Source organism: Eptesicus fuscus, chromosome 6, assembly GCF_027574615.1.
Source record: "Eptesicus fuscus isolate TK198812 chromosome 6, DD_ASM_mEF_20220401, whole genome shotgun sequence".
NCBI lineage: Eukaryota > Metazoa > Chordata > Mammalia > Chiroptera > Vespertilionidae > Eptesicus > Eptesicus fuscus.
In genome coordinates, this window is record NC_072478.1 from 31,077,003 (window position 1) to 31,322,923 (window position 245,921).

At 49.3% G+C, this 245,921-nt stretch overlaps 4 protein-coding genes and 1 long non-coding RNA gene across 10 annotated transcripts; 2 read left to right on the top strand and 3 right to left on the bottom strand.

Annotated features, from left to right (window-relative positions):
* The first annotated feature begins 2,184 nt into the window (after nucleotides 1-2,184).
* On the top strand, nucleotides 2,185-119,431 carry PTK2B (protein tyrosine kinase 2 beta). 4 transcript variants are annotated; one of them, XM_008150733.3, is made up of 31 exons: nucleotides 2,185-2,403; nucleotides 67,696-67,933; nucleotides 87,838-88,016; nucleotides 88,515-88,602; nucleotides 89,771-89,850; nucleotides 92,285-92,347; nucleotides 92,549-92,603; nucleotides 93,030-93,170; nucleotides 93,504-93,578; nucleotides 94,191-94,292; nucleotides 95,025-95,142; nucleotides 95,739-95,778; nucleotides 96,217-96,263; nucleotides 97,155-97,205; nucleotides 97,755-97,852; nucleotides 98,665-98,749; nucleotides 98,992-99,092; nucleotides 99,365-99,480; nucleotides 101,299-101,399; nucleotides 101,578-101,667; nucleotides 102,533-102,737; nucleotides 106,072-106,180; nucleotides 107,404-107,469; nucleotides 108,619-108,744; nucleotides 113,370-113,516; nucleotides 113,733-113,768; nucleotides 114,158-114,182; nucleotides 115,580-115,626; nucleotides 116,301-116,438; nucleotides 116,699-116,779; nucleotides 118,375-119,431. In XM_008150733.3, the coding sequence occupies exons 2-31, from the start codon at nucleotides 67,733-67,735 to the stop codon at nucleotides 118,588-118,590; spliced, it is 3,027 nt and encodes a 1,008-aa protein (XP_008148955.2). In that variant the 5' UTR covers nucleotides 2,185-2,403; nucleotides 67,696-67,732; the 3' UTR covers nucleotides 118,591-119,431. The 4 variants fall into 4 exon arrangements, with proteins under 4 accessions (XP_008148955.2, XP_028015132.2, XP_008148956.2 ...); XM_028159331.2 differs by having other exon boundaries at nucleotides 2,185-2,345; XM_008150734.3 differs by lacking the exon at nucleotides 108,619-108,744.
* A 1,852-nt stretch (nucleotides 119,432-121,283) lies between these two features.
* On the bottom strand, nucleotides 121,284-129,948 carry CHRNA2 (cholinergic receptor nicotinic alpha 2 subunit). 2 transcript variants are annotated; one of them, XM_054716931.1, is made up of 6 exons: nucleotides 129,876-129,948; nucleotides 128,944-129,080; nucleotides 128,460-128,504; nucleotides 126,737-126,846; nucleotides 122,581-123,592; nucleotides 121,284-121,493 (listed from the first exon to the last, which is right to left on the bottom strand). In XM_054716931.1, the coding sequence occupies exons 1-6, from the start codon at nucleotides 129,946-129,948 to the stop codon at nucleotides 121,368-121,370; spliced, it is 1,503 nt and encodes a 500-aa protein (XP_054572906.1). In that variant the 3' UTR covers nucleotides 121,284-121,367. The 2 variants fall into 2 exon arrangements, with proteins under 2 accessions (XP_054572906.1, XP_054572907.1); XM_054716932.1 differs by lacking the exons at nucleotides 128,460-128,504; nucleotides 128,944-129,080; nucleotides 129,876-129,948 and having other exon boundaries at nucleotides 122,581-123,456; nucleotides 126,737-126,761.
* Nucleotides 129,949-139,211: 9,263 nt separating this feature from the next.
* Nucleotides 139,212-142,371, bottom strand: LOC129149312 (uncharacterized). The gene is made up of 3 exons (XR_008556229.1): nucleotides 142,235-142,371; nucleotides 140,412-140,581; nucleotides 139,212-139,591 (listed from the first exon to the last, which is right to left on the bottom strand). It is a non-coding gene; the product is annotated as an uncharacterized LOC129149312 (long non-coding RNA).
* Nucleotides 142,372-143,224: 853 nt separating this feature from the next.
* EPHX2 (epoxide hydrolase 2) lies at nucleotides 143,225-204,001 on the top strand. The gene is made up of 19 exons (XM_008150736.3): nucleotides 143,225-143,430; nucleotides 164,448-164,532; nucleotides 166,211-166,370; nucleotides 167,231-167,421; nucleotides 171,539-171,661; nucleotides 175,148-175,228; nucleotides 177,671-177,766; nucleotides 178,302-178,380; nucleotides 180,874-180,908; nucleotides 182,823-182,849; nucleotides 183,794-183,879; nucleotides 185,480-185,591; nucleotides 192,907-192,978; nucleotides 194,815-194,848; nucleotides 196,715-196,817; nucleotides 198,515-198,584; nucleotides 201,796-201,876; nucleotides 203,372-203,430; nucleotides 203,569-204,001. Exons 1-19 carry the CDS (start codon nucleotides 143,330-143,332, stop codon nucleotides 203,645-203,647), a joined length of 1,674 nt encoding a protein of 557 aa, XP_008148958.2. The 5' UTR covers nucleotides 143,225-143,329; the 3' UTR covers nucleotides 203,648-204,001.
* A 19,710-nt stretch (nucleotides 204,002-223,711) lies between these two features.
* On the bottom strand, nucleotides 223,712-239,860 carry CLU (clusterin). Of its 2 annotated transcripts, XM_054717598.1 has the most exons (10): nucleotides 239,801-239,837; nucleotides 238,707-238,830; nucleotides 235,912-236,037; nucleotides 234,484-234,632; nucleotides 231,918-232,088; nucleotides 230,041-230,452; nucleotides 228,885-228,989; nucleotides 225,307-225,536; nucleotides 224,194-224,369; nucleotides 223,712-223,963 (listed from the first exon to the last, which is right to left on the bottom strand). In XM_054717598.1, exons 3-10 carry the CDS (start codon nucleotides 236,003-236,005, stop codon nucleotides 223,954-223,956), a joined length of 1,347 nt encoding a protein of 448 aa, XP_054573573.1. In that variant the 5' UTR covers nucleotides 236,006-236,037; nucleotides 238,707-238,830; nucleotides 239,801-239,837; the 3' UTR covers nucleotides 223,712-223,953. The 2 variants fall into 2 exon arrangements, with proteins under 2 accessions (XP_054573573.1, XP_008149064.3); XM_008150842.3 differs by lacking the exon at nucleotides 238,707-238,830 and having other exon boundaries at nucleotides 239,801-239,860.
* Between the last annotated feature and the right edge of the window lie 6,061 nt (nucleotides 239,861-245,921).

Sequence of the window (245,921 nt, forward strand, 5' to 3'; positions counted from 1 at the left end):
AACTATGGCCTTCACAGTAGCACTGTCTCTGCCTGAGACAATACAGAAGTAGGCAGAAGGGAAATAGTTTTGTTTCTCCACTGGGGCAGGTCACTATCCCAATCCACAATGAACCATCAATAGAAAATTTTTAGAGCATTAAATCCTGAAAGCATTTCTGACAGTTTTTATTTTTAAAACCCTCACCCCAGAATGAGAGAGAGAGAGAGAGAGAGAGAGAGAGAGAGAGAGAGAGAGAGAGAGAGAGAGAGAGAGAAAAAAGAAACATCTATCAACCTGCAACTCAGATATGTGTCCTGACCAGGAATTGAACCAGCAACTTTCAGTGTAGAGGACGACACTCAACTGACTGAGCCACTCCAGCCAGGTTCTGACAGGTTGTTTTTAAAGGCAGGTTACAAGCAAACATATGTGATACCAATACTTTAGCTTCTATATGGGACAAAACATAAGGAGACCTGAAGGCGGAATTGGCTATCCCCGGGAGTTTCTCAAGGTGATTTTCACAGATAAAACCTATGATTGTGTCATTCTAGGAGCCAGGTTTTGGAGCTTAAAAAAAGTCGTTGAAGATTTCCACAACCTCTGACAATTTTGAATACCTGAAAACGTTTCTTTCTGGAATCCGAGGTTGTAGTTCATAGATTTGGCCACACAGGGGCAGCACACACACACACACACCTTTTCTCAAACCCACCAGGTTCCTTGAGCATTCCGTTCCCACTGTCACCACGCTAGCACAGACCCTGAGCAATTCACGCAGGTGTCTAACCTTCACACCTCTATACCTTCATCACCTCACTTTCTGAAGCCATCTGACAATTTCCTTCCTGTGTGGTCAGTTAGCCACCTGCCTCTCACACACTTTTCCTGCTCACCCCAGTTTACTGTCTGACTTGCCTTGTCTCCCCAAGCCCTAGCCAAGATCTCCCTGGACACCCCACTTGGCTGTATCTGTATTTTATTTTTATTTTTTTGTTTCTGTATTTTAAAAGCTACAGGTATTCCACTGATCATATTTTGAGAAACACTGACTTTCTGGCCTTGTGGCCATGGATGTGTTAACTAAGTCTCCATTTTCGCAGAAAATGGGGAGAAGGAAACAAATCATGTAAACTGAGAGTTTCTTTACCCCAGTGGTTGGCAGTGACATGCTCACAAATGCTGCATTTCCTGTTGTTGTCCTGGGGTGGCTGCTCCGCTGAGTTTGGAGATGGAGGTCAGGAAGTGTCGTGGGGGTGGCTGTGTACGCTGGGCTGTCACTCGTGTCTGCCATCTTTAGAGCCGACCTTGTGAAGAGCATCCTCCAGAAAGTGCGAGATCCCAGTCCCTCACAGGACGCAGAACGAACAAGTTTGGGGTGGGGACCCCGGAGGGAGAGGAACTTTAAGGAAGTGTGGTGGTGGTGGTGGTGGGGGGGGGGGGGAGAGGGGGCGCTAAGCACCCACCAACTTTTGACCTTATGCTAAGTCCAGCTCACCTCTTTCTACTCAGGAGAAAGCCTGGCATCTTGGTAGTGATGGGGGACAGGGTTATAAGTGCCCTGAATCTCACTGCCCCGATGGCCTGAGTAAGAGGGGAGGCACCCCTTTATTTGGGCAATGAAATGGGACAATGTGGAGATGGGGGGCAGGGCGGGACAAGGCTGCTTAGCTTCCAGGACTATTCTTGTGCCACCCCTTGGTCCCGCCCTGTCACAGCACAGGCACCTGCCAAAGCCCCTGGCGATAGCCACCGGATTTCTGGAGCCCTGGAAAGGGGCCGGGCACTTCAGGACGCGGAGAAACGGGGGGAAGGACACAGGTACTGAGAGTACGGGAGGCAGGTTCGGTTTCCAGCTTTGAACTATCGCTGGATGGAAACAGCAACTTCTCAATGTGGCTCCAAAAGTCTGCAGGTGGAGTGGAAGGAGGAGGGGGGGAGTGGTAGGAATTGGGGGGCAAATGCTCCCAGCGGGGACCTCACAGCAGGAGACCCCATCTCAGGTTCCAGGGGCGGCAGGAACGGCCCCCCCCCCAGGTGAGCACGTGCGGCCAGGGGCTCGCAGGCGGCTTCTACTTCAGAGTTTATGGTAAGAGGCTGGAGCAGGCACCGAGCGCCACAGACTGCACACCCCACCCTTTAAGGAAGTGGGGAGGAGAGCAGCAGGGGTGTGGTTAGCTGGGAGGAGGAGAGGGGAAAACACAAACCTGTCAGCCCTCTTACCCAGCGGAGGCCTCCGCAGTGGCGGCGAGTCCCCTACCTGCCACAGCCCCGGCTCACCTGTACCTGCTCGGCCCCCGCCGCACCTGGCCCAGCGGAGCGCCGCCCGCCGCCCGCCGCCCGGAATCGGCGCTTCCGTCAGCGTGAGTCCCCTCCCGCGATCCGGGCCGAGCACCAGCCAGAAGTTGGCGGCTGGACGAGGTAGAGGGGATGGAGGGGGTGCCTCGGAGCTTGTGGGAACCCGAACGGGACCGAGTTCCCGGGGAAGCAGCCTGGGACCCAGCAGGCGGAGCCGGGGGGCCGTGTCCTCCCGGCTCGCCAGCCTTCCGCCGCGGGGGAGGGAGTCTGCGTGTGCAGTTAATCTGAGATTACAGGGTGTCTCCCCCTCTTTGTCCTCTTCACTACTCCGTCAGGGCAGGCTGGGGGCCACGCCGAGGGGGCACGGGGGGCCACCTGCCTCTACAGGTCAGACCAGAGAGCAACAAGCAGGACTTTTCAGAATCCCGCCTCTAAGCTGCTCCCTGTGCCCTGCGCTCACCCCTCGCCCCCTGCCCTTCACACCCCCACCCCGTCAGGCTCCCAGGCACCCCATGGTGCCTGCATCCACTTCTTGCCCCCCGAGAGACCATCTTCTTCTGAACAAGCCCTGACTGGAAGCAAGCAGGGGTCTGCGAGGGGGAAGAGGCAGAGCTGTGGTGAGTGTGTGTGTGTGTGTGTGTGTGTGTGTGTGTGTGTGTGTGTGTGTGCTGGAGTCTAAAGTTAACATCAGCCGCCACACTGGTTCTTTGTGAACCTACCTTCCGCTGAAGGGTTAAATTCTGTGCTGCCTTCCCCTGTCAGGCTGTGCGTGGGCAAAGCCTTGGGTGGGTGAACAGGGAACATATGGGTGATGTTCTGAGCCCACCGAGCCCCACCACCTGCCCTAACCCTCAGCCATCTGACACGGGCATCTCCCCACACCCCAAACTTGGAGCCCAATCCACTTAGACTCCTTTCAGGGGTCAGGGGAGAAGGAGAGCAGGAGTGTGGACACTGAGGGGGCATGCGCAGGAGGGCTGTAATTCAGAGGAGGAAGAGCTTGCCCCTGAGCTGCTGCGGGACGTGAGCCGGCTGGGGTGGTTGGTGCGGCATGATCAGCTAGGGTCAGGAGGAGGCCTCTCCGTGGCATGGCCGTGGCTACTCTCTCCTCACCTTAGTCCAGGCCAAGGAATTCGGCCGTGGACTTCGGCCCAGCCTTTCACAACTCCTCCAGGGGCAGGGAGAAGAGGAGGCAGAGATGAAAAAGTCAGTCAAAATGGAAGGGAGGAAGGAAATAGTCAAATACAAGAGACTCGGCTCCGGCAGGATATTCTGCATTCATTCATTCATTCATTCATTCATTCATTTGATAAGCATTTACTGACTTCCTACCTGAGACTAGGTTGGGTATGGGGCGACAAAAGTACATATGACCCAGCCCCTGCTCCCCAGAGCAGTGTGGGGAATGGTGAGGGCCTGGATGGGATGGGGCAGGGTGCTAACTAACCCAGTGCTGGAGGGTTATGGAAGGAGGTGGTAAGGGGTGCACCCCAGGAAGGCTTCCTGGCAGAAGTGACACTCAGTGTAGACCTCAAGGATCAATAGGAATTAGCCAGGGAGAGGAAGAGAGGGAAGAACAGGCACAGAGCACAGCAAGTGCTGAGGGCGCAGGCCAAAAGCAGCATGACGCATCCAAGGAAACTGAAAGTAGCTCAGAGTGTTCAGCGTGTGGAGAGTGCAGGGGCGAGGTGAAGCGGGAGAGGTAAGTGGAGACAGTTCCAGAAAGGCTGCTCAGGCTGCCATGGCAACTCCTAGTGTTGGAGCAACACTAGGGACCTGAAGCCAGGCATGAGACTTCGCAGCATGCCTTCCGGGTGGGGTTGCCAGATTTAGCAAATAAAAATACAGGACACTCAGATTTGCATTTCAGATAAGCAACGGATATTATTCAGCTATAAGTATGTCCCATGAAATATTTGGGATGTACTTATACTTAGAGATCATTGATTGTTTATCTGAAACTCAAGTTGAACTGGGTGACTGATATTTTATTGGGCAACTCTTCTCTAGGAGAAAGCTGAGGGTGCTACTCTGTTGGGAAGCGAAGGATGAGAATTGCCCAGGGGCCAGGGAACAGTCTCAGGACAGACTTACCTTGTAACCAATCCTCCTGGATTCCAGTCTGGGGCTTCTCCACTGACTGACAATGTTATTTCTTAAAAATAAACAAAAAAATAGTATTAATTCCTTGGTCAGTTTGTTTATCTCCGCAGCTGAAGGATGATGGTACCTCAGAAAGACACTGGGCTTTGGATTGGACCTGGGCTCAAAACCCAGCCTGGCCACTTGCCTGCTGTGAGGCCTCATAGAACCACTTAGCTTCTCTGAGCCCAGAATCTCTTTTCTGAAATGAGCACAAGAATATCTATCTGTTTGTCTGGGTTGTTGGGAGGATCCGTATATAGATTGCCTAGTAAGTGCAAAAGAAAAAGTGGTAGATATTAATTTCTGTAACACCTTCTCAAGGTCACCAAAGGGACATCCTCAAAGTGTGTGGGGCTCATTTATTTCCATTTATATTTATCGAGCACTCAAAGGTCCCCAGGGGAATACGTGGTGGGGGTCCTGATTCTAGTGAGAGAGTGGGTTAGCTCCTGTGCAGACAGCGAGAACCTGAATCACTTTTTCAGCCCTGCTATTCCCTTCCCACAAGACCTGCTCCATGGGGAGGAGATATCCAGCCCTCCGGTTGAAGGGCAGTGAATTGGGGAGGGATTTTGGGGAGAGGGAGCAGCTCCAAGTAGAATTAACTGACGGGAAATGTGAATGAATGAATTGAAAGAGAGAACCAATATAAAACACCCAGCACAGTGCCCGACACGGACAAATGAGTCATAAAATTTGGCTGTCATAATTTTCACTTTTATAATGAGTACCTTATTAGAAAAATAGAGCTCAGGGGTAGATGAAGTTAGAGTCCTTTTGTGAACCACTTTTTGACATTTGTAAAAGCAAATTAGGGACTTCCTAAAAGAGAACCCAGAAGGAGTTAAGAATTTGGTAAGAGCCCTAGCCAGTTTGGCTCAGTGGATAGAGCATCAGCCTGTGGACTGAAGTGTCCCAGGTTCGATTCCAGTCAAGGACATATATGCTCAGGAGGCAGCTGATCAATGATTCTCTCTCATCGTTGATGTTTCTATCTCTCTCTCCCTCTCCCTTCCTCTCTGAAATCAATTAAAAAATACATATGAAGAACTTGGTAAGAGAAAAAGGAAATGGAAAGTGTGTTTCCCTTGTGGGAACCACTGAGTTAAAAATGGTCCCTCTTTCTACTAGTAAATCTCTCCACCTTCAGCCCAGTGATAAGCATTTTGTCTTTAGAGCAGCATTTGCCAAACAGTATTCAGAGAAGCTCTATGCCCTGAGATTGTTATAGGGGTAGAATTGTTCCAGGGGTGAAACATTCCCAGTGAGCCCTCTTGGTGATTTATCATCCATATTTGCACCATCAAGATTATGATAAGTCCTGCAGGAAGGATGCCTATATCACAGGGCTTGCTAGCATTCCTTAAATTAGACTATACAACCCTTGCAGGGGCATGGCGGGAGGGGACACCTGTTATGGCCTTAAGGCCAGTATCATTCCACATCTAGTGACTGTTGATGTGGGTCTAGTTCTGGGACCAAGCAGGCCTTTCAGGGGACATGATTCATCCCAAAACTCTACCCAGGATGGACCTAGACTCAGCAGTGTCCAATTTACAGAAGGTGCTCAGAGATGGAGCACTTGAGTGCCACTGTCCGAGCCTCATACAGACTCCATGAACATCAACACCGACCCCTGTCAGCCTTAATCTCCCTCCTGCAGCCTATGTCCTCTCCCATTGTTCAGAAGGAAAGGCACGTCTCTTAGCCTGTAGTCCTCCACGGTGATGGCAGCAGCTCCATGTGCCCTGAATACTGCTAAACAAGCAGTGGATGGGGAGGCAGGGAGGAGAAAGGGCATTCCTGGGGTGGACCCCAAGTCACAGGTCTCCCAGCCCCTAGTCCCTCCTGCCCAGGAGTTATGGGCTCCAGAAGAATGGAGCTCTGAGGTGGTCACACAGGTGTGGCTGGAGCACAGATAACCAACTGCTGGCATGCTTGGGGCTGTGGTGTGGTAATTAAGAGAAGTTGTTGGCTTGGTGATTAAGAGTTTCTCTTAGACCAGTGATGGGCAACCTTTTGAGCTTGGTGTGTCAAACTTCGCCAAAAAACTGAACATAACTCGGGTAATGTGTCACTTTGAGGAAAAAACATTATTTCGCAAATGTTTCATCCTCGGCATGCGGCCGCCTCAGCGGCCGCGTGTCATCAAAAATGGCTACGCGTGTCAGTGCTGACATGCGTGTCATAGGTTCGCCATCACTGTCTTAGACTCTGCTTCAGGGCTACAGTAAAGGGGGCGGAGCAAGGAGAGTGGCCCCCGTCTCTGTAACAGGAACTTGGCTGGTGGTCTGGTGGTCAAGTGCCCACACTGGGTCAGTCCTCTGGGTTCCAGCTCCAGCTCCAGTCTCATTGCGTCACTGAGCCCGACTTCCTCATCTGTGAGACAGAGATGCTAGCAGGGCTTTGCATGAGGATGGAGGGGGATAGTCAAGTTCAAAATGTGAACAGCCATGAAAGCATGGGCAGGATCTAACGGAACTGACAGTAGCCACTGTCCTGAGTGGGATCAGTGAAAACCCCTGGGGACATCTGGGGCTGGAGGAGCCAGGAAGTCAGAGGCTGGTGTGGCAGACATTGGCCAACTCCTACAGACCATGTCAGTATTGTAACATCCTAGCTGGTCATGTGCAACAGCTTAAAAATAGCCTTGGCTGTACATAAAACATTCAGTCCTTTAACAGGCAACACACAGTAGGCATTCATTATCTATCTATCATCTATCTATCTATCTATCTATCTATATATTTTTTAATTTTTAAAAAATATGTATTTGTGTATGGATTTTTTTTTTTTTGAGAGAGAGAGAGAGAGAGAGAGAGAGAGAGAGAGTGAAAGGGAGAGGGATAGAGAGACAGAAACATCAATGAGAGAGAAACATTAATTGGCTGCCTCCTGTGCGCTCCCTACTGGGGATCCAGCCACAACCTGGGCATGTGCTGTGGCCGGGAATTGAACGGGTGACCTCTTGGTCCATGGGTTGAGGCTCAATTGCTGAGCCACACCAGCCGGGCTACATTTTTATATTTATGGTCCATCTGAGCTGATGGGGAAACACCTTTTTTTTTTTTTTCTTTCCTGAGGAAGAAGGCTGTCTTCTGCGGGGCAGGCTTCTCAGGAGTGTGTCTCATGGACACGCATCGCATAGATAACAGTATTTGCTTCTTGCCCCCCCCACTCCCCACCTCCAACTCCCTGAGTTTGGTGAACAGCCAGGCCTAATTAGCTCTTTAACCAGCAAAGAGACTTCTCAACCGCCCATCAGACACGGGAGTCCGCATGGTCATTGAAGGTGTTGAGAGAGCTGAGGGGCAGGAGAAAATGCTGACAGGTAGGAGAAGGTGGTGGCTCCACTTTCCGGGCTTCCCAGCAGCGCTCTGAGCTGAGCTGTGCTGTGCGAGGGGGTGGCGGCGGGGGAGGGGCAGCCTTTTGAGTCACTGCTGTTTCCCAAGGTATGATTATTACTCACGATGACAGTTTGGTTAAGACAGCAGCCTGGAGACTGCACATTCACATGCACTTTTCACCTAGACACACGTTGGAGAGAGGATTGCAGGCGTTGTCTCCAAGGCCCCCACAGGCCTGCTGTGGGCCGGCTGCAGGAACCCCTGCTCCTGGTTTTCGGGGTCTCCCCCAGCTCTTACTTTCCCCAGCACTCAGGCTCCTGCTGCTCTTAGAAGGCAGCCAGTCAGCGAGGCTAGAACTAAGGCCAACGACTGCCAATACCCACGGAAGGGTGAGCCTTCCCCTTTTCCATCTTGGAAATGCAGCTCACTAACATTTTCCTCCTCTCCAGTGCCCTGCTTCCCTTTTACGTTCCGAAATCCACCTACACAGAATCTGACAACTTCACTCACTAGAGAGGGGGGCACATGGAGGAGGGCACCTCCCCCAGCGTTTAGGACTCGGGGTTGGCTTTAACTCTTGTCTCGTGGACTAGCTTCCCTTTCAATCCAGGCAATTCTCCCAACAACTCGGAGGGCACCAGGACCACAGCCCCTCCCCCCTTTCTTGTGCCCCTTCTCTCTCTCGGAGGGACTCCCACCTGACTCTTAGACTCTGAGGCTTAGTTCTAACCAGCTGATGCGATCCCACCCGGGCCCTGGAGGCTCCTCCAAGACCTGCTGGGAATTCTGCCCTGAGTTTGGGCTTTCCTCTTCGGGGGGTTCCCTTGCCCGACTGATCCGAGCTGGTCTTTAAATTAGTGCAGTTTGTCCCTCCCCAGCCCCAAGCATGTCCCTTTGTTGCCCAGGAGCATCTGGAGTGAGAGCCTGGCTCCTCTCCCTTCGGCTCAGGTTTACACTCTCCCCACCCTCAGTTCCTGCTCCAGGCAGGTTATAGGCGATCTGATCCTCACCAGCTTTGAAAGCGCTCTTACCAGCATCCAATTACGTTCCCCGCCCCAGCTTGAGGCAGGCAGGGTCCCTCACTCAGCAGTTTGTCCTCCTGGGTAAGCTATCTAGAGTCAGAAGCCATGGCTCTGGTTCAGATTCCTCACGTGGCGGCTGTGTACCTTCGGGTGAGTCTCTTCAGTCTTCCAAGCCTCACTTTTCTCATGTGAAAATGAAGAAATGGTACTGCGTCCCTCAAAGGGGCATTGGAAATATTTGACGTGCGTGAAAATGCCCTGTAAAATAGCACCAGGAAAGAGAAAGAGTTTGTGGTCAGAAAAAGGTGGGTTTGAGTCAAGACTCTTGTCACTTTCTACCTGTGTGGCATTGCAAGGCATGTAACCACTCGGAGCCTTAATTTTCTCATTTGTAAGTTGTTCCAGGCATTTGTCTAATATTTCTTCACCTCTTCGCCCCTTCTCCCCCTCAGGGCATATTTTTATTTCCCTGTTTGAAGGACTGTGTCTGTCCTCAAGTTTACAGTCTGGTAGGGGAGGTACTACATAAAGGTAAATAACTCTTAGACAGGACGGGGCCTTATGGTGCCATAGGAGAGGTATGGATAAAGTGCTATGAGGTCAGAAGATGGAGAGATTACTTCTGTCTGGGGAGTCTAGGAATGCTTCCTGGAGGAAGTGGCATTTGGAAAAGCTCTGAAAGGATGGGTAGGATATGGCTGTAGGAACTTGGGATGGTGGTTGTGATCAAAGAAGAATGTAAATAAAAGCAGGTGAGTGGGAAGGCATGGTTCCAATGACTCATTTTGGGTGGAGCCAAGGGTATCAAAGGGCAATAAAGATAAGGTACAAGGGCAGAAAGTAAGATAAAGGCTGAACATGGCAGCTGAAGGTTTAGGATATTATTCTGAAGGCTGGGGGAGCTGCTGGGCTGCACTCTGAAGGCTGTTGAGCTTTGTCTTGGGTGAAGGGACCATGACCAGACTTGGGCAGCAGCATGTAAAGTAGGTGGGAGAGAAGAGAGCTTGCCGGAGGAGCAGCTAGGAGAGTATTGTGAATAGTTTAGGTCTTCAGAGTCTGCATACATTGTGTAATCCAGGATGATTTGGGGGTCCTGGAGAGGATCTGCTAGTCACTTGGAGCTTCTACATTCTCTGAGTTGAAATCGGTCTTTAGATAAATGTAAAAGATGTAGGGTTTATGGAAGTATCACACGCTTAGGTTATATATGTAATTTGCCTTTCTCCTTAATCCTTTCCTTCTTTTGTGTTCTTTTAAATCCTTTTTTGTTAATCATCACCTAAGGATATTATTTTCCATTGCTTTTTTATTTATTTTTATTTAAAAAAATATATTTTATTGATTTTTTACAGAGAGGAAGGGAGAGGGATAGAGAGTTAGGAACATTTATCAGCTGCCTCCTGCACACCCCCTACTGGGGATGTGCCCGCAATGAAGGTACATGCCCTTGACCAGAATCAAACCCGAGGGACCCTTCAGTCTGCAGGCCGACGCTCTATCCACTAAGCCAAACCGGTTTCGGCTCCATCGCTTTTTTAGAGAGAATGGAAGAAGGGAGGGAGGGAAGAGAAGAGAAACATTAATGTGAGAGACACATCGATTGGTTGCCTCCCGCCCCCACCCCCACCAGGGCGTGGATTGAACCTGCAACCCTTCAGTGTGCAGACTGACGCTTTAACGACTGAACCACACCAGCCAGGGCTGCTTTTGTGTTCTTGATTAGCAGATAAGTCCTTTCCCTCAGACCTCACCTTGGCTAGCTAGGCAGGCACTAAATGTCAGCCTGTCTAGAAGGCTAACGGCAGCATCTGTGTGGCAGCCTCCTCTAGAATCAAAGAGGAACATGCATTCAGATCTGCCCCCACCCACCCTCATCAGTTCAGAGGACTCCTGGGTGCCACCTCCAGGCTGACCCTCCTCCCTTGCCTCAACCCTCCACTTGCAAGTCTATAAGACATTGGTACTCAAGTTATGCATCTGAAATGCAACATGCTGGAAACTAAACTCATAATTTGCTCACATCAAACCATCTCTTCCTTCTGGCATCCTTCTGTCTGTTCATGCTCAGTGTTTACTCAGGTAAAACACTTTGGAGTTATCTTCCCTTTCTGCTCTACTTTCCTCCACTCAAATCCTTCCCCCTCACTAATGAGTCCTACATACTTTCTTTCTTTCTTTTTAATATATATTTTTTATTATTGATTTCAGGGACGAAGAGAGAGGGAGAGATAGAAACATCAATGATGAGAGAGAATCAGTGATTGGCTGCCTTCTGCATGCCCCCTACTGGGGATCCAGCCCACAACCCAAGTATTTGCCCTTGACTGGAATTGAACCTAGGACCCTTCAGTCCACAGGCCAACGCTCTATCCACTGAGCCAAACCAGCGAGGGCCTACATTCTTTCTATGTGCCTCTGGGTGCTTTCTAGGTGCTTTCCCCTCTCTATTCCCTGCCGGCCCTGCTCCAGCCGAGCCTACTACCTACTATCACCCAACATTACATGAGCCTCTCCCCTACCTAGCTCTAGCTCCCACAGGGCCTCTAGGCAAATCCAGCTCCCTTAAATTCACTACTCAGTGCCCTCCATAATCTGACCTTGGTCTGCCCTGCTCACCCAATTTCCCCATACTTTCCTCATCAACTCACGGTCCCCATCAAACCTTTGCTCAAGTCCTGCATCCTTCCTGGAACGCCCACCTCGTCCACCTTCCCTGGTCTGACTCCCTCTGGCTCAGTTCCCGCCCTGGGAAACCTGTGCGCTCTCCTGCAGCCTCTGGGATTGGCCTTTGGGATGTGACATTCCTACGGGGCAAGGAGGTGCTTTCCCCTTGCTTTTCTTTCCAAACTCCCTCCAAGAATAGGAGTTCCATTTCCCTCCTACATTCCTGGCTCACCCGAGCCAGCTGTGGTCTTCCTCATTCCCTGTGCCTGGTGGCACAACAGCCAGTTGCAACAGCACCGGGACCACATTCTCCCTAGAGGTCAGGATGCACTCCGTGCCTCTCCGGAATGTGGAGGTTTCCTGGAGCCCGGAGAGAGGGAGTCAGTGTTTAGAGCTGGAGCTCGATAATCCTTCTACTAAATGCCGTCTGTGTCTTCTAATCCATCAGATCCTTGCCTTTCCCTTTCCCTCATCCTCCAGTTTATTGAGCCCGTCTAGGTCAGGCTAAATGACAGAACAAAGACAGGGAGTAGGAAAAGAGGCAGGATGCCTTTGTAGAGGGTGGAGTCGCTTGAGGAATACCAGAGAGAGATTTTCAAGACAGAAGTTGGTAGTTTTAGTAACATGGACCCCCACCTATCTGTGCACAGGCACAGGGCTGACCATGGTAATTGCACTTGGAGCTTTCTGGGTCTCGCATTCCCCAAGATCTGGAAATACTTAGTCCATGCCGGCTCCTTTATCTCCAGAGGGTAGCCCTCTGTTGCCCCCAGAGTGCCTCTGAGCCTGCTCCCTCTTTGTTCACCTCTATGTCGAAAATTCCTTCCTGCACCTGTGAACACGTAGCTGCCCACCTGTGTTCACTCCCAGAGAGAGGTGTGAAGGACAGAGAGGGCGCTGCCCTGGGACAGGGAGTCCTGGGTCTGGTCCCTGGTGGCTCTGCCACTGCCCCTCCACATGACCTTGAGTGAGTCACCTGCGTAAGCCTGTTCCAGCCTCAGGGTTTGCATCTGTACATACAGCAAGGGGAATGGGCAGGGACTTGTTAACAAGTGGAGAGGTTTTTTTCAAAATGGATCTTAGGAAAGAGCCCAGTAAATAAACGAGGTTACAGAAGGCCCTTCAGGGTTGGTGCGGGGAGGTCTGCCGGACCCTTGACCCCTTCTGCAGTGGTCCCTGAGCCAGATCATCTTGGGTCTTTCCCAGGTCTCCAGTTCCTGAGGTTCTCATTGCTCATATGTGATAGGGGCTGGGGAATGGGTCCAGATTCAAGTGAGTTCAGCAAAGAATCATCTCAGGGGGAGGAATCCAACCTGGCCCACGGCGGGTGTCTGTTGGGGGAGGGGTGGTGTGTACAAGCTGGTCCTGGGAGAAGGTGCGCTGTCTTCACCTCTGAGCAAATAAAATGCATGTGTTCATGGGAGGAATGCCCAGAGCTTTCATCTGGGCGTCAAGCCGCTTATGGCCTCCCAAATATTAACAACAACCCACAAGGCTTTGTAAGCACTTTTACAAACATTTCATACTAGTCACCTCAAGCTTGAGTTCCATTTTAATTCAGATGAACTAGGCTGCACGCTCCGTTGAGGTCAGAACCCGCTCTGTACTGAGCGTCAATGTCATAATGGAGGACACAGCTGGTGCCTAACACACAATTGGCATTTGATGAATACAATGTGTGCCTTCCAATAAGCAGGGATGTTAAAAATAATGAATATGTAAATGTTTGAGGGTATATTTAATATATCATCATGGTGACATGTTTGAAATCACATACGATATAAAATAATACATTAAACTAAAAATACGCCCCCCCCAACGCTCCCTGTTTATAAAACATTGAGACACTTCACTTACATCGTTGACATCAGTGTTCTTCTCATCACAGAACCACTCTTTGAATCAACTGTCTGTGTTCTGACCTATATCATTGTCCCTACAGTCAAAGGAGAGTTGGCTATTTCCTATTAGTCCAGAAGGTGTTTGTTTGTTTGTTTATTTATTTATTTATTTAAGTGTAGTTAGTATACAATCTTATATCAGTTATGTTAATTTCAGCTGTACATTCGGCATTTTTATACCTTACAATGTGATCACCCCACTCATTTTATTTTATTAATAAGTCTTTTTGAGATATAACTCACATACCATAAAAAAATTATCCTTTAAAAATGTACATTTTGGTCTGACCAGTGTGGCTCAGTGGTTGAGCTTCAATCTATGAACCAAGAGGTCATGGTTCAAATCCTGGGTAGGGCACATGCCTGGGTTGTGGGCTCAATCTCTAGTAGGGAGCGTGCAGGAGGCAGCCAATCAATGATTCTCTCTAATCCTTAATGTTTCTATCCCTCTCTCGTCCTCTCTCTGAAATCAATGAAAACATAAAAAAAAATGTACAGTTTGGTGAATTCACAGAGTTGTGCAATAGTCATTGCAGAACATTTTCATCATACCCTTAGCAGTCACTCCTTATTCTCCCCTCCCTCCCCCCAGTCCCTGGCAATCACTAATCTACTTTAAATAGGATTTGCCTATTCTGGACATTTCATATTAATGGAATTGTGCAACATTGGGACCTTTTATGACTAGCTTCTTTCCCTTAGCATAATGTTTTCAAGGTTCATTCATGTAGCATGAATCAGTTTTTCATTCCTTTTTGTCAAATAATATTCCACTATATGGATACTAGTGGCTCGGTGCATGAAATTTGTGCACTCAGGGTGGGGGTGGGGGTCCCCCAGCCTGGCCTGTGCCCTGTCAGTGTGGGAGCCTCATGATCCATTGCACCAAAGTGGTAAGGTTCACCCACCCATCCAGGGCTCCTCAATAGATTGCCCCAAAGAGGTAGGCTGGAGCCGGGAGAGGCCTGCGGACCCCTGGCGCAGGCATGCGGAGAGGCCTCTCTGCCACATCCCTGCCCCCGTCCCTGGTGCTGCAAGTCCCCGCCCACCCACGCCTGCTGTGCACGCAGCCTGCTGATCTGTCGTTACTGTGACAGTGTCCCAACCAATTTGCATATTACCCTATTATTAGTATAGATGCCACATTTTGTTTATCCATTTATTTGTTGATGAAGATTTGTGTTGTTTCCACTTTTTGATCATTATAAACAATATTGCTGTGAACATTCGTGAACAAGTTTTGGTATGACATATGTTTTCATTTCTTTTAGTTATATACCCAGGAGTGGAATTGCTGGGCCATGTGACAACTCTATGTTTAACATTTTGAGTAATGGCTGAACTGCTTTCTACAGCAGCGGCACCATCTTACATTCCCATTAGCAATGCATGATGGTTCCAATTCCTCCCTATCTTCACCAATACTTTGTTATTGTCTGCAATTTTGATTATAGCTATTCTAGTGGACTTGGAGTGATATCTTGTTGTGGTTTTAACTCGCGTTTCCCTTATGACTAATGATGGAGCATCTTTTCATGTACTTATTGGCCATTTGTATGTCTTTTTTGGAGAAATGTCTAATCAAATTGTATAGAAGGTATTTCTTGTAGATATCCACAATATATCACTTAGTATATTGCTTTTAAAAATGATCTTTTAAATATCTTCTCACAACAAAATCCAGGGCTTGTAATTGTGAAGCTATACCCCCAAGAAAAGTTACTAAATCTACATTATGGTATCACGCTTGAAAAAAAAACCCAATAACTCTATCCAGTGACCTCTATAAGTATCCAAGACTTGCATTGACTGAAGTGGTGTCAGGCTAATATTTTCCCCAAACAGTATATTTTTGCTCAAAACAGGGTAATTGAAAAAAGAATGACATAATATGCAAGATTCCTTCAGGGCTAGAATAGAAACTTCCCCTTTTTTGACAGATAATTTGGGGAGGGGGGAGAGCTTTACTTATACTTAAAGATGTATAATATTTAAAAACGAGCGGGTGGATGAACAGATAGACAAATGACTTTAGGAATGAATGACTGGACAAAAGAAGGAATGCAAACTACTAAGCCAGTCAACCAAACAACTACACCAATCTAATTCTCTTTATTCTCTCTGAATTCCTACCCAGAAAACCAGCATTGGTCTATATTTTATATTATACAGGATCATATATAAAATTGTTTAAAAAGCAGATCTGCAGTTATACGTTGGAAACAGGACAACGTGTTTTCTGTTGTCTGGAGTATCGTTATCATCTTCCTTTAAAACGGGACAACCTGAGTCTGCCCCGTTTCCTGGAGGTGATTGAGAAACCCAAAGACCAAGTAACGTGACTATAGGGTTTGATCCAGGGTGATGGTTGCTGGAGCAGGGCCTTTCGGTGTGTGAGGTGATGCAGGATTCTCTCAGGGTTTGCCTTGTCCGGGCCCTGAGTCCACTGCTGCCTTTCCACCAGCGTGAGGACAGGGTGGCTGGTGCCTCACGCATGGCCTGGTGCGAGGGGCCTTCCCCTTCTCCCTTCTGCGGTGGGACAGCCACGTCCATCTCACAAACCACACTCACTAGTGATTCACCAGCAAATTCCACACAGAGACGGCCCCTCCCGGTCTTCCCCTCTGGTCTGCTCTTAAGAAGTCACACGTGGACTGGAGAATAGGGTTCTGGATATTGGGGTAGAGCGAGGAAAGAAAAGAGAAAGAATGGCAGGTAGAGGAACAAAAATGGAAGCTGTGGGCAGACACATGAAGTGACAGGGACCTGGTGGAAGTTGTAGAAGGTGGCTTTTAAGGCACAGACCCTGGAGGGGGAATAGTGACAGGCGATACCGCTCTTTAGGAAGACCTTCATGGCAGCCATCGGACAGGCTCCTGTGACATTTACTCTGGAGTGTGTGTGGCTGGGGTTGAGGTGAGGGAGGAAGGGACAGAGGAAGGACATGTGGACAAGGCCTGACTCCTGTTACCAATGGTGGTCGGTAAAGAAAGTCAGGGCTTCAGGTCTGAGTGTATCAGGCAAGTGTCTGGGTCCCTTCCATAGCATTTTAGTCCATTCCTAGATGGGATCCCGGTGACTGCTGGTCTTTCCTTCTGTGCCATGGCCGCACTGAGTCTAAACTGTCCCCCAGGTGGGTGTTTCCCTTGGTTTTGAAACCTCTGCGAGGAAGGACAGTTTACAGTCTTCCTCCTCGAAGTCCTGTTCCTTATTCTGAGGCTATGGGATCCGTGGCTCTGATGTGGTGAACCCGAGGCCCAGCTCTGCATCATGTAGCACCTGCTACGGGCCAGGTGCTGTGCTAGGCTCTGGGGTACAAATGTGAACAAGAGACCACCATGGAGGTGACAGAGCAGGGCGAGCAGTCACAAGAAAACCAGATGTGTTGCAAGAGGATGGTCAAACGCCAGAGGCACGAAGGCCAGCGCTACCAACCTGACCACGGGGTGGCCAAAGAGGCTTCACACACGAGGTGATTCTGGGAAGGGTTTTGAAGAACGGATGGGAGTGCGCCAGGCTGAGAAAGGGTGGGGAGATGCCCTTCCAGGGGGAGAGCCGAGCATACTGAAAGGTAAGACGGCACCGAAGAGGAGAGCCTGTCTGGGAGGCTGTGAACAGCTCAGGACGGCTGAACCCAGCAGGACCGAGGTATCGCCCTTTGTCACGGTCTCTTGGCATTGGACGTTATTCTCTAACAACAGGAAGCTACAGGATACGTAAGATAAGCATACGTATAGGAGATATTGCTATAGGACTTTTTAAGCAGGGAAGAGAGTCAGATTTTTGTTATGGAAAAGAGGACTCTGGACCTGGGTCAGAGCAGCTCTTGTGCCAAACACAGAGCAGACTTTAGATCAGAGACCCCCAGACAGATATTTCCGGGGCTTGGGCAAAGGCCGCCAGCAGGCCATGCCTATGGGCTGGAACGTGGGTGTCTCAGCGATCCACACTGCTGGCTGGCAAGAGGGTGGTGGCAAGGGCTGGCCTGGAGGAGGAGCCCACTTCCTGCTGTCTGCCCCTGCACATCTGTGTGCAGAGGGTAAGGCACAGAGAGAACAGAGGGGGCTTGTCCCGATGAACCAGAACTGACCTGCCTCCAGCGGGGAAGTGCAGAGGGTGAGATGGTGCTTCGGGTACAGGAATCAGGAATCCATGAAGAAGACACCCACCTGGAAAGCAAGGGGGCAGACAGGCATCTATTTTCGCCCCACACAGTAGGAATAGGGTATCCACTGGAATCACGGAGCGGATAGGGTATCTGGGCCTGGAAGACTCTGGTGGAGGCAAAGGGACCGGACATGGGACGGAAGCTCACATTCCACCTTCCCGGCACCCCTCCTCCCAGAGCTCTTGGCCGCACCAGCCGTTTCTTCCAGGCACATGTTATCTTGAGATAAAATTATTTTTCACAAGTACGTGCCTTGCTGAACAGGATGGTGGAAGGCGGGGACCTTGTCTTGTGCCCCTTTGCTTCCCAATCATTTTCTCGCAAAAGTCAGGATGTGAACCTTGCACTCAGCCAACATTCGATCAGACCTGAGGTTTTAGGGGAAGGATCTGAGGGAAAAGTACTAATTTAGACATGGTCTCCGACACCTGTGGAAATGAGGCGCACCAGAAGGGTTTACATGAAAACAAGATACACAACATTTGATCCGCTGCTAAAAGAGACCCGTGGGCAGAGGACTTCCTGATCCCAGCGGGGACACGCTTTGGAGAACATTCTGAGTGGAAGCAGCCTGAACCCTCCATGTAGCTCCTCGAAGTCCAGGGCCAGCAGCACACAGCTTACCGGCTCCGGCTCCAAAGTCACTGCTGCGTCCCTCTAGGGAGCAGCCCGAGAATCTGCATTTTGGACAGTTCTGTAGGTGATGTGAATTCTGCTGGCCCAGGAGCCACATTTGAGAACCACTGCTGCAGAGCCGGTTCTGTTATTAGGAGTGAGTCTGCAGTCAAACCCAGGCAGCCATGTCGTCCTTTTTTGGTTTTGCTTTGCTTTGTTCCTAACCATCCACACATGGCTTTGATGCCCACCCTGGTTGAAACATCTACCATGTCTCCATGGGCTCTGCCATGAGCCCCACCTGTCATCTGCCCAAGGCGCCCCGAGGCCCTGGCGGGCTTTCCCTGGTCTTTGTCCATGGTCTTCCCTCCATCAGGACTGCCTCTCCCAGGCTTCCTCCATCCCTACCTCTCAGACCCCTCTAGGCCTGAACCCTAATGCCAACTCTGCCTGCCCTTCCCCCAGCACCCTAGGTCTGCTTTCATCTCCCATCCTGTCTGCTCCTTCAACAGGACTTCCCTTCTGCCTTATTTTACTGTTGGTTATGGTGCCCTCTGTCTTAGCACTGCCACCATAACAAAACACCATGGAGCGTGCGGAACAAACAGCAGACTTATTTTCTCGCAGTTCTGGAGGCTGGAAGTCTGAGATCAGGGTCAGCGTGTCAGTTTCTGGTGAGGGCTGTCTGCATGGCTTGTGGACCTTGGCCTTGTCTGCATGCCGTGTCCTCTCATGGCCTTTCCTTGGTGTGTGTGCACAAGATAGAGGGGGGGGGAGGGGGATGCTCTTGTCATTCTTCCTTTTCTTATAAGGACATTAAATCTATCAGATCAGGGCCCACCCTGATGACCTCATTGAACCTTAATTGCTTCCATAAAGGCCCCATCTCTAGATACAGTCACAGTGGTTAGGGCTTCAACATTCGGATTTTGGAGGGAAACCAACATTCAGTCCATAACATTGTCTTTTCCAGTTAGACTATCCACTTGCAGATCTCAGTCATGGTGCCTGTGTCTGCCCTCAATGGCTATGGCAGCCATGGGAGGTGTTCCATCGCTATCTACCTAATCACCGTGAAGGTTTGAAAAACAAACCAAAACAAGCCAAGACCTATCTGTTTACTTTGGCCCTAACTGGCCCCTCGTCCTTGAAATGTACCCACAAAGGCCAAGGAGGTGGAGGAGAGAAGGTGTTGGCTGAACCCCGTCCATGAGATGGCGTGGCTGGGTGCCAGAGTTGTCAATGGGCTCATCAGCCTTGAAAATAATGTGGTTTCTAATCTGTAATCACTCAGGGAACTACCACCCCCAGAGCCAAATTAAGAATGTTTTCTTCAGGCAAAAAAACCTCGTGCTGCCTTTGGCATCCATGGCCGCCTCAGGAATCTCATTACGTGATGGATCCTTCTCTTTTTTTTGCTCATTCCCGCACTTCCTCCAGATCTGCACCTTCCGGTTCTCAGATGACAAATAGTCAAGCCCTCGTTCTGCCTTCTTCAACACTTGAATAACTTCCAGCCGTGGTTCCTCTCCCCAAGACTTGTCTTTTATTTCTTGCTGTTTTACCTCATTCCTTTCAAATGAAGCCGCTGGTGTCCCCTGGCCTGAGGACCCACACGAATCACAGAAGCCCAGAGTGACCCAGATACATTTCTGGGAACTACTGCCCTTTGCTGTCTATTTACAACTGCTTAATGCCAAGGTCACAGGGCGGGGGTGGGGGGGGGGTAAGGGGGCCCGGGAGTACCCACAGAATGTGCTTATCTTCTCCATCAACCTCTACCTTATTCATGAAGCTTGTCCCCTGACTTTGGGGCATTTTCCTATTTTTTTCTTTTCTTCCCTGTTCCTCTGAGTCTCCTGATTAAAGGAAGAAAAAGAGAAACATGTCCTAAGTTTGGAAAAAGGATTCCTAGACTCAGTTCTTGAGCCCATCTTTCACTTTTTAGGAAAATGGCAAGCCTGTAAGCTCATTTCTTTGTGTACCATCGCCCCACTCCATCCCTTCCCTTCCCCCAGCCCTTCCCCTCTCAGCACAAGCTTGGACCTGATATTATTGCTCCTTTAAATATGGAGCAATCCAGTCTCCCAGTGGAGGCAAGGGAACATCCGCCTTCACACAAACAACTCACGATCCATCAGCAGGCAGGGCTCATAATGGTTAGGAGCAAGCCCTCAGACTCAAGGTGTGGCTCCTTATTTCCTGGAGATGTGGCCTCAAGCACATTCTTAACCCCTCCAGTCCTCGGCTTCCCTGCGTGCCTAACGGTGATAACGGTGGCGCTTTCCTTAAAGAGATAGTGCAAAGATTAAAAATTGATAACATATTTATGTGTACAAAGCACTTAGCATTGGTGTGTTGCACATCAGTACTCAATACATTTAACAATTATTTTTATCAATGGCGCACACTATTAGGACACAGAAATATGTGTGTAACTGAAATGCCCCCCGGGCCCCTGCCCCTTTGTCTATCACACTTGGCAGACACTCCAGCTCCATAGCCTATGGCAACCCACGGTCCTGCCCCAGGATCTCTGTCAGTTCTAGACACTTCCTTGTGCTTCCGGCCACCTCTGTGCTATCAGATCTTGTTCAGTCTTATCACCCCAGGGCATTAGAGCTCAGCCCATTCACCAGTTGCCCCAAGAAGCCCAAACACAGAACGTTTGATTTTGTGGTTTTACTGAAGAATTGGAGGGAGGAGGAAGAGGGTTATGGAGAGGGTCAGGTCCTACAGCATTTGCCTTTTTTTCTGCTCTCCTTCTCCTCCTCCTTCCTTTCCTTTTCCAGAGCAAATGACACCAGCCCAGGCTCCCTGAGCCTCATTTAACTGCATCAATTTGGTGGAGAATTACCTTAGTCTGTGTGGGCTGCTATAACAAAATACCATGGACTGGGTGGCTTATAAACAACATTTATTCCTCACAGTTCTGTAGGCTGGAAGTTCAAGATCAAGGCCCTGGTAGATTCATTGTCTGGTGGGGACCTGCTTCCTGGTTAATAGACAGCTTTTCCCTGTGTCCTCACAGGCGGAAGGGGTCAGGGGTCTCTCTGGATAGGATTTATACGGACACAAGTCCTATCATGAGGGCTCTTCCCTCATGTTACCTCCCAAAGCCTCACCTCCTACTACCATCACTTTGGGGTTTAAAGTGTCAACACGAATTTGGGAGGAATACAACTATTCAATAAATAGCAGGGATATTTCTAAACAAATATAGTTTTCTTCCTGGAGGAATTCTGTTATCCTCTCCTAAGGGAATAGAAACCTCATCACCTTTACTCATGTTTAAACAAAAATGCTACATCCTCAGGGCAGGACTGCCCCTGGTGACATCCACGTGAGGCCGGGTGGTGAGTGGCATGGTGGAGGTGGGAGCTGCTGCTCTGCCTGAGGGCTTTAGGGGCTTGGAGAAGGGTCTGTGGGAACAGACGCCCATTCCCGAGCAAAGGCAGACTGAGCCAGGGCTGGGTTTTACTGCTTGTGAAGGGAAGCGGTTGCTTTCCCCAGACTACAGAGGTGACTTTCTGGTAATGGGACTTTGTGACCCATCAACAATTTTGAGAAGTAGACAAATTACACATGGTTGATTCAGGCATGCAAAATAAACAAAACCTGTGACAGGGTTGACACACGGGAAGATGAGTCAGGTAAAGATGTACATACCTCAGCCAGGAAGGAGACCAGGAGCTCATGGCCCTGGAGGTCACCGGGCGGGCTCTGGGCTGTCCTGGGAACTGTGAGAAGCAGGAGAGGCTCAGACCTCTGGCTACATAGTGCCTTGCCTTTGGACACGAGGTCCCACAGGTGTGAACACTCCTCATTCCCCAAAGTGGTGTTCATGTCTCATACCTTCGCCAGAAGAGCTGTTCCTTCTACCCAAATGCTCCTCATTGCCTAACACTTCCTCTTTCTTTTTATTCACTCCTTGAAATCCTCCTCAGCTTTTGCTGCACCACCCCCGTGCCGCCGTCCTGATCTCCTCTTGCTTGTAGTCAGAATGGCTGACCCTGTTCTCATTGTGCTCCCAGCACATGGCCTTGGTGACAATGGGCACTTCCTCCTTCGGACTCTTAGAGAGAGAGAGAGAGAGAGAGAGAGAGAGAGAGAGAGAGAGACATTGATTGGTTGCCTCTGGCATGCACCCTTACTAGGGCCGGAGATGAAACCTGCAGCTCAGGTACAAACCCTTGACGGAGAATCAAACCCAGGACCCTCGGTGCACAGGCCGATCTTCTAACCACTGAGCACCATCGGCTAGGGCCATCTTACCCATTTTTAAATCCACTCTCAGCCCTATCTGGTGGCTTAGGCAGTGTCTGGCCTACAGTAAATTCTCCACGTATCGTTAAAAAACCCGTTCACTGTGATTGTGAAGTTATGGAGAACCTCATTCAGCTACCAGTCCGGTCACTCAAGACCACGGTATTTATTGTAGGCATTTTGCCCTCTTGGAGTTTCCATTTCCCATTTATGGATGCGGAGGAAAGAGCTGAAGAAAGGGATTCTGTTAATTCTAATTTTTACTCTGTTCTCATAGAACTACTTGCTTTCTGCTCGCATGTTGCTGTGAGTAACGGGGAAAGTGGTGGAGAGTGTTCTCTGATCACAGAAAAGTGGGGAATCTTAATGGACCAGAAACGCCCCCATTGAACAAGAATCATTTGGGGGAAGGAGTGGTAGACTGCGAAGTCACCTAGTCTAATCATCTCTTGGAGAAAGGTCCCTCCCATGAACACCTGTGGAGAATGTCTTTCCAGAGAAGACATTCTTATTACTAGAAGGTTCTTACTTTCACAGAACTGAACTCTCTAAAACACACCTGCTGGGGCTGCCCCCAGCAACAGCCCAGACTAATGACTATTTCTCAATATGACAGCGCTCAAAGATAGGGACCACCTACCCATTATTCTCTGACCCAGACCTAACATGCAGAGTTGTCCCCCACCCCTTCCTTGCATGACACAGTTTTCAGAGGCCTGCCTTTCTGGCTCTCCAATTCTGCATAAAAGATTTTGTCACCATCTTAAAATGTCACGGCCAGCAGTCCACATTACTCCACAAGAAACAAGACCTCTTAGCTGATGGTTCCCAGACGTTGTCACCGTGGGCTCCTATCTTTCCCCTCTCCAAATGTGCGTTTTGTTTGGAAATTTTCTGTTGATTAAACTTACTGAGTAAAAGTCCATCTGTGATCCTTTTATGTTTGAATTCCTCAGCCTGGCTTTCATGGTCCCAGGACTCCTCTGCAGTTCGTGTCTGGTCTGCTCTCCCAGCCTTACTTCTGACTACTAATCATTCTTGCCTTAGCCAGCCCGGGCTGCATGACAAATACCATCGGCTGGGTGGCTGAAACAAAAGACATCTCTTCCCTCACAATTCTGGAGGCTGGAAGGCCAAGATTAAAGTGTCAACAAAGTTGGTTTCTTCTGAGGCCTCTCTCCTTGGTTTGTAGATGCCTGTCTTCTTCCTGTGCTCTCACAGGGCCTTCCCGCTGTTTATGTCCTTGTCCTAATTTTCTCATCTTATAGGGACGTCAGTCATATTGGATTAGGGCCCAGCCCAATGGCCTTATTTTTACCTTCATTAACTCACTCATGTCCCTGTCTCCAAACAGTCACATTCTGCGGTACTGGGGGTCAGGACTTCCACACAGGAGTCTGGGGAGACACAATTCTGCTCGTAACATCCTACCTTACCTTTGTCCAGTTAATCTGGTTTTGCCTTGTCTTCTTAGAACATATCCTTTATTTTTACTTCTGATGCCTTTGGTCCTCTGCCTCTTGCCCTGCCTCTCCTGCCTTCTCCTTCCAGGCCAGTCTTCCAAGAAGCTCACATGACGACTGGTTGTCCAGTCTGTTTAGACCCACAAAGATGGAGAATTCCCTTCCTCCTGAACCAGCCCATTCTGCTGCTTCCACAGCATCCCACTCCAGCAACCTGGTCCTAGAAAGACCTCAAGTTTCACACGCCAAAGGTGCTCTTCCTTCTACTCTGAGACACTATTCTTGGGGGGGGCAGTTTACATAGAATGTGGTCCTCTTTCTATGCTGTGAACGCTCAAACATTTCTTAATTGGTTCCCATAAATTCAGGAGTATTGCCATCCATGTTCCCTCTGCAAGACAGGGTTCTCCTAAACTTCACCTGCCAACATCCCTCAGTCAAAGCAAAATCAACAGAGCCCACTTTTCTTTCCATTCCGCTCTGCAGTTCCTCCCCAGCATGCACACACTCCAACACACACACACCTCCCAGCGCCTCAGCCTTGTATATCTTCTTAATGCAGTTGCTTAGCAACCAGTAAGGGAAGTGTGATAGCACCTCCTAGCACTGTCCCTGGAACACAGCAGACAATACAAACAGTTCCCTGGCTCCTCTCTGCAACTAGAGGAAGGTAACTGTCAGAGGTGGCCAGCATTATGCTCCAGAGATATTGGCTCATCCTCATGGGCCCAAATTGGTTGTTGCTTTGCTTTTACTTGGCATTGGGTAATGTCTTTGTGGGGGCGGCTGGGTAGGTGGTTCTTGAAGGGCCGGATCTCTCTGCTTGCACTTGTTCTCAGGATGCCTGTGATGAAAAAGGGCCGCTTGCAGAATCCTCTCTGCTCCCACGCAGCCCTGCCCTGCACCAAGCCAACATCCCCCCAGCCCCACCCCCAGCCACCGCGTTTCCTGCAGTCTTTTCCATTTGGAGGTTGTTCCACAATGATCTGGCACTGCCCTGCCCTACTCCTCCGTATTGCAGCCCTCTGTGCTTCTAGTCCCTGGTTCCTCTGCCTTTCGGATGCTTCTCCATGCTGTTGGACAGCCACTAGCTGCTCAGATCATCCATGTCTCTCCTCTGTCTCTGTCCCTTACATTCTTTACATCCCAGTCTCAGACCCCTGGGCCGAATGCCACACACGTGGCATCTGAAGTCCATCGCCTGTTCTCTGTTGGTGTCCTGATTAGAAACTGGATCATTGTGACTTGGAATTCCCGGGTGTGTCTAGCATGCAACAGTAGAGAGAGTCTGGAGTCTGAAAACATATATTTCAATTCCAGATCCTCTTTTTTGTTGTCTTGATGATGTGACTAAGGTCAAGTTTCTCTAACTTCTCCAAGTCTTTGTTTTACAAGGGGATTGGACTATTTGCCTCACTAGGCTATTATGACAAACATATACACTAAGTGGCCAGATTATTATGATCTCTGAATGCATAATAATCTGGCCACTCAGTGTATATTCCTATATAATAAAAGGCTAATATGCAAATTGTCCCCTCGACCAGGAGTTTGACCAGCAGGCAGGCCGGCCAACCACCCATGTCCCCTCCCCCTGGCCAGGCTGGCTGGATCCCACCCATGCACGAATTCATGCACCGGGCCTCTAAAATATATATATATATATATATATATATATATATATATATATACACACTGAGTGGCCAGATTATTATTCGTTCAGAGATCATAATAATCTGACCACTCAGTGTAAACTAACAAATAGAAGGGACCCAACAAAATACACAGCATACAGTGGGAAAACCCCAGTCCCGTCCTCTTCTTCCATCTCTACCTCTTTATTCTTCCTTCGGCACCTGCTCTTCCTCAAGCAAAAACTAGACTTCTGGTTGGATCCTCAGAGGCAGTGCATGTCATAACTGGACAGGGAGGCAGATGGGGAGCTCGAGGTCTACCACTCAGTGCCTCTGACCTTGGGTCCTGCACTTACCAGCCCTGAGGTTCCTTTTGTGCACCTGTGAAATGAAGCTAAGAACACCTGACTTGTCTAATGCACAGAGCTGCTGTCAAGCTCAAAGGAGATAATAACCCGTGTTAATATCCTTTACACACATCAAGGTGTTTTACAAATTTAGAGATACAAGTTTTCTTGGACAAACTGGGGCCCATTCCCTCCACCTTGTAAAATGAAGGTATTAGATTCCAGCGTGTCTCAAGCCCCCTCAAGTTCTAATGTAGCACACTGAGAGGTGACAGTTGCCCTCTGAAGGCCTCAATGGACAGACGGAGGCCTTCTTCACACACGGTGTTTGTCTGTGAGAATAATTTGCATCAATATTTCCACTCTCTAATCCCTGGAGTCCCATGACCAAGATGGCTGGTTACCACCTCATCAAGACCTTACCCAGAACTATTTTAGAGGCTTCTTCTAGTTCTGGGTTAGGAATGCATAGAGCTCAGTCCTTTCAATAAGGAAAACAAATGAGTTAGAACATGTCCTCAGGGTGATAGAGGAACCAGGGAAGCAGTCACTGGTGTAGGTGTGTGAAGTTCATGTCACGAGTACTGCCTTGGTGGTTATGTGTGTAGTAGTGGCCTGAAAAAGAACTGAATTTTCAAATGGAGGATACTTGAGACAAGAGATATCCAAGTTATGTGATATCAGTAATTTACATAAAAGCACGACCAACCAATAGAATTTGGATGTTATTGAAATCTTGAAGATTGGGAGTCTGGCCAAGGACGAACAAACATTCCGAGACATTTGCATTCTGTTTGGTGAGATTTCCCCCCTAGGCAATTATAGAGCCTCTTTTTATAAAGAGGATCCCAACAGGAAAGATGGGTGCTGCCAGCAGCTCGCAAAGCTCTCGGGCTTGGCTTAGAAGGAGGGTGCAACTTCACTCAGGGACTTCACTGCCAACTTCCCTCTAATCCCATGGCTCCGGGGGAAAGATGACTAGAGCCTTCTGTTAAAAAGCTGGGAGCTCCTGCTTTATGATAAAGTTGCGAAAGGTCAGGTACAAGTGTCAACGGTTAACCACAGAACCACTGAACATACAGTTATTTGGTGGGGGAGCAGTGGGAGGCAGATGTGATTTACGTTGGACCCATGGAATATTTATAAAATCAGAGAATGTTAAATGTTGGCAATCACCCAGTACAACCTTTTTACTAACAAATAAGAAAATAGCCTCCAACGTGTTAGCAGCGGTCAGTTGGGGATTGCAGAAATGTGGGTGATGGTTAGTTTCTAGCTTGTTTCTTTTACTTTTCAAATACAAATACAAATACGAAACCAAAACCAAAAAGAACAAAACAAAAAGAAAAACAGGAAAATGACTTGCCTAAGGGTCCTGTAGCAACCTGGAGGCAGAGCTTGCCGCGCCTCCCAAATCTGTTGACTTTCGTTCCTCTGCTTGTCTCTCAAGGGTGTGGGCGGAGGGGTGGAGGGTCTATCTGAGACTAGAACTGGGCTTACAGTTTCCAGGATAATTTGATAAACATTTTCCCTCTGAATAAAACATGGGCTTTTTCTACGGGGAAATGGTAAAAACTAAATGTCAGTTGAAAGCAAACCTCTCAACTCACACCTGGTTCGACAGGGTTAAAGCCGCCCGCGGAAAGATGATGGGAAAATGGAACCTGTGTCTGGTTTTCTTAACCCGCATCCCACGTAGCCCGTCACTTTAGGGAAGAGGAACGCAGCTAATGGGGTGGTGAGAGCACCGTGAATGCCATCCCCCGCACAGGCTCCTGTCTACAGCTTTTGTTCCATGGTCTCTTCAGTAAATATGACTCAGTCTGCTGTTTGGGCTCCACTTCCCTTACGCTCTGCTGTGCCCGTCATGCCTGACTCAGGGGGCGCGCTCAGGGGCCTCGCAGGTCCCGCTGCCTCTCATCTCCCCAGCTGACCAAGCTCCCTTCTGCTCCTCTGAGCACCGAGATCCTCCCCCCTTCCCAGCTTTCAAAACATCAATTAATACGGATGGTGTCTCCCCACCTCCCCAATAAAAAAAAAAAACACGTGCTGTACACTTATCTTGACAAACTGCCAAGTGCTTTTTTCACCCACCTACTCATCTATTAAATTCATAGTCTCCAGCATATGCGTGATACCCAAAAGGCCAAGTAAAGGTCAAAATGTGTTCCTGTGAGCAATGAAAACAAAAGACAGGAAAACCTCCCAATCACCTCTCCTCTGGTAAATGCTTGTTAGAGCAAGAACATTATATTCTTCATGTGCATGGAGGCTGGTCATCTGGGCCAGCCCACACTTGTGAACTTGTTTTGGCTGGAAGAGTCAAGATAGGAGCTTCAGTGTATTTGGAGGCACTTTATTTTGAACTCAAGGCAACAGTAAAATGTCCCAGCACTTTCTATAACAAAATAACAAACAGCATTAAATAGGAAGCATGGGGTCTCCTTCCCCTAAGCCACCGAAGCCACAGTCACCTCAAGGGGATAGAGAGATGAAGACATGGGGCTGCTGACCCAGGCTCAGGAGTAAAGGGGATTTCATGCCAAAACCATTTCTGTAGCACCACCATGCAAGAGGCCCAGAGATCTATAGCACAAATTTGCCATGAGCTATGCATCAGTGGGGCTGTTAATGTTGGAGGCTGTATCCTGTCAGATGCCCAAGATAAAGGCAATGGGGCTACCACACTGAGCCAGTGAGTCACCTTTAGTTTGGGGGATGCCATGCCCTGTCTAAGAAGGTAGTGTTGTTTGTCAGGACGTTTGGGACAGAGTGCCTGCTGCTTGCCCATCTGCAGTAGGATTTTTCTCCCTCCTTTTCCTTTCTTCTCATGGGCTAGGAAGGGCCCATCTTGGCCTAATTGTACATGTTGACTTCTGAATATGAGGAAGCAAAGTCCCTAATGCATTTGTTCACATTTGAACTCTCTCTCTCTCTCTCTCTCTCTCTCTCTCTCTCTCTCTCTCTCGTCACCACAATACATCCCCATTCTACCTGTAATGGTAGATCAGACTAAAACCAGTCCTGAAACCAATGAGACACTCCAGTGGTTGGGTTGTTCTAAGGGGATGCTGCTTCCAGGTGTGATTTCCCACGATCCAGCTAATTGAGGAGGAATAGCCTGGGAATGCCAACCCATTTAGCCCTATCAGTCACTGAGACCTGACCAAGGGTGGCTTTGGAAGTCGTTTCCCAAGAGCAGGAGAAACGCAGCGCCAGCAGACACAAGCCAACCACTGAGGATGAAGCGAGAAAAGGAAGGCGCCACACACCTGTCTGTGTCCTGTGTCCTGGTCAGTACTCTTATAGTGGCAGATGACAGGCATCCCAGAAAGGGGATTTGATGGCTACAAACGAAAACTAAGGGAAGATTTGGGAAGCAGCTGGACTCAGGGATGACTGCCTTTAGGACCTCAGGTGTCTCTGTGTCTACCCCTCTGCCTCTCTCTGCATGTCGGCTTCTTTCAGGACAACTTCTGTAAAAGGCAGGGGGCATAGCTGCTAATGGCATCCAAACTCTCATTCTTAGCCTTCTCAAACACAAGGCAAAGCTTCTTTTCCTAAGCTGAAGTTTTAAAAATGCCAAAGAAGAACTCTGATTGGTTTAGCTAAGATCATGTGTCCAGTGCTGGGCTAGTCACCCAGCCAGGACAGTGGGGAGCCATGTTTGCCCCAGTTGGAGTAATGCATCACCTCCTGTGGTCCAGACCACGAGGAGGAGGTAGCAGAGATGGCCTCACAATGGCAGCTTCCAGTAGAACTAGCCAGTTGCCATGGGAGGAGGAATACTTCTCGGCAAAGACTGTGAGTGAAATTTCTCTGAAGGGGGAGGAGGTATTGCAAGCACACAAGACAACTTGTGGTCCCCTGCAATAAATGTGTAAGCTTTGATCATGTAGCAGTTTGTGATCCGTGGCTAGCAGGTATGTATATCTGTTGAGAGCGCTGTTAAATTTGAGAAATGAAGAGAAATGGTGACATCTAAAGTGCTTGGGAATTGGCAATGTATAATTATGTTACCGCTAAGAACTATGTAAAACTTTGCAGAAAGAACAGGTAGCAAGGTTATAAATCATACATCAATAAATCATTTGTATATTGCTAGGTTGTTTGACAATCTTATATAATAAAAGGCTAATATGCAAATCGACCGCAGGGCGGAATGATCAGTCGCTATGATGTGCACTGACCACCAGGGGCCAGATGCTCAATGCAGTGGCAGTGGTGGGAGCCTCTCCCGCCTCCACAGCAGTGCTAAGCCTTCAGTCAGACATCGTCTGGGGCCCCCAGACTGCAAAAGGGCGCAGGTTGGGCTGAGAGCTCCCCGGCTCCCCAGTGCATGATTTTCATGCCCCGGGCCCCTAGTAGTTATTATAGAAAAGAGATAATTGAGCTTGAGTTCCTGGTCGTGTTGACCTGCTTATAAGATTGAAAAGACAAAACTCATGTTTACAGGTTGTTCTATCTTCCCTGAGCTTGAACGCAATGTCAATATTAGTGACAGTCTTTCCTCAGAATTATCCCTGATTTGTAATTGTACTGCATCTGTCTGGAATTGGAAAACAACCTTGCTCTTCCATCTTGAGTGAATGGTGTTTTGTTGTGTTTTTTTAAATCTTCACCCAAGGATATTTTTTCCATTGATTTCTAGAGAGAGTGGTACGTTGGGAGGAGAGATAGAAGGGAGGGAGGAATGGGCAGGGGAGAGACAGAAACACTTATGTGAGAGAGACACATCCATTGGTTGGCTCCCACATGCACTTCTACCAGGTCTGGGAAACCTGCAACCAAGGCACGTGCCCTTGCCTGGGAATCGAACCCGAGACCCTACAGTCCCTGCGCCCATGCTCTAATCATGTAGTTTTGATTCTGCCTTTTAACTCTTCAGACTATACTTTGCCCTTTTTCAAAGGGAGTCTTAATGTTTTAATACTAGTGAATACCTAGTAATGGCCTTCCGAAGATGTCCACATCCTAATCCAACAACCCACGAATATGTTAATTTACATTGCAAAAGAGACTTTGCAGGTGTGATTAGGTTAAGAATCTTGAGATTGCCGAAACCCGGTTTGGCTCAGTGGATAGAGCGTTGGTCTGCGGACTGAAAGGTCCCAATTTCGATTCCGGTCAAGGGCATGTACATTGGTTGTGGGCACATCCCTGGTAGGGGGTGTGCAGAAGGCAGCTGGTCGATGTTTCTCTCTCATCGATGTTTCTAGCTCTCTATCCTTCTCCCTTCCTCTCTGTAAAAAATCAGTAAAATATATATATAAAAAAAAGAATCTTGAGATGGAGAGATTATCCTGGATTATGGGGATGGACCTAATGTTGTCACAAGAGTCCTCATAAACCTGAGATAGGAGGATCAGTGAAGGTGAGGACAGAAGGAAATGTAACAAAAGAAGCAGAAGTTAGAGAGAGAGAGTTGAAGATGCTACCCTGCTGTCTTTGAAGATGGAAGAAGGGACCATGAGCCAAGGAGTGTACAGTTTCTAGAAGCTGAAAAACAAAACAAAAACAAAACCCACAAAGAAAAGGATTCTCCCTTAGAAACTCCAGAAAAAAGATGACCCTGTAGGCACCTTAATTTTGGGACTTCTGACCTCTCAAACAGTGTCATTTTAAGCCATGAAGGTTGTGGTAATTTGGTACAGCAACAGCAGAAAACTAACATAACTACTTTTCTGAAAAGCAACTTGGCAACATGTACTAAGAGATACAAGAGTTTATGCTTCTGACTCAGTCATTCTACTTCTAGGACTCTCCCAATGAAACAATCAGATAGACAGAGATGTACTTATCTGTTCAGATGTTCATTACACTATTATCTATAATAGCAAAGCCTTGGAACCGCCCGAGGCCTCTACTGGCGGTCTTATCTTTACTTCAGTCACAACATTGTTCAAGTAAGAAGACAGGGCCCACTGGAAGAGGACCATCTCCCTTTAAAATGTTGCTTTTAGAATGTGTTTAATCACAGGTGGAGATCGCCTGTGTTAGAAAATGTTGTCAGTCTACTGCTTCAACAAAAAATGTTGAGCAAGCTGGGACCTGAGCCGAGGATATAGAGACCAAGAACACATGGGATTATGGGAGCTGCAGGAGCCTGGCCAGAGAGATAGTTATCATCACAAAGACTTCAGAAAAGGTGTTGTTCCACTTAAAACTTGAAGGATCATCAGGAATGAGCCGCAACTGAAAAGCCAGTGCACGGAGTGCAGTCATTTCCCCGTGCTGTGCACACATAGTCCTGAAAGTGGATATAGATGCTGGCTGCTCACCAGGAATTCAGAAGGCTCTGCAGCCTGAAGCAGGAGTAGAAGCCCTCTTGTTAAAGAGCTACAGAAAAACAAACAAAAAACTGGAAACAACCTAGGCATCCTTCAGTGGGTGACTGGAGTAGCCATGCCATAAAATACTCCTCAGCAATAGAAAGGAATGGACTATGGGTACATGCAATAACCAGGATAGATCTCGAGGGCATTAGGTGTTATGAAAACGAGTCAGTCTGAAGAGGTTTCATACTGGATGATTCCATTCTTAAAGGGACAAAACTACAGAGCAGAGAACAAATTAGTATAGCCATGATGGGAATACGTTCTGAGAAATACGTTGCTAGGTGATTTCGTCATTGTGTGAACACCTTAGAGTGCACTTACCCAAATCTAGATGGTAAAACCTACTGCACTCCCAGGCTGTACGGGATAGCCTATTGCTCCTGGCCTACAAGCCTGTGCAGCATGATACTGTACAAAACATGAAATTAAATCAAGCACGAGATAAAATGATGCAACCGAGAGACACGGTAAACATGAGATGTCTGAGGCTGCTGCAGGCGATATGCAGCATAGTTTTTATAAGTAGAAAGTACACTCTGAAATAATGGAAATAGCATAGTAAACACATAAACCTGTAATATAGTCATTAATTATCATTATTATGTACTGTACATAATTGTATGTGCTATACTTTTATATGACTGGCAGAGTAGTAGGTTTGTTTGCACCAGTGCCACCACAAACATGAGGAATGCATTGCACTACATGTCATTAAACCTATGACATCTCTAGGCAATACAAGTTTTTTAGCTCATCATAATCTTATGGGATCACCGCCATACATGTGGTCTGTCATTGACTAAAATATTGTTATATGGCGCATGACTATAGTTGTGGAAATGAGAAGGCAGGTATGACTATAAGGAGATAGAACAGCTCTTGTCTGCAGAGTACTTACACAATCATATACATGGGACAAGATTGCATAGAACCCCTGCCCCCCCACCCCCACCTCCCACAAATCCATGTAAAAAAAATGCTGAAAATGGAATTAGGTTTCTTGTCTCACCACAGCATTATACCAATGTCAGTTTCCTGGTTTTGCTCTTACACTACAAGATGTCACCATTAGGGGAAGATGGGTCAGGGTACACGAGACTCTGTGTGCTATTTTTGCAACTTCCTGTGAGTCTATAATTATTTCAAAATAAAATTTTAAAAAAATAACCACAGACTAAAATTCCTCTGCCCGATGACATTTCTGTTCCCAAGCATTTTTCATCACTCCAATAGTTCTAGGTCCATTTCAGTTGGGGTTTAAATACTCCACGGTTCCCCCATCACTTCTTAGATGTCTGCTCATGGTCACCTAGGACAGGGAGGTGATACCAGCAATTGATTTCCACCGAAATCTCCTGTGCCTGCCCTCTTCCTTAACAACTGCCAGGAGCATTGTTTCCCAACCACCCGCCTGGAAGGCGATCGGCTGTGTTTGTGAGTCACCCTGTTCATGCTGTAAGAGCCTGGCTTTCTTCTCTCTCCTTCACCAACTCTAGATGAGGAAGCAGAAACGGCCCGTGCACAGAGGAGAGGGAGGAGACAGATAGCTAAGAGTGAGAGCCATAGCGAGTAGGTGCTCTGGCATAATGGAAAAGGCATTGACGTACTCTCTGAATTCATTCATTTATTCAAGCAGGTGTCTTTGTTCAGGCCTCTACAGCAGAAATACCACAGACTGGGTGTCTTAAACAATAGTTCTGGACCCTGGGAAGTCCAAGATCAAGGCACTGGCAGGTTGGGTGTCTGATGAGGACCCGCTTTCTGGTTCCCAGACAGTTTTTTTCTGTGTCCTCACTTGGTGGTGAAAGGGCATTAACCCCAGTCACGAGGGCTCCACCCTCCTGACTTAATCGCCTGCCAAAGACTTCGCCTCCTAAAAACCATCACCTTTGGGTTATGACTTCACATATGAATTTGGGGGGTTACACACATTCAGTCGAGAGCAGCAGGTGTTATCAAGTCCTCCTCGGTGCGCGGCATGGTGTTACACACTGGGTGCCAATGGTTCCTGGCCTCCTGGAGGTTATGGCAGATGGTCTGAATTTAAGCTCTCTTGCTCACCAGTCTTGTGACCTCTGAAAAGTCACTTCATGTCTTTGACTTTTGGTTTCTTTTCTATAAATTGGGGTTATTAACCCAACCTTTTCGGATTTCTGTGGGGTTGCATGCATGTTGAGCACAGTGTCTTAAACTGCGCAGGTGTTCAGTCTTTCACATTAGTTCTCACTGTCCTTCCTCTCCGCTCACCTTCTACGCAGATCGCTTATAACGGGTGGAATCTGGACTCCACTGGGGCAGCCCCGGGCTGTAGACAAAGCTCAGTGTTGTAGGATCAGTTAAGTTAAATGCAGGGGCGTCCGCACAGTTCTGTAGAGCACAGGCCAAATGAAGCTGGGTCAGAAAAAAATTCTTTTTGTATTTCTGTTCATTTTTCCTTTCTATTTTTAATTCTCCGTGTTTGGTGTGTTTATTATCGTATCTTCTTGGTGAAATTTGCCTTGTTAAATCTCTGTTCCTCAATCACATTTTAAACTCCTTTTCTGCAAATCTAGCTCCTTTGTTAGTTTATGTATCTATATCAACTGTCTTTCATTTAGTAATTGTCTGGTTTATATTTATATGTTTCGATCCCCTATTTTCAACTTCCTACGTCTTAATGTTTTAGATTTGTTTCTTGTAAACTACATATGGTTGAATTTTTTAAAAAAAATTGAATCTAAAGGTCTTTGTCCTTTAACAGGCAATTTAAGCTTTAAAACATTTATTAAGATGTCATATAGTTAGTACATTTCTACTATATCATTTTATATTTTCCACGCTTTACCCTCATCTTTCTCCCACCTCATTGCCTTTCATTGGGTTGGTTGTGTTTCTTTTATTTCTTCCTTATTCACCCTCTTGATTTAGAACTTACATATTACAATTCTATTATTTTTTTAAAAAAATGTATTTTTGTTGATTTCAGAGAGAGGGAGAGGGGGAGAGAGACAGAAACATCAATGATGAGAGAGAATCATTGATTGGCTGCCTCCTGCACACCCCATACTGGGGATCGAGCCCACAACCTGGGCATGTGCCCTGACCTGGAATCCAACCGTGACCTCCTGGTTCATAGGTTGATGCTCAACCACTGAGACACGTCAGCCAGGCACAGTTCTATTATTTTAATGGTTCTGCTCATTTTTAACACATTGCTTGAAAATCTCAATTTAGTCAATATTCTCCTCCTCCTTCCCAAAGTGGAAGGACTTTATGACACTTTGACTCAAATCTTTCTCCCTCCATCTCCTAAGGGATTGTCAACTCCTGTGTCAGAGTTATCAACTTTTCAATACTTCCTTCCCCAGTTTGGCTCTTAAAATTATCTTCGACTTCTCATACCTCTCCCCACCCTAGTTGAAATATATTTATATTTGATTAAATTAAATGTAATTTGAATATATTTACATTTGATTAACTAAATGTTTCAAAGATATTTTTATTTTATTAAACTAAATATATTTCAGATATACAATACATAGCCCTGAATCATTCTATAAACTCCAGTTCTTGATTTTCTAATCTATGAGTGGCATCAACATTGGAGCTTTCTCCAATGTTGATTGTTTGTCTCTGTGGTTTGTAATTTTGAATTATGTGTGTGTATTTGTGACGGGTGGGGGTTTCCATGGATTTGATTGTGAAAACATCCTCAAGTTTTGCTTTTCCTCTGCCCAAATCACTTGTCATTATTTCTGGATTTGTTTTTATTTAACTACTCGACTAAAATTTCTACCGCACATATGTAGAATGGCCCAGGCTTTGTTTTTAAATTTATTTCTTTCTTTTTTTTTTTTAATTGGGCCACAGGCAGAGGTCAAGCTTCCTCACCTCGGTGGCCTGGTGAGCAGTGTGCTATCTATTCTCTGTGCTCAGCCCCTGACTCACAAGGGTCTGAAGCCGATGATAAATACACCTGCATAAATACAGTATAACCAGCTCCCACACATCATAGCTTTGGCTCCACTCACCGCTCTGAATGTGAGTCCCCTCTATTTCTGATACCTGAAAAATTTCCCTTTTCTCTTGGGTGAGGCTGAGATTTGTGGAATTCGGTTTATCTGGCATTGCTACGCAGGCATGGAATGGGCCTGGTCTACGTTAGGTCAATCTCTCACAATGACTGTCCCATCCTTACACAGGTGGAAGCTCACTTTCATTCTTTCAGTCAGCAAAGGTCCCAGAACTTAACACCCAGGAGGGAGACAGACTTGAATGAAGGACTGTAAGGAGTAAATGTGAACGTGTAACTCTGGCAAAGCCAGCTAACGAAAGGCACCCACTCTAGGGCATGAAATCAACAAAAATACATTAAAAAAAAAATAATAGAATTGTAATATGTAAGTTCTAAATCGGCCAGTGGTCAGGAAAGGAGAAGCCCAGATGTCACAGAGGCCAGAGGATAGCCGCGGGGGGGGGGGGTGGGGGGGCTGTAACTGCAAGGGCGGGGCTGTCGCCAGGGCCCTCCTCCTCCTCTCCCTCCCCTTCACTGTGCAAGGTCTGTCTGACTTGGCTGCTAACTTTCTCCCCAGTGAGGTAGCAGGAGCCCAGGGCGATTAAACACAACGGGGGTGGGGGTGGCTGGCAGGGGCAGGACTTCCCCTGGCACGATGCCCTAAAGTGTTGTGAACTACCCCCAAATAATGCCATTTATGCTGTAAACCAAAAAGAAAAAAGGGATGTGAAAAACTTGTCTACAGAACATTGCACCTGGTGTATTTTGACTAGTGGGATGGAGAAGAAAAGTCGGAACTGTATTTCCTTTGCCCTCTGGGCCTAGAGTTGGGGATTTATTCTCCTTCCAGATGACAACCAGGAAAAAGGACCCCCGATTATTCTCAAACTAAAACATTTTGGTCATTCAAATAGCCAATGGGGTGATGAAGGGGAGGGTGTGGAAGAGTCGGTTTCTTAAAGGAAAGAGCCCTGGATTGGGAGAGCCATGGCCCAGCTCTCCCTCCAGCTTCCTGCTGGGACATGGGTCAGGGGCACATGGGAGCCAGGCCCCTTCTATGTAAAATGTGGAAGTTACGCTAAGGGAGCTGGAGGGACCCTTCTATCTCTGGTATCCAACATAGTCTCCAGGGGAGATGGGGTGCTGCTGAGGCCCCAGCTGCCCTGCCTTCCCGGGGTTCCCAATGAGCAACAGTCCCCTGGGCCTATCGATCCTCCGGGCTTTGGAGCAGCCTCCCTCCCCACTTGCCCGCCCCCACTTCCTGTCACTGATAACCCGGATGATCCAACATGTTCCCTCAGGAATGTTTCTCATCCTCAAATCCATCTGTGCAGTCAGCTCTGCCCAGTTGTGCCAAGAGAAGGCGATCTCTGCGTCATGAAGTGCGTTGCTGAGTGTGCGCCCACTTGGTGTTTATTAACCTGCCTGGGTCGGGTGGTGGGAAGGGAAGGCCTGGTCTCCCTCTGGAACTTCCTTTTATGGACACAGATTGCTGACCGGTCCCTGGCAGGCCTGTTCTAAACCAGGTCTGGCCGGAGCCTCCTGCCATTTGCTGACCCAGTTTGTAACCCCAGAGGCAGGGCCTGCAGAGTTGAAAAGTTTGTGCCGGTGGCACTGCCAGGAGCCTGCACTGCCCAGGCCTGGTCCTTCCCTCCGCCCCTTTCCCCGCGTCCTCTGGGACAACCTGTTCTCTTCTCGGCACTTCCTGGGCGTGTCTCACCCAGAGGCTCCCTCTCAGCTTGGCAGGTATGTGTCATTTCCTTCTGCTGGGGAGACCCAGACTCTCAGTGCCCCTGCCCAGGCCGGGTCTAGGCTGATGGAAAGGGATGGAAGGGCTGGCTCCTCGAGGCCACAGCATACTAATCCTGATAAGGGTTTATTGTTTGGGTGAACTGATCACCTGCAGGAGGCTTTCTGTGTTTTCACTGAGAGATGTTTGGGAAAAGCAGGGGCCTGGGACAGCCTGTTTCATCTTGTTTTCTGCCACCTGCACCCCTGTTCCCAAACCCACTGCCGTCCCCAGAACTGCTCCCCATTTCCCTCACCTGTCCCCTCCCTACTTCTTTGGGACCCGTTGGCTTTGCGGGAAGCCCCTGGGGAACATCCTGACCCTCCCTGGGGAGGCTAGCAGGGTGATGCAGAGCCTGTGACTGGGCAGGAGGGACCCAGCCTCACAGGTCCATCTCTGGCGGAACTGGTGAGTGCCTCTCTCTCAGACCAGGAGGCGGGAGAGTCAGCGTGCAGGCACGGAGCCATTCCCCTGTGAAATGTAAAACCTCTGCGTGGAAACGAGCTTCACTGAGTGAGTGCTGGCATTGTCAGAACTGCTCTGGCAGCCTTGTCTCACTTCTTTGTGTCAAGAGAGACCCGCTGTACCCACGTGGCCAGAGTCGGCTGGGAATTCTTGTGACATTGGCTCCTGAGTCAGGTCTTCCAAGGCAGCAGCCACTCCTGCTCCCCTCAGGGTAGAAAATGGGGAAAAGTGCAGCTATCCCACTGGGCCTGGGACAATCCCCTGCTGGGGTAGGGTCCAGGAGAAAGGCCAGCGCAGTCTATCGGCCGTGGGACTTGTGTGGTCTTGGACCCAGCTCTGAGGGCCTCGTCTTGAGCTAGTGGGAAGGAGTTTTCTGGGAGTATCTTTCTGGGGAGGCGAAGGATCTGAAGATCGCGAGACTGTTTGAAGGACTTGAAGCAGTTTAGATGGGAGAAGCCTGGAGGAGCAGGTGAGCTGTTTTCTAATACTGAAAGGAGGTTAGGGGAAGTGAAATGAGTTCTGCTCTGTGTATGTCCAGAAGGCAGAGCTGGGAGTTTACAGAAAAGTGTAATTGGGCTAAATATAGAAGAAGGCCTTCTTATCATTAGAGAGCTGAGCAATGGAACAGCTGCTAGAATTTTGAGGTAGTGAGTTCCTTATCACTAGAAGAAATCCAGCAGCAGGTAGCCAGGAGGGAACTCCCGCACCAGCCTGAAGTTTGGACTGCATGATCTCTGATGGCTCTTTCCACTAGAAGCCCCTGTGTCTCTGATTCAGGTCTAGCCCTGCCCTTCCCTCCAACTCTACAAGGTTCTTGGAACCCGTCTCTACCTTTCTCATCACAGGCCTCCTTCCTTGAGCAAGATGGAGATGCTGGTCTGGCCTGTGCCTGTGCCCGGGGTGGGCTGTGTGCTGACTCTTAGCAGAAACCCCAGAAATGTCTGCCACGTGCAGAGCTGGTACAGCCACTAAGCATTTCTGTTGCCTGTTTCTGTGAATTCTTGCTGGTCATCTCACCCACCCCGAGTCCTGTGGGCCAAGATTATTCTGCCTTGTGCTGTCGATGCGGAAGTAAGGAAGTACTCGGGCCACTGCAGGGCTAAGATTAGACCTGGACTCTGCCCTCCTGTTCCCGATGCCGTTTGTGGAGTGCCTGTCCAGGCATCCTGCGTACAGCTTCGAGTTGAATCCTTGTGGCAGCTCTGAAATAGCTGCATTATTGTCCCATTGCACAGAGGAGGAAACCAAGGCTCAGAATAGTTGGAACTGTGTCTGGGGCACAACTAGTAAGGGACAGAGCTATGCTGTTAGCTCCTTCACCAGGAGCTCTGAGGGACAACCACGCGTGTGCAAGGAGGGGGGTCCATGCAGCTGCAGAACATGTACCCCAGGGGACTGGCTGGGGCCATTCAGTTCCTTACTCCTAGGTGAATGATGGCCTGCTTCATATATTCCCGTTCCTGTGCTAAATGCAACTGGGGGAAAATGTATAAGTTACTATTCCCAGCTTACGAGAATCCTGTGGTCCAAAGCAGTGAGCCTAACATTTACAATAAGCCTGATGTGCGTGATACAGAGCAAGAGTTCATCTTATTGAAGGAGGGGAAGGAAAGCTTTGTCAGAGATGAAACTGGAAGTGGGCTTTGCAAAAAGTAGCCATAGATAGGCAGACACAGAGGGGTCCGGGGATGGGGGACATTGTGTTCAGTGTCACAGGGACCAAACAGAATCGGGCCCCTGAATTCTTGAGCTATCATTACAAAAGCATGATTGGCCCGCCCATTTTTTCCTACCCACCTATGGATGGCTCCAGTCCCAGACAGAACTTTCCAGTCCAATCTTCTCAACCTCTGGCTTGGTGAATAACCTCACCCTGGTCCCACGTTCTGTAGAAGGTTGTAGATGACTTGGGCTCCTCCTCCAACTGGCTACCAATTCCTGTGGGCTCTAGAAATCTTCCTTTATCCATGCCTTATTGTTGCCCCCATTCTGGGTGAGACTGTAATTCTTGCCTAAATCAATGCGTCAGCCACCAGATTGCTGCCCCAGGGTTTTCCCTTGCACATCTGTCTTACCCGTGCGCTTTGATTGAACGCTTGTCGAGCCTTCGCTTTTCTGCTGTCTTGCCCACATTCATTCTAAGTTTTGCTGACAACCTTCCACGCCCACCTCCTTGGTTTACAAACTTACCATAAAGGCCCAGCTTGGAGGCTGCCCTTCCCAATCAGGTGAAGTTAACCCCTTTCTCTTTGGTTCTCCCCCACCCCCCGGTATAATTTGATTTGTGCCTCTCCGGTAGCACTTACCACACTTTGCCGTGGAATTTATCTGTGGACACGTCTGTCTGCCCAGCTTGCTTATAAGTTACTGCATCACAGTTTGCTTCCTTTGTATTCTCTCTCCTGTCCGCCCACTTGGTGGGGACACAGCCATGTTGTGGAGTTGATGGTCATCCCAGCCCCAGGCTGAGGGAGGGCAGAGCAGACCCCAGGAAAGCGGCTGCACAAGCACAAAACTTAACCTTGGCACATGCAGCACGTGCTTTCTATGGGAAAAGGAACGATTTAGTAGGAACAGGGACCGGCCAAAGTCCCGGCTGCTTTCCTCCACGAGAGGACAAAGTCCTGTGTGTGTCCTGGAGACATGGTGTGGTGCCCTGGTTAAGGAAGGAGAAGACAGACCTGCCATTTCCTAGCTCCATGACATGGGGAAAGTTACTTTAATGGCCCATTGCCTCCGTTCCCCAATGTCGCATGGCAGGAGAATAATAGCACCAACCTCTTTGCTTTGTTGTGAGAACTACGTTAATGCAGGTTTTCCCTGCTTATCCGAAAGTAAAGCATTCCTATTGAAACCCTTTGCAAACGGAAATGGTGCAAACGCAGAAGCAATTGCCATTAATTTATATGAAAAAAATTTTGAGCATTCCCAGACCCCCCAAAATAACCTACCAATTCATACCGAATAACACATAAAAGGGAAAATAACACTCACCTATATTAAAGGCAGGAATGATGGGATAAATACGCAGCCTGTATAAAGCGGGGCCGGGCCTCTCTGGGCGTTTGGGGTGCTTGCTGCCTCCATAATGGCTCACTGCAAAACCAATATTGAATGCTATTTTTGCAAAAGTGAGCATCCTCTTGGGATTTATCCCGGTTGGTGAAAACAGGTACTAATGTAGGTCTTTTGTAAAAGCGATGTGGCGTAAGACAGACTTTTGAAAAGTGGGGCATATCTGTATTTCTAACCGGCACATACAAATACCCAGTATATGCTTATTATTTTGACGTTATTGTTACTCACAATCTGTGCTCCACCCAGAAGGCAAGAGCACACATTTGATAACTAGGGAGGCGGGAGATGCCCCTAGTGACGGGACGATGGGCGAGTGGCTGGACATTTACCTTCCTGTCAAAGGCCACAGAAGGGACCCTCGGAGGGTCCAGATGTGAGGTAAGGCAATGAGGGACTGCGGACTGAGTCCTGAGAAGAGGATTTCAAACAACACCAGTTACACCTTATTGTTTTCTAGTGTTTCCCATTGACACTGCACAGATCTATGAGACCTCTGGCTGTCAACCCTGGCAACACCCCCCCCCCGCTTCCCCCCCCCCCCATCTCTTCTTGACTCTCAAGTTCCAAGGAAGCTTCTCAGCTTCTATTTCAAATAGGACAATGACCCACCTGATATTCCACTTCCTGCGATTGACAGGAAATGTGAAACCCAGGGAAGCAAATCCTGGCTAGGAACTTGCATCTTAGGGTGACATTCTACAAAATCCTCCCATCCCTCCATCCCGCCACCGCCTGCTATGGTCTGAATGTGTCTCCCCACAAAGGCGGAGGTGATTAGGTTGTGAGGGTGGAACCCTCAGGAATGGGATCCGTGTCCTTAAAGAAGAGACCCCAGGGAGCCCCCTCTCCCCTTCCACCCTGTGAGGACACACTGAGGAATTTCGCACCTAGAACGGGGCCCTCCCCTGACCGTGTTGGTGATCTCGGTGATCACCCTGCTCTCTGACTTTCTGACTCCAGAGCTGTGAGAAATACATTTCTGTTATTGATAAGCCCCTCAGTGTGTGGTATTTCGTTATAGCCGCCCAAACGGACTGAGACACCATTCCAGGTGTTCTGCTGGTGCGGGTCACCTTCCCCCAGGGGAGGCTGTCTACTTCTTTCAAGGCTTTGGACTAATTTCCACCTGTCCTCCTTCCCAGCTCCATGGGTTTTATGCTGACCTAGTCAGTTTCATATGTAAACCGCACGGTCTCTCCAGGTAACAGCCAGCTTCTAGATTTGTGCGCCCAGGGTCTAGTGGTGGCCTGCCAGCCTTAGCCTAGTTAAGTTGAGGAAGTCTTTCAGCTGGCCAGGTCAGGGTCTGCCAAAAAAAATCCTGCAGAGTCCATTCAAGGCCAGGATCAGAGCAGGCATCTGGGCGGGGAGACTTCTAACCTGCGTTTCCCCCTCACTATCTAACCTCCCACTCTTGGGGAGGAAGTTCCTGAGCAGGGTTCCTGTGCAAGGTCCCCTTTGCAATATGCAAATTGCTTGTGACCAAGCCTGTATCCCCGAGGGAGGCAAGAAGTCCCCTTTGAAACTTCTGAGCACATAGCACCGAGGCTGGGAGAGGATCCTGCCAGGTCAGGGGCTTCGGCTCAAGTTTGTCTGGGGTGTTTGTGTGTGTGTGTGTGTGTGTGTGTGTGTGTGTGTGTGTGTTTGTGTGTGTGTGTGTGTGTGTCTGTGTGCGGAGAGGAGTGGGTGCTGCAGGCTTGCAAGAGTCTCGGATAAAGTCTTCCTTGCTCATTTAACTCCATCTCGTGCAATTTTTCTTTGTGCCTGCGTGTATACGCACAAACGCGTAATACAGCATGCTTCGTCCCTCTTGGGTGGTCTCATTCTCTCTCCTGCACTCAGAAGAGCTTGTGGGAAAGGATATTCAGGTATAGGAAGAAGAAAGCCATTTGTCACGCCTGGCCATGGGACCCCCTGTCAGGGAAGAGCTGGTCACTCACTAGGGCCGGCGAGTGACCGCTTGGACCATGCTCTGCTCTGTAGACGGTCAGCTCTGGGCCCTGGGGACTCTGGGAAGAAGTACTGCGGCCTTGGGCCGGAGGAAGAAGGGGCCAGCAGGGTGGGAGGGGCTCCTTTCCAGGCTCTTCTCTGCTCCTGTCCCTTGAAAAGGTCTGTTCTAACCTTGGTTTCCACAGATTTCTCTGTCATTAGAGGCGTTTCTCAGCATATCTATTTTGGAGCTGCAGCTGGTTGCTTCTCAGAATAAACAGAGCTGTGATGTTGGGATAAAAGCAGAAAGGCATAGCATCTCCTCTTAATGCCTTCCCTCTCCCCAGTGTTTTCCAATCTCTACTTCCCTCTTCTTAAAGGCCTCTTTGCCCTCAGACCCCTTCCACCTCACTCCCTGCCCCGGAGCTCTCCTTCTACCCCTCTTACCAGCGCAGGCTCCCCTCCCAGGCTTGTATGGGCCCTGCGATGGCCAGGCTCTTGCTAGGCATGGGGACACCGGGACCTGCAAAGAACTCACTGTCAAGTTACACAGGAGTTCATAGATTCACGACGTAAGCTCAAGAATGTAAGAGCTGGCCCAGCCCTTCATGCTTAGATGAAGCAACTGAGGTCCCCACTGGGGATCTGCGGAGCTCCTGGGGGTTAAGGTAGGAGCTGTGACACCTTAACGGTGAAGTTTTCCTCATGCCTTTCCATGTCATTATCAGAATGTCTGTGCTGTTCTGAAATCATTGAAGTGGGAGCTTGCCCCCGCAGGGACAGGAAGAAAAATCAGACTGTCGTTTGGGGCACCGCCAATTTATGGACTGAAAAGGCTTCCATGAGGGACGAAGGCAATCGGGGACACTTTCTGGTTCCCTGGAGGTTGGAGGGTCTAGTCAGTCAGGAGAGAACGAAGAGACTTGTGTACTAGGATGTGGCCACATTTAAGACCTAGTTACTCATCATCCTTTGTTGTGCCTTCTACCTGAAGTGGGTCTGATAGCGCATCAGTGGTTGTGCAGCCTCTTTCCGGTCTATTGGGACCCTTTCCCTTACTGCCTTTGTCCTTCCCCATCGCCTGGCTCTTTCCGGTGCTGCCTGCAGTCGCCTCTTGTGAGCTCTACCTAACTCTCGCCACCAGGCCTGCATCTGCAGGCTGCTGTGCGGCTTGACCCACATGGGGTTACAGAGGCAGAGGGAAGGAAGTGGTCGTTTCTAGAAATTGTGTGCATTTCCTCAAAACCTTCTGCCTACCCTGGGCCAAAATGATCAACCTCCCCTCAACGGCTCTATGGTCTGGTCTCAGCCTGGGCATCGGACCAGCCAATCTCCTCTGCTACCGGAAGCAGCTCTGAGAAAAGGGGACAAGCCAAGGCCACTGCCGTGGGTTTCCTTTCTTGCTTTAGTTTTATTGCTAAGGATGAAACTGTGGTTAGACTCTGAAGTTAGTCTTTAGAAACCTCAGTGGGCCGCCCGGTAGCAGAGCTGCTGCTGTGGGGGGTGGGCGGGGGGCACTGAGCTGTGCAGGACCTACACTCCGAGCACCTGCATGGCTGAGAGTTGAAGGTGTGAATGCCAAGGTCAGGCCATGGAGACCGCCTGGCTCTTCCATGCCCCCTGGGAGAGGACAGAGGACCAGAAGTGTGGCTTTTGAATTCAAGGGAGCTTGGGGTTGTGTCTCAGTTCCACCATTTCTTAGCCCTGTGACCTTGGGCAGGTTATGGAAATGTCTCTGAGAGTCAATTTCCTCATTTGTAATATGGGGATATTAAGAGTACCTATTTTGAATTAACAGTATCTATTCCTTAATTCAACACATACTGTATTGAGCGTTTCCTCCTAGCCAAGCCCTCGTCCAGGCACGAGCACACAGTGGTGGGAAGGACTACATGGCACCTGTCTTGGTGATACTTGTATGTTCTAATAAAGGAGAGAACCAGAGCAGAGAACCAGAAAAGGTGTTTCTACTCTATAAAATGTTTAGCCTCTTCTTCAAGCCTATTAACCAAGGTTTTCTAAAGAAACAGAACCAATAGGATATGTATGCATATGTCATATATATGGCACATATATCCTAAATATATGATACACATATATGATACATATATGTGTGTATATGTAGAAGAGTATTTATTATAAGGAACTGGCTCACATGTTTATGGAGGCTCACAGCTCCCAAGATCTGCAGTAGGCAAGCTGGAGACCCAGAAGAGGCAAGGGCATAGCTCTAGTATGAAGGCTGGCAGGTTTGAGACTTGAGTTTGAGTTTGAAAAGCAGGATAAAGTCAATGTCCTACTTCAAAGGCCATCAGTCAGGAAGGATTCTTCCTTATTCCAGAGAAGGTCCGCCTTTTTGTTCTATTAGGTCTTCACCTGACTGGATGAGGCCCATCCACACTGGGTAGGGCAATCTGCTTTACTCAGTCTACTGATTCAAATGTTAAGCTCACCCCAAGACACCCTTACAGAGACACCCAGAATAATCTCTGACCTAATATCTGGGCACCCCTGGCCTAGTCAGGTTGACATATAAAATTAACTAGCACAGGTATCATGGTTGGAGGATGCTGTAACTGAGAAAGCCCTTGGGGTGACCACCCTGTCCTGATGAGGAGGATTACCCTGGCTGAGGCCAGGACAGGATGCAAAGTAGTTGTCCTGGGGCTCAGTCCAACCCAAAGATTTGTTTTTTGTTAGTTTACACTATGCTTTGTAAGTTGGTGCCAACACTTAAAATTTAAAGAGTTCAGCCCAGCTGGTGTGGCTCAGTGGTTGAGCATCAATCTACGAACCAGGAGGTGCTGGTTCAATTCCCGGTCAGGGCACATGCCTGGGTTGTAGGCTCAGTCCCCAGTGTGGGGCAAGCAGAAGGCAGCCAATAGATGATTCTCTCTCATCATTGATGTTTCTCTCTCTCTCTTTCTCTCTCTCTCTCCTTTCCTCTCTGAAATCATTAAAATTATATTGTTTTAAAAAATTAAAGAGTTCGCATTAAAATCTGAATTCCAGCTTCTCATGGAAAACTAGAGGTGGTCATGTGGAGGATCGGCATCTGAGCCGGAGCTTCTCCCCAGCCCCGGCACTGGTGCTCCTGTTGGCTTCGCCATCAGCACCCATCCCTGACCCTCTGCTTCATGAGAAAAGACATCCTGACCTGAACATCAGACCCCTCACTGTCCCTGTGGGGAGCACTGCGACAGCATGCTGTGTTATCTCCTTGTCAGAGCAGAGGAAGGGCAGTATGAGGCTGTGTTCAAAGCACACACCTATGATCTTGCCCTTGGGACCCTCTTAAGCTTCTTTGACAAGTGGCTACTAAAGTGCCCTCAGGACTTAGACCTTCCAGCGCTCTTTGGGAGGGGCCTTCGGTAGGATGAAAAGCTCTGTCCCCTCCAACTAAGGAACAGCCAAGCCATCCAGGGACTTGGTCTTGGGTGAGTGGCTGGGGGAGGACCAGCAGCCTCTCCCTGCTTATCGTTTTCTGTAAGTTTTTTGCCAACATTTAAAAATTAAAGATTTCAGCTCTAGCTGGTTTGGCTCAGTGGATAGAGCGTTGGCCTGCGGATTGAAGGGTCCTGGGTTTGATTCCGCTCAAGGGCACATGCCTGGGTTGTGGGCTCGATCCCCAGTAGGGGGTGTGCAGGAGGCAGCCGTTCAATGATTCTCTCTCATCATTAATGTTTCTATCTCTCTCTGTCTCCCTTCCTCTCTGAAATCAATAAAAATTTATTTTAAGACATTAGAGATTTCACATTCAAAATCTCACAAAATCCTAGAAATGATTGCACGGAGACCAGGCATCTTTCCAGGTCAGAGTGTCTTTTCTTCTCCTTCAAGCTTGACTCTCAGACATGGGTCTTCGGATGAAAACTTCTAGAGCCACAGACTCATGAAAAACATGACTCTTGACTTATGAGGCACAATGAAGGAACTGGGGGTGCTTTAGACAGGAGAAGAAATGACTCTTGGGGTACCAAGAGCTGCTTTTAAATAGCTGAAGGGATGTCATAATGAAGTGGGATTGAACCAATTCTGAATGTCCCCAGCGGGCAGGAGTCCGACCAGGGACTGACAGCTGTGAGAAGGCAGGTCTGTGGTGAGCACAATGCAGACTTGCCCAGCAATGACAGTGCCTTCGAAGCAGAGGCCTGGTGCATGAGGCAGTAAGGCCCCATGGCTGAGGGGGCAGCAGGGGCGAGAGAGGGAATTTGATTATTAGACTAAAGGTAGACTGGATCAGGAGTTCCAAACCTGTTAAGTGTGTGGTACACAGTGAAAATACAGGTAGACTGGAGGGGTTGCACACAGGCCCAGCGGTTCGGGCCATGGCAGGTCTGTTCGAGGGGACCTAGAATTTATTTTAAGCAGGTATGGTAAGCCACGCAGACTCGGAGATGACTGTCACAAAGGAAGTAGTTCACACTCACAGGTCCCTAGAAACAGGAGGCACGGGACACTATGCAGGGCCCCATGGGGAAGCACCTAATTGAACATGGCTGTGGGCCAGGTGAGTGGAATAAAGAGTCCAGAACATAGGCTTCCCTGCTTTCTGCTGAAGTCAGGAAGCAGAGGGGGTGAGGGAGAAATGTGGGTAAGAGTCCTTAATGTGGTTTTCTTGGGAAGGATCAGGTGAGACAGGGTAAACAGGCTTCAGTTAAGATAGGCTAGTTTGGATCATTTCAATGGAGGGGTGGGGTGGGGGGAGGGCGGCACAGAGCCTGTTCCTAGTTGTCTGGTATCTGGTGGCCCTTGGGGTGATCAGGGCAGGAGAATGGTGGTCTGGAATGTGAAGTAGATAAAGGAGGAGATGGTGGTGTGAGCTCTGGGTTGGCTGGGGTGCATATGAAAGGCACCCTCTCAACAACTGGGTGCTAACTGGGAGGAATAGTCCAGAGTCAGCAAGGCCCAGAGGTCAAAGCAGCAAACACAGAAACTAGGAAACATGGTTATTACAAGACCTGACCACATACCTGATGGTTTCTCCACATTCGCCGGGGGGGGGGGGGGGCGGGGGTGGGGGCGGGGGCGCGGGAGGGGAGAGAGCACGGAACAGGGTGCTGTCTGTTATCTTTCTGTGCCTGAGCTGCTGTGATCAGATAGCGCATTCAAGCCTGAGGTGACGGAGGGTCCAGACTTCCTCCCTCTTTCTACAGAGCGGATGGTGGGACCAGAGAGGTAAACCGACTTGGTCAAAAGCTCAGGGTAAGTTGCAGAGCAGGGCCTGGAACCCAGTGCTCTCTTGGTCATGCATGTAGTTGGAAGGGACTGGAGGTAGCAGGCATGGGGTTCTCATCCATTAGAGTTTATAATAGGATTACACGACCTAGGAGGCCTCTACCTGCAGCCTCCAGGGTTCCCGGGGCAGTAGGCAGGGGGTCAAAAGTGCAGACCCTGCCTGGACATCTCTCCTGATTCCCTCTAGCCAGCCCTGGACACACCAGGAAAACTTAGAACCCAGGCCTTAGAGCTGGATGCAGCCGGGACAAGAAGATCTTATGCAGGTCCCAGCTTTGCCCTGCACCAAGGGTCTGGCTTATTTCCCTTCCCAGGATCAGCCTTACCCACTGTGATCCAGTCATTCCCAACCTGCTGTGTATCACCTTTCCTGTCAAAATAAAGACTTCTGTCCCCTTTGCCCCACCTGCTCGTTCTGATCAAGAATCTCAGGGTAGATCACCTATATTGGTAACAATCTTACCCTGAAGGGTACTCACCAGACTGAAAACCACCAGACTGTAGGATCTCAGGAACCCACTCGAATGCTAAATCCTTTGGGCCGGTCCATGTGGGTAATTCATTAACACCTCACTGCAGAAGCAGTGGGGGAGGGGCTAGGGAGCCAAAATGACTTCTTTAATGTCACAGCCACTAGGTAGGGAAAGGGTGGAAACCAGAGAACCCAGAGCTCCTGCCTGTGACAGTCTGCTCGAGCTACGGAAACAAAATGCCACAGCCCGGGAGCCTTAAACAGCAGACATTTATTTCTCACAGTTCGGGAGGCTGGAAGTCGAAGATCAAGGCGTCAGGAGGGTTGGTTTCTTCTGAGGCCTCTTTTTGCTCACAGATGGCTGCCTTCTTGCAGTGTCCTCACATGATCTTTTCTCTTCATGCAGCTGGTATCTCTCTGTGTGTCCAAATTTCCTCTTCTTCTAAGGACACCAGTCAGATTGGCTTAGGGTCTACCCGAACGGCCTCATTGTACCTTAATCACCACTTTAAAGGCCCCGTCTCCAAATGCAGTCTCACCCTGAGGTCCCCGGGAAAGGGCTTCTACATAGGAAGCCTCTAACCCTACCTCCTGGGCTGTGTCCTTCCCCCTGCTCTGCATGCGTCCCCCATGGTGGCCTCTCTACTCCCAGGTATGCACTGAGCCCTGCTCCCCGCCGTTGTGAGCCCAGCTGTGTATATACTAAGTGTACTGTGCCCATCCACGTCTGGCTCAGTATTCTGCTCATATGACCTGTTTGTTCCCAAAAGGGCCGTGGGCCTCAGCAGAAAGCAGGGAAGCCTATGTTCTGGACTCTTTATTCCACTCACCTGGCCCACAGCCATGTTCAATTAGGCGCTTGACAAATGATGGCGATGTGATGGCGATGTTGACAGCCCAGAATAGAACCCGCGAGTGGGAGGTTAATCTGCGCAGCCAGTGCTGTGGGGACCAAGGCGGGTGTGGTTGCCACCTCAGCTCAAGGCTGAGCAGGGACCAGAGTTCGGACTGAGCACTGTGCAGGAGCCACAGCTGTGCCTGCAAGGCAGTGGGCGAAGGTCCAGGGGTGGGTGACTTCAATGCCCATGAAGCTCTAAAATCCTAAGACCCTTAGTCTAGACCCAGGGAGCTGGGAGTTTCAGGGAAGGCTCCGGGCAGTCAAGTCTTGACTGCCCTCCCAGTGCCGCTGCTGGGAGGCTGTGTGGCCTCTGGTGTCATCACTGGTGTCAGCATAGCTTTTCTAAAATAATTTCTATGGGTCCTGACCGGTTTGGCTCAGTGGATAGAGCGTCGGCCTGTGGACTGAAGGGTCCCAGGTTCGATTCCGGTCAAGGGCATGTACATTGGTTGCGGGCACATCCCCAGTAGGGAGCGTGCAGGAGGCAGCTGATCGATGTTTCTCTTTCATCGATGTTTCTAACTCTCTATCCCTCTCTCTTCCTCTCTGGAAAAAATCAATAAAATATATAAAAAATAATAATTTCTATGGGCTTCTCGAAGTTGACATTAAAATGTGTATGAGTGGCTGGTGGTCCTGGTATGGGATGTTCCGTGCCTTTCTGAGCCAGTGTCCTCTCCCTTATAAAGGGGCCAGCACCACCTCCAGAGAGCAGAGGAAGGAGAAGGGCCAGCTTTGTGAATTTGTCACCTGTGACTGCGTGTGTAATGGGGAAGTGTATGGCTTTAGAGTGCCATGAAAATGCAGACTCTCTCTCAGGGAAGGCGGGCACATTGGCTCAGGCTGGAAGAAGCCCCTCCCGAAAGGCCAGCCCACAGGAGGCAGGGGGGAGGTAAAGACCAGGGAGATGTTGGATGCGGGCTCTAGAAGACAGAGGCTTCCTCCTCTGTTTGACTCTGTGGCTGGCTGGCATCACAGTTGGTCCATAGGGATCGCCTGGACCCCAGCAGGTACCAGGGGATTTACGTTGGGGGAGACGGGCCTCCTGACAAGGACCCAGGTCCTTAGTTCTGTGGTTGGGTGCCATCGCAGGTCCTGCTCGGCTCCCCACAATGAAGATTTCCACCTTGATGTCTCTGACCTCAGTTTTTTCATCTGTAAAACAAAGGAGGTAAAAACAGATCCAAGTCCCTTCAGCTCTGGTTCTCACCACCTGTGACTGTATATCTTAGCAGTTATGTTGTCTCTCTTATCAGTACCCTATATCCTTTTTCTTTCCTTCCTAACTACGTCTCCATCTCTCACTTTTCCCCACCTCAGAACCCTCATGTCTCCCTCAAGAACCCGGGGTCTCTCCTGGTGGCTAATGATTTTAGCTCCCAGAATTTTAAATCCAAGAGGGCACTCTGGGGAGAACTTAGTCTGGTCGAGTGGCTTTAACCTGAAATCGAGAGCCACTAAAAGGTATTTTTTTGTGGGGGTAGTTCTGCAAACCTTAGAAGCATTTTCAGCCAAACACTGAAGAATTAAGCCACCTCAGGATCCAGGCTATCACTTTTAAGTTTGAGATATTCATGCTTAAGACTTTGTTAGAAACATGTGCTCACGTAATCCCCTCATGTTGTAGATAAGAAAACTGAGGTCTGGACAGGTGAGGTGACTTGGCCAAGTTGGATGTGATTCAAGAGAATTTAAATGCTCTAGCTGTTGTTTGCGTACATGAGGTAACCAGAACATTCTCAGTCCACAGAAGGAGAGGACTCATAGCTAGAACTGGTTTCTTTGGGGGCTCTGGAAGACCTGGACATACCCCCACACTGCCTTCTCACTCATTTCTGCTGGGCCTCCCGGCTCACCCCTCTGTGCAGGGAGGGCCCACCAGCACAGGTCACCTTAGCCTCTCCACTGTCGCCGGGCCCTTTCTGGGCTCTGCTATGCTCTCTCTCCCCCACCAGCCTGTCTGCGGTGAAGCTGTGGAGAAGTGGGTTGCTCTTAGTTCTTTTCAGACTTCCTGTGTCTTCAGAAACCTCAATGAAAGAAGAGGTAAAGGAAAGAGGGGCCAAAGACTGTTGGGTTAAACATAGACTTACATCCGACATGCGGGGAGCTGGAGTCATGCTTTTTATAGAACTAAAGCCCAGGTCTCTGATTCGCCCCTCCCTTCCCGACTTGGCTGCTGGGGGCTGGAAGTAGGTAGGGGGGCCCTGGCTTCTCAGTCTTGGGTCAAACGTATCTATAGAGGTGGCCAAAGTGACTCTTGAGAAGTATTGATCATTGAAACCAAACCCATCAAAAGGAAGACTTAACCTCTCTGCTATAATTGTCTGAATTTTGTGTCTCCTTTTGGCATACAACCCAGTTGTAACCATGGGAGCATATTTGTGTAGCAACTATGCATATAATCCTTGGAGTTTTCATAATACTTTAATTGCATGTGCTTAAGTAGTCTCCTTATCGATTACCTTTTAAAAAATATTGCTTACTTATTTTTATTGATTTTGGAGAAGAAGGGAGAGGGAGAGATAGAAACATCAATGATGAGAGAGAATCATTGATCGGCTGCTTCCTGCACGACCCCTACTGGGGATTGAGCCCGAAACCCAGACATGTGCCCTGATCAGGAATCAAACCATGACCTCCTGAGCCATGCTGGCCGGGCTCAATTACTTTTAGGACAAACAGGAATTAATTTATGATGGCAATTCTGTATCTGAGTGAGAAAGACAGAATTACGCATCTTTCTTTACTTCTTTCTTTACTCTCTTCCCTCCCTCCCTTCTTTTCTCCCTCCCTCCCTCCCTCCCTCCCTCCCTCCCTCCCTCCCTCCCTCCCTCACTCCTTCCCTTTCTTCTTTCCTCCCTTCATTTTCTTTCTTTCTTTGCATGACACATTGCTGAGCTATCTGCCCATAAACTCCTATTCTCAGGGTCTCCTACTGAAGTTGTGACTCCCCGGGGACCCTAAGGGTGAGCTCCGCCCTGGCCTAGCCTGGCCGCCTGGCTCTGAGTTTATATGCCCGACGTTGTGGGTCATGAGATCTTTCTCTTCCAAAGCATAACTAATTTTGCCACCTTTCAGGCTCAGGAAATTTGGGGTTGGGTTTTCCCTTTGTATTTTATTCTGTTTTTCTAACCAGGGAAGAAAAAAAAAAATCCCATAGCAGCTTCAGTCGTGGTTGGGAAGATTGTGAGAAGAGCTATGAGCTGGGGAATTCCTTGCCACTGTACATAGGGTTACCCTACCTTGGAACTGTAAACAACCAGAGTTCCCCCCCAATTTTCCAATTTTCTGAGCTGTGAGTAACTGAAACCACCTGTTTCTTTTCTTTCTATTTCCCCATAGTGGGCTTGGGTAACAACAAAAAATTAAAACAGAAACCACTACTGTGCTCTGAAATCAGAGCCTCGGAAATACCCAGGAAGGTCCTGCATTTAAAACTGGAAACTCACTGAGAGGGGTCACTACACCCAGTATTTGCTGATCACCACTGAGGGTGCGGGGGGAGTAACGGGGGGTGGGGTGGGGGCCGGGAGGGGATAACCTAGTTCCAGCCAAGAGTCCTCACATTACAGTCTCTCTAAAACTCAGTGCTCGCCAGTGAGACCAGGGCTAACCCAGCTGGTCTCCCCTCGCCCTGGGTGTGTATCAGAAATACCTGGGATGGTATTTAAAAATACGGATGGCTGGGCCCCAGCCCCAGAGGTCTCCCTTCACTAGTGTGGGACTACAGCTTGAGATCTGTCCATATGCGTATGTATATATTGTTAAAGAAAAAGTACTCAGACACTTGTTAAAACCAGTACAGCAGACTTCATGTGGGGGACTACTACAATGGGCTTGCAGCACCGGAAAGAATTGAGATAAAACAAGGGAAAGTGGGGATTTATAGCCCAGGAGCAGGGTGGGGTGAGTGGATAAAGAATTACTAAGAATTCTAAATTGAAGTTTCTAAATTGAACTAACCAGATTCTGGCTGAAGGCAGACAACAGTGATCAAATACCCCCCAGGGGCTGGGGCTGGTATGTGTGTGGGTGAGACATCTGATCAGATAGAAGTGTGCTTCGCTATGGCAAGTGGGAGAATTCTGGCAGAACCCACTGAGCAGGATTCTTGCTAAAGGACAGAGACAGAAGCTGAGGTTTGGGTCTAGTCGAGCAGAGGATTCAGAGAAGTCTGATTGCAGTTTGGTCGAGGAGAGGATCTTTGTCAATATCTATAAAGACACATGGCGGCTGCCAGGGTGAAGAAGCCATGGGACCCAGTGCTGTTTGGGGTGATGCTTCAGGTCCAACAGTCCACTCCTCTCTCCCTGGGAATCCAGAGCCCAGGGGACATTACCCTGGGGTGTCTGTGGGCCAAGGCCTCTTCACGGGCTGTCCCGGACTCTATGACTATACAGTGTATAGCAGTCAAGACCACACCCGGAGCCCCCTCAGACTTTGCTGGAATCACGGGTCTGCTCTTTACTTGCTCTGTGACCTATGGGAAGTCTCTTTGCTCAGCCTGGTTGCCTCAGGATGAGAACAGTTCCTACCTGCAGATTTGTTATTAGGATCGAATGGGCTCATCGTGCACGTGAAGGGCTGGCCCAGGGTTGGTCTAGGGCAGTGGTCGGCAAACCGCGGCTCGCGAGCCACATTCGGCTCTTCGGCCCCTTGAGTGTTCTAACGCCACTTCTTTAAAATAGACTCGCCCAGGCCGAAAACCGACTTCTGCGCGTGGGCCACGAAGTTTCAATCGCACTGTACGTGCGCGCCTGCACGTGGTATTTTGTGGAAGAGCCACACTCAAGGGGCCAAAGAGCCGCATGTGGCTCGAAAGCCGAGGTTTGCCGACCACTGGTCTAGGAAAGTGCTGTGTTAGCTGCTGTGAGCCCTTTGACAGGCACACAGGAGGGGAGGGAGGAAGGAGGAGGACATGTGCTCAGAGATGGAGGGGGAATCAAGTGACAGTGGGGCAAAGCCCCCCTTCTCCCCCAACCAGAGGCGTTGCCAGTCACTCTGTTTTCTTGGAAGATGGCCCAGAGTTGAGGATAACTTTCTGTAGTTCCAGGGTTCTCTGGGCAGATTTTATTTCAGTATCATTCTTTCCTTTAATCCCGACTTTGGGTAGGATTCAGAAATCTAGATTTCAGGATCATATCTTCTCTCTAGTCTAGCTTTGGGGTAAGAGGGCTGGCTAGTCTCTGGGCTACATGGAGAATCCAGAAAGTAAGACTGTGTCTGAGGAAAAGCTAGAGGCAGATGACAGAAAGAGGGCTCACTTCTAGCCTTGTGGAAGCCACTTATTTAAAAAATATATATATGTATACATACATATATACATATACATATATGAATATACATATATACACACATATATATACACACACACATATATATACATTTAACCAATAGAACAGTAAGAGAACTTGAGATTTTTAACTGTATGTAATTCTAAATATAGATGTATTTTTATGTACCTGTAGTTATAATCAGTATGTTAATTCCCTATCCTGTCATTGAACATTTTTATATAAATATTTTCATGTATTACCACTGATCATATTGTTATCATAGAGTTTATTATTATTGATATTGCTTGAATGACTCCTGAGCATTTTGTTCTGATTTCACTACCTCACTATTTATTAGAAATAGTACAGCTATGCCCTGGCCAGTGTTGCTAAGTGGTTAGAGTGTTGGCCTGCACACTGAAGGGTCGAGGGTTCAATTCTTGGTCAAGGGCATGTACCTGGGACACAGGTTCAGTCCGTGGCCCCAGCAGGAGCATGTGCAGGAGGCAACCAATTGATGTGTCTCTCTCACATCGATGTTTCTCTCTCTCTCTGTCTCTATCTCCTCCCTTCCCACTCTTCTTTCCACTCTCTTTGAAAGAAGATCCTCAGGTGAGGATTAACAACAATAACAAAAATAGTACCGCTAGGAACATCTCTGTGCAAATGATCCATGCCCACCCCTTTAGATATGTGGGGGGCATTTCCCAAAGTTGGGTGACCACATCGACACATGTGAGTTGTTGTATGCTTAACTAGCTTGCTCTTCAGAAAGCCGGTTCTGAATCAACTGGCCATTGCACCACTTCGAGCCAATAAACATAAGATCTGCTTGTTTCCCTCTCAGTAACTTGGCTTGTTGAATGGTCTTGTACTGGCGCCTCAAAGTTGTTTCCCTTAGCATTTTTAACTGCTGAGGATTTTTCCATCTATTTTTAATTTTTCCAAGTCTTTTCACACACAGGTGGCATCCTGTTTGTTTGACGGGGCATCTAAATTGCTGTTTTATCCAATTCGCATGGAAATGAAAGCCGAGTGTTGCAGTGTACAGATGGGGGACATCATCATGTTTAATGGTTTCGATATCTGTTTACACAAAGCAGATTTGTAGTGTATCCTGCCTTTGCAGAGAGTAGCAGATTGGGGCTTGGCAGGTGGAGAAGCTTGTTCAGAGGATGGGTTCGTTGTCTTCCGGGTGGGAATAGATGAGGGGACAAAACCTGACGTGCGTTTGTACTTTTTGGTTGAAACAAACAAACAAACAAACAAACAAACACCACACTACTTGAGCTTATTTTTTATTGTCATTTGTTTCTGTGTCTTAAATGTATCATAAAATATAACTTAAGAATTCTATGTCACCACCATTGTTATACGTATTAATATATCAAAAAGCTGGATTCCCTTTAGGGCTGCATGGCTAGAAACTGATGCGCTTACGTGTTAGTTTCTGTTTGAGCAGCATTCCTGGGGCCGAATCAGGAAAGCAGGGTTCTGAGCGATCCTGTTTGGCTCAGGAATAGCCTTGATGTGTGGACACAGCCCAGAGCGGCGGGCTTACTGATGGCACCTGGGCTGTAGGCTGTGTCTGTTGGGCTCAGATGGGAAATCTGAGTCCTGGTCCTGCCTCCAGCGCTTCACAAAGGTGACCCTAGGCAAGCTGCTCAGTCACTTTTCCTCATTCTCCCAATGGCAGTGGCTTCTGCCTTGGAAGACACCAGCAAGACTGCCAGGGGGCCGGCACTCGGGAAAGTGACAGTGTGTGGTCTGCGAACACCGAGACCCTCTTCCCTGCTATCTGTTGCACTTTTTTTTTTTTTAAACTTTGACGTGGATGAAGAAGTTGGGTTTATCTTTTGCATGGCAGCCCTACCACTGTTTAAAACCAGCAATCCCGTCATCACTTCCCTTCCCCTTTAGTTTTCGGGATCTGCATCATGTGGCAAAGTCTCCAGGCACAGAGGGCTCTGAATGTCCTCACCCTAGATCACAGTCTCTCCAACTGCGGGGCCCTGGACGGGCAGTGCGCAGCTGTGGTCATGTCCATGCAGAGCCTTGGGGGAAATCACCGCCCTTATTTGAAAGACATGCTGGTAACCCCAACACGGCATGGACTTCTTTGGCAGCCACATCACGGTGACTAACCGTGAGTTCACAGCTTAAGCCCCATTTTTTAAATCCATGTCATTGCTAAACCACATCTTCCTTTGTCCCAGACTGGGGAATATATATATTTTTTTTAATCTACATGAGGAACTTCACATTTATCCCGTTTTGTAAATTGCATTTTGTAACACTGGGCCTGTCTCGCCAGCCTGTGTAGATTTAGGGAATTCTTTGTGGTCTGCCTGAGAGTCATCATCTCTCCTACTCCTGTGCTCAACTTGGTGCTTCAAGTCCTGTAACCACAAACTCCTTAATGCCAAGTTGAAAGGTGTGAACAAGGCCAATTAAAACAGCACTCAGTCCTCAGCTTGCTACGCACACTTGATCAGCAGTGGTGGAGAGGAATCATTTGACCAGTTAAGAATACACCTCTTTGTCATCTGGCCTCCTCATTAACCGCTTGGGAAAATGGGGAAGAACTCTGTCAAATACCCAACTGAAGTGTTGACTCATCATGGTATCAAATTTCCCTGCTCAACAGCCAACACCGCAATGCACACAGGGAGGGAATGAGATTCACTGGAGTTTAAGGGCGGGAGAGAAGGAAACGTTTGAGACCATGACTTGAAGTGGAGAGGCTGGAGAAGAATTTAGTTTGGGGTTAAAGATGACAAAGTGTGTGTAATTTTTAAAAATTACAACTTTTAGGAGATCGGGTAGTAACAGAAGATCCTTGGAGGGAGGAACACATCTTACATTCCGTGCTTCCGTGCACCTTGTATCTTGCTGTTTGGAAGTGTGGGGGTGATGCCATTGCAGGGACCAGGTGACATCAGGGCCAGAGGCAGGTTTGAGGCAAGCGATTCTGAAATCTGGCCTCCGGGGTCTCTCACTGCTCAGGCAGTGGTGTGCACAGCTCTCACATACTGGCAGCACTCATTTCTCCCCAAGTCTCTTTCCGTGAGTTCAACTAGAAATTAGCGTTAATGGAAGCATTTACACCAGAGAAATTGGCAAAAGCTACAACTCAAGTCATAATTCCCCTGGGTTGTCAGTTGTGAAACATACCATGGCCTCACTCAAATTGTTCCTGCTGCCTCTTAGCTCATGCCTGTGCTTTCGCCTGTGGCCAGAATTATATATATATTTTTAAAATGAAAACCTGCTTCTCCACAAGGTAAAGTTTAAATTCTTTAGCATGTTGCCATCCTCTCATCTCATTTCCCAACAGCCCCTTATCACCCTCCTGGGCAGTCCTACATCAGGTCATTTGGTTTCCGCACCTTGCTGTGTCACCTTTTCCTGAGTTCCTGGGGCCCCTGCAAGCTCTCTTCTGTGCTCTCTGGCACCGAGCTTAGACCCCTACAGCCCATATCATGCTCTGGCTGTTTTATTTTCATCTTTTTCCTCTTCACTAGACTATGAGTCTCTAGTAGACAGGGGCCCTCTTCTGTTTATCTTGGTATGTTCAGAGGCTGGCATGCTTTTCCTTCCACCCCCCACTTTGGCCATAGAAGGCAGGGGCAGGGGTGGCATGGAGGAAAGGAGGAAGGTGGGAAGAGGGGAAGGGAAGAAGAAGAAAAGCAAGAACAGAAAGAAGGAAGGAGAGAAGGAGGGAAGGAGAAAGGAGAGAAGAGAGGGGGAATGACTGAGGAAGGGAGAAAGAAGAAAGGAGGGAGAAAAACAGGCCAGCCAAAATCACTCATGAACTGGCAGATAAGGAGGAAGGTGAGTGGTTTTTTGAAGGGTTGGAGAAGCAGTGGAGGCCACAGGTCACATGGGAAGTAAGAAAATTCTACTCAGCAGCAAGGATCACAGTCCTTGAACTAGTGAGGAGAACAGAGGTGCCATTAACAAGGAAAAACAAGTAATGCATCCCAGTGTCTCCCCTCCTGCCCCCTGAAAGCCAGCCCCAGGTCAGCCGGCCTCCGGGTCGGCAGGTACTGGCAAGAGAATGATCCTGAGTGGGTAATGTGTGCGGAGGTGGCGGGCTGGAAGTGTGTGAGAGTCTCAATAAATGTTTTTGAATGGCATTGAATTATAGCTGACAATAATCACAACCTTTGTGGTTCCTTCCTCTGCGAGGTAATGGGGAGGGATGCTTGGAGAGGAGGAGAAGGGATTAGCCAAATGATGGCTTGTGTGGCCCTGGGACCAGGCATGATGCTGACCCCTGGGAACTGGGGGCTGAACGGGCTCGAGCTGGGGAGGGGGTACTGCAAGGAGCTAGGAGGGCCCAGCTGCAAGGTCACTGCCAAGTGGTTAAGTGGCTGCTCTCAGCAGGCCGTTGCAGAGGAAAGGCATGTATGTGTTCCCCATTTTGTTGATGTGGAAATGGCAAGAGGAAGTGACTCAGAGACGGAGTGGAAATAAAAGAGTGTCTTGTGACATTCTGGCTTCTGTGAGACGCAAAGGGCTGGTGTTTTGAAGTTGCTGTGAGGTTTCCTTCTACACTTCTGTGGTGTTCTCAGCACCGACGGTGGCACTATGTGTGGGCAAAGAGTAGGAGGTTGGGGTGATTTTTTCAGGTGGGCAGGTGGATGGAGGAAGGCGGATGTTGATGGAATGCAGCCTCAGCGCACTGGGGACGGAAGGGGCTGCCGCAGCCTCCTGTCCTGCACTTACCAGGCCAGCTCAAGTTTTTACAAGTGGGGACTAGTATTGGGTTTCTGATTTTTTTTTTTTTGCAAGTCACAGGCATTTTAAAAATACACATGCCAGGGAGTTGACATCAGTAATCTCTGATTCTCCAGAAAATTCTGTAGGATGGGTATTATTAACCTCATTCCTCAAGAGAAGAAACTGAGGCCTTGCAAGGTGACCTTGTCCAGGTCACATAACTAACTGATAAATGGCAGAACTTTCAATCCTGGAGATAATGCATTTTAGCCTGCCAGTGTCTCCTCTCATGTCTGGTTCCCTAAAAGGCCAAGCTTCACTGTCAATTTCCAAAGACTATTGTCATTTCATAATTGAATGAGCATTGGAAACCCTAAACAAGGTGGAAAGACATCTATATATATAATCTATATATATAAAAGGCTAATATGCAAAGTGTCCCCTCAGGAGTTTGACCTGGAGACCAGGAGTTCGATTGCTCACTATGATGTGTGCTGACCACCAGGGGGCAGCACAGAATTAAGGAAGGCCCCAGCCAGCAGCTGGAAGGCCCCTATCGGCCCTGATTGCTGGCCAGGCCTAGGGACCCTACCTGCACAAATTTCATTCTAGTATTAGAATGAAAGACTTCTCTTCAAATGGAGTACATTAAACTTTATGATGAATTTTCTACAGTGTCCTTTTCCATTTTTCTATGGACATGGAAAATATCATTAAAAGCAAATATCATCTACCTACTACTGCTGTTTGGGAACTCTGACCCATCAGAACCCATTAGTGGCAGAGCTGGGCACTAACTCCAAAGCATGGTGGCAGGAGAGCCATGACAGCAGCCCTCCGGTCTTTGGCAATTGACATTGAAGCTTGGCCTCTTGGGAAACCAGATGTGAGAGCAGATGCTGAGAGTCCTGAGGGTAAAATGCATTGTCCAGATTTAAGGGGGCATGAAAAGGGGACAGTTAGTTAGAAAGGTGGCATGATGTCATGGGTGGCTTGATGTCATCTGACTCATCAAACCTGGGTTTAAAACTCGTGTCCTCAGGGCTGCAGCGCCACACCAGTCTGGGACATTACTCATGAAGGACTTCAGAGTTAGGCAACTTAGTCGCCTTAAGCCTCTGCCACTTACTAGTGGTGTGATTTGGACAGTCACCTCGAGGGGCCTCAGTTTTCTCTCTTAAGGTCTGAGGCGAACATTACTAATCCTAAGGAACTTTTCTAGAGGCTGGAGATGACTTACTACACTCCCTGGCACAAGGAATGTGTTCAGTAAGGTGTAACATGACCCTACAATGTCTTCAAGTGCAAGGTTGTACTTTTCTGGGATACTGACCCCTGTAACCCTGACATCTTCCCATGCTGGGAACACAGCCCTGGGTACAGAAACAAACCAGAGAGTCTGAAGGAACTTAAATTCTGCTCCAGTCCCCCCTCGTTCAGACAGGTGGATGTCTTGCCATTCAGGAAGAGTGTCATTTATTTTCTTCCTGTGGACTTCAGAGATTTTACAACTTTTCTTAGTACCTTTGCAGGTTTGGGCCAAGGCGTTCTTATAGCCAATCAAAACTTTTCCTGTTTTAATTTGAGCCCATTTCCTTGTGTTTGTTATTCTTTGACTTTGACTTAGGCAGATCTGGTGGTTGGGAGGCGAGCTGGAGCCCACGATGGCTCAGAGCCAGGGTTTTCTTTCGCTAGTGTGGTGGGGCATTCTCTCCCACGCTGCTCACAGGGTCTGGGGCCAGCCAGGATGCAGGGAGCAGGGTTACCAGGCTTCGGGTCCAGGTCTGGGCTGGGGAGAGGGCAGGGCTTTTGGGTCACAAGTTGAGAGTCAGAGGATTTTGTGATCACACAACTAAGGCCTAGCTTGGGAAGGGGTAATGCTCTCTAAGCCAAGAAGGGATTTGTCATGGACTGGGGATATTTAGTGCCGGGATGATCAATTTCTTCTTGCTAAAGTTTGTGCCAACCTCAGTAGTATCAAGAGATACTACTTTCTTCAAAGACAGATAGGAAAGAGGGGAAAACTTTGAACTTGGACTTTAATCTGCTTTGGGATCCAAGTTTGCTATTCAAGAAGTGTGAATCCTGGGCCAGATGGGTTAAACTTTCTTGAGAATGTTTTTTTCATCTGTAAGTGGGCATAATCCTCCCTGCCCATCTCCCAGGGTTGTTGTGCAAAGCACTCATGTTTCTTTTAAAGTTTTAAAATTGTAGTTATTTTGAAATAAATAGGTTATTACTGCACAGGACTAAAGGCAGACCGGAGCCCGCATTGGGCTGAAGGTACAGGCAGATCCTGGGTGACTGAAATGACTTGGCTAAAATATTTAAACTGGAGCCATGCTGACCACTGTGAATGATGGCTCCTGAACCAAGGGTCAGGGGAAACTGATGAGGATGAGAGACCAGCGTCCTGCAGGCATGTTGGTGATGGCCAACACAGCAGACTGCGCTGGGCCAGATACACAATATGAGCACCCAGCCGGTGTGGCTCAGTTGTTGAGCGTCGACCTGTGAACCAAGAGGTCATCAGATTGATTCCCGTGAGGGCATATGCTTAGGTTGCAGGCTCGATCCCTTCCTCTCTCTCTCAAATAAATAAAACACACATACATATTTTAAATATATATATATATACACACAATATGGGCATTTCTCTTTGGTCAGGACTGGGGTGCGGGTTGACTCCTGCGTGGGCTAGACACTGCCCAGTCAGGCTGGGCAGGGGGTCAACTATTAGGCTATGGTTTCTCAGCTTTAATTTTTTCTTAATAAGCTTTTTGAAAGAATACTTTCAGGGTCACAGCAAAATTGAAAGGTAGGTACAGAGATTTCCTACATAGCCCTTGCCCCCATACCCGCACAGCCTCCCCAACTTTTGTCGTCCTCCACCAGAGTGGTACATTTGTTACAGTATGAACCTACCTACATTGACACATCATAGTCACCCAAAGTCCATAGTTTACATTAGGATTGTACTCTTGATGCTGTATATTCTGAGTTGGGCGAATGTGTAATGACATGTATCCATCATTCTAGTATCATACCGAGTATTTTCATTGCCTAGAAAATTCTGTGTTTTCCCTATTCATCCTTCCTTCCCCCAAACCCTGGAAACCACTGATGCTTTTATTGTCTCTGTAGATCTGCCTTTTCCAGAAAGTCATATAGTTAGAATCATAGAGTATGTCGCCTTTGCAGGTTGGCTTCTTTTACTTAGTAATATACATTTACTGTTCTTCATGCCTTTTTATGGCTTAATAGAGCATATTTTAAAGCATTGAATAATATTCCATTGTCTGGTTGTACCACAGTTTATTAATCCCTTCACCTACAGAAGGACATCTTGGTTGCTTCTAAGCTTTTGGCAATTATTATGAATAAAGCTGTCATAAACATCCATGTGCAGATTTTTGTGTGGACATAAGTTTTCAGGTCCTTTGGGTTAATACCAAGGAGCATGATTGCTGGATGGTACGGTAAGAGTATACTTAGTTTTTGTGAGAAAGCGCGCAATTAGCTTCCAGAGTTTGCACCAGCAATGCATGAGAGTTCCTGTTGCTCCACATCCTTGTTACATGTTTACATCGTCTTGGTTCCTCAAGTTTATAAGGGCCACATTTCATTGTACTGTTGGCTGTAGCTGCGCAGGGTTAAAAGCACTGGGGTGCGGGGGGGGGGGGGGTCTAACCCCTGTCTACCCCCTCTCCACCCAAGACTTTGCCCTGGTCTCTGTGCCAGGCCCCAGTTTCTAATCCCCAGCTCTGTCTCTGCTCCTGTGCTCTGCCTCTCAGAGAGGGCTCATCTCCTTCACTCTTCTCTTCAGAAAACGATGCACATCATGTGCGCAAATGGGGTTTCTTAGATCGCACGGGCCAGATCTCATTCATTTTACTGACATCTTATTTCTACTCAACTGTTCTCTCTCATACTCTTCTCTGGTGTTTCAGCGAATCCCTGGAGGGTCTCTCATCGGCTCACTGGCACTGGCACCAGTTGGTTGGAAATGCTGCCTGGGCCAGGGGGACATGTCCTGAAAGGCACTTCCTCCATCCCCTTCATGGCGGATGCCCAGAAGCCGCGTGGTATAACCTGCAGACATGCACACACTGTTCTCTCCAGCTCCAAGTCCATGTCCCACCGGCCAACGTGACAGCACGGATTATGCCCCTGGTTTCCACATGACCTTTGGGACGCAGGCCCTCTGGCTCCCATGAGTAGGATCTAGTCCCTGGGGACAGACACCGTACGCCACTCCATTTTCTTCCTGCCCCGGGTACCTGCTTCACAAAACTGCTTCATGAAGCCCCTGCCTGAAAATTAATGTAAAACAAACAGAAGCCAGGGGTCTTGGGGCCCCTGGATCAGTAGACACAGCAGATCCTGAATCCCTGTGGGCTGTTTACTTACCTGTGTGCATATTGTGCCTGTTTACCTCTGTGTCTGGAGCGTATGCTCTTTAGGGGCAACACATGTTTGAGTCAATTTCACATCCGGTGGCAGATCTGTCATTGTTCCCTCCGATAGCCCCTGGGGCCTCGTCATTGCTGTGTTCTCCTGCTTACTCCTCCACGCCAGTGTCCGCATCTTTGTGCCTGAGCATTTGCCCTGTCTCCTGAGTCCACTGTCCTTGTGCAGAACTGGCTGAAACACTGGGAATGGTGACTGTAAGAAGTGGTGTGCGTATATTCTTTCAAATGAGTGTTTTCAGCGTCTTCGGATAAATTCCCAGAAGTGGAATCACTGGGTCATAAAGCAGTTCCATTTTTAATTTTTTGAGGTAACTCCATACTGCTTTCCACAGTGGACGCACCAATTTTTGCGTTCCCACCAACAGTACATGAGGGTTCCCCTTTCTCCCATCCTCACCCACACTTGTTTGTTGATTTGTTGATGACAGCCATTCTGACACCCCTATGCTAATAGCAGCATTATTTACAATAGTCAAGATTTGGAAGCATCCCAAGTGCCCATCAGTAGATGAGTGGATAAAAAAGCTGTGGCACATTTATACAATGGAATACTACTCAGCCGTAAAAAAGAAGGAAATCTTACCTTTTGTTACATTAATGGACCCAGAGAGTATTATGCTAAGTGAAATAAGCCTGTCAGAGAAAGACAAGTACCATATTATTTCACTCATATGTGTAATCTAATGAACAAAATACACTAACAAACAAAATAGAAACAGACTTATAGACAGAGAACAGATCGACAGCTGTCAGAAGGGATGGGGATTGGGGGCTGGGTGAGAAGGGTGAAAGGATTAAGCAAAAACAACAACACCCCCACTCCCCAAAATCCCCTTACAATTCATAGACACAGACAACAGCATGGTGATTACCAGAGAGAAAGGAGGTGTGGGGAAGTTGAAGAGGTTATGGGGGGGTAACTGGTGATAGAAGAGGACTTGACTTGGGATGGTGAATACAGAATACAATATACAGATGATGTATTATAGAATTGCACACCTGAAACCCATTTCATCTTATTAACCAATATCAACCCAATAAATTCAAAAAAAGTAAAAAAAAAAAAAAGTGGTGTGTAAATGCCAGATCCCTCCCTTCCTGGCAGGAGTAGCTAGCTCTGTGGATTCACCCTGCGGTTGCCCAAGTGATGGTAACTCAATCGATAACCCTCCCTTGGCTGTCTTCCCCTCCTGGTCACACACTCGCCACTCCTCAAGGCACCTCCTCTGGAGTCCTTACTGAGGGTCTGGGGAAACTTGGGCACACGCCACTTACCCAGCAGAGCATTGGCTCACAGGATATGCTTAGAAGATAATGGTTGAAAAATGCACGGATACTTCTAGCTTATTCATATTAGTCTCTAAAATAAAACAGACTGAAGATTCTTTTCTCCATCTGTCTTGTCTCAAATTGCCCTGTGGACTCAGGCTGGCGCTCTGCCCAGTGTCTGCCTGCCCCCAAGGAAGGGACACACCCTGCTCCTTCCCTCGCCCTCACTGCCTCTCTTTCTGTCTCCTAACACACAGTGGGCTTTTCAGAAGAATGACTCTCTGAAGCGAATGACTGTGTATGTGTGTGTGTGTGTGTGTGCGCGCGTGTATGTGCACATCTTCCTTGCTAGTGCCCAGTACAGTGTGAATGAATGAACACAGATTTTACTTCCGCTTCCAATATATTTGATTCTGCATTTGTATTTTTTAAAAAATAAGATCATATAGGTTTCAAGTAACCTTTTCAAATGTACTCATCTCTTTAAAAAAATATTTTTAGTGATTTCAGAGAGGAAGGGAGAGGGAGAGAGAGATAGAAACATCAATGATAAAAGAGAATCATTGATCAGCTGCCTCCTGCACTCCCCCTACTGGGGACCGAGCCTGCAACCAGGGCATGTGCCCTGACTGGGAATGGAACCATGACCTCCTGGTTCATAGAGCCACAACCACTGAGCCACACCGGCCAGACACGCATTTGTATTTTAACATTGCCAATTCCCAACTTCTTCTGGTCTAGGAATGTCCCCCTAAGTGTCCCTCTCCCCCCCCCCCCCCCCAGTCTTTTGTCAGAAGGGAGATATCCTTCTGTAAGTATGGGTTCAGAAAGGGACCAAACCTTAGTTTAGAACAGTGGCTCCAAACCCAGGCTGAATGTTAGAAAAATCCTTGGAAACTTAAAAATACCAATTCCGGGCCTCCCCACACACCAGCTTAGTGGCAATCTCTGAGCACAGGGCCCGGCTTTAGGCTTTCTTACAACCTTTGTGGGGGATCCTAATGCAGAGCTAAGGTTGATACCACCGATCTGCAGCTGGAACTTCCATTGTTTCCTTCGGGCACTCCTGCTTTGGACCAGTGGGGGGTAAACCCAACAGTGATGTGCTGGCTCAAAAGGACCCATTTTGCTGAGATTCAGGGCGAACTAAAGACCCCGAGGATTCTTATCGTCTATATAAATGTCAGCCCCACTGTCATCAGAACTGGGCAGGTCCTCCAGGGGCCCAGCCCAGCTCCCTCCCAGATTGGGCAGCTGGAGTGCTGTTCCTCTTGAGCTCTCCTGCCTGCACAATGTGCCGTATGTGAGTTCCTGTGGGACTGAGGCCTCCTGCCCAGAAAGTTCCGGCTGGTGGTGGCTTCGGATGGAGGCAGACAAAGCCATCAGCTGATAGCCTGGCCACCCACCTGGGTCCTTTCCTGCCTTCTCCGTTCCAGTGCCCTCCAGGCCACCCATTCTCCAATTCTGTTTCTTCTCATTCACCCCCCCCCCCACCCGTGTCCCTGCTTCTCTCCTGCTATTTTCCACTGTCCTCTTTGCTTTTTCTGCTCACTGTGCCTTGGAACCATGCGGTGGCCGCCTCCTCTCACAGCTTCGTTTGCAAAGTGTGGGCCCCTTGTCTAGGATCCAGTGTGGGAAGAGAAAAGGAGTGGAGAGAGGGGGCTTCTAGAATAGAGTGCACACCGCCTGGGAGTTCCAGGTCTGGGTTTTAAATGGTACCCGGATGTTTATGCAAACGGATGCTTTGTGTTTCAGCTTCCCCCAGTGCCTTTAAGGGAGGTTTCTGGGACTGGGAGAAGGTGTTGTTTGCGTGGGTCTCAGCTCCTTGGGTGCTGTCCCTGGGGGGTGAGGCATGTGGGCCTACAGGACTCGCTTCAGGGCTGCCTCTCTGCTGTCTCCGCAGGATTGCGATGTGCTGGTCCTAGCTGCTGTCTGAGAGGATGTCTGGGGTGTCCCAGCCCCTGAGCCGAGTAAAGGTGGGCACGCTATGTCGGCCGGAAGGCCCCCCAGAGCCCATGGTGGTGCCAGTAGATGTGGAAAAGGAAGACGTGCGGATCCTCAAGGTCTGCTTCTATAGCAACAGCTTCAACTCTGGGAAGAACTTCAAACTGGTTAAATGCACTGTGCACACCGAGATCCGGGTGAGTGTGGCAGGCGGTGCCTGCTCCGTCCGTTTGTCTGTGTCTCCCTGTCCTTCAGAGCAGCTGAGTGGCCCTCCTTCAGCCTAGCAGGCTCCCCGGTAGCCACCCTGGGTTGGGGGCACCAAGGGAGAAGTTCTCAGCCTGCAGAGCCAGGCCTCCTCTCAAGGGGTCTGCAACCTACCTCACTAGTACCCTGGGGGACAGGTTTTATAGCTTTCGTCAGAACCCCAGATCATTTGCTTGGTCTTTGATTCAACTCATTACATATATATGACATTTGAGTTTCTGCAAGAGATATAAGAGCCCCCACCCTCCAAGAGTTTACACTCTGATGGAGTTGGAATTAGAGAGATACACAAGTGATGGAATTGAAAATAGAACAGAAATGGTACAAGACGTGTGCTGGGTGCTCAGATACAGGAGCTGGTGGGGGCATTTAGAGGATGATAATGAATTAGAAATGCCCTAGAACAGGTAAATGGTTGGCCGATCCTTTCTGAGGCAATACTTCAATTGATCAGCTCATTCTCATCCCGGGCCACGGAACCTGTTTTACAAGTCCAGGTGCCCACCATCATCAGGACACCTGGGCACCAGGAAACCAGTTCAGCTTCAGCTCAACCACACGTATAAGAACTTGTCATCAGAAACAGAGTTACAATACAGTGATTGATTTAAATGCCTACATTTATTGGACAATTACCATATACAGCCTGGATCAATTCCTCTACAAACATTATCTCACTGAATCTTCCCAATGACCCCATGAGGTAGATACAATGAGGACATCCCTTTTTACTGCCCAGAATATTCCTTTCTGACAATGCAAAAGAAAGACAAATTGGTTCTCCAAAGGTTGCTGGGTGGGATGCTTCCTTGAACAAAGGAAGCAGGGGACTTTTGGGAAAACTAACCGGGTCTGAGAAAGCTGGACGAATCCTCTCCAGTCCTCTCATTACCAATCCTTCCCCCAAACCCAGTGAGTGTCTCTTTGGATTGGTGCTGGCAGCACAGAACCTCTGCACATCTGTCTGCTTGGCTGCCTTCCATCTATTACAGCACATGCTATGCTTCAACACACCAGAGCAGAATGTAATTGATTAGGTCACTGCCTTGGCCAGTTATCACAATTGATTATGGTTTGGTTACTCTCTCTGTTTCCTGTAACTGATTGGATTAGGGCCTTATTTGCTCATCTCATGGTTCCGGATATATAGGTACAACTGTGTCCTTCGAGTAAGCCCTGGACACCTTCTCCCAGAAGGGTGTTTTTGTATCTCCTTAACTCTCTCCTTCTTGAGCCTTCCTTTGGGTGTATCGTCTTTACAGATAGCTGATGCCATCCACTGTGGGTTCTACTGGTGTAATTTTCAGAAGTCAACCTGACCTCCAAATTTCGGGGCACCTTTCTGACTTTCTACTGAAAACCAGAGAGCGTCTGGATGGTCCAGACTAGAATGTGTTTTGTGGAGTTGTTGCAAAGGGACCTGAAGGATAGGCAGATTTGAAGCCAGCTCTGAGGAGAGCAGAGGGCTTTCCACGAGGCAGGAACAGCAAGAACAAAGGCAGGGAGGCTGCTAGACAGTGAGTAGTTCTGTTAGACTGGAGCATGGCTTATATTTAGAAAAGTGTATAAAGTCAAGATCAGAAATGAAATGTTGATGGCAGATAAGAAAGGGCCTGGAATATCAGGCTGAGGAATGTGGACCTGTTCAGGCACTAGGAAGAAAAACACAGTTTTTAAGCAGGGGAGAGGCTTTCCTGGAGCTGCCTGATGTCTTGCTGGGCAATGAGACCCAAGTTTAAGAAGAATGGCTAGCACCCGAGGCACTATCAAGAGGGTTATGAGAAAAGAGACGGAAAAGAAAGAAAGATGTGGGGCCTTCTAGGAATTTATGTCCAAGCCTTCTTGTTTTTCCTGTTTCCAATCCTGCAGGCAAAATATCACCTGTTTATTACAAGTAGCCATGGCTTTAAAGCCACCTAGACCTTGAGCCAAATACTGCTTTCTATTTATTGTTTATTATGGCCTTAGACCCAACACTTAGCCAATCTGGCTTCAGTTTCCTCACTGGGGATTGTGCCCACCTGTAGCCTTGTTGTAAGGATTAGAGATGATAAGTGAGAAGCGCCTACACATAGTAGGAGCTCAATCATTGGAAGCTATTGATTGTGTGGGTATTAGGTTGTTACCCTGCTCAGCAATCTCTAAGAGTTTCTTCTGTGTTTATCCACTTACCTGTCATATTTTCAAATTGAGAAGTAAGATGATCAGATTTGTGTTTTGAATAGTCCATAGTATCCTGGAAGATATTAGGAAGTGTGTCCTGGAAAAGGAGTTTTATGGTCAAAGAATTTTGACAGATGCCTGATTAAACAATTCTGAACGGATTTCTTTGCAACAAGACTTATCAGAACATTAAATATGCTGATATGCATGGTGAGTCACTAAGAAAGGACCACAGAGGGGCTGTTTTCTTAAGCCATTTCTTAATTGCCTAAGAACCCCTTCTTTTAAAAGTTGGGCCACTAGTTCTCTGGAAAAATCATTTAGGAATCTCTTTTCACTAAACTTTGATAGCAGTACAAAAAAGGCAGGAGAGAGGAAAGGCTGGTGAAAGGGAATTGGGTTAGGAAGCTGTGGCCACAGTGCTGGTGGGAAATGATGAGGGCTTGAACTAAGGGAGTGGTATTGGGAACAGAGACAAGTCAATCTAAGGAGGCAGAATCAACAGAATTTGATGATTAACTAGATGTAGGGAGGGAGATAAAGGTAGGAGATTGGATGACTCAAGCTTTTGCCTGGGCAACTGAATGGGTGATGGTACCATTCATTGAGCTAACAGAGAAAGGGTGTTCCAAGATTTCAGCTTTGACATGTGTTGTGTTTATTAAAAACACCTTCATGGAGGAAGGTGGACCTTGAGCTCAGGAGGGAGAAAGGACCTACAGTTGAAGATTCAAGAGTCATTAAGCAACGGATACCATGTGAATGGATAGAATCACCCACAGAGAATAAGTAGAGCAAGAGAAAAAGAGTTTCAATTATGAAACCTTGGGAAATCGTTTTTTTAGAGGCTGGTAGAGAAGGAGGAACAGGTGAAGGAAAAAGATAAATCATCCAGAGAAAGATAAAAATAAACAAAAGAACAGGCAGGGGAGACAAAGGTAGAAGAAAATTTGAGGAAAGAATGGTTAGTAGTATCAGACACTCAGAAAGGTCAAATCAGATAAGGCTAAAAATAGGTTTATTTGATTCAGTAACAAGTGCAATAATGACTTTTTGCTAGACATCTTCAGTGGAGAGATGGGGGCGGAAGGCATTGTGCAGTCAGAGCGACAATGAGTATAAGCAACATTGCAGAGTTTTACCAGCAGAAGGTCCTGAAGTGGTAAGGCACAGGGCATGTCTGAGGCTAAAGAATGGCCAAGATTGGCTATTTAAACCACATTCACGATTTTGGATTTTGTGGGAAGTCACTGATATCTCTTGTGGGAAGTCACTGATATCGTTTAAGCATATGAATGATGCCAGGTTGCGTTTTTAAAAGATCACTTGGGTCACATAGTGGCAAATAGATTGGAAGAAGGCAAGAATGGATGTGGGGAGATGTTAGGTTGTATTGCAGTAATTCAGATGATGGTATCTTAGATTGGGATATAGCCATGGTGATGATAATGTTTATGATAATGATGGTGATAATGATGTTTGTGATGGTGTTGATGGTGATGGTGGTGGTGGTGACAATGGTGAGATGTGGTGATGAGGATTGATGATGAGGTGGCGATGGTGATGATGATGATGATGATGATGGTGGTGGTGGTGACAATGGTGAGATGTGGTGATGAGGATTGATGATGAGGTGGCGATGGTGATGATGATGATGGTGGTGGTGATGGTAATGCTGCTGCGAAAGGCCAAGGTGGTGGTGGTGATGATAGCAGCTAGCACTTCTGAAGCACAGCTTATGCATTATCCTATTGACTTCTCAAAAAAAACCCTATGGAGCCCATACTGTTACTATTATCTCCATTTTGTATACAAGGAAATAAGGTCCAGAGGAGTTAAACAAACTGCTAGTTAAGTGGTAGGACCTGTTTTTAAAGCCAGTCAACCCACCTCCAGAGTCTGCACTCTTAACCACCATGGTGTATGGAGAGAAGTAATTGTAATGCAGATAATTCAGGAGAATGGAAATGAAAGGTTTTGCTGATGGACAAGAGATAGAGGAATGAAGAAGAAGGAGGTGTCAAGACTGGAAGCCTTGGTACAGGTGGACAGGGCCCCACTTCCTAAAATGAAGAACACTTGAGGAGAAACTAACTGGGGAGTGGGGAGTTCGTAAGTTCAGTTGTGGACCCGTCAGTGCAGTTGAGATGCTCTAACGTTTCTCTTTGATACATGATTCTTGAGGAAAGAACTGGGCCAGAGATAGACATTTGAGTGTTGTCAGCCTCTGCAGCGTGGTTGAAGCCATGGCTGTGGGTGAGATCATTTATGAACGAGTCCCGAATAATATCATCATTCATTTCACAAGTATTTGTTGAGTGCCCCATGTACCGGCACCATGCTTGTTATGACATACCCCAAAACACAGATGCACTCCCTGCTTTCATGGAGCGTCCAGGCCAAAGGTGAGCCTGACAGTGACTCACACTAATGAATGAACCTTTACAACAAGTGGAGGCAAGTACTCTGACAGGAAGAAAGAGGTTCTGTGAGAGGAGAGAGTACAGAAGAGCTGGGCCCAAACGTGGAGGAACAGCTTTGCTATTCAAGGGCTAATTGCGGAGGCTGCATCCAGGCCTATAGGTCCATACCCAGCTTCCCCGCCTGAGGCTCTCCTCCTAGGGTGGCCCCTCCCACCCCTGCTTCCTGCCCTCTTCTCGAGCTTTCTTTCCCTAACTGGGCTTTGTTCTTTGATGGAGCTTTCTACTTCCAGCTACATGTCTTCTTTCACCATCCTCCCCCTGCGCAAAATGCTGCCAGCCCTTTCAAGCATGTGGCCTTCCATATGAACACTCTTGAAGTTCCGGCACCCCCATCTCGCCGTGTCTGATGAAATAGAAGCAATCAAGAACCACCTTGGCATGGTTCATTCGTAGCACATTTCCAAATCATAGTTACTCCATGCATACTTGCTGAATGCATGTGTTTCTTTTTATCCTCCATTTTTTTCTATGCAAATATAATAGCCTCATGATGCTTTCTCTGTGCTGTTAAAAGCTGGGTGAGTAAGTGCTGGCCCTTGTCCTTCAGCCACAGTGTTGAAGAGAATTAAGCAACGTGCTAAATTTTGCTCTTCTTGAGTTTTCATTTCCCCTTTGTTTGCTATTCATTGGAAATTGTGTTTGTTTGGGGAGCTCAGCATCTCTGTAGCAAGTGGAGGCTTCTATCACTATATATTTCTCTCACATGCTAATTTGCTTGTCTGGGAAAGGGGTTAAGATAACACTTTGTAAACAACCAGCAGAGTGCCACCCAGACGTGCCCACACAGGGCGTCTCTCTGACTCTTACAGCCTCTCTTTCCTATTCTCTCTCTCTCCGCCCCCCCTGCTCTCTACCCACACTCTTCTCCTTTCTCGTTCCTCTTCACTTACTCTCTTCTAGGGTGTGTTGGGCAGGTTGACCATGTGTCCTGGTTTGTCTCAGACAGTCCTAGTTTACACACACTGTCCAGGGATGACTGTTAACAGTGCCCCTGCCAATCTCAAGAGCACCATGATTCTGGGGATAAATGATATGGTCACCTACTTCTAAGTGCTGCATTTGCTCCTCTCTCTGCCTCACACTGACTTGCTGGCTCATGGCGGTTTCTCTCTCTGGCTAACCTCAGCTGACCCACTCTCTGCACGGGCCCATCTCTGTCCATCATCGGATCATCTGTGTCGCACAAGGAGGATCTTAAGCAGCCAAGCAGGCACTTGTCTGTGATATGGTGTGGTTCCCAGGGTGCAGGCAGGACCCCCACATCCAAGACCCTGTTCCTCAGCCAGCCTCTATCATGCTGGAAAGCCACAGTCACCCTCATTTTGTCTTGAAGCATCACCCCACTTAGAATCCATTTACATTCCCGGGAGGGGATGACTGAGACATCCCGTGCTCTTCCCGCCAGGTCCAGTTGTGTCCCCTCCCTTCAAAACAAGGCTCCCAGGCTGCAGGGGTGTCTGGCGCGTGTCACTTGCCTGATGTGTAAGGAGGGCAGAGTCTCCCAAATGTAGCCTATTCTGCACGCACTGTACTCACTGCCCTCCCTAGTCAATTCAGGTCACACAACACATTCCAGATCATTCCCAGAGAAGCAGATTTCAGATATTGTGGCCCATTCTCCCCTATACTCATTAGAAGATCATCCCATTTAGTTTATTGTTTAAATCTATCACTTAACCAGACACGGGGTGTGATGGACTGGATGTTTGTGTCTCCCACCCCCAATTCCTATGTGGAAGTCCCAATGAGGTGGGGCCTGTGGGAGGTGATTAGGTTTTGGCTGAAGTCACAGGGCTCCCATGATGGGATTAGTGTCCTTGAAAGAAGGTGAAGAGATGAGAGCTCTCTCCCCGCCACGTGAGGACACAGCAAGAAGGCTGCCATCTGCAAATGAGAAGAGAGCCCTCCCCAGAAACCAAAACTGCCAGCACCTTGAGGTGGGACCTCACAGCCTCTAGAACGATGAGAAATATATGCTTGTCATTTAGGCCACCCGGTCTCTGGTATTGTGTTATAGCAGCTGGAGCTAAGACACCTGGCCAACCGCTCCATGTGGTCAGAAGAGCAGCTTCCAGCCCGCAGTGCATCCGCTCAGGTTCTGTGTTTCCAGAACAAACCTGCTGCCCTCCTTCAGATGCCACTAGGAGGAAGACCACTAGGTTGAGGTGCCAGAGGAGAGGAAGGCATGATTCCCTGTCCTGGGAAGTTATTGTTTCTAAAAGAAAGGTTACCCTAGAGAGAATAAATGAAGCCAGTCCAGGCCAGTCCCCCCATATGTGAGAATAGTCTCTGAAAACCTGAGAAGAAAGGGTTCAGCCAGGAAACCACAAACTGATACCACAGAGACACTCACGGTGAGGGCTCAAAAAGAGGTGCAATCACAAGGACCGTCTCCTTGCTGCGCCTCCTCCCCGTTTCCTGTGTGTGCTCACCAGGCCAGCGCACTTACCCACAGACGTCTGCAGATGGGGGCGCGAGGCATGCACGCAGAGTTCCGGGCCTCTCTTTGTCTGCATGACCGCATTCATTACATCGACAAATTAGCAGTCAGGTGCCCGTGCTTACATTTCTATTTTTAATCTGGCAGTTGCCTTGATGAATGTCCTGGTTAGATAGTCTTTTATCACATCAACATGAATGCTTTTAGAGTGGGATTAGTGATGCTAACTTTTATTATTTTGTTCATCCATCACTTTTTAAAAAATTATCCCTTAGGTCCGTGGTCGGCAAACTGCGGCTCGGGAGCCACATCCGGCTCTTTGGCCCCTTGAGGGTGGCTCTTCCACAAAATACCACGGCCTGGCCGAGTCTATTTTGAAGAAGTGGCGTTAGAAGAAGTTTAAGTTTAAAAAATTTGGCTCTCAAAAGAAATTTCAATCGTTGTACTGTTGCTATTTGGCTCTGTTGACTAATGAGTTTGCCAGCCACTGCCTTAGGTGTGTTGAGAACTCAGAACTTGTATAGCTATTGCTCTTGGTTCCTAGGACTGAGGTAACAAATTACCGACAAACGGGTGGCCTAAAACAACAGGAACGCATTCTCTCATAGTTCTGGAGGCTGGAAGCCCAATCTTGAGAGGTCGGCAGGACTGTGCCACCTCCAAAGGCTCCATGGGAGGAATCCCCTTTGCCTCCTCCAGCTTCTGGTGGCTCTTGTTCCTTGGTTTATGGCTGCCTCTGTCTTCACATCCCCTTCTCCTCTCCTCTCTGTGTGTCTTTCATAAGGACACGTCATTGGATTTAGGAGCCACCCAGACAGTCCAGAATGATCTCATCTTGAGATCTTTAACTTAATTACATTTGCAAAGACTCTTTTTCCTAATGAGGTCACATCACAGGTTCCATGGGTTAAGGCAGTGGTGGGAACGTCTGGCCCGTGGGCCGTATAAGGCCTGCAAAATAATTTGGTCTGGTCCTGTCAAGGTATTAGGGATGAATTAATTAAATGTTTGACTAAACATAGCAGGCTAATCTTTAAGTTGATAATTTTGTATGACCCGTGAATGATGTCGTAAATACCCAAATAGCCCTTGGTAGAAAAACGTTCCCCACCCCTGGGTTAGGGCATGGGCATATCTCTTAGGTTCCACCATTCAGCCCACCTCAGCCATCAGGATCACAGTGTGTGTCGCTGGTACCCCCACTCAGCTGTAGACAGACCTGTGTATACAGTATGCAGGTGAGCAAGCAATTTGCACACCTCTGTGCACCCACACTGAAGCTCAAGACTGTACCGGGAAATGACCACAGAGCACAGGCTGGTGAAAGTCTCTTTTCCCCACTGCTGCTCGGGATTCTCAGTTGCCAGGCCATTCTCCCCATCTCTGTTCTCTCAGTGAATTGTGTCTCGGGGTACAGACCTCAGAGTCATTCTTGATTTTTTTTCTCTCACATTCTGTATTCAATCCATCAGGAAATCCTGTCAACCCTGCCATCAAAACATACCTGGATTCTGACCATTTCCTTCTTGCCATCTCCACGGCCTCTACCCTGGTCCAGGCCATTAGCATCTCTTACCTATTGCCTCCTAACTGCTTCTCTCCTTATCCCCCTGTGGTACATTCTACAAGTAGCAGCCATGGGGATTTTCAAAAAACCGGTCAGCTAGAGGGATATACTAGTATTTGAGGTATAGCTTAGATCACATCACTGCTTTATTTTAAACTCTCCAATGGTCCTATCTAACTCAAAATAAAATCCAAAGTCCTTACTTTGGTCTACAACAGAGGTCAGCAAGCAATAGTCTGCAGGCCAAATATGGCCCACCACTTGTTATTGTAAATAAAGCCTTATTGGAACACAGCCATACTCACGTGTTTATGTATTGTCTAGGCCTGCTGTTGAGCTACAATAATAGAGCTGGGTAGTTGTGACACAAGCCACCTGGCCCACAAAGCCTAGAGTATTTCTACCTGGCCCTTTACAGAAAACAAGCCTGGTCTAGCTTTCCCCCTCACTCCCCTTCATGCCCTCTCCTCCCCAGCTCCACTGGCCTCTTCACAGCTGCTTAAATGCACCAAGCACACTGGGGCCTCCCAAACACCTACCTTGGGGCTTCTATGCTCTCTGATCCCTTTGCCTGGATGACTCTTTCCCTACAAGGCCACTTCTCTCTTCCTTACCTCCTCTGGGGATCTATGCAAATGCCACCTTCTCAGAGAGGTCTTTGCTGGCACCTCATGTAAAATAACAGCCCCTTGTCTTTCTGGTGCCTTGACCTTCTTTGTGTGTCGTCTTAGCATTTATCTGAACCTGAGATATTATTATGGGGTGGTTTTTTTTTGTTGTGTTTTTTTTGTGTGTTTTTTTTTACTGTTTAACCCATCCCCTGATAGAAAATAAGCAGCATAAGAGAAGGACTTTGCTTTTGTTTTCCCAATCTGTGGAATTCATTAATGGGTAATTATTTAATGATGCATGAATGAATCGATGGGTGGATTCTAGTTATAAAGCCAACAGAGGCTGGCGAGCATCCCATATCTCAAGTCCAAATTCCAGCGGAGGAGAAAGAGTTTCTGAATGACCTGGTGTGTTCTGGGGGTGGTAGCTTGGGTCTGTGGCAGCAAATGCCCAAGAGGTGCTGTGAATAGGGCTGGCGGGTGGGTTTCTGTAACCACCACATCAGGGTTCCCAGATGAGGCAGATGATCTGGGTCACGGAAGAGTTTTTAAAATACCAGGTTGCCAAGTCCCATCCCAAATTCACTGAATCAGAATCTCAGAGGTGCTGGGACCCATTGCTGCCCCACCTCTGCCTGCAGGACACCCAGCTGGCTCACGCTCTCTGGGAAAGGATTATCAGCAATCCTGGAATGGTGGAGCACTCCAGAGTATAAGGTCATTGTTTTAGAGCAGGCGTCCTCAAACTACGGCCCGCGGGCCACATGTGGGTGTTTTTGCCGTTTTGTTTTTTTACTTCAAAATAAGATATGTGCAGTGTGCATAGGAATTTGTTCATAGTTTTTTTTTTTTAAAACTATAGTCCAGCCCTCCAACGGTCTGAGGGACAGTGAACTGGCCCCCTGTTTAAAAAGTTTGAGGACCTCTGTTTTAGAGTCTGAGAACTCACAAGGTAGTGAGTGTGAAAGGATCTATGAAAGGGTGACAGAAGAGGACTGGATGGGCCAAAGGGGAGAGAAAGTCTGTAGATGGGCATCGAGTGGTTGGAGGTGGTGCCACAGCACTCCCATTTTCATCATTCTAGCACTTGTCTGTCTCGAAGCAGAAGTGGCCTCCTGGTGAGGGGGCTATGTCTTATTCGCCGCTGTATCCCCAGTGCCTACATAGAGCCCAACTCAGGAGATATTTGTAGAATGAATGAATGAACTGATGCCTAGAGAGTACTCAAATGAGACCAGTAATCTCCTACATCACTTGATATAAAGACCAAGTAGGAAGTTAACTAGAGGGAAGATTAGCAACCATAGGTGATAAAGTATAGGAGGGTTAATAGAATTTCAGCTGGTTTAAAATAGAATTCCTTATATGTCCTTGAGTAAGTCACCTGACCGCCTTAGGTCTCAGTTTCTTTGTTTAAAAACAGTCCATTTAAGTGATCTCTAAATTTACTTAAGGCTCTGAAATTCCAGTCTAAGTTTTATGAGCTTAATAAACATTTGAACATATGAGCTTAATAAACATTTGAACATACAAAATAAAATCTACAAGCTATATAGTTGTAGATTTTATTTTGTAATTAATATTATTATTTTTGTTAATCCTCACCCGAGGATATTTTTTCCCATTGATCTTTAGAGAGAGTGGAAGGGAGGAGGGGGAGAGAGAAACATTGATGTGAGAGAGACACATCTATTGGTTGCCTCCCACATATGCCATGCCCAGGGCTGGGGACTGAACCTGCAACCCAGGTTTGTGCCCTTCACCTGAAATTGAACCCGTGACCCTTCGTTGCATGGGCTGACACTCTATCCCAGTGATGGGCAACCTTTTGAGCTTGGTGTGTCAAACTTCGCCAAAAAACTGAGCATAACTCGGGTAGTGTGTCACTTTGAGGAAAAAAACATTATTTCGCAAATGTTTCATCCTCAGGAGCAGCAAATGTTTCATCCTCGGCAGGCGGCCGCCTCAGCGGCCGCGTGTCATCAGAAATGGCTACGCGTGTCAGTGCTGACACGCGTGTTATAGGTTCGCCATCACTGCTCTAACCACTGACCAACACCAGCCAGGGTTAGATTTTATTTTTGTGGCTGTGCCAGTAAGGTCTGCTTTTACATCTGATCTTCTAGTCTCTAGAAGGCAAAATATCTGTTCAACTTAGCTTTCATCAAGACCTGGGGGAATTTTGGCTATTCTTTCGCTCTCTAGCCTTGTGACATTTACTGTTTAGTCAGCATTTTTATTTTAGAGAAGTTATTCACCTCTTAGAAACTGAGCCTATCAGTAGGATGTGAGGTCCCCACTTGCTAGCACATGAGCCAAGCACGTAGGCATAAGCTATGGCATTCGTCTCAAGTTGGAAGATGATGTCTGCTCCTATTATCTCACTATGAATTTTTCATGCCAAATCTGTGAAACCAAGCTTATCACATCTAAACTTAAACATTTATTTTTGAAGAGATTTTCTACAATTATAAAATGAATATATGCATAGTATACTACAGACCAATATTTCTCATGAACATATGTGCAAAAATCCTTAACAAAATATGAGCAAATCAAATCCAACAATATATAAAGTGAATACATGTTCATTCAATAATAATAATACACTTTCTTTAGCACTACTGTATGCAGAGCCCTGTGCTAAGTTCCTTACTGGTATCATCTCATTTAATCATCAAAAGAACCCTATGAAAGAGGAATATTTTTACATTTTACAAATGACCAATCAGAGAAGTTAATTTGCCCAAAGTCACAAAGTACATCAGAGACAAAATAGTTTCTGATTCTGAGGCCATTCTCTTAACTACTACATTATATATAAAAGTTCTAACACAGGAAACCTGGGAGAATAAAAATCTACATGTACATAATTGCACTAACCCAAGACAACACTGTTCACATTTTTATATATTTCATTCTGGAATAGTTTGTTTCTGCTTCTATCACTGCCATACTTTGTATATGATTTTATATACTAAAGACCCTATTTATTATAATACAAACAAGAAGTCCAAGAGTTGAATGATGCATGGAAATCACCTTAGAAGGTGGAGGGGGGCCAGTGTCATATGCTTATAATTTAACTAGAGGCCTGGTGCACGAAATTTGTGCACTGGGGGGTGGGGGGTGGAAAGGGTGTCCCTCTGCCCAGCTGTACCCTCTCCAATCTGGGACCCCTCAGGGGATGTCCGACTGCTGGTTTAGAATTTAGGCCCACAGGGATTGGGCCTAAACAGGCAGTAGGACATCCCTCTCACAATCTGGGACTGCTGTCTCCTAAGTGCTCGCCTGCCTGCCTGCCTGCCTGATTGCCCCTACCTGCTTCTGCCTGCCAGCTTGATCACCCCCTAACCACTCCCCTGCCAGCCTGATTGATGCCTAACTGCTCCCCTCCTGGCCCGATTACCCCCAACTGCCCTCCCTTGCTGGCCCAGTCACCCCAACTGCCCTCTCCTGCTGGCCTGGTCGCTCCTAACTGCCCTCCCCTGCTGGCCTGGTTGCCCCCAACTGCCCTCCCCTACTGGCCTGATCACCCACAACTGCCCCCTCTGTCGGCCATCTTGTGACCACATGGGGGTGGCCATCTTGTGCGAGGGCATGACAGTCAATTTGCATATTACCTCTTTATTATATAGGATATCTGCTCTTTTTATTTATACCACATGTTATCTAATCCCACCCTTACTCCCATAACTTAAAGGGTGTTTCCCCCATTTTACAGATGGAGAAATGGAGGTCAGGTGCCAGGTCCTGTAGACTTGAAAGCCTGTGGTGGTGTCTATCACCATACTCCTGATCTCTTGAATATTTTCGATGGTAGTTCACTATCCTTCAGAACCTCAGCTTGTTATGCAGGGAGCTGGCCATTATTCATTTCCTCAAATAGTTGAGGGCCTTCCCTGTGCCAGGCCTGGGCTTGGAGTTGGCCATGATATCGTATGTAAGGCTTGGCTTCTAACCTTGATTTAAAAGGTTAGGAAGACAAATATGGCCAATAGTCTTAGTTCTAATTGGTAAATGTCTATATTAGTTTCTTAGGGTGTCATAACAAAGTGCCACAAATGAGGTGACTCGAAACAACAGAAGTTGGGCTGGGCTGCTCTGAAGCTGGAGACTAGAAGTCCAAGATCAAGGGTTTCAATGCTCCCTCTGAAACCCTTAAGAGAAGGATACTTCCTTACTTCTCACAAGCTGCCAGTGGCTTGCTGGCAATCTTCAGCATTCCTTGGTTTGTAGACACAGTACTCAAATCCTCCATCTTCCCCTGACATTCTCCCTCTGTGGCTGTCTCCCTCTATGTTCAATTGTTCCCTTTTTATAAGGACATCAGTCATATTGGATTGGAACTACCCCAATGACCTCATTGTAATTTAATTAGTTTGTAAAGACCATATTTACAAATATGGTCACATTGTAAGATCCTGGCTATTAGGGCTTTAACGTATCTTTTTTTTTTTTTTTTGGAGGGACACTGTTTATTGATATTTTACTAGCCTGGCTGGTGTGGCTCATTGGTTGAGCATGGACCCAGGAACCAAGAGGTCATGGTTCTATTCCCGGTCAGGGCACATGCACAGGTTGCAGGCTCGATCCCCGAGGTGGGGCATGAAGAAGGCAGGCAATCAATGATGTTTCTCTCTCATAGATGTTTCTATCTCTCTATCTCCCTTTCTCTCTAAAAATCAATTTTTAAAAATGGTATTTTACTAGATGTGTGTGCAAAGGTCTTTGGGTATTCTGAGGAGGAAACAAACCCTTTAAGGTGAGTCAGGGAGGGCTTCCCAGAGTAACTCACAGTGCTGATTGGGTTTTAAAAGATATCTGGAAGCTCACCTGGATGAGAGGACAGGAGGGAGTGGGGAGCGAGGGGTCCTCCAGGCCTGAAGAGCACGCTGTGCTTGGACGAGAAAAAGAGGAATTCTGGGAGGCTGGAACTTAGAGCACAGCGTGGATGGGAGTGGGAGTTGAGACTGGAAAGAGCACGTGGAGGAAACTTCCAAAGGGCCTTTTATGCCTCATGCTAAAGAGTTTGGATCTTACGCTAGCATGGAGAAAATGAGGAACCAATGAGAATTTTCGACAAAAAGTCACCTGTTCTGAAATGGCCTCAATCTCAACGTGACACCTTTTAAAATAGAATTCAGGCAAGACTTTTTGAAATGAAGGCTTTGATTTATTAAATTTTTAAATTCAATCATTTCTAAAAAGAGGAGCATTTTGACTTTATAGAGAAAAAGTAAGGAGTTAAATTAAGCCCGAAAGCAATTTGAAGGCCTGTGCCTCATATCGGGTCCCAGGAAAGCAGACCTGTTTGCATGTATGAAGCGTGTTATGAATACTCTGGTGAAACTCACCTGGGGGAGTGAGGGGCGCAGGATGGGCAGAGGGAGAAGTTGGGCTGTGATGCTCTGAAGCTGGGATGGCCCAAGCAGAGCTGTCCTAAATTGGGATGAAAGGACAGGGCCTTTACACCCCTGAATTGGTGACCAGACACCGGATGCGGGCTGCCCCCAGGAAGAGGTGTGACATTAGTAAAGGTGAGGCCAATTCTAATGGAAGGTGGGAGGCAGGGGGGTCTCCGTTATGGTTTTCTGAAAACTCAGCTACTAATATGAAATATATTTTATAAGCTCAAGAATAAAAAAAATTAGGTATTTTATTGATTTTTGAGAGAGAGAGAGAGAGAGAGAGAGGAGAGAGAGAGAGAGAGACAGAGAGGTAGAAACATCGATGAGAGAAAAACATCATTGATCAGCTATCTCCTGCACACCCTGCACTGGGGATTGAACCCACAACCCGAGCATGTGCCTTGACCGGGAATGGAACCATGACCTCTTGGTTCATGAGTTGACACTCAACCACTGAGCCACATAGGCTGGGTGGTATTTTGTTTCAATAAAAAGGTGGACCTAAGAAAATCATGAGACTATAGCGATTACTAAAGAAGTTATAAAATGTGGCTGAGGTATAAGGATAGACTATTAGATCAAAGGAACAGAAAAAGAGGTGAGAAACATCCCCAGACATATAGTCACCTAACGTTAGACATCCTTGCAAAAACGAATTAATTTTAAACCATTCCTCATGCTATATACAAAAATTAATTTCCGACAGGGGAAAAATGTGCCTGAGTACCAATAAAGGAAGAGAAAGTGGATTGAGTAGCTAATTGCTTGGGTGACGTTTTTTGGGGGGATGGGGGAGAAATTACCATGGGCATGGGGATAAGCATACAGTTCTTCTTTGTTTCTGACCTATAAGAGGAAATGCCAGAGAAGAGGGAGAAAGGCAAAGGCAGTTTGGGGTCTTCACACTACTTGATAAAGACAATAAATCAATGTTAACCAAGCAGGAAGGAAAGCCATAGAAATCCCACTGTTTGCAATAAAGCACCAGACACTGTGAGCCACAAGCAAACTGAGGGCCTGCTTTTCAGTAGCTCTCTTATGAGCAGAAGTAAAGGCTTTCCTGTAGCAAAAAAAGAATCCTGGTCTTATCTAAATGGCAACTGATAAAATTAAGACAGCTTTTTCTTTTTCCCTATCATGTTACATATGGCAATTTAGTAAGTAGGTAGACATCTTATACTGTTGTTTTTTAAAAAGTGATTTATTAGTCCTATGTAATAAAAGTGTAATATGCAAATCGACTGAATGGCAGAACTACCGGTTGGTGAGGGGCGGGGCCAGAAAGCAGGTGGCATCAGGCCAGCCAAGGCCAGAGGGAGGGGACAGCGATGGGGGGGGGGGTGGGCGGGTAGCAGCAGAGGGGTGATGGTGGGGGTAGGGCTGGCCACTGATCAGCCCACCTGGTCGCCTCCCACAGAGGGAGGCCTGCGGCAGCAGCGGCAGGGCAAGTGGTCCTAAGCAGTCAGTTGGACATCCCCTGAGGCCTCCCAGACTGCAAGAGGGCACAGACCGGGCTGAGGGACCACTGCCCCCCAGTGCACAAATTTTCATGCACCAGGCCTCTAGTAGAGAAAGACATATTGACTCATTAACAGCAATCTGAGCTGTGGGTAGAGGGCTGATTTTGGTGCTCCCACCATCTGCTTGAGATGCTGTGGGAATATTTGGGAAGCAGCAGTAAAGGGTGAGGGAAGAAGGGCTGATCCAAAAGTCTCCACAGTCAGATCATGTCAGACCTCAGTTTTTCATTTAAACTGATTCCCGCCCTGGCCAGTGTGGCTCAGTTTGTTGAGTGTTGTCTCATGCACTGAAGGGTCACTGGTTCCATTCCAGGTGGGTTTGATCTTTGGTCAGGGTGCTTAGGGCAGGCAACCAATTTCTGTTTCTCTCTCACATCAATGTTTCTCTCTCACTCTCTTCCTTCCTCTCTCACTAAAATCAATTAAAAATATTTTAAAAAATGGATTCCCTACCTCACTCTGGGACATCCTCAATTTAAGCCACTTTCTTCCACCTAACCACTAAACAGAAGCTCCTTGAGGGGAGGACTCTGTGTGGGCACTGGGCTCCTAACAATGCTTTGCAGAGTGAGTATGTCTTAGATCATCACGGATGGTTTGAATGAAGGAATCATTCTGCAGCGTCACAAGGCAAGGGTAGAGACAGCAGGAAGGGGACTGTGGCTCAGGGAGTTTGTCATCCTGTTAGAAGAAAGTGTCAGAACTGGGGTTAGACAGGATTTGTGTGACTCCTAAGTGAGTTCTCTTTCTGCCACCTGTGATGGTTAACCTGGTTGCTGTCCAGGTGCACCTGAAGGATTGGTGCACTTCACAATGCAATTCTGGAGCTAGCACAGACTTCACAGGTTGAGGGCACAGTTCCCTAGAAGACACCCCTGTCAGACCCCAGTCTCAGATCCTAGGGTTCCCAGACCACCCACACTTCTGACAAATTTGACACAAACTTAAGGGTTCCAGCTAGCCCCTCGGGTCCAAGAATATACAATGCATTTAGTTGTCCAATCTCTTTGGTCTTCTCCAATCTGAAAGAGTTCCCAACTCTGAAAGAGTACAGGCCTTTTATTCTACTTATCTCTGAGCAGACCCCCTCACCCTGGGTGTCATGACTAGACTCAGACATGAACTTTTGGCAGAAATATCTCAGAAATTGTTAAATGTTCCTGGTGGATCAAGGGGAGAGATGCTGTTTACCTGTCTACTGATGATGATGTTAACACTGATGACCTTTTGTGTCAGCCCGGTTCTCCTTGGTATAAGATTAGTTTCTGAAGGAAGATAAGCTAAGATTATGTCAATATCCTATTTATCATCAGACCTCAACCTTCCAACAGTACCATCCATTGATGAATCATGCCCAAACCAACCAACACTATTTATTGCCAAATGGTGATTTTCTATTTCCATCCCTTGTACATTTACTAGTTGGCATTCTACTGTAAGGAAAACATTTCCTATTTATCTATCTATCTATCTATCTATCTATCTATCTATCTATCTCAGATTCCATTTTATTCAGTGGGGTGTAATCTATTCCTTCCTATCGTGTATATTTTAAAGCTTAGGTTGTCCCTGATTTGACCGGTGCCAGCCCCTTTAGGCTGATTCTGTTTGCTTGTTATATAGCCCCAACATTCTCTAAACTCTTCCTTTCTTTTCCAGCACAAAAAGATATTCCAGGATCATCTGGTACTTTATTTGCCCTAGCCCTGGAATCAACCATTTCTTCCAGGATCCCTGGATCTTTTTAGTGGAGAAGGATATTTAGAAACTAAGACTCAGTGTTTAGTATGCAAATGACAATCAGGACATCATTGATCTTAGGTTCTTTCAAAAGTAAATCACTCGTGTTTCTCTCTCTCTCTCTCTCTCTCTCTCTCTCTCTCTCTCTCTCTCTCTCCCTCTCTCTCTCTCTCTCCAATGTTTCTCTCTAGCCTTTCCCACTCCATATTTCAAGTACTTTCTCCAACAGAAAGAAACCCATCTTCCGTTATCCTCAATATATTTACTCCTTTGCTCAATCCTCCTGTATGTAACCTAACCACCCCAGCCATCTCCGCCCAGCCCCACCTCCTCCTTTGCTCTGATTCTGGCTTTGCAGCCACTACCAACCCCTCAGCCTCATTGCTTTGACCTGTGGTCATCCCACCACCTCTAAGAGAAGGAAAAAGAAAAAGAGATAAAAAAGGTGAAGGAGAAGAAACCAGACTTTTCTTTTGTTTTCCCAATCTTTCTTTGTTTTTACAAACGCATCAGAATCTACACTGGATTGCTATATTGAAATAATGCTAGCATTTTTCTTAGTATTTACCTCATGTCAGATTCTGTCCTAAGGACTTTTATCTAATTCAATCCTTATAAAACCATTCAAAATAGGTGCTATTATTTTCTATGTGCTATAATGGTTGTATGTAGGCTTGGTGGCATACACATTGCAAAGATATTCAACAGAGGGAGGTCATTGCCGGAGAGTTTTAAAAGTTGCCTTTGGGGGTCCTCTCTGCTCCACCAGGAGTAGGCTGGCTTCTCCAGTTATGTATGGAACCACGTGAGAAACTTGAGTTAAACTGGGGCCAATGTGATTCAGAACTAGGCACGGCCTTGTAGATGGGCTTCCAGGCAGCCGCCTAATTGTCCTCCTCTTAATCCAGCTCTGGCTCTAGGCCAGGAAGCCATGGCATCAGGATGTCGGGCAGCCTGACTTCTGGTCAAGAAAGTAGGAATAAGGAGGGCACCTAGTTTCTTATCAACACTCCCTTTCCTGTGGTCATGCTTCTTCTGTGGGGACTGTGCCACTTAATCCCCTCATGTGAGTCCTGTCCTTCTCTCTTGTCCAGCCCCACCATCCCACAGAGCTTGGTCTAGTTGAAATCCTCAGAGTCCAGTGGACCAGCATTAAAAATCCCAGCTTAATTCCATGAGCTGTGTGGCCTCCTCAGTTTCCTCATCATCCAAATGGGGGATGTAACACCTACTTTCCTGTGTTGTATGGATTTAATGAAGCAACGTATGCAAAGTGCCTAGAAGTGCCTACTGCAGACCCTGAGTAATGCCGACTAAATTGGAAACCACTCAATTCGTGCTTTTTACATGGTGGTTGCTCGGTAATTATTGTTTGGTTGGAATGAAATGCAGAAGCAAATTCGTGTTCTTTGCCTCGCTGCATTTTCTCCTTCCCTTCTGCTCTCTCCTCTTAGTTCCTCCATCTCTGCCTCATTTTGCCAGTTTGTTCATTCATCACATAGAGCCCACAATGTACTAGGCCTTACACTAAGTGCTAGAGAATCACAGATGGATAAAACATTAAGCCGGAACCTCACCCTAGAGCAGTGATGGGCAACCTTTTGAGCTTGGTGTGTCAAACTTCGCCAAAAAACTGAGCATAACTTGGGTAGTGTGTCACTTTGAGGAAAAAACTAACTCCAAGACTCTAGTCGCAAATGTTTCATCCTCAGGAGCAGCAAATGTTTCATCCTCAGCATGCGGCCGCGTGTCATCAGAAATGGCTACGCGTGTCAGTGCTGACACGCATGTCATAGGTTCACCATCACTGCCCTAGAGAATCATACCTCAGGGGCTGCATGAGGACTGTGGGAGCCTAGAAGGAGGCACCTCTGAGTCATGCCCCTGTCTTCTCCTCCACAGGAGGTCATTGCCTCCATCCTGCTGAGCGGGCGGATCGGGCCCAACATCCAGCTGGCTGAGTGCTATGGGCTGAGGCTGAAGCACATGAAGTCAGATGAGATCCACTGGCTGCACCCGCAGATGACAGTGGGTGAGGTGCAGGACAAGTATGAGTATCTACACGTGGAAGCCGAGTGGAGGTAGGAGAGGAGCCCTAGGCTCTCGAATGGGGGGAGATGAGTGTGGGGTGGGGAGGCCCTGGAGGTGCTTCCTTGGAGCACTTCCCAACCTCTGGGAGTCTTCTAGAGCATCTGAGTGACGTTTTAGGCTTAGTCCTCCTGCAGCGTCCAATGCACGTACTTGCCAAAGCTTAGCATGGGCTCACAACATCCCCATCCAAGGCAGGTACCTAGAAACATCCCCAGGCAGGATGCTGTTGGTGCTGTGGAGAAGGAGGAAAAGAGTTCTGGGAGAAGGGTGAGCCAAGCGAATGGCTGGTCCAAGGAAATTGGTGGCCATAAAGATGAAGTGTGGGGAGTCAGCACCTGTTGGCCACCCGTCTGTCCTCTGTGGTCCTTCACCCAACCAAAAGTCCTAAATGGGTGGTCAGTAACCACATGTGGTGGGTGAGGTTGCGTCTGCTTTGGCCAGCCCTGCTCCTCCTTTAAATACAAGAGAGTCTTAATTTCCTGTCCCAGGTATGACCTTCAAATCCGCTACTTGCCAGAGGACTTCATGGAGAGCCTGAAGGAAGACAAGACCACGCTGCTTTATTTTTACCAACAGGTAAGAAATAACTCCTGTGCCCAGGGTCCTATTATACCTTAAATGCCAAGTATTGGCTAGGCTCTCCTAGGAAATGGAAGGACAAAGCCTTGGAGGTCCCAGTCCAGGAAATTTCTCTTGGGGACATTCCTTGGCCCCTGGTCTGCTGTCTAACTTGGCCTCTCTCACAGCTAATTAAGTGTCAGCTAACCCCACCCCAGACACTCACGGCTCCTCTTGGACTTTCCTAATGGCTATTTACTGCCCAGGAGACCTGGCCGGTGAAGCAGGCAGAGCAGGTCTGCCATCTGACACACCTGGTTCCTCGTCCAGCTCTGCCATTTTCTAAGCTGGTACCCCCGAGGACTTCACCTGCATAAAGCTTCTATAAAATGGGGATGATGATGATGATGATAATAAAAATACCTACTTTATAGGGTTATATTATTGAGGACCAAATGATATTATTAACAATGTGCTGGTAAACCAGCTCTCTGAAGAAAAACAAAACAAAACAAAACATAGAACTTGCCAATTTCCATGGTGTAAATAGACCTGTTTCAAGCTACCGATGTGATATCAGCTTGCAACATTTCAAAACATTTAATAACTGGCTTTCAATAGCTGTTTGGAGCTGCGCCAAAACGCCAACTATAGTGCATGTCAAGTTCCTAACCCAAGACCTGGCACAGAGTGAATGCCAAGTAAATGTCAGTTGCCTGATCTTAGGTCCCTCCTTTATCTCTCTCCTGGTTTGCTGGAGACCATGCCAGACTTTCCTTGTACAGTGTATGACACCTGTCACTACTTACCAACAAGGCTTTGGGTAAATTCCTGACTCCTCCCCCAAACCCCAGTTTTCATATCTCCAAAATGAGGACTGGGGGAGGGGAACTGGAACTTCCTGCCTCGTGGAGCCAATGGGAACATGGCTAAAACACTTCAAAAACCCCGAGGACCTCAGCCTGTGGAGGCTTGGTCAGCACTGCTCAGGGTTCTGGAGGGAGGCGGGGGCAGAGGAATCAAGGGTGAGCCTCCCCCTTCTGCTCTTAATCTCCTGGTACGCATTTGTGCATGGCGGGCATGTGAGAGACATAGGCAGGATTGTGTTCAAGGCATCCTGGGGCCTCTGCTTCGGGAAACATGGAATGAGGGTGGGAGTCTCAGCCTCGGCTTTTCTCCCCGCCAGCTCCGGAATGACTACATGCAACGCTACGCCAGCAAGGTCAGCGAGGGCATGGCCCTGCAGCTGGGCTGTCTGGAGCTCAGGTATGTGGCCTCTAGGCCTCTCCATGGAGGGGGCCCATGCCTCCCCTTCTGTGCTGGGCTCCTGGCCAGCTGACTTTCCTCCAGGGTGGGAAGTAAGAGTGGATATGTGAGAACCGGGAGGGGGCAGTGGTGGCCGACAAAGGGTCGACAAAGGGTCAGGCCCTGAGGTGCTTGCCTGCCCGGCTGGTCCTCTCTGGCTGGAGTCTCCACCTTTCTTTGGCTACCACTGCGTTTGCCTCCAGGCTGCCTGCATCCAAGTGATTCAGTAATGTTTCTTTGAGCCTTAGGTGAGATTCTGGGAGATATTCAAATGTTGGGTTTTCTAATCTGTGTTCACCCACTATGTCTCCACCTCGTGTAGGTACTAATAAATATGTATGAAATTAGTGAATTATCCAAGAGGTCCTCAAATTTAGTGTTTTGGAGGTGACAGGTGTGTCTACAATTGATCATAATACAAGGCAGGATGAAATATGTGCCAGACAGATGTGCCTATAGGAGCCATGAATCCTGCCGTAGGGCATCAGGAAGAGGGGATTTCAACTGCTCCAGGAAGGAGGAGTGAGATTTCCATCAGTAGATAAGAGGGAGTTTTGAGCAGGGGAGTATGCATTCCGGGCTCAGGGACCAATGGAAGGAAAAGAACAGATTGGAGGATAATGGGAGATGAGTTGTGGGAGGTAAGTTGGGGCTGATGGTGGACGACTTTGAATGACACTCTAAGAAACAGGCCTTACTCTTGGCTGCTCTCATTACCTGGATAAAAGTTATGGACCTGTGCCTGCCCATAGGCACTCTGTCCACCTGGTGTGTTAGCCAGTTAAAATGGCAGACCTGGGTTGGGGAGAACCAACCAGGCCCTAGAGGGCCCTCCTAGCAGGTGCTTCCTCATTCAGTGATGGCAGCTGGAGCAGGTTGGGGATATTTGGGTGCTCACTGGCAGCAGCTGAGATGGGGTTCAACCCAGAATATTGTGAAGCTCCATCTCTGGAAAAAGCAGTACATCTGATTAGCAGTGGTGACTGGTTCTCCCCAACATCCCAGTGATTTTCAACTGTCCAAATGTTAGAGACACACAGAATATGAGTGATTGGGTTCCTTTGTCAAAAATAACACAATAACTGATCTTCAGGGCACGAGAGAGGGGCAATCAATGATATAGGGAGTGAGTTGGATTTCAAGAGATTGGGATGACCTCGGTAAAAACCTGAGTTACCTTTTTCCTAATTAAACATTTTTCCATTTGCCACCTCCTTAATCATTCTAAAATTGCTATTACTTTCATATGTTTTAATTCCTCAGTGTTTATTTCAATATTTGTTTACCCTGGCATTTAGCCAACCCCAACTTTTGTTTTACTAAGGCTTATTTAAATATTCTAGTCCTCAAAATTCTTTTATCCATCCCCAATATCAATGCTCATTCATTCATTCATTCATTCAGTCAACAACTATTATAAGCCAGGAGTGACATTAAGAGACCACTGTGTCTGGGACTTGGAAGCAGCTCTCACCCCCTTAGTGAGTAATACATCCCCTCTGTCTGGCATACTCTTCTCATGCCTTTGTTCAGCCCGGTAAACTGTTCTTTATTCTGGAAGCTTTAGAAAATTTACCAAGCCAGTGTTGCCTGCTTGCCCGCTGCATTCATAGAAAACCTCAGAGCACACCTGTGAAGTGTCGCTAATAAGCAATATGGTGGCCATAGGCTCTTCCTGCAAAGCCAGCTCGTGTGTTTTAATTGGGGATGTCTTCTATGATTTCATGATTTAGATGTTCTTCCCAATTCCATGATTTGGGAATTATTTTCCTAGATTTTCTTGTAGTTTTAAAACGATTTTATTGTTACATCTATCTCTTTAACCCATCTAGAATAAATGTTTAAATAAAGTGTGAGATGAGGATATAATTACTATTCTCCAATCATAGTGAATTGTCTAAATTCATATCTTTTGAATGTTAAGTTACTTGCCTCTCTCTCTGCTTATAGTACCAGCACAAACTGTTCTCAGATGTGTATAAAGACAGCTGGCTCAAGGAACACTGAGTCACTCTAATGTGGGATTAAAAGTGTGACAATGTCTGCACCAGTCAAAATTACTAGACATGGTGATCCAGGCAGAGAATGAAGGAGACTTAAGTGGGGACATTGGCTATTTGGTCTCTACTCAAACAATTGCTCAACTAAATAACACATTAAAATCTCCATAATGGGAAAGAATATATATTAAAAAATGAATAAATGTATTTTCTAGGAATGAGGTTTGTGGGTTTTCCTTTTCTTCGTGGTTTTCTAAGTATCACATTTTCTACTCTCCTAATCTTCTCCCTCCCAGTGGTTCTCACATGTGGCAGGGGAAGGGGACTGGGCAAGCAGGCTCTGGTGGCTTTGTTCTCCAGCCATCAGCTTCTCCATGACTTCTCTCTTTCTCCAGGCGGTTCTTCAAGGACATGCCGCACAATGCACTTGACAAAAAGTCCAACTTCGAGCTCCTGGAGTAAGTCCTGAGACTGGCCCCTGCCTCTCCTCCCTTCTTGCTGCCCTACTTTTCCTACTCACCCCGACTTCACTTATCCCCAGACCAGAGCCAGGCAGGACCCATCTCCCCAGGCCTTGAGCCCTCTCACCTCTCCCGATTGGTCAGAATCCTGGGTTGTGGGAGAGGGGGTGTCACATGATGCTTTCCGTCTTCTTTTAGGAAGGAAGTAGGGCTCGACCTGTTTTTCCCAAAGCAGATGCAGGAGAGCTTAAAGGTAAGTGGGCAAGGAGCCCAGAAAGACCCCCTTTGTGCTGGTCCCCAGGACTAGAGCTAAAGGTATTGGGCTGGGATACTTAGGGATATAGCCAGGGTGTCTGTGCCACCGTGGGCCATTTGGACATAGGACTACAACATGCATTCAGTGGGCCCTTTCCATGGCTGGGGCTCAGGAATCCTGGCTCTAATTCCACATCAGAGGCCAGTTAGCTGTGTGGCCTGATCACTGGGGCACTGCCTCCCACCCAGGGCTATGGTGAGCCTCCCTCGAGACAACAGGCGTGTGCTCTAGGTTAGAGATCACCATTGCTCTCCCGGCAGAGGCCTGGGGACCGTCCTACAGAAGCAGGCAGGCTCTCAGTGAGATCCCTAGGGAAGGAATCAGAGCCTGGAGGAGCCTGCTCACCCCTGCCATCTCCCCCAGCCCAAGCAGTTCCGGAAGATGATCCAGCAGACATTCCAGCAGTACGCCTCGCTCAGGGAGGAGGAGTGCGTCATGAAGTTCTTCAACACCCTGGCCGGCTTTGCGCACATCGACCAGGAGACCTATCGCTGTGAACTCATTGTAATTCTCTCCTCCACCTGAATTCCAGGCCTCTCGGGAAAGGGAGCCAGGAGGCTGTCAAGGGGAGCTGGGAAGGGGCTTTGCTTGCTTGTACTGACCTGCCCTAAAATGCAACTACCCTTAATCTACTTGCATCAGGAAAGAAAGGGAAATCTTGGCTCCCGCTCTGGGAGGTGGGCAGGGTTTGGGGAGGAGGATAATCTGTATGGCGGGGATTTAGAGTGGAGGGCCCAGGAGATAGTAGTCTGAGTCCAGTTTAGTGGCCTTTTCAAATTTCTGAAATAGGAGCAGGGCAGGGCTCGAGCAGCAATTCCCTCTCTCTTTTTATTCCAGCAAGGATGGAACATCACTGTGGACCTGGTCATCGGCCCTAAAGGCATCCGCCAGATGACAAGTCAAGATGCAAAGGTAGAGAGAGACTGGGAGCACACACACCCCAGCCCCAGGCTGTGTGCTGTCTGCCCTGTCTGCTGCCTCCTACCCTGGCCTGCCCCATCCATTCTTCCTGCCCCATTGCTGAGAGCAGAGGTCCTTGGTATGAGCAGCGGGAGGGGAGTGTTTGGCATAACAGCATGGGGCTGACGGTTCTTTTTCCCCCTGATTGTCTCCTGCATAGAAGCTGGGAGAGCAGGAAGGCTTGGGGGTGCAGTGCAGAGGGAAGGACACTATGGCTGCTTTTCTGGCTCAGATACAAGCGTTGTTCTTTCAATGGCAAGATGGGGCCATCACTCGCTTGGGAGTCAGAAGACCTGGGTCCAGTCCTGGCTCTACCACCAACTTGGCATATGGCCGTGGGCAAGTCCTGGCTCTCTCCAGACCCATGTTCTCGTCTGCAAACCATGGGGCTTAGACTAGATGATCCTTCCAGTCTTAATAGTCTTTGATTCTCTCTTCATCCTCCTGAGATACTCCCAGCTCCCACTTTTCCTTGTGCCTCTTCCCCCCGATACTGATCAATTTCCATGGCCTGATCCCAGGAGTGAGAGGGTCTGAAGCCCACCCCCTGATCCTTTCCCACAGCCCACCTGCCTAGCTGAGTTCAAGCAGATCAAGTCCATCAGGTGCCTCCTGCTGGAGGAGGGCCAGGCAGTATTGCAGTTGGACATCGAAGGCGCCCCCCAGGTGAGCATCTCTGCTAACCTAGAAGCTCTGAAAAAAAAGGGTACAACTGCAAGTTGGGTGTTCTTGTTCAGGTGCTCAGAAAGCCAGGGATTCTCTTGCTCCTGAGATCTTGTTAAGAAAACTTCTCCTAGTTCTTGGACCAGGTACCAGGATGATGACACATGAGAAGGAAGCTATCTCAGGAAACAAAGCTGTTTGAAAGAGTGTCAAGATAAAGCTGAGTTTATTTTGGGGGGTGAGGAGGAGTAAAGGTGACCAGAAATCAATGTACTAATCAGAGGCCTAACTTTGAACAAGTGAACAATGATGCAGAATTAAGACCTCAAGGACACCCAGGGTTTTTGTGGGTGGGAGAATCAGAGAGACCTCAGACCGAAAACAGATTTCTATCTCTCCTCTCATTCCTCTATCCCCTGCTCCACTCCCCACCCCATGCTTCCCCTTTCTGTTTCTGCTCTTGCATATTTTGTACCTACCAGGTACAAGGCATTGTGAGACCAAAATAAGGCAGACCTGGAACTGGCCTTCCTAGAGTTTAAGGCAATCAGTTGGGAGGGATGACAAGAGCGCCCCCTGGTGGCTATAGGGAATGCAAGCCAAGCCCCAGGAGAGGCACGGATGCGTTCCCGCTGGGGATGGATGGCAGGAGTATGCAGTTTCTTCTCTTTTCCTGTGAGGTAGACTCCAGCCAAGGCTCTGGGGTCTCATGCTTAGCTGGTCTCTTCTCTGCAGTCCTTGTCCATCAAAACCTCCTCTCTGGCAGAAGCCGAGAACATGGCTGACCTCATAGACGGTTACTGCCGGCTGCAGGGGGAGCACAAAGCCTCTCTCATCATTCATCCCAGGAAAGGTGCGTTTCCACTTAGAGGCAAACTGGTCCAGTGGGCAGATGACTGCACAGCTGAGCCAGGCTGCCTCTACCCCAACCCCACCCCACTCCCTCCCCCTCTGCCCCCCAGCAGGGGAAGCTAAGCCATTGACCAATCTGTGACTGAAGTGGCTTGGATAGTGTGTGGCTGTGCTCACCTAGCCCCATGGGACATTGCCTGCTGTCCCATTCTGGGTCCCAAGCTACAGACCCTGGCCCACGGGACAGTGGCGGCCTGGAGGCCAGCTTCGGGAGGAAAGGCGTTGGTAGCCCCAGGAAGTTCGCGGCTGTTGCTAGAACCTGGCTGGTCCCTCTTGCGTCTCTGCTTTGGAATGGGATCAGGAAGCAGGGGTCTGGGCTGGGCCTTGTGGATGGTAGGAGGAGGAAACCTAATAATTTCAACAAAGAGGGTTCCGATTCAGGCCAAAGGCTACCCATCTTCCACTCAGACTCTCGGAGAGCGCAGAATGGCGGGGAGGGGCTCCCTCGTGTGGGCTCACGGGACCAGTGAGGTCAGCCGTCCACCCAGGACCCGGTGTCCCTGGCTCCAGTGCCTTTTCTTCCTTCCCTCTTCCCAGATGGTGAGAAGCGGACCAGCCTGCCCCAGATCCCCGAGCTGTGAGTACAAGCAGATGGCAGGGAACAGGCCCTGCACTCAGCCTGTCTTCCCAGGAGAAGGCAGAACAGCCCGTGGAGTCTGGGCCCCAGCGGAGAACGCTGGAACCCCGGCATTTCACAGTGGCGATTTTTTTTTTTCTTGCCAGTAAATTTCTCCCAGTAAATTCTTGCAGGGATATTTCTATGTTCTAATGCCACCTGGCATCTCATCTTAGGGGCTATTGCGGGTGGGAGAATCAGAGAGACCTTCCCTCCAGCAATGGCAGCCTGGGCCACGCTCCCAGGTTATTGCCGCCAGGACAGGCTGGTTCCCCGGGCAGGCAGCGGGCACAGTGCGGCGGGCCCTCCAGGCGGAAGGTGGGCGAGGGTGGGCTGCCTAGGGGACCACTGCCAGGCTCTGAGCTCACTTGGCTCCTGCCCTCTCATCTCCTCCTACAGAAGCCAGGAGGCGCAGCGGCCCCGCCTCTCCGAAAGCTGCAGCATAGGTGAGCCTGCCTGCGTGCTGTCATTCCTGCACCCAGAGCCTCTTTTGTGACATTGTCAAGGATCCCCTCAAACTTACAGAAAAACGAACTTCCCCTCTGATGTCTTAAAATATCATCAATCACACTAGCTAACATGTTTTGAAGAGGTAGCATGTGGCACCGTGTCTGTCTGGGTCAGCTCAGGCTGCCATAACAGAACAACACTACAGGCTGGGGGGCTTAATCAACGGACATGTATTTCTCACAGTCCTGGAGGCGAAAGTCCACGGTCACGGTGCCGGCAGGGTGAGGCCCTGTGAATGCAAACCACTCCCTTCCTGGTTTGCAGACAGCCGCCTTCTCTCTATGTCCTCACATGGAGGAGAGATGGAGAGCTCGGTCTCTTCCTCTTCTCATCAGGGCACTGTTCCCATCATCGGGCTCCACCCTCATGACCTCATCTAAAACGAGTCACCCAAAGGCCCCACCTCCCAATACCATCACACTGGGGGTCAGGGCTTCAACCTGCGAGGTTGGGGGAGCGCTGGTCACAAACATGCAATCCATAACAGTGTTAAATACAGAGCAGGTATTCTTTCATTTGATCTTTAGGACATTCCCCAGGAAGGTTCAGTTTACAGAAAAGGAAACTGAGATTAAGGGAGGCTAACCAACTTGTTCTGAATAATGCAACAGGGCAGTAGCAAGCGGGGACTCCAGCGAGGTACCCTGGGCTCAGGGCCACTCTAACCCTGCCACCAGAGCCAGGTTCTCGCCTGGCTCTTCCCCTTGCCCCTCCCACCGACGGCACCCTTGGTTCCTGTGGCCTGACGTGGGAGCCACACACCTGGTTCTTGGTGATGCCCTGGGCGGGCATCTTGCCCATGGGATGCTCTTTTCCTGTCCTTGCAGAATCAGACATTTACGCCGAGATTCCCGACGAGACTTTGCGAAGGACAGGAGGTAGGTCCTTGACCCCACCACCTTGGCCACAGCCAGGGCCCTGTGAAGTGACATTATGGGGATGGGGACACATGTGACACCACAGGGGGACTTCATTCTCTCTCTTTCCCTTCCTTTCCTTTCTTTCCTTCCTTCCTTCCTTCCTTCCTTCCTTCCTTCCTTCCTTCCTTCCTTCCTTCCTTCCTTCCTTCCTTCCTTTCTCATGTGCGATTCAGACAGGGACAACCTGAGCAAGGCACCTTTGATTTAAAAACCAAGATCATTTTTATCCCACACTATTGCCCTTCATGTGCCTGTGGAGAGCCTAAGAGTGTGGACATGGGACCAGCTTTCAGAGGGAATAGGGCGATGGCTCTTCCCCGGGTCTGAAACAATAGAACGGACTAGAGCCCCTTGCCCAGCCCAGCCCAGCCCCTGGTTCTTGGCTGAGGTGTTGCCGGGGGTCTGGTTACACCTGAGCAGGACCTGGCATTGCAGCTTGTGGACACTCAGGTTCCCAGGTGTCAGTGGTTTCTGAATTCTGGGACTCTGCTTTCTCCACCTGTGCAGGCCCACAGTATGGCATTGCCCGGGAAGATGTGGTTCTGAACCGTATCCTGGGGGAAGGCTTTTTCGGGGAGGTCTACGAAGGTGCCTACACGAATCACGTGAGTCCCGACTCATCCCTGACACCCCCCCTTCCATGTTCTGTAGGATGAGGAGGAGGGCGAATCGTCCGGGGCTGGAGGCGGCGGTCACGACGTGTGGGTCCTCACGCACTTGACATTTGCAGTATTTATGAAATACCCAGGGAGTGAGGGAAACAAGAGTTATTGCCAAGCAGGAGAGCAATGCCAGGGATCAAAATAGAGGCAGCACCAGGAGAGGGGCCACTGGCTGCATGCTGGGTGGGAGAAGACAAATCCCGGAGGCATGACAACATGCAGTTCTGAGAGAAGGAAGGCGGATCTGAGGCAGGAGTCGGTGGGGAGGCCACTGACGGGGCAGGACACGGTTAGTGGTTGTGTTTAGGCCTGGGGAAAAGGCAGAGCTGAAGGCAAGGGGCAGGAAAAGTGTGAAAACTAGCAATAAAGAGAGAAAGAGACCTGGACGCCATGTCTGATGATGGCCTTACAGGTGCTCCACACACGCCTGCCAACCTCAGGCAGATCTCTGCCCCCTTGGCCTCAGTTTCCTCATCTGCACAGCCACGGACTTGAGTTACCTGATCTCAAAAGTTCTTTCCAGTCCCAACACGTCCTGGTCAAGAAGAAAGAGAGGAGGGAGGAGAGGACGGGCAGAGAAGAGAGGAGAAGGGGCGAGAAGAGGAAGAAGGGGGGAGAATGGGCTATGTAGAGACCCAGAGGCCAGACGTTCCCTGCCATCCCTTGGCTGGGAAGACGATGGTGACACGGGGAAGGGACACATCCCTCGGGGCACTCGGCTGGACCGAGGGGCCCTGAGCTCACTCTCACTGCAGAAAGGGGAGAAAATCAATGTCGCCGTGAAGACCTGCAAGAAGGACTGCACGCTGGACAACAAGGAGAAGTTCATGAGTGAGGCAGGTAGGTGTCCCCCAAGGAGGAACACAGCCCCCACGGGCTGGAGAAGACCCCGAGGCGACACAGACCTCCAAGATGGAGAGGGGCCTGGAATTCGGGGAGGGGGTGGTGTGAACAGTGCTGGGACCCACACGGGAGGAGGGCTGTCCCTCCCCTTCCCCCCATCTCTCCCAGCTGGGGCAGAAAGCATGATTCTCCCACCGGACCTTAGATCCCTCCAGCCCATTCCTCTCACCCGATTGCAGTGATCATGAAGAACCTGGACCACCCGCACATTGTGAAGCTGATAGGCATCATCGAAGAGGAGCCCACCTGGATCATAATGGAATTGTATTCCCTCGGGGAGGTGAGCTGCAGGTGGCTGTGGGGACCTTGTGATGACGGCTGTGCCACAGCTGGGCAGGGTGGTGTGCGTTTAGGAGGGGCCCTTGACTCCCAGCTGCCTGCCTTCTGTGTTCAGCTGAAACAACCCAGGGACCCTTTGTAGAAGAGATTCCTGGACCCTCTTGCCAGCCCGGGTTTGCCCTCCCCTAGCCCCCACCCCTGCCTGCGGTGGGGCTCCCTGGCTCATGCTGAGGCCATGCCCAGGTCTTGATGGCACTTTCCTCCTTCCGACAGCTGGGCCACTACCTGGAGCGAAACAAGAGCTCCCTGAAGGTGCTCACTCTCGTCCTGTACTCGCTGCAGATTTGCAAGGCCATGGCCTACCTGGAGAGCATCAACTGTGTCCACAGGTGCGGCTGGGGGAAGCCGGGCCCCTCGATCTGATCCTGGAGTTCGGGGTAAAGCAGGTCTTGGTGTCACACAGACCAGAGTGGAAACCCCAGCTCCGGTCCCGTCTAATGGGACAACTTGAGCACCTGCTGTGAACCTGTTTCCTCATCTGAGAAGTGGAAACGGGCATGTGTACCTCACAGGGTGTTCTTCAGGGTGAATCTGAAGCCCCGGGTGTCTGATTGTAACTCAGTGCATTCCTCCTGCTTGCCTGTGGGTTCTGGGAAATCGCTTCCTGCTTGCTTTCTTCCCTCGGGCCCATTCGATGGCACAGGACTCTCCCAGGAGGTACTGAGCTAGGGCAGCGCTGGGAAGATCCTGGGATCTGGGCCCTTCCAGCCAGAGTGGCTGACGCTGCCTGGCACCCTTAGTCTGCCACATCCCGTCCTCTCTCTGTCTGTGAAACCGGCCCTTCTCCTCCTGACTCCCTGAAAGGAGGTCCCTACCACCTTTCCTGATCCCCTCGAGGAAACAGAAGGGGTGCTCTCAGAGCACAAGGTATATGGGTGAATTCTTCCATCCAGCACCACCGATGTCAGTGATGTGGCCTTGGGAGTGATATTAGGCAAAGCAATGCTGGGGGATATACACATTCAGTCATTCATTCACTCATCCAGTCATTTAACAAATATTGTGGAATTCTCACCCTGTGCTTCCAGGTGCTGTCCTAGGCCCTGGGATAAAATCATAATCAAATCAGCCTTGTTGGCTTGGCTCAGTGGTTGAGTGTTGACCAATGAACCAGAAGGTCACGGTTCAATTCTCAGTCAGGACACATGCCCGGGTTGCCAGCTCCATCCCCAGTGTGGAGCGTGCAGAAGGCAGCCAATCAATGATTCTCTTTCATCATTGATGCTTCTCTCTCTCCTCCCTTCCTCTCTGAAACCAATAAAAATATTTTACAAAAAAACAAACAAACAAACAGACAAAAATCCCTTTCTCATGGAGCTTACCTCCCGGCATGAGGGTAAAACAGTCGTGGGGTGAAGATGGAGGGAGAACAGATTTGTTCTCTGTATGACACCTTTTCAGTAATAAAGTCCAATGGCAGGCAGAGAGCCTGCCTGTGAGAAGCAAGCAGACAGGCCAATCTGGGGTTCGAAGTGATGCAGGGAGGTGAGAGCCCCGCTCTGGAGTGAGGCTGACTCCTTTCCTACCGGTTACCTGCTGGGCAGTTCCTCCCGCTCTCTGTGCCGAGCCGGGGCTCCAAGGGTCTCTGTACCGCGGCTCGGTGCATTCGGCACCAGGCTGTCCTGGCTCTCCGAACTCTGAGGAAGTTAGACACGAGCTGCTGTTGCTCTGAGCCATAGCGAAAGCCCACACAGTCCCGCAGACTGCAGACGGAGGAGAGCACCACTGTGGCCAGGAAAGTTGTCGGGCTCCTTCTTGGAGAATCAGCGGGGTGACAGCGTCGCTGGCAGAGGGGACAATAGAGTCACCAGGGCAGGAGAACCTAGGGAGCAAGTCCTGGGAACCTGAAACAGGCTTCACGTTGGAGACACATGAGAGAGGACGATGGGAGGTGAAGCTCGACGGTGAGATGAAAGGGGTGGCCGAGGGCCTGGTGCATGACGGGGGCTGGAAGGCCACCCCAGCTCCCACCTGGGCTGGGCTCCAACACGGTGGGTCAGGGAAGGGCTGATGACACAAGCTGCCTGACTGTGCTCCCTGGCCAGCACTCTCCTTTGTGTCTCTGTTCATCTGTGTCTGTCTGTCTGTCTGTCTGTCTGTCTGTCTGTGGCATTCTGAACCACCTTGTCTTCATATCCTTCTTCCAGGGACATCGCCGTCCGGAACATCCTGGTGGCCTCCGCGGAGTGTGTGAAGCTGGGGGACTTCGGCCTGTCGCGGTACATCGAGGAAGAGGACTACTACAAAGGTGAGGGCGGCCTGCCTCTGCTTTGCCCTGAGGGGTCGCCGAAGCCCCAGCCGCAGAAAACACGGCGATGGTCCAGGGTCTGTAGGTCCTTGGGTCTCCAGAGAATAGGCTATATTTTTGGATAATTCTGGATCGTTCTTCCTTAAATATCTCCTGAAACCTCCACGCCCACCCCCAGCCTCTGTGACTCGGCTACCCATCAAGTGGATGTCGCCCGAATCCATTAACTTCCGCCGCTTCACCACGGCCAGTGACGTCTGGATGTTTGGTGAGTGGAGATTCGGGAGGGTGTGGAAAGGGTTTCGATTCTCACCTCCGTGACCAGGCTAAGAGGCGGTGCGGAGAGCAGGGGCTGGGCCCCCACGGCTGGGCTGCAGGGTTCTGTTTGGCTGCAGCCACTGGGAAGCGTGAGAAATGAGAGGCCAGGGGTGGGTTGGGGTGATATGGGCGGAGGGCCAGCCGGGGCAGTGTTGGCTAACCTTCCTGGAGGAGGTTCCTGAGCTGAGCGTGTCCTGCACCAACCAGCCCCAGGGACTAGTGTGGGGACACCATGGGGGGATCCTCAAAGGCAAACTCTGAGGTTTGTTCTGAGAAGGAGGTGCAGGGAGAGGCGAGGAAAAAGCCGGTGACAGACAGCCCCTTGCAGAGCACACAGCCTCGTAGATGACCCCTCTTGGTTCCCCACGATCTCATTCTTCTTCTTCCCAGTTTCTGCAGAAGGTAGCTGAGGCCCGGGCAGGTCGGGCCTTCCCCTCGATCACATAGGCAGCAAGTTTTGGCTTCAACCCCCAGCTTTGTGGTGGAGGCTTCACTCCTTCCTGAGAGAAGGCACCAGTGGTCCCACAACCTGCCTTGGGCTGCCCCACCCTACCCCACAGAACCCCAGTAGCTGCATGTGGAGGGGACATAGAGAGGGGACCTTAGTTCACTTACAGATGCAGGTGGCTGGTCCCTCGGCGACCACCATGGTGAATAAAACTCCAGGGATGCTCAAGGGGGAGGCAAGCTCCTCCCCCCAGGGACCCAGAGCAGATTCCTCTGGTTGTTCCTGGAGGGGCAGGACTGACCTCTCCAGGGGTGAGGTCCCCCCTCCTACCCCGCATGGGCCCTGACCCCTGTCCTCCTGCTCACAGCCGTGTGCATGTGGGAGATCCTGAGCTTTGGCAAGCAGCCCTTCTTCTGGCTGGAGAACAAGGATGTCATCGGGGTGCTGGAGAAGGGCGACCGGCTGCCCAAGCCCGACCTCTGCCCACCTGTTCTCTACACCCTTATGACCCGCTGCTGGGACTACGACCCCAGTGAGCGGCCCCGCTTCAACGAGCTTGTGTGCAGCCTCAGGTGAGCCTGGAGCAGGGGTTGGGGCTGTGGGCACGGGGCCCCGAGGAAGCCGGGCTTCCCTGCAGCAGCACTTAGAGGTTTATAATGGATTTCCCTAAACAGGAAGTGTCCTTGTTCCTACCCTGTGCATGAGAGGATCAGGTTCAGAGCTGGGGACTCTCCCAGAGCAGGGACAAGAGGGGCTGGGACTTGCTCTGGGGCCTCCCCTCTGGCCTACCCAGAGCCACCCAGCAGAAGCTCAGAACCTTTGTTCCTCCCAGATTGCAGGGAAGAGAGTCAGTGTGTGTGTGTGTGTGTGTGTGTGTGTGTGTGTGTGTGTTTTAAAATATGATTTTATTGATTTTTATAGAGAGAGAGGAAGGGAGAGGTATAGAGAGATGGAAACATCAATGAGAAACATCGACCAGCTGCCTCCTGCACACCCCCTCCTGGGGATTGAGCCCGAAGCCCAGGCTTGTGCTCTGCCTGGGAATGGAACCAGGGACCTCTTGGTTCATGGGTTGATGCTCAACCACTGAGCCTCACTGGCCAGGCAAGAGAGTCAGTTTTGACTGTGAAGACAGTGACCCAGGGGTCACCTCTCCCTTCTGAATGGAGCATCGGTGGCCTAAGGGTCTGATCCTTCTCAGATGTCCCAAAGCCATCATTCCCCCGGTACTGGGGGGTCCCTGGTGAAGGGTGCTACTGGAGTCCATTTTAGAAGGTCCCCTGTTTCCTTAGTGGCTGGCCTGACATCCTCCTCCTCGGGTGCTCTGACTTTTGGCATCTTTCAAGGCAGACTTACCTTGTAAAGGGCCAGATAGTTAATATTTTGGGCTTTGTAGGCCGTGCTGTCTCTGCTGGGACGGCTCAGCTCTGCCCTCGCAGCTCAAAGCAGCCGTGGGCAGTAGGTAATGAATGCGTGTAGCTGGGTTTCAATGAGACTTTATGTGTGGACGCTGACATGTGAGTTTCATATCATTTTCCAGTGACATGAAATATATTTTCTTTTTTCAATCATTAAAACACTTATAAACCATTCTTAGTTTGGGCCCGCACGAAAATAGGTGGTGGCCAGACTGGCCCGCGGGTGGTGTCTGCTGACTCCTGCTTTAGGGAATCTAGTGCTTAGTTGATGTGAATAGTGCAACTTCAAATTCTATCATTAAGATGCTGGCTTATTTTTAGGGCAAGAATAGCCCCTGGAAACTGCCTTTGGGAGGCACCCTGGTGGGACGCTGGGAAGGCCCAGGCCGGGGCACTGGGAATGGCACTTGGTTTGTAGCGGCAGGGGCGGCAACCAATGTGCAAGACCCCAGCTTAAAAGGCCGTTCTGATCCTGCCTGCCCCTTTATTGACTCTCCCCATTAATTCTAGGCTCGTCTCTTGGCCCCTGATAAGAGAGATTTGGGAAACCGAAGGATTCCAGGAGAAAAGTATTTGAAAGTTGTAACTTGAGAAAGCAGACACTCTGGGGTGATGAGTTGGTGGGGAGGCTCTTATTTCATTCTGGGGCTTGCGAACCAGGGGGAACTGTGACGGGATGCCTCTCCCTGGGCCCAGAAGCACACCCCTCAGAGCACTGGGCCAGCTCCCCATCATGGGTGGAGCGAGGAGATGACTTTTCCGGTGTGGTCTGAAGGATACCCGAAGACCCCAATGACCCCAGGATACCTCCCCCAAGCCCCAGCCTGGCAGTCTGCCATTAGAGTTAAGAAAGGATTTAATGAGTGTTTCCCAATCTTCTGGGGCAAGAAGGACCCTTTTGATATCAAACTTTGAGAATTCCTCCATATAATGTCATTACACTTTCGACTGTTAAAACAACCTGTTGCTTGACAAAATGCAGTGAACTGTATCATTAATTTCTTATTACACACAACGTGACACATATAAATCTGAAAACACAATGTCAACTATTGTCCAGTGACTAGTCAGTAGTACTGTTAAAATGATTAAAAAAGACAACTTAGGTGACACACATTTACAGTTTACTTAATACTCCATGAAGCAGGCAGTCTCCATTCCCAAGGGTCAGAGAATTGCGAGATGGGGCAGAAAACAGGAAACTTTAACAGGATAAGGAATAAGGAGCAAGGAAGAGAAAAGCAGAAAACGAATAGGGAACAAGGGAGGAAGTATGGAGCCCAGAGCTGTCTCAGTGTGTGGGGATTGGCTGACTAGATATGCTGCCTTTCTGGTCTCACAGAGCACTTAGAGGGGCACAAAAGCCATCTGAGCTGTGGTTTGCTGGGGTGGCACCCCAGAGCGACTCCGTCTTGGGCCTAGACACTTATTTCAGTCACTAGTAGCCCATTTGCACGAAGATTCGTGCAATAGACCTTCATTCACCTGGCTGCCTGCACCAGTTTTCTGCTAGCACCGGGGACCCAGGCCTTGGCTGTGGCCACCGCCTTCTGCCTTCTTTCAGGGTCTGGGCTTGGCCCCGGGCGGTGGCCTTGGGCTCGGCTGCACCCAGTGTCCCTGCGACCAATCGCAGGAGCTGACCCCCAGTGGTCTCCTGCGATCGGCGCAGGCTCCCTGCTGGTGCCCAAGGCCGGGAAAGCCTCGGGCGGCTTTCCCGGCCTTGGGCTCAGCCACACCCAGCATCCCTGCAACGGTTTCCTGGTGGGCGTGGCTTGATTGGTGGGCGTGGCTTGGGCGTAGCGAAGGTGCGGTCAATTTGCATATTTGTCTATTATAAGGTAATTTCAGTCATAGGTAATACTTGGTCTGCAGACAATGTGTGTGAGGTACACACGTGAGCATGTGGATTCATGGACCCTTGCAACTATGCCAGAATCCTCTTGGGTCTGTGGTTCCCAGGTTGGAAACCACTGGATGGGGTGAGAAAGGCAAGAAGCATGCATGTAGCCAAGATGGGAGTGATCCACAGCCCTTTCCCATCAGCACACACCAGGAATGCGCTGATGGAACGTTTCATGGAAAAAGGGAGATGTAGAACCCAGGCCTTGGTCCTGACATTGGCTGGGACATCAGAAATCTACGTAGGGGATCAGTGCCTGTAGCAGGCACGGGCGGGCAAGAGGCCCGGGAGGTGGGCTGGAGATACACTTCCACTGTCCCATTGGGCTGGGACTGTCTCTCCAAGGACTTTCCCCCCCCCCCGGGGATCTGCCCCTGTAATCCTCCCAGCCTCAGTGTGGAAGCAAGCTAAGGATCCATATTCCAGCCTGTCTCGGAGGGGCCTCCCCAGCCCACGCTGCAGAGGAGTTGGAGACGGGACCTGGTGGTCACCCTCCGGGCCCTCCAGGCTGTGGTGGGGTGCAGACAGGAGCCCCGGGAGCACCTTTGACCTTGTTTCTCTCTCCTATCTGACCTGACCCCTTGGCAGTGACGTTTATCAGATGGAGAAGGACCTTGCTATAGAGCAGGAGAGGAACGCTCGCTACCGACCTCCCAAAATCTTGGAGCCCATAGTCTTCCAGGAACCCCCGCCCAAGGTAAGCCATTCAGTGGTCTCCTCGGGCCCCTGAATCACAGCAGAGCTGGATCCTCATCTGGCCACTCCTGGCCTGACCATATCACTCCTCTCTCACAGCACAGAGAGGGTGTGACCCTGCAATTCTCCCAGCCGCTCAACCCAACCGTCCCTCAGCACTGAATGTGGCCCCTGCCCCATCGATGCCCTGGCAGGTGGGATCTGAGATAGCAAGTTAGCCAAGCCTTCGGGCAACCGGGGCAGGGAGTCACCCTGGAAACACTTCCGTTGAAAGGCTCAAGCACTTTTATTTCTAGCATTTTTTAGGGAAAAGTTAGATCCCCTTGAGGGCACATGGACGAGGCATGTCCCTGGACCCCTTAGGTGCAGCCTTCATGACCATACCCTCCCTGACATCTGTGGGCACAGGAGCCAGTGCCCGGCGGCCACACCCTTAGGTGAAGGACGGTGCCTGTATTCAGCAGCTCCGGCTGCCGTGACAGAATTCCATAGGCCAGGTGGCTTAAACAACTGGCATTTGTGGAGGCTGGGAAGTCCAAGATCCAGGTGCCGGCAGATCCGGTGTCTGTTGAGGATTCTTCCTGACTTGCAGACAGCAGTTTCTCGCTGTGTCCTCACAGGGCAGACAGAGCGAGAGCTCTGGTGTCTCTTCTTAGTAGAATAAGGACACGAATCCCACCCTAGGGCCCTACCTCATGAACTCATCTAACCCTTACTTCCCCAAGGCCCTGTCTTCAAGTACTATGACTGGGGGTGGGGGGATGGGGCGGGGGGGGGGGTGTAGGGCTGCAACAGAGGGATTTGGTGGGGACACCAATGTCAGTCCATAGCAGAGCCCTTTGCCTGGTGTGCCTTTCCCCTTCCCTGAGTCAGGGCTCAGCTCAGTTTCTATCTCCTCCATGAAGCTGCTGTGAGTGCCTGAGCCCCCCGTAGCCTCCTACTCTGATGTCTGTGGCTCTCCACTGCTGTTCGGGAGGTAACAGCTCCCACATCCAGAAGCTACACGCACAGAGACCAGTAACCCCTCCAGTTAGCGATGGCCCCCCAGGAGGACAGAGAGGCTGGCCACTCTGTCCCTGCCCATCACTCAGCATGCAATGGGCGCTCCATAAGTGAGAACTCTGTCCCTCAGCCTTTTCATTCTGAACAAGCCCCCCCTGTCTCTGACCGATGCTCCCCTTAGTGACAGACGGGGACTGACTTCTCTCCGCGTTCTCTCTCCAGCCCAGCCGGCCCAAGTACAGACCCCCTCCACAGACCAACCTGCTGGTACCCAACCTGCAATTCCAGGTAAACACCACCAGAGGGCCGGGAAAGCTCGGGCCATGTCTGGTCTTGGTCCTTCCTGAAAGTCTGTTCACGTGCTTTTGAGGAGCAGTAACCAGCTGCTCAGGAAATGGAGAAGGCCAGCTTCGGTACCAGAAAAGAATAGCACCCAGAGATCAAAGGAACCAAAACGCAGTTCCACCAGGCTGTCCTCAGCTAAGACGTGCCTGAAGCCCAGGGCACCTGTCACAGTGTTTGCTGCTGCTGCGTGTCCTGCCTCCAGCTGCTCTTCATGCCCAAAGCCTCTGCCCTCCTACCCTGAGCAGAGCCTTCTGAGAAGGAGTCTCAGGCAGCTGGGGACCGTTGATGTTACCCTGAAAACAGAGTTGCTCCCTGGGGCTCCCCACAGAGGCCCTGGCCAGAACCAAGACGGCCATTGAAGAGAGAGAAGGGCTCCTTCCTTGCTTCCCTCCCACGTTTGCCATTACCAACCACGGAAGCTTCCCAGGCTGCAGGTCCCGTCTCAGTGTCTCTCCTCTCTCTCTCTCTCTCTCTCTCTCTCTCTCTCTCTCTCGCATCTCGGTCACAGGAGCCCGGGCTCCTCTCTTTCCTTCTCTCACATCCCTCAGCTCAGAGTCACTGCCTAGTGCCAGAGCAAGCCCAACCGAGAGCCAACATAAATCCTGTTCATTTGAAGAAAAATCTCGATGCAAAAGATAGAAGCAATGTTGCTAAAAAGAAAGTCACCTGTTGTGGTGTTTAAAGTAGTGACTAAATACACACCCGTGGGCTGATTCTGTCTGTCAGTGTGTAACGTGACTATGAAATACAACGCTTCTCTCAAGAGCCCTGAAGGAGGAGGCATGTGCTCCGCCGGTCCGTAGCACGCGTGGACCCGTCGCGTGCAGAGCCTGACGGGAGGGCTGTGAGATGAATGGGAGGTCGCAGTGCCCGTGCTGCCTCCTGGCCAAGAGCTGTGTCTGTCGCTCCGCCGTGTCTTCCAAACGGGGCCGAGGACTCGCCCATGTCACACTTTTTATTAGGTCCCGGAGAGCAGGCCCTGACTCTCCCCTGGTGCTCATGCATCGTTTCTTTGTGCTGAGTGTGTAGCCGCTAATTGTCTACCTTCTTGCCTTGTCCTTGTGCCTGTGCTTCTCTGCTTCTCCTGAATAGGTCCCCGAGGGTCTGTGTGCCAGCTCACCTACGCTCACCAGCCCTATGGAGTACCCATCTCCCGTAAACTCGCTGCACACCCCACCTCTCCACCGGCACAATGTCTTCAAGCGCCACAGCATGCGGGTAAGAGGGCTCTGCATGCTGGGTCCCAGTCCGGACGGAGGAGGCTGATGGAGGGGAGGTGCCTGGGACACCGGGAACCCCACAACCTCAGCTCAGGAGGTGCCCTCCATGCTTCCATGCACCGGTCAGGCCACCGAAGGAGGGGCTCGGTGACTCTCTCTCTCCTTTGCAAACACATCGGGGGCCTGGGGCCAGGCCAGGCTCTGCCCCCAAGGACACCCGCTGGACCTGGACCTGCCCCGTCCATACTCTGGGGCTGTGGTAAATGATGCAGAAGCTCCCCCTCTCCTGAGCCCTGGGTGTAGTGAGGAGTCTTGTGGGTAGAGGACAACCAAGCCTGTTGGCGCCAAAGAATGAAAGATCCTGGAGGTTCTGTTCTGCTCTGCCCTTCCTGCCCGGTGCCCGTGGCTGTCAGCCTCTCTTCAGGCAAAGGAAAGGCTTCCTGTGGCTTCCATTCCTGCTGCTTTTGCAAACGTTGCTGGTGTTTGGGAAGGAGCTTGGGGGCTGGTGAGGGGCTACGACCCCCGCTCCAGTCACCTCTTTGCTGTAACTGCCAAGATGAGGCCCTGAGTACTTCATGGGTTGGCACCTGGTGGTCAAGGCTTGCCCAAAAATAAATAAATAAAGGCACCTTGGCTTGCCCACTTGTCACCACCCATTTCTCCTTCAATACGAATAGCCCCTGTGGTTGCCATACACAGTCAACATCATTTACAAAACTGGGTCCTGCTCTGTGACCAAACAGACCAAAGCCATTATTTTAGCTCTAACTCTGTTTCTATATGCGTGACATTTCACGTTCAGTGTACGTGACTCTATAAAATTTTTCTTAGAAAAACGCCATGATTGTTCCAATCGATTTAGAAAATGTAGGAAAGTACGTATGGCGATATATTCGGTGCCATTATTTTTACTTTAAAAATTTTTATATGAATAATATGACTTAGAACGCTAGGCATCAGGATATATTGTGGAATACATTTCCCCGTTTATAATTTAAACAATTTATATCTTAGCACATACTTAACGATAATAAAACTGCATTCTGAAGTGTGCTCTACAATTTAAGCTGTGTTCAGTTCCTCCACCCTCCTGCCCTGGACTCTTTATTCGTAATTAATTGAGTTTTAGTGAGTTCTGCTTTACAATGTGACCTTTTAGAAAGAAGCTGTTCTGCATGCGTGCGGGGCGGCATTGCCTTTGTCTAACCCCTGCTTCCCCAGGAGGGCTTTGTTCACTTCCATAAAGACAGACTGTGCAGCAGGAAAAAAAGGCCTTTTGTGTCAGGGGTTTAGAAGGACTCTCCATAAGGAAAGTCTGCCTAAAAGAACATAATGAACGTCTCTTAAAATAAACCAAAAGAGGTTAAAAATATGAACTCCATTTTATGGGTTACATCGGAAACATGGATAAAGCCCCATCCAGGTGGATTGCTGAAAAGGTATAATCGGCTCCCTGCAAAGCATTTGAAAGCATTTAACAAAAATTAGAGATGGTTTTCGCATAAAAAACAATTTTTCTGCGATTGCCTGACTTATCTAGGAATCTGTGGGATGCCACACCAGAATGGCAGCAATCTCTCAACTGAAGTTTAAAATAATAATAGAATTCAATAAACCACACCTTTTGCAGGAATGCTTTGCAGGGAGCTGCCCGAGGTGCTGAAGGGAGACCCAGGCGGTTCTGCCTTCCGTGAGCTGACAGTTGGCCTGAAGAAACAGGCCAGGTGCACACCTACCTGTAATGCCAGCCAGAAAGCTGTCAGTGGCACACAGAGACACAGCTAAAGGCGCAGTGGGAGTTCAGAGAGGAGAACTCCTCTTTGAAGCTTCTCTGTGTTGCTGGGCCTGGAAGGATGGGTAAGATTTGGACAGGAAGAAACTGGGATGAGGGGGCATGAAAGAGGCCGAGGTATCAGTAGGAGCCAAGATTGAGTGATGGGAAACCATAGGGGAAGTACAGGAGCTGTTTGGCTAGAATAGAGGAAGAATGCAGGTAAGGGTAGAAATAAGGGTGGGCGTGGCCAAATTCTGAAATGTTCACAGCTTGTGGGAACATTTTAAAACGCCACAAGGACCTGATCCCTTTTAAACAAGGTAAGCATTTAGTGCCTGAAAAGAATATCTGAGGTGCATTTCAGACAAGTAAGCCCTAAAGAGATTCAGTTTTTTAAAAATCTCATTTTCTCCTTGAATTTGATTATGAAATCGGAAGACATAGGAACAAATCTTGGAATGTATCTTAAAATGTTTTGTAAGACACTAACCAGGCCTGGGGCATGCTAGCCATTAGGGTGGTAGGCACTTTCTTTAGCACTTACAGATTACATGGTGTTCACTTGACTCTGGTAACTCCTCCTACCAGGATTATCTCTAGGGAAAAATTAGATACTTAGTCCTCACATTTTTCTTATGCCTGGGGATTCCTAACTACATTCAAAATGTTTGATACTTGTCTCCTTGCTTGTCACTCTTTGACAGTAGCCTGGGTAACCGTACATTGTGTTTGCAGGTGTTAACATTTAACTGGGAATATTTATAACCTTAAAATTCTCTCATTTGGAGCAGTGTCCTCCGAGAAATAAATCTTATTTATTTTTATTAATTCTACTAGGAGCCCGTTGCACGAAGTTTCGTGCAATAGACTTTTCCTTCACCTGGCTGCCGGCACCAGTTATCCGCCAGCAGCAGTTTTCCTCTGGCCACCCGCCAATCGGAGCGCCTCCCGCCAGCGCTATCGGCCACCGAGAGGAACTCCAATTGGGAGGCGCTCCGATCTGTGGGTGGCCAGAGGCGGAAAACTGGTGCCGGCAGCCACGCAATCAGCCGCCCCGAGTTCCGCCACCAGCACCAGCGTCTTCCGCAGGCCGCACGTGTCCTTCCGCAGCGCCTGCCAGCCGTTTAGGCCAGCTGGAGGAGCGGGGATCGGGGATCACCAGCCAATCGGCCACCCTGAGTCCCGACCCCCCCCCCCCCCCCTGCCTCCAGCTGGCCCAATCATGGGCGTAGCGGAGTGATGCAATTTGCAGATTACCTTTTTATTATGTAGGAAGGATGGTTATAAAATGCTCCTATGTTCTGAAATTTGCTTTCTTAAAGTATAAGTCAGTAGCTCTCAATGGAGGCTGATTTTGCCACATTTGGTGATGCCTTGAGGTATTTATGTTACAACATAAATAGGAGGAGGTGCTATAGGGTGGAGTTGTGGCTTGGCAGCCTACAATGTACTGGAAGTCCTCCCCTAGTAAAGAACTATCTGGCCCCAAATGTCAATAGTGCTGAAGTTGGGAAAAATGGTCTAGCTATTGTTTACTAGCATTATACCATTGCTGCCCTCCCAGCCTGCCACATAGTAGTTTCTTAATAAATAGTTGTTGAATAGAAAAATGAACAGAGAATATTTTACCAAGAAATCAAAGTTGTGGGAAGAAATATTGTTAGAAATTGAAAGCAGTAATTGGAGTCGAATGAGCACTAGGAAAAATGTTCCAATATAACTAACTGTCTTATTATATTCAAGTGTGTTTTAGAGAGTTCAGTGAGGAAAGTATTTTTAGAGATTTGGCAGAGATTCTGGCTTGCTAAAGTAGATAGAGAGTGATTTTTAGCATTTTATGCAAGTGACTTGTATGCAAACGGGCCACTTCAAAGGAAAGGAGCTGAGGGTCCTGCTGGCCAGGATGTCCTAGGGAGGTCCCGCCCCTGGCTAAGGCCCCCCTGGGCTTGATGCAATCCAGCAAATACAGTAACACTCAGGAAGCCAGGTGCAAGGTGTGCAGCGGAAAACAAGTAGCACCAAAATACTTGGAAGGGGCTGAGCAGATAATTATATAAATGAACCCTGGGGAAGACTGAGAGTAAAGCAACTAAAAAGAAAACACGCAACACCTTCTTTTTGGGAAAATAGGTAAAACTATGAATAGGTCCCAAGTCTCCCAAATGAGTTAAAACAAGGGTTGGATCAATAAAGCTAGGAGATATGTATTGCATATCTCTACATATTTCTTTAAATTTTGTTCTTCATCTCTTAGCTTATGCATTTCTTTAACCTTTGGTTAAACAACCCAAACTATTATCTTGATAAAAAGTGTGTTTTAACAAAAAGACTCAATCAATGGGTGCGTGGTCTGGAGCTCCTTCACTCAGGCCCCGCCCCACGGTGGGACTAAAGGCAGCCCACTGCGCCTGGGAGCTTCCAGACCTGCCTCAGGAGTGCTTGGGTGGAGAAAAGTGCCCAGGGCTTTCCAGGGGCCTGGCTCTCACTTCTAAATTTGTTAAGTGACAACGACCATGAAAAATACCAGCTAAGAAGAATAACATGAGGGCAGTAATTTGAAAATAAAATTGTCTTCACAGATCATGTAATCATTTGAATACAATGCGTGTTAATGCGTGTTCTGGGTTTGGCATTCCGTTGCAACACAGGCATGTGCCTGGGGCTGACTGTGACCCAATAATAACTCTCTGCATATATGGCTGTGAACCTAAAACCAACGTTACAAAAAAAGCAGTGGTGAGGCCAAGTCTTGTGGCTGCGCAAGGTTCATCAGAGGACTGTCCCTCCGCTGAGTCTGGGTACTAGGCTCATGGTGTCCTCTCCTCTCCCCCCACCCGCTGTCCTCCCAGGAGGAGGACTTCATCCGACCCAGCAGCCGGGAAGAGGCCCAGCAGCTGTGGGAGGCCGAGAGGGCCAAGATGCGGCAGGTCCTGGACAAGCAGCAGAAGCAGATGGTGGAAGACTACCAGTGGCTGCGGCGGGAGGAGAAATCCTTGGTGAGCAGCCACCGGCCGCGGGTGGGGTGGGAGGCATTCTCAGCAGCGCTGCTGAAGACAGTGTGATAACAGTGCTGCCTGGGAGAGATGTCCACGCCATCGTGTCCTTTTGTGTCTCCTCTGCCCCCCAGCTGACCCGAGTGAGTGCTCCCCCTGCATGCCCGGGGCTTCTAGCTCTGGGATTCTAAGTGCTTTGCTTTGTTTCCTCCTCTGCAGGACCCCATGGTTCACATGAACGACAAGTCCCCATTGGTAAGTCACCGGGAGAGGTCTCTGCCTTAGAGTGAAGGCCGGGGAGGTGCTCATGGGCAGCAGCACCCCAGCTCCAGGCCCGGGGCCTGCTCATCGCTTCCTTTCTGCCTCTCACCTTGGGAGCGAGTCTATTCTCTCCTCTGACCTCCACGGGGACCCTTTCCTGAACTCTCACTTGATCTACATCCACAGTCCCCCCAGCCTCTTGGGAAGAAGGAACACCCCCCCAGGTCACTCTTGGTCAGGCGCTCCCCAGAGCCTCCCCCCTCCCATGGCTATGATCTCTAAGCCTCTAAATTCACTGTTGAGGGGGTCGGGGAACAGGTCAAGGCGGGAAGTGGGTGGTGCCCAGAGCCATGTTAGTGATGTTTCGCTTTCCTTCCTTCCAGACCCCAGAGAAGGAGGCCGGCTACAGTGAGTATTGGCGCCCTTCCTCTTGGTGGGAGTTCCCACTTGACACCTTGTGTTGAGCCGCCGTCCTTGCCCGTTGCCACTGTAGAGAGCAGCCGCGTGTACTTGCAGTTTTAAGAAATGTCTGCCTTGTTTTCACTCAGCGTGTCAGAGAGGCTGGGTCTCAGAGCTGATATCTACCCTCCCATCCCATTTGTCACCCTATGTCCCCCCTGCCCAGTGGGTCTCTCTCTGACCCGGAGTCCTTAGTCTTCTTTCCAGTTTATCTCCTTCTCACATTTATTTGGAGGAGGTGATGGGTCTCTCTTCCTATCCCTCAGTCACTCTGTAGGAGGCTCCTCATGTAGGAAAATAAGGTAGTTCCACTGGCCTCTCTCCGATGATGCTCATCTTCCCTGGGCCTGAGGGATGAAAGGGAGAACAAGGGTGGCTGAGCCCTCGGGTCTCCCCAAAGGCCTCTGCTGGAGTGGGGGCGGGGGGAGGAGCCAGCAGCATGACAGGCTCATCTTCATCATCCTAGACGGGTGGGGCTGATGATGGTGAGATGACAGTGGCAGTGATGACGACGGCAACAGTCACAGAGAACTAAATACAATCCAAACACAGACCCAGGGAGCTTACAGATGTCACCTTGTTTCATCTCACGGCAACGCTGAGATACGACAAGTTATTATACAAGTTATTATTACGCCCGTTTACAAAGGTCGCAAAACCACGGCACAGGAAGGTGAAGTAACTTACCCAAAGTCACACACCTGCTGATTAGCACAGCTCAGAGGGGAGCCCAGGCAGTCTGGCTCCAAGAACCCTTCTGAACAACCCCCTTATTTGCAGATGAAAATTAAGGCCCAGGGAGTGTACGTGAGCCGCCCTGGGGCACGAAGCCAGGCCTCATGACTTCCACTCCGGGCTGGCTCTCCCAGCCGCTCTGCAGGGTGCTGTGTGTCTTTGCTTCTCACAATGGGGCATGAATAGTGTGGCTCTTCTGCTGTCTCACTTCCCTGACAAATGCTCAAAGCAGACCACTAGGGAATTCTCACACACCTACCCCGTTAGCTGCTGCGGCACCAGGCTGGGGACTCCGCAGCCACCTGTGAAGACAGAGTGAAGACTGTTCCTCGCGATTGTCGAGGCCACCGTGTGTGCTGGCCTCTCAGGGCCGCTGCACAGGCTCGCAGGGGCTGGCCCACCCTCGCAGTCACTCCATCTCTGCGGCGACTTGGCTGGTTCTCTCTGTCAGTGGACAACTGTGCTTGTCCCTGACTACAGGAGGGCCATCCTCTGGAACTAGAGTTTCATTTCTCCAGATCCTCTGGTGGCAGAGGGGAGGGGAATGGCTTGGCTCTCAGCAGGCGCAAAGGGAAGGGCCAGGGTGCTGAGAACTCTCCCTCCTTTTGCAGCGGAGTTCACGGGCCCCCCACAGAAGCCGCCGAGGCTGGGTGCACAGGTATGTGTTGGCTCTGTCAAGGCTCCCCAAGACTTAAGACTGCCAAGATTTCAGAGGCCCCCAGAAATAATCTAGCCCAGTGTCCTCTTGATATAGCTGAGGCCCAGAGAGGGGAAGTGCCTTGCCTCAGGCCACACAGCTAATCCACGAAAAAGCCAGGGGAAGACCAGTCTCCTGTCTCCCGTGTCTCCTCCCCAACCTGAAGGACAGCTCATGGGTCCTGCCCTGGGAGCAGCAGGTGGGGGCCCCTTTCTCCCTGGAGCATGCCCCCTTGGCGTTCAGCACCCACATTGCTCCTGCAGCAGCCTGGGCTGGGTGAGGGCGGGCGTTCCTCACTCGGGAGCCGTGGTTCTCAGCCGTGGCTGTCCATTAGAATCACCGAGGGGCTTTTGAACCCCCCGCCCCCCTCCACCGGCCTCCGTGCCAGGTGATGGCTCAGTGGCCTGTTGTGAAGCTGGCCAGCAGGATTCTGTAAGGCTCCCGGCCGAGTCTAATGTGAGAACCACTGCCCGAAAGCAGAAGGGAGGGGTGCACCCCCAGGACAGGCCACTGCTATTTTGGGGAAAAGTCTTTTCAAACTGGGCCGGTGGCTGAGTCGGCACCTCGAGTGCCCGCCCAGGAAAGAATGGTAGCATCCCCCTGACTCGAGACACCCCCCCGCCCCGCCGCCCCAGTCCATCCAGCCCACAGCCAACCTGGATCGGACCGACGACATGGTGTACCGCAACGTCATGGAACTGGTGCAGGCTGTGCTGGACCTCAAGAATGAGCTCAGCCAGCTGCCCCCCGAGGCCTACGTGGGGGTGGTGAAGGTGAGCGCCGGGGGCAGAACTGGGACCGGGTGGTAGAGGCTGCTCATCCCAGCCCTGGGAGGAGGGGCGAGGGCGGAGCTCCCTGGTCGGCCCCGCAGGTGTCTTGACCCGGGAAGAACCCCCTTAGCTCAAGGCGGTCAAAGCCCATTTAGTCGTGGGAAGCCTCAGAAGGCAGCTGCCGATCAGGAGTGCTCTCCCAAGGGGAACATGGCTCCCTCAGCAAGCAGAAGGTGACCGGCGCCCTGCCCTTTCTCTCCCAGAAGGTGGGCCTGACCCTGCGGAAGCTGATCGGGAGTGTGGACAGTATCCTGCCTTCCTTGCCGGCGTCGTCACGGACGGAGGTGGGCGTCCTTGTCTCGGACGGAGCCTCCGGCTCCCCTTCGCCTCCACCTGCCCCCGCTGTGGTTCACCCGGGAGGCTCACAGGCCCCCTGGGCAGCCTCATGGCTGCCTGCCGAGCCTGCAGCAGGGGCCCCGACAGCGCGTCTGAGCTTGTTCCACGAGGGTGCTGAGTGGGCACCCGGGGCCCCGGCCGGCTTCCGAGGGCCGGTTTCCCAGTTTAGGTCTCGGGTAGCTGCAGTGACATCGTAAAGTGTGAGGACACACGAAGGGGGATGCACCTTCCCTTCCGCCCCTCCGGCGATCCTTGACCTGGTCTCCTCCCTGCTAGAGGGACGGCGAGTGTGTTATGGGAACAGCAGTTAAGGTTGCTTTTGTTGGCCATTGAATCTAATTTTCTTTATTTAAGTGAGAAACAATCACCGAAAACTAACGTAGGAGGCTTGGTGCTCTGCACTGAGATGGTGCCTGTGTAGGCAGAATAACGGCTCCTCAAGTCGCTCCCTGTCCTAGTCCCCAGAGCCCGGGACTCTGTTACCTTCCTTGGCAAAGGGGACTTTGCAGATGTGATAAGTTAAGGATGTTGAGATGGGGAGATTGCACTGATTACAATGTAGTCACAGGGCCGGTTTAGGAGGGAGGCGGACGCAGAGTTCTTGTGAGAGTCCGAGAAGGAGGGGTGATGACAGAAGCAGAGGTGGAAATGATTTCACATTTGGCTGGAAGGATGCACAGGCCAAGCTGGACAGGCAGGGACAGAGTCTCCCCAGAACCTGCTGGAGCGGGGCCCAGCTGTCACCTCGGCTTTAGCCCCGTAGGACCTGGTCCAGACTTCCGACCTCCAGCACTGTGGGAGGATACTCTGTGAGGCTTTAAGCCACTAGGTTTGCGGTACTCCATCACCGCAGCGATAGGAAGCTCAGTCCATGCTCTGACATTTGTCTGTCTGGAAACCAGATGTAGACCCTGAGGAAGCCCACGACCCCTGCACAGGTGACCACCGGAGCCCCCAGTCTGTGCTGCTCGAGACAGCATAGTGTGGGGGAGGGGGAGTTCCCCGCCTCCCTCTGGGTGGCAGCAGCAGCCCACAGAGGAGCCGGGGCCGGGCTGTGCTGTCTGACATGAGAGCGCCCTGCCCTGGGCACGAGGACCCAATCACTCATTTCACCCGAGAAGCACCCTTGAGTGCTGAGCTTGTGCTCAGAACTGTGCTAAGCACCGGGCACAGGTCAGTAAACAAAACCCCACAACTCCATCCACAGTCCCAGAGCTCTCGATTTGATGATAGGCAGCTCACAAATGGATAAATGCACTTGACCTCAACCATCCGCTCGAACATTGGGCCAGCACAAGAAGACACTGTGATAAGAGGAGGGCCGGTGGGGTTGGATCAGACGGGGCTGGCATGGGGTGGGCTGGGGTCTAGGGTGTCTACAATGTCAGTCCTTGGTGACTGGGCTCCGGCCCGTACGGGGCCTTGCTCGGCCCCGGCCTGGGTCTGACCTGTCCCCAGAGAACTTCTGACTGCTTCCGCCAACACCAAGGTGCACTCCCGCATGCCTTAGGCTCCCAACCTCTCCTGTGCGCTCCTCCCGCAGATTGAAGGGACCCAGAAACTGCTCAACAAGGACCTGGCAGAGCTCATCAATAAGATGCGACTGGCCCAGCAGAACGCCGTGACCTCCCTGAGCGAGGAGTGCAAGCGGCAGATGCTCACGGCCTCCCACACCCTGGCCGTGGACGCCAAGAACCTGCTCGATGCCGTGGACCAGGCCAGGGTTCTGGCCAACCTGGCTCACCCGCCTGCAGAGTGATGGATGGTGGGCCACCCGCCTGCGTCTTCGCCCCGCGCCTGTCGTGTACCTCCCTTGCCCCCGGCCCTGCCCCGCCTTCGGCCATGTGGATCTTCTCAGGGGGAAGGCCGAGAGGAGTCCTTCCCTTGCCACTTTGCACGACCCCCCTCTCCCCACCCGACACCCAGACTGTGCTGCTCAGGCTGCAGCTGGACAGAGGGGACTCAGGGCTGTAGAAGCCAGGGGGTGGCTACCAGGGCTCAGAGGGGGCACAGCTGCCACTGGCCACGCCCTTCTCCTACCTGCCGGGCCTGCTGGGGGTCCCACTGATGCCCCTAGTGGTCACGATGGCTTTATGCATGGACATAGCCGGCCATTCGGGAACCAAGCTATTCCTCTTCCTCTTCTGCCCACGGAAGTGCCCCGATGCAGAGGGGCCCGAGAGGGGCTGGTTGGTGAGGTGAGGGATGGACCTGGCTTTCTTGTACAGTGTATATTGGAATTTATTTAATGTGAGTCTGGTCTGGACTGGCAGCCATGCACCCCTGGAGCGGGGACCTGGGACACAGTCCAGCGACAAGCTAGTGGGGAGGCTGGGCACAGGACGCTGTGTGGCCAACACGCCAAGTGTCGAGAAGGAGAGTGGAGGCCAAAAAGGACTTGGACCACAATCCACTTTCTTCCTCACGCCCACTTTTCTCTTCCTTCCTTATTTTGCCTCCTCCTTCTTCCTTCCTCCTTTCTTATTCCTTCCTTCCTTTCCCCTTCCTCACCGGCTCCCCCCTCCTCTCTCGTGTTTGTGCAGGACACCCTTTACGTTCTTTCTGTTTGACTCGTGGATGAATTAAATTGTACTATTTGCTTTGTGGTTTGATGGCTTTGCTTGTTTGACCTGCTGTCAGTGGGGAAACACTGACCTCAAACCACAGCCCTCCCTCGAAGAAATGGATTGTGCTCAGCTGGGCAGAGATCAAGGGCTGGTGTGTGGGCTCAACCGAGGGGCGCCTGGTGACCCCCAGGCAGTGGGGTCAGACATGAGCACCAGCCCCTGTGCCCCTGCACCTGACCAAAGGGACATTCTCCAGTGGGGGCCCAGGGCAGCCCCCACGCAGGCACGTGAGGATTGCCAGTGGAATGCACTCTCGCAGCGGGCATGCCCACAGCCAGGGCTCTGGGGGAGGTTCTGGGGATGCTGACAAGGGGTCCCACAGCGCAATGAACAGCGGCTTTCATTTTGTTTGATTGCTTTATTCACATGCAAGATAGATGGGAGACGGACTAATGTGGGGGAACATCTCGGCAGCAGGAGATCCAGGCTGGGGGAGCCCGGAGGGAGGGGAGGCCGGGGCTGTGTGCACTGAGGCAGGGAGGGGTCAGAAATCAGAATGGGCCACTGCGGGGGGGGGGGGGGTCTTGGGAGAGAACTGAGGAGCAGAGGCTGGGGCTGAGGCGTCTTGGGTTTCCACTTGGTCAGGGAGAGGCCAGTGGGGACTTTGGAAGGAGAGGACCCCAAAAGGCCGAAGGGAAATTGGAGGCTCGCTCTGCTCGGCTTTCTGCCTGGGGTCCCCACACCGACCCAAGAACCCAGTGCCCACATCTTTTGGCTGCTGGGGAAGTGGTCTAGATGGGGCAGGGGTGGGGCCTGATCACCACAGCCAGGGCCATGGACTACTGATTCCGAGGTTCGAGAACAGACTGCTCAGGGCCGTTCAGAGCCGGTCAGACACGCCGTGGGGCTTTGGGAAGGACAGGGAGGGCCTGCTGGGCAGGGAAGGGGTCCTGGGTCCCGCGTGTCTGCATTTACACAGCAGTCTCGGGTTCGAAGTAATCCCCTCACTGCCCTCAGCCCCTCCTGAGTGCCCACCAGCCACCGCTTGCCCTGTGGAGGGAGGGAGGGAGGGAGCAGGCTGTGGGCTTGATGTGGCTCAGGATGGCCTGTGGTTTGTCCACACGAGTTGAAAGGCAGATGGTGCCCCTGTAGACAAGGACCCTCAACCTCTTGGGGCAGCTGGTGCTGAGCCATTTTTTTGGGGAAGGGGTGGAGGGCAAGGCTATAGGGGAGGGCATGTCTCAGGACTCACCGGAGCTGGGTGGGCTGGCCCAGTACCGGCATCCAACCATGCACCCTCCTCCCTCTGCCGAGGGTCGCCCTGCATTTCCACTCCACTGCCCTGCCTCCCCTCCTCCCCTTCCGGAAAGCCTTCGCCGCTCTACTGTCAGATCTGCGGTCTCAGACTCTGAACCCCTTTGTCTGCCTGGTTCAGACACCCCAACCCACCTTCCCAACCGCCAGCCACTGCTCCCCACACTGGACCAAGCTCGGCCGGGCTGTCCCCACACTTGAGGCTCATTCCAGAATCCACAATGTGCCCCCTGCGGCGCCTTCTCCCCTCTTCCCAATGACGCCTCCTTTGAGGTCTTGTGTTCTGTTCCCCTTCACCTGCCCCCCCCCCCCCCCGCCATCTGCTCCCCCTGCTCGGCCCTCCTGTAACTCAGTGTCCGTAGAGCTCCTTCAGGGGACGCTCACGAGCTTCACGCTGTCAGCGCCGCGGCATCACCTTCTGCAGAGCAGCTGCCTCCTTTCCTGCTCCTCGGCATCCAAACTCGGCTCCGGCCCAGGAGCTTCTCAGCACGGAGGGCACTTCCGCCAAGTGAGTGGGGCCAGGAAGTCTTCGATGGCTGGGACGCCACGGAGAGGCACCCGCAGTCACGGGGTGGGGACCCCAAAGGCGGACTCTAGAGGCAGCAGCAAAAACGGTCAGCTGTGCCGCCTTCGGGCGGAAGCCAGGGACGTGAAATCAGATCATTCCAGCCAGGAGCGGGGGCAGAAAGAGTCCCACGGTCCCCAGGATGCAGACGATGATGAACAGCCAGAGGAAGATCCTGTCAATGACCATGGCCACGTACTTCCAGTCTTCTTTGACCTGCAGGGGGAGGGCACTCAGAGACAGGCCCCAGCCTGGGAAAGGGGTGGGTCCCACGCAGGCCCAGCCCCTGGGAAAATGGCACTGAGGCAAGGGGTCCCTCACTGAGACCGTGAGAAGCTAAAATGGGGGCGAGTGTGGAGTAGCGTTGTCTCAAGACTCAAACAGTATTTTCCTAAGTGATTCCCGCCCTGTCCTGCCCTTGACATAGGCCGGAGCTTTCCCGAGGCTCTCAAGTTCCGGGTGAGAGAGGCTGGAGGGGCCAAGCAGGTTCTGGGACCACCCAGGGCCTACAGTGGTTTAAACACACCACCCAGTACTTACCAATGGGGAAGACTTCACTGCCCACATTGCTCCCGCGGCCCCCACTCACCCACCTACCCTAGAAGGTGGAGAGGGGGAGGGGAGGGGAGGTACCCAGGGAAGGTTGGAGGAGTTGGGGGGGCTTTGTGGATTTGGGGCTCACAGTGCAGGTGAGTGGGTCTGAACTCCTAGCTGCTCCCAGATTAGATCATGATGAATGTTTCTTATCGACTCCACAAGGCCACTCAGTAATAGCTTCCCTGCCTTTCACCCTTCCCTGGGTTGTTAAGAAGAATTCTGTGATCCTGAGGAGTGGCCGGCTCACCTAAGAATGCCGGACATGGCGGAGGCCAGGGAACAGTGAAGCTCACAAAATGCCCAGGGCCCGCAAATGAGGAGGAGGGAGACATCAGGACAAAGGAGGAAGGCAGCAGCCTGATGTATGGTGTCTCCGGATGATACTCTTCCCCCCCCCCCCCGCCCCCCACGGGGTAATGGTGAGAAATGGCGGAGTGGCGTGAGAAGCTCTGCACCTGCGATCCCTCCCTCCATCTTGCTGTCTCCCAGTCAGGCTTAGCTGGTCTGCCACCTGCCAATTCATGTCTTAAGAGCTGCCAAGTAGACATTCTCCCTCACTATTTATTTCAGGCTCCCAAGGCCATGACTGAGGGCGATGGGTCCTCTCACGAAGGAGACTGGTTTGGCCCACCCAACACCCTGGGGTAAGGTGATGCCCTTCTAGGCTGATAGGGTCACCCAGGGGAGGGGCCCAGCCCCAACTCACTGAAGAGTCAGCGTCCTCAGCCCGCAGGTGATCAGCAATATAGTGCACGCCTTCCAGTGCCTTCTGCATGCGAAGTGACAGCAGGAGCCCTCCCTTCTGCAATGGGGCCTTCGCCTTGGGACCGGACACCCTTTGGTGCAGACCACCATGGCTGTAGAGGACATCCATGGAGGAGGATGACACCCATCTGTCCTCCTCCTCCTCCTCCTCCTCCTCCTCCTCCATCTCCTGCGCATCCACGTTGGTCTCCAGCCAGTAATAGGAGGGGTCGAGCTTCAGATCTGGGGAGCCATGGAGCTCCAAGGGTGGCAGAGGCCGTTTCATCAGTAGCCACCGGGACACACGGCTCAGAAAGGCCCCCCGCACCCAGTGGGGCATATTGTGGGTGCGGGGGGAGCGGTGGTGGACATTGAGGACGAAGACCGTGATGACGATGGACAGGGTGACGAAGATCATGGTGAAGAGCAGGTATTCGCCGATGAGCGGGATGACCAGGGAGGTGGAGGGGATGATCTCGGTGATGAGCAGGAGGAAGACCGTGAGCGAGAGCAGCACGGAGATGCACAGGGTGATCTTCTCCCCGCAGTCGGAGGGCAGGTAGAAGACGAGCACGGTCAGGAAGGAGATGAGCAGGCAGGGGATGATGAGGTTGATGGTGTAGAAGAGGGGCAGGCGCCGGATGACAAAGTAGTAGGTGACGTCGGGGTAGATCTCGGCGCAGCAGTCGTACTTCTTGGTGTTGTAGGTGCCCGTGGCGTTGACGATGGCCCACTCGCCACTCTCCCAGTAGTCCTTCAGGTCCACCGTCTGCTCCATCGGCTGCAGGTCGATCTTGGCCTTGTCGTACGACCAGGAGCCGAACTTCATCTTGCAGTTCTGCTGGTCGAAGGGGAAGAAGGTGACGTCGATGCTGCAGGAGCTCTTGTAGATGGCCGGGGGCACCCAGTGCACGGTGCCCGTGGAGAAGAGGTGGGCCTTAGTCATGTGGTTCACCACAAACGCCCCATCTGCACTGAGGAGAAGAGAGGAGTTGGAGGGCCTGGCACACCCCACCTGCCCAAACCAGGCTGCAGCAGGGGGACCCCGACCACAAAGCCAGACTTGGCCAAGTTATTGGGTTTTAAGCCAGTGTGTGAGACTCCCCAAGCACACTGCCATTAATAGCTACTGGGGTTCTTTTCAAGCACCATTTTGTTTTTTACATTACAAAGTAGAAATATTGAAGAATATAAAAATATTCCAAGAATGTCAAAAACAGCCACTATTAACATTCTGATGTTATATCCTATATAATAAAGAGCTAATATGCTAATTAGACTGAACAGCAGAATGACCATCCAGATGAAGCGGAGCTGCGAGAGCTGGCCGAGGCTGCGAGGGGCTGCGAGGGCCCACTCTTGCACGAATTTTGTGCATTGGGCCTCTAATATACACATGTATGTGTGTGTATGTATATATATATATATATATATATATATATATTATATTTTTTGATTGCCCTATAGATCATATATATATTATATGTTTATGGGGTAGTGTAGTTTGATTTTTCTGTTTGTATTCATTTACTGGTTTAAAGTGATTATTTATGAGTGAATATTCTCCCCCCCAGCAAATGGTAAGGCCCTCCACTGGGATCTTGTCCACCTGGGATCCTTAGTACCTTGCTGAGAAGAGACCCAACATCTTTGCTAGTAAATGAGGGTAATTCCTTGATGCCATCCATTTACCGCACATTTCTGAGCCAGCCTCATCCACTGGGCCTACATGGAAGCTGTGGGGGATACAGTGTGAGACTCGGCCTGCCCTGAAGGAAACAGGAGGAAATGGGACACAGCCCCAAACACCCACCCCCCAAGGGAAGCAGGCTGACAGCAGCGCTCTGAGGGCTGTCTGAGCTCTCCTCAAGAACTGCGTGGGAAACTCGCTTCTGGCTGGAGCGAGCAGGGTCACCGTGAAAGTTGCCACTTGAGCGAGGCCTTGACTGATGATAGGACTTGGTGGGGAGATGAGGTGGAGAAGGTCCCAGCAGAGCATCCTCCAGAACAAGGAACAGGAGGCGAAGCACAAAATTCATGGGGTGCGCCTGGATTAAAGGGGCAGGGCCTGCTGTGTCATGGAGCTAGGCATCTAAGGGCCCACAGGGGCTCTGGGAACACTGGAATTGGGTGCCTGAACCCCTGATTCCCTCTAGGAGGTGGCGCAGTGTTCTACTCCCTAGTCCTATATAATAAAAGCGTAGTATGCAAATTGTCCCCTGGACCAGGAGTTGAACCAGGGGGCGGGGCCGGCCGGGGGAAGGGAGGGAGTACCCTGCCGGCAGCCAGCAGCTGCTAGGGACCCTACCAATGCATGAATTTCGTGCACTGGGCCTTTAGCCTTTAATAATTCTCAAGGTCAATCCTAAAGGCAGGAGAATCAGAACATGCAGGAAGTAAGAGACTTCTTTCCCAAGGAGTCATTCCAAGCTAACGATTAGAAAACGGAAACCTTTTAAAGAAAACACTGGCCCATCCAGTGGCATGGCTCGGTGGCTGAATGTTGCCTTATCAACCAGGAGGTCACAGTTCGATTCCCTGTCAGGGCACATACTGGGGTTGCAGGCTTGAGCCAATGGTGTGGGGCATGCAGGAGACAGCTGATCAATTATTCTCTCTCATCATTGATATTTCTATCTCTCTCTCCCCTCCTCTCCGAAATCAATAAAAAAAAATATTTTTAAAGAAAACACTGGAAACTTCGAAAGAGTATCACAGATCAGGCAAAAGTTAAAAAAAAATTTTTAAAGGCATTGTGTCATCACACATAATCACCACTAGATGGCCACATGCCCCCTGTTTTGAGGAAGGAGAGTGCAATTTCTTTGATCTTCCTGTGACCCTGGAATGGGGTGTTTGGGTGGAGAAGATCCTTCTTCAAATATAAGAATTTGGTTTGCACTTTTGTCCTATCGTAAGATTCACCTGTTATATTCCAGTAACACTAGCCAAAGCCTGATTGGCAATCCTCAAACCCCCGGGCACCTGTGATGCTGAGGACTTTGCGTCTGACCTGTGCCAGAAGCACAGGGAGCTGAAAGTCGGTGGGTCTTGGGTACCAGCTTCAGGGCACAGAGATATGGGGTGAGGTGTCTGTGATTCTGGGGGCAGCAGCAGGCCCTGGGCACCTGCGGTGTGGACTCCCAGCAGCCCATGCTGACTGTTCACAGAAATGGCTCCACTGAGAGGGAACCCTCGTGGTTGCCCTCTGGCCCAGCCGGAGGCACCAGAACGCCAAAAGTGTATCTTTTCCCTTTGTCTTATTGTTTTAAAAAACGGCGTTTCCAAAGTTGGCTCCAATGAATCGGGAAATGCTGGGCTGAATTGGTTTCCTGGCTGCACAACCTCTAACATTGAGATGCTACTTCGTGTACTGACATTTCCCGAAGGACTGGGAGGGTCAACGGCGTGCAGTGTGATCCAGAATTATCGGACCACAGGACCATTTTTTTCATGTCTGTTCCTATCTCCAGGATTTCCTGAGAGCCCCACTTTAGACAGCGTCCCATCTCAGATGAACACAATGCCAAATACCTTTTAATTTTAAACCCTAGCCTTCTAAATGAAGAACTGCCTGCGACCCAACGCCATTTGTCCTTCCTCTCCTCTGTGGCCGGGCTCTCTAGAGACCATCCTGCCTTGTATTGGCTTCTAGTCATTATGCTCAAAGTCTGGTCCTTTTTGGTCTCGAATAGAAGGCAACTCTAAGGGATACGATTTTTGAAAATACCCATGCCAAGTGAGCTTGCTGCCTTCGAGGGCGGTACCCCAGCCGCTGCTTACCTGTTCTAGCAACACCGCCATCCTGCAAAAGTCCAGCCTTAGGCATTGTTTTCACAGCCCGCACCAACCACGCTTTTCAAATAACAGCGTTGGAGAATCTGTATTATCCCACTCGCACAGCACCAAGCACTGATACATAATAGGTGCTCATACATTCGGGTGTATGGGTAAGAGAACAATACGAAAGAAATAAAGGCACCACGAGAAAAGGTCCGAGTAGGAGGTAGTCATAGCAAAACAGGACTTCCGAGAAGGACATACAGGTGAGACACAAGGGGGCGCGCTTCCCAAGTCCAACCCAGAAACTTCCCCCCAAGACCCCAGCGGCTTCCTACTTGTTGTAGAGGACAATGTCCGGGATCCAGATCATCTCCGAGGGGACTCGGAGGGATGTGATGTTGCCGAACTCGGCCGGGTTCCAGCGCAGCTTGTGGTCGCTCCACTCCTGTGCGTGGGGAGGGGAGTCAGGGCGCCTGGTGCTGGCGGGGAGGAGGTCTCCGGGCAAACACGGGGCAGCCCCGGACGCCCAGCAGCCGCATTCAGGAGCACCAGAGCTCTTCACCCAGCCCCACGGAGCAGGAAGGGCTCGGGGCTGGGAATCAGGAGTCTGGTGGAACATGGCCAATCTCTCGCTTAGCCCCAGCTCTCATGTTCAGAGTCCCGGGGCACACTTAGTTCCTAAGTCACCCCAGTCCCGCTTCTAGGCGTCTTCATTCTGCTACTCCCTAGCGGGACGTCTTAGCGGAGGGGGTGGGGAGGACCTCACCCATTTGCAGTAACATTTTTTAAAGCATCACAATGTACAGTTTTTTTTGCACCCGGGCAGGGAATGCCAAAAGGTGGAAGTATTTTTCCATTTCACAGATAAGGAAACTGAGGAGCAGAGAGGTAAAAACCTGCCAGAATATACAGCTAAGAAAGGGGAGTCAACTGGTGACTTTCAAACTGTGCGCCAGAGCGCCCCCTAGGAGTCCCAGCAGGGCTTACACCAGCCGGTCCAAGTGAATCTGTTTTCTCCCCCCAAACCAGGTTGGTATTATTCACTCTCTGAAGTTTCCTCTATGGCACTGTCACAAATGGTAATTACATGCGGATGTGCGTGTTTATTGATTTAATGCCCCTGTATGGTCCATGAAGCCTAGGACAACATCTGCATTGCTAACACCTGGCCCCTGGTAGATGCTCAATAAATGAACATCCCAGCAATGAGAAAACTCCCAAGTTGTAGGGTCTTATTTCTGGGAGGGTTTCCCGTGTCCCTTCTGGACCTAAAAGGAACAACCACTCCCAACAAAGAATGACTGGCATTGACACACAAGCCTGTCCTTTGCTTCATGGGGGCTTATAATCCTAATATATAAAAAGCCAGGGTCTGTCACAACTGAAACAACCGGACAGATGACTGAACAGCAGGCTGCGTGGGGCGACCAGGCCAGCAGGGGGCGGGGGGTGCAGTTTGGGGCTACCAGGCCAGCAGAGGGCAGTTGGGGGCGACCAGGTCAGCAGGGGAGGAAGTTGGGGGTGACTAGGCTGGCGGGGGGGGGGGCAGTTAGGGGTGATCAGGCCAACAGGGGGGTAAGTTGGGGGTGACCAGGCCGGCAGGGGTGGCAGTTAGGGGCGATCAGGCAGGCAGGCAGGTGAGCAGTTAGGAGCCAGCGGTCCCGGATTGTGAGAGGGATCCCGGATTGGAAAGGGTGCAGGCTGGGCTGAGGGGGACCCCCGCACCCCCCCCCCCCCCGCCCTGCACAAATTTTGTACACCGGGCCTCTAGTAATTAAAATAATAACCGCTCCCATCTATAAAGTCAACTTTGTTGGCAGCACTGGGGCTCGAACCCTGCCTCCTGGTCCATGGGCCGTTTTGCTTTTGTGCATTTGCACTAAAACAGCGCCATGTCGAAAAAGGCCCCATGCATGATGCCGTTTCCCCTCTAGGAATAGTCGTGTAACATTTACACAAATGCGTGAACCTGGGGAGGGATCCAGGGAGGAGAGGAAGCTGGCCCGTCAGAGGAAAAGCACTGCCCCTGCTCCTGCCTTCACCGGGAGGGGCCCTCACCTGCTTTAGCCAGACGTTGGTGGTCATCATTTGGTTCTTCTCATCCTGGCCGGGAGGCAGCGGGAGAGAGGAGAAGAGAAGTTAGAGCGGCAGAACCAGCCCCAGAAGACAGGGGACCTGGGGAGGGCTGACTCAAGCCCCTCCCTCTCCAGAAGGCCGTCTTCCATGATACAGCAAGCCCAGCCTGGCCAACACCCCTCCCGACGCTGCAGCCCTTACTCAGATTCTTCAGGATCACACAGGCCACTTGGGTCCCCTGGGCTCGTGTCCAGTGAACGAGCAAAGCATCTAGAAAACCCACTGCTAACTCAGTGTCCTCCCAGGAGGGGCCCCAGGGCTGGGAGGAAGGGAGGCTCTGATTGAGGTGGGCTGGGGGTACATAGGGACAGGCGCTGGAGCTGAGGAGGGAGGGAGGACCCCAGGAAGGGGGCCTGTGATCTGGGGGCTGGTCCCTAGGGCTCCAAGGGCGGTGGGACAGCCATACCACATCGATGAGCTGGGCTATGGACAGCCCGAAACGCACGATGACCACGTCCGAGGTGTGGGGCACTGGCCGTGCCCAGCGGTTGTAAGCCCTGAAGAGGTGTTTGAAGAGGCGATCCTCGGCTTGGGTGTGGGGGGCTCGCGGCGCCGACACTGTGGGACAGGAAGGAAGAGTGGGGTCTCCAGGAGCCCATGGTGGTGGGTGCCCAACTCCCTCTCCCATCAAATCAGAGCCACTCAACCTCACTCAGCCTCAGTTTCCTCATCTGTAAAGTGGGGACGCTCTCCGGAACCTATCTCACCACACTATTGAGGATTAAAGAGGATAATGTACATGCGAACTTAACAACCAGCACATGGTTGGAACTCAAGAAATGCCCGTTGCTCTTTGACTATTCTCTACGAAGGCATGGAAATAGTGTTGAGGAGGGGTGTCGAGGCAGAGGAGTGAGGAAGAAGTCAGACCTCGAGACGAGATGCAGCCCAGAACTGAGGAGCTAGGGGAAAGTGTCCCTAAATTGCCTGATGGGACTCTCCGTGTCTGCTCTGCGAACAGCTTCACCTCGTAGGGTTCTGCTGCCGGAGCGGGTGGAGGCTAAAATCCAGAGAAGCACATCAATAGCAGCAGTCGCCATGCACTGAGCGCGACTGTCTTCCAGGTGCCAGTCACAACCTCTCATCGCATGGGGTCCTTACAATCCACCTGGGAGGTTCGCAGCACGACTGGCACCTGCAGATGCGGGACACCGGAGCCCGGGGGGTCCCGGGTGCCGCAGCTGCCAGTGTCTGACCCGTGCGCGCCCTGCCCCTCCCTGTGGACCGAGCTGCTTGACGTCCCCTGCAGATTTGCCACGAGCCCACCCGCGGGACTTTCCTCCGCAGCATGTGAGCTCGCAGGTGTGACACGATGTCCTCGGGATGACGCTCACTCACCTGCTGGGGTCAGAAGGAGCCACAACAGGCCGAGCTTGGCCATGGGTGGGAGTGCAGGATGGGAGGGGCCCATGGCTTCGGAGGAGAGGCCTGGCCGCCCCTGGACATCAGGAGGAGGGCAGGCCAGGGCTGTGCAGTGGGTTGAACCTCGGCTGCTTCCCCGGCAGGGCCTCAAGCTGCTGGCATGGCAGAGCTCCCGCTGGACTCCACGCAGCTCCCTCTCACCACCAAACCTGAGCAAGCCCAAGAGAGGGTCTTAGGGACACACATCCTTGATACGGATGCGCCTTTGCTCCTCCCACTCCACACAGATGTGAAAGCTGAGCGACCAGGCCTCCCAGGAGGGGAGGGCTCTTGGGGTCTCTGTGGTTTGAGGACCAGCACCTTTCACGTTCTCAGGGTCAACCAGCTATTCTGCCCTAAGATAAGCCTGGGCTCGCTGGACAGAGGAGGCCACAAGATGACACCAAAGTCCCCATTTTTCTGTTCTCAGTGTTGCATGTGTAAAATGAGGGTAAACAGCCCAGGCAGTGTACCTCAGTGGTTGAGTGTCGACCTTGAACCAGGAGGTCAAGGTTCGGTTCCCGGTCAGAGCACATGCCCAGGGTTGCAGGCTTGATCTCCAATGGGGGATGTGCAGGAGGCAGCCAATCAACGATTCTCTCTTATCATTGATGTTTCTCTCTCTCTCTCTCTCTCTCTCTCTCTCCTTTTCTTAAATCAATAAAAATATATTTAAAAAATAAAATAAAATGAGGATAAACATACTGAAAAAGCGAGGCCAAAAGAAGAATTCCGGTGCTATTTATGCTAGCCAAGGGGTGCAAGTACCCAAATGCCAATCAGCTGAGGGCTGGATCGACAAAACATGGCACATCTATAAGATGGACTACTATGCAGTCATAAGAAAGGATGAGTTGCTGACACATGCTACAGCATGAATGAACCTTGAAAAATTATGCAAAGTGAAAGACACCAGACCCAAAAAACTACATATTCTATGATGCATGTATGTGAGATATCCAGAATAATAAATCTATGGGGACAGAAAGCAGATTAGTGATTGCCAGGTTTGGAGAAAAGGGAGTGATTGCAAATGGTGCAGGTTTCTTTTGGGGAGATGAAAATGTTCTGCAATTACATAGAAATGATGATTGCACAACTCTGTGAATATACTAAAATTCACCACATTGTACACTTTAAACATATGCATGTTATGGTATGTGAATTATATCTCAAAGAAGCTGTTATTAAAAACATGCTTCAACATCTTCTGGAATGATAAGAAATAGCCAACTCTGTTTAGACTGTGGAGACGAGACTGCAAACCAGATTGCAGGCAGCTGGTTCAAACAGTGCTTCTGGTTATGCGCAGGACACTGATGTCAAAGGTGTGAGTGAAGTGTGGAGAGCTGGGGGAAAGCCGTGTTTTTAAGTGAATGTATTACTCTATATAGTATGTGAATGATAACATGTGTTGCTGGAAAATATATGACTATTACCCTAAAAAGTTTACATATTCAAATTAGTGTTTTAAAAAATCAAAACCTTCCTCATTGGGAGACTGGGATTGTCTTACGTTCAGGCATATCTTGTTCATATCAATGTGTTAGGCTCTGGCCAGGTCCTCAGCATATAATCTGGCTCTCGATACAAATAGTGGGCACCGGGGTTTCCTTTTAGGATAATGAGAATGTTCTGGAACTAGATAGGGGTAGCAACTTGCACAACATTGGGAATGTACCAAATGTCACCAATGGTAAATTTTATATTATGTATATTTTACCACAATCTAAAAAGAAAAAAAGGATATGGCTGGAAGTGCTTTAACAGTGTCACCACCGAGTTCATGTGGGGATCAGAATTATTGTTAATGGGGTCATAAAACCCGTTCGATCTGGCTCACTCTCATGCCCCCAGGCCATTCAGTCCTAATTCTTGGAGTAGGGGTTCCATCACTGGTGCTTCATTTCTCCTCAACCTGTCACCCCACCCTCCCGCCCTCCCTGCAGGAGAGGCGTTTGTAAGTGTGGCTTTGAGTCTTGGCCCCACCACCTGCAGAGCAGCCTTATGCAGGGCACTCGACCCGCTGGCATTTTGTCTCATCTAGAAGAGAAGGATGGCACACTCCTCTGCCCCCGAGGATGTGTCCCATCCCTTCCGAACTTACCTGTGGCCATCAGTGACTTCCTGGCTACCTGACCTCTACTGGCACCACCATCTAGAAGTTTTGTTTGCTGTTAAAATAAAGAGGCGCTTTAAAATTCAGTCGTTTAGCGCTGCAGTCACACACGCACGAAGAGTCCCTGCTTTGTTTTCGGTTCCTTGTAAGAAAACAGGGCTGGGCGAGCACAAGGAGAGAAGATTCTCGGGTCCCCTTGGCTGACAACTCCTAGAAGATCTTCCTAAGAACTGTTTGCATTTGGGCACCTTTAAGGTTTGCAGGTCACGTTTGTGCCCTTTCTTAGGCATCACGTCACCCCGAGGAGGGCACGGGGGAGGTATATTATTGTCCCTTTTATATAAATTTTAAAAATATTGATGTTCAGAAATAGTGACTGATTTTGCTTCTAAACTGTAATACAGTAAAGCACTACCCAGTGGCACCAACCAGGAGGGCAATTTTGTGAGCACCGGGGCCAGCACTTGCATGTTTGCTACAGGCCTAGCACTAGGACTGTCATCGCGAAGCCACTATCGGAACAGACGTCTGCAGTGGGCAGGTGGTGAGAAGGGAAAGGTACCCCACTCCAAAGCCAGACTCACCTAGATCCAAGGTTGTAGGCGGTTCTTCTATGTGCAAATTCACTCCTCTTTCCAATCAAATGCACTAAATAAAACAAATATTTCCCCCCGCCCCCCGCCTCATTAGTGAGAATAGGAAGGAAAAATAGAAATCCAGGCGTGCTAAAATTGCATCATATCAAGATCCAAAGAGAGGTACCCAGGTCCCTCTGGAAGAATGTCCAAATGAGATTCAGTTCACTCTAGAAGACACATCCCTGCAAGATGCCTCAAATTTACATCCCTTGTAATTAGCACACTATGATAATTTCATTAATTTGTCACTGGAAACCAAAGGGGAAATTGTTCCAGGTAATTGACTGTAATTAGAGTGACCTTCTACTTCCTATTAGAAAGCTATTAAAGGAGAAAGAGCCCTAAACCCTTTGATCCTGGAAGTGGCTGGATTGGCAGGCTTATGGGAGAGGTGGCTGTGGGGTGATGTCCCTGTTTGTAAAGTGGGTCTGAGTGAATGGAGTGCACAGAGAAATCCACACAAAAACATTGCATAAAGGGCTCAGGCACTAACATCCCTACTGAGCTTGTATTACTGCTGCTGTATGAGGGTGTCCAGACCACCCTCACAACCACCCCAATTCATCACAGCCTCTCTCGCCCACCTCTTGAATCTTGGACCCACTGAAGTCAAGGCTCCTTGGGCTTGCTTCTTTGTCTATCTTCCTACTGCAGCTGTGGTTTACAACCTCATACCCACCAGGCCATGTTCTATTCTTTTCACAAGCACCAACTTCTCCAGAAAGCCTGCTCAGATCCCATCAGCCCCTCCCTGCCATCAACACCCCACCCACCCACTATGGGAGTCTCAATTCCCCGCAACCATCAATACCCCGAAGAAAGCCCCTTGGTTAAAGGAAATGATACTGTTTTTTTTCCAAATAATTTCACAGAAGGTGCTTGGGGGTGGGGGTGGGGTAGGTGGGGGAGCATATTGGTAGTTTGTATAACTGCTCTGCTCAATAAACTGAGCAATCACAGAAGCTTAACATCTCAAGGTTGGGTGAATCTTAAAGGTCATCTGGATCACCACACCAGCTGATCTAGGAATGCTCTCCAAATTTTAGCCTCAGAAAAAAAAAACCCCAGCAATGAAGAACTTGCTACCTTCCAAGTCAGTGAATACCATTGATGTCTGTTACTCATTATTTAAAGGACATAGATTAGTTACTGAATGAATCAATACACGACAAAGGAAGGAATAGGAGTAATAATGACATCGAATCAGATTTAATATAGTATGTAGTAAAGCTATAACTCCTGAAGCTAGCTAGCTCCCCTTCCCAGTGGGAGGGGTTGACTGTCACTCTGCTCTGAACAGCCCCAGCAGGGACAACCAGAAGACTACAATTTTCCTAGGAGCAGGTAACTTCCAGCATTCTGACATACCCCCTCCTAAGTACCCACAAGCTATTAATCTGGTAATATCCCTTTGACCTCACCCCCACAATGTCCCCCCACACACAACGTTCCCAACACAAGCTGTGGGGGCACCTTTCTTACCTGTGGCCACAGAAGAAGACCGGCCATTCAAAGAATGCAGAGAACCAGCCTGGCTTGGAGATCCTGGTCAGCTGACAAAAGTCCCCCAAAACAGAGAGGCAGGTGCAGAGCAGAGCTGGGTGCCTTCATTTCGTGGTCACTTGGAGGCTGATGAGGACAACCGGACTCTGAGAGTCCGGCTGGCTTCCTGGGGAGGGCCAGACAAGTTGTGCAGACAGGTCGGTCTGCCTGGGGCTCCCAGCCCTGGCAGCCAGGGAGCCTCAGGCAGTTGCTACTGAGGAGGGCATTGTGGAGAGCTCGACACAAAGGCTTCTGCAGGTAAAAGGCAAACCCGTCCACAGGAGGGACTGCTGGCTTGGCAAGCACACACACTCACGCTCTCATCCTTCTCTCTCTCTCTCTCTCTCTCTCTCTCTCTCTCTCTCTCTCTCTCTCTCCCTCTCTCTCTCACACACACACCCCCTCTCTGGAGGGGAGGAGGAGGAGCCTGTGACTATTCAGTCTGTGTCCAGAGGGGACAGACAACAGATTTGCTTTCCCTTGTCCAGTTACTAGGATGCTTTGCTCTTTGCTCTGAAGGACCCCATGCTCCTGGATCATTGCCTGGGCCCTGACCCACGCTCAGGTGGGGAATCTCCCAAGTCCTGGGTCTGTGGGTCGACAGAGAAGTATAGTTTTGAGTAAAAGAGGATGGAGTCACTGGACAGCCAGCCTACAGTTTTCTCCTTGCCCTTCTCCCCCAGAGCCCCCCGTCTCCCCCAGCCAGCCTCCTGTGGGAACACCAGGTCACTCCTGCTACCACCGGTTGGCCTGCCACCTCTCAGCCTCCTTGCTGGTGACCTTGCCTTCCATTTGTCAGAGAAGCAAGGTCATCCTCCTCCCAACCGCAAACAGACCTTTGGCATCCTTCCTTCCAGCATCAAACCAGGAGTTCTGTTCCTCCTCCCGTGCAGGCAAAGTTAGCACCTGTGGCCTTGATAGTGTCCCATCTATTAACTGTCCCCAGGTGTTCTCAGGTCTTCACCTCCCCCTCCTGCTTATTCCTTCCCCTCAGCCCATAAATAAGTTCATCCTCCATCCTGAAAACACTCTTTGACTTCTGCCTCCTCCTTAAGCTACTTACTATTCCATCCCTTATTTTGTTAAAGCAAAGGGCAGCCTCGGACATGACTGCCAGGGATTAGTTTCTGGCTCTGCTCCTTAAAAGCTCTGTGATTTGGGGCAGGTCTCTTAAGCTTTTGGCGCCTCATTTCCCTCATATGTAACAAGAGGATGTTTGTTATGAGGAGTCAATGAGTTAGTATGTATATACTAATAAAAGGGTAATATGCTAATTAGACTGGATAGACCATTCATCTTCCAGATGTTTTTCTGGATGTCCTTCCGGACAAAGCCGCAGTGGCTACGAGGGCCGAGGAGGGCTGGCAGCTGGCAGTGGCAGCAGCAGTGGGGTGATGGAGGTGGTGCCTTCCCCTGATTGGCCAGAGGGGAGCAGGCCTAAGTCATCAGTAGGACATCCCCTGAGGGCTCCCAGATTGTGAGAGGGGGCAGGCTGGGCTGAGGGGACCCCTCCCCCCCAGTGCACAAATTTTCATGCACTGGGCCTCTAGTATATATATCTATATCTATATATCATATATATAAATATATAAAAGCCTAAGCGACTGTCCAACCGTTCGCCTTGATGTGCACTGACCACCAGGGGGCAGACGCTCAACACAGGAGCTGCTGAGCTGTGGTAACTTGGCAGCTACAATTCTCAGGTGATGCACCAGGAACCAGAGAGGAGGGAGCCCTATTCCGGGGTGCATCACCCGAGAACTGCCCTCTTGCAATCCGGGACCCCTTGGGGGGTGTCAGAGAGCCGGTTTCAGCCCAATCCCCAAAGGCCAGGCCAAGGGACCCCACCAGTGCACAAATTCATGCACCAGGCCTCTAGTCCTATCTAATAATAGAGTAATATGCAAATTAGGCGTCACTCCACGACAAAAATGGCGGCCCCCATACCCACAAGATGGCGGCACCCAGTCCCCTCAGCCCCACTGCTGGAGTGTCTGGCCTGTCCCACCAGCAAACAGAGCACTGAGAGCAGGGCATGGTTGCTTCCTTAGTGCTGCGGCAGCGGGAAGCCACCAGGCCCTGTGCACACGGAGCCGGCGGAGGAGCGGGGCCTGGCGCCTTCCCGTTGGTTGCAGAGGCTATCTGGAAGACTCCAGTGCCAGCAGAGCAGGGCATGGTGGCTTCCTGATCTCGGCAGCCGGGAAGCCGCCAGGCCCTGCAAAGCCGGGCATGGTGGCTTCCTTAGTGGGGCAGTGGCAGGGAAGTCCCCAGACATGGCAGACAGAGCCCAGACAGCAGGGCTTGGGGGCTTCCTTAGTGGGCAGTGGCGGTGGAAACACCCCCAGGCCCGGCAGACAGAGCCCGGACAACAGGGCATGGGGCTTCCTTAGTGTGTCCGTGTCTGGGAAGCCCCCAGGCCCGGCAGACAGAGCACACTGCAGGGCATTGGGGCTTCCTTCACATGGCACATGGCGGCAGCAGGCAGAGAGCCACAGCAGGGCATGGGGGCTTCATCTCCATGGCTGCAGGGAAACCTCCAGGCTCCGCAGAGAGCAGAGAACCATGGGGAGTGGGCCTAAGCCATCAGTAGGATATCCTCTGAGAGCTCCTGGATTGTAGAGGGTGCAGGTTGGGCTGAGGGACCCCCGTGCATGAATTTCGTGCACCGGGCCTCTAGTATATATATATAAAGCTAGGGGTCTTAACGACCAAAGTGACCAGATGGACAACCAAACAGCAGGCTAGGGAGCTGAGGGAGCAGGAGGAACGGTCACCATGAGGGGACCCCCACCTGGATCAGGGGCGTGGCCGGCCTTCAAACCGCTGGCGGCCCCTAGCCCGGAGAGGCCTCCTAGCCAAGGACGCCCGAGTCTGTTCTGGACCTAGGGCCGCGCTCTCCCTGCGAGCGACTTGGAAGCCACCAGTGTCTAACTGCCAGTCTCCGGGAGGTGGGAGTGCGTCCACTATCTACCAAAAAAGAAGGACCATCGAACCATCCACAGTCTCAGTGCAGACACAGGTCCGTGGCTGATGGGGTGGAGGCCAGACCAAAACAAAACATCAGAAACACCCTGCCCACCTGGGCGGGTGCAGCTGCAGTCCACATGGCCTGGGCAGTGTAGAAAGCGCTACCTTCTCCTGGGTCCTGTGCTGGCACCACTGCCTCGCTCACCCTCAAGCCCCCTGAGTCCTGACAGCAAAGTGTGTAGGGCATCCTGCAGGAGTTGTGCTGTTCTGGGTGCTTTTGCCCAAAGACACCCTTTGGGATGAATTCAGAGCCACATCTCACTTCCCATGAGACTGGAAGAACCATGTAAAAGGAATTTGACAAAAGCTTTCCACATCTCTGTTTATTCTTTTGAATCCATAAAACAACCTTAAAAAAAGCATTCGGGCCACCTAAGAGAAAATGCACTTTCTGGCCAGAGCATGCAAGATTTTTTTGCCCAACTGGTTAAAGGAAGCAGAGAGCTGGCACAGTGGGAATGGCCCTGGTGCCCTATGAGGAGACCACGGGAATGGGGTTGCAGAAATTCCACAAGTCTCTTGCCACCTTCTCCTTTGCAAACCACACCATCCAGATCCACCAGGACTGGAGGCAACTGGGAGTCGCAGCCGTGGTTTGGGACGCGGTAAGCAAATCCTGGGGGGCCTCTGAAAACATCTGCAATTGATTATAAGACTGGTCTTTATTTAAAAAGAAATAAAAGAACAGCTTTGTTGAGATATAATTCATATACTGTACATGTCACATAAAGTGTACAATGAACTGGTTTTTTAAAGTAAATTCAGAGTGGTACAACTATCACCATGCTCAATTTTTAATTATTTTCATGACCCCATTCCCTCCAAAAAAAACTTCTACCCACTAGAATCACTTTCCTGATCATCTTCCCCAAAATAGATTGCATTTTAAGGGTGGGTAAAGGAAAGTTGAGAGAAGTTAAATACTGCACAAAGGATATTGTAAAATGACAAAGCCCAAAGTGAAGATCATGTGTTTTCTTAAAAAAAAAAATTTTTTTATTGATTTCTGAGAGGAAGGGAGAGGGAGAGAGAGATAGAAACATCAATGATAAGAATCACTGATCAGCTGCCTCCCACAGGCCCCCTACTGGGGATCGAGCCCACAACCCAGGCATGTGCCCCTGACCAGAATCAAATCTGGGACCCTTCAGTCCACAGGCCGATGCTCTCTCCATTAAGCCAAACCAGCCAGGGCCATGTGTTTTCTTTAAGTTCTGCGTGGTTATAATGGTCCCCAAATCTATACTAATAAAAGGGTAATATGCTAATTAGAGTGGACATCTTCCGGACGTCCTTCCAGACAAAGATGCAGCAGCTGCGAGGGTCGAGGATCAGGCAGGCATGGGTGGCTGCGAAGGGCTGAGGCTCAGGCCGGCAGTGGCACAGCAGTGGGGTAATGGGGGCGGTGCCTTCCTCTGATCTGCCAGGGAGCCTCCCATAGAGGGAGGCCAGACTGAGGGTTGAGGCACAGGCAGTTAGGGGTGATCAAGCTGGCAGAGGGGCAAGTAGGGGCGATCAGGCTGGCAGGGAGGCAAGGAAGGGGTAATCAGGCCAGCAGGGGGGCAAAGTAGGGGTGATCAGGCTGGCAGGCAGAGGGGTTAGGGGCAATCAGGCAGGCAGGCAGGTAAGCGGTTAGGAGCCAGTGGTCCTGGATTGCAAGAGGGATGTCCGACTTCCGGTTTAGACCCAATCCTTGGGGTCCCAGATTGGAAAGGGTGTAGGCCAGGCTGAGGGACACCCCCCCCTCCTTTGTGCATGAATTTCGTGCACCGGGCCTCTAGTACATATATATACTAGGGATGCGCTCTCCCTGCAAGCAACTATATATATATATTGTGTGTGTGTGTTTATTTAAAATTATATAAGTATTTAATACATACATTCTCCAGAGAGAGAGACAGGAAGACAGGAGAGGAAGGAAGGAATGAAATAAGGAAAAGAGAGAGACAGAAATGAGGACAGAAAGAAAATAATTATAGATTGTATCAATCAGGGTTCTTGATTATAAGCAATAAAAGCCTAGTGATTTACTTTTAAGCGGCCAATGACTTTATCCAAGGATGATGGGTAGTTCCCAGAAACACTTAGAAATTTGGAGAACCTGCTTGGGCACAGGTGAGAGCAGGGAAACATCAGCCAGACTGGAGCCAAAATCCCAACCACCACCTGCGCGGTGGACCCTGCAGCCGCAGACCTGGATGCAAAGCCTTGTACTGTGGCTGGTGCTGCTGTCGCTGCTGTGCCTGGGAACCAGCCATTCATGCTGCTGCTGCACCGCTGCCAGAATTAATTCTCCTCTGTCCCTCCTTCCTCCTGTCACTAGCTCCCTGTACAAAGGCCAGGACAGACGCATCTGATTAATCACGTGCCCATGAGTGAGATGGAAGGAAGGCTGAGGAAGCAGGATTCTGGTGTTTTGAGCTTCTCTGTGGAACCCTCATGGTGGGGACATTCCCAAGATATTTCAAAGAAGTTTAAATGCTGGGAAGCCCCTCCAAACCTAACTCTATGGTTCCTAACATCAAGGCATACCCAAGTCTTCATCGTTACACTTCGAGAAAAATGCTGACACTTTACTGGTCTAAAATCTGTACCCAGAATTGGTTTAATCAAGTATGGTAAGACATGCAGACGGCAGAATGATTGCCATGAAAAAATTATCGTCACAGGTCCCTGGAAGGAGGAGTCATGGTACACTATACAGGGTCACACGGGGAAGCACCAGGGCCAGCCAAGGGCAGAAAGGGCAAAGGAGAAAGCATGGCCCAGGGGATTTATCAGAGTTTCTGTAAGAAAGACACGGAGAAGAACAGGGTAAGCCGCTTAGGAGTGGATGGTTTGAATAATGTTGGCAAGCTGTGCGCATTAAGATGATCTCTAGTTGTCCGCTACCTGGTCCTGGGGTGATTTAGAGCAGAGCAAATATTGGTTTGGTGTGTGAGAGGGAGACAAAGGAGGTGGTGGGGGATGTTGATCAGGATTGGTTGGAGGATTTGTAATGTAATTTTTGTATGCCCATAAAAGCTGCATCACAGGGGAGACATAAACAACCCTGGCCATTCGCTTGGCTCTGAGTAATGGATGTCAAACAGGCAAATACCGAGTCTAAGAAAATGCAGTTAGAACACTAACACAAGGCAACTGTACCTCTCAGAAATAAGTGCTCATCCTAACCCATAAGCCTCATCAGTGACTCCGTCCAGCTTCATTCTAGCCTCTCTGGGCAATGCCCATTCTTGCTCCACTCCTGGCACGCTGTCACCTTGAAATTGTGTTTCCCATGGAGTAAATTGTGAAGTTTATCAAAAGCACGCTGCCTATAAAGGGCAGAAAATAACACAAATTAACAAAGTAAAGAAAGAAATAGAGGCAGAAACAGCCCTCATTGTTGTAAAAGATCATTAAGTTAGAGTTAGTCCTTATAGCCTCTCCCTCCACCTCCCATTCTCCAGAAGCGGCATCTATTCTACAAAAGACAAGCTGTTGCCCCCTCTATCATGGAAGGGGTTCAATGTAATCAGCTTGCCACCAGAGGAATAATTTGAGCCCCAGGCCTCAGGGGCCTTATTTGGAGCTCAGGGTTTGTCACTGCTGCTGGGGAGGTGGGCATTTGGTGGTGGCAGCAATAGGGATCCCATTGGGATCAGCTTCTGTCATTGGAGACACTGACTTCAGTTTACAACAATCCACTGACATTCTACAAAGACCCTTCCATCTTAGGTAGAGTGGTGGTAACCAACGCTGCCATCTCCGCCGCATTGTTTTGGTCTATGAGGGTGTTCCTAATCCTTGTGACTCCCCCCAAAGACATGGTATTGATTTTATTTATTATTTTATCCCAAGACTGATGAAGATGTATCGAGTACTGAAATGTATCCTTAACTGAAATCTCAGTCCAAACCACTTTCCATACCCACACCCACCCCCCGTAAGTAATCAAGATGATAGTCTTCCCACACCGTTGTATTTTCCAAGGCCTTGGAGAAGGGAGTATCTCATGAGTTTTCTCATATGAGGAGGAAAGTAGCAGGTCATACATTTAAAACACCCTTATTTCCCCAAGTCTTCCATTTTGCTGTCCTCATTGTCACTTTGCACAGACTACAAATGGAACAGACTGTTAGTTACCACCCTGTGATGGTTCATTTTACATGTCAACTTGACTGGTCTTAAGGATGTCCAGATAGCTGGAAAAACACACACACCCACATTCCTTCTAGGTGTGTCTGTGGGGGTGTCTCTGGAAGAGGTTACCATTTGAATCAGTAGACTGAGTAAAGAAGAACTTCCTTGACAATGAGGTGGGCACCATCCGATTTTTTTTGGCGGGGGGGGGGGGGGGCTGAATAGAGCAAAATGGTGCCGGAAGGATGAATTCACTCCTTCTGCTTGGGCTGGAACCTCCATTTTTCTCTCCGTTTGGACACCAGTGCTCCTGCTTCTCAGGCTTTTGGTCACAGACCAAGGCTTACAGCATTGGCTCCCACCCCAAATTCTCAGGCCTTGGCTCTGAGTGAGTCTTTCCTGGTTCTAACTGTCTTTCCTGGCTCCCCAGCTTGCAGACAGCAGATCACGGGACTTCTCAACCTCCATAACCATGTGAGCCAATTCCTAAAATAAACCTCATCATATATATCTATCTCCTGGAGAATCCTGACTAATACAAACCACCCCCACCCCCACCCCCCATACACACACACACCAGCTGTTCAAACTTGTGGACTAAACCAAAATATCTCAAAAACACATCTCCATCAGTCACCAGATCTTATTTCAACTTTCTGTCCTTGGTCTATACCTTAAGAATCCATTTCCATGCATGTTTACCAGATCGTGGACATAATGAGGAGTTTGGAGTGTGTTTGTGTCTCCTCCCAAGTTTGTCCCTGGAACCTGCTTTCTGTGACATGTGGGGACCTGACCATGCAAGGAGGGGTAGTTAGGATGGGAAATGAAGGAAGTTGGCTTACCTGGTGTGTGATAAATCCTTCAGGTGAGGGTGTTTGCATGTAGGGTAAAGTGAGGTCTTAAGGCTAGATCCCTCCCTTAAGGCTAGATGGAATTAGTGTCCTTACAAGAAGAGTCACCAGAGAACTTGCTGTCTTGCCTGTTGGTTCACAAAGAGGTCATATGAGCCCACAGTGAAATGGTGGCCACATACATGCGAAGAGAAGAGACCTCAGAATGAAACCTTTCTGGCCAGCACCTTGATCTTGGACTTCCCAGACTTGGGAACTGTGAGAAATAAATGTAAGTAAATGTAATAAATAAATGGCCCATCTCCAAATATCAGCCCTACTGGGATTAGGACTTCAACATAGAAAGGGGGGGGGGAGCGGGGGAGGGAGGACACAAACATTCAGTCCATTACGGTTAGTATGGGAGTGATGATTCAGTAGAAGAGATAACGGGTGATAGGGGAGGAGGGATTGTCCCTGTGCCTCCAAGGGTGTATAGAACGACGCTCCAACCAACTGAAACACACACACACACACACACACACACTCACTTAAAGGGTCTGTGCGTGGCCCCAGGCTCTTCCTCAGGCCTCCCTTCTCTCTAGCGCTGCCCAGATTGGTGAAACTCTGGCAAGTTCGCATTAAGCAGTCGGCATGTTCCAGAATCTGAGTTCCCTTTTCAAGGAGTTACTGTGGGAGCGCGGGGGTATTTTTGACTTGAATTTTAGGCGACAGGTGTTTCGTCCAGAAGTGCAGTTCTAGCCCCGGCTCCAGGTGCCTGGAAGCGGTGGAAACTGAGTCCGGGAGGAACCCTGGGAGACCGGGTCGAGAAGCGAGCCCGGAGCAAAGGGGCGGCAGGGCGAGGGGTTGACCAATCCCAGGGCAGGAGCGGGGCGGAGACGGGCACCTGGGCGGGGCTGGGGCAGGGGGCGGGGCGCAGGATGAGAGGGTCTGACCAATCCCAGGGCAGGGGCGGGGCTGGGGCAGGGGGACAAGGCGGGACTGGATCTGGCAGTAGCCCGCGGTCTGCAGGTCCGCAGGCGCCCACACTTCGTGCGAAGCCTCGCAGCGCTGAGTGTCCCAGGGGAGGCTGAGGCTCGGGCCGCCATGGCGCTGCATGCGGTCGTGTTCGACTTGGACGGGGTCCTGGCGCTGCCATCGGTCGCGAGCGCCCTCGGCCGCGCCGAGGAGGAGTTGGCATTGCCTAGGTAAGGGCACCCGGCGCCCGGTCAGCGGTGGTGAGTCGGCGCCGGAGGGGGCGGGATTCCGGCCTAGAAGTTGCCTTTCGGGATTTCCAGCCCTCAAGTTCAGATCGCTGTAGTGTGAGAGCCCCGCGAAAGGAGGTTAAAACAGTTACCCGGCTCTAAACCAGTACGTGTGAGTAGAGACAGTGTCTTTCCAAATGTTAAGTAATTAACCCTCTCCAAGGACTCCAGAATTGCCTTCTATAGGGAGAAAGCTTTTCCTGAAGCGAGAGGAATTACTGGTATTCGCAGAGCTGCCTGCGGCCCGCCTGATTCTGTGTGAAGGACTGGAACTGGAACTTAGAAACTGCAAAACAACAACAAAACAAACAAAAAACTGCCCTGAGATTTCCAAGAGAAAAAGGTTCCGTGCCTTGCAGTTTTGCTTACAATAGCAAACTAGAGAAACAGCTTCAAAGCCTAATCATTGGGAAATGGCAAACTAGTACGCAGCACCACTAACCCTGTCTTTCAGAATAATATTTCGGTGACATTGGAAAATATGTGTTAGGTTTAGTAAGTGAAAAGAACTGACCCACCAAAATGTCAAACTACTTATACAATGTGGTTTCAACTATGGGGAAAAAGCTACATGTAGAAAAATGTCTGGAAGACATATCCCCAAATATCTCTGGGATTATTAATCCCAGGTGGGATTATGAATGATTTCCTCATTTTTCTACTTTTTTGTATTTTCCAGTTTTCCTACTTAGGAACATATGTTACTCCTACAGCCAGAGGAAAGGAAAGCATATTTATTTTAAAAGGAAAAAAAGAAAGAAAGATCACGTTGGCAACACCCAAATTCTAAAGTACTGGCGAGAATAAGGAGTAGGGTAGAAACTTTGAGAGTTCTGCTCCACCTACGGAATTCTTGATTCTTGTGATACCAAAGACCAACAAGGCCTTTTACCCTGCAATCCTTATAAAGATTTCTAAAAGACTGGTGTCTGCAAGCACTCCAAGCCAAATGATGTTGCAAAATCTAGAGCAACCCTTACTTTTGCAGATGTGGAAACAGGCTTGGCAAGGGGGTGAACTTGACCACACAATGCTTAGACATTGGCTATGGAACCGAGTTTTCTGCCTCTCGGTCTAGGATTCTGTCCTCTCTGGTTCATTGTGGCTTCCCAATCCCTTGGCCATTCTGGGAAAGATGTTAATCTGTAGAGGGTAAGGAAATGCATTAATAATGAGTATATCAATTGTAAATTGATATCAATATAATCAACATCAACAGTAAACCTATCAATAGTTCTTTGTTGTCAGCAAACAAAAGTAAGGTGGCTACAAAGTCCAAATCAGAATAAGCACATCCCAGGCAATTACCATGTGAAGTACTGAAATGGAAAGCCACCCCTGATCCAGACTGGTCCATTCAGATAATTTGATAGAAGGAGAAGCTGAGGGCTAGTGAGCTTATTTCCTAAATACCACAGTGTTTTTTTGTGTGTGTTTGTTTTTTACCTCTCACCTGAGGATATGTTTCTGTTGATTTTAGAGAGAGAGGAAGGGTGAGAGAGAGAGGAGAGAGAGAGAAAGAGAAACATCAATCAGTTGCCTTTGATGTACGTGCCCCGACCGGGGGTTGGGTATGTGCCCTGACCTGGAATCAGGCCCGTGACCCTTTGGTGCACAGGGTGATTCTCCAGCCAGCTGAGCCACAGTGGCCAGGGCAGAAGACACAGTGTTTTAACCAGAGTGTTGTTTTATTTCCTTTTGACTCATAAGTTTGATTTTTTTAAAAAGGCATAAAAAGCGAGTAAGCAATGGATTATATTTGTGCCTGTAACCTCATCAATGTGGGGATGAATGTGACTTGTGAGGATACAGGTCACAAGTATACACGTTTACAAACGTGGGGTATTTAAAAGAGCATTGATCTCTGAGTCAGACCCAGATTCAGCATCTCAGTTCTGGCCCGGCCAGGTGGCTCAGTCGGTTGGAGCATTATCCTGTGCACCGAAGGGTCATGGGTCTGATTCCAAAAAGTTTGTGGGTTTGATTCCTGGTCAGGGTGCATACATAGGTTTCTGGTTTGGTCCCCGATCAGTGTGCATACAGGAGGCAACTGATCTATGTTTTTCTCTGATATCGATGTTTCTCTCCTCTCTAAAATCAATAAATATATCTCCGGTGAGGATTAAAAAAAAAACCGCAACAAATCTCAGTTCTAACACCTACCGTTAAGTGACCTAGCTTAACTTACCTGTTTTAGTCTTAGTCAACTCATCTAAGTCCTTAGTCTTAATCTTAAAATAAGAAAATATCTCCCCTAGACATTTTTTTATTGTTGACACTATTACAGATGGCCCCCATTGCCTCCCTTCTTTGCCCCCTTTCACCTCCCCCTCCCTCTCCCCTAGACATGTTTGTGAGTGTTAAATTAGATAACATGCAGGGTGGGTGGGCAGCTGTGTTCCTGATACAAAAGTCTCATGCATATGCAAAGTGGTTGTTGGGCAGTTTCCATTATCTAGTGTTGTGCTGAGTCACGCATTCCCTCTGGTCATGATTAGGATTGTTCCCAGCAGCCAACCCCCGCAAAACAAACAAACAAACAAAACAAAAAAAAACAAACCAAAATCCAAACAGGTCATAGCAAAGCTAGCTAACTCCACGAGGTCAGAGCCCATGACCTTGACTTGACTTTGTTGGTCTATGGTGTCTGTGAAGGAATCATGAAGGCATTAATTCAGAAGGTGGGCCTGAAGGGCCTATTTCAGCATGCTTGGCATCTGTAATGAAAGCTCAGACATCCACAGATAGCCCAAGTTCAAGATGAAGGCAGTGCCATAAGAGGCACAAAGTTCTTAGGTGTTTCAAAAAAGGGAGAGATTAGGTCTGATCTGGAGAATCAAGACAGCCTTAATGGAGGCAGACCCTGAGAAGACTGATAGGATGGTGATGGGGAGAGATGTGAAAGGAGAACTTTCCAGGTGAGGGAACAGCATGAGCCAAAGCTGGGAGGTGACAAGCATGGAATGTGCACAATAACACTGAGTATTCTAGGGTAGCTGGAGGAGGGAGTCATGAGAGAGAAGTGGGGAATTGGTGGGCCTGCACTGAAATGTGACATGGAAGTCAGACTGAGCATATACCTGCTTTGGTAGCTGGTGACTGAGGAGTTTTGAGATAGGGTGGGAAGGGAATAAAATAACCGGTGTTCTAACTCTAGTTAGCTGATTGTTGGGGTGATGGATGAAGTGCATTGGTAAGAAGAAAGAGGCTGCTACTCACAGTAAGATTCAAGGGTTTGGCAGCTGGGAGGTGGAGCAGTGTGGACTGAGGATGAAGCCTGATGGAGGTTGGAATTAAAGCAAACAAGACCTTGAGCCAGGAGTTTGCAGGGTCATTGGCATGGAAGATGAGCCTGTGTTGCAGGGCCCAGAGGAGGGCAAAGGAAGCCTGTAAGCCTGGTGCTGAAACCACGAGGGGAGGCGGGGATGAAGGTCCTGGACAAGGTGATGGGGGACTAAGTGCTGTTGTGAACTGCAGAGATTGTTGAATACCCAGGGTGGCCAGCATCATAAAGTGGAAGGAGGGAAGGGCACGCTCCATTCTCAGTGTGGTCATCCAGCCCAGGGTCCTCTGAGGGTTAGGTTGCTGGAGAGGGTGGTTACCTCAGCAGCTGAGGCTGACATGATCTGGAGGAGCTAGGAGGCAGTTCTCTGCGATCCGGGTCTGACATGTGTGCTTCATTTTAATACCTTCTCACTGGTCTGCCCGGTGCCCCTGGACTGAACACTAGGAATGGTGAGAGTGTCAAATTCTTAAGTCACTCAGAGAAAGACAAATACCATATGATTTCACTTATATGTGTAATCCAAAGAACAATTTAATGGACCAAACATAATTGAAATGGAGATCCAGAGAATAGACTAATGGTTGCCAGAGGGGAGGGAGGTTGGGGGACTTGGTGAAATATGTGAAGGGGTTAAGAAGTACAAATTGGTAGTCACAAAATAGTTACAGGGATGTAAAGTACTGCATAGGGCCCTAGCTGGTTTGGCTCAGTGGATAGAGCATTGGCCTGTGGACTGAAGGTTCCCAGGTTCGATTCCGGCCAAGGGCACATGCCCAGATTGTGGGCTCTATCCCAGTGTGGGGCATGCAGGAGGCAGCCAATTAATGATTCTCTCTCATCATTGGTGTTTCTATCTCTCTCTCCCTCTCTCTTCCTCTCTGAAATCAATAAAAATATATATTTTTTAAAAGAAAACATAGTTTTAAAAAAAAATAAAGTACTGTATAGAGAATGTAGTCAATAATCTATATATACTAGAGGCCTGGTGCACGAAATTCATGCACCCTCGGGGGACGTCTGATTGCCACTTTAAACCGGTTTAAACCGGCAGTCGGACATCCCTCTCGCAATACAGGACCACTGGCTCCTAACCTGCCTAATGCCCCTAACTGCTCCCCTGCCTGCCTGATCACCCCTAATCACCTCTGCCTGCCTGCCTGGTTGCCCCTAACGGCCCTCCCCCACCAGCCTGGTCACCCTCAACGTGCATATGGCTGGGGTCCCTCAGCCTGCCCTGTGCCCTCTTGCAGTCCGGGAGCCCTCGGGGGATGTTCTCGGGGGAGTGAGACTAAGCCAGCAGTCAGACATCCTTAGCTCTGCTACAGAGGCAGGAGAGGCTCCTGCCACTGCTGCTGCGCTTGCCAGCTGTGAGCCCAGCTCAGGGCTTCTGGCTGAGTGGACTCCTCCTGTGGGGGCACACTGACCACCAGGGGGCAGCTCTTGCATTGAGCGTCTGCCCCTGGTGATAAGTGTACGTCATAGCGACTGGTTGTTCCACCATTTGGTCGATTTGCATATTAGCCTTTTATTATATAGGATAAAAGCCTAAGTGACCATCACAACCGAACAGACGACCGAACAGGCTGTGTGGGGCAACTAGGCCGGCAGGGGGGTTAGTGAGGGGCGACCAAACAACCGAGCAGCAGGCTGTGTGGGGCGACCAGGCCAGCAGGGGGGGTTAGTGAGGAGTGACCAAATGGCCAACCGATGTGTCTCTCTCACATTGATGTTTCTCTATTTCTGTCTCTCCCCCTTCCTTCTACTTTCTCTAAAAATTAATGGAAAAATATTCTCAGGTGAGGATTAACAAAAAACAAAAAGAACAATATAAAGCCCATATTGTTTAGATTCAATATACAATTTCAATATATAAAGAACAAATAATATGCAGGACTTTAAAATGCTACACCTGGTTTATCAGAAGTGTGCTTTGAACATTGGAAGCAATTCATAAACTCCCAATGTGTGGACCCCAAACATCCAGAGTACTACTGTGGGATGCCCCCACAAGGAACCATTATTCTTGGCTTACATGGTGTCATTGTCAGGACACTTGCTACCCCTGAGATCTACCTGTTTGAATTTGGTTCTGAATTTTTGCAAGTTCCTCCCTAGGGCAGGCTGAAATTTCTAGAACATGTATTTTAATAAAAATTATATATATAAATATAGAGCATAGTTATTATTATTATTTGGCAAAACTTCCCATGTAATTTCAAGCATATTAAGTATGCCTACTTAGTTTTCAAAATTTCTTTTATAAGGAGAGAATAAATCTTTGAGGTATTCCAGGGCCCATTGGAATACCCCAAAGTCATCTCTTGGTTAAAAAAGTCCCGCTGAAACTGGTTTGGCTCAGTGGATAGAGCATCGTTTTGCGGACTGAAAGGTCCCAGGTTCGATTCCGGTCAAGGGCATGTACATTGGTTGTGGGCACATCCCAGGTAGTGGGTGTGCAAGAGGCAGCTGGTCGATGTTTCTCTCTCATCGATGTTTCTAGCTCTCTATCCCTCTCCCTTCCTCTCTGTAAAAAATCAATAAAATATATTTTTTAAAAAAAAGTCCCTTAAAATTTAAATTTGAAAAGCTATCAACTTCACCAAAAGACTATAACATAAGCCTTTTTTGAAAACCTGGGTAAAACAAACACATATTTTATGGTAATAACTTTAAAAGACATTCATTAAATTTAAACTGGTTTTAATATTAAATACTTTGTCCAGACCACAGAGTCCTGTTTAATTTATATAAGTATTTTAATCGCTTTTAGATAATAAAATATTACATCCTAGTTATGCCATTTGGAAGCAGAAAATGCACCACTCATATCACAGACAACATATCACATAAATCCTATACATGTAATCCAAGAATAACTCACTCTCTTCCTTTTCCCTTAAAAATGCATTTCTACACTTTATATCTTCCATTATTAAAATTACTAGAGGCCCGGTGCACAAAATTCGGGACTGGGTGCAGTCCCTAGGCCTGGCCAGCGATCGAAGTGCGAGCATCTGGAGTGGAAGGGCAGATCCCAGCTGACCTCTGGGCTCTGGGCAGCACCTGGACCCCCAAACCCCAGCATGCCCTCCTCCACCTGAGTCATGGCGCCCAAGTCCCCATGCAGAGATGCGGTGAGTGTGGCTGGACGTCGCGGGCCGGGGCGCAGCGTGGGCCTCTGGGCTGCCCAGCAGCACCACATGGAAGCCGGTCGGGCAGCACACTCTCTCCCGGCTGGCCGCGCAGACCAGCTCCTGCGCGAACGCATGGGAACCCATCTGGCCCCTGCGCTTCTGGTGGCTGTGGCCAGGCTCACCCAAAGAGGCCGCGCGGGTGTGGGGCAGGCTCCTCACAGGCGCCTGGCACCTGAGCGCGAGGCGGGGGAGGGCGAGGGGGGGTTGGGAGGTTTTGAAGAGGTGGGGTCAGGGGAGGGGGCCCTTTCCAGGTGCACGAGCTCTGGCGACCCAGGGGAGGGTAACAGTGGGAGTGAGAGCAAGCTCGGTGGACACCCCGCATTCTCACCTCACCTCCGTCCCTGTCACCCCCGCCCCCAGGTAGCCAGTGAGAGGTTACAGCGTGTCGTCGAGGCCCGCCATGTTCTGCACCGCCCCCTGGTGATCAGCACACATCATAGCAAGCAGTCGAACTCCTGGTTGAGGGGACAATTTGCATATTAAGCTTTTATTATATAGGATATAATTTCTTTCCAACTTACTTGAGTTTTTAACATTTAGAAACCTCAGTTTCCAATGATAAGCACAACGTAAGCAGTCAGTATTTCCTAGATTGGCTTTTATGAACATATTTCATAACCTTTAGAAACAGATTCCTCTGTTGGCAATTACACTCACTTTTAAGAAACACATCTCCAGTAAAGCACAAGACATTCATCAACAACACCAATTCCACTCTACAGCCTTTCTGCAATAAAAACCAAAAGCAGGCGAACTTAAGACTTGTCTAGCAATCAGCGTCTCAGTATTTCATGTTATTTCAAAGTACCTAGATATTCAATAACTTTTATCAAACTTACAAATTTAGAAAGGAATAGTTGAAATAAATTAAATGGATTTGCTCAGATATGGTTAAGGTTTCTGTTTGTTTTTTATGTCAATAATTGGGCTGCCACTCAAATGTTGGCGACGGACTGGCAAATCCATTTGAAGTATAGTAACCTCCATCTTGTATAAAAAACTGCTGTTTGAAATTCTCTGCTATTGTTAGATAGTCCCTAGTCTTGTAAACTCTGTCATTATAAACTCTGTCACTTTAAGACAGTCTCTTATTCTATAAAATGACGTTGTTTTTAGTTCAAATAATAGAAAAAGATAAACTTAACTGTCTGACCTTGCAAGCTAGCCATCCAATGTAATGGACTAATTTCTATATAATAAAGAGGTAATATGCAAATTGACCATCACTCCAACACACAAGATGGCCACCCCCATGTGGTCAAAGATGGCCACCCTATGTGAACACAAGATGGCCACCACAAGATAGCCGGTAGGGGAGGGCAGTTGTGGGCGATCAGGCCAGCAGGGGAGGGCAGTTAGGGGCGACCGGGCTGGCAAGGGAGGGCAGTTAAGTGTGACTGCCAGCAGGGGAGGGCAGTTGGGGGCAACCAGGCTGGCAGGGGAGGGCAATTAGGGGCAATCGGGCCGGCAGGGGAGCAGGTAGGCATCGATCAGGCTTGCAGGGGAGTGGTTAGGGGTGATCAGGCTGGCAGGCAGAAGTGGTTAGGGGCAATCAGGCTGGCAGGCAGGCGAGTGGTTGGGAGCCAGCAGTGCTGGATTGTGAGAGGGATCCCAGATTGGAGAGCGTGCAGGCTGGGCTGAGGGACACTAATTTTGTGCACCAGGCCTCTAGTACTGATAATAATTCCCATTTATGCCAAGTACAAACTCATGTATTCTAGGTTACAACTGTCTGTAACAATAACTCACACAGAGCCCTTTGTAATATCAGCAAACAAAGAGGCTCGAAAAGTATAAATATGAGAGACTTCCTGTATGCGGTGCTCAGAGATTTGGAAAAGACACCTCCCTCTGGGCCACGCGCAATAAACGACTCCTAATTAATTGGCTCATTAAGGCGTCTTGTATCTCATTTGCTTATTTACGATACAACACATTCACCCATTATTGGAATGTTTCTTTCCATCTGGGTACATTTTTCTAGTTTACAGACAGTATAAGCTTAGGGTTGCCTCTGAGAGCCATAAAAGTTTGGTTATGTGGAACCTCTGTCCATTTCCGTTTGTAATGGTAAAACAGATCTAGCTGCAGCATCAGCTAAATAATTTCCTTTTGCTTTCATGGTGGCAGCTTTAGAAGTCCTGGAATTTTGATAATTGCCAACTATTTTAATTTCTGTATGACATCTAACAATTTTGCAACCTGTTTTCCATAGCTACTGTCAGTGTAAATATTGGCTATTTGATCTTTGACCAATGGATAACCTTGAGTTAGAATAATTAGGCTTGTTGGACAGATTTTATTCAGGTAAATAAGAACCTTTAATTATGTTCACCATGGAAGTTGTTGCATATCCTGCTTTGTAACATTCCTGCTTATCTTTTTCATCTGGAAACCAAATTACGTCAGCATTATTAAGGAGTTTTCTATAAACCATTGCTAGGAATAAGAAGGTGGTTGGTAAGCAAAATGCAATTGTGGATGTCCTTATCCTGCAAAGAAAGTAGCAAAGTTTCTGAGTTAAGACTGTTACATGAAGTTTAAATGAGATCAGGTGCAGAAGGCAGAGCCAGTTGGCTGACAGAAATGTAAAATGTGATAAGAATTCAGTGGAGCTTTAACATAATGGGGAACATAATGGAGAGCCCATGGCTATCTTTTGCGTTTGTTTGCATAATCTGTCTATAGCAGAAATGGCTGTCATGCAGGGGGCCTTTGGCTACTGAGTCTAGTTGCTGACTATTATAGCCTACAGGTCTATGATCTCTATAGTTTTTAGTTAAAATTTCTAAAGGTATTTCTTTCATTACTACGTATACAAAGTTAGAAAGTTTATAATTAAGGTGTTGGAAGTTTTAGATAATTCTTTAGAGATTATATAGCTTGTTTCTGTTCTGGGTGCCACTGAATTAGATCAGGTCAATTTGATTTTAATAAGATATACAGAGGCAGGGCCATTAATGAAAAATTTGGAACCCAATTATGACAATATTTAGTCAAACTCAGGAATCCTCTAAGCTGCTTTCTTGTTTTCAGAAGAGGACAAGCTGCGGTTCCTCTGAGTCTTTCAGGGTTACTTAGTAGCCCATTTTTGGATATTAGATAACCAAAGTATTTTGCCTGAGATAGACTGAATCAGAGCCATGGCCCTTTATAGCTAGCTGTTGTAATAAGTAAATTGTGTCCTTTGGAGAGTCTAGAAATTTTCTAGAGCATAAAAATAAATCATGTTGGATGAGAATGGAAGCTCTAGGAAATTTAACATCATTTAAATTAGATTTTAATACCTAATATAATAGGTAGTGTTAATGTAAAAACAAACAAACATTCAAACTTGTAAAGAATTTTTGTGAGATTATTTGAGACAATCTGTTGACAATTGCCCGGAGGCAGAACCTCAACGAATTGAGATAATGCTCCAGAGAATGGCGGGTTACATCTATATTTATATATTGCAATCAAAGGAAGGGACATAGGTGGGTTACATGAAATCCATTGGTGATAGATTAGAGAGGTGGGAGAAAGCAAAGCAGGGGGCGGTGGGGAGGTGGGGTAAATCCCTGGGATTGGATAAAAAGCAAAATGATAGACACATACTTAGGTGGGTGCAGGAACAATTAACATGATGATTTGTGTTATCTGTCCTGGCACCCAGCATATTAGGTTGTGCCCCAAGGGGTTCAGAAAAAGGGAAGTTACAAGTTATGCAGACATTTCAAGGGTATCTATACTAATAATAGACAAATATGTAAATTGACTGTACCTCCATGACACCCACAGCCAATTAGGAGTGAGTATGCAAATTAACCTGACAAAGATGGCAGGCCTGTGGGCAGCATGCACGCACGCAGGCACTGAGCAGCCAGGGGTGTTCCTGCCCCCCTCCCCACCCCCACCCCCAACTGCTCGGGGCCTGTGCGTGCAGGTGCTAAGTGGCCTGGGGCAGGGTTGGATGCCCACCTGCCCTCTGCATAGCCGGGGTGACGTGGTGGGTGTCCCCAGGACCCCAGCCGCTTGGCGTTTGTGCACGCGCGTGCTGGTCACAGGGACGCATTGGTCCCAGGGACGCCACTGGAGTGTCTGGTCCTGTCAGCCCGGCCTGGGGGCAGCTGGAGTTTGCAGTCCTCTTGGTTTGTGCAGTCCCTGGATCGAAAGCGGAAACCAAGAGCATGGGGAGCACCAGGAATTCTGGGAATCGTAGTTCTGGTGGCAGCCCCTGGACCAGAAGCGGAAGCCCAGAGTGCAGGGAGCACCAGGAATGCTGGGAATCATAGTTCTGGTGGCAGACGCATTGCCGGATCTCCTAGACACTAGAGCAAAGTGAGCCTGGAGCAAGTTACTGTTGCAGGTGGGGGATGGAGGGAAAGCAAAGGGGAGAGACATAAGTAAAGTCACAGTGTCAAGGAAAAATTAAAGGGAAGATATCCTGCAACTTCTAGGAAATCTCCACCAATGGAGCAAAGGAAAAAAAAAAGACCTCTATTATTTTGTGAGCACCAAACCAAACTGGGTTGGGGATCTCAGACAATTTGCTCATATGATTGTAAAGACAGACAGAAACTCCCGGAATGGAGAGGGCTCTCCTGAGGGCTCCCAGATTGGAGAGGGTGCAGGTCTGGCTGAGGGACCCACCCCCTGTGCATGAATCTTCGTGCACCAGGCCCCTAGTCCTATATAATAAAAGCCTAATATGGAAATTGTCCCCTCAGGCGGTTGTTCAACTGAGAGTTCGACTGCTTGCTATGACGTGCACTGACCACCAGGGGTGGTGTGGAACATGGTGGGTGTCGGCAACGCAGTGCTGGCAGTGGGTGGCAGTGGAGGCACTGCTGGCCCTGATGTGCCCTGACGAGAGCAGGACTGCAGTGGGATGGTGGAGCAGGTGAGCGGGCAGTGCCACACCAAGGCTGTTGCAAGCGGGGGCCCAGCCCCGATCAATTACCCAGCAGGCAGCGACCAGTGGCAGGGGCGGGGTGCCAGGCGGGGCTGTGAGGCTTGGGGTGCTAGCTGGAGTTGCGAGGCTGGGGGTGCAAGCTGGGGCCCGATCCCCGCAGGCCACCCTGAGGGACCCCACCTGTGCATGAATTTGTGCATCAGGCCTCTAGTGTTATTATAGATACAAAAAAACAGATAGGCTCAGTTAATGTAAAGGTTGACCTTGTCAGTATAGGTACTGGTCTAGGATGTAACTACCCACCATAACTGCTTTTAGTTCAAGTTTAATTTCAGACCATTCTTTGTGGTTGCTTTAGGTCTCTGGTTTGCAATACTGCCACGCAGGCCTTCCCTGAGCTTGTCAGGTGAGCAGGGGCCCCTTTCGTCCACAGTAGCACTCTTTGTATATCCCTGGGGCATTACTATTCAAGTAAACTTTTAGTCTTCCCAGGTGAAAGCGAAGAGGTATTAATTGTCTTTCCTACTGGAATGCTGAAAAAGGCACTACATAAATCTATTACTAAAAAATATTGGCAGTCCCCAGAAATGGCTGATAGTAAGGTATGTGGATTTGGAACCACAGGATATCCGGGAATAACTATCTTATTTATAGCTCTGAGATCTCATATGCATCTCCACCTTTTTCCATTTGGTTTCTTTACTGGAAGGATAGGGGAATTACAGGGGCTCGTGCATGGAATTATAAGCCACTTTTTAAAAGTAATCTTCTATACTTGGTTTCATTCCAGTTTGTGCATAAAGGTTATTGGTGATTGCAAAAGGCCTGAAGTTGCATTGGAACATCCTGTAACGAACATTCAGTTCTCCTTGTGGAGGGAGGTTTCTTTAAAATCATTGTTTTCCCAATTGGTATGATTAGATCTCCCTACTATTTGCACAGAAGCTTTCCTCCAGCTTAGTTAGGTGTGGTCAGGAACAGATAAAGGAGCTCCAGTATTTCAAGGGCTTTAGTAATTTCTCTTCTTTTTTAATAGTAATTTTAACTTCTTCTTAACTATTAGTAAAGAGAAGGGGAAATGCCTTGTCATAGCGAGGCATAGTAATCTCCATCATGTATAAAACTACTGTTTGAATTCTCTGCTATTGTTAGATAGTCCCTAGTCCTGTAAAGTGTGTCATTATAAACTCTGTCACTTTAAGACAGTCTGTTATTCTGTAAAATGATGTTGTTTTTAGTTCAAATAATAGAAAAAGATAAACTTAACTCTCTGAGCTTACAAGCTAGCCATCCAATGTAATAGATAATTCCCATATTCTTATGCCAAGTATAGTAAACTCATTATGTAGTCAAGGTTACAACTGTCTGTAACAATAACTCACACAGAGCCCTTTGTAATATCTGCAAACAAAGAGGCTCGAAAAGTATAAATGAGAGACACTTCCTCTATTTTGGGGCCCAGAGATTTGGAAGAGACACCTCCCTCTGGGCCGAGGGCAATAAACGACTCCTAATTAATTGGCACCTTAAGGCGTCTTGTATCTCATTCAATTATTTATGATACAATAGTCCTCAGAGCAGCCCTCTGATTGCTTCTGTTTTTGTGTGTTTTTCTAAATCCCATGTCAGTTTTCTCTCATCTTCAATGTGGACAGACCTCTCTGCAGGAGCTTTCCTGTGAACCTTATTTAGTAATTCTGTTGCTTTTGCTCCCAGAAACCAGTAGGTATATTAACTGAAATAGGTTAGAATAGCCAGGGTTACATGTTCTAACAGTTTAATCAAATTTCTTTGTGAACCCATCAGGGTCCCAGAGAAAATAGGGGAACAATTTCTGGTTTCTCTCTGCCCGAGACCAGCTATTCTTCAAAGGGAGCTGCTAGAATCCTTGTCTGAATTCCTATTTTTATGTTCCCTTAGGTCCATAGGGAGTGGTAGTGGAGGAGATGTAGAGAGAAGGGGAAGGAAAAAGAGAGGGGGGAGTGCAAGTCAGGACAAGGGAGCTCAGAGAGCAAGTAGAGTGGAGGAGCTGTAGAAGGGGAGGGATGGGGTATTGGCTTCAGAAGCCTTTTTTAGTTCAGAGACAGTTTCTAAAATTTCTTATTAATTTATTTTCTCCCTTTTTTAAAAAAAGAATTTACCCACGCTTCTCCTAGAAGCTTCTAATTTCCCAATCAAGATAATGTTTCCCATTCATTAATTTTATTATTATTATTAATTATTATTTTAATCTCACTTTAGGGTATTTTTTCCATTGATCTTTAGAGAGAGAAAGTTGAAGGGAGGGAGGAGAGGGTGAGAGGGAAGATAGAGTGAGAAACATCAATGTGAGAAAGACACATTGTCTGGTTGCCTACCGTATGGGCCCCACTAGGGCTGGGGATCAAACCTGCAACCAAGATATTTGCCCTTGACCAGGATTCGAACCTGCGACCCTTTGTCCATGGGCCAAAGCTTTAACCACTGAGAAAACTGGCCAGGGCCATTCAGTTTAATTTTAGAGCCAGCATTTTTCTAATTTTGCATGTGAGAAAATTAATTTAGGCATCCAAAGAAAACTGCATTTTAGTCATTTTAACTCGGGGGTGGGGAATGTCTGGCCCACAGGTCGTATAAGGGCCATGAAATCATTTAGTCTGTCCCTGCCAAGGCGTGAGGGGTGAGTTAATTAAATGTTTGACCAAATATAGCAGCTCATTTTTAAAAATATATTTTTTTATTGATTTCAGAGAGGAATGGAGAGGGAGAGACAGAAACATCAGTGATGAGAGAGAATCATCGATCAGTTGTCTTCTGCACACTTCCCACTGGGGATCGAGCCTGCAACCCCAGGCACTCAGACTCTCAGAAGGATATTCCAATTGAAAGGCCAAAGTTTAAAACCAGCCACCCATTTTTTCCTCTGGCATTATCTTAGGTTCTGTCAACCCTTAACCTTAGTTCCATTCGAGGATTTTAGAAAACTCTATGGACTCCACCAAAAAACCTACTAGATTTAATAAATGAATTCTGCAAAGTAGCAGCATACAAAATTAACACCCAGAAATCGATGGCATTTTTATACACAAATAACCCTCAGAAAGAGAAGCTAGAAAAACAATACTATTTATCATTGAAAAAAAATTAATAATAATAAGATACCTGGGAATAAACTTAATCAAGGAGGTAAAAGACCTATACTTGGAAAACTACAGGACATTGAAAAAATAAATACAGGAAGATACAAATAAACAGGAGAATATACTGTGTTCATGGACTGGAAGAATTAACATCATTAAAATGTCCAAACTACTCAATCTATAGCAATCTATAGGTTCAACACAATCCTTATTAAAATACCAACAGCATATTTCACAGATCTACAACAAATACTTCAAAAATTTATATGGAACCAAAAAGACTCCAAATAGCCGCAACAATCTCGAGAAAGAAGAACAAAGTAGGAGGGATCAAAATACGGGATATCAAATTATATTACAAAGCCATTGTAATCAAAACAGCCTGGTATTGGCACAAGAACAGGCATATAGACCAATGGAACAAAACAGAGACCCCAGAAACCGACCCAAGCCATCGAGTGTAATGGCTATATGCTCAATTAATATTTGACAAAGGAGGCAAGAGCATACAATGGAGTAAAGACAGTCTCTTAAATAAACGGTGTTAGGAAAATTGGACAGGTACATGCAAAAAAAACCCCAAAAAACAAAAACACAGAGAAACACCATACACAAGAATAAACTCAAAATGGATAAAAGACTTTAATGTAAGTCCTAAAACCATAAAAATTCTAGAAGAAACCATAGGCAGCAAAATCTCAGACATCTCTTGTAGCAATATGTTTGCCAATACATCTCTGAGTACAAGGGAAACAAAGGAGAAAATAAAGAAATAGGACTACATCAAACTAAAAAGCTTCTGCACAGTAAAAGAAACCATCAACAAAATGAAAAGGGATCCCATTGCATGGGAGAAAATATTTGCCTGTGATACATCTGATAAGAGGTTAATTTCTAAAATACATGAATAACTCATACAACTTAACAAAAGATAATCCAATTAAAAAATGGTCAGAGGACGTAAATGGACACTTCTCCAAAGAGGACATACAAATGGCCAAGAGATATATGAAAAAATGCTCAAAGTCACTAATCATCAGAGAGATGCAAATTAAAACTGCAATGAGGTATCACCTCATACCTGCCAGAATGGCTACTATTAATAAGTCATCTAGTACTAACGAGGATATGGAGAAAAGGGAACCCTTGTACACTGCTGGTAGGAATGCAGACTGGTGTAGCCACTAAAGAAAACAGTATGGCAGTTCCTCAAAAAATTTAAAATGGAACTGCCATTTGACCCAGTGATCCCACTCCTGGGAATATATCCTAAGAAGCCAGAAATGCCAATCAGAAAGAATGTATGCACCCCTACGTCATAGCAGCATTATTTATAATAGCTAAGATCTGGAAATAGCCCAAGAGTCAATCAGTAGATGAGTGGATAAAACAGCTGTAGTGTATCCACACAATGGAATACCATACAGCTGTAAAAAAGAAGGATCTCTGAGACAGCATGGATGGACTTGGAGAGTATTATGCTAAGCGAAATAAGCCAGTTAGAGAAAGACAAATATCACATGACCTCACTTATATGTGGAATCTAATGAACAAAATAGACTGATGAACAAAATAGGTCCAGAGACATGGAAGCATGGAACAGACTGAAGAATCTCAGAGGGAAGTGGGGTGGGGGGAGAGATTGGGTGGAAGGGGTGAATGGGGGGAGGAAGGGACATCTGTAATATTTTCAACAATAAAGGTAAATTTAAAAAATCGTAAAAATGCAGCTGGAATAAAATTAAGGCCTCTTACCCTGAAATAGGGAGGTCTGGAATTCCAAGTGAAACTCACCCAAGTCCATTCAATGCAAAACGATGAGCTTGTGGGGGGCACAATAGACCCCTTGCTGGATACTGGCACTGGGTCCGCAGGGTGGTCCTGGGTGGGCTTCTTCGGAATCCTGCCACACTACGCCAAGTAAATGTCAATGTAAGAAACATTCAAACCTATAAAGAAGTTTTGTGATTTTTTTTGAGCCAAATTGATGAAAATTGCATGGAAGCAAAATCTCAGTGGATTGGGAAAATACTCCAGAGAATGGCAGTTTTGCACCTTATTTTATATATTACAACCCAAACTGGGGGTATAAGTGGGTTACATGAAATCCATTGCTGATAGATTAGGGAGGCGGGAGAAAGCAAAGCAGAGGATGGAGGGTGGGGAGAAAGGGAGCAACTTCTGAGATTAGATAAAAAGTAAAATGATAGACACATACTTCTCTTACATAATTAACAAAACAATAACAGTGGGAGGATTTGTGGTTGTGCGGAGTGTGGTCCAGATAAAGGGAAGTTACCCTATACTCCAAAGGTTTGTTATGGTGATGTAAAAAGACAATAGGCTCCATTAAAGTGAAGATTCTGTCAGGGAAGATTCTAGCTAGGACATGACTACCAGCCATGAACCGCTTTTTAAAAAAAATTTTATTATTGACATTATTACAGATGTCTTCCATTTTCTCCCTTTTCGCCCCCCTCAATTCCCCGGGCCTTCCCCATGCTATTGTCTGTGTTCATGGGCTATGCTTATATATGCATATATGATTTTTGGTTAATCTCTTCCTGTCCCCCACACCACATGCACACACACACACACACACACACACACACACACACACACACTGAGGTCTGTTTTTCTGTTCCACGCATCCATACCTCTGGACCTATTTTGTTCATCAGTTTATTTTGTTCATTAGATTTCACTTATAAATGAGATCATGTGATATTTGTTTTTCTCTGACTGGCTTATTTCACTTAGCATACCAGTAGTACTCTCCAGGTCAATCCATGTTGTCTCAAAGAGTAAGAAATCCTTTTTTTACAGCTTCACAGTATTCCATTGTGGGAATGTGCCACAGCTTTTTTATCCACTCATCTACTGATGGGCACTTGGGCTGCTTCCAAATCTTGGCTGTTGTAAATAACACTGCTATGAGCATAGGGGTGCATATATTCTTTCTGATTAGTGTCTGGGGATTCTTACGATATATTCCCAGAAGTGGGATTACTGGATCAAATGGCAGCTCCATTTAAAAATTTTTTGAGGAATCTCCATCCTGTTTTCTATAGTGGCTGCACCAATCTGAATTCCACCAGCAGTGTACTAGGATTCCCTTTCTCCACATCCTTGCCCGCACTTGCTGTTTGTTGATTTATTGATGGTAGCCATTCTGGCAGGTGTGAAGTGATAACTTGTAGTTTAATTTGCATCTTTCTGATGATTAGTGATTTTGAGCATTTTTTTATGTATCTATTGACCATCTGTATGTCCTCTTTGGAGAAATGTTCATTTAGGTCCTTTGCCCATTTTTTAATTGGATTGTTTGTCTTCCTGGTGTTGATGTGTATGAGTTCTTTGTTTTGTTTGGAAATGAAACCCTTATCAAATGTATCATTGTTGAATATGTTTTCCCATACCGTAGGTTTCCTTTTAATTTTGTTGATAGTTTCTTTTGCTGTGCAGAAGCTTTTTAGTTTGATGTCGTCCCATTTGTTAATTTGTTTCCCTTGCCTAGATATAATAAATGAATTTGCAATGTGTCTGTGAAAATACTGCTACATGAGATGTCTGAGATTTTACTGCTTATGCTTTTCTTTTAGGATTTTTATGTTTTCACAACTTACATTAAAGTCTTTTATCCATTTTGAGTTTATTCTTGTGTATGGCGTAAGTTGGTGGTCTAGTTTCATTTTATTTTTGCAGGTACCTGTCCAATTTTCCCAACATCATTTATTGAAGAAACTATCTTTTTTCCATTGTATGCTCTTGCCTCCTTTGTCAAGTATTAATTGAGCATAATGGCTTGGATTGATTTCTGGGGTCTGTTCTGTTCCATTGACCTATATGACTGTTTTTGTGCCAATACCAAGCTGTTTTGATTACAATGGCTTTGTGGTATAGTTTGATACCTGGTATTGTGATCCCTCCATCTTTGTTTTTCTTTCTCAAGATTGCTGTTCGGGTCCTTTTTTGGTTGCATATAAATTTTTGGAGTATTTGTTGTAGATCTGTGAAATATGTCATTGGTATTTTAATAGGGTTTGTGTTGAATCTGTAGATTGTTCTGGGTAGTTTGGACATTTTAGTTATGTTAATTTTTCTTATCCATGAACATGGTACATGCTTTCACTTTCTTGTGTCTTCCTCTATTTCCTTTTTCAATGTTCTGTAGTTTTCTGAGTACAGGTCTTTTACCTCCTTGGTTAACTTTATTCCCCGATATTTTTTATTGTTGTTGCAATGGTAAATGGGATTGTTTTTTTAGTTTCTCTTTCTGAGGATTCATTATTGGTGTATAAAAATGCTATTGGTTTCCAGGTGTTAATTTTGTATCTTGCTACTTTGCAAATTCATTTATTATATCTAGCAGTTTTTGTGTGTGGAGTCTTTAGGGTTTTCTATGTACAATATCATATCATTTATGAATAATTACAGTTTTACTTCCTCTTTTCCAATTTGGATGCCTTTTACTAGTATTTCTTCTTCATGTCTGATCTCTGTGGCTAGGACTTCCAGTGGAAAGAGTGGTGAAAGCTGACATCCTTGTCTGGTTTCTGACCTTAAGGGAAATGCTTTTAGTGTTTTCCCATTGAGTATGATGTTGGCTGTAGGTTTGTCTTATAGACCACAAACTGCTTTTGATTAAAAAGTTTTAAATTTCAGACCATCCTATGTGGCTATTTTAGGTCTCTGAGTTTGTAAGGCCACCACCCAGGCCTCCCCTGAGCTTGCCAGGTTTAGTATGAGGCCTCTTTTCGTCCACATGTCTGTGCTGACTCTTGGCAGCATTGAATGGCAGTACACTCACCTGTTGTTGGCCAGTTGGGGTGGAAACAACACCGGTCTTCTCCCCCACACTGCCACACCCAGGTCTGTTTAGCTTTCCTTCCTTCCAGCCTCCCCCACTCACTCATGCCAAAACTTTCCCCAAGGTGGGTGAATTACTTTGCCTTCAGTTTTATTATAGGACAGATCTGCTGCTTTCAGCTGCTCTGCCCAATACATTATCAGCTATTAATGTATGGATTCAATATGTAAAGAATCCCTTTGGGGGACAGGTAATGAGTTTTAGATATAATGGTAAGTTTCAATCATTCAGTTGTGTAAAAATCACTAACAGATAATTGTAGTTAACAGTGTACGATTACATTTCATATATAGTTAATTATTTGTGGGAGCTTGAGGAGGTTGCGAAATATATGCAATGTAATCTGATTTAAAATTATTGCTGGAGGGGGGAATGGGGATTTCTGGTTTAATGTGTGCAGAGTTTCAGGTTGGCAAAGATGTGAATATGAAAATGTTCTGGAGATGGATTGTGGTGATGGTTGCACAACAATGTGGATGTACTTAATGCCACTGAGCTGTACACTTAAAAGTGGTTAAAATGTGCCCGCCCAGTGTGGCTCAGTGGTTGAGCATCGACCTATGAACCAGGAGGTCAAGGTTCGATTCTCAGTCATGGCACATACTCGGGTTGCAGGCTGGACCCGACTGGGGTCATGCAGGAGGCAGCTGATCAATGATTCTCTCTCATCATTGATATTTCCCTCTCTCTTCCTCTCTGAAATCAAAAAAATATATATTTTTTAAAAGTGGTTAAAATGGACATAACTGGTTTGGCTCAGTAGATAGAGCATTGGCCTGCAGACTAAAGGGTCCCAGGTTCGATTCCAGTCAAGGGCATGTACCTTGGTTGCAGGCACATCCCCAGTAGGGGGTGTGCAGGAGGCAGCTGATCGATGTTTCTCTCTCATTGATGTTTCTAACTCTCTATCTCTCTCCCTTCCTCTCTGTAAAAAATCAATAAAATATATATTTTTAAAAAGTGGTTAAAATGGTCAGTTTTATGTCATGTATGTTTTACTACAACAAAACATGATTGCTAAATTTCCAATTTTATTGAAAACTAAAATCAGTATTTTATTTATAACTATTTTCTTTTGATGAGGAGTTTTAAGATTTGTCTCTCTTAGCAACTTTTAAACATACTGTTCATTACATCTACATTGTGGTGGGCAGTTAGACAGATATGAGCAGAGCAAGGACAACAGACCATGTACAGAAGGTTACCAGGGTGGAAAGCCCCAGGTGCCTAGCAATGGGAAAAACTGGGAAAATAAGGACTTTGCCCTCAGAGTAACCTTTCCTCCCCTTGCATATCGCTGGTCATGAGGTTTAGACCCCCTGACCTTTCATATTGCTGGTCATGTGGATTAGACCCCCCCGCCAGAGGGGGAATGAACAGGGGGAACAGAGAATATCCCTTAAGCATTAAGCCCCCAGGACATTGAGGTTCTGACCCTCAGTAAATACATCTAGGAGTCAGGTGTATTTCAGCTCCAGGCCCATCATCCTCGCTCTGCTCATGTCTGTCTAACTGCCTACCACAGATATAAATGGTGTCTGTCCCCATTTGCCACTGTGATGAAGTCATCGGACATTTGTGACATTGTGTCTTTCAGAGGCTTTCTCAATGAAGTTTTCAAGAAAGGAGACCCGGATAGTTGCAGTTTCCGTCTCATGAGGGGAGAGATCATGTTTTCCCAGGTAAGGGACACCCTTGAGAAGGCATTCAGTGCCTCCATGCCCATCTCCCGCACCGACCATGCCCCTGTGAGGGCAGAGCCGTGTCTGCTTTATCCATGTACCCCTTATGGCCTTTAACTCACAAGATGGGCTGGAAGCCCAGAGACACACAAAGGGACATTTTAGTCTGGGTTATTGTCTTTTGGGGCCAAGCAGAGAGACATACCTCAGTGACTGGGGAATTTCCAAACTTTTCAAGGTCTATGCCAGGGAGTTACAATAGCCAAAGTAGCTTTTTTTTTTTTTTTTAATTTTGGTAAAATATACATACCATAAAATCTACCAACTTGATTATATTTAAATATAAATTCAGTGGTATTAGTATATTCATATTGCATACCATCCATCTCTAGAACTCTTGGTCTTGTAAAATTGAAATTCTATACCCATTAAACAATAGCTTACTTTTTATCTCGGCTCACCCTGTAACTGCTATTGAACTTTCTCTTTTTACATATTTAGCTACTACAGGTACCTTATGTTTGTGGAATCATGCAATATTTGTCTTTGTGTAACTGGTTTATTTCATTGAGCATAATGTCTTCAGGGTTCATCTGTCCTTACAGGACACGATGTCCTTCCTCATAGGAATGGAATTATCTACAGTAATAAAAGAGAAATATGCAAATCGACTATACCTCGGCAATGCCCACAGCCAATCAGGAGTGAGTATGCAAATTAACCCAACAAAGATGGTGGGTTAATTTGCATATGCAGGCTTGGAGCGGCTGGGGGTAGGGTGGCTGCTTGCGCATGTGCCGGCACCAAGCGGCCTGCGTCCCAGGGACAGGCATCCTCGGGACCCAGGCCGCTCTGAGCCTGTAGGCCCAGGCATAGCCCCAGAGCAGCCGAGGTCCCAGAACGACCCCTGGCCACTCTGGGTCTATGCACGCAGGTGTGGAGTAGCCGGGGGCGGGGTGGGAACATCTATGCCATGGCAACGTGGCGGATGTTCCCGCCCCACGGCTGCTTATGTGCACGCCGGCACCAAGCGGCCTGCGTCTCAGGGATAGGTGTCCTCGGGAACCAGACTGCTCTGAGCCTGTAGGCCTGCATGTAGGCCCGGAGCGGCTGGGGTCCCAGAACGACCCCCCGGCCACTCCGGGCCTATGCACGCAGGCACGGAGCGGCCAGGTGCGAGGCAGGAACATCCCTGGGACCCAGGTACAGCAAGCGAGCAGACAGCAGTCCCTCACAGCGAGCGAGCAGACAGCAGGGCCCTGCTTGCCCCTGGCCGTGGCAGCGAGGGGCCAGCAGTCCCCTGCAGGGCCCCCACAGAGAGCAGACACCAGGGCCCTGCTTGACCCTATTTCCAAGGACAGTCACATTCTGAGGTCCTGGGGATTACAACTTCAACAAGAATTTAAAGTGGGGGGGGTGGGGAGCGGGCACAATTAAGTCCATAGAGGGGCATTTGAGTATTTTCCAGTGTGGGGCTCTTAGGAATAATGCTGCCAGGAACATTTTTGTACATGTTTTAAGTGAATATATGTAGACATTTCCATTTCCTGTAATGTATGTGTCCAGGAGTGAAGTTGCTGAATAACAAGGAATGCATATTCAGATTTAGTAAATGCTGCCAAAAGCTTTTCCAAGTGATTGTGCCAACTGACAGTCCCTGGACAATTTACTTTTACAGTGGGTGTCACTCGTGGAAGAAGACTATAGGAAACACTCCGAGGATTCTGGAATTAGCCTCCCTGAGAATTTCTCTGTCAGTCAGATCTTTGGCAAGGCCATTTCAGCAAGGAAGATCAACCACTCCATGCTTCAGGCAGTTCTCGCTCTCAAAAAAAAGGGTAAGGATCTAATACTGGCCATTTTCTGACCCAACCACACCAGAACCCCTGGTAAGGATACATTTAAATGTGTTTTGAGGGAGACTGCCTTGTGAGCAAAATTCTCTCCCTCTGGTGACATTAGTAATGGCCTGAATGACCCAACCTTTTATCAGAGTGATGATATAAGGTCTTTTAAACAACTATGATTTTTTTCAACCTCTGGTTGTCACAGGGACGAGCTATGAGTTGGGTGATCTGGATTCAGATGGTGTCAAATGGTCTAAGACATGAGATCATGTTCATTCAATGGCGATTTATTTATTGTCAGAGCCCAAATCTTCATGAGTGTATTTGAAATCACTCCACCCACTTATCAGTAGACTTGCCTGCCTGTGGCTAAGGCACCCCATATTTCTCACTCACATTATGTGGAAAGCATCACACCATCGACTCAGCTGTATCTCGTCTCCAGTATCTCAGGGTTCTTGCTCCCTCTGGTTAGGCCAAGAAAGCCCGGGGGCACTGCTATCTCTGTACTACATTTCTCTCGTTTTGAAATGGGAATGCAGTCTCTGAAAGCCAAAGCAGGTGTTTTGAAATGCAGTCGAGCAGAGTTTGCAGTAACACAGGCTGGAAGGTGTATTGGAAGGGCAGTCCGGAGGCAGATGCAGCATCTCCATCTGGGCTTCTGAAAGCCCTTAATATACAAGGTGGGCTCACTCTCGTGTCCCTGTGTCAGGAGGTGCTTAAGGGTGAAGATGATTCTTTCCCAGCATCAGGTGGTTGATGTAAGTGAGTAGAACCCTACTTGGCTCCAGGCAGAGCTTCTCGGGGCAAAATTCTGTAGCTGGTCCGTTCACTAGTGACTTCTTGCTCAGGGTTTACAACCTGCATCCTCACCAACAACTGGCTGGATGACAGCACCCAGAGGAGCAGCCTGGCCCAGCTGATGTGTGACCTGAGGCCGCACTTTGACTTCCTGATAGAGTCATGTCGGATTGGAATGGCCAAGCCTGATCCTCAGATCTACAGGTTTATGTTGGACACCTTGAAGGCCAGCCCCAATGAGGTACATAGTAGATGCTTCCTTTCAGACACTGGGAAAGAATGTTCTAAAGATATTGCCAAAAAGAAAAACCCAGGAGGAGTGAGCAGGTTGGGGATATCTGGGGCCTGGCAGGAAGGTTCTAGGTCCAGTGGCAGGTTCCACTTCTCTCAGGCCAGGACTTCTAAAGGACTTTTACCCATCTCTTCTAGAAAGTTCTACCAAAGATAGGCATCTGACCCCTCTTTGTGGCTTTTATAGGACCTTGATCAAAATAGGTATTATTGAATACTTCTAGACCAGCTGCCTTAGTTTACCTATAAAAACAGGTCTTAACACTGAGAGATTTTCCCAAGGCCACAAGGCTAGTCAGGGTCACCCCACCAAAGGGTGAATAGGAATGGGCTCCGATATTGCCATAGTCTTCCAAGCACCCCTGCACCCCTAAATTCTGTCTTCATCCTGTCTCTAGATGACCTATTCTAAAACACTTTTTGCATTGTATTCCTCTAATCTTCAAAAAGGTGATTGGACCAAGATTAAATTTATTTCCCTGACATTTCTGACTCTTTCTTATTGGCCCCACCTCATCCACACCTGATCCGATGAAACCCTGAGCTCCATCATTGGGAATCCTTATCAGGCTCAATGAAACCAGGAAGGCCTTTCTCTAAAACTTAGCTTCTGCTCTCCTCAGTCCCTGGGTTAAGCATTATAACAATGCTCTAAATTTTTATATGCGCATACACTGAGTGGCCAGATTATTATGATCTCTGAACGCATAATAATCTGGCCACTCAGTATATCCTACCTAATAATAGACAAATATGCAAATTGACCATACCTCCGACACACCCACAAGCCACGCCCATAAGCCACACCCACCATCCAATCAGAGCGAGCATGCAAATTAACCCAAACCAAGATGGCTACAGCCACAGAGAGAAAGGTTTCCTAGGTAACAGAGGAAGCCAAGCTTTCTGCCTGCCCTTGCCAGGCCTAAGCCTCCACTCAAGCTACAAAGTTTCAATTATAGAAGGTAAACAAATTCAAACAAATGGCGGCAGAACGGAGCTTGAGAGAGCAGGCCAGGGTTGCTGCCGGCAACAGGGGAAGCAAAGCTTTCCACACACCCTGGCCGGGCCCACCCGCTTAAGGCAACAAAGTTTCAATTATAACCCCAACAGAAATGGCTGCCGGCCGCAGAGGGAGCCCCAGGCTTGGCTCCGCTCCAGGCTACAAAGTTTCAATTGTAGAAGAAAAATAAATTCCAGATACCAGGGCCTCCGTTTGTGTTGCCAGGGGGCGTGGCCGGCCTGCAAACCACCACAGGCCCCTCGCTCAGGCTGCCCCATGCCCCAAGGGAACCCCACCCTGATCCAGGAAACCCTTCAGGGCAAACCAGCTGGCCCCCACCCATGCACCAGGCCTCTATCCTATCTAATAAAAGAGTAATATGCAGATTGATCATCACTGCAACACACAATATAGCTGCCCCCCTGTGGTCAAAGATCCTGCCCCCATGTGGACACAAGATGGCCACCACAAGATGGCCAGCAGGAGAGGGCAGTTGGGAGGCACCCGGCCTGCAAGGGAGGGCAGTTGAAAAGGACCAGGCCTGCAAGGGAGGGCAGTTGAGAGGGACCAGGCTTGCAAGGGAGGGCAGTTGGAGGTGATCAACCCTGCAGGAGAGGGCAGTTAGGGGTGACCAGGCCAGCAGAGGAGGGAAGTTGGGGGCAAACAGGCTGGCAGCAGAGTGGTTAGGGGGTGATCAGGCTGGCAGGCAGAAGCGGTTAGGGGCAATCAGGAAGGCAGGCAGGCAAGCAGTTGGGAGCCAGCAGTCCTGGATTGTGAGAGGGATGTCCGACTGCCCGTTTAACGGGGAGTCGGACATCCCTTGAGGGGTCCCATATTGGAGAGGGTACAGGCTGGGCTGAGGGACAACCCCCCTCCGTGCACGAATTTCATGCACCGGTCCTCTAGTATATATATATTAGAGGCCCGGTGCATGAATTCGTGCATGGGTGGGTGTCCGGCCAACCTGGCCAGGGGAAGGGACATGGGCAGTTGGCTGGTCTGCCTGCTGGTTGAACTCCTGGTCATGGGGACAATTTGCATATTAGCCTTTTATTATATAGGATATTATATAGGATATACACTGAGTGGCCAGATTATTATGCATTCAGAGATCATAATAATCTGGCCATTCAGCGTAAGTAAATGTATTTTCACTTAGGGCTTTTGGGTTGAAGGAGCTGCTTACAAGTCCAGGCTTGCTCTAATCCAATACTATAAATAAATGCATCCATGCTTTCTTCTACTACTCTAAGGACCTCTTACTCCTTTATTTTTATTAAAATTTAAACCTTTGATCCATTCAAAATTTATTTTAAAGTAAGATATGGAATATCCACTTTTCCCCTCAAATGGCAGAACAACTGGTTGCTATGACACGCACTGTTCAGCCAGAAGCCAGGCCCACAGCTGGTGAGTGCAGTGGGGGTGGTGGGAGCCTCTCCCACCTCCACCTCCGAAGCAGCACTAAGAACCCCTTGGGGGATGTCCGCTGAGGAGTCCTGGACTGCGAGAGGGTGCAGGCCAGGCTAAAGGACCCCACCCCCACCCCCACATCCAGTGCACAAATGTCGTGCACTGGGCCTCTAGTAACTAAATAATCTTTTTCTTCATCAATTAGACATGACACTTTTATTAGAAGATAAACTGTAATTTGTATTTAGGTCTATTCCTAGACTCTCTTCTATCTCATTGATTATTATTTTTTGGTTCATTTCTTTATTAGTACCAAATTTTTCTTTTTAACCCACCATAGCTTTGTTTTCTTATCTGCCTTTATTACAATTCTTTTTCAGACATACTTTTTTTGTCAATTCATACGTATTGATCTTCCTAGTTGAATTTTAATGTCATTCTGATAACTTATATTCTTCCTTAATATTCTCACAGCTTCAGAATTCAGGCTAAAACCAGTAGGTGTATGTGGGAACACATATATCTGTGTGTTTATGTGATTCTTCTGTAAGTAAATGTCTTTAATTTTAAGAGTAAACAGTTACATGAAGAGAAAAATCATTCTTTATCTCATTATTGTAAAACTAGAGGCCGAATTTCGTGCACTGGAAGGAGGGGGCCCTCAGCCTGGCCTGTGCCCTCTTTCAGTCCAGGACCCTCTGGGGATCGGGCCTAAGCTGGAACTCAGACATCCCTCTCACAGTCCGGGATGCTCACAGTCCAGGACCTCTTGCTCCTTACTGCCCACCTGCCATGGAGGCAGGAGAAGCTCATGCCACCTCCGTTGTGCTCACCAGCCGTGAGCCCGGCTTCTGGCTGAGCAGGGGCAGGGGAGTGGGGAAATGTGGCTCAACCAGAAGCCAGGCTCACTGCTTCTTAGCTCTGGCCCCACCCGCTCCCACTGGTGTGGGGGTGTGATCTGGGGCTAGCCCGGCTGGGGGAGGGGCTGTGGGAGGTTGAAGCGCTGCAATCGCACCCCATCCAACCTCTGTGGAGGCTCCGGAACCGCGCAGTCCCCTCTCCCGCTGCCTCTGCGGGAGGCGACTGGGCCTATCAGGGGAAGGCGCCGCCCCCATCACCCTGCTGCTGCTGCTGCCACTGCTGGCCGCCACAGCTGCCTGCCCTCACTCAGCCCTCGCAGCTGCTGCAGCTTTGTCTGGAAGGAGTTCCAAATGTTGAGAAGATGTCTGGTCTATCCAGTCTAATTAGCATATTACCCTTTCATTAGTATACACTGAGTGGCCAGATTATTATGATCTCTGAATGCATAATAATCTGGCCACTCAGTGTATATCCTATATAATAAAAGGCTAATATGCAAATTGTCCCCTTGACCAGGAGTTCGACCAGCAGGCAGGCTGGCCAACCGTCCATGTCCCCTCCCCCTGGCCAGGCTGGTCAGACCCCACCCATGCACGAATTTATGCACAGGGCCTCTAATATATATATACTGAGTAGCCAGATTATTATGCATTCAAAGATCATAATAATCTGGCCACTCAGTGTAGATAGTCACTATTAACAAATTAATGTATTTATTTTGGTGTTGTCTCTCATGCATGAAGTTTGCTTTGGTTGAAGTGATGCTAGTGTCCATGCTCTTTGGGTTCAGGTTGTTTTCTTGGATGACATCGGGGCCAATCTGAAGCCAGCCCGTGATTTAGGAATGGTCACCATCCTCGTCCGCGACAGTGACATGGCCCTGCAAGAGCTGGAGAAAGTCACCGGGGTGCAGGTAACTGCACGTCTGTGCTGAGTGGGATATCCTGTTTCTTGTTTCTGTTTAGGTACATGACACAAAACAAGTCAGAGGAGAACCACTGTGGAGGCAGGTCACTGCTCCAGGCATGGTTCCCAGGTATCCATTGTGCAAGCACCATGGAGTCCTTGAAGAACACCTGTTGCTTTCTCTGCAGTCACTGGACAGAGAAATGATGCTCTGAGAGCAAGAATCTGTACTAGTCAGAGTCAGGGGAACCAAGACAAGAGTGGGCTTTCAAAGCCACCCCATTTTATCTTTAGAGTGAATATGGAGAATCTAGCTGCTAGGTCTTCCCCAGTGGGGGTAGAGAGCCCAGCCCTCACCTTGTGTGCCAGGTCATGCCGCTGGCATTCTGGTATAGTTGTTTGGTTCCTCCTGGTTTACGCCCTCATGCCAGTCTGAAGAAAGGCTGTTAAGTAAAATCTGTCCCTCACACTGAGGACGGGATGTCCTTAATCACCCCCTGGGGGCTGCCTGGCAATTAGCCTGCTCACCAAAGCTGAGGAACCTTTGCTCTTTTGAGCTTACCTAAGATCACCCATCCCACCAAGTCCAGGAGTGACAGTTACACAAACCTTTTGCATAATGCTGTGCTTTGCTCAGGGTTGTTAGTGTAATGGAAGAGGAGGGAGGAGGGAGCCCATACACTTGATTGTGCTAGATGGATTTCAAAGGCGTCACAATCATTTTCTTAAAGGGAGTTGTGTCGTTTCCTAGGGCTACCACAAAGTAGCACAGACTAGGTGTCTGAAACTACAGTCTTGCTAGGAGGCTACAAGTCCAAGATCAAGGTGTTGGCAGGTTGGTTTCTTCTGAGGCATCTCTCCTGGGCTTGTAGATGGCTGCTCCCCTGTGTGTGTCCTAATCTCCTCTACTTATAAGGACACCGGTTAAATGGGATTCTTACTCCAGTGGGTCCACCCAGGGACCTCATTTAATCTTAATCACCTCTTTAAAGACCTTACCTCCAAATATAGTCATATTCTAAAGCCCTGAGGGTTAGGATTTCAACAGAAGGAGACACAATTTAGCTCAGAACAATTGCCTTTTTGTCTTTAACAGAGAAATAAAAATGTTTATCTAATGACTTCATAACCTTAAAGCATCTTGCACAAGCGTATTGAGTCCTTCCACAAGCCTGGAAGTCTCACCCAGCAGAGAAGAGACCGGAGCATCCACCTGTTTGTCCCATTTATGAGGTTTGCCCCCTCATCACATCTGAGCCACAGATTCCTGTCTTGTAAAATTAGGAAAGTAAGCCATGTCTCACCCATTTTCTCCTCAGGGGGGTGGGGAAGATATAAGGAAAAATGAAATCAATCCCTTTTGAACAGAGACATGCCTCTTATCTCGCAGGAAGTCTGTGGGACTCAGTCATGAACAGGCTTGTAAACTGTACAAACACATGGGAGAACCATCAGAGTAGGAAACCCCCACCCTTTCCACCATGAAAGCAGTGGGACCTCACTGGTGAGTGACCTAGGAAGCTAGGAACACATCAAAAGAAGGTCCCCTAGGGACACTGGCCACAGTGGTCCATGTCTTGGCTCCTCTGGCCAGACAGGGCTCATTGCCATCAGAGGGCACCACACCGCCCACCCCCCATCCCCACTGCCATACCCCAGGTCCTCTCTAGACACCACGGAGGTGGAGGGCTCACCCTGTTTCCCCCTCTGAGGATACCTATGCAGACTCTCACATGTTTAAAGGGAGGTGGGTTTCACAGTTTATTTCTCCCATTTTAGAGGTGAGAATACTGCATGGCCGTGGAGTGCTTCTTCCTCAGGTTGCACCTTTGGGACTAAAGATGAGAAATTGAGCAGCAGAAGTCACTAACAGGTTGCTCCATTCACTTACACATGCCCATCCTGTCCTTTGTCATCTCTGTCTCCAGGAAACTGACACCAATAAGTTATAGAAGCCCCTTAAGGACACTGTGTTCAGGAATTTTCCCGTTTACCTAAATACATCTACAAAGATGGGTTATCTGAACCCCTGGGATTTCTGAGGACAGAAAGCGGCATGCAGGCAGAAGACTATCAGCTGAATTGTGTCCTCCTCCCTCCCCCCCAGTCCATATGTTGAAATCCTAAGCCCCATGACCTCAGAATGTGACTGTACTTGTAGATGGAGCCTTTAAATATGTTTATTTCCATTGTTTTTTTTTTTTTTTATAGAGAGAGGAAAGGAGGGGGAGAGAGAGAGAGACATTAATGTGAAAGAGAAATCTCGATCAACTGCCTCCTGCATGCCCCATACTGGGGATCAAGCCCACAACATGGGGATTTTGTCTTGTGTGGGAATCGAACTGGTGACCTTTTGGTGCCTGGGATGACCCTTAACCAACGGAGCCACACCGGCCATAGATAGGATCTTTAAAGAATTAATTAAGGTAAAATGAGGTCATTAGGGTGGACCCTAATCCATTATACCTCTTGTCCTTATAAGAAGAGGAAATTAGGACACAGACACACACAGAGGGAAGGCCACGTGAGGACACAGCAAGCAGGTAGCCATCTACAAGCCAAGGAGAGAGGCCTCAGGAGGAACCAACCCTGCAACACCTTGATCTAGGATTTCTAGCTTTGAGAATAGTGAGAAAGTAAATTTCTGTTAATTCAGTCACCCAGTCTATGGTCCATTGTTATGGCAACCCTAGCAGACCAACGAAGGCACAGAGAGTTTAGTTTTGGCCAAGTTGGAGGAGAAACCCTTTAACAGAGCTATACCATGGTGGTACAACTGGCTGTTCTGGGAACTCTGTGTTCCCGGCGGTATTCAGTGTGAACCTGGGTGACCACTTGAGGAACTGTCCTAGAGAAGAATTATATATACTAAAGCCCAACATCTCAGTGTTTTAGATCAAGTGGTACTTACTTTTTGTTTATGTTAAAGCTGTTGATGGCAGCCAGGGGCTTGGTTTTGCCCAGACATTCAAGGATCTGGTTGTTGGAGGAACCACCATCTTCCACCTGTGGTTTTTGAGTTCACATTGGACACTCAGGTGGAAAATCAGGAAAAGAGGACATAGAGGATCAGGTGGGGATTTTCATGGGCTAGGCCAACAGGCCATACTCTTCTGTCTGCATTTCATCGGTCAGAACTCAGCCAGGGGCCTCCACGGAACTGAAAGGAAGGAGAATAAATGACGTCCAGCTGTGCTCTAATCAAACAGAGCCAGTCTGACTCCTGGCTTTGGCATTTTCTCAGATGGCAAATTTAAGTACATTTCTTATTGCTCTGAATCTCAGTGTTCACAGCTTTATAATGAGATGGTGGTGCCGCAGGAGAGGAGGATGGTTGGTCAGTCCCTGATGGAGGCCGTGGGAGGTGCTCTGTGAGCTTGCTTCTAGGACCAGCACTCTGGAGTTTTGGAAACTCACTCTGAGAACCCCTCATGGAAGGAAGCTGAAGACGCCTCTCTCACTGTGCTTCTCACTGTGCACCTTCTACTTTCAGCTTCTCAAAACAGAAGTTGCAGCCCCTCTCCCAATCCCATGCCATCCAAGTGACATGAGCCATGGGTATGTGCCAATCAAGGTGAGTGAGCACTTTCCCTCAGTCAGCTGAGTACTCTAACCAGGTCTCCTAAAATGATCATGGATACATTTGTTCAATATCAAGGGTAGTTGAATAGCCACTGTTTATAGGGAAATCGTATCTCCCACAAGCATAATTTCTCAAAATCAATAGAAGACACGGACCTTATGCAGGCAGCAGCCATAAATGTGGGCAGTGGGGTGCAGCTGACATGGTAAAATGCGCATCAAAGGATGAGTAGGATTTGAGTGTAAGAAAGTAGTACTGGAAGCTACGGGTCAGAGTCAGTGTAGCCCCTCCTATAATCCTGGGTGGCCTAAAGGGGTGAACATTTCATAAGGCCCCTTCAGACCTCATCTCTATGTTAATGAACAGTGAGGGGCTCATTGCCTGGGGCTGGGGCCTGGGCTGTAACCTTGTGTCTTCAACCCCACGGACTGGCTTATTCTTGTCATCCTCTTGATGCATATCCCACCACTTGCGATAGATTCCTCATTTTGCCTTGAAGAAGGGTGTCCAGAACTATTTTACTGCCCCTGCCACCACCCAGATTCAAGAGCTGGAGCAGTGACCTCTGGGGAGCCCCAGCTGAGCCCAGGCTCAGGGGGTGCTGTTGTATGCTTCTCCCTGGATGCTAATGCAACCCAAACTGGGTTGTAAAAAATCTTTCCCATTTTCCAGCTTTAAGGAAATTTTGTTAACTTGTCATTAAAAGGATGGGAAAGCACTTTTGCTGAGCTACTCAGCTGAGTCAAATACAAAGCAGCAAAATGGGCCTTTCGTTAGGATCCATTTAGAACAGAGGTTGATGAGGATCATTTGAGTGGACATCAGCACTATAACATTTTTCAATATAAGGAGTATGGAGTTTAAAGTTAAATTCCCTCCCTTTACCAAGTACTAAAGGGAAGACTGTGGAACATATTCTTTTTTTAATTTTTATTTATTGACTAGAGGCCCAGTGCACGAATTCGTGCACTGGTGGGGTCCAGCTGGCCCGGCCTGATGGGGGCCATCGGGGGCAGGCCAGCTGGGGTGAGGAGCTGTGGGCAGTTTGCTGCCCCCAATCAGGGTGGGGGTGCCTGCTCCGGGGCAGGGCCAGCTGGGGTGAGGGGCTGCAAGTGTTTGTTCCGCTTCATTCGATTTGCATATTACCCTTTTATTATATAGGATTTGAGAGAGGGAGAGAGAGAAACATTGATTTTTTGTTCCACATATTTATGCATTTATTGGTTGATTCTTATACATGCCCTGAACACAAAACATAACCTTGGTATATCGGGACAATCCTCTAACTAACTGAGCTACCCGGCTAGGGCAGTGGAACATATTCTGATAAAAAGATTGTAGTTCAGGAATGGGTTTGTGAAAAGTTGGCCTAATGTTTTCTTGAGCAAAATAGCTTGCTGGGAATCATGACCCAGACTTCCAGTTTGGAATACCGGCTTGGAGAAATCTGGGATGCAGCTAAATGGAATTGTTCTGAGTGAATTTCTATAATGTGAAGATGATTTTTCTCATTCATTTCCAGTAGTAAGTTGGAGATATGTACATTTGGGAAAGATAGACTATATTTTGTATTGCTTTGGTTGGTTTTCTTAGGCCCCACTGTACTAGTCAGAGGAGGCTTAGCGCTGTCTCCAACAACCCAGCTTTCAGTGGCTGAACACCAGGTCTGCTTCTTGTACAGCACAGTCCAGTGGGGTGAGGAGTGGGCTCTCTCCACGCAGTCATGCAAGCACCCAGGCCCTTTCTTCTGCTGGTTCCACCTTCCTCAAGGCCCAATCCATTCAGGTTCAGACAGAAACAGAGAGGGAGGACCAAGCACGGGAGGGAGGGCCTGGGTGTAGCACACATTTCTTTCGCTCATATGCCATTGGCCAGAACCCAGTCACATGGCCACACCCACTGCAAGGAAGTGGGGGGAGATCTGGAAAATGCCACCATGTGCTCAGAGAAGAGAAGAACGCCGATATTGAGCCCTAGCGGCCTCTGCCACACCCATGTAGCCCAGAAAGGACTAGAAGTGTAGCAAACTTGGAAAAAAATTCATATTCAAGACACAAACAGCTTTTAACAAAATAATCCTGGTATTATGCATGTTAGCATGAATATTACACTCTGCACAAAACTGATCCCCAGTTTTAAATATTGAAAACATGACAAACCACACCAGAAACTCCGATAGTATAAGGGCCTTTTAAGGAAGATGCAAAGTTGTTTTGGTATTGGATTTTTCTCCCCCAACATCATAATCTTCTTTTCAAGTTTGGCTAGTTGCCCCTTTTCAGACAACTTTCAGCATTGGGGTCTTAGGCTGAGAAATCTGGTCCATACAAGATCTGGAAATATGCTGAAATGGCCCAGATGGTCTGTAGAAGAGGGGTCTAGTTCTGGCTGGCCTGGTGCTGTGGTCACTTCCTGCTCACCTCTCTTCCACAGCCCGGGGTGAATCTGCATTTTGTGGAGCTGGGCTCTGGCCCTGCTGTGTGCCTCTGCCATGGATTTCCTGAGAGCTGGTTCTCTTGGAGGTACCAGGTAAGGAAAACTGGGTAAAGGTACACCCCAGTCAGGTGAGGCAAGGAGAAAGCCTAGATGGTGTGCCGCAGCCTGAATGTCATTAAGAAGCGAAACCTTACAGTGGATCATTATTGCCAAAGTATGGCCGTGATATCGCAGAAATGTTGGGGCTGGAGATTGCTCCAGACCTCAGCTGTGTTAGTCCATATGCTACCTTTGCAGATTATAAAAGAAAAAACAGACTTCTTCAAGACACTTTATGCTACCTGCCGGAAGTCTTTGCAATAATTATAGAAATCTGCAAGGTCTTTGCTAGGAAAGGTGCTCCCTTAGATGCGGCATTGGATGCAGTGCACAAACCCTACCACCGGTGGTCCATGGCAGCCCGATCCAGGTGGGCTCGTTCCAGCTCCATGGAGACACCTGGTAATGTCAGATGGCACTTTGGCTTGAGCCATTTACAAGAGCAGGGGGACAGAGGAAGCAAAGAGGGAGTGCCAGCCAAACACTTACAAGACTACATTGGTATGTACTTGAGTTGTTTGTTTTCTAGATCCCAGCTCTGGTCCAGGCGGGTTTCCGGGTACTGGCTGTGGACATGAAAGGCTATGGAGACTCATCCGCTCCTCCTGGTGGGTTAGCCGTGGGTCATGCCTTCTGACTGTTCAAGCTCTCCACCGCACTGGCTTCCTCTGGTCCCAGGTCAGAGCAGGCAGTCCTTCAAGGGTGCCTGACTTTGTCCCTCCCCCTCCTGCAGTGTCCTCGGTCTATGCAGTTTGGGTCCCAGATGTCTCTGCTCCTCCTACTCTGGATGAAAAGGAGAAGCCCAATAGCCTGTGTCCGGAGGGTGGGGATGTAGAGTGTGCGATGTACCACCCAGCTCCAGAACATTTTCATCCTGCAGAACTGGGACTCCATACCCATTAAATAATACCTCTTCATTCCTCCTTCCCCAGTCCCTTGCAAGGACCCTTTTGCTTTCTGTCTCTATGAAGTTGACTACACTAGGGGCCTCATATAAGTGGATCAAACAGTATTTATCTTTTTGTGAATCGCTTATTTCACTTATGATAATGTCTTCAAGGTTCATTCATGTTGCATCACAATTTCCAGTTTCCTTCTTTTTAAGGCTGAATAATATTCCATTGAATGGATATACCACATTTGTTTATCTGTTCATCCATCAACGGACCCTTGGGTTGCCTCCACCTTTTGACTATTGTAAATAATGCTGCTTTGAACATGGGTGTGCAAATATCTGTTTGAGTCCCTCTTTTCAGTTCTTTGGGTTATAAATCCAGAAGTCAAATTGCTAGATCATGTGGTAATTTATAGGCCACATTCTTAACACAGAATCTATAGATCCCAGCATCTTGGAAGTCTATCCAAGGATGGGTATCTGGGAGCCTGTGAATCCCTGAGACCACATGTGGGTTTAATGAGCACTTTTCATTGTTTTGATCAGTTTCAGAGGCGTCTTCAGCCCAGAACTGTTTAAGAACCCTAGGTATGGAGGCAGGAACCTCAAACAGCCAGGTTTACTGCAATTTTCCCTGAATCCTCTAGATATAACTTAGTAATATAATCTATCATTCAGTCTAGAACATTATTTAAAGTAAGAGAAGTACACTATTAATAATAACACATATAAACTGGAACTTACATTCATACCCGAATTATAACTCATTTTTTAAAATAAAACCATAATTTACACATTAACTATTGTTGAATATTTTGTATAACATGAATTCTAAAGCCAAGCATAATAATTTGGAATATGTACACACCCAGTTCACATCTTTTGTGTATAAGTTTTATATAATTTGTTAATAGGTTTTAAGTAACAAATTATTTTCCCTAAAATTTTGAAGGCTTTGTCCCATTACTTTCTAGTTTCCCTGTTGCTACTGAGAAATCCCATGCCATTCTGACCAATAGGCCTTTCTATGTGACCATTTATTTTTTCTTCCTTACTCTTGACACTTTAGGGTTTTTTCTTTATCTGTTTATTCTAAAATGTTATGATATTGTGTTGTTTATTCTAAAATGCTATGATATAGGTATTGTTGTTTTTTTTTATATACTTTGCTGGATACATTTATCTTTCAGTTCTTGGAAATTTTTTTGAATCTTTTTTTGGTAATTTTTCTTCCTCTTTCTTTTTTCTTCCTGGAATTGCTAATGTTAAAATACTCAGACTACTCAAAACAATCTACTAGCACAGATTCAATGCAATCTCTTTAAAAATCCCAATAGCATTTTTTACAGAAAAAGAAAACACAATTCTGCAATCATGTGGCTCCACAAAAGACCAATAGTCAAATCAACCAGAGAGAACAAAACTGGAGGACTCACACATCCTGAGTTAGAAATATATTAAATCTACAGTAATCAAAACAGCATGGTACTGGCATAAAGACAGATACACAGACCAATGGAACAGGATATAGAGCCCAGAAATAAATCCACCCATATATGGTCAACCGTTCCTCAACAAGAGTGCCAAGAACACACAATAGGGAAAGGGTTGTCTCCTCAACAAATAGTGTTGGGAAAACGAAATATTCACATACAAAAGAATGAAATTGGACCCTTATCTTACACCTTACCTTACAAAAAAAAAATCAACTCTCCTGGCCAGCGTTGCTCAGTAGTTGAGCATCGATCTATGAACCAGGAGGTCACAGTTTGATTTCGGTCTGGGCACATCCCAGAGTGGAGCGTGCAGGAGGCAGCCGATCAATGATTCTCTCTCATTATTGATGTTTCTATCTCTCTCTCTCTTCTCCCTTCCTCTCTGAAATCAATAAAAAAAATATATATTTTTAAAAATCAACTAAAAATGGAATAAAATTGAAATGTGAGACTTGAAACTAAACCTACTAGAAGAAAACATAGGGCAAAAGCTTCATGACATTGGTCTTGGTAATGATTTCATGGATGTGACACCAAAAGCACAGGCAACAAAAACAAAACTAAGCAAGTAGACTGCTTCAATCTAAGAATTTAATAAGATAGGTTTGTTTGTTTGTTTGTTTGTTTTTGGCAAATGGGCCCTTTTAGTTTGTTGGTAATTTTTAATCATACAAATTAAATATACATATATATATATATTTTAATTGCAGAAATAGAAGAATATTCCTTGGAAATGTTATGCAAGGTAAGAAGGGTCTTTGGGTAATATCTGTAATAACTTTTCCATCCTGGAATTGTTACTAAGACAGAAATGTGGTTACTCATTTAAATAACTAATTGTTATAAGACAGAAATGTGGGTACTCATTTAAATCCTAGGGAAACGTCATTTCACAGAATTTAGGTGTAAATTCTTACTGAAAGTGGAGATGACATCTCAGAATGATAGCCAGCGTTTGCTGTATGGAAGAGGAAACTGAGTCCCAGGGAGGGAAAGTCATTGCCTGAGGTCTACAGCCAGTAGAGCCAGGTTTGAACCCTACAATAGCCCCCCCATCTCTCCTCTTAGCCACACCACCAGATTGTCTTTCCATCCTGGGAATTTTAAAAATCACTATATTTTTGGTAAAAGATGTTGGTGGCCAGACCTAAGGATTATTGTATGGATTGGTGACTGTAATGGCATTCCTATTCTAAGATGGCCGTAAGCACCTAGGGGGAGGGGGACCCTCATCTCTGAGCTTGCATCGGGAGGAAGGGGCAGACCTTCTTAGAACAAAAGCAAAGGCTGGAGGAGTCAAGGGGAAGAAACAGGGAACTGCCAGCAATGCTGATTGCATTCAAATTACAAAAAGCCACTATCTCAGAGTCACCACTCTGTGTGGAGCTCACCCCATTCAGCCCCTCATGCAGCCTTTGCATCTCATAAGGGAGCATGGGTAAAAGCTTAATTTCCAGTTAGGGTTGTTTTTCCTTCCTCAGTTTCTAAGTCTTCACCTCCCCCACTCTGCCACTTCTGAGAGGATGCTGGACAGGGAAGGGAGATAGCTCAAAAGTCAGTGAAATGATTGAACGTTGTTTTCCCTCGGGCTGCCATAACAAAGTACTACAGATTGAGTGGCTAAAGCAACAGCAATTTATTCTCTTGCCATTCCGGAGGCTAGAAGTCTGAGATCAAGGTATCAGCATGGTTTATTTGAGGCTTCTAGATGAGGCTTGAAGATGGCCATCTTCTCCCTATATCTTTCTTTACGTGCTTTTTCCTCTGTGTGCATCTATGTCCAGATCTCCTCTTCTTCTTTTTTTAAATATGTTTTTAATTGATTTTTTTTTGAGAGAAAGAAGAGAGAGAGAGAGAGAGAGAGAGAGAGAGAGAGAGAGAGATACAGCGATGAAATGTCTATTGGCTGCCTCCTACACACTCCCTACTGGGGATCGAGCCTGCAGCCCAGGCACGTGCCCTGATGGGGAATTGATCTGGCGACCTCTCAGTGAATGGGACGATGCTCAACCAACTGAGCCACACTAACAGGGCTAAATCTCCTCTTCTTCTTTTTTTTTTTTTAAATTATGCTCATAATTATAATCATATGTCAGAATATGGTAGTGATAATGACAGTATATTTTAGGTGAACATTATTCTTTTAGGCAATTTTTCTAATACTTGTTATTCTAGAAATAAGATAATTTAGATTTTCTTTCTTTTTTTATATTTTATTGATTTTTTACAGAGAGGAAGGGAGAGAGAGAGTCAGAAACATCGATGTGAGAGAAACATCGATCAGCTGCCTCCTGCACAAATGTGCCCACAACCAAGGTACATGCCCTTGACCGGAATCGAACCCGGGACCTTTCAGTCCGCAGGCCGACGCTCTATCCACTGAGCCAAACCGGTTTCGGCTAAATCTCCTCTTATAAGGACACCAGTCATTGGATTAGGGCTCACCCTAATGACCTCATTTTAACTTTCATCACCTTTTTAATGACCCCATCTTCAAATACAGTCACATTTGGAGGTACCGAGGGTTAGGGCTTCAACCTATGAATTTTAGGGAGATAAAATTCAGTCCAAAACAAAGGCTGACACAGTAATTCTAATCTGGAAATGGCTGAGGTGGGTGGATACAATTTCTGATTTTTTCGTGTGTTTTCTTTCTTAGGACATGGTAACCTTCCTAGATAAATTGGTAAGTAATAATTTTGAACTGATCTCTTTGGAGAATTCTGTTTGGGTCTGGGCAATTAAAACAAGATGTAAGCCGTTCAAGGTGTTACCTTTTGGAGCCCTCGAGCGGAGTGGCAGGTTCTAGAAAAGGCACACTTTGGGACAGTGAGAGGTGGGTGGTTGACCAGAAGAAATTAACAAGGCAGAGATGAGTTTTTATTTATTTATTTATTTATTATTATTTTTATTTTTATTTTTTTCATGAAAAGCATCTACCAGGGAATAGGATACCTCTGTTTGCTTGAGTCAAGAAGTTTGGAAAATATCCTATAGGCTAATGTTTCACAACTTTTTAAAACTTACATTTGTTTTAAAATGTCTAAAATCAAATGCCTTAATTTAACATTATTTGGAACATCAAACTCAAAACAAATCAACAAGGGTGACCTACGAATATGCTTGTGCAGAGCACACGTACTATGCCTGAGATAATAACTCAGTGACAGCCTCCTCCCCTCCTCAGTTAGGCCATGTGCAAAATGAAAACAGGAAAGGGGCAGCTAGGAGAGCCTCAAAGCAGTGGGATTTGTCACTTGTTAAGGGGTGTGAGAGTTCAAGGGAAGAATCTGATATAACTAATGAGTTCCAGGACAACACCCAGGCAGGGTTCCAGGCACTAGTAAATAAGGCGAAAATGCCATGACCTCTGCAGATTCTCAGGCCTAGGAATTGGCATTGGTACTTTTGAGTACGCTGGGGACGTCTAAGAGGACACGACCCAGTGTGGCCGCCCCAGGACTGATGCTATACCTTACATGGCATGATCAGTGGAGGAGCAATCCTAGGAAGTGAATGAGAGAATTGCATCTGAGGGTTTGGGCCTAGGGGAGAGCACAGGCCTTGGGCTCTCAGCACCTCACCCCAGAAACCTGCCCACATTCGCCTCCCTTCTTTATCCTTTGCTAGGGCATCCTCCAAGCGGTGTTCATTGGCCATGACTGGGGTGGCATGCTGGTGTGGAGCATGGCTCTCTTCTACCCTGAGAGAGTGAGGTAATTAGCCCAGGAGCCATAAGAATTTGGGTAAGACCGGGACTGAATTCCCATTAGAATCCATCCTTGAGTCTCAAACCCCAGAAAACATCTTGAAAACAAATAGGTTATCTGGGAAGGTACCACCTTAGCTCCTTCATGCCCATTGACACATTAACAAGGAGGGCTTAATGAGCTAATGTCTTAGAGAGTGAGGCCTGTCCCATTTACTGGTAGTGGGACAGATAATTCAGAGACAGTATTCAGTGTGCATGCAGAAGAAGGATGGTAGACCATGAGGGGAGCGGGAGTGGGGAGTAGGAGGGGGGCAGCAGGGGTGTTGGGTTTATAGAATTAAGCATCAGGAGAGACTTTAGTCCTGGACAGGGAGTCAGAGAATGTGGCTCCCAATTTTGCCCTGAATTGGCTGTGTGACAAATCACTTCATTAGACCTTGTGTCCTCAACCACAAAGTGGCAACCTGACTACACAGCCTGCAATGTGCTGCACAGATGTCAGGCTAGAAAGGCATTTCACAGTCGCCGTCATGTCATTCTTGATTGTTCTTAGGGCGGCATTTCAGAGCTGCAGCAGGAACTTTCAGATGGTGGGTTTCGAATCTAGAGAGGCGGGTGGTTTTTGCAGCCACACTCCTTTTGAGCTGGCAACCAAAATTAAAACTTGTCTGATTTCCCGTTTCAGCCTGGGATCTTAGCAAGTTAAATAAACATTATCTTTACCGGCCATCTGGATTTCTCTAACGAATATAGTTCCTTTTTATTTGGCTAAGTTTATAAGAACGGAAACACAGGAGAACCAGGTTCAGCTCAACCCCAGCTCAAATGGTAGAGTGGGATCAAAGACTAAGAAAAAGCAAACATTTTCTAAAATATTTATAATTTATTCACACTCTTGCTTTTCTGATTTTTTTAGTTTCTTTCTCTGTCCTCCCTCATTCAAATGTAAAATAAGAGCTCAGTTCTTAAAAATTGGATTCACCAAAAAGTTTCTCTACCTACCGGGATAGATGCCAAGTTCAGATTCCCACCAGGTCTTCCATGACACCCAGATCCAGAAATGTTTTACCCCCCTGAGCACCCACGGAATTCTGTGCTGTTCTCATGCTTATAGCACAGTCTGTCTCATAATAAAGTCATGAGTGTATTTGTCTAGCTTTCCTTATTAAGTTATAATAAGCTCCTTGAATACTGATTTTATATATTTTTTCTCCCCTAGTATATAGCATGGAATTACACTCAACACAGGAGAGACACAGTGAGTGAAGGAAAGAAGGAAAAAAATGCTAAAAACTAGGGAGAAATTGTAGTGTTCCCATATTCTGATCAAGGTTGATACACTACATGTAGTTGTGTGTGTGCTCTGTCTCTGTTCATCTAAGGCAAGTGAGAAATACTGCAGTTTAACGGGGGTGGGTGGGGAGGGGATACACTGGGCAGGGAGTCAAGAAATCTGAGTGCGGACCCCATTCTCGCACACACTGACGTGTGAGAGCTTGTGTACCTTGCTTTCCCGCTTTGAGCTTTGGCTTGATGTGTCCTTTCTGGTCCTTATAGACTGTCGTCTTACAGGGTCTAAGTCTTGGTGCCTCTTCTTTCCATAGGGCAGTGGCAAGTTTGAATACTCCCTTCATGCCAGCAAACCCCAATGTGTCCCTGATGGAGATAATCAAAGCCAATCCTGTTTTTAATTACCAGCTCTATTTCCAAGAACCGGTAAGTTTGGGGCCCTGAGGTCAGTGACCCCAGCAAGGTGTTGTTCTTCTTTCCCCTTTCTCTCCCCTCCCCATTGGCTTGATGTATCTCTGTCCTCTTTAATTTTCTGTGGCGTTAGTCAGAAATTATTGTACAAGTAGGCTCAAGTGAAACTGACTCCAGAGCTCAGCTGGTCCTTTCCAGGTCATGGTGTGTGTGTGTGTGTGTGTGTGTGTGTGTGTGTGTGTGTGTGTTGTGGGGGGTGGTGAGGGGGACAGGGGTGGGGGTGACAGCACACCAGGTTCTCCTGCTTCTTCAAAACTGTGGAGTGGGAGCTGAGCACTAGTTTGGAGCTGTTTCCTTTTAGTCCTCTGCCTGAGATTGGGGTAGAACCCACCTCTAGTTGCTGACAGCCCCTGGCCTCTTGCCAGGGACCTGGTATATTGGCTTCTTGAGGAGTAAGGTTTGTGATCACAGGGAGCAGCAGAGCCTAAAGCCCTGCACTGGCCCTTTGTGTGCTTTGGGAGATGTGGAGGGGTTGCTAGGTGTCACCCCATGTTCCCCAACACCCAGGATGCCCCTTGGAGCTTGGGTGATATGTGTGATGGGGTGTCATTGCCACATTTCATAGGGATTCACTGAGAGCAGCAACATGAGCCAGCATCATCTGCCTCCCTAACCCCATAGCTGACCTCAGCTGTGGGGGCACCTGCTAGTCATTCATTTGTGGACTCTGGACCCCAATGTCCAGCTACATCCAGGTAATTCCAGAAAGGATAAAAGAAGTTTCCTTAACACTGTAAAGAGAGAAGATGGATCAAATTCATTAATCAAGAACACAAGAGTGTTTCCCCACATCTCTCACCCAGCTCTTGACCTTCCGATGCTTGAAGGTCGTACCATTTATAGCAAAGGTCACAACCAACCCAGTTTTATTGTGTGTGTTTTTATAATATACTAGAGGCCCGGTGCATGGATTTGTGCATGGCTGGAGGAGGGCGGGGGATGGAGACCCTCAGCCTGGCCTGTGCTCTCTTGCAATCCAGGACCCCTCAGGGAATGTAGCAGTGCGCCAAGCGGCAGGTGGCCAGGGAGGAGCCCAAGCCAGGGCCAGGCCCCATGCTCATCCCAGTCCACTGTGCCTGGTGCCACCGCTTGGTAGCACTGCTGCCGAGCTAGGAGAGACTCTCGACACCGCCACAGCTGCTCTCACCAGCCATGAGCCCGGCTTCTGGCTGAGTGGTGCTCCCCCTGTGAGAGCACACTGACCATCAGGGGGCAGCTCCTGCATTGAGTGTCTGCCCCTGGTGGTCAGTGCGTGTCATAGCGACTGGTTGACGGAACGTTTGGTCATAATGGTCGCTTACACTTTTATATATATAGATTTTTATTTATTTCTGAGAGGACAGGAGAGATAGAGAGATAGAAGTATCAATGATGAGAGAGAATCATTGATCGGCTGCCTCCTGCACACCCCACACTGGGGATCAAGCCTGCAACCTGAGCATGTGTCCTGATCTGGAATCAAAACGTGACCTCCATAGGTTGATGCTCAACCACTGAACCATGCTGGCTGGGCAACAGCCACCCCAGTTTTGATTCAGTGAGTAACTTTTCTCTAAGAGATGGTGCCTCGAAAGAGGAAGTTTTTATTCGAGCGTTAACCTTACCCATTCAGTAAGGTGCCAGATGAGTCCAGCAGTATCATGAAAAGACACTCAAAGTATCACATCCCCCACTGAAACCAGGGCCCTCCCGAGCCACAGCCCGGAGTGTGGGAAGAGCCAGCTTCCTTACGTTTGAATGGAGTCAAAATGACCTTAATTAGTTTGAAGTCGTCCTGCTCTTGAAGAATGGGTATGATTAGATAGCATAGCAGTCAGTTAGGGCTGCCATAGCAATGTACCATGGACTGGGTGGCTTAAACAACAGAATTTATTATCACTCAATTCTGGAGGCCAGAGGTCCAAGATCAAGGTGTCTACAGGGCTGGTTTCTCCTGAAGCCTCCTCCTTTGTTTGTGGATGGCCCCTTCTCCATGTGTCCTCACATGGTGTAGCCTCTGTGCGGGTGTCTCTGTGTCCACATTTCCTCTCCTTATAAGGATACCTGTCTCAGACCCCATCTCCCAGCACCATTACAGTCTGAGCTGCTAGGGGTCAGGACTTCGTAGGAACTTCGGGGAGACACAGTTCAGCCCGTAACAGGTGGGTAAAGGGAAGAAGAGACAGGGTCCCTTGTGAAATAAATAGGAGGATGACAACAGGAGGGGGACAGTGTGGGGGAAGGGTGGGGACTGTGAGAAACAGGCATCTTTGGAATGCGATCCAGTGGGACTGGAAGGAGGCAGGTTCCTTGTGCAAAGCCTGGAAAGGAGCCCCAGGTTGTAGTCGATGTCAGCGGTAGTGGAGGTTCATCACCCCATCACAGGTGGCCCGTGAAAATCCTTTCAGCGGGACTAGAAATCGGAGGCCAGTCTAAGGCGTGATGTTCTGCCTGTCGCCCTCTCCCGGGTGTTTGCTTCACCTGGTACAGCTCACGCTGGGGAAGCATCTGGTGACGGGGAGGGAAGCAAACGGTGGATCTTGGTTCCTGAGTGGCAGCTCCTTGGCCTCTGGGAATTGAGGAGGGGACAGAGCGCCACACTAAATTAGGAAGCTGGGTTTGGGTCCCTCTGACCTCTTATTTGACCCATTTTTAATCTCTGGCTCTGCTTAGCTCCCACCATGAGAGTCCAACCCCCTCCCACTGCCCTCTGTGTGCCCAGAGCTCCCCTCCCAGAGCCCCCCATCCCACAGGCTTCTTCATCGCCTCGAATGCCCCATGCACCTTTGTCACTTCTCACCCTTGTACCTCATCCCCTAGCCCAGCCCCAAGCCCTGTGTATAGGTTACAATGGCCCTCAACACTCAGGCCCCACCAGTGGGGTTCCCCATGTGGAGAATCCAGAGGGAGAGAGAGGGTGTGGGGTTTCGGGTCCACTTTTTTCTCTTCTACCTCTTTTTTTTTCTCTTTTTCATCCTTTGGACTGAATATTTGTAAGAAGACTCCTAGCTGCTGTGAAACAAAGGTGCCCTGTAATGTGTGTGAGGGATTGAGCATTACAAATATGTTCAAAGGTCCGAAATGTTTTAACTAGTAGTACTTGTGAAGAATTAATATTCATTATTTCATCTAGCGCATATTTGTGCATCTTCTATTATGTGCCCTCAAAGGGCTTCAGGGTTCCCCAAGGTTTCTTCAGACTACACTTTGAGAAATACTGCTTTATAAAAAGCTGTATTCCTGTAATTACAGGAGATAGAAAAAAGGAAGTAGTAGCTTCACTGTATATTGTGTTTTGATCAAACTTCATTTAGAGTATTTATCAGTGGGATTTAGGTCATTAGAGTTATTTTCATTATTTTTTAAGTTGTAAAATACACATAACATCAAATTTACCATTTTAACCATTTTAAGTGTACAGTTCAGTGGCATTAAGCACATTCACATTGTTATGCAACCACCACCACCATCCTCTCCAGAACTCTCTTCATCTTGCAGAACTGAAACTCTGTCCCTGTTAAACATTAACTCTCCACTCACTCCTCCCCTGAGACCCTGGCAGCCCCCATTCTGCTTTCTGCCTCTGAATTTTACTCCTCTAAGTGGAATCCTCCAGTGTTTGTCCTTTTGTGTCTGGCTTATTTCACTTAGCATTATGTCCTCAGGGTTCATTCACACTGTAGCACTGTCAGAATTTCCTTTCTCTTTAAGACAATGATAGCCTACTGTACGTGACACTTGTTTCTTCATTCATCCATCGATGGACAGTGGGGTTGCAGCTACTGCTTTTTTGAGTGCCGGATGCAGTTAGTTGTGTTCTCAACAGGCCTGTGGCATCTCTCCCGGCTTTTCCGCTGAGCAAACAGAGACTCTGACGAGCTTACTAACTGGCTGGTACTAGGTACATGATGGGGTCAGGATGTTGACCTGGTCTTGCTTGACTTCAGAGCCCACGTGCCTCCCCATACGTCACGCTGGGAGGGAACTTGGACTTGATTGTGTCTTGTGTGTCCCAGAAGAGAGGGGAGGAGCAAACGAGAATAAGCTCAAAGTCCTCATTGGAAAAGTGACCTCAGGGGAAAGACACTAAATCATTGCAGTCCCAGCGGGCAGAGTGTTTGGTTTCAAAGGTTGATACAGTCATTGTGAGAAAATCACTACCTCTATTGTTCTCTTACAGCAGCTTGGTTTAAAAGCTGCAGGAAGAGTTTGGGGATGGTTTTATTCTTAAAAGCAAAGCCTCTTGTCAGGGAAATGGTGGATATTCAAATCAGTGATCTGGCCACTGCCAGGAGCCCAGGAATCCTGCTGGCATGGTCAGGGTAAGCACAGAGCAGGGTCTTAAGGAGAAACTGTGCACCTGGTTCTGCCAGCAGGTCTGCTACCACTCAGTGATGGAGCAAGTCCCTTCCTATCTCTGGCCCTCGGCTTCCTCATCGGAAAAAGGATGGTCTCACTGGATGGTTTTCAAACAGGTTAAAGCTGCAAATGTAAGCTGAAGCCAGGCCAGTAAGTTAAATATGACAGGTGCACCTAACGCTCTGCTTCAGGGACGGCTGTTGGTAGACAGCCTTCCTTCCTGTCTCTCCTCCCAACTGGGCTCCCATCGCTCTCCAGCCTGGAGGAATCATCCTTGAGGGCTCAAGGTCATTCCAGACTCTTTCAGCCCAAGGAAGGCTCCACTGTGCTGGTGCACCCAGCCCCCCTTCCCGCCTCCTGCTCTAGTTTGCTGAGCACTGTGGGGTGTGGCTTAGGCAAACTCCAGGTTTAGATCCAGCCCCACCCCCAGCTCTTTGAACCCTTAGCCCATGTGTTTACTGTCTTGCCCTGAGAATGTGCCATGTCTGGTGGAAACTAATACTAAAAGGTGTGTTTTTCTTTGCTTGGCAAAGAAGGGATAATAGGCTTTGCATTTTTATTAGTAAGAAAAGGAGGACGAGGAGGCAGCAAAGACAAAAAATGAGCTTTAAAAAAAGTACTGAGTTGTGTAAAATAAAAAGTCAAATCCCCCTTCACTCATTTAGAACTAGCTACTGTGAATGGTTTGGTATTTCCCATTTTTAAAAAATATGCTTTTAAGTGTGTGTGAGAGTGTATACATAATTTTTAGTATAAGTTGAATCATTCTATTTATTTTTAGTATAAATTGTGCATCTTCTTTTTTATTCAATATATCTTAGACAGATTTTCCTATCAGTACATATAGATTTACCTCATTCCTTTTCAGATGGGCCATGATTCATTTCACCAGTCCTGAACTTTATCATGGTTTTGTTTTTGTGCCATTCACGGAAGACACTCGCAGCATTTCATTTTTGTTTTCTTCAATGGGTGGTGTTATGTTACAGTGAAAAGTACCAAATTCTGAGGGGCTTAGAGTCTGAAGTTCTCGTTTCCAGCCTGGCCGTTTATAATCCACCTTCGAACAAGGTCACACCTCAGCCTGAGCGTCTTCATCCTCGAGGTGGCCTTCCCACCTCAGTGGCGTGTGCCCAGCGAGTGTGGCGTCAGAGTGACTTGGGGTGCCACAGCCGCTCTGAGGCCTGACTCCTCTCTCTTGTCTGCCTGGCCAAGCTGCAGGGAATAATATAATTTTCTCCTTTTGCCCAGGCATCAGATGCCTCTATCCCTGGCATCCTCAACCCCAGACACAACCCTGCTTTCTGGCGTGCTTTGAGAGAACTCGGCCCCAGTTATTATCAAGGTAGACGGAACATGAGTCAGCTGCCGTCCCCGGCCCGCTGATTAGAGGGAGGCTCCCATCTCCCCTGTGAGACAGTGTCTGTGGCCTTGGCTGCTGAGGCACAGAAGCTGCCCACGCTCATGCTTTGTGGGAGCTCCCTGGATTTTCTATGGACCCTCTTGGCATCTGTTCGCTCTCGAAGGACCATTTGAGGGCCAAAGCCCCGCCCAGACCTCTGGCCTGCGACAATGCCTCCACACGCTGAGATACACCCCTGGGCTCCTGAACAGCAGTGGTTTCTGGGATGGGGCCGCTCTCAATAAATAAGAGTGATGACTCGTGGTGACAGGGCTGACCGGGGCTTTCATCGATCACTTTAAATGTACTTCCTCCCGTGGCTATTTCTCGCCTCGGCATCCATCACATAGCAGATTGATTCTCCATCATAATTGAATCTTACAGATGTAAGGGATTGTAATTAACGTGACAACATCACTTTCCTCATAAAATCACAAACTGCAGACCCAGCACCGCCTCATGACAAATGTCCTTTGCTGCGGTGCTGGCATCCCGTGGATCCAGAGCTCTCAGGGTCTGCACTATGCAGAACAAACAACGCAGTGGAGAGGGAACTCTTGGAGTGTGCAGGGACGGAGGGCGCTGGCCACTGCAGTGCCTTATTGCCTGGCTTAGGGGACCCTCCTCTCTGGGAGCATTCCTCGGAGAGGGACGTGCATACCGTCAGCCTCTACCCAGGACCAGTCACAGATGGTCCCGGGAATAAGATGAGTGGATGCTTCCCTGCTCTCAGGGAGCTCCAAGGAGACACAGCAAAGGCTCTGTGGGAACGAAGAAGGGCAGAGTTATTTTACTGTGAGGGGGTAGACAGGACTTCCTGGAGAGGGCAGTGTTTGGGACAGATGTTGAAGGCCAGACTGAGGGGTGTAGGTGTTCTTGGTGGAAGCTACAATATTTTAAATCAGGGAGGTGGGGAAGCAGGGCACCCATTTAGAAAACATTCTGCAATCCCGTTTAGTTGTTACCTGGGTGAGCAGTTGGAAAGGAGGAGATAAAAATAGATTGGCACTTTGCTATAGACTGAATGTTTGTGTCCACTCCCCACCCTCACCCCACCACAAATTCATATCTTGAAATCTAATCCTGATGTGATGTTAATAGGAGGTGGACCCTTTGGGAGATGATTGGGTCTCGAGGGTGGAGCCCTCATAAATGGAATTAGTGCCCTTATGAAAAGAAACCCCAGACAGTCCCCTGCCCCCTTCCACCAGGTGAGGACACAGTGAGAAGAAGCCATCTATGAGCCAGGAGTGGGCTCTCACCAGACACTGAATCTGCTGGGGCCATGGTCTTGGACGTCCCAGCCTCCAGACTAAATAAGTATCTGTGTTTGTAATTTACACAATTTGTGGTTCTGTTACAGCAGCTGGAATGGACTAAGACACACTGCCACGCTCTGCCTCGGTTCCTTCCCATAACACTGGTCCCCTCAGGGACTGTGTGGAGGAAGGATCTCTGTTATTTCTGAGTGGTTGCTCCTGGTGGATCTGTGCCTCAGAGACAGCTGACTTCCTTTACACTTTGTTTTAGGGAGTGGCTGAGGCTGAACTGGAAGAGGACCTGTATCGGACTTTCAAACTCTTTTTCAGAGCAAATGATGAGGTGAGAGGTACAGGGATGGGAGGGTTAGAAGGGGGCTAGGTAGCAGGGAGGGGAAGCTGCAGAGGTGCAAAGGTCTCTGGATGACCTCCCTCGGAGGATGGGGTGGGGACTGGAGCCTGGGAATGAGCAAGCTGGCCTTCTTCCCTTTGATTTCTGTAGTCAGGGTGAGTGGGATCCTCACTCTACCGGTCACACTAATGGGGGAAGGTCACGTCTTCACTGCCACACACCAGTAAAGCTTTGAAACTAAAATCAAAGAATGGTTATAATAGTGACTGTGGAGAAATTATACCATTTTTACCAACGTGCATAATTGTTTCTCAAAGCCTCAAATTCATTGCTGTTTCAACCCTTTTCATGAACAACCACAGTTGCTTATAATGGTTTATCTCCATACCCTCCACCCACCCTCATAATAGTCAGTGCCTGTTTAGCCTTTCCCATGTTTGCCACTTTCTGTGCTGACCATTTCTAGCACCTCACTTCTTTATATTGAGTTCATTTGCTTCTTTCTGAAGGACCTTCTTTTGTAGTTAGCTCTTTCCAGTCTGTTTTGCTTTCAATCTGGAACAATAGTTTGAATATGGAATTCTAGGTTGACAATTTTTTTTCTTTTAGAGGCTCCTGTCATTGTTTATGCAAAATCTGCCTCAGGTCTACCCTATTATTGTTTTGTTTTTTTTTTAGTGGTGTTTAATCTGCAGGTTAACCCATCTTTGAAGTTTTTTGTTTCAGTGAACATTTTTTTGAAATTTATGCAAGTTTTATTTGGTTCCTTTTCAAATCACTCTGATCTATTGTTCTGTTCTTGCTTTTCAGTTTCTTTTATGTTTTTAATAATTTTAAGCATATTCATTTTCATTCTCTCCCTCTCTCTCGCAAGTTCTATCATTTGATATTCACTATTTGCTATGTTTGCTGTCTCTTGCGATGGGATTTGGAGGAGAGGGGTGGGAGAGAGAATGGAGGGAGTTTTGTAATTTTGGTTTGTGAGCTCATTTTCAAGCAGCACGGAATCTGTGCCAATTGGCTTCAGCTGGGATTGAGGAACTGGCCCTCTTGTGTCTTAGCCCTGGCTGCTTCTGTCAGACATCCTGGTGGTGTTACTAGCCCAGTCTCACTTTGTTGTGGTTGTTGTTGACTTTGCTTCTTGGGGATTTCCAGATCATGGAGATAGTGTAAATTCAAACCGGAGCACTTGTGAAGACAGGCTCGTAGCCATGAATTTCTGGGTGAACGTTTTTTGGTTTCCTCTTAGTTCCAAACTGAATGGATCAACTCCTTTGACATCTCTCTGTCATGATGGGTGGGACCACAGATTTACTGCGGAGGGTCTTATTTTTTTTTAATATATATTTGTTTTATTGATTTTTTACAGAGAGGAAGGGAGAGGGATAGAGAGTTAGAAACATCAATGAGAGAGAACCATTGATCAGCTGCCTCCTGCTTACCCCCTACTGGGAATCGAACCTGGGACCCTTCAGTCTGCCGGCCGACGCTCTATCCACTGAGCCATACTGGTTAGGGCGAGGGTCTTATTTTTAACTTCCCATCGGCCATAGACCTAATGTCTCATCTCTTATTCCCATTGGTTGATATAATCAAGTACTTATATCACCAAGACCTGCAAGGACTCGGCGGGTGGGGGCCAGGGGGGAGGGCAGCCTGGGCCCAGAGCTTTGATTGTTAGCTATTTCTGCTGTGATCCCTGAGGACTTGCCTACCTCTCGGGAGTTTAGCATGTTTGTACTAGTCTGATGGCACTAGTAGGTGACCTGTTCCAGCATATTTTCTTTACTTTACCCATGACATAATCTCCACCTTTTCTTCCTACAGGTTGTGCTCAACACGAACAATGTCTGTGAAAATGGTAAGAGGTATTCTTAGGAGGGAAGGGAGATAGGAGGGCCATGGCAGGAGCCAGCTGAGCATTAAATGAGCATTTCTCCATCTGACTCTATGAGCACAAACAGCCACCTGCCAGCTCTGAACTATGACTTGCTTAACATAGGGTTCCCCGCAGGTGACTAACACTCCCCTTAGCCCTGGGCTGACCATGGGGCCTCAGGTTCCTTTCCTTCAGGAACCTTTGGATTCAAGATGTTAAACAGTAAGAGCTCGGAGGACTCTTAGAGCTTGTCAGGGCAATCCCAGCTTCTACTGACAAGGACTGAGACCCAAAATAGGAGCTGACATCTGCAGGGTCACCTGGTGCAGGCAGAGGGAGAGTTGGACTAGACCCCAAGCCAGGTATCCTCTGTCACAGTCCACTGTCCTCTCCTCCATCCCAGCCCCATGTCCTATCATCCAGTTCCATCACATTTCCACCCTTGTCCTCCCTCCTGGGTTGGAAACAAGTGAGGAGTCAGAGCGGAGAACAGACTGGAGTTCATCCATGGCTCTGAGATCCAGCACTGTTCCCACAGACCTTAACTTTGCCCCAACACTCTGGCCTTACCATTATTCACTTGTATTTTTATTGATAATGAGGACACTACTACTTGTTTGTGCACCTACTGTGTGCATCAAATGCTGGCCTAGCCCTCTTTAGATACATTATTTATAATCCTCATGACACCCTAAAAAATCCCATTATTATCTGTATTCTACACATGAGGACAATGGGGCTCAGAGAGTTAAGGAACTTGTCCAAGTGTCCAGGTTGGGCTTAAACTCCTCTGGCCCTAAAGGCCATACTCCTGTCACTGGTCAAGACCACGTCTCCCTTCCCTCTCGCCTCCTGCCTCCATTCCTTTTCTCAGTCATTCAGTCACTCTGCATTCCTTTGTTCTGCAGACGATTTGAACTCACACTTGGTGAGTCAGGGACAGACATCCAAACACATGCAGCAGAGTCGGGGAGTCCAAGGTGAGGCAGGTGGACGGACAGCAGGACCGCAGGGAGGTGGGCAGAAGGGGCTCTCAGCCCGGCCTGAGACAGCAGAGAGCTAGGAGCTCCGGCCTCCGGGGCGGCTCCAGTGCTTCATCACAGAGGCAGGTGCTCACATAGCCCTGCGATGTAGCTCACAGAAGGCTGCGTCCCCAGCTCCCGTGCCTCCAAAGCTTCCAGCCTGAGACTGGGGAGCCCCCCGAGGCTGTCCCCCATGAAATGGCAGTGGTCCTTGGGCTGTCCATCAGCATCATGGGGTTGCCCCCCGCAGGACGGGGGACTGCCAGGACACAGCGTACACCCCTGAAAACAAGTAAGATTCCACACCGAGGACACTGAGGGAGGGTCCGTGAGTGTGCCGAGGGCAACAGCATGCCTGCGCCCTGGCCGGATTGTTTTCCAGGCTCCGAGGACGATCGGAGCAGGCACTTGTGAACATTCCAAGACTCTCAGTGGAGATATCTGAAGAGGGATGGAATTCGTTAAGCTCTGGAGGAAAGGCTTCGTCTAGGGGAGAGGGAGAGCTGGAGGGCTGGCAGGGCGAAGACAGGTGTCATTCTGGGACGGAGGTGTACGTTTTGGAAGGACAGGAGGCGGGTGGTCAGTCCTCGTGTGTGTCCTAGAAGCTGAGGCCTGGGTGTGACACCGTTGGATTCTAGAATGACAGAGGCAACACAGACTTCTCTGACAGAGGAGAGGGGCTTCCTGTGGATAAGAGCGAATGAATGAAGGAGCACCAAGGGAGGCGGGAGGCAGGCAGGGGGTCAGTCTCCATTGCGAGGGCCGGCACTCGTTGCTGCGACCCCTGGCCGAGGGCGTGGGGTCGGAAACAAGCGGCTGTTTGCAGGAGGACTCTTTGTGAAATCCCCGAAAGAGCCCAGCCTCAGCGGGCTGGTGACCGAGGAGGACATCCGGTTCTACGTGCAACAGTTCAAGAAGTCCGGTTTCAGGTACGCGGAGTGGTGCCCGGGACACGGGAGAGGGCTGGTCTGCACGCGGCTGCTGTGCTCTGATGCAGGACAGGCCTGATTCCCCCCCACCCCCACCCCCCCACCCCCCCCCCCCCCGCTGCCCCCGCGGCCCCTGCCGACCGACCTGCCTCCAGGGTGGGAGGCTCACCATCGGCTCTAGTTGGGGATGGCTCACCTCCCTCTACCTTATGGGCCCCCTCAGAGCGGATGCTTTTAACCTTTTTTCAGTCACGACCCCTGTGAGACTCAAATGACAGTTCTGAGTTCTTTCTTCAGAAAAACACCGACACTCAAAAACTGCAAACATTTTTAGGGGGATTGGAGACCCCTCTCTCTTTTTAAACAGCTTTGTTGAGCTCTAGCCCACATACCATAGAATTCACCCTCCGCAAGCGTCCAGGGCAGTGGTTTCAGCCCATTCACGGAGCCGTGCAGTCATCACCACGTTCCATGTCAGGACGATTTCATCGCCCCAAAAAGAAACGCCGTTTCCTTGAGCAGTCAGCCCTCCCCCACTTCCTCTCCACCCCCTAGTCCTAGGCAGTCACTGCCCTCCATCTCCACGGATTTGCCTGCTCCGGACCTTTCACTTAAATGCAATACAGTGTGCGCCTTTGTACCTGGCTTCTCTCACTTAGCTGGTGCTCGCTCTCCGGGTTCTGCTCTCCGGGTTCGCCACGTTGTAGCAGGTGTCCAACCTCATGCCTTTGGCTCAGACCTGTGTTCACGCTGATGTTCTGGGCCTCTGCTCTGGAACCACAAAGAACTGCTCCAACAGCCCCTTCCCCGCACAGCCCTTCGAATATTTACATGTTGCAAATCTTTGAAGCTCATGGTTTCTTCAAGGATGTTGCAGTTCACCACATTTCCATCCTTCTTCTCTCCCTCCTGCCTCTCTCCTTACACTTCCATCCTTGACTCCAACCCAGGGACACAGCCAAGCCCTGGACACTGCCCTGGTCAGCCCCGCCCCAAAGTCCTCTATCCTATAGCCTTGGCTGGGAACGCCTGTGGCCCCCACCCTTTAGCCCCAGCATCCCTTGCACCACCACAACCTACAACCTTCCTTTAGCTTTTTTTGCTTCTTCTTTGGAGGCGGAGACAGTTTAAGAGTCTCAGGTTTGAGGACAGATTTGCTCTGGAAGGGAGCATAGAGGTCATGTGGTCTCATGCCCTCCTCGTTCAGGAGGGGAAATTAAAAGTCCCAAAAGGGTATGTGGCTTGTCCAAGGTATTCCCAGGGCCTAGAGCTGTGAGACCCGAGAGGCCCGAGGACTGGGAGAGGGTTCTAGGTCCAGCCCAGAGCCACCTTGGCTGTCCCTGAGGGGACACCTCTGCACCACCCCCTGAAGTCCCTTTTCCAGGGGTTTCCCAGGGCAGGGGAGTGGCCTCTGGATGGTGAGGGCGCTAAACAAGCTCCCACCCTCTTACATGACAGCCCCGGGATGACATGGAGAGTCCTGGGGGCCGGCTTCCGTGTGACGGCCCTCTCCACAGACCCTGTCCGCGAACCCCCTGTGTCCCCAGGCCTGGCACTTCCGCACGATTGTGCTGGGCTCAGTCCTCTTTCCCCCAGAAGCTTGGCTCTCCCTGGGAGACGGGTGCCTGGTGGGTCCGCAGCACAGTCATGGACTAAAGCTTTCCTCTCTTTATTCCCTGATCTGCCCCCGCCCCCAGGGGTCCCCTAAACTGGTATCGAAACATAGACCGGAACTGGAAGTGGGGCTGCAAAGGCACCGGACGGAAGGTGAGTGCTGGGTTCGTGTTGCTCCCTCCCCCATGCGCGCACCCCCAGCCCAGCTTCCCATTGCCCTGGGTCCGAGCTGCGGTGGGCAGAGGCCTGCTGGCTGCCTCCTCTCTCCTCTTCCTCTGGGCTTCTGGAAGGGTTCCTCAAGGGTTTCCCTTGGGGCTTCTTTTGCTGACGCTTCTCTTGGCATGGGAGAAGGTGGCGTTAGGGGCGGAGCAGGGGGCTGACGGGGTGACTGCAGCATCGGTCTGGGAGGCCCAGGTCTCCGGGGGGTGCCCCAGCTCAGGGCAGCGGATGGGCCAGGGTGACTCCCGAACAGTTCACTGAAGGAGCATCAGGTGTTCTCAGAGAGGCGGGGACTCGCCGCGGCCTTATCACGTGACCAAGTCAGTCGGTGGCTCTGTTTCCTGGTTTGTCCAGCAGAAGATGCTTTCCAGTCTCTGAGTCTGCGGTGGGAGTGATGGGGCCCCCAGTACACATTCAAAACCTAAGGGTAATTGCGATTTCAAGGTCCTCGCTCACTTGGGAGCCCCCGTCATCTTGTGGACTCAACTGTGAACACCCTCTGTTTGTCGGGCACTGTGCTGGACCGCGGATTTTCCAACAAATAAAACAGACGAGGTCTCGGCCACACGGGTTCGTCTGGAGGCAAACAGCACAGAAAGCAGTGGCTAAGAGTGGGCTGGGATCCGATCCCTGCGTGGCCCTGGCCAACACACTTTAACTAGTGTGTTCTTTGTTGCTGCTTCTGTAATTTGGGAATGACAAGAATGGCGCCTACCTCTTGGGGCTAACCTGTTACGATAACATGGGTTAATGCACTTAAAATGCATAGAACAGTGCCTAGCACATACTAGTAGTTCAATGAATGCTCCTTGTCATCACTCTAATCTGTGATGGACAAAAATTACAAAACCGCAGTTTGATGGGCAAAATCTCTCAAAGTGTGGATGGACATAATGTCAAAGATTCTGAGGAGGCAAACCCTGATGGTGCTTAAGTCGGGAATTCCCTTCTACAGTCACCTTTCAGATCTCCCTCCTCTCCCACCTCCTCCCGTGCCCCCACACCAGTTTACATTTGACGTGGAACATTCTAGAGTTTGCACAGCCCCACAGCGGCCCCCGGATGACTTTCAGCACCAAAGGCATGTTTGTGTGTCTCCTGGTTCTCATTTGGAGGACAGGGTTGCGGTGAGAAGCACATGGTTCCGCATGTGGGTAAAAAAATAGTGCAAATGTCTTAATCAGGGACAAACTGAAGCTGTTTGAACATTATAATGGCAGGTGAGAGCAAAGAATAAATGGAGGCTTTCAGGGCCTCTCCGGGCCCCCTTTGTCAGTAGATAACAGAGAAGTCATTTTGCTGCCTCTACTGTCACGTTGGTAACAGCTGTGGCTGGCCCGTTCACTCTCTAGAGTCTTGGCTGCCCTTTTGAAGCATCCATTTAACTCAAAGAAAAGGAATATTGATCTCCATGCAAGGGCATTGCCTCCTTTCTTGTCCCATCCCACAGAGTGGGCCAGCCCAGGCATTCTTACACACACACACTCACGCACACACACACGCACACGCACACACAAGCCCGTGTTGGTCACTGCACTGCTAAGTTCATCTATATGAGAAAACTCCGTCTTCTCCTTTACTTTCACACAACACATTTCACTTTTGGTCATAAAATGTGTGAGGGTTTTCCCCCAGCAGGCAGTTCTCTGCAATATCAGCTGGTGTCCTGCACTTTAACTACTAAATTCTAGCACTATCTACCCGAGGTAGTGTCATAACCCACAGGTTAAGGGTTCAGTCCTACAAGACTGCCCCCCACCCCCGACACACACACATACTTCAGACACCAACGTAAGTCCAGTTGTCACCTGTGCTTCTGACCAACCAGCTATAGATCTGAGGCTCCCACCACCCCTCCCTGGTTTGACCACTGTTTGCTAGAGTGGCTCACAGAACTCAGGGAGACTCTTACACCTACAAGCTTAGGAAAGGAGGAGACAGGACACAGGTGAGCAGCCACGTGGAGAAATACAAGCGCGAGGTCTAGGGGGGTGTGAGCGCTGGAGCCTCTGTCCCTGGGGAGCCGAGTGCCACCCTCCCGGGCACATGGGTGAGTTCCCCAGTGTGGGCACTCTCCAGACTCCATGTCACTGAGGTTTTTATGGAGCTTCCTCAGGTGGGCACGATCAATGGCTCACTCCATTCCAGTCCCTCTCCCCTCTCTAGAGGAGGGGGGACGGGGGTGCTGAAAACATAAACTTCTAGTCATGGCTTGGTTTCTGGTGACCAGCCCCCATCCAGGAAACACCCAGAGTTGCCTCTTTAGAACAAAAGATGCTCCTCGTGGTCTTACCACTTGGGAATTTATAAGGGTTTTAGGAGCCCTGAGTCAGGGGCGGGGTCAGAGACAAATATTAGATGCTCCCAGTGCTCCTGTCACTTAGAAATGCCCAGGGATGCCCGGCCAGCATGGCTCTGTGGTTGAGTGTTGACCTGTGAACCAGGAGGTCATGGTTCAATTCCCGGTCAGGGCACATGCCCAGGTTGTGGGCTCGATTCCCAGTGTGGGGTGTGCAGGAGGCAGTCGATCAATGATTCTCTCCCACCATTGATGTTTCTATCTCTGCCTCTCCCTTCCTCTCTGAAATCAATAGAAAAAAAAAAAAGTCCAGCCCTGGCCGGTTTGGTTCAGTGGATAGAGCGTTGGTCTGTGGACTGTGAGGTCCCGGGTTTGATTCCTGCCAAGGGCACATGCCCGGGTTTCGGGCTTGATCCCCACTAGGGGGCATGCAGGAGGCAGCCAATCAATGATTCTCTCTCATCATTGATGTTTCTCTCTCTCCCTCTCCCTTCCTCTCTGAAATCAATAAAAAAGAAATATATATTTTTTAAAATGTCCAGGCATTTCAGGAGCTCTGTGCCAGAACCCAGAGGCAGAGACCAATACATTTTCTACCGTCGCACATCACGCTCCTAGATCTCCAATAAGGGTGATGCCTCCTTCAGGCCAAGCGTGCCAGAGCCAGAGCCAGAGCCACGGTGCGCTGCTGGGCTCCTCGGCGGGTGTCAGTAGCGGGAAGCACGGAGCATAACAATGAAGCACGCCTCCCTGCCCCAAGGAGGGAAGACCTAAATTGTGGAGGGTGCAAGAAGGGGACATTTTCCCCCTTTCTGGCTGTCACCACCTCCTGTCATCTCTCCCCAGATCCTGATTCCGGCCCTGATGGTAACTGCAGAGAAGGACCGAGTGCTTGTTCCAGAGATGTCCAAGCACATGGAGGACTGGGTAAGGGCGGGGCTGCCTGGGGCCCTCGGCGCGCCTCCTGGGCGGGAGAGGGCAGGTGTCCCCGAGGAAGGAGGCAGCGGAGGGCAGACTGGGATGTTCTCATGAAACACTTGCTGGACAAGGGCTTCCTCAGCAGCATCACTGTCACCTCTTGGGAGCAACAACATGCCTAATGCGTCCTTTTCCTTGCACCGATGCAGTCTCTCATTCATTCACTCGCTCCTTCCTTTATTCATTTCATGGGCTTGTGCTGTGCCCTTAAATGTGTTGGGACCATGTTAGATGCTGAGAAGGTTAAGATGAGTAAGATACGGACCCTGCCCTATAGGCGCTCACTGTCCTGCAGTTAATCCCATACTCAACCCAGGCAGAGAGCGAGAACCCGGGGACGAGACAGGGTGTTGAGGCGAGCATGCATGCTTGGAGAACGGCTGGAGCTCCATGAGGCCTGAGGATCTTGCTGAGCCCTCTGGACCAGGCTGAGCTGTGTGGGCCACGGGCCTGAGAGCCACCGGAGGGGGTGATGGGATTGGAAGCTCCCTCTGTTAAAAGTGTGGAGGTTGGTAGTGACTGGGGAGGCCTGCAGTGGGGTGACCGTGGGCTGGCTAGCTGCTGAGAGCGGCCCGTCCCCAGTTGGCTGTGGCCTTGTCAGCAGCATCAGGCACAGCGGGGAGGTTGCGCGTGGGATGCTGCCACGTGTGGGCTATGGATCCAGCCCAGGTGCTGCGGAAAGCTGTGAGCCCACGGGCCTGTCCTAACCCTTGAAGGTTTCTGTAGAAATTCCAGATCTCCAGCTGGTCCGTTCCAGCCCCCGGTAACTGACTGCTAACCTCGCTGGGGTGTGTTACGCTTCTGAGAGGAGAAGGGCATTTCCCCAGCCTCTCCCACACGCTGTCAAGGTTCAAGGCTGTGTCGGGAAGAAACCCATGTCCCAGCTGCTGCACTGCTGCTCCCTCTCGGTCCTGGGTGCTGGCTGCCGTGGCCCACTGTGGAGTTCAGGTTCCAGAGGGGAAGCCAAACGGCCCTGCATGCAGACCTCCAGCGAGACAGCCAGAGAAGGGGACGCAGTCACGTCTGCATGGCGAGAGCCAACACCAAGCCAGCACCTCCCAGGCAGTGAAAGGGCTGAGAACGAATGATTCTGAAGGGAGACAGTTGTGATGAGTACAAGTCAGCCCTGCATTTGAATATCAGCTCAGCCACTCTGTGTGGCCTTGGGCAGGTTCCCCAACCTCTCTGAGCTCTCCCATTACCGCACAGGATTATGGGTATGCTTCAGTGAGACAATGTATGTAGAACACCCAGGACATAGCACTTGCTCAATATGTGGTTATTCCTTTCCTAAACAACTCAGTTTTTCAGGGCGGGGGCTGGCCTATGGGGAGCAGAGGGGAAGGTTACCTCCTCACAGGGGTCCCCTTACACGTTGCACTAACCTGAAACCAGACCCACGGGCACTCTGCCATTTACTTTTCTGGCCGGTGTTTTCTTCCAGATCCCCCACCTGAAAAGGGGACACATTAAGGACTGTGGACACTGGACACAGATAGAGAAGTAAGGAGATGGGGCCCCAGGGCGGGGCCATCGGGACTTCCTGTTCACCTTCAGTAAAGGCCTTCCTGGGCTAGCCGTTCACCTGTGTGAGGTGAGCGGGTCCAGACGGTTACGAATCGTCTTTCGTTCCCTTTCCAGGCCGGCCGAGTTGAACCAGATCCTTGTGCAGTGGCTGGAAACTGATGCCAGGGACCCACCAGTGGTCTCGAAGCTTTAGGGTGTGCCGTGTGCCAGCCCCTTCATCTGCTGGGCTGCTGCTCTTGGCACCAAGATGGGTCTTACCCGCACCTCTCAGAACCAACAGCCTGGTTCTGAAGGGTGATTTTCTTTAAAGGAAGTGAGTAAAATTTGACATAATTGTAGATACAGGAAAAGGCTATTAATTCTCTGGGCACAAATGTATCACTTTCTCTCTAAGGATGATTTGTGTTCTGTGAGGGGACAAAGGGGATGGCTAGGGGGTGGCTTCTCTTTGACTAGGCCATACTTTGGCAGCAAAATCAACAGGTAATTTTGAAGCATTTCCACAGAGATCGGAACTCTTTCGTTGAATAAAGCTAAACAACTGTGATCCCGCTGTTTTTGGGAGGAGAAGTTGTTCTAAGAATGTCCCTCTGGCCTCATCTGGAAGCCATGTCGCCCGCCCACCCTGCTTCAAATCCCCTGTCTCTTGCCCAGTCCTGCCACAGCAGCCTCCTGACTGGTGTCCGTACAAGGTCTGATCGAAACGTTGCAGGGCCTCCCTGCTGCTCCCCACAAAAAGCTCGTGCACTGCCTGGCCGTTCTCCCCCGATCAGACCCCGATGATCACTCCCCGATTCCTAACGGCCCCCCAGCATCACCGAACTGAATCCCTGCACCCACCACACTGATCCTCCTCGACCTCCACCTGAGCGAATGGGTCCTTTAGCATGCAGTGTTCCCACCTGCATCTCCCCCGCTGAGACCCCAGCTGGGCTGTGAGCCCTTTCTCCCTGCCCCCAAGCATGGTGTGCTCCCAGATGGCCGCAGACCTCCCTGGCTGCACTTTCCGCAGGGAAAGCTGGGATGGTGGGCTCTCTAAGCTGAATTATGAATCATGATGAGCATAAAGTAATCAGGCCAAAAGGATATGTGTGTCCGTGTGTGTATAGAAAGCAAGGGGAAGGTCAGAAGTGGTCTCAGCTGTCATTAAGTACCCTGTGTGCCTGGAGCCTTACATACACTGCCTCTATGCTTCCCATCTCACAGAGCCGGAAATTAAGGTTCAAATAATTGGCCCAAGGTCCCTTGGCTAGTTAGAGGCAGAGCCTAGGTTCAGACACACGCTGTCTGGTCCCACAGGCTGAGCTCCTGTCAAAAATCTCCTTTCTAGCCCTGGCTTGTGTGCTCAATGGTTAGAGCGTGGGCCCATGACCTGAAGGGTCGTGGGTTCAATTCCCAGTCAAGGGCACATACCTGGAATGCAGGCTCGATGCCGACTCCGCGAGCAGGAGGCAACCAATCAATGTGTCTCTCACATCGATGAGGTGCTCTTCCCCTTTCTCCTTCCCTTCCACTCTCTCTAAAAAAAAAAAAAAAAAAAAAAAGTTAATGGAAAAAATAGCCTTGGGTGAGGATTAACAACAACAAAATCTCCTTTCTAAGTCTGGAGTCAGATGATCTAGATCCGGCCCCTGGTCTGCCACTTACCACTGTGTGACCTTGAGAAAGGGTTCCTGTACCTCAGTCCCCTCCCTATAAAAGGGGACACTAATTGTACCAAGCTCACAGGTGGTTGTGAGTATTAAATGGGTTACTGTATGCAAGGCCCTGGGATGGTGCCTGGCACAGAGGCGGTGCTTCAGAAGCATGAGCGCTAAGATCTCTAGTTTATGTTCGGACAAGGTCTGTGAGGGCTTTAAATTCCCAGCTCCACCACCACCACCTCGTTCCTTTTGTTTTGGAGAATGAAAGTGCTCATTGAAAAGGCAAATACGGCCGAAACCGGTTTGACTCAGTGGATAGAGTGTCGGCCTGTGGACTGAAAGGTCCCAGGTTCGATTCCGGTCAAGGGCGTGTACCTTGGTTGCGGGCACATCCCCAGTAGGGGTTGTGCAAGAGGCAGCTGATCGATGATTCTCTCTAATCGATGTTTCTAACTCTCTATCCCTCTCTCTTCCTCTCTGTAAAAAATCAATAAAATATGTAAAAAAAAAAAAAAGAAGAAGAAGAAGAAGAAAAGGCAAATATGTGACCTGGGGAATGACTACACAGATCACGTAACATTATTTCACTAACATTTTTCTAAATAATATGTCCAGACTTATTTGTAAGGGAGCAGTTGGAACAGAGGAGAGGGGAATCTCAGAACATCCTTCATTACAAGAAGCACAAATAAGCAAACTTGTTGGTCCTGATTATCTCACTTCCAGATATTCCCTCCAGCAATCCCTGTAAACCATGGAAAGTGCCCCAGAGGTGCCACTCTTTGGGCAGACAAGGGTCAAGTGAGTCAAGTCCATAGCATTGCAACAAAAACATCACCAGTCATGCAACATTGAGGCCATCAGGATGCGAGACTGGAGAAAGGCTTTGGGTTATTCAAGAAAACTCTAGGAATGTCGGAGTTGTGTTTCCCCTGCTTTGGGGCTCCGGGCACGTGTCACTGCTGCGGTTGTGGGGCGAAGGGGACAAGGACGATTTTCGGATGCCATTTTAAGTACAGCTTGCTGAGAGTGTTCCAACTGACGTCGTTATAAAGTGCTACTTTTATGTCATGTCTACAAAAGGCATAAATAACAAATGTATTCGCCTCTGCTAAGGGAAATGGCGTTTTGGGAAGAGGCACGGCAGACCCATGTTCTCTCTTATCCCCACACACCAGTGGGGACACGGAGCTCCCCAAGGGAGCCCAGATCACTTACAGGTTCCCCCACACGTAGTGGCTGCCAGTTAGTGCCCGAGGTTTCCAGGAGAACTGTCTTCTAAGAGTGAGTCTGTTAGAACAGATGGGACCAGAGCTATTTGTGTCCCTCTTGGGGTATAATGAACGCATGGTTTCCCGCCTTGAAGTGACTCCAAGCCAGCGTTCACCTTGGTCACACCAATGCTACCAGGAGCACCAATTAAAAGCAAACGATGGTCAAAATACATAGGTCAGAAGCTCAAAGGTTTTTGTAACAAGAATCGGTTGGGAAATACAACACTTTGCTGTTCCTGCCACACACGATCAAATATTTTTTACCTCAGCAATTGTGGACGTTCCTCCCGAGTGCTGGCTACTGCACCCAATTGCTAATTGCCTCCCCTTTTAGACTGTAGGGCCCTTGGGACCAGACTACCTGTCTAGGTGGTTCATCCTTGGTCCTACCCAGTGCGGCCTGGCATTTTGGAGATGCTCGTTAAATGTTTGCTGAATGAATGAAGGAATGAAAACATAGATGAATGAATGAATGAATGGGAAAATGAGTTAGTTCCTAGTCTTGACTTTGATGTCCTGCTGGGGGAGATGGATGGTCAGCTGTGTGGCTTTTTCACTGTTCCGAGCCGTGGTGTATCTCTCAGTAAGACCTGGGGCGTAGCTGCTGACGTGCACTGAGAAAGAGAGGGCAAACAGGTTCCACACACCTAGGAATCTTTGCTGGGATTCACGGGATAAACTGCAACGTACATCAACGGGTTCTGCTGCACGAAACACAAATGCAGTAGCTATTTTAATAACACAGCTGAAGTACAATCACTGTAGATGTTCAACTTTCATGTTTATAAGGTCTGAGTGGAATCGTTTTGTCAGTTTACATAAGCACATGTCATATTTGCAATACAAGAGTTTTGAGGCTATTTATTACCTATTTTTGAAAGAATACCAATGATGTTTCTTCTCCTGTAAGCTCACTTTTTAAAATTGTGTTAAAATATACATAACATAATTTTTATCATTTTAACTATTTTTAAGTTTGCACCTCGGTGGCATTAAGCATATTCACATTGCTGTGTAACCACTAATTTTTATCATTTTAACTATTTTTAAGTTTGCACCTCGGTGACATTAAGCATATTCACATTGCTGTGTAACCACTACCACTATCCATCCCTTTTTTCATCTCCCCAAACAGCAACTCTGTACCCATTAAACAGTAACTCTCCATCCCCCGCCCACCAGCCCCTGGCAACCCCGTGCTACCTCCTGTCTCTGAATTTGACTACCGTGGCTCCGAAAAGGCTCCTTCGTACAAGTGGGATCACGCAGCAATTGTCTTGTTGTAACTGGCTTACTTCCCTTAGTATAAGATCCTCACGGCTCCTCCTGTGTCAGAAATTTCTTTTTAAAACTGAGTGAAGATATATATGCCCCATCTTAATCAGTCGTCTGCCGGTTGACACTTGGGCTGCTCCCCCCTTTTGGCTGTTGTTAGTACTGTTAATGCTGCTATGAATATGGGTGTGCAAACACCTCTCCGAGTCTCTGCTTTAAGTTCTCCTGGGGATATGCCCCCAAAATGGAATTGCTAGGTCATGTGCTAATCCTATTTTTAATTTTTTGAGGAACCGCCATACTGTTTTTCATAGGAGCTGCACCAATTTACATCCCCACCCACAATGCAAAGGGTTTCAGTCTCTCTGCATCATCACCAACACTTGTTATTGTGTGTGTGTGTGTGTGTGTGTGTGTGTGTGTGTGTGTGTTATAAGTCATCCTAATGGGTATCTGGGCATCTCACTGTGGTTTTGATTTTCATTTCCCTGATACTTCGTGGTGTTGAGCATATTTTTGTGGGCTTATTGGCCATTGTATATCTTCTTTGGAGAAATGTCTATTCAAGTTCCTTGCCCATTTCTGAATCAGGTTGTTTGTTTTTTGGTTGTTGAGTTGTAGGACTTCTTTATATATTGTGGATATTAATCTCTTATAAGATATATGATTTGCAGATATTTTCTCCCTCACTTTTTAATCAATTAAAAGCTAACTTCCATGTTCAAAAGGTTGTAGGTTAGGACCTCGCCTCTGCTTTTCATGCAGTTCCTCACTGTGTCCCATGACATTAGTGCCAAGACGGAAGGGCAGAATGTGTCCGCATTGGGGACCCCTTGGGACTATTTGGCTTGTGTCAGAATTTGGAAGGCAGAAACAATTCTTGGTTTGTGCAACTCAAAGTAGGAAAATTCCAGAGAAAGCCCAACACAGTGCTCTTAGTTGGCATTTGAATCGATGAAGGGGTGGCATTGGGTCACTGCCTCCGTCACTTCTGGATTCAGATGGAGAGAGCTGTGAGAGGTAGGGGAGAGTTTAGACGGTGCTGTGGGGGAGGAAGGAATGTTGCTCTGTCTCTCGAATGGTCCAGTAGTCAAATAGACATGAGACAGATTAGCAAGAGAAAATAACCAAATTTAACATATACATGCATAAGGGAACTCTGCACACAGGAGACAGAGACCCCACATGCATGAGAGGTTCCAAGACAGAAAGGGAACGTGGGTGTATAAGACATCCCAAGCTAACGATGACCTTGGGGCTTCAGAGGGGAGGAAGGTCACTGAAGAACGATTAGAAGAGCAGATGATCAGTAATTGGAGGTTTGCTCTGCCATATAGATAGGTCATAAAACGTTATCTCTGATCATCTCTAATGCTAGGCAGCCCCTAATTCAAGTCCTTCTAGGTAGGTGAGAGGGTGGGGCAGAAATTTCTTTGAGCCCACAGAGCTCAAAACAATCCACACGTCACACAGGCACATCTTGGGGTAACTCGTCCTGAACCCCCACAGTGCCTTCCCACTTTGTGTCATATGCTGAATGAACTTTATGCCCTACGTCAGATTTCCTTTTATTTATTTAATCTTAGAGAGAGAGAGAAGCATCGATTTGCTGTTCTACTTAGTTGTGCTTTCATTGGTTGCTTCTTGTATGTGCCCTGACCCTGACTGGGAGATCAAACCCACAACCTTGGCTTATGGGGACGACGCTCTAACCCACTGAGCTGCCCAGCTGCCCTCGTCATATTTTAAAGACAATGAGCTGGCTGAGTGGGACAAGGAAGTAAGATCTGCAGGTCAGAAATCATTAAATTCCTCTTGTTTCAAAGATGAGTTGAGTTACCACACACAAATTGTACTTGGAATTCATTCTTACTGATTCGCAAGTATAGGCAGGGAAGAGATCAAAATACAAGCTTCAGTGACCATCGAAATAGTAGCATTAATTTCCCTTGCCAACAACGGTGTGAAAAAATTTAAGACTCAGCAATTATTGGACAGCTGAGTCCTTCAGACCAGAAGAAATGAGCAATAAACCATCGCCCTCGACCATGGGATGATGGCAACGGAGATTAAATGAACTGATACACATCGCTTTTGCTGATTTGTATATTTCCATGTAATTTTATTTTCTTCAATAAAGGCAATTTATAAAATTGATGTGACTGGCTCGGGGTAGGGGAAGAAGCGTCCCTTTCAAGGGCAAATGTTCAGGGTCAACAAAGAGAACCTGGTATGGCTCCAGGCTCGGAATCTCAGCAGAAGAGGGAAGAGGGTCCCTTCCCAGGCCCACCCACGCCATGGCACGGCTTCTGTGATGACCCAGGGCAGACTGCGTTCAACAGAAAGAGAAAACTTGGGTCTGACTGTGGTCCAAAGGGGCATTTGTGGATGCGAGCAGGACATACTTTGCCTGAGGTGGTAGGGACAGGGCTTGCAGTGGGTGGAAAACAAGTTATTTGGGATGACACTAGGCAGTCCCTCAGCACTTCTTTCCCTTCCCTCCTGCACCCCCCCCCCTCCCCGGGCTTGATGCTCTCCCACCTCTTGGCCACAGCCCCAGGACCCCCTTCCAGGGCTTCAGGGAAGGGACAGTGGTCAGCCTGACAGGTGGTTTCTCCCTCCCTCCACCCCAAGGCCTCCCCCACCAAGCCCAGCCTTTCAGAGGCAGAAAGTCAGGTTCTGTGGGGGGTCAGCTCTCTTCCCTCGGCGGGCGATGGAGCGAGCTGCACAAGCCCTGCCTCCTGCCTTAGCCCAAGGAAAACGCCCAGAGGAAGGAGGGCCAGCCTTGCTCTTCTCTGTCACAGAGGCCCTGGTGGAGACCCCCGCCCCAGGGCTGACAGACCTGTTTGTATCAGTCAGCTGGGGCTGCCACCGCAGAGTGCCACCGACTGGGGGGCTTCAGCAACACGGATTTATCTTCTCAGTCTGGAGGCTGGAAGTCCAGCATCAAGGTGCTCGCAGGGTCGGTTCCTCCTGAGGCCTCTCCTTGGCGTGTCAGCGGCTGTCTTCTTCCTGTGTCTCTTATTACTAGGACACCAATAAGAGATCAGGACCCATCCCAATGCCCTCACTTGGACTTATTGCCTCTTTAAAGGCCCTATTGCCAAATACAATCACCTTCTGATGAATTTGGGCGGCACCCAATTCAGCTCACAACATAACCCTTCCCCAAAGTTGGCTCTGCTCTCTGGTCCGGAGCTCCACAGATCCCTCACCCGTCTCTGGGATGCCCCTCTCTGGGACTGAGCTACCTCTGAGCACTGCTGTCCACTAGCTGGGGTTCCCTGTGGGGAGCTCATGGTCACCCCCAATCCCCACCCCCGCTCCCATCTCACTGCTAGTGCATTTGTGTTGGAGGGTGCATTTCTGTGTTCACATGAACACATACGCACTTGGCAGCTCAGTGGAAATCCTGGTTTGGGGACAGGTGTGACTCTGACCACCCCTCTACCCCCTCACCCCCGTTCTAGGACTTCTCATGTGTGTATCTGACCCCAGATCCACTCTCCACTCCTCCAACCTGGCCTCTCTTCCTCCAAAACTCCAGAGCTGCTGCTCACTGGACACCAGGTGTTGGCTTCAGGGATCTGATAAGCCAAGATGCCCAGTGGCTTATTAATTTGTCACACAAACATACATCGGGCAGGGGCTCCGTGCCAGGCACTGAGCTGAGGGACGGGGCTGCAGGCAATAGTGTCCCGCGGCTCCTGCCAGGCAAGCTCGCAGCAGGGGCAGGTGGAAGAGCCTGCTGCCCCTTCAAGCCCTAAGTGTGTCCCTGTGAGGCTCGTGCTTCTCTAGCCTTTACATCAGCCCGGAGAATTAGGCAAAGGTACCCTCACCTCACTGAGGCGGAAACTCAGGTTTGTGGGTCAAAAAAGGGGGGTTCTGTGTGTAGGAAATAGGCCTCTATGATCGATCTTCGGCCTAGTCCACTTTTAACGGAAATGTTACTGAATTTCCCCAGGGCAAACAGAATTCAGGGAGCGGGGGAGAGGGTATAAGAACAAAGAACTGTGTACATGAGCCAGCATCACGGCAGAAACCCCCAGGTGCTCAGGACAAAACACCTCGCACCTGCTTCAACTAGACAGGGGGAGGTGGAGACAACTAGAAAAAGCCTCAGCCCTTCCGTCTCCCCTTTTCTTAAATAGCCCAATAAGAGACCATTGGGCCATTAAAAAAAAAGCGATGTATGAGAAAACTATTAACCCCATAGTACTCAGCCAATGAGGAAGCGGAGGAGGGACTCTCACTCCCTAGGGATACATAGCCTGTGACCACTGCTCCGTGTGTGACTGTTCAACTAGACACCCGCTTCTGCAAGAAATTAGTAAAAGTCTCGTTTTTTTCCATACTTCTGTCTCCAAGTCCGTTATTTGAATTTGGACGGGTGAGCATTTCTCACGTATGGAAAGTAACCTCACAGGGTGATGTGATCATAAATCCCCAACGGGGCAGGTCATGGAGTCACGCCCCAGGCATATACCTTCTTTAGTAAACGGTACCGTTGCCTTAAGCAAGCCCTGCCCATTGCACTGTGCACCTTTGAAATAACCTCCCTCACAGAAGGAGAAGCACAGAAGGAGAGCACAGAAGGAGAGCACAGAAGGTTAACTATCCTGTAATTCCATTCCTGCCTTGCTTCCCCCACCTCCTGGCAGTCCCTCCTCCTGTCAAATGCAGAGAACAAACCGCAGAACGGCCATTGGGAGCATCTGAGACCGCGCTCCCGGGGAGGTGTCAGTGTGGCTCTAATCAACTCACACAAATTCTCTGCAGGTTTGGGCGTTTCTTCCATCGACAGGTTCACAGAGTTAATCAGCAGAGCGTGGATCAGGAGCCCTGGTCCATCTGCCCTGAAGACGGGGGAGGGGAGACCTCAGGTAGAGGACCATCCTGGGCAGAGAGTCCCTTGCCCTCGGCCTCTGTGCTCTAGCCACCAGCATCCTCTCTGTCTCCCTAGAGCGGTGGGCAGCTTGGTGGTGTGGGCCGAGGAAAAATAATTTTCCTTCTACCCTTCTTTTATTTTTGGCAATTATGGGATATGTGCCTTTTATTTTATTTTATTTAAATATACATTTTTATTGATTTCAAAGAGGAAGGGAGAGGAAGAGAGAGATAGAAACATCAATGATGAGAGAGAATGATTGATTGGCTGCCTCCTGCACACCCCCTACTGGGGATGGAGCCTGCAGACCGGGCCTGTGCCCTGACCAGGAATCAAACCATGACCTCCTGGCTCATAGGTTGATGCTCAACCACTGAGCCACTCTGGCCGGACTCCTTCTACCCTTCTAAATTCTTCTGGCTGGACTCAAAATCAAATTGATCTGAGACAGATTAACAGGAGAAAATGACGTATTTACATACAAATTTACCAAAAAGGAAAAAAAAAACAAACACTAAAATTTACCAAAAAAACTTTACACATATACATACAGATAAAGATTTATTACATATACATACATCCGTGGAGGAGATCAGAGAGGTGAGTGTCCATCTCAGCCCAACACGCGACGGCCCGATTCTCCAGTGCATCCGGGTACTCTAGGCCAGGCCCTGCCCCTGGGCTTTCCAGGCTAGGACCCAGCCCTCCCATCCCAGCATTGCCGGCCAGGTGAGAGCTCCATGCAATGAGGACCTGGGGTGGCCAGCACAGTAGCCTCTAGCCAGGCAGGGGCCACGGAGGCCCCGGGGGTGCATGGCCTAGGTGCCTGCCCCCTGCAGGCCCTGCGTCTTGGAGAAAGGCCTGCGCTGGGGCTGACTCAGGCATTGCCTTGGCAGGTGCTGGCCCTGGCCAGGCAACAGAAAAAGCGGGGGGAGGGGAGAGACTCGCCCTGGGACATTGCCTGCACCCATGGCTTCATGACCCACATGGGCAGGATGAACCGGGTCCTCCAGGTCCGCTCAGCCCTCTCCTGCCTGCCTCTGCAGGCCACCAGCCTCAGCCTCCATCCCAAATCCCAGAAAGAGATTCCTTAGTCTTTCCTCCCAGGCCAGATTCCTCCTTACCCCTGAGTCCCAAAATGACACTCCAACTCCTGATCCGATAGTGATCATCCCTCCCCAGAGCCCTTCCTGAGCTTGCTCAGGCCTCTTGTTAGGTCTGTGCGCCGCCTGGTGGCCATGGAGAGAATGTCCACGCCCCTCTCCTGACTGAGCCTCCTCTCTGGTACAGGAATGCTTAAGTCAGGCCCCTAAAAGGGGGGTTTATTGTGACAAATTTGCACTTAACTGGTTTTACATATGAGGAAACTGAATATCAGAGAGGGTGAGTGACTTGCTTAGGGTCACACAGCCAGTCAGCAACAGAGCTGGGCACAGACTCAGGAGTCCGACACCAGCCCTGTGCTGGGATCCTGTCCAAGCCAGCCAGCCCTCGGTGCCCCCAGGGACCTGGCAGGAGTCTAGGAGCCTGACAGGAGTGCCACATCTTCACGCCTTAGCAGGGTTCCTACTGTCACCTGACAGGTCCTGCCCCCCCCCCCCCCCCCCCGGGATAACCTCCTCGTGCCCAGCTATTTCCTCATTTGCTCAGGCTGACAGTTTCCACCTCGTAGAAAACGTTCCGGTCGTGAGATCAGTCACGGCAGTAATTGACCCTGATTGCTAATTAGCGAGGATGAGCTCCAGCAGTTGATTTCGCCGAGCTCTGTTCTCAGGGTCCGTGGAACGAGCTTGTTTGTTGGAGTCCCACAGATGTGGATTCTCATCCCCGTCCCCCACCCCCAACCCCATGTTTGCGTGACCTGGAGCGAGTGGCTTCAAGCCCCTGAGCTTTGATCTCCTCCCTGTGAAATGAAGAGAGACTGTTTCTACCTCCCAGGGCCGCCATGATAGTCTCAGGACAGATCCCATCTTGCACGGGGCCGGGACTGAATAGATGTTACTTCCCCTGGCCCTTCCTGTCCAGTTCTCCTCTTTGCCCAACTCCCCCCAGGATGAGAGTAAGTGGCGAATCTGAACTCCACCCAGCCAAGCCCAGCAGCCCCTGCGGGAGCAGGCCCTGCACAGCTGGTGACCCTCCACATCTCTGCAAGGAATCCCACCTTCCTCGTCCAGGCGGGGTGTGGGGAAGTGCAGTAGTGGCGGCCAGGAGACCGGAACGCTAGTCCCAGCTCTGCCAGTGACCTTGGGCAAATCCCTTCTCTTCCCTGCTCCTTATTCCCTTTGCCTGTGAGAAGGAAGGGCTGCACGGAATATTCGCAGTGCTCCAGCTCTGCCCCTAGCCCCTTTGGCTGCTTGCAGTGGGAGGTGGCGGGAGCTGGCCGCAGGCTGGGACAGACATGCTCACACTCACAGGGACAGACATGCTCACACTCACAGGGAGCCGGCCACCGGGCAGGGCTGGGCGATGGCCCCCTTCCTCGGAGCCTATGCTGGTCTCTTGCAGGTGGACCCGGAGAAGAAACCGGTGACTGTGGAGGCTGGCATCCTCCTGGCTGACCTGCACCCGCAGCTGGAGAAGCGTGGCCTGGCCTTGTCCCAGTAAGAGCCACCTCCTCCATTCCTGGGGGGGCCAGTGCTCCCAGCACCCCCTGCCCTGGGCATGGCCGGACACTCAGGATCTGGCAGGTTCAGTGACTTTTACGTGGGAATAGAGAGAAACAGGCCGGGGACGAGCTAAGCATTCAACAACAGCCTTGCACACGGGGTGGGGAAACCGTGGATTAACTCCCCGGCAGGGGCTCATCTTCACCACGGGCCACGTGGCCTCTGGTCACTGGAGTGTCACGCGGAGCCCGGGGCCGGCTGATGCATCCTGGCTCCACTTCTGTTGTCCGTGTGGCCCAAGTCTCTTCCTCTCTGGCTATGGCAGTTTGCCGCCCTGGAATATGGGGGTGATCACGACAACCATGCACGTGGGGTGCTTAGGAGAGTGTACACAGTCAGTGCTCAGTGTTCGTAACGGGCTTGGGGCGTCAGACAAGGCCCTTTCCAGAGCCCTCACCCTGTGCTGTCAGAGTTCAGCATTGCCGGGGTCGGGCGTGGCGGGTCAGTGTGTCCTGCCATCCAGGGGTGCAGCTCTCCTCCAAGCACCAGCTCTGAGGAAGGGACACAGAGCAAATGCTGTGGATGGAGCCGGCCCCCCTGTGGTCCAGGCTCAGAGATCAAAATAAAACCGCCCAAAAGCAGTTTCTAAGGGATTCCCTTTGTTTTGCCGAACACCGTGAGAGAATTGCTATCTAGGCCTCGAAACCTCACCTTGTTTCTCATCAGCAGGGAGCACGCATGTTAGCTGCTCTTGTCCTCCTTCCCCCCCTCTTTCTACCACAAAAATCTCAGAGAATAGCCAGGCAAGACGGGGGCAACCTGAGGATTGAGTGAGCGGAGGGGGAAAACTGAACCCCGTGTTCATCAGCACCCTCCCCCCCATAGGTAAGAGCTGTTGCAGCCCAAGCATGAGAGATTGTGTGGGACCTGGTCCCCAGGTGCGTAGAGCCCCCACATGAATGTGTCCTTACCCCCCTCAGAGCCGGCTTCACTGCCCAAGAGAGTCCAGTGGGAATCGGGGGTGAAGGACAACACAGTGACCCCCACCCCAAGATTTGGCCACAGTCCTGGTCTGCTCTCCAGGGCCGATCTCACACGAATTGCCTCCGTCTCTCAAAACGATGAGCAGAGGATAGAAATAACTCCGAGTGGCCACAAATCAAAATGCGCGCGAGATTTACTGGCCCCGTCTCCCAGGGAGCGCAGCCGAGCAGACTGGCCTTTGGACGGCACTGGGAGACCCCACTGTGTGTGTCACGCAGTACGTTGCCCGGGAGCAGGGAGCGAGGGCGGGGACCGATGTCTCTCATACCCACCGCGCACCAGGCGCTTAGCTGGATGCTGCGCACACTCTCTCTGGGAGCTGTCACCCTCACTTTACAGGTGAGGAAACAGAGAGGTAAAGAACACGCTCGCGGCCTCACAGCTAGGGAACCGGTGCCCAGCCTTTGTTCACTGCTGGGCCTGCTGACGCTTGCACTGGCCAGCGCTCCTTCACTGCTCTGGATCTTACCCAGAATCGGCTGTTCTGAAAAATTGTCCTGACGCCCTCTCTCCCGCCGTGGCCTGTTTCTGCCAATGTGTCCTCTCTGGTCCCGGCCACTGTGAATCAGAATTAGTTCAGCTTTATCTGTTCCCTCGCCCTGAGCTCCCAGCCACCAACTACACATGTCAAAGGCAATTTCCATCCAATTTGGCAGGTGGCGGAGTGTGGAGAAGGACTTACAGGGGCCACGAAGCAGGCGTCCTCTGGAGGTGGGGCCACGGGGAAGAAACTGGAGCTGAACATCTGTTCCAACAGCGTCCTACGCTTCGTAGAAACCCGGAGGTTTCTGGTTGGGTGTGGCTAAGCAGGAGGAGCTGGTTCCTGAGGCCGGTGGGTCCCAATGAGAGGGTGCCCAGGAAGAGCAACGGGCAGAGAGAGGCTGCAGGGGACCCTGGTCCCCGGGGCCGCGGGTTGGGACAGCAGAGCCGGTCCTCCCCCGGCCGCACGCACACTCTCCCTTTGCCTTCCCAGGGCCTCCCGCCCTTGGGAGCCCAGGCTCATCTTAGACCTCCTCCAGGCCGGGAGAGCTGGCTGCATCCTGACCGTGAGGCCCACAGCATGGGCAAGGCAGCCGGGGGGGGGGGGGGGCCAAGCCACTGGGTCCCGTGGAACCGCACGTGATGGACGGTCCCCCTCCCTGCTGAGGGCTGATGCCACTCAGACAGAGCCTCCTTGTCCCCACATCTCCTTCCTCCCTTCCCACGACAGAGACTCCCCCCCCAGGCTGTGACTGTAGACCCAGCTGGGGAAGTCCCTGTGGCCCGCTGACAGCGACCTTCTGGGAACAGGTGATACAGGACACACAGGAGAGTGAGGACTTCATCCAAAGTGTACGGGGAATGCCCTCCGGGGTTCTGAAGCGGCTCTTCTCCCACTGCCAGGTGGTGGCGCTGACCCTGCTGCGGCCACAGGGCCCTCCTGGGGTCCCCGAGTCCAGCAACGCAGGGGCGTGCCAGGCCGCGGGGTGCACCCAGGCTGCCTCGGAGTCGCCCTCACTGTCACCCTGCAGTGTGTGCCCCGGTCCCACTTGCAGGAGGCCTCCTTCCCTCCGCCCTGAGAGCGGGACTGGGCCCTTGCCTGCCACCACTCAGCCCCTATGAAGTGACCAGGAACGCCCCAGGGAAGGGAGCCACCCCCCGGGGAGGCACGAGAAGGGGCTGGGGCAGGGAAAGAGTTCTCTAAGCCATCGCAAGTTTCCAACCTAGAAGGGTCCCCTGCAAGGAAGATCTTACCTGTGGGTCTCCAGCTCCTGAAATGAAGCCAGGGGCAGGCGCTCCTCCGAGGATGGAGGCGTGGACGCTGGAGAAATAGCTACGAGGACCCTAACGCCAAGGGTCCTTGAGGAACCCATGCATAAAGCACATGAGCCCGGCTGATCTTAGTTTACACTGGCTTTATTCCCACGTGGCAGGGCTTCTCCGAGGTCAAGAAAGGCCCGGAAATTTCCAAGACAGAATGATCAAGACTTGGGTTTGTCTTCATTTCCGATACCCACAAAAGCACGCCCTCACACGCAGAGTGAGAGAATGCCCTGCTGTGCTCCAGAAAACAGCAGGGTGTTGCTTTCTAGACAAATCGCTCCTGCTCTCCGGCAGCTGAGCAGGTGACGGGACGCAGGCTTGCGTTTGGAGCACGCGCATCCTTGGATGATGTCAGTGCACCTCTGTGATGTCATACACGTGAACATGGACAGGCTGGGGGCAACCGTGGACCATGCGTGAGCCCTCAGGGGTGGGGACGGGCAGGAGGAGCCGGGCAAACTGTACTGTTGCCCTCCCCGCAATGAGCAATGTCATAAGCTAGGAGCATTATGACGGAGGGGCTGAGAAAATCTCAGAGGCAGACGGATTTCATTATTAACCTCATCAATTTGATCCACGTGATCTGGCATTTACGTTACCAGCTTGGCTGATTTGATAATCATCCGTTCTATTAATAAACCCTGCAGAACCGGGCCCTTCTCGAGTGGCTGTGGGATTATTGAATGCTTCCTGGGTTTGCCAAGCTGTTCTGCTACCGCTAGAATATAGCAGGCAGATGCTGGGTCCAGATAGGGTACTGAGGTGGGAAGCTCTGCACGCCTACAGGGTGGCACTGAGGGCCCGAGGAGGCCGGAATCAGACCGGGTTCAATCCCAACCTTGCCACGTGCCGGCCGCACGCCTGCGTGGTCCCTATTGTTTCCACAACCTCACTCTCACTCCCCTCCCCCCGGTGTGCTTCACGCCTGAACTTCGTGCTTCATTGTGAATAAGAGTTCCCGGAATGCGTTTATTACAGAGTTTCCGCTCATTTGGGGGCACACACTGGAAACCATCTTAGTCATTCTGACTGACCACTGTTCCCATCACTGGATAACGTCTCGAGCAGGTTGTTTTATTCCTGAAAATGTCGCAGTGAATAAACAATCTGCTTACTTTGGACTGCCAACCTCATGTCCAAACAAAGCTCTTCCCTCCCCCATCAGAGGAGGCGGGAGGAGCATACACTCCGCCCTCTCATGCCCCGTCCTGTTCTGAGGCCCCAGAGCTGAGTAGGTAAGGGGCCTGGCTCTCTCTCTCTCTCTCTCTCTCTCTCTCTCTCTCTCTCTCTCTCTCTCTCTCTCTCTCTCTCTCCAAGCTCTTCTAAGGTTATCTGAGGTGGCAGGTGTCTTGCTTGGTCTGGTGACTTAGGTGGCTACTGCCTGGTGATCTCCTCCAGACAGGACGCTAGCTTCCTCAGACAAGCCCTGACCTTCACTCGGCGCCCTCACAGATGGGCACCAAGCCTCCAGCCCCCGGGGTGGGACAAAGGTGCTGTCATACGATGAGCATTTTCTTTTTCTTTTTTGAATTGAGACCATTTTAATGTATTACACTTGTAACCATGAATGATAACATTTTACACAGTAAGCCCCTGCACTGAAACACTTTACCTGGCCAGGTGACGCACATTTATTCTTTAAACAGAAGTATTGGGGGGGGGGGGGGTGTTCACACCTTGGAAATGTCCAATATTTAAAGTCTTTCTTAGAAAGTCCTCTTTTCAGGTGGCTACGTGACCGTCTTCTGAAAACCAATGTGTACACTCAAGTATCTTGCACGGTATTTGCCCAGATGAGGGCTGCAAGGTGAAAGCTGACTTTGAGAGGATCCAGATCCCAGTCTGACAAATGCGACGCGTCTGCGTGTTTACTTGGTGGTTTTGTCCTCGGCAGCCCTCTCCCCTCCTCCTTTGTGTATTTGTAAAGTTGTATTTTTCAAGGCCAGTTTACAATCGGTATTATTTTGTATTAGTTCCAGGTGTACAGCGCAGTGGAGAGACAGTCACACACTTTACGAAGTGGTCCCCCTGGTAGTCCAGTACCCACCTGGCACCCAACACAGTTGTTACAATGTCGTTGACTGTGTCCCCTACACCCTACTGTGTGCCAGTCCTGACAGTTTGCCTCTGTGACCGCAGTCTCACCCCACTGGGGACGATGTCAAAAGCCTAATTGGAGGCCCTTTGGGAGACTGAAGTCTGAGCCCAATGGGCCTTCCATCGCCCCCACCCCGCCACTGGGTGGTGAACTCTGCTCTGCGTGCACACACACACACACACACACACACACACACACACACACACAGGCCTCCTGGCTCCCGCCTCTCCCCCATTCCCTCTGCTTCCCAGGGAAGGACAGGCAGCCAGAGGCCCTTTCGCAGGACTGAGGGTTCGGTGCTTTCCCATCTAGTCCTTCCTGGTCACCGACACTTTTCTAATGAAGGTCATTCCAGGAAGCCTGGCAACCTGCGGGATGAGTAATGCCCGCCTCGGGGGCAGCTGTGGGGACTTAATGGGATTACGGGAAGCCATTGGCCCAGGAGGTCACTTGGGTTGGCTCACGGCTGCCGGTTAGTTACACAAGCTGCACCCTGCACAGCTCCGGTGCCATTTCACCCTCCAGTCCTCAGAGATGCATCTCTTAATACATGTTCTGGCAGAGCCCAGTCACGTGTCCACATAGGGATTCACCCCAGGGTTGGTGCCACCCCACAGATGCCAGGCCCTCTTTTCTAGAATGTCAAGGCCTGCTCCCACTTGGCCACAAGAATCCTAGAACCCGGCAACCAAGGGCTCATGATGCACAGTCCCCCCGCCAGGATTACCCTGATCTTGTCCCCCTGCTTTCGTGACCTCACATCCTGCCTCAGTCTTTCTAGTGCCTCAGGCTGGAACTTCTGTCAGGGCTGGAGGGACATCCAAAGACCCTCAAACCAGGCCCCTGTGCCAAGGTGGGCAGAGGATGGAGAGGAGGTCCCAGGGAACCTTGGAGTCAGCTTTGGGCTCTGACTTTTCAGGTGCTAGTCTAGGTGGTTCATAAAAATGAGCAACAGGTAGATATACAATGACTGGTGGAATCTAGCAACATAACAATGAAAACAGAAAATAATTTTGGAAACATGATGTGTGACAATCCTCCTATCTAATAAAGAGGGACTATGCTAATTGACCCTCATGTCATCACAAAGATGGTGGCGCCCACAGCCAATAAGGAGGGAATATGCTAATTGACTGCCCCACCCTCAAAGATGGTGGCACCCACAGCCAATAAGGAGGGAATATGCTAATTGACTGCCACACCCTCAAAGATGGTAGCATCCACAGCCAATAAGGAGGAAATATGCTAATTGACTGCCATGCCCTTAAAGATGGTGGCGCCCACAGCCACAAGATGGCGGCTCCCAGTCCCCTCAGCCCTGCCAGGGCGGCAGGTGTGCAGCAAGGCCGGGCCCGCCCCCAGGGCCCAGCCGCCCAGGGCTGGTCCAAGGCGCAGGCAAGCCTTGGATGGCAGCTGCCCAGCCGCCCAGGGCCGCCCAAGGCTCAGGTAACCAGGGCCAGCCAAGGCTTGCGCTGCCGGCAGTGGCAGCAGCAGAGGTGTGATGGGGCATCACCTTCCCCTGATCGCTGGGTCACCTCCTGCCCCTGAGGGTTTCCAGACTGTGAGAGGGGGCAAGCCAGGCTGAGGGAACCGCCCCCCCACCCCCCCCCCAGTGCATGAATTTTCATGCACCAGGCCTCTAGTGTAATATATAATTTATAATCACAGTCATTTTAACAAATGCCTTCTGAACCTATAATATATATGTATACACATACATACACCCACACACACACACACACACATATACGATGTCCTCAAAACTGTATACACACTTTGAATGATTATAGTTAGTATTCATTAACATACAGTTCATTTTCAAAATTTAGAAGAATCTATAGAAATAAATAACTTCTGTGGTCAACGCTTGTTTTCAAACTGATGACTGTTCTGGTCCAGGCTCTGCTGATAACGTGAAGCAATGGAATCGCAACATCAAGAATCATTTCGTTCGGTATTTGTGTGCCTTCAATTCATCAAGTGTTGCCGGTTTGGTACCCTAAACTTTGTCTTTTATGTATCCCCATAAAAAAAAAGTCTAGTGACACTTTAGGATACATTTTCTTTGTTCAAAGCTTAGTCTGACTTCACCCATTGTTTCAAATCAGTTAAACCTGAAAAGGAGTGAAAATTAAGTGTTATCACTGTTAAAGCTCTCCTCTACAGGGGTCTGTGGCTCATCTCAAGGGGTAACTGGATTCAGACACCCCCATACTTGGAAAAGCAACATTCACATTTCATTTCTCCCTGGAAAAAAAACAAAACTAGGGAGTTTGGGGGGTGAGGGTTCCATATTCACCAACACTCAAATTCTTATCAACCAAGAAAGAATATCCTACTTTTTACTACTTCTTCCTTCAATACATATATTTAAGTAAATCATACTAACTTTACTCTGTATTTCCTTGATAGAAATACTAAAATACTAGCTTCTTTGGACAGAAGCTAATGTTTAGGTTTTGTTGTTTGTGTGTGACAGAGGTGCTTGTAACTTAAAAGAGAGAGATAGGGGATGGTGACCTAAGATTATTATGGCCATTAACTTACAGGTGGCCTTTGCTACAAAACTGAGGTGCAGCCAGATGTTTTTCCACTTGAAGTACATATTTGATAAAAAGAATTCTATACTTAGAGAGTACCGCTGACCCTTGGATGATGTGGAGGTTAGGAGCGCCAATCTCCATGAAGTTGAAGATCACGCCTTTAACTAACTGTATTCATGAATGGAAGGGCTTGCTGGTTTATGTTGAGATAAGCTCCATGGTTGGTCAGGACCATCTGCTGGCTGCACAGGGTACTGCAGCTCAACTGTATTTCACACTGAGCGGTGAATTCCTCAGGAGAAACCCCAAGAGGAGAAATCCCTGTGGTCGAGGGGAAGATACAAAGTTTGGATGGACGGACAGTGGACAAACAATGCCTCAGTCAAGAAGATACCACAGGGATTCCAAGATCTTAGAACTAATATGAAACTGCCTCATTCTGTCTTTTGGGGACTCCAGTTTCCATAAGAAAAATGTCAGTTATGTGTTAAAATACTAGGTATGTGTTACTATTACCCATTATTTACATGAATTTTCAGTGTATTCCTTCGGGCGGTTCCCCTCACCCCAATCAGGATACATCAACAGTTTTATAATGGGATGGAAAGGTTCACTTTCAGAAATTTCTTTTAGTTGGCTGTCGGAACACACCTCTCTTCCTAAAAGAGAGAAATCCACTAGGGTGGTGTGGCTCAATGATTGGGCATCCACCTATGAACCAGGCCTCGAGTCCATTCCTGGTCAGGGCGCATGCCAAGGTTGTGGGCTCGATCCCCAGTAGGGGGTGTGCAGGAGGCAGCCGATCTATGATTCCCTCTCATCACTGATGTTTCTGTCTCTCCCCCTCTCCCTTCCTCTCTGAAATCAATGAAATATATATATTAAAAAAACAACAAAAGAAATCCTTCCATTGGGTCAACTTTATCATCACACTCCTTTTATTCTCAACGCTGATGCCCCCATACTATTTTAGCCACTGATTTTTCTTTTCTACTTCTTCCTCTTTTTTCATTTTCCATAACAAAATGAAGGTGTGTGGGAGGATAGGAAAAAAAAAAAAAAAACAGCAAAAGAAGAGGACACTCCAGAGCATACAGGCAGCTTTATTGAGTTAGTGGCATGCGGGCAAGTCCCTCCCCCATCAGCAAGAGCAGGCATTAGAGTACGGGGTCCGAGGGAGGAGAGGCTGGGAGGGGTCAGGAGGGCCCGAGGCTGGGGTCTGGTCACTTGGTGACATGCAGAGCTCTCCTCTAGGGGGTCTGTGGCTCATCTCAGGGGCAACAGGATTCAGACACCCCCATACCTGGAAAAGCAACCTTCACATTTCATTTCTCCCTGAAAAAAGAAATGGGGTGCAGAAGAAAGTGAGGGCTCTATAGTCACCAACACTCAAATTCTTATCAAACCAGAAAGAGCACCCTCCAAAGGAAAACTGGGGTCCCGGTGGTTTCCTGGCCTCGTGTTGGACCCTGGCCGTCATTCCCAGACTGGGTACTCGGCCCTTTTTGTGGCTCCCAGGGACCTGGGGGGCCCGGAAGGACCGTGGCTGAGACCTGCACACTCACCGGGCATTCTGGCGATATTCCAGCAGGGCTTTCTCGGCCACGGTCTCCATAAACTTAGGGCTGTGCATGGAGACTTCTTCCGGGACAGTCACGGTGATGGGGTCGGAATCAAAGAGCGTCAGAACCACCTTCGTGAAGCCGGAGGGGACGCTGGGGTCGGAACTGCGGGAAGCCACCTGGGTGGAGCGGGGGTGGGACAAGGGCTGAGACACCGGCCAAACTCCACTCGTTTTGCAACGAAAGTCAGGCCTACGTCTGGACCGGTGACGCCTTGGCTTCCGACTAATCTGGACGGGTACCACTCACTGGAAAGAAATGCCGCTATTCAGAGGCACTTGGTAGGTGTAATGTCACCGCAAAGGACCAGCCCGGGGGAGCCCCACGGAGGGAAAGATGGTTTCCAAGCCACCGTGTTTCCTTGGGGCAGCCACTGGCCTGGCTGAGGTAGGAAAGGAATCAGGGAAAGAAAATAGAGCCCTAGCCGGTTTGGCTCAGTGGACGGAGCGTCAGCCTGCAGACTGAAGGGTCCCGGGTTTGATTCCGGTCAAGGGCACATGCCCGGGTTGTGGGCTTGATCCCCAGTGGGGGGCGTGCAGGAGGCAGCCGATCAATGATTCTCATCGTTGATGTTTCTCTCTCTCTCTCTCCTTCTCCCTTCCTCTCTGAAGTCAATAAAAATATATTTTAAAAAAGAAAATAGAAAGGTTCCCAGTGCTGGAGGGAAGCTTTTCATCAGGGACACGGGAGGCTGCCCCAGTTCACGAGCTCCCAGCCCACACAGCACCGGGCAGGAGGGGCGGCTGCATGGAAAGATCACAGGGTCCCAGCCAAGCAGACAGGCTCCGTCCGCCAGGCGAGGCACCTGTCAGTCATCTGGCCTTGACCACGCGCTCGAACCTCTCTCACTCTCCTCATCCATAAAACGGGGTCGTGACATTGCACCTCTGGGTGATGAGGCTCGCAGGCGATGGTGCACGTCAAGGTCGTATGTTTCCGGCCGCAGGACAAACACCCAATGGAAAAGCGTAAGTCTTCATCCCGTTTCACCCCCAGGGAGGGCCACATCGTCCTCTCTGGTCCGCACCTTGGGTCCCAGCTGTAGGAGAGACTCACCGTGGTGACGTGGAGAGAGTACGGGTCCTCCCTCTGGGTGAGGTTGGCCAGCTGGGACACCCAGTTGAACTGCTCGTTGAGCTGCTTGAGCAGAGCGGAGGTGCTGAGCATCTTCTGCTGGTAGGACCGCAGCAGCTCGTCGTACTGCCTGGCCAGCTTCTCCGCCAGCTCCAGGGAGCTGTTCAGCTCCTCGCGCAGCAGGCTCTGCGCAGGGTTGCTGCCGGAGCAGTCTACCCCGAGACGGAAAACACAAAAGGCCGACGACACGTGAAGGGAAAGTCAAACAGGGAAGAAACATGATGGAAATCAGTTCACGAAGCCAGGACCAAAAGCAGAGCCGGTTGCCGGTCCCCAAACCATCTGTCATCAGCCCGTGACAACAGAAAGAGCTCGCCCCAGAATGTAACCCAGCAGGTGGCTCCCTTCGTTGAGAACGTCTCGTTCTGGAAAACTGTCGGTGGGACTCAACAGTGTGCTTAGTGACATCACTGGAGACTGGAGCTGACCACCCTCAGCGAAGCATGGACCTCAGTGCTCCGGGTGCTCAGATCTAGGGCCACTCTGCTGCCCTAGTCCCCCCGTGAGTCATTTCCGGAGAGGGGGGCTGTCACGTGGAGTTACTGTTTATGTGGCACCCACCACGGACCAGATACCACATAAGTGCTTTGGATGTCCATTATCTGTAATAATCAGGTGTATCCTAAGAACTACCAATAATGAATTTTTTTTTTTTACCAAGAATGAAACTGAGAGCCACGCTTGCCTGAAGTTATAGAATAAACAATCTGTGGGACCAGAATTGAACCCAGGGCTTTAACTCCTAAACTGAGGCTCTTCCTATTCGGAGTCTGTGGTCTGGAAAATTCTCCAAGCTTGTCTTTTGGCCATAGCTGCAGAGTTGGAAATTCTGGCCCAAGACTCCATTTAGCAGAAGAGCAGCTGGTGGCTGGGGTCCTGGCTTCCTACCCACCCACCGTGGCTGGTCACCAGGTTCACCGGTGGAGCAGGGAAGATAGAGTTCATTCTTTTTGGTACCTGAGCGAGGGCCCACTGCAGGGTGCCAGATTGATAAGAGTTGGCAACTACCCACTATCTCTAAAAACTACTCTTTTTTTCTCTCCCCACATTTAAAAAAAATATTCCGAGGAGAGCACATCAAACCCAAACAAGTCGGGGGAAAGGAGATCTTTTCACACTAAAGATCGGTGATCATTTCTATTAAATGATTATATGTAGTCCTTTTCATCAAATGATTGTATTGAATGTAATCATTTGTGTTAAAATAAAATAAATGTTAGGTGGGGCAAGAAACAGAATTACTAACAAGAAGCCAGGTTGGAAAAGATAGATAACGAATATCCTTAACTGTTGTACCAGGGAAATAATTTAAAAATCAGAAAAGTCATTGAGAACTGCGACTCAGTCTAGAGAAGGTGGGGACTGACGGAAGAGGGGTAGCTACTGACATCTAGTGGTTAGAGGCCAGGGATGCTGCTAAACATCCTACAGGGCAGAAGACAGCCCCCCCCCCCCCCCCCCCCCCCTCCCAAGGACAAAGAACGATTTGGACTAAAATGTTACTAGTGAAGAAGTAGAGAAATCCCGGTCTGGAGTTCCTGGGCAATGCCTGCTTGTATATTTGCAAGAACCTTAAATAAGAGGCCATCAGTGTAGAAAAGAAGGGGGCTGTGCAGGTAAGCTGTGATCAGTGACCATGAAGGTCCATGCCAGGGGTGCCAATCTGAGCCTAGGCCACCGTGTGTCTTTCCTTCTGGCCTTAACATGACTAACTTTCTGGTGGTGAGGTCCTATGTCATTTACGCCATTCTAACAATGATATTGTATGGGAACAGCCCAAGAGGCTTGGCTGGGTATTCATCCATCAGTCTCCTATGACACTTGTATTTATTTTGCAGTGGCTTCTAAAATTATAGGAATGGGGCTAGAATGTTTAACCAGACTCTGAAGGCCTGCCCTGGCAAACACACACATATTAAATAAGAGCAAGGCCACAACATTGATCCTTTATTTACAAGGGAAACCATTAACTCGTGCTGAGCATAGACTATTGCGGGCCAGAAAGTTTCTAGATGCTTTTAGAGCTGTTATCTCAAAGCAGGAAGAAACTAGCCTATGTCCAGATCTGATTAAGCCCAGGGGAACAGTTTCCTTTGCCTCAGAGATCAACCCACCAGAGGCAATGGGACCACCGTCATTGACCCAGGGGTGGCTGAGGGACAGCCGTCATTGACCCAGGGGTGGCTGAGGGACCACCATCATTGACCCAGGGGTGGCTGAGGGACCACCGTCATTGACCCAGGGGTGGCTGAGGGACCACAGTCATTGACCCAGGGGTGGCTGAGGGACCACCGTCATTGACCCAGGGGTGGCTGAGGGACCACAGTCATTGACCCAGGGGTGGCTGAGGGACCACCGTCATTGACCCAGGGGTGGCTGAGGGACCACCGTCATTGACCCAGAGGTGGCTAAGGGACCACCGTCATTGACCCAGAGGTGGCTAAGGGACCACCGTCATTGATCCAGGGGTGGCTGAGGGACAGCCGTCATTGACCCAGGGGTGGCTGAGGGACCACAGTCATTGACCCAGGGGTGGCTGAGGGACAGCCGTCATTGACCCAGGGGTGGCTAAGGGACCACCGTCATTGACCCAGAGGTGGCTATGGGACCACCGTCATTGACCCAGGGGTGGCTGAGGGACAGCCGTCATTGACCCAGGGGTGGCTGAGGGACCACCATCATTGACCCAGGGGTGGCTGAGGGACCACCGTCATTGACCCAGGGGTGGCTGAGGGACCACAGTCATTGACCCAGGGGTGGCTGAGGGACCACCGTCATTGACCCAGGGGTGGCTGAGGGACCACAGTCATTGACCCAGGGGTGGCTGAGGGACAGCCGTCATTGACCCAGGGGTGGCTGAGGGACCACCGTCATTGACCCCGGGGTGCTTAGGACAGACCCCAAAGAGCTGGTTAAGAGCACATCCAAACACCTAGGTCCCCCCCATGGGGTGTCCTGTAATCTTGGGGAGTTCCTTAACCTCTCTTTGACTGAGTTTCTACCTCTATAAGATAGGGACATTCATTGTACCCAACTAAGGGTCATTTTGAGGAAATTAGTAACTGTTTGCAAAGTGTTTAGAACAGTACCTGGCACATGGTAGGTGTTTGCTAAACAGAAAACATACTATTTAAAATGTTACCGTCTGCAGGAAAAAACGAGGATGTCTACTATGCTCAGCCCTCGGGGAAAGAATGATGGGGAACTCAAAGACGATGGCTTTTCCAAAAAGCATAACAGCCCCTCCCATGACTTCCTGCTCGCCATGTGCTGGATGACTTGGTGGGCACCTTATATAATAGTATATTATCCAATTCCTGATTTCAGGGGCATCGCTGCATCCTAACCCTTGTCTACGGATAGGGGCCCCGGGGGAAGAAGGCAAACAACCTCCCCTGGTGCCACAGCCAGAAAGCAGCAGAGCTGAAACTTGAACTCCCGTCATCTGACCAACACAGGCAGCCCCACTGAGGTGCCGGGGGCAAGGCTCCCAGACTTACCCACTGACAAGATCTCCTGGCACTTGGCACACTGGTCCTTCATCTTCAGGCACCCCGTAGAGTTGTGACGTATCTCCTTGCATATGGTGCGGTTATCGTTGTTTTCTGGAGACACACGGGGGGAGAGGGAGTCATGCTGAAGGACCATACAGAGCCGTACAGTGATGGGACGCCCCAGTGTCCCCGACGCCTTCCACACCACTGTTGGGCCCTTTGAGCTGGTTCTGCAGGCAGAGCAGGTTGGAGTGGGCCTGCAGGTACAGGCCTCTGATCAGGGATCCCTGCAGAAGGACAAGGAGGTCGTTCCCAGGGTTTCCCCAGCTAGGTATGGCTTCCCCTGCCACCATCTCCCTCGATGAGCCCTCTCCTGCCTCGATACTCCCCCATTTGTACTTCTCTTTGGCATCATAACCCATTTTGCTCTGTGTTTAACTGACTCATTTCTCTCTCCCTAGCGAGTCAGCACGCCCCTTGAAGGCCGGAATGGGATCCTCCTTACAGCCTCCTTATAACACAGGACTCCCCCTACTCTGGATATGCAGTAGATGCTGGTTCAATTCAATATCCTCTTCTATTTCCAAATCATTTGGTGCCAAAACTGGTGCCAGTCAAACTATAGCATTTAGGAGATGGTGTTGGCCAACCAATATCTATTGGTTCAACGAAGGACATCACTTCTGAAAGCACTGGCTTTTTATGTCCATATTAGACTTCATTCATTCAAAAAATACTAATTATGTTTCCATTCTCTACCAGACCCTAAGGTTATAGCCATGAACAGCTTTCTTAAGATTATATAATTTGTCGCCAATATACACATGGCATCCACAGAAAACCACCTGAGTTCCCAAGAGAAAGGGGTCTGGTTCTCTAGAGGCAGGAGTCAATCTGATGCCCAACAGTTGCTGGAAGGGGCATGGTAAACTCCAAGTCCTGCAGAGCTAGATTTTACCAGGTCCCATTGTATCAGCTGCAAAACTTTGGATACAATCCTTGATCTCCCTGTCACTGTTTCCTCCTCCTTAAATAGGGTTAATACCATCTTTACAGGAGTGCTGGGGGGGAAATCAACACGCCAAGTTCTTAGCATCTAATGGGTTTTTCAACAAGCTGTTGTTCCCATCCCTTCTTAGGAGGAAGGAGACATCTTTCTAACCTTCCGTGAATTCCGCCATTGGAAACTCGAAGAGGGGTCCCTGGAATTGGCTATCCATCGTCTGTTGAGCCTGGTGTATCATGTCAAAGAAGGGCTGGAACATGTCCTGGAAGTTTGGGACTCCAAACATGGAGAGAGGCATTATGTTTCGGGCAAAGCGGGTCTTGGGATTGAAAGGGAAAGGCCTCCTTTGGGATGAGCCAAAGGATGAAAAGTGGTGGGGATCCAGGAGTTCCCGGTTGAAGAATCTGTTGTGGAAAAGCTCGTCCATAATACTGGACACCTTTTGGAATCCGTCCTCCATGGTGTCCAGTACATGGGCCTGCTGCCGGTCATTCTCCAGCAGGGAGTCGATGCGGTCACCGTTCATCCAGAAGTAGAAGGGAGAGCTCTGGTTCAGGAACTCCTCCAGCTGTGGCAGGCAGGATGGGGAACAGTGAGGAGACGCTCACTAGGGTCCCACCTCCCTCTTGTTGAGACGGGCCAGGCCCAGCTCCTCACTGCACTTTGGTCTCCACGGAGTCACACAGCATGTGGCTAAAGGCCCCCCTGAGACTGGCTCCCTGGTTTCTGAACTGTCAGGCCAGTGCCTTTCCATTCTACCCATCCCAACAGAGAAGAGTTTAGGAAGACCCGTGAGGCTCTAGAGTCACAAGGCTCATCACCTGAGACTATCTGTGGTCTTCTTTGGCCACTAATGATCCCCACCCCAGCTCAGCCAAGGACAAATTGATATGTCTTCAGTGAGTAGCAAAACTTATGAGTCCTGATTAACGAGGCCCACAGGGAAGGATGGAATCCACATTAATGTACTAAAAATTCTTAATTCCTTCCATCTAAGTGGACACAGGGCTGTGCCATTCCGTGAAGTGATTTATGTAATCCAGATAATAACTGCTAGATAAGAGTCTTCTGAGAGATGGCAAATGCCTGGCACAGGTGCTTTTTCTGACTGTGTGTTTCTGCACTTATTACAGACATTACCAATTGATAATGGCACTCTGGGCCCAAATGCAGCCAGAACTAATCAATTGCATCTGTGAAATGAAGCTGTGGTATTTTAATTATAATAAAAAATATATGTATTTGGTCTTTGACCCTTTCTAACCAAGAGCTCCTAAAACCCTTTGAATTTCCTATGATGAGAAGAGTAAAGGTATCTTTTATGATTTTAATGAGGTGACTTTTAGAAAACACTCTTAAGGATGGAGGCTGGGGAAGGGAACCTTGATTAGAAGCTTGAAACGTTCAGTCCCACACTCTGATTTCTGGGGAGGGGAGAGGAGCTGGAGATTGAATCAGTCTCCAATGGCCAATGTTGCTTATGTTAATGAAGCCTCCATAAAAACCCAAAAGGACAAGATTCCCAGAGTGTGTGGGGTTGTTGAACACGTAGAGATTTGGAGAGAGTGGTGCCCTTGGAGAGCGTATGGGAGCTACCTGCCCCTTTCCCATACTTTGCCCTATGCATCTCTTCCATTTTGGTTGTGCCTTTTGTAATAAACCTGTAATCTAAGAAGTAAAATGTTTCTCTGAGTTCCATGAGCCACTCTAGCAAGTTAATTAAAGAGGGGGTTGTTGAAACCTCCAACCTATAGCTCAACAGTCAGAAGCACAGGTGACAACCTGGACTTGGGGTTAGCACCCGAAGGGGGTGTGAGACAGTCTTGTGGGACTGAGTCCTTAACCTGTGGGCTCTGAGGCTATCTCCAGGTAGACGGTGTCAGAACTGAGTTGAACTATAGGACACCCAGCTGGCGTGGGAGAACTCCCCGACGTTGGAACTGGGTGTAGAATGACAGAAGCATGTTTCACCAGGTTCTCCTCATTCCCCACTCAGAGCCCAGGCCTCGCTCCACAGCGCTTCCCCGTTTCACCTGGTGGCCAACCAGCCCTGAGCTGCTCCTGCAGACGCGCGCGTAGAACTTCATGCAGGTCTGCTTCAGGCAGGGCTTACACTCCTCCCAGAGGGACATCATGGTATCATTGCACACTTCCTGGGACGCCTTCAGCTTCGTTTCAGTATCCTTGGTATCAGTGAGGGCATCCTACAGCAGGACACAAAGCCAGGTTAGCCACACAGAACTCACAGGCTGCACCCTCCCCCAGCACGCACTGTGGTGCTGGGCCCTCCGCCACCCAGGCAGACTCCCCACGTCTGGCCACAGGGTGTGCTCATTTCCACCCCAGCTCTGGCTCATTTGTTCCCTCTTTTGCCCACCTAGCTTTAAAGATCCTTTCATCTCCAAAACCCAATTGCTCCTTAGTCCTCCCCATGTGGACATCTCCTTCTCTGACACACACTTAGCGTCTTACCCCAGGATTTGCCTCTCACTTATACTTCACTTCCTATGCTCAACTTCTGGTGTCTACAGGTCAGCATCCAAAGCTCCCGGAGGCTCCCCGGATCTTGGTTTCTGTTGGGATCATAGTCCCTGGCATGCAACCGGAATAGGCCAGCTTTCAAAGTCAAGGTCACCACAATCACCCAAACTCTCTCATGTGCCCTCATCATCTGACCCCAAAGTTTTATAAGAATCTATGCCAAGGAATTCCTGCAATAAAGGACAAATCCTTATGCCTAAAGATCTTTGTTTCCATATGTGTTTATGGCAAAAAAAACAAATAAACAAAACAAAACAACCAACAACCTAGAATTAATTCAGATGTAAAACTAGGGGACAAGTTAAGCAAATTGTGGACCATACAAAGGGTGGATAAGTACAGCATTACAAGGGATGTTTATATTAAGTTTTAATATTATGGTAAGCATTTTTCATGTTAAAAATTCATGATTTGTCAAAAAAGCATAGAGGGGGAAAAACAGTAAGAAATAGACCCAATGTTAACAGTGAATTGTCCTTAAGTATAAGGATTATGGAAAATCTTTTCCTCCTCTACTTTACTATATTAAAATCTTGATGAATGAGTGTGTTACTCTCCAAAGAAGAATGAAGTAGAGCATGAAGGCACTCTGAAGGTCTGACCAGGAGGAGTTCCCTGCTCTGTGCTGGGGAAAGCCACCTTCCACTGAGCTGGTCACCTCCTTTCTTTCCGGTTCACATATTCTTCAACTAAGTAGTAAATGGAATCTTTTTCCAAACTTGACGAGCATTATTATAAAATCTGGATTGTCAAATATCAAATTCCAACATTAACCATAAAAATTCGAGAGTGATGCCAAAACTGGTTTGGCTCAGTGGATAGAGCATCGGCCTGCGGACTGAAAGGTCCCAGGTTCGATTCCGGTCAAGGGCTTGAACCTTGGTTGCGGGCACATCCCCAGTGGCGGTGTGCAGGAGGCAGCTGATCCATGTTTCTCTCTCATCGATGTTTCTAACTCTCTATCCCTCTCCCTTCCTCTCTGTAAAAAAAAAAAAAAAAATCAATAAAATACATATTTTTTAAAAAATTCGAGAGTGAGACTTGCCCCTCCCACATGAGCGACTTGAGGACTCTCATAGAACGGTGAGAATGAACACTGAGGCCGAGGAAGGACATAAAGTCTCAAAGAGAGTGAGAGCTGTACCCGGGCCAGCATTTCCTTAAGTGGCTCCCATGAAATTGTGCTAAAAGCTGTCCAGAAAAATAAAAATGGGCTTCCTGTTTGATTTGATTGGAAGAACACTGGGTTAAATAAAGTTACATGGGTTTTTCTTCTTTTTCTTTTAAATTGTTGACACTATCACAGATGTCCCCCACTTCCCCCACCACCCCAGTTTTTCCTACATAGGATTCTCTACTGCAGAACTTTTCAGAGCCTCTAAAATGCTTTTACTATGCATTATGGATCATGTAGGTGGCAGGTGCCCCATCTTGGCGTCTCCTTCATTAGGGGTAGGATGGCAATGGGAATAGGTTTTTAGGATACCCTTAAGAAGACTCTTGATTTTTTAAATAAATTGTTCATTGAATTATAGTGTTTTAGTTTTGTTGAATCATTAAGTACAGCCTAGAGCTACTAAGTTCCCTATTGAACTTAGCTGTTTCTTTTATGCAGTAGTTCAGAACTCTAGAAAGACACTGAGGCAACACAGTGTGTGCCTGCCTTAACCCCACGGTATCGCCCCTACGAGAGATAAGCTTTCTGAAAGTAGGGTGCCTCCCCCCTCTTACCCCATGACAGACCCTATCCAAAGCCTACCTTGGAGCGTGCCCATAGTCAGGGTTTGGAAAAATCTATTGAAGTGAATCTGGGTATCAGGCCCTGAGCCAGGCTGGTAACAAAAGCAGATCCAAGATCTCACCCTTTGAAGCTTCCAAAAGCAAATAAACCCTCCCTCTTTCTTAACCACGGTCCCAGGGCCAGGTGACCCAGCCCTGGAAAGACAGAGGGCCAACGTGGCAACCCAGCAGGACACCCATGAGGAGCCAGGACCCCTCCCTGCCCGCTTCCAGCAGGGGGCGTCCAAGCAGGGCCACGGTCGCCGGGCTCTCCCTTACCTCTTTCTTCTTCTTGGCCTCTTCCAAGCTGATGAGCAGTGATTTGCGCTCATCGTTGGTGTGGTCTATTAGAGACTTTATATGTTTCACCTCCTTGAAGGCATTTTTAATTTCCTTATTGACGAACTTACTCCCCTCGGTGGACATTTCTGCAAGAGAAGGGCGGGGGAGTAGAATGAGGCCAGAGGAAGAGATGGCGCTGGGGGATAGAAGCCTGGAACCAGCTGGAACAGTAGAAAGGCAGTGGGTCCAGGGGCTTCCAGGCTGGGAACCCCCTGGCAGGCAGCCGGTGGGCCCCAGCTTTCCCTGGCACAGGTTCCCATCACAGGGCTCCCTGTGGACCCAGAGTCCCAGAATCCAGGGCACCAACTGTTCAGAAACACAAACCCTCGGAGCAGGCACACCCCAGAGGAGGACAGAGGCACTAACGCCCTGCGGGCTGGACGCCGAGCCTGCCCAGCCGCAGAAGAAAACTTCCAAGGGAACAAAACCCTGGACGAGTCAGTGCTTACACATCGAAATGGGGAATGTTATTCTTTTGGACACAAGCCTTTCTGGAATTCGGTTTAACCAAACATCTGAACTTCTTTTCTCCAATTCATAGGGATGGAGACACAGAGATGAATTAATAGCACTGCTCCTCACGGAGGCTGTGACCAAGACATAATACCATGTGACAAATGCATGGAGGCGATGTCACCGGAGCACCCGCTCTGGGGCAAGTGCTGAGCCAGACCCCTCATGTGCATCTCCTTTGACATCCGGGCACGCGCATCGTCCCCACTGCACAGTGGGGTCCAGACACCTGCCCAGGCTCACACAGCAGGGGAGCGGCAGGGCCACACCCAGGCCCGGGTCTGATCTCAAGGTTGGGGTTTGTAACTACTACCCAGAGGGCCGCTCGGCTAGTAGGATGAGAGTGGGCTGGAGGGAGGAGGGGTTTTAGGAAAGGCCTGGAGAAGAGGGACCACCGGCTGGGCTCTGAAGGAGGACAGCCTCATTTTAAACCGTAATTCTCCTCCCCTGTGAGCAGGGAATGCGGAGCACGGGTTCCTGGGTGGGAAGGTGGAGATACAGGTATTAAATGCGATGGAAACTCAAAAAGGGGAGCTCCCCGAAGACTCCAACGACCCAGGCTTTATGGACCTCCATGGAGGAGGTGTAGGTACCGGGCTGTACAGACTGGAAAGGGAACCGGCGAATGAGACCCAGCCGCCAGAAGAGGCCTGCGGTGCACCTGAGAATGCTGGAAGCCAGCCTGACCACACTGAGCCTGGGCCAGGTGGCGGGGGGGAGAGGCTCAGAGAGGGGCAGGGCACAGCAAACCTGGCTTCATGCACAAGATAAAGTGGCCTTTAACCCTTGGGGCCCTGATAGGGAAGGAGTGTGCAAGGGGGTTGGGGGGGGGGGGACCTCTGGTCTACTCACCCTGGAGCTCTCTCTCTGAGACTGCCGGGGCGCCCAGCACCTGCCCATTCTCCCAGGTCATCAGCAGCCCCACCAACAGCAGCAGAGTCTTCATCTTGCCTCCGATTCTGGACTCCCCACACGCCTCTGTTTGTGGAGAACAGGAGACTGTCATGGTAACGGCTAGCCAGCCTGCTGGTTTCTGGCCCAGCCTGCCGCCCGCGGCGGCTTCCCAGGAGCCCCGCAGAGGCCTGGCCATCAGCTCTCTCCTCTCAGCGGGCATTGCTGCATTTTTACCCCCGGGAAGTGGGGAGAAAATATCAGACTTGACAATGGACATTTTCAAAAGAAAGGGGAGGCAGTGGGTACAGGGTGGAACCACAAGACAGCAGCCCAATATAGAAGAAACAAGAGTTCTGGAGTCAGCACCCTGGGCTCAGGTCCAAGCCTTCCTCCCTACCTCCTGCGTAGTCACTAGATATGCCTGAGCAAGATGCACGCACTTTCTGCACCCGGGAAGAGGTCTGTCTGAGGGTACCTGCTCATATTAAACAAACCCTGAAAACACCTCTTCTGGATCACTCACTGGGCCCTCTCCTGTCCCTCCATCAAGGGGGGACTGCCTCCCACAGCTCCCCGGCCCCCATGGGCATCACTAATCCTGCCCCAGCAGGCCTCACCAACCAATCACAGCACGTCTCCCCACTGCGCCTCAGCACCACCTAAAACTGGTTCCAAGCGTCTGAGGCACCGATGGCCAACCCTTTGGGTCGGCACAGGAGAATAAATCCATTTGTCATCCCCAGTGTGGGTATAAACAAAGAGTGGAGCCAGGAAGGAAAGAAAACTGTCTTCAGGAAGTAGATAAGGAAGGGCGAAGTCAGACTTAATTAACATTGGGACGATGGGGTACTGGGGCCCTGGGGCCTCCCCAGAAGCAGTCCCTCTGCGAGGACATGGCCTCCGCTCTGCCAGGCCCCTTTCACATGGCCTAGTCCCTCTAATCCGCAGCAGGGTGCGCTGCCAAGGTGTTCTGCCACCACTCCGGGCCGGCTGCCCTGAGCCTGGGCACAGCCAGCCTTACACAATAGACCCTTTCCCAGAAGCTGAAGTTGTTGCATAAACAGAAACCCCTCCCCCCCTGTAATCTGCCCCCCACCAAGTGCTTATCTGAACGCACCCACTTCCCACAACAGAATGGGGAGTGGGGTGCCCCCTTCCTCAAGTTGTGCACATCCAGAAGCTGCTCTCAGCTCAGCAGGCCCGTCTGGATGCGTGGCGGAACATGCCTAAGGCAAGCCTCTCCATGACAGTCATTAGTAGGGCAGCCGATGGTGGTTCCCCAACCAGCTGCATGAAGCGCGTGAGCAGCACGGAGGAAAGAGTGGGTCATGGCCTTCCCCGAAGACAGGTGGGCGGCTGAGCCAGGGCGCGATTTCAGGCCCGCGGGAAGGTCCCGGTCTAGCAAGCTCTGCCCTAGCTGCTCGCTGAGGCCTGAAACGCCTGAAGCAGGGACAGAGCCTTTGTCACGCCAGAGAGAGAAAGCCAGCAAAATATACCATTCCAGGCGAGGTCCCTGGTAGCAATGACTTCTGAGAAGTCCAGAAGACAGGGCATTGGGCCATGAAGAAAGGGGAGGGAGGGTGATGAAAAGCAAGAGCACTGGAGTCCAGAGGAGTCCAGAAACCCAGCAGCCAGTACAGGGTCTCCCAGCCTGGGCTTCATGGGGAGCCATCGACCTCAGAGCCAGGAAAGAGATCAGTCTTCTGCTCAATCCCTCTGCTCCCGAGAAAGAATGGGGCTCCCCAAGGCCTCCAGCAAGCTTGTGGCAACCCCAGGATGAGAACCCAGATCTCCTGATCCCCTAGTCCAGTGTTCTCTCCTTGATACCAAGTCACTTAAGTCTCTGAGCCTCAGTTTCTTCGTCTGTGAAATGGACCTGACATGGACCTTAGAGATGTGAATGTGTTCCGTAAACACAAGGTCTCATAGGGTCATAGTGAGTTCTGACTACTTCACAATTTGATGTAGGACCACGTGTGAGCACTGGCAGTGTCCCTCAGGGAAGTGGGGGCAGGGGGCAGTTTGGAGAGGCGCAGAGGAACAGAAGTGGGCACAGAGGTCACCTGTGGTCCCTCCCTGGCTGTGGCTTTGCCTTAGTGAAATAACCTGCTACCTTAGAGTACCTATGAATCACCGGAGAGCAGGGGGCGGGTCTCGTTATAACACTGATTCTGAATCTGCTTTTCTAACAAGCACACAGGTGATATGGATAACGCTAGTCCCAGGACCAGCGCTAGAACAGTGGCTGCAGGGCAACCGGCCCTCTCTGTCTTTAAAAAAAAAAAAAAAAATTTAGTTATTGATATGAGAGAGAAACATCAATTTGTCTCTCCATTTATTTAGACATTCATTGGTTGATTCTTGTACATGCACTGACTAGGGATCGAACCTGAAACCTTGGTGTATGGGGATGACGCTCTAACCAACAGAGCTACCTGATCAGGGCCGCACCGGCCCTCTCTTTGCACTGACTTGCCTCCCCTCTCATCTCCTGGCCTGGGCTCCTGTCTGGCAACTTCTCTGATTAGACAAGTCACCCCAAAGCCCTCCTTTCCTCACCCTCACCCGGCAGCCTTTTCCCCAGGAGGGCTTACCCACCCGGAGGGAGCCTGGGGAGGACCTGGGGGCCTGAGCAGAGCAGTCACACAGCTTATAAACCGCAGGGTTCAAAGCCCAAGGCCCAAGCTCCTCCTCTACTTCCTCCACCAGGGCAGAAAACTAAGCCGAGAAAGAAAAATAAGAAAATAATTCACCTGTAATTCACACCATCCAGAGCATTTATTACCTCTGCGGTATCTTTCCTTCTTTTTCCTATGCATTTGCATACAATCAGATTCTTTACATCCACTAGATCAAATATTCTTTAAAAGTCAGAATCTGTTTGTGGATACATAATAATAGAGTCCATTTTCTCATATGCTCTGTGCTGCTATCCCAAAAGACTAGACAATTAAACTGTAATTCCCCGCTATGATAATGAACACTGTACGAGCATCTTTTATTGTATCTGCACCTTTAAAATCTTAATCTTTCTCTTTTAAAAAAAATATTAATAATAATCAGCTTATTTTTTTAAAAAAAATTAGGTCCAGAAATTCTGGAAGGTCAAGTGGCTCCGGTTCTAATCTCACTTCTGACACCCACCTGCGGTTTATCTTCCGAGAAGGCCCTGCACCTCTCTAGGCCTCACACTATCAGCTATAAGCTGAGCCGGTTGAGTCAGACGTCTGACGTCTGATGGGGGATTGTGTGACTTTCCTCTGGTGTTCCCTGGCGCATTAGGCAGCAGAAAGAGTAGGATTTATGTGGTTGCAACATATAATTAAATCAAAACCTCATGCTTATAAACACACTACCCGGAGAACTAGAAAATTCTGAAGCAAACAAGGTGACTCATGCACGCCAGCTGACAACACTCCTGGAGATGGCACCTTTAACGAGGAAGATGCTGCGGAAAGGCCCTAGGTGCAGGCAGACTCTGCGGCTCATCAGCCTGGGCCTCTGGCAATAGCCATCGGTTCTCCCAGTCTCGGTTTCCCCCATCTTTGCAAAAAAAGGCTCCTTACACCTGTCCTACTTACCCACACAATTGTGGTTTTGCAGCTAATGAGCCGAATCCCAGCCTGTGCACCGCCCCCAGCAAGCTGGCCTTCTGCCCCGCTGCCTGGTGATAGGGCTCCGGCTGCCTACCTCCCCAGACTCCCTCCGCTGCATCCACAGATCGGTTCTGACATCCCTAGGACTACTAGCGACCGTCCCCTCCTCGCCTGCCTGCCACCCCGCCCGCCCATCGGTCCTTGGCCCTGGAGAGGCTCTGCGCAGGGGTAGGACGGTGGGGACCTCTCACCAGTCAGTGGTGCCCGTGCGCTCCTCCTGGCGACGCGGCGTGGTAAGCGCCGTGCGGCGCCGTATTTATAGGGATCTGCCTCGTATACACCCCCTTCGGGGCTGGCTGCAAACCTGCGTGACTCACGCCCAAAGAATGCCGGGGAATGCACGGGAGCTTTCTGGAAGCTGGCCCGGGAGGAGGTGCGGGGGTGCACGGGTGCGGGGGGTGAGGAGATCCGGTGCAGCACCCGGCCTGGGGCGCGGGGAGGCGCAGCGGCTCCTGGAAAGGCCGGTCAGTCTCCAGGGAAGACAGGTCCTGGGGTGCGCCGGGCACGGCTCCCCCGGGGACTCGGAGCTGGAGGACAGCGCCCCACCAGGGGCCAGCCGGAGTTCACGTGCACAGCTCCGCGCCCCTCTCCTCAGGGTTCCTGGTGTCCACTGTGCTCCTGGCTGTTCCCAGTCCAGATTAAACCCCTGCAGTTCTGCAGCCCTATTGAATGTTAATCTTTCCTCTTAAACATAGGCCCCTCCTCTTGTTTCATGTAGGGAGAAAAGAAGAAAAATAATGGGGGGTGGGATGGGGAGGGGTGTTATGCTAGAGAAGAAAGCACGGAGTATGAAGTACTGACTTCCCAAACCATCCCAGTGACGGGCTGGCCAAGAGGAGGCAGAAATATGTATATAAGGATAAACATAGCATTTATTTGGGGGAACCGGGCCTTCCTGGCTCCTGGATTGCTGGACTTTAAGCAAGTATTGTCCCCAGCCACTCAGGACCCAGCCACGCAGGGTGGGCTGCATGGGAGTGGGACCCTGCATGGGAGTGGGACCCTGCATGGGAGTGGGACCCTGCAGCCCACACTTGGTTTGGTGCTCTATTACTGCAGCCTCCAGGTTCTTAACGGCCCTTGAACAAGGGGCCCCACATTTTCATTTGGCACCGAGCCTCGAAAATCACCAGTCCTGTTGCCCAAGGGGCTCACTTGTCTCCCAACGCCCCAAGTTCCTTCTTCCAGGAGGAAGCTTTTATCTGGACTCTCTGTCCAGGGATGTGATGGGGGACAGAGGGACCGGAGCCATCACCGTACCCCTGACAAAGAGGGGACCCACCCAGAAGCCCCTCAGATATGGCTACTTTTGGGGGAAGAGGCAGAGCCACCCACTCCGGACCGCCAGGAGGTGTGAGTACCAGGAGAGAGGTCAAGGCGCTGGAGGATGGGTCTCTCACCGGTGGGGGCAGATGGGTGGGCTGGGCAGGTGTGGGCAGCCTAGTGTGGGTGGCCGGCTTTGAAGACCACGTGAGATGAAAGGGTTTAGAGGAGAGCTGTATAGTCAGGGGCTGGTTTTCCGGTGTGTTACTCTGGAGGTACAGCTTGAGGCCCAGGCCCTGGTTGTCCAAAGTCTAGGGGCCACTAGGAGCCCACTCCTCTTTAGGAGGGAACCTGGAGGAAGCTTCTGGCCCTGTGAAGAAGGAAGGAACCTGGACATGGAATTCTCTAGTCTCAGCTCTGCACTGAGGGGCCGGGTGACCTTGGACCAGGCACTTTGCCCTCAGGGGTTTTGTTCCTTCTGGACCAGGGACGGGTGGTCCTGAATCTGTTTTGTATCATCGCTAAGGTCCTCCCTCCCACCTCACCTGAGACAATGCCAAGTGTGAGAAGATCATCCGCCCAGAAGAAGAGAAAAAATCCAGTGAAAATCTGGAGCAGTATTTCTTCCTGGAGGGTTTTCCTTAAAAAAAAAAAGTCTAATGATCAGTAACAGCTACATTTTCTCTGGAAACTGCCTCCTCCGCACTGTATCAATGCCTGAGGCAGAAGAATTGTTTTGGAGCACGCTTCTTGTAACTTTTCTGTTCTGTGCCTCCCCCAGCATCTGGCACAGGAGGCATAAATCTGTGATAATTATATTTTTAAAAGTCGAACTTTGGAGGACAGGCAGGAAGATCTGCCTTAGTCAGCTGAAGTAGGGGAAGGGAGGAAGGGGAGACGGGACTAGGAGAAAATAACATAATTCACAGCCAACACTGTGGTCCCCTGGGAATGGTGGCTTGATTACGCTGGCTGCAAAGCAAACAAGGCTCAGAAGATTTAATTTTAAGGGGGAAAGTGTGAATCTTGAAATGCATAAATGCATCCTTAGGTTATGACTGTTCTAAGTAAACCACAGAGGTCCGCTGGTTCAGCCCTCACACAATTCCTAACCGCCCTGCCCTGTCATTGCTTGCCCTTTGACCTTCTGGACCTTGCCTCTCTTGCAGCCAGGGGCTCAGCCCTGGGCCTGCCCATGCCAGAGAGGACTGGCCACAGCGCCGGGCAGGACCACCCGTCCCTCGCCCAAACACTCCAGATTAGCTCTTCCTTAGCTGCTGAGTCACTTGGCTGATTCATTGCAGTTCATCATCTTTTTGGCAGTGCTGCTTTGAAATCTTCTTCTCCCATGTGGACGTAGGCAGTCGTGTTTGGGGTTTTTAGCCTTGATTTTTTTTTTCTTGGGGAGGCAGCACTGGGAAGGGGGGAGGAGGAAAGTGAAGAGCCTGACATTTATCTGTCTCTTTGTGCCTGGCCCGCCACCTCTCCCCTCCTCTATATCCTCGTTATGTGTCCCCCCCATTGCCCAGCTCAGTGCCACCAGCCTGACGACTTACCCGTCACTGAGATAACTGGAACAAGCTGGAAATGGGCAAGAGCGGTACTCTGTGGCCTGTAATTAAGAATCACTCTCTAGGCTTTAATTATTTAATGAGTGCATTCAGCCAGTTACGGGTTCTGAGAAAAGTCATGGATAATAAAATCATATACAGTGAAATCAGCCCACAGCTGATGCAGAGGAACCGCACAGTCCACAAACATTCACTTCATCAGCTGTGTTTCCCTTATCTTTCCATCTTGGATCTTCTTTGGGGAAAGAGGTGAGACTGTAAGGAGACAAATATTCCTTAAACCATCTTCACGGTTACTCATGCTCTGGAATGGCTATATGGTCTGTATGTCACTCCAGAGTTGGTCAGCTCTAACTATTTGCTCCAATTCACAGATTAATGGGCATTTTTAAAAATTGGGCCCCAGATCTACCTGGGGTCAAATCTACTTTTCCCACAACCACCTGGAATACAACTAGCAATTCTTTTAGGTCAGTGGTTCTCAGCGGAACTATCCAATGGGATGACCCGAGAAGAGTTTAAAAAATGACCACTTCCTGAGCTCCACCCCCAGAGGCTATGATTGGACTAATCGGGGGTGCAGCCCGATAGAGCATCCAGAGTTTTTCAACTCTCCAAGTACATTTCATGTGCTTTCCGGTTGACATGTTGCTGGCTTACAGTTTGCCCATCCGTTCCTCAAAGCATCTCTATGTCCCTTTTAAAAGTATGTGGTATTCTTCTCATTTTATAGAAGAGAAAATTGGGGGTCAAGGGAATCTTAGCAGGTTTTTGCTTACACTGGGCTGAAATCTGCCTCCTCATAACCTCTTCTCTCTATCTTATTTCTAAGGTGCCATATGTTAAAGTTCTTCCCTCCTTGACAGCACAGCCCTTCGAACGTCGGGAAACAAATATTTCATCTCAAGCTAAATAGCTAAATTGTTGGTGTCCCTCATTAGGGCGCCATAATGCCAGGGTTCTTTTCCCAGCCTTACAAAGGGTTCTTCAGCATTCTGGAGAAAGGGGCTGCGCATAGATGATTAAGAAGGAGTCCAAGGATGAAAGATAATTTTGAAAGGCATTGGGGGTCAGAGGAGCTTCAGCTGAAGGAGCTAGAAGACTCTTACCTTGACCAAGGACCCTGCTTTTATTAGTACAATTTGTCCCAAGGCAAGGTGGAAATATACACTTCAAAGGGTAAGGTATCAAAGGATATACAGAAACATTGTCAGTTTGGGGACTAGCCTACAGCTGTTCAGGTGTTTGGCCAACAGGAGGCAATAAAATGCCCTGAGCTGTCTGGCAGCAGACAATCCTATTCAGGTTTGGGGGAAGTGCCTTTTAGCCGTTTCCAACAGGTAAGCTACATATGACTCAACCCCGTTGAGCTCCCCAAGTCCCATCAACCGTTTGATGGAACTCTTGTAATTATTACATGCTGGAATTGGTTCTCGGCACTACATGTGTTTCTTCTTACAGATCCTTTGCCCTCTTGTGACACAGTGAGGCCCACAGATGCCTCGCTCTGCACATGCCTGCCCCCTATCCTTTCCCTTCTGTCCTGGTCCCTCTTGTGCAGCTTTAGGGACAAACCTGAAGCACCAGCTTGGGCTGGCCCGGGGAGAGGGTGGCGAGGCACTGCCTGTGATTTGGTACGCAGCTTCCTGGGCCCCCACAGCGCAGTCTGCTGAGTTGAGCATTGTTACATCACACTCTGCTTCCTGAACTGTTTTACGCTGACCCTGCGGCAGGCTGTGGCGAGCCAGGAGTACACAGACACGGAAACAACTGGCTGCCGTTTCACTCAAAGATTTAGGGAGAAAAGTTAATATTTAATGAGGAATCAATCTTCTTTCTTTTTTTCATCCGTACTTTTTGAAATCCTCTCTAAATTTATCAGGCTGCCAAGCAATGGGCGTCTATTTATACATACATTGATATTTAGAGTGTGTGTGGATATAATATGTATATGCATAATATATTACCTATATAACCTATAAGACATTTTGCCTGTTTCTTTTTAAAAATTGCCATAAAGTCATATTATACATATTGCTTTGCAGTGTGCTCTTTTCCACTTAAAATATTATGGCCGTCCCTTTAAGTCAATAAATACATAGACCTAACCCCTACTTTTTGGCATTTTCTTCAGCTATTCCTCTATTTCAGCTTTTTCTGCCACTGTAAGCTGGGCCACAATAAACAGCCCCCTGTATGTATCCTAATATGTCGGTGCCTTTAAAGTACATTGGTACAAAGTAGAGTCTCACATTGAGATTGCTGGATATTGCTCTCCTTTTGAACTTTTGCCAATCTAATGCGTAAAATAGCATTTTTGCTACCTTCTTAATCTCTTCATCTAATTATTGTTTTCAGCTATTAATTTTTTAAATATATTTTATTGATTTTTTTACAGAGAGGAAGGGAGAGGGATAGAGAGTTAGAAACATCGATGAGAGAGAAACATGGATCAGCAGCCTCCTGCACACCTCCTACTGGGGATGTGCCCGCAACCAAGGTACGTGCCCTTGACTGGAATCAAACCTGGGACCTTTCAGTCCACAGGCCCTAACTGTTTAGGGCTCAGCTATTAATTTTTAAATAGAGTTTCCTCTTGTCATGTATTGATTTGATATGATTTCCAATTCACTTATTTGTGACTTAGGTGAAATTGTTTTGATCTGTTTGTTTGTGACTTAAGTAGTTTACTGAGGAGGCTGTCAGGATATTGTCATGACGATTATGGTCATTGATAAGCACTCAGCTGAAGATAGCCACTGCTGGGGGCTTTTCGATAACAACACCTGGAGAAGCAACTATGGCAAGGGGGCATTAGACTTTACATATCAAGAGTTTGTGAGCCGAAACTGGTTTGGCTCAGTGGATACAGCGTTGGCCTGCGGACTGAAGGGTCCCGGGTTCGATTCCGGTCCAGGGCATGTACCTTGGTTGCGGGCACATCCACAGTAGGGGGTGTGCAGGAGGCAGCTGATCGATGTTTCTCTCTCATCGATGTTTCTAACTCTCTATCCCTCTCCCTTCCTCTCTGTAAAAAAAATCAATAAAATATTTTAAAAAATAAAATGCTGAAGAGTTTGTGAGGCCTCCCCGAGAGCATCCAGTCTGGGCAAGGCTATGCTTTGCTGACCTACATAGCTCTCCAAAGACCTTTGGGGCATTAACTGCTGCCTGGATAAAGGCGACTTTCACCAGCCGTGGTGGAAACTCGCAGTGGGTCCAGGAGAGAGACCAGCTTGCCTGTCAGCACTGGAGCCCCCATTCCAGAGCAGGCGCTCTAGCATCAGGGGACTTTTACTTTCGTGCAGGCAGCTGACAGTCAGCTGTCGGCTGACTCAGCCATCTGTCCCCAGTACCAACTGCATTAAAGGCACACCTCATCTAAATCCAGGCTTTGTTCCTTCATCTCCCCTTGCCTGGAACAAGAGTGTGATTAACCTATCATTGCTTTGGAATGTGTTATTTCTTAATTTGCCTT

What these genes read in the sequence shown, in the direction of transcription:
- PTK2B (XM_008150733.3), top strand. Translation starts at nt 67,733, where the DNA reads ATGTCTGGGGTGTCCCAGCCCCTGAGCCGAGTAAAGGTGGGCACGCTA. An exon ending in TCCAACTTCGAGCTCCTGGA is followed by an intron (nt 92,348 to 92,548) that starts GTAAGTCCTGAG and finishes GTCTTCTTTTAG; the next exon opens with GAAGGAAGTAGGGCTCGACC. An exon ending in AGCATCAACTGTGTCCACAG is followed by an intron (nt 99,481 to 101,298) that starts GTGCGGCTGGGG and finishes TCCTTCTTCCAG; the next exon opens with GGACATCGCCGTCCGGAACA.
- CHRNA2 (XM_054716931.1), bottom strand. Translation starts at nt 129,948, where the DNA reads ATGGGCCCCTCCCATCCTGCACTCCCACCCATGGCCAAGCTCGGCCTG. An exon ending in TAGCCCAGCTCATCGATGTG is followed by an intron (nt 128,505 to 128,943) that starts GTATGGCTGTCC and finishes CCTCCCGGCCAG; the next exon opens with GATGAGAAGAACCAAATGAT. An exon ending in GACATTGTCCTCTACAACAA is followed by an intron (nt 123,593 to 126,736) that starts GTAGGAAGCCGC and finishes TCTTCTCCTCAG; the next exon opens with TGCAGATGGGGCGTTTGTGG.
- CLU (XM_008150842.3), bottom strand. Translation starts at nt 236,005, where the DNA reads ATGAAGACTCTGCTGCTGTTGGTGGGGCTGCTGATGACCTGGGAGAAT. An exon ending in AGGCCAAGAAGAAGAAAGAG is followed by an intron (nt 232,089 to 234,483) that starts GTAAGGGAGAGC and finishes GTCCTGCTGTAG; the next exon opens with GATGCCCTCACTGATACCAA. An exon ending in CCAGGAGATCTTGTCAGTGG is followed by an intron (nt 225,537 to 228,884) that starts GTAAGTCTGGGA and finishes GTCTCGGGGTAG; the next exon opens with ACTGCTCCGGCAGCAACCCT.
- EPHX2 (XM_008150736.3), top strand. Translation starts at nt 143,330, where the DNA reads ATGGCGCTGCATGCGGTCGTGTTCGACTTGGACGGGGTCCTGGCGCTG. An exon ending in CCTTGGAAATGTTATGCAAG is followed by an intron (nt 180,909 to 182,822) that starts GTAAGAAGGGTC and finishes TTTCTTTCTTAG; the next exon opens with GACATGGTAACCTTCCTAGA. An exon ending in GCAAAGGCACCGGACGGAAG is followed by an intron (nt 198,585 to 201,795) that starts GTGAGTGCTGGG and finishes ATCTCTCCCCAG; the next exon opens with ATCCTGATTCCGGCCCTGAT.